The 251,161-nt window shown below is 41.7% G+C and overlaps 1 protein-coding gene across 1 annotated transcript; it reads right to left on the bottom strand.

Moving 5' to 3' along the window:
* Positions 1 to 7,671: 7,671 nt before the first annotated feature.
* Positions 7,672 to 206,406, bottom strand: LOC124804969 (sodium/calcium exchanger 1-like). The gene is made up of 7 exons (XM_047265363.1): positions 206,321 to 206,406; positions 125,816 to 125,958; positions 124,205 to 124,304; positions 104,828 to 104,950; positions 60,550 to 60,708; positions 53,976 to 54,147; positions 7,672 to 14,607 (listed from the first exon to the last, which is right to left on the bottom strand). Exons 1-7 carry the CDS (start codon positions 206,361 to 206,363, stop codon positions 14,403 to 14,405), a joined length of 945 nt encoding a protein of 314 aa, XP_047121319.1. The 5' UTR covers positions 206,364 to 206,406; the 3' UTR covers positions 7,672 to 14,402.
* Positions 206,407 to 251,161: the final 44,755 nt, after the last annotated feature.

The raw sequence follows: 251,161 nt of genomic DNA, 5'->3' as shown, positions 1-251,161 counted from the left end.
AGGTTTTTGCCATGGCTAGCAAGGTCCATAGATCTGTGCCCAATAGAAACTGTGTAGGAACAGTTTGGTTATCAACTATGTCCCATAGTTGGCAGCCCTGCAGCCAGATGACTAGTGCGAGTTTTGGTGTTCTTGTAAAGATAAGTCATTTTAGATTACAAAAACTGATTATGTGGTAAATAGGTGTATTAGTGTACTTTTTAAGTGTACCATTAAAGGTTTCATTTTTCTTTACGTAATATAGCAGAAAACGTGAAAAGATTGTACAGTTGAGTTACAGTTGTATTTTCTGTTTACGTTTTGGTGCAGCAAATCTACAGAATTTTGTTTAATTGTTTTTTGCTCTCTCCAGCAATTTAACTGTAGCGTACCTCTTCATTATCTAACTCACATTTCCAGAAAGTAGCTTAAAGATTAAGATGTTGTTACAGAAAGTTTGCACTGTCGTTTTTGTTAACATACAGATGCGAATAGGCCAAATTTGTGGAATCATATTTTCGTGTTTATCTGTAATTTAACTGACTTATTCTTAATAAATTATTACATTTAACATGAGTGAAAATTGCTTGACTTGCTGTAGAATTGTTAGGTCAGGGCTTTGGTGTGACGAGTGTTGTAGTTTTTTCCATGTGGGTGACTCTAGTGGCATGGGAACAGGGGAAGTAAATGAGACTCATCAGTGGTTTTGTAGGATATGTAGTAGAGATAGGAAGTTTCTAGAATTGGAGGGGAAAATTGCCGTCCTTCAGACTGAGTTAGACAAGGCGAAGGGAGATCTTGACAAGTTAAGGAGGGAGAAGGGTAAAGAGAGGTGGGAAGTGGCAACAGGCAACAGGAGGAACAGACTGAGAACTATGTCTGACAGCTTCGTGGTGAGTATGGGAAATAGATTTGACCTGTTGCTTCAGTTAGAAGCTGGTGAGCCTCAAGCAGTTGCAGGTGTAGACAGGGCACAACAGACTTTCAGCAGCAAATTGAAAAGTAAGAATGTAGGGAAATCAGTAAAGAGAAAGAAAGTGTTATTGTTAGGTAGTTCCCATGGAAGAGGTGTTGACCAACTTTTGCATGATGAACTACGATCACAACACCAGCTCACCAATTTTTTTAAACCTAGTGGTGGTCTGGAGCAGGTGACAGAGGATTTAGGATCACTTTGCAAAGATTTCACTAAGGAAGACACTGTGGTTACAGTGGGTGGACCAGGTAATAGTATTAACAGAGATCCTGGGTACAGTATAGAGTGTGACCTGGCAAAGATAGCATCAGCATTGAAGCATACTAGTGTTGAATTTGTATCTGTTCTTGGGTGCCATGACCAACCGCATTTGAACTCTTCTGTCAAGAGAGTTAATTTGGAGATGGGAAGGGCTGCTTTGTTGGGTGCAGGGTCACACATTGGTGTGGTTCCTGTTGATTCTCTCAATAGGTGGGATTATACTAGGCATGGACTTAACCTCAGCAGAAAAGGGAAGGGTAAACTGGCTGGGAAATAGCAGGAAAGTTAAAGGGGGGAGGCACTGTCATGAGTGATAAAATACCAGTGGTTATAGGTTTCAGAAAAGACCCTTTTTTTAGGATAGGGAGGACAGAAACAAACCAAGTTTTAAGAGATGTTAGGATTGAAACAAACCTTCAGTTTGAGAAAGAAACCAAAAAACATAATTCAAGCAGAATTCAACAATCAGCAGAAATTTCATCTCTACCCAGTTTTAACTCAGTCAATGTGAAATGTCAACTAACTTTATTACATCAAAATATTCGATGACTGAGAAATAAAATTAATGAATTAATTATCTGCATAGATGAATTAGAGTCCTCAAACTCAGCTGACATAATCTGCCTCTCTGAACATCATGTGACCACTGGTATAGAACTTTTAAGTGTTACAGGATTTACATTACCATCTCACTTTTGTGGAGCAGAAATGGAGAAAGGAAGAATTGCCACATTCATCAGGAACTGTCATAAATTTAAGAACATAGACATTCATAAATTTTGCCTAGAACAGCAATAGATGCATGTGTAACAGAAGTAGAATTTCACAAAAAAATCCTTCATAATACCCCGAAGCTGTACTGGCCCATTTAACAACCAGAAACAAAGAAATAGTGGTTGATGGTGACTTCAATGTAGATTTCCTTAAAGACTCTCCCAGTAAGAACTTATTTGAGTTAGTAACACTATTGTTCAACTTAATTCCCACTGTAACATTCCCCACTAGGGTAGCCAATTGCTCACTAACAGCCATTGATAATATCTTTATAGAAAAGTCCAATGAACAAAATTATATTACAAAACCAATAGTCAATGGCCTCTCAGACCATGACATGCAGTTCCTTCTGTTAAATGTTAATACTAAACAGGACATAAAATCTGTTAAATCTGAGCTCAAAAGGGTAATCAATAAGCCAAAAATTGATTATTTTAGGACACTCCTCAGTGACATTAACTGGAGTGATGTTTACAGTGCTCATGGCATGAATGAAAAATATAAAACTTTGGTAATAATGTGCTTACCTTATTTGAACACTGTTTTCCCCCAAAACTAGACAAGGTTAGAGCAAAGTCTACAAAGAAGCCATGGATTACTCAATGGATTACTTAAACAAAAAGAAAACTGTATCTGTCAATCCAAAACAGTTGTGATGTTGATGCTATAGCACACTACAAGAAATACTGCAAAATATTAAAGACTGTAATACAGACATCAAAGCAAATTCATTACAAGGAAAAGAAAGTCATATCAGATAACAAAATAAAGACAATATGGGATATAGTGAAGGAGGAGACCAGTAGAACTGCTATGGAATACCTCAGACAAGAAATTTCAAGTAACTTCCATAATATGAATTTGATCCTCACTACCCCAGCAGAAGTAATGTCTGTCATAAAATGTTTAAAATCAAAAACATCTAGTGGGTTTTATGAAATATCAACAAAGTTAATTAAAATGTGATTCTGAGTTAAGTAACATATTAAGCTACCTGTGTAACCAATTGTTTATCAGTGGAATATGTCCTGAGTGGTTGAAATACACTCCTGGAAATGGAAAAAAGAACACATTGACACCGGTGTGTCAGACCCATCATACTTGCTCCGGACACTGCGAGAGGGCTGTACAAGCAATGATCACACGCACGGCACAGCGGACACACCAGGAACCGCGGTGTTGGCCGTCGAATGGCGCTAGCTGCGCAGCATTTGTGCACCGCCGCCGTCGGTGTCAGCCAGTTTGCCGTGGCATACGGAGCTCCATCGCAGTCTTTAACACTGGTAGCATGCCGCGACAGCGTGGACATGAACCGTATGTGCAGTTGACGGACTTTGAGCGAGGGTGTATAGTGGGCATGCGGGAGGCCGGGTGGACGTACCGCCGAATTGCTCAACACGTGGGGCGTGAGGTCTCCACAGTACATCGATGTTGTCGCCAGTGGTCGGCGGAAGGTGCACGTGCCTGTCGACCTGGGACAGGACCGCAGCGACGCACGGATGCACGCCAAGACCGTAGGATCCTACGCAGTGCCGTAGGGGACCGCACCGCCACTTCCCAGCAAATTAGGGACACTGTTGCTTCTGGGGTATCGGCGAGTACCATTCGCAACCGTCTCCATGAAGCTGGGCTACGGTCCCGCACACCGTTAGGCCGTCTTCCGCTCATGCCCCAACATCGTGCAGCCCGCCTCCAGTGGTGTCGCGACAGGCGTGAATGGAGGGACGAATGGAGACGTGTCGTCTTCAGCGATGGGAGTCGCTTCTGCCTTGGTGCCAATGATGGTCGTATGCGTGTTTGGCGCCGTGCAGGTGAGCGCCACAATCAGGACTGCATACGACCGAGGCACACAGGGCCAATACCTGGCATCATGGTGTGGGGAGCGATCTCCTACACTGGCCGTACACCACTGGTGATCGTCGAGGGGACACTGAATAGTGCACGGTACATCCAAACCGTCATCGAACCCATCGTTCTACCATTCCTAGACCGGCAAGGGAACTTGCTGTTCCAACAGGACAATGCACGTCCGCATGTATCCCGTGCCACCCAACGTGCTCTAGAAGGTGTAAGTCAACTACCCTGGCCAGCAAGATCTCCGGATCTGTCCCCCATTGAGCATGTTTGGGACTGGATGAAGCGTCGTCTCACGCGGTCTGCACGTCCAGCACGAACGCTGGTCCAACTGAGGCGCCAGGTGGAAATGGCATGGCAAGTCGTTCCACAGGACTACATCCAGCATCTCTACGATCGTCTCCATGGGAGAATAGCAGCCTGCATTGCTGCGAAAGGTGGATATACACTGTACTAGTGCCAACATTGTGCATGCTCTGTTGCCTGTGTCTATGTGCCTGTGGTTCTGTCAGTGTGATCATGTGATGTATCTGACCCCAGGAATGTGTCAATAAAGTTTCCCCTTCCTGGGACAATGAATTCACGGTGTTCTTATTTCAATTTCCAGGAGTGTATGCTGAAGTTAAGCCACTGTTTAAGAAGGGAGGTAAAGAAATAGTATCACATTTCTGTCCAATTGCACATTTCCCAGCATTCTCAAAAATTTTAGAAAAGGTAATGTACAATCAGCTTTATAACCATCTTATCACAAATAACATACAGTCAAAGTTGCAGTTCAGATTTCTGAAGGGTTCTGATATTGAGAAGGCTATCTACACTTACAGTGAAAATGAACTTAATTCATTAGACAAAAAATTGCAGGCAACTGGTATATTTTGTGATCTGTCAAAGGCATTTGACTGTGTAAATCACAATATCCTTTTAAGTAAATTAGAATATTATGGTGTAACAGGAAATGCTGCAAAATGGGTCAAATCTTGTATCTCTGGCAGGAAACAAATGGTGTTATTAGGAAAGAGACATGTATTAAGTTACCAGGCATCATCCAACTGGGAACTAATTACACATGGGGTCCTACAAGGTTCCATCTTAGGGCCCTTACTTTTTCCTGTGAGTATCAATGACCTTTCATCAGTAACATTACAAGATGCCAAGTCTGTTTTGTTTGCTGATGATACAAACATTGCAATAAATAGCAAATTAATTGTAGTCTTGGTAAGACCAGCTAATAAAATATTTGTGGACATTAATCACTGGTTCCTAGCCAATTCTTTGTCACTAAACTTTGAAAACACACACTACATGCATCTCAGAACTTGTAAGGGGTGTTCCACAAGTATTTGCCTAACATACGACGACAAGTAGATAGAGGAAGTGGACAGTGTTAAATTCTTGGGATTACAGCTTGATAATAAATTCAACTGGGAGGAGCACACCACAGAACTGCTGAAGTGTCTTAACAAATCTCTATTTGCAATGCAAATTGTGTCAGACATAGGGGATATAGAAATGAAAAATCTGGCATACTATGCTTACTTTCATTCCATAATGTCATATGGGATTATTTTTTGGGGTAATTCATCAAGCCAAGCTAAAGTTTTCCAGGCGCAATAGGAGTTACATGTTGTGTGAACTCAAGAACATCCTGCAGAAGCTTGTTTAGGGAACTAGGGATACTAAATACTGCTTCCCAATATATTTATTCCTTAATGAAATTTGTCATTAAAAATATATCACTTTTCCAAACCAACAGCTCAATTCATGAACTCAGTACTAGAAATAAGAATAATCTTCACAAGGATTTAAAGTCACTTACTCTTGTACAAAAAGATGTGCATTATTAAGGAACACACTTTCAATAACTTGCCAGCACCCATAAGAAGCTTAACAACCAATGAAATTCAGTTTAAGAGAAGCCTAAAGGATTTATTGGTGGCCAACTCCTTCTAATCTGTTGATGAATTTCTCAGTAGACCAACTGATTTATGTGTGTGTGTGTGTGTGTGTGTGTGTGTGTGTGTGTGTGTGTGTGTGTACACTCTAACTTCTGCACCATTTCAGTGCAGTATTCTGCACCATTTCAGTGCAGTAATGTGTTCATTGTAAATAAATATTGTAATAGTTCTGTTATATGTTTATTGCATTATAAATAAAAAAAAACATTTTTCTAAATATTAAGTTCAGTGCATTAATGTGATCTTAGTAAATGAGTGTTTGCAAAATGATTTTTTCATATAGTTTTCATTAAAAAAATGATGATCATTCCACTTGGGACCTGTGGAAGGTACATTAGCTTATTTGTTTCAGTTCTAAACATTTGTCATGTATTATAATTTTTCTGACTGTTCTAGATCCTGGAGGACCTCCTCACTACAGATCAATTGGAATGAAAGTAAATCTAATCCATTGCCAATATCCAAGATATCTATGACCATTTGCAACCTTTGTTTGCAAGGTTACCTTAGGGGAGGATATAGCGGATTTATGTTACCATTCCTAAGTGAATCAGTGCATGCATCTAGCTTAGAAGGAGTGCAATGTCATACTGATAAGTGTGCTCATACTGCAAAGTTCTTTGTAAATTTGACTTGATTTTGTAATCACTGAATTAAGATCACATACCCTCACCTCCTGTGAAGGTTCATTTGATTTTTTCCTCCAATTCTGCAGTTTATTTCAAAATGGATCATTAGGAAGCTTATGTTACTTGTTTAATTTATTAAAAAAAGATGTAAAGAAATTACTTGAGTTCTGAAAATGCTTTACTTTAAATGCAAAGTGTTGCTCAGTTTGGATTAACTGATTTTTCTGGAGTGAATAGAGCAGTAAGTACCACACTGCAGGACACAAAGCATAAAATCCTGTCAAGGCAGCCACTGACCATGCAACAGAAAAGTGGTATTGATGTAGCGTCTGTCCTATCCTGAGTTCATGTAATCAGAAATTGGACAATCATCCTATAAAAAATTTACAAAAAGAATAATAAATATTTTTGGATCTGATTGCCATCAGACTGGCATATCATAAATTTAAAGAAAATCATTCACTGGATTCTCCAATATTTTTAAATGCATATTCAGCTAAAAGTAATTGAGTGTGATGTCACAAAGACATTAAGCATTGTATGATGTTTTTCTGGTTCTTTATAACTTATGGCAATTATTAGGTGGGGGAAAGGGCCATAGGAAATTGTAAGAGAAGGAGCTGAGCACTTTGTAGTCTTCGTCAATGGAAAGCCACCATATAAGAGAAGGAAAATGGCTGTATAATCATCATATACAGATCCATTGCAAAAGAAATGACACAAGGGTTGGTGGTGGGGTGGTGTTAGTGGTGCTGGTAGTAGTTGCAGCAACACCATTGTCACTATACAAAACTACATCAGACAGAATATAAAATACTCTTTCCTTCTATATTTCTAAATATTACAATTTTTTACCCCAAAATAAAATGCTGGCAGCTTTCTTGAAGAACATGGTCTTACTTAACATAATGATCTATTTTCATTTGCACCATCACATACTACTCCATAAAACACACAGCACTGCAATTGATTTCTGAGTGATTAAATACCAAGACAGTTCTCCATCTTCAGGCATTTGCAGAATTTCTTGGTTTGTGTGTGTGTGTGTGTGTGTATGTAAGGGAGTGTGTGTTTGTGGGTACATATGCACACATATGCATGTTTGCATTTTATTAAACTACTGTAAGTACCAGATTATTCGTCTTCTCATTTTGTTGTAGTTTATGAAGGGTTGGTAAAAGCAGCAACAATAAATTCTAAAAAGCAACAAAATTTTTTTATTACACAACTTATGGGACAATTGTTTTTGTCCACTATAAAATTGTAAACATCTTTCATAACAAAACAACAGACTCATTTAAGACATCCTGTCATAACAACATGTATTTATATCCTCTATATACAATTTGTTTTAAAAGTTTTCACTGGAAGAACTAAATATTTACAAAATAACTGCTTAATCAGAAATGATTTTTTTCTTGTATCTGAATTTTTTAGCTCTTACATGCAAACATCATTGAAAATGCAACACATACACTGTTTTTCTTATTATCTAAACATTTATAATGGCACAACTTGACTTTTACATTATATACAAATATACAGATATGTACAGTGGTAAATGTTGAGAGTAGACTGAGAGAAATCTCTGTGACTACCCACATCCCTCCAGAATTTTTTTATCTTGTAACTTAAACTGTGAAACTGTTTGTAGAAACTACAGCATGACAGCAGTCGCTTGTCACTTCTCTGCATATATCGTCTGTTGTTGTACATTATAAGAACTTTAATTGCAGAAGCAGTTATGAATTCCTATACCAGATTGCAGATGCTTCAGAATAAACAGGATTGTGGAGCATTTGTGGCCACATGCGTATATGAATCTCATTTGAATTTTTTTGCATATCTAAAGGGCTGATTTAAAAGGTTGTAGATAATTGATTGTTATTTCAGTTATAATTCACAGAGTATTTAAGTTCTTCAGCTTGCAGACAGGTTATTTGTGTGTTCAGAATACAAAAGTCAGGAATGAAGACTAACTACATATGAGACCAAAGAAGAGAATGAAGTCACCAGTCACTGAAGCTGAAACTGATACCAGGATAGTAGGTACTCAGAAGAAAAGATGGAGAATGTCAAACAAAAACTTAATGAACTGCTAATCCTTTGGAGCAAAAGTTATGCAGGACAAGAAAAACAGTTCAAAGAAGAGGCAAAAACAGTAACCAATCTCTAAACTCTTTTGTTTTGTGTGACTAGTATCTCTGTTCCCGTTATTGCAGCTTCAGCAAGTGATAGGTAGGTGCTCCTCTTTATATCTTATACATCATTGCGTGACATCCCAGATAGGAGACAACAACTTGTAAAAAATAAACTATGATATTATTATATCTGACAAACAGAGAAATAACAAAGTATTGTTGCTACTTTGTTTAAAATAATTGTGTTCTTAATTCACAAACAGCCTACAGAAATAAACACTAAAATACATACAATAAAGAACTGTACTGGAGTGGCAACATTGTCCACAAAGTATTAGGTGACATAGGTATAATTTATTTGGGTAACAAACATGATTATCATGAACCATAGCACTTTAACTGAATGCACAAGTATAAAATTTTACATATGGAATATAGTTCAATAAGTTAAAAAATGACAGGAATGGCAAATGCTACTGGTACAGCAACAACTATAAATGATATGTTAATATTTTTATGTTGTTACTCTGTTTGAGACAAAAAAACATTGTAAGTATTTTTTTCTCTGTCCAGTTGGCCTACATGTAACTTTCTGTCACAAAATTTGAAATGTCATCAAAGAGCTTCTTCTCTGTTATAAAAGCTCATTCTTACAACACCAGTATTAATTCTGCCATCATGAAGACAATTATTTATTTTGTCGCTTGATGATATTAGCCATAAAGCAATTGAAAATAAAAACATAGGTGTAATCTTGATAAGTTAGGAATTTGGATAATCAGAAAATGAAGTCTATCTACCAAAGATTTTTTATAGCTACTAAATTTAGCTTAGCAAAACTCTAGAATTCAGTAACTGTGACAGAAAATAAGCCTGCAAGCAGAGTGGTATAGGTAGATTTCGTTGTATTTCATGAAGTGGTGGACGGAGGGTGGTTGGACGGATGCACAAATAAGCTTCACCTATATGCAGCTAACTAAGAAATAACCTTTCTCATAACTCTACTGCATCAATAACACACAGATATGTGGTGATAAAATACTTCCATATTTTACTGATCAAAACATAGGCGCTATACTGAACTTACATAATTTATTATTGTATGTTGATTGATATATCATGACTGTTGGCAGTTTTTTATAATGTCATTTAAGTAAGTGGAGTAAATCAACACAATCTACCGAGAGCAACTGCTGTTCTATGATGATGAAATACATAAGTATACAATCACATTAGTTACTAAATTTTATCTCTGTTTTATTCATAGTGCAAAATATATGAAGATGAATAATTATTAGCAATTGAAGTATTTGTGGGGGAAATAATATTAGCAGTAAAAAGACACAATTCTAAGGGGAGAACGTGAAACAAAAACACTTTCTGGAAAGTTCACAGGATCAGATTACATTTTCGTCACACATAAGTTCAAAGAAACTTTATAATTACCTCACATCAATGTCTTTTATGTGGTACAGACCACAACAATATTTCAGCAGAATATAATCAAAGCATGTTTAATGAAAATAACTCTGCAACCAAAGCTATTTATTTCATTACTGATGTAATTACTCAGTGTGCTATTTGGTTTTATGATAACAATATCTTCAAATTCACACTTTTGGTTGTAAAGTTTTTTCCATTTTTGCAATAAAACAATACAAAAAAATTGTTTATTTCCCCTACTGCCACTTTACGTATATGGATTACTGTAGTATCACTAATAAATAGCCACACTAAACATTCTGCATTGCATGACAAAATGGTTGCTTTTTGAGCTTTTTTTGTTATACATTTTTCTCACATTTCTTTATTAGTTTCAGGAGGAATAGACCGTGACCTCTGTGGTATATAAGATGTATTAATTTATACAGCGGGCATGATACAAAAATATAACGTGAATACTTACACAACGAATACAAAGCAGCGTATTGTATGAATAGAAATATGTGATACAGTCTTAAAATTTTCTTTTTTCATTTCACAGGTACAGTATGTAGTTAATTTAAAACATATACAAAAGATGTTGTAGTAACTTAGCTGCTTCTTAATTTTTTAATTTCATAAATATAACCAACAAAGACTTCAACAACTGAAAATATTTTCTGATGTTTCTGACACAATATTCATGAGTGTTCTTTTACCACAATAAAGAGTTAAGAAGGCAGTCATTTCTCTGTGTAACCTGGAAATTATGGTTCTGAAGTAGGAACTTAGCAGCCATGATGACAAGCATTTCACATATCTTTAACATAGAACATATCTGACTTTAAGAATTTTCTGTATATGTTATAAACCTTAAGTAAATAAATAAAAGAGGAAAATATTTTGTTAATGATTCTTGTTCTTAGAATTCTAACAAAATAATGCCTTTACTGTACAAAACTACATGATATTTTAACCTATGGTACAACCACTATTTGTGTAACGGTTACAATTTTACAGTGCTTTAATGAATGGACAAACTGTGTGTACTTGGGATATTAGGCTGCTAGTACACTAGCTTCTGCTGTGTTCTAGTGACATGTAGTTCAGATGTGTATGTTTTTTAGAACAATGTAAAACAGAGACTATATGGACAGGTTTTTGTGGCAGTTTAAGGACACTTCTGAATTGTAATTGAAAGTCAAAATGATGGAAAGTAAGGCGAGAAAGCAAAATTACCAGACAAAATACAAAAGGGTGAAGTTTACTGAAGCTTATTGGTGTTTCTGTCTTAAATACTTCTGGATTTTGTGCAAATTCACCTTTTCCATTTACCTTTATGCATTCTGAAATATTATTCTGTTATAATAATTTTTTAAACTCTCTTGATTTGTAAAAGAAGTACTGTTTATTGCTACAGCAAAAGTTTAGTTTTTGACATAACAGGGTGTTAGAAATAACAGATCAGCTTAAAGATAGCACCTTTGTTACTACCTGTTAATTTAAATTCCTTTTTTTACCTTCTTGTTGTAGGTGTGAAAGATGTACTCTCAAAAATTAAACTTTATGCGATTATCAGTTTTGCTCTGTACTATATGTCTTTGCAATGAAATCTACCTTTGATCTTATTCTCATTTTCAATGTGCCTCAAAGTGGCTTTACCATACATAAAAAGAATTAATGTTATTAAAGATTTTAGAAGCCTATTTACAGAGAACAGGAAGATCCAGGAAGTCAAATCTAGATTATAAAACATTAGAGATATTAAAAATGCACAAAGACAAAAGTTTGCAAGTTAAATTTCAGATGTGAGAAAGAGATATTTCTTTAAAAGTATTTTAAACTTCTTTATTATATGTATAATTTTTTAATAGGCAGCAATGATTATTATCACTGCTTCACTACATTAATGTCAGATGAAGAATTGTGCAGGAAAAGTAGATTGTAACATGCTTCACTCTAATCATTACCATCCATGATGGGCTATGAGTTGTGGACAAAGTTACTTGAGGTCAGTTATCACTCTCATTTCTCAGTCCAGGACAATCCCCTAAAGGTAATTTTGCATCTCTGTTGGAAATTGTTCAGTAGATTTTAATTTGGTGAAATAAATAGATTAAACTTGTATTGCACAACACTTTCTTTTTATTCATCAGTGCCAGCTCCCTGTGTTCATATAATTATTTGCATTTTTTTGTGTTGGCTTAAAGAGATAGTAAATGTAGACACATACAAAAAGAATATATATTTAATAACGTCCATTTGTAACAGTTTTTTGAAATGGGAATACTGCGAAGGGAAATATTTACAACAAATGCTTGGGAACAGAGATAATACTTATCTCATGTTGATTTAATACACATGGAATAAATGTCAGATTATCAGTTTGTACCACCTTTTGGGGCTTACCGAGCAGAAATGATACGACTGTAAATGTTCCACAGTGCATTCTTTATACCTCAAAAGAAAAAACATAAAGTGCATTTCCACTGTGACACTTGTGACAGGGAAAATTGTCTAAAGATAGAAAATTTGAAACATCATTCATGACAATGGTTGCAGGAGATTTAGTGTTGTTGTCTCCTGCCCGAGTATGGAAGTGTTCCAATAACAAATGTGTTATTTGCCAATAAATCTCTTTCCGAGAATATATATAAAACAACTAGTAAGGTGAAATAAAAAGGAAGGAAGGAACATTAGAGTTTAAATGTCCCATCAGCAGGGAGGTCATGAGAGATGGCCAGATGAAATAGGCTGAACACCAAAGTTAAGAAATTGAATATGCACAAAATATCAGCGTCCACTGTTAATTCTCGCATAAAGTACAAAGTGCACCAGAAAACTTCATGTGATTAATTTTCTTGCTTCCATCAGATTAAGCACTTTCTACAGGAAAATTACATTATGTACTTCATGAAAAACGCAAATATCAATGGATGACGAAATATACAGATATCAATGGACGTGGGAAATCACTTCAGGAGTTTGTTTCCCTGTAATTTTGTCAAAACACTGAGCTCAAAAGAGGTGGTATTTTTAAATAAACCAGAACTAAAATAACAAAAGCAAAGGCTATCAGTGTGGAATGATAACTGTAGACAATAATTATGAGATAGTTGGTGATGATGCTCTCATGTCTTTTTATATATTTTTAAAAAATAGAAATGGGTGCATGCTTACAAATACACATGACACTGGGAATGAATAGTACCTGGATTATTTCTTACCCTACACAAATATACAACCAGTTGTCACATAACACCCTTTTCAGTTAGTACTGAATAGACAAAAACTGGATAGTGGGCCATAGTCACAGAAATAGCTACTGAATTTCCAGTTTCTGGAAATATATTGAGCAAATGGAAATGCAAATGAAAATTAAAGACTTCAATAGCACTGTCATTTTCCAAGAGTGTAATGTAACATTTGATAATTTATCATGCACATGTCAGAAAATGGAATGGTGACATGAAAGTAAAAAAACAAGGACCCCTAAGAGTAGATGTATAAACAATTCTTCTGATGGGAATGTGTTTTGTTGGTAGTTACTTATCTCTATATCATTTGCACACCTAATCTTATTAATAAAATCCTCTTCAAATGTATCTTTTCAATATTTACTCCACAGATCAGCACACATGAACACTTTCACTTTGATTGAGTTTATTTTCAGTGTTCTTGTGCTTTTTTATATTAAATTTTGCTTTCAAAGGAACAATAACAAATGAATGGGAAGATTGAGAAGTGGCAATGCTACATTACACTCATTTCATGTTGATTGTGAAAACCATATCAAAATATTTCATTTATTAACAGACTACATATTTGAAAACATTCTGAAACTCAACCCATAGGTTTCTGCTTTTACCATCATTTAGCTTATAGAGATTCATTAAAATCACCTGAAACCAATATATGGTACTATAGGCACATCATTTATTAAGGTCACTTCCAACTCTTTGGCAGTTAGAGGCTCAATAACACTACATTCTGGATTGAGTTCCTATAGAAATTACATCTCTCTGCTCAAACTGCAGACATGCTGTGATCCCCATCATGTATCCACCTGCTGCATAAGCAGTCATAACAAGTGTGCTTTATAGTACATCTCACACAATTCACATATATATTCATTTCAGAGTACATGACCTTATGGCAAGATGGCGCCCCAAGTAACAGTATTACCAATCATGTCCTTGCCATAATGAAATCAATTCTGTCACTCAATTTTCTAACAAAAAGTCAGTTCTTGTTGTGATGTGCGATTTAGAACATAAATGGTGCCATTTCCATCTCTACAGAACAACTGCAGTTATCTTACAAACTGGCAATGACTTGTAAAGTTGGCACCATATTACAGTTCAAATAAAACATTGTTACTTTACTGTTAAATACTCACACTTATCCACATTTAGAATCCTTTAATCACATCGTAAACTTCCAAGCTGGACAGTATTAGGTATATGAGCCAGAGGGACAGAAGTACACATGTTGTTGTCCATTTTATGCATTTTGGACCACCGAGTTCACCTCCAACCATTTTGGATCTCCTCAAAACTAAGATTATTATTGCAACAGCAGCTTCTGTGCAGAATATTGTCACAGAAAAAGCCATACTGAAAAATACAGGGGACTAATTAATTACATATATACAACAAATTTACAAGTCATTCATTACTAATAAAACACAGATATGAGCAATCAGCAAGAAAAAATTACACTACTGTCCACTAAAATTGCTACACCACGAAGATGACGTGCTACAGACGTGAAATTTAACTGACAGGAAGAAGATGCTGTGGTATGCAAATGATTAGCTTTTCAGAGCATTCACACAAAGTTGGTACCGGTGGTGACACCTACATCATGCTGACATGAGGAAAGTTTCCAACCGATTTCTCATACACAAACAGCAGTTGACTGGTATTTCCTGGTGAAACGTTGTTGTGATGCCTCGAGTAAGAAGGAGAAATGCGTACTGTCATGTTTCCGACTTTGATAAAGGTCAGATTGTAGCCCATCGCGATTGCGGTTTATCATATTGCGACATTGCTGCTCGCGTTGGTTGAGATCCAATGACTGTTAGCAGAATATGGAATCGGTGGGTTCAGGAGGGTAACATAGAGCGCTGTGCTGGATCCCAACGGCCTCGTATCACTAGCAGTTGAGATGACAGGCATCTTACCTGCATGGCTGTAACAGATTGTGCAGCCACGTCTCGATCCCTGAGTCAACAGATACGGACGTTTGCAAGACAACAACCATCTGCATGAACAGTTCAACGATGTTTGCAGCTGCATGGATTATCAGCTCGGAGACCATGGCTGTGGTTACCCTTGATGCTGCATCACAGACAGGAGTGCCTGCAATGGTGTACTCAACGATGAACCTGGGCGCACGAATGGCAAAACGTAATTTTTTCGTATGAATCCAGGTTCTGTTTACAGCATCATGATGGTCGCATCTGTGTTTGGCAACATCGCGGTGAATGCACATTGGAAGCGTGTATTTGTCATCCCCATACTGGCGTATCACCCGGCGTGATGGTGTGGGGTGCCATTGGTTACACATCTCGATCACCTTTTGTTTGCATTGACGGCACTTTGAACAGTGGAAGTTACATTTCAGATGTGTTATGACCCGTGGCTCTACCCTCCATTCAATCCCTGCAAAACCCTACATTTTAGCAGGATAATGCATGACCGCATGTTGCAGGTCCTGTACGGGCCTTTCTGGATACAGAAAATGTTCGACTGCTGCCCTGGCCACCACATTCTCCAGATCTCTCACTAATTGAAAACGTCTGGTCAATGGTGGCCAAGGAATTGGCTTGTCACAATACGCCAGTCACTACTCTTGATGAACTGTGGTATTGTGTTGAAGCTGCATGGGCAGCTGTACCTGTATGCGCCATCCAAGCTCTGTTTGGCTCAATGCCCAGGCGTATCAAGGCCGTTATTAGAGCCAGAGGTGGTTGTTCTGGGTACTGATTTCTCAGGATCTATGCACCCAAATTGCATGAAAATATAATCACATGTCAGCTCTAGTATAATATATTTGTCCAATGAATACCTGTTTATCATCTGCATTTCTTCTTGGTGTAGCAATTTTAATGGCCAGTAGTGTAAAATGTCACAAGATTTAGCAAGGAAGTTTTTATTTGAGTGAATGAAGATGTGTTAGTGTATACTGCTGATTATAGGCTCTCTTGTTTCCAGTTGGATGACTTTACAATTCAGTGAGTGTTGCATCCATCTCCTTCATAGAACTTTCCATCCTGAAAACTTTACAATTCAATGAGCATTTTATCCACCTCTGTCACTAGAATGTTCCATCCTGGAAAACCTGGAGGTGTTTGCTGATAATTAAAGCAGAGATAGTGATAGCAATAATCAGTATCACTACATAATAGATCACAGAGGAAGTCTAAACATTTTGATGATAAAGTAATAATAAGTTCAGGGTAATATTAGGAACTCTCACAGTTTTATTTGTAGAATTATCATAGCATTTGTTTGCAATATGTAGGAGAGAACCCAGGTCCTGAGTACCAGTACACTATTTTATTCATGATCCACCTACTATAATGAGCAGTTAAAAAAATTTCTTTGCAAATGGGCTTATATAAAACAAATGAAATAGTTTCCAGTAACATTATGAATATATGATTTGGTGTAGAATGAAAATGTGGAAGGATATTTGCTACCCCAAGAAGTGCCCAATAATGAAAGCATACACATTGTCTAATATAAGAATACAAGATAGCAAGTATCTTTCTATATTCCCTAGTGTGCTATGAAATGAAGAAGCGTGCTGTATCACAAATTTTAAAGCTTGCAAAATAAACAAATCACCATTCAGCTACCATTCAATATGTAGCTCCAAAACAAATATGCTTGAACCTTTATTTTAACAGGTTAACATTAGCATTAAAAACTACAGTGGTGTGCTGCTTGATACAGACACAGCATTTAGATATCTAGGTGTAAAACTGCAAAGTGAAATGATATGGAATGAGCGTGTAAAGATGGCAGTAGGAAAGATGAATGGCAGACTTAGGTTTATTGGGGGAATTTTAAGAAAGTGTAGCTCGCCTAAAAAGGAGACTACCTACAGATCACTAGTACAACCCATTCTTGAGTACTGTTCAAGTTGTGGGACCCCACCAGGTCAGATTAAGAGAAGACATTAAAGCAAATGAGAGTCCCTGGGAAAAAAAACACCCTTCTTTTCACCAAACACTATTGAGAAAATTTAGAGAACAGATATTTACATGTATGTTTGTAATTATAGGGAAATAGTAAAAATCTACAGGACCTTGTCATTTAAATAGTCAAGTAAACCTCCTTATTTACAACAATCATATGCACTTGCTTGTAACTGAGGCTCATAAATAAAAACTGTTGAAAACCATGAAATAAAGTAATTTATTATTCTGATAAACCATAAAAAAGATAGAAAAGCTGTTTTATAGCAAAAGGATATCCCCACTGTGATAACACAAGTTCCAAATTTAACCAAAGTAATTATAGCCCCCATAGCAGCCAGATAGACCTACAACTGGTTAAAGACAAATAATTAAATTTTCAGTTTCCTAAAGACTTACATTATGCAATTTAAGACAAATAAGAAAAATAGTTATTAATGATCATACAGTATATGAAATACTATGTGTAAAATTCCTGAGTGTCCACATGGGTAACAAGCTGAAATGGGGTTAACATGTAGATGAGCTAATGAAAATGCTCAGTCTGACATATTTTCGTTTAAAAGTATCTCACGTTTTGTTATCTTGAAGATAGGGATACTAGTCAATTTTGCAAATTGTCACTCTCTGTTGTACTGTGGAATTATCTCCTGAGGCACTACGGCTGAAATAAATGAAGTACTTACCAAACAAGCATGAGCAATAAGAATGTGTCAAAACAGATAAATGCACATCTTGCAGTCATCTTCAGATGTCTTTGAATTTCTACACTCACACGGCAACACATTTTTTGTCAGTAACAGAAGTCACTCTCTGAAGAACTGTCATTTATGAAACCACAATACAAGACATAGAAATTATTTCTATGACAACATCTTTTGCATCTTTTTTAGAGTTTGGAGTGGTATTCAGCACACAGGGAAAAGGATCTATAACATGCTGCTGGTAGATGTAAAACAAGAAGTTGGAAATATCTTCAGATATGAAAGAAAAATAAAGATGTATTTCATTAACTGGTACTTTTACAAATTAACTTCTATTCTGGATTATGAAACTGAGTTATTAATGCTACAATAAGTCTCAAACCTCCTTGAAACCTGCTTGTATTGTTTCCAAATGTAGATAACTGTTATTATTGATCAAAATCAGTGTAGTCATATAATTATCACGCAAATAGCAGCTATCTAGCATAACTGAGGAAGCAGTGAGTTTTTTTTTTAAATGGGAGTTTTCTACTAATTTTGATAGATTCATTTAAGTGTAACTAAACATAAACAGTATATATTTGCTTAAATGATGGTTATACAGCCTACAGAAGCAGTTTATAACAGTTGCTTCCCAGTGTTGTTGCATACTATACCTAAAAAAATTAATTGTTCCATTTACATCAAATTATTTGTGGTAAACAATGTATGAAGGAATGAATGAAAGAATAAATTAACTTATGAACTCATTTTAAAGTTGTTGCTGTCTTCATGTGTATTCAAAACACAAGACACAGAAATATTTATCCCAAAGAAATATTTATCACAAAAGATCTACATTTCTTTCTGTGTAACCCTTTTTTTGCAAGACAGACACCATTCGACACACACATACACACACACACACACACACACACACACACACACACACACACACACACACTCACTCACTCACACATGTAAATGCAGCTCACACACACGTACGACAACAGTCTGGCTGCCAGTCTCTGGTCTCAGCAGCCAGAGACTGTGGTCGTGTGTGTGTGAGTTGTGTTTGAGCAAATGTGTGTGTGTGTGTGTGTGTGTGTGTGTGTGTGTGTGTGTGTTTTGTCTAATTCTGATGAAGGCCTTTTTGGCTGAAAGCTTGCTTGTTTGACAGTATTTCTGTTGTGCCTATCTGTGATTCAGCACCTTGCTGCATGGCGAATAGCAATCTATCCTTTTCATAATATTATCATTATTCCATCCTGGATTTCCACTGATCTTGCCTAATTGCTTGACTCTGAAACCTCATTATAGGTCCTTTGTTTCCACAGAGCTTTTATTTATTTCCTAATGTCTTCTTTCATTACTTCTTTGACATACAAGTTAAGCAACAGGAGATATATAATGAAATCTTGTCTTGCACTATTTTTAACAAATGTCCTGATTTTAAAGTTTTGTTATCTCCCTTTGTTTTTGAAGAGATTGTTGATTGTTCATCTTTCTCTACACTTAATCCATATCATCCTCAGTTTGTGTAAGTGTACTGAAAACTATTGCAATATGCATAAATACCATAATGGTATGTAAATTTTTTCTGAATCCTTATTTTTGTTAGAAAGTACAAGGTCACAACTGCTTCTCTGGTCCTTTATCTTCCCCCTACCTAAGCTGATCTTGATCCAACAACTCTTCAGTTTTCCCTTTTATGATTCTGGATTTCCAGTGATCCATGGCTCATTTTACAATGATATTGGGTATTCAGTAATGTAAAATCAAAACATTATAGATAATTTGTAAGTATATAAATCAAACATATGGAAACTAGTGTAGCAATAAATACCATTACATATAACTGATGTTAGAATTATCTACATATTTATTATACATTAAAAGGCAGAGTAATGATCTGCATCCAAAACAGAGTCATGGATATAAAAACAGATTATTAGAAAGCATACAGGCATGTTATAATATCTCTACAGTTCTTTATCACAATCATGCACGCATCTGTGTCCCCCCCCCCCGCCCCCTATCTCTTGCACACAAACATATAGTTCTTGATTATGTGACATGAGCATGAGAGGTATGGCATATGTCTCAAAATCCTCTTCTTGTGCCCTCTATGGAAATGTGTTAATAATAACTGCTCAAAAAGTATGCCATCTGTTTTGGAGATTCCGTCATCAGTCAAAAAAATCTCAAAATACCTGGTTTTCTAACTGATTTTAGTAAATGAACATGGTATCCTATTGACTTGGAGACTTTTTTGCTCTGGATAATCTATTTAATCAATCACTACTTCAACCTTGTGTGTCTCGTGGTGTGATGGCTGTTCACCATCATACAGCCATTTGAAAAATTTCTATACATCTGCCCTTTCATTAGCACATAAGGGACATTTCCATTTTGACTCTAGAGATTCAGACCTTTACCATTTATTATTCACAAATCGCATTTAATCAGTCTGCACCCAGTATAAATTTTTCCTATGTTTCTTGTTTTTCTTTCTCTCTATCCTATTAATTATGATTTTGCTACTTTGCACTTTCTGTTGATGTTCTTTCTTAACATATTTTACCATTGGCTAAAAAGTATATACCATGTAATCTTATACCTTCTTGTTTAGCCAATTAACTGAAAGCATTATATCACTTGTCCATAGTTTTCTTGATTTTAAATTACACTAAACACCTGCAGTGTTCTCTAATCAAAATGGATAAAATAATTTCTTGACTCTTATCTCTGTCTTACTTACGGGAGCCTCTCTTCATTACACATATTTCCGTTTGTAGTGATTTGTCTTCAATGCTTTTATTAAGCGTTGTTGTCACTGCTTCACAGTATTTGTATATGCCCTATTCTCACCCAATTTGTCAGCATTCTTTGGCTACTCAGTTTGCTTAAAGTCCTTAAGTTTTATATCACTGTTCACAGCTAATGGGCTGTTATCTGACTCCTTAAGAATAAATGTTTATCTTTTCCAGTCTTATTCCTGGTTGCTATTTGTTTATGTCATGGAATCCATATTCTCCAACAAATCTATTTTTATCCTGCTGGCTTCATTCAGGTACTGTGCATCAAGTATCCAATAATGAAGGTGCACCTTCTTGGATGAGAAATTTGTCAAAGTGCATATTATCAAAGTAAAACAACTGTTAAAAACGATGATGGGAGGCTCTGGACAATTTGTAAGTCATGTGTACACAAACAGATCCTTAGTAGTGTGCCTGACAGTAAATTAAGTTATTACTTACTCCGTTTAACACCCAAACACTTTAACATAAGAACTCCCAGTAACGATAATGTTCCACCAAAATATAATGGTCCAAACTGGAGTTTCTGGCTCTCAAATAAATGAAAATCATTTCACAGGCCAAGCCTGTTTATTTATGTTCCACGGAGCACCATATAAGGGCTGACATGGTCATGCCTCAGTTAGAGGGCTATGTGTTAGCTGATACTTAATGTTGATTAAATAGAGAGAAAGGTGGAGCAGCAATATATGTCAAAGCTGGTGTAGCCTATAAATCATTTGACTTTAAGTATTTATTATGCAGATCTTAATTTTGAAACCAGTGTATCTGAAATGTTTGCTAATGATAGGTCTGTTACAGTGGCAATGATATACATTGACTTGCCAGAACATTATGACCACCTACCTAATAGTTGCTGTGTCCACTTTTGGCACAGATAACAGCGGAGATGCATCATGGTATCGAAGAAATGAGGCATTGGTAGGTTGCTGAAGGGCGTTGGAGACACGTTTGCACACAAAAGTCACCTGATGCCTGTAAATTGTGGGGAGGGGGGTGATGAGCTTTGACACCATGTACAATCACATCCCAGATGTATTTGATTGGATTCAGATCTGCTGAGTTGAGGAGCCAGCACATCAATTGGATGTCATCACTGTGCTCCTCAAACCAAGCCATTTACATTCCTGGGGCTGCGACATGGTGCATTATCTTGAGAAATGCTATTGCTGTCAGGAGATTTGATTGTCATGTAGGGGTGTACAGTACATCTTGGCCATTGTGGTGCCTTGTGTGAGCTCCATTGGCCACATGGATGCCCATGTAAGTGTTCCTCAGGGCATAATGGAGCTGCCACCAGCTTATCTCCATCCCACAGTACCGGTGTCAAGGAGCTGTTCCCCTGGAAGACAATTGATTTGCACCCTCCCATGGGCATGATGAAGACAGTACTGGGATTCATCAGACCATACTAAACTCTGCCACTGCACCAACATCCAGTTCCGATAGTCGTGTGTCCATTTCAGTCATGGTTGTCAATGTCATGGTATTGACATTGGCACATACATGGTCGTTGGCTGCGGAGGCCCATCATTAGGAGGTTTTGGTGCATTGTGTATTCAGACACACTTGTGCTCTGCCCAACATTAAAGCTGAAGGTTAATTCCACCACAGTTCACTGCCTGTCCTGTTTTACCAGTCTGCTCAGCCTACGATGTTGAGCACCTGTAATAAGGATAGCCACCCAACCCCACGACTTCTGGATGAGGTTTCACCTAGGTTTTGCCGCATGTTGAAGACACTCACCACAGCACTCCTCAAAAACCTGACAAGTCATACTGTTTCTGAAATGCTCATGCCAAGACTCCTGGCCACCACAATCTGCCCTCGGTTAAACTCAGATATGTTGCATGCCTTCCCTATTCTACACATGTCATGTGTGTGTCTGACTAGCAGTCATTCCTCACAATGTGATTCCATTATCGCCTGGGTGGTTTCATATCAATAGTTGGTCAGTGGTCATAATGTCCAGGCTGATCAGTGTACAGGGTTCCTGTAGGGAAAATCCGTGTTTCCTTAAAGCAGCTGGAATCAATTTTGGTAACAATATATTCAAAGGCTAAACAGTTAGTCATTATGGGTGACTTCAGTGTCAAATTCCTAACAGACAACACCAGTCAAAAGAACTTGTGACAAACCTTTAACTTATTTCCCGTAGTTGAACTCCTACCAAGTGACAGACAGCTGTGTAAGCCTTAAAGACAACATTTTTATTGGTAAGTGTAGGAGTATTAATAGTATTGTAAGTCAAATAATCAATGGACTGTTTGATCATGAAGGGTAGTTGCCTTCTCCTAATGACACTTGCTTTAAGTAAAAAAAATGACAGTTTTGAGGTATTTTAGAACAGTCAGGGTTAATAAATTAGAAACTTTCAGTCATCGACTGAATCAGCAGACTGACTGGAATCCAATGTATTAAGAAAGAAGAATGAAATGTTAACCAAAAGTATAACCTATTCACTGATGAATTCATGTCACTGTTTGAAGCAGCATTTCATAAAAAAAAAATTAAAACATTATGAGAATGGGGCACTATGCATAGTGAATATAATGACATGTGGACACTTGATTCACCACAACATATTTACATATTTATTACGATACCCTGATACAAAGTTGTAATTCACTAATGATCCAATGGCAAGAGGAAACAGCCCGAGTCAGAAGTGACATCAGTGGGTTTTGCCTCTAGATAGTCAATCTGCTATAGATAGTTGCCACAGAGGTCCCCCCTCCCCTTTCCCCTCCCACAGACGTATGGAGCACAGGGTAGGAAATGAAGGGTCGGCACTGTGGTTGATAGGGTGGAGTGGCGGCCAGTCAGCCTCAGGCAAGGATGTGTGAAAGACTTGCACAACCAGTGACATCATGGCAGGCCCACGAGGGAGATGTGACTGCACCATTTCTTGAGGCTAGAGACAGTGTGAATCTGTGGATCAAGGAGACCATGTAGTCCCATAGCCAGTGAGGAGGATGCAGAGGTCAGCATGCTTGAGAAAGAGGGATCATTGGGTTCCGCACTGTAGAGGGAGGATGTGCGATGAGTAGGCTGGTGATAGAGAGGTGACTGTTGTTGTTGATCAAAGCTGCAATGTTTCGCTCATTAGCATCATGAGAAAGCTGGAAGGAGTGGAGAAGAATGATGTGGGCTGTTGCTGAATCATTGAGCAAATGTGGAGGAATGTGGAGAATGCTGAGAGTACTGGCTCAGAGTTGGAGAGAGAGATACTCAATGCAAAATGCAAATATGTTGACCATGAAGATGGCAACTGTGGGAAAAGAGTGAGGCAGTGACAGTGTAGAAGTCACACAGGGAGAAGGCATGTTGTCCAATAGAAGTCATCACGTGGAGCAATGGCAGTGGCAGATACAGAGGGAGAGGTGAACTCTGAAGACAATTGGTCAATGCATGTGGAGGAAGCCATATCCCTGGATGACATCTCAGAATCAGATATCAATGGAGGTTCCTCATGAAGGGTCCAAGCAGGTTTAACTCCATTTAGCAACACAGTCTGTTGTTCTCCATTGAGGCAAATTTCTGAAGTGTTATTTATGCAATGCAACACCCCTTGTGGTCCAGAGTAGGGAGGTTGTAATGCTATACATATCATTTCAGCTTGGAACATAATGGACTCACACTGCCCTATGTCTTTCTGTACAAACACTTGCAGTACAATGTGAGCACATGGAGACAGAGTGCGGATGTCGGCAATGTACAAGCACACCTGCTCGACTAGAGTAGGGAGCTTGGCAGGGTACGGGTGCTCAGAGTTTTTGAAAAACTCATCAGGGAGTATCAAAGGCTTGCCATATAAGATTTTGGCTAAGAAAGAATTTAGGCATCATTAAATGCTGTGCAGATTCTGAGTAACACCAAAAAAACGGCATCTGACCAGGAACCTGAGTGACATATGAGGGCTGGTTTAAGCATGCATTGTCCATGCTCGATTACTCCACTGCTCTGTGGATGGTACATGCTCATGTGGAATTTGTTGACACCACATACAGTCTTAACCTGGCAACAAGGAGTGACTTGAACTGTCTCCCTTGGTCGTTCATGATAGAAGAGGGACAACCAAAGCAGGATATCAATGTATTGATAAAGACTCATGTGACTGAATCGGCAGATGTGTCTGAGAGGAGAACAGCCTCTACCCATCTGCTGGCATGATCAATGACTGACAGTATGTACCTAAAACATACCAAAGGTGGAAAAGGACGCACAAGGGCAAGGTTTAGATAATGGAATGGTCCTTTTAGTATTTCAGATTGTCCTAGAGGGGACTGAGCATGATGACCAACCTTGCTACATTGGCGAGGTAAACATGTGCATGTCCAAGAGCAAAAGTTGTTTTTTACACCAGGCCAGACAAAATGTTCTGTCACAAGGCATGTGATAGATTTAATTCCTGGGTGTGCCAAGTCATGAACGACCAACAGAACGCTGTATCAGAGGGAGACTGGGATGAGGGAGTAGCGTACTGATAGAGGTATCGCACAGCACTGGATGTGAAGAGCCAGGAAGACAATGGGACTCCACTGTCAACACAAAGGTAGTGTCTTCCTGCAGATTTTGAATGTCTGGGCCATCCATCTGCAGGCACACTAGTTCACCCAAGTCCAAGGAGAAAAAATGGCATGCACATTATAATGGGTCACCCTCCTCTAACATTACCTTTTTTTTAATAGAGATAACCGATACCATGTATACTCTCAAATCTGGTATAGGTGAACATTCTCAGCTGTTTAACTAAATGAACGTATATGATTTTGTATATGATGTGTTTGTTTGTAGTTTCCCCTTGGAAGGAACAGAATTTGTGGATTCAGGATATGAGGTGGTGGGTTTGGAGTTGGCAGGACAATGGGAGAGGTAGTGTTTGAGAGCGACAACTATAATATGAGTTGTTGCCTTTACTCCTTCCAGTATTTGTTTTCCACCCAGGGCTCTCAGTTATATTTGTATCAACACATGGCTCCCTCCTATTAGCTTGCCTCAGGCATGTATTTTATTGCTGTCTCATGCTTCAAACCTGTTTTTATAACTCTCATTGATCAGGTGTATCGTTTGATACATGTTTCCTCTCACCTGTCTCACACACAGGTGTTACCACCCTTCACTAGCATGGCTTTGCTGCATTTTTATGGTACCCTAAAGCACTGGACAGAACCATTTCAACTAGAGCATGCACTTCCCAGTTACCCAAGTCACCAACTGATTTCAGTTTAATATTATGTAATTATCAAATTACCTCAGTTCATCATATAATGTATCCCCCTCAGAATGTACCTGTCGTTATTTAATGTAAATTATGTGGACAAATATTGACTAAAAAACCATAAAAAACCATTTCTATCTGCAGTTCCGCATCCTATTGCCTAAAAGCCTATTACCCAAAGAATCTCCCCCAAACACTAATATTTCCTCCTCTGGATGCCACACCACCTTTGACGACCAACTCCAAATCTTCAAATTCCACCAATATAATACTGGCAAAGCAAATTCATGAAAAATCCTTTTGGACCAGCAACCTCTCAGACCAAAACTGAAACCAAAACTGAACCTTGCCTATCCCAGTTCATACCTCAGTCCAACCATGACCTTTCTACATTCCCATCAAAACCACTCTCATTAGCTTCCAGGAATTCTTTAACTCTAACCTCACTTCACTTCCTGTCTTAGAACCCTTACCAAAAACACAAATCTTTTGTCAGAAGAAAGAACAGCCATCCACAGCTCTTCCACTTACAAATTCTGTTGCACTTGTCCTGTCTCAAAAGTCCAACATAACCATCAATTCTTAATCAAATATCTAGGTCTATGCAAAAAGCCCAGCACCAGATTCACGTTGCTCATCTCCCAACAGTGCCCTCCACATCCACCTTCTATATGTTTTCCAAAATCAATAAACCTAATGACCCTAATACAATGGAATTGTATCTGCTTACCATGCTTCCACAGAAAGAATTGCACCTCTTGTTGACCAGCATTTCAAACCTGTTAACCACAGCAAAATGAGCACATGCCACTACTTTTCAAGCTATGCCTCACTGACAGAATGTTAGCACTCGCACAGCGCCATTCATTGAAGACATTAAATGTAATCACAATTGGGAGTAATGATAACCATCAGCGGTAGAATGGGATCATGACAATGAAAATCTGTGCCGGACTGGGACTCAAAACCCGATTTCCCACTTATCATGAGCGATTGCCTTACCATTTGGCTATCTGTGCACAACTGACAGCCAGACCCAAACTTGCACATGTCATCAACCATGGGTCTACGACCTGTACTCGTACATCCATTATGTATATTCCCATGTGGGTCAGACGTATTTGGAAGTCACTTGTCCAGTATTGGCAGAGGCTGATTAATTCTCATCGTGACCACACTACAACTGACAGCATCCCCACGTACATGGCCAACAACACATGGCCCCGGCCAAGACTAGCTGATGCCCCACCTGCACTCCTGGCCACTACTGCACATCTCCTACCACGCAGACATTGGCCACCTGAAGTTTACCGGGGCTTGCCGAACCTTGCTGAGCCGGCACCCACTATTGCTCCGTGTGGTCTCACTGACTACCACCAGTGCACCTCTGTATGAGTCGGCCAGGCACTATGGCTGCCCACACACACCATTTCTGCTGGTTCGACACATGCTCAAGCTCTGATGTGCTGTGTTGCAGACAACCTTGCTTGTACCCAAACTCATCCCACGGCCTGATACTGGTGCATCAGGTCTCATCATGATGGCATCCACAGGTCTCATTTATAACTGGATGACTCTCACCTCTTTTTTAACAGTGCACAACTGAGTTTTTACCTTCAACACCAGAGCCAATGTCAGAATGTTTCTACCATCTCTCCCTCCTGACACATTTTCATCTGCATCCATGGAACTGCATGTAGCTAATGACTCTGTGATACCGGTGACTGGCACTGCCTCTACCACTCTCAATCTAGGCAACCATGCATCTATACCCTGGGTGTTCTTCGTGGTTGAAATGGTGGAACCCGTCTTAGGATCTGACTTCTTCAGGTACTAACATTTACTGCCAACCTGAATCGCACTTTGCTCCTGAACCACAATGGTCAATGGCTGATCAGTGGCTAGATCAGTGACTTCCTTCCTACCAAAAATACACTGCTGTCTCCTATTTCACAATCAGAAACATCTCTGAATCTTAACTTGAAATGTCAAATGCTTCTGGATGAGCTCCGCATGACATCTGCCACACACTTCAAACTCTGGTGTTACAGCTCAGATATGCCGGCAACCAATGACCTTCTGCACTCATGCATCAATGAGATATCTAACGAGCTTCATACAGCTCAACAGCAAATCACTGTTCTACAACTTCTACACCCACTGGCCAATGATGAAGACAATATGTCAGCCCAAAAACAGGTAAATCAAGTGTAATTACCTAATTGTGCTGCCTGACCACACTGTATTAATGGCAGTGCCTCCATGACTGGGGTGTCCACTGATGATGGTGTTACAATAACATATATTGCTATGCCCTTGGTTGCCATTTCATGCTAGCCTATTTGGCCGCATGCTTTTTGTACCATCCATGATGGGACAATTCATTGCATCAACAACACCCCTGGCCAACCACTGCCCCTACCACCTACTTCCCCACAAACTGAAAGCAGCAAAAGCCATAGATGAACTCTTGCATGCTAGTATTGTATGGCCATCCAACAGTGCCCGGGCTTCTCCTATCAAGCTCATCCTCAAAAAGGATAATACTTGGTGATTGTGTGGTGATTATTGGTACCTCAATGCCTGGATTATAATAGAGAGCTACACTGTATTGAACTCACAAGACTTCACACACAAACTTGCTGGGGCCACTACATTCAGTGTTGTTGACTGTGATAGGGGCTATTTACAGATACCTATGGGTGACAAAGATATACCAAAAGCTGCAATAATCATGCCATTCAGTCTGTTTGAGTTTTTATTTATGCGATATGGATTAAAAAATGTGGCCCAGATCAGGAAGAGGTTTATTGATGGCTCCTATACAACATGTCCTTCTGCTATGCTTTCCTAGATGATGTGATAATTTTCTTGCACCCTCCTGGTGTCGTAATTAATAACAATAAATGCCAACTATAGTGATCATTTGTCACCTTTGTTAGACATGTAGTTAATGCTTTGGGGATATGCCCCACACTGGAGGAAAGGGAACAAATCCATCTCCTCCCTCTCCCATTGCACTATCAAGAACAATGATGTTTTGTTGGAGTCATCAGTTTTTACAAGCATCATCTCCCACACACTGCTGAAACACTCTTGCCTCTGACTGAGCTGCTGTGTGGGAAGAACACCTGTGGCAAATGACCCCCAACATCGATATCCAAAATGCAGATGGACTTTGACAAGATTAAATCTGACCTTGCACAGACTGTCAACCTCACCCAGCTGTCTCTTAGATGCACACCTCATGATCACCGCAGATGTCAGTGATCATGTGATTGGTGTGGTCCTGTAACAAGAGATCACCGGTGTAACATAGCCACTGCATTTGTTCTCTCAAAAGTTGATTGATACTCAGAAGAAGTGGTCAATAGAGAGCTCTTGGGCCTCTTTGAGGTGGTTTGCTGCTTCGAGGATGACACTGCAGCTGTTAACACCATGCCAAGGTGCCTTCATCACCTTGTCCCAGTCTTGCAATTTACCACTGACATCAGCTATGTCTGAGGTGTGGAAAATATAGTCACGGACTACCTGTCTTGCTTGGCAGCCACACCTACTCAGCTGGACTTTGATCTACTCACTGATACACGGGCCACAGATCCTGACGTACAACAACTACTCACTGGGCAAGACACTTGCCTGGAGCCACCAAACCTGTTAGGTATGATGTGTTGTGAGAGAGGATATGACCAGTTGTCCCAGAATCCTATTGTAAAACTGTGTTTGACTTGTTGCACAATTTTTCAGATCCTGGCATATATCCCATACTCAAATTAGTCATGGAATGCTTCATCTGGCCCAATGTCAAGCGTGATTGCACTACATGGACCATGGCCTGTGTCCCTTGTTGTAGGATGCCACACACAGCCCCCTGCCCCCATTTGGGAAATTCCCTACCTCAAAGGAGCGTTTTCAACACATTTATACTGATGTAGCTGGACCACTCCCAGAGTCGCAGGATTCAAAGTACATCTTACGCATGACTGACCATACAATGCATTGGATTGAGGTCACCCAATTACCAGAAATTTTAGCTGACACAGTTGCCAAGACCATGGTTTGCAACTGGATTCCCAAGTTTGACTCTCTTAAATCACTGATGACAGACCAAGGCTGGCAATTTAAGTCTGCCTTGTTCAGCAAATTGTGCTGACTTTGTGAGTGCCATCATATCTACACAACTGCTTACTCCTCCAGTCAAACAGCCTAGTGGAACAGTGACAGCACATGCTCAAGGGAGGATTAATCTGCCACTTGCAGTCATGGACCAATGCTCTTCCCTGGGTGCTTCTCAGAATTAAGGCTGCTCACAAAGGAGATTTGAATACCTTGCTTGCTGAGGTCCTATATCATGAGCCGATCTACCTCTCTGCAAGGTGTAGCTACACTGGACCCTGACCTACCAGAACTAGTGCAGCGAGTGCATGAGTTTATACGCAACATCAATGTGCCACTGCTTATCCATCACAAAAAGCCTACAATATTAGTTCACAAGGACTTAAACATATGTTCCTACATTGTGCTATGTACAGATGCTGTCAAGTCGGCTTTGCATCCCTCCCTACAGTGGCCGATACCACGTAGTCAAGCAAGACAACAATATGTTTGACATTACCATCTCAGAAAAGACCACATTTCCTTAAACAGACTCAAGCCTGCATGAACTTTAGCTGATTCCCTGTTGCTATGCCCTGCATCGGCACTTCCACAGCCAAGAGACACCCACTTTGAAGTACAACTAAATATGAGTGACTTTCTTCCGGAAATTATTGATGTCACCCTACGTGACTCACTGTTAGTCATCTCTGCCAGTTTTGCAGATAGGCAGTTGGGCCCCAATGAAGTCTATAGGTTGATTGAGCATGTCATGCCCCTGCCTTCCTTCATTGATACAGTGACTTTAACATCTCGCTTTACGACTGATGGAGCACTCATCGTCAGTGCCCCTGTGTAGCCACTCTTGCTGCTGATGCCAGGGATGACACCGCTTCTACTGCCATCTCACCAGCCCCTAATGATCACGCTGGGTATGCTGCACCTTCCTTCACTGCCGATGATATCATGCCTCCTGCTGCCTCACTGGCCATGGACCATCATACCACCTACACCACACCACCATCCCCCTCTCCTTAGCCTCTCGCTGCTCCTAACCACATTACAGTGATTCATATGTCCACAGCACCAACCTCCTGATGGTGCACACAGCGTTCTCCCATTTTCGCCACACACTGTGGGGATGTAACTCTGTGGACTCGCCCGGAACAAAACTGATTCCCTGAGGTAACACACCTAACCTCTCTGGAGCTGCAGTTGGTTTGCTCTGACTGATGTTTGTGGCAACATCCTTTGTAACTTTAGGATCACGAAATATATTTGTAAGGAATCATATGACCTGTTAGTTGTTGTTATATGTAACCACAATCCTGAGTACCGTATTTATTGCATAGTAATAGTGGTGGTAATAGTAGCAGAAGTAGAAGTAGTAGTAGTAGTTTTTGCAGAAGTAGTAGTAGTAGTTTTAACAATATTATGTAAAGGATAGTTGCTACTCATCATATAGCAGAGATGCTGACTTGCAGATAGGCACAACAAAAAGACGAGCTTTCAGCCAACAAGGCTTTTGTCAAAAATAGACAACAGACACACACCCTCATGCAAATGCAACTCACACACACATGACCTCAATCTCTGGCAGCTGAAGCCAGACTCTGAGTCTGGTTTCAGTTGCCAGATATTGCGGTCACTTGTGTGTGAGTTGCGTTTGCATGTGTGTGTGAGTGCGTTGTTTTGTGACAGGCTTTTTGTTGTGCCTATCTCTGAGTCAGCATCTCTGCTATATGATGAGTAGCTACTATTCTTTTCATGATATTATTACATTCCATCCTGAAGTTTCCACTATTTGATTTAGCAGTAGTTTTATTCATTTGTAGGTCACTTTTGCAATGATATTGGACATGTATTGGTACTAAAATTTAAGAACAAGAAATGTAATTTATGTACAAAAACATTTACATACATTCAGATCTAGTTTGAAAAGCATGGGGAAGGTAGTCATCTGTAACCCTGTAGTAGGGACAATCTTGACATTTGCCTAAAATAATTTAGGTAAATGATGGAAAACCTAAATCAGGATGTCCAGATGAAGGCTGAAGCCTCCACCCTTCCAAATATATGGCCAGTCAATTTAAAATGACACCACCTCATTTGGTTTGTCCCTAGACACAAGCAGCTGACATCAGGACCATAGCAACAATATTTGGTTTCCAGTTTGTCTGCCAGAACTTGCCATTTTATCATTATTATTATTTGTTTGTGTTACAGTTTTCATCAAACCCCTACTCTGTGTTATCTAAGTAAGGCAGCAGTTCTTGTTCCAGCAGCACCACAGGAGAGATCACATTCATTCATAAATTATTTTTACGAGTTTCAAACAGAAGAAACTTATTTCCATACCTGTGTGCTTGGTAATTTAGTTTGTAAATTTTTTGCATGTTTGCGTGCTTACTAGGCACAGTGTAGTGTTTTAATAACTGTGTAGTGTATAGCCAACTGCATATATTGCCAGGGGCATTTATTTGTTTTAGTTTGAACAGCCAGTGGCAGTTAGTGTTTTGTGGTTAGTCATAATATCATTGGACTTAGTGCTCATTTATTTAGTGGTGTTATATCTGTTTTTGGGAATTTTTGTTGTAATTTCTCTGCAGTACTTGATAAATACTCATTCACATTGTTTACTAGATGGTGTGAATCATTTATGACTTTATCTCCTCTCTCTTATCTGCATGCTACTATACCTTTGTTTGTCTCTCCCTGTTTCCTTTCTGATGACATTTCAGACTGATTTGGTTTTACTCTCCACTTTGATATACTCATTTGCCACTAAATGACTTTTGCAGCAGTCAGCACCTTTCTATAAATCTTTTTGTTCCTATGACAGAAATTTAAGAACACTGGCTCATATCACTCTTTCTCATGGAACTGAGGTATTTAAGGGTCTGGAAGGACTTTATGCCTGCTATTATCCATTTGTTTTTATGAGACATTGATACTGATGTGGATCCTTTTGGAAATGTATTTCTAAAGTTTAATTTAAATAACCTGGGAAATTTAGAGACTTTGCCCCAGTTTTGATTTGCCAGTTCTTTTGAGAAATATTGTATTTTGATTTCTGATAAATGTTTTTTCAGACCTGCAGTTTAGGGATATTTTTCATACCCAATTTTGTTGTTATTATTTTTACATCACAATTTTCCATGTCCATATCTGTGACCACATAGTTGATTACTGATGCAGTTATTATGTAACAGAGGAAGGTGGAACCATTCACTTGTTCTTGTCTCACTCAAGTTAGTAATATGATTTTCCCGTTTATTTGGTCATGTTTTGTAAAGTACACATATGGGACTATAACATAAAATAGTTAATTTTGTATTCAGGTTATATTTCATCAGAACTAATTGTGCAAGATATAGTTTCTCAGTCACTAACAATTGTGCAGTTAAATAACTGGGAAATAATTTACATAAGGAAATCTTCATAAAATGTTTGCCAAACACATTGAAGATGGTCTCTGCAGTGAACTAACGGGTGGATTTTACTGCAGTATTACTGGTATACCTTGGTTTAAAGGCCTTGTGGCAACCCAGCAGTGACTGCATCACTTAATATAACAAAACTCTTTGGTCAGTGGTGCACCATTATTTGCATTCATTTCATGTTGAGCTTCAATTACATTCACATACATCCAAGCAATAAAGCGTACATGTTCTGTATTTTTGATTACAACCATTGCTGGTATATCATCAGCATCATCACCTGGATTCTTTCCTCACCTTCCTCTTATTAGTAGACATATTATTTTTTCTAAAACTTATTATTAAAAAGTTATTTGTAATTAAAGTTGTCATATTATATTATGTTCTATTCTTAACCAGTGGTAATTTCTAAAATTCAGTTCCATGATTTTGTAGCCCCGTGTTTTAGGATTTCAAAAATGCTCACTTTCACTAGGAAAACTTTTTAGTTTTCTATTTATTTGACCCAGAATATTTCCATTTCAGCCATTTCTGGTGGGATTCATGAATCCCTGTGAAACTATACATAGTATTCACAACATAGTTCCTACAATTCAGTCAATCTTCCTGTTATTGAATCCACAGTTAAACAAATTTGCTCCTTGGTCCATTGCAATTTCATGCTATTTGATTTTACTAGCTTTCCTGGTATAAAGTGCAAAATAATAACAAGTTTTGAATTTTATCATTCACTCCTGTACGTAGATGAGCAGGACAAAGCTTCAGTTATTCAAGATTAAGTAATCAGCTGATTAAAGTCTGACAGTTGCTGCCAATCAAAAGTGTACTGTAGGTCATTAAATGATTCCAGCCAAATGGATTATTATGTCCTGATACATTCTGAAATTAATTATCAATTTGCAAACGTTGTAAAAATTGTTTTTATTAGCATCTACTACTTGCAGTGACTGTGTTATCAAATTTGATGATAAAAATGATCAATAAATATGTTGCAACTATTATGATATGTGAAATGCAGGTACCAGTGCAGGCCAGTGGCATGTGAACTACATAAATCCTTTAGAAAAATCTGATCATCATAATGTTTTGGGTATCGATAAAGTGAAAATATTTTAGTTAAAACCTACAGTGTTGTGTCCATCATTTAATGACCATGCCACCAAACCAAATAATTACAGGAGGTGTTATGCCAAGAATAGCAGCTGCCAAGTACAGTATAAACACATCAGTAACCTTACCCGTGGTACCCCCATGGTTTCAGAACTGTTTTACAGACAGGGCACAAGACAAAGAACTTGCAAAATAATGAGCAATGATTAAGAAACAGTGGCAGTAGACAGTTTATGAGTGAGATGAAGAGGTATGCATTTGAGAAAACAAGCAAGGTTAGCACCATTTTGAGAGACAACTAATGAAAAAGAAGGGTTCACGGCCATATTTGAATCAACTTCTGCCAATAGGAAACTGAGGAGATAGACACCACATTTGAGGGATGATCTGGATATAGACACAGAAGTTTGCTGGGATAGGATAGACTAATTTGCAACAGCAACCAATTCAGAAGAAATTATAAGATAAAAGTATTTATGTTATTATGTCTTGATTTAATGTCATTGGATAGATTAAAATCTACTCAACAAGCAGCAGCAGGAGAACACAAATGTAAAAGGTATTAAGTATGGTTCAAATGGCTCTGAGCACTATGGGACTTAACTTCTGCGGTCATCAGTCCCCTGGAACTTAGAACTACTTAAACCCAACTAACCTAAGAACATCACACACATCCATGCCCGAGGCAGGATTTGAACCTATGACTGCAGCGGTCACGTGGTTCCAGACTGTAGCGCCTAGAACCGCTCGGTCACCCAGGGCGGCGGTATTAAGTATGGAAGCTTTCAGAGCCGGTAGCTCCTTCTTCTCACAGAAATGTTGAAGGGGAAGGAAGAGGGGTGAAAGAAAAAGACTGGTGAGATTTACAAAAAGGGGTAGAGTTCAGAAAAGTCACCCAGAACCCCAAGCCACAGGAGACTTACCAGACAAGATTGATTTTTATTTTGGTTATTTTTGTTGATATGTTACCCTACGTGTTCATTTAGTGTTTTCAAGTCAATGATGCAAGGATTTTGCAGATAAAAGTGAGCTGTATGATGAATGTGGAATAAATTCAGAAAAATTAACATTTTATGATGAAGTAAATGTTAGCCAAATTATTGATGAAATGTCTAGGGCATCAACTACAGAATTTTTGAATGCTGAAGGTAATTAGAGTGGCATGTTCATGAAAAAAATAACAGAAATGAATAAGGACATTGCAGAAAAATGGACAAAAATAGTAGCACTATTGACATTTTAAGGGTAGAAATGAAAGAAAACAATGAAAAGATTAGCAGTGATCTTAAAGTGACATAAAAATCTACATTCTCAATTGAATTCAAAACTGGGCAAAAATAGTAATGAACTTAGAAGTGACATTAGTAATTTAAAACTGAGTAATGTTCTTCATGATTTGCAAACTGAAATGGATCAAAGAATGGATAGGCTCAGTGGAAGTTTGTTGCAAAGTAAATCAGAAAATGTAAAAGTGAATTTGGAATGAAAATTATAAGCTTTCAATAATGCCACAGTATACAGAGAAAAGGAAAATGGAAGCAATGGTAATAACCAGATGGAAGTAGTGATTGTTGATCCTTGTCATGCTAATTCAGAAGTAGTCATTGAGTCATATTATGATGATGTCAGTAAAAATACGAATTCCAAAGCAAAACAGATGGATACTATTGAGATAGAGAATGTGGAAGCAGATGAGCATGTTTCTTCTGCAAATACTGATACATCTGATAATATTATGACAAAATGCCACATTAAAGAGGAATGCAGATGTTGTACAGACTGTAATCAAGTTGTTACATTTCGGAATTAACAAGTCTTATCACTTTAATAAAAAGTAAAAGAGGTACTTCAAACACAAGACAGAACAGATTCCATTAACAATGCTAATAAGACAAAATGTATGTAAAGGAATAACAGATTTTGTGTCAGTCAGAAGTGGCAAAGATATAAAAACATCACATGCACCAATAAAGTCAGCAATGTGGTCATTAGAGATGGAGAAAAAGCTCAGATTACAAAAGGATGGGGCTTTCCCATACCCATACCCATACCCATTCCAAAGGAACCACCCCAACATTTGAAACTTTTCTTTGGTAGCTAAACACGTCTACCAACAACTCTTCTGACTTGGCACAGGGTACAAGAACAGAACCATTTATATTTTCACAAATGCAATCAAACTTTATGTCTATGGGTTTAGTCCTTTTTTGATGTTTATTACATTTTAACAATTGAAATGCACTCTGACCACAAAGAGATGAGCTAGTTGTTCCATGATGACATTGAGCTTCTGCAAGAAAGTGGGAAGCCACATTTTTTCAGCAGCTGCATCAGCTGCTGCAATGTGCTCTGCTTATGTTGAAGAACCGGCAATACATTTTTGCCTATGAGTTGTCTACTGGTTATCATGCTTACATAACCCACTGTTGAATGATGCGTATCAATATCTCCAGCATAATTATAATTGACACCATCCCATGCTAACCTATTCATGGGCCAACTAGAGAAATCCTTCCTAAAAACCCAGAATCCTAAACCCCTCACCTGGTTCAGATTCATTGATGACATCTTTGCTATCTGGATTGAAGGTGAGGACACCTTATTCACATTCCTCCAGAACCTCAGCAACTTCTCCCCCATTTGCTTCACCTGGTCCTGCTCAACCAAACAACACACCTTCCTAGATGTTGACCTTCACCTCAGAGATGGCTACATCAGTACCTCCATCCATATCAAACCTTCTAACCACGTCCGCAGCTCATGGTTGTGAGGTAGCGTTCTCGCTTCCCACGCCCAGGTTCCTAGGTTCGATTCCCAGCGGGGTCAGGGATTTTCTCTGCCTCGTGATGACTGGGTGTTGTGTGATGTCCTTAGGTTAGTTAGGTTTAAGTAGTTCTAAGTTCTAGGGGACTGATGACCGTAGACGTTAAGTCCCATAGCGCTCAGAGTCATTTGAACCTACTAACCACCAGCAATACCTCCACTTCAACAGATGTCACCCATTCCATACTAAGAACTCCCTTCCGTACAGCCTAGTCACCCATGGTCGTCGTATCTGCAGTGACGAGCAGTCCCTCTCAAAATATACTGAGGGTCTCACTGAAGCCTTCACTGACCGTAATTATTCTCCCATCCTTGTACAAAAACAAATCTCCCGTGCCGTACCTTTCCAGTCTCCCACCACCTCCCAAAGTCCCACAGTCCAGCCACAGGGGAGCATTCCCCTTGTAACTCAATACCATCCAGGACTGGAGCAACTGAATTACATTCTCCACCAGGGTTTTGATTACCTCTTGTCATGCCATGAAATGAGAAATGTCCTGCCCACTATCCTTCCCACCTCTCCTACCGTGGTATTCCGCCGTCCACCGAACCTACACAACATACTCGTCCATCCTTACACAACCCCTGCTCCCAATCCCTTACCTCATGGCTCATACCCCTGTAATAGACCTAGGTGCAAGACCTTCCCATACATCCTCCTACCACCACTTACTCCAGTTCGGTCACTAACATCATCTATCCCATCAAAGGCAGGGCTACCTGTGAAACCAGTCATGTGATTTACAAGCTAAGCTGCAACCACTGTGCTGCATTCTATGTAGGCATGACAACCAACAAGCTGTCTGTCTGCATGAATGGCCACTGACAAACTGTGGCCAAAAAACAAGTGGACCACCCTATTGCTGAACACACTGCTAAACGTGATATCCCTCATTTCAATGACTGCTTCACAGCCTGTGCCATATGGATCCTTCCCACCAACACCAGCTTTTCTGATTTGCGCAGGTGTGAACTTCCCTGCAATACACCCTACGTTCCCATAACACTCCTGGCCTCAACCTTCATTAGTCACTGTCCTCACCCATCCAGCCCCCTCCCTGTTCCCACTCCAGCACTTCACAGCCATCATTTCACTGCCACACCCATTCTTTTAATTTCTCTTTTAATTCTTTTTATTTCTCTCCATTCCACTACTTACCTCCTCCCCTCTCTGCACCTTCTCTCCTGCCCTCTGTCTAAACTGCAACACTTCACTGTCCGCCACTCCCACCATACTATTCCTCCCCCTCCCTGCCCCAGCCTCCTCCTTACCCCCACCCAGTCGCCACTCCCATCATGCACTGGAGCTACTGGTCGCAGTGTGGTTTCAGCTCTCTGAGACTGCAGACGTGTGTGCAAGTTGCATCTCTGCTATATGGTGAGTAGCAACTTTCCTTCTCTGGTATTGTTACATTCCATCCTGTATTTTCCATTGTTTGATAATTATAATTTGAGTATACATTGTGATGAAGCAAGCTGAGATCTCTTTACTTCCTCTCTTGTTTTGCCATGTGCCTCCTTAAACTCATTTTATTTTCATTTTTGCCTAATTATCTTTAACATACATGAGTATAATCTGCATTTAGAAAGGTTGTCCCTCAGTCTCAAGAAATATAGCACCAGATTTAATTTTGTGCTTAGTTTTGTGTATGTAATTAATTTCCTAATTCATTTTGGCCATTCTTAGTTAATACTTTTGTTATAGGGTGAAATCAATAATTGTTTCATGACTTAGATTCTGTTGTTGACTTATAAACTTATAAATTCTGTACTAATGGTAAATATTTGGAAGAAGAACTACTAGGATTCTTAAAGTATTTATTTGGCTCTATTCGAAAACATATTGGCAAAGCCAGCCATTATTTAACTCCAAATAATTACCAGATTTGTCAAAAGCGTTGTTTGCATAACTATATCTGTTAATTTCACTATTTAAACAAATAATTCGGCCTAACCTTTGCGTTAGAAGAAGCTGTTAAAAAGAAAGATTATTTTAAGGTACTCAGTTGATTGAATGAGTTATGTTTTTATTGTAATTTCTGTAAATTAAACATTGAACAATGTATAGTTTCATAGCCTACTATTGTGATGATATATAAAGGCCCAATTTTTGATCCCAAGACAGTCAGTCCATGGACAATTTTCAGATGGGAAGTCTGTTTCAGTTTAGAATAATAACAATGCGTCAACTGAACAATGGAATTAGTGTAACACAAGTAAGCCACGTGTTAAAACAATGACAGTGTCTGTTCAATTTATTTGAGAAATAGTGTCACACATACCCAGTTATTCTTCAATAACTGTGAAATGTGTGGTTTGGTATTTACTGCTCATAGATGTTCAGCAGCAAACTATTGTAGCAGTTTGCTGATGTTTGCCTGCAAGCTTTTAATGAGGCTTATCATTTACCAATAGTGAACTTCAACATTGAGGATTATCAATGAAGTAATAAAGCAGGTGAACATTTCAACATGAGGTTTATGATTGCTACCATTGTTTTCAGTATCCTTATCTCTTGCATCATGAAGACATTTTTGGATGTGTTTACCAGCAGTTCAATGCTCACGTACAGGGTTGCTGAGAAAGAATTTCTTAACTGACAGAAAACATTATAGCAGGTCCTGTCACTGTGGCACCACACAGCAACCCTTCGGAAATGAACATTTTGCATGAATTTCTTGCCATCATTATCTGGGCACTATCCCAAATACAACTATAAACTGTGGCCAGTAGGTGTTACATAAGGCTTACAGTTGTTCATATGTAATTTTTCTGAGGTGACTAAAATAGACCTCTTGACAAATGAACAATTCTTTAGTTTCATGGTCTTGCCTAACTTCCAGTCCTACAGAGTAACTGGGTTCATCAACTATTTTCAAATCGAATTCTTAATTCTTCAAGTATTTTATTTATAGAAGTGGTTCATTTACTCGAAATTAGTTCATAATCAACAGAAACGGTTAAAAACACTTTATGGCCTTATTCACAAAACGATAATCTGAATAAATATGTTTGAAATAAAAAATTATAAACTGAACAAATTTTTTATTCAAGATTGAGGGGACTAATTCAGTATTTAATTTGCAGACTAAGAATGCATTATCATTAATGAAACCTTCAGACTGTTCCATGCAAATCACCATTGAGAAAGGTACTTTTCACATCAAACTGCTTCATTTCCATATCATACACTCCAGACAAATTTTAAAGAATATGAAATGACATACCTAACACCACATGAAACAGTTTCACCATAAACAGGTCTGGATTTCTGTGAATATCCATTTGCACATAATCTAGCTTATACCACATTATGCTACCATCTGGTTTACATTAAACCCATTTACAGCCAGTAGCCTAATGATTTAGAGATAGATACTCTGTGTTGCGGCCACATGTAGTAAGTGTTGCTTCACACAGTGGAGAATGGCAAAACAGAGGCAGCTGGCGACTGAGGCATTGTGAAGTAAGTGTGGCTCAGATAGCCTTGCTGACAGTAGCAGTCTACCAACAAGCTGATGCAAGGACACACACAAACCGAGTGCCGAGCAAAGCCTGGAGAGTGCTGAGTAAGGAGAAGTGAGGCCAGCATGCTAAGTTACGCTGCAATATACTGCGGGAGTAATAACAAAAAGCTACCACTGAGGGTAAAAAACATCCTCCTGTCAGATATAAACAGTGGAGCGCAGGCAGCAATGGACAGAAGCCATTAGGAAGCAATTCGGATCTGAGGACGGATGTGGTCCGTGTCCGAATGTTCATTCTTTGTAGGTGACGAATCCGGAAGGTGTTCCAGCTCGCAGGAGTCATCCGTTCACCACCAGTTGTCAACTTCAGCTCTGGGGGCTGACCTGAGTTCGGTTGGCACCATTGCTGACTAACTACAGTGAGAACTTCCAGCAGGACAGGTCGCAGTGTGGTCTTGGTCACAGACGCTGCCGGGGACTGATGCCCGGACTTCACGGCAACCCGGTGCCATGGCACGTGGTCTGTCCATGACGGGACCTTGTGGACATCATGACTGATGGCTTTCCAGCCGCTGGTGCAGCAAGCATCGGCAGCTGACCCCATGGTGACGTGGCTCCGTGGACGTGCCTGTACATGGGGCATCGAGCGGCGACGAGTTCATCTCAACCACAGAACATCCTGGCTTCAGCAGAGCACTGGTGGCCTGAGGCTCTGAGTGCAATCAGCGGCACATGTGGCGTGCATTGTCAGAGAATCTACTTAGCAGCAGCCAGGTGGAGGGATCTGCAGGGCTGGGCAGCGATGACGAGGGAGAAATTGTAAAGAAAGTTCAACAAATAATTGTAAAAATCCACGCCATCTCAGTCTTTGGCGCAGCCACTGAGCCTGTGGCTAACAAGTAGTAAATGGCTGCAACAAGTACTGCAGAAGCTGTAACAAGTGCAATGCCAAGTACTTAATATAATCACTGAGAATGGGGGCGCAATCAATGACAATAAATTGTAGGTGTGAGCTGCTAGTGTAACATTCCTAGGCTATACCGTATCTGCGAAGGGGATCTGCTCCTCTTCAGAACATGTTACCCTTATCTGTGACCTCCCTGTGCCAGAGACTTACTGCAATCTATTCTTTTTGTAGGCATAATAAACTTTTTTTGATGGCACATCCCACACGCTGCATCCCTGCAAGCACCGTTGATTGATGAACATGTGGGAAAGAACACTTCCAGACTTCGCAAGATTCCGTGGTGTGATGACATGCAACTTGCGTTCAATGCTTTAAAAACTGCACTCGCGAACACTGTCAGTCCCATGCACTCAGTCTCCAATGCTCCAATAATGATCATGACGGACGTGAGTGATACAGCCATTGGCACTGTGCATCTTCAGCAGGTTGGGGGTTCTGTGCAACTACTTCATTTCTTCTCACAAAAGTTGTCTGCCTCCCAGCATAAATGGTCCAATTTTGACCAAGAACTTTTTTCCATTTATGAAGCAGTTTGACATTTCTGTGAGGACACTGAGGGTAGGTCAGTGACTATCTATATGGACCATAAGCCACTAGCTGATGCAATGCATAACCCCACAGCTGACCTCCCCTCATTATGCTTCCAACACATGCACCTAATACATCAATCACTGTCGATGTCCGTTAGATCAAGGACACACACAACATCGTCACTGACTATATGTCACACATTGGTACAACTGATTCTCTTGGGACTTCAGTGAATTAGTGGCCCAGCAACAGACAGATGATGACATACGGCAGTTACTACACAGTAAGTCTACCTTGCTCTCAAATGAGCTGCACTGAATTCCAGGTTCTTTTCTACTGGTCCTCTGTGACATTTCCACAGTTATGGCCTGCCTCGACTTTCAGCCATCTTGCACTGTAAGATATTTGCCATTATCTATGACCTCATGCATCCTAGTATTGGGCCACCACGTGCCTAATAACGGAGCATTTTGTATGGACATGGGTTAGGGCAGACTGCAAAAACTGGTCCTGCGCATGCATACCCTGCCAATACTATAAGGTTGGTCACCATGCATACCCACCTTTGGGCTCATTTGACATTCCTAAAGACAGGTTTCGTTATGTACGTCTCTACCTGGTCGGCTCACGGCCCCCTTCAGAGGTTTTTCGATACATCCTATCTATCATCAACCGCATTAGTCAGTGGGTTGAGGCCATTCCAATCACAGATATAATGGCCAACTCTATTGCATTGGCCTTTATCGCATCCTGGATCATGCGGTTCGGCTGTCTGTGTTTGGTCACAATGGACCATGGATGATAATTTGAGGCTGTGTGACCTGTGTGGTGCAAACAAAGTACGTACAACAGCCTACCACGCACAGAGCAACAGTTTGGTCGAGTGCTGGCACTGCACTTTAAAAGCTGCACAGGTGTGCCACAAAGTGTCTTGGTTAGAGGCTCTGCCCTGGGTCCAACTTGGCATCCGTATGGCCTACAAAGAGGATATAAAAGGCTCCCTTGCAGACATATTGTATGGAGAACCTCTCATCCTTCTGGTTCAGTTCACCAAGGACTCCAACCTTCCTGCACAGTCCAAACTTCCGATGTTAGTAGAATGTGTTTGACATTTCACCGCACAGGTATGGCCCCCACCACCAAGAGCACACTGGGGTCCTTGCGTCTTCATGCACAAAGACCTACACATTTGTGACTATGTTATGTTGTGCAAAAACATGGTGTGACCCACACTGCATCTCCGCCACTCACCCTAATTAGGCCGACACAAAGTACTATGCTACTCACTGCAGACCTTTGACATTCTGCTCCATGGCAAAAGACAAACAGTGTCTTTCTCACATCTCAAACCGGCTTGGCGGCTCAAGGATGAAGCAAACTTGAAAAACATACTCAGCCCCCACTCCCACTTCCGCAGTGCCCCTTACTACCAGTGCTCCTAATGAGTCAAGCTCTCCTTCTGGGTCTGATATTGCATGTGAAGATGTGTGGGACACTAGTGTTTTGTGTCCTCCACCCAGCTCAGGGGTTACATGTGATGTTGCATGTAAATGATTCCCCTCACCTTCCCCCCACCCCAGCAATCCCACTAACTGGCCAACACTGTCCAATGACACCTGTGTTGCCATCTTACATGTTGGCGTGTCATCGTTTTCCACTGAGGACACTGCACCTATGTGACAGTGTACTGTTCGATCTGCACGTCCCTCCATGCACACTGGACAATTCAATTGCCCATGTCACACTCCTCCATGCGTTTTCAATCCCTCCAGATGCAGAGGAGACAGCCGTCACTGCCCTAACTGACGATGACAGCCACCTTTCTATTCATGTGCCACTCACAGTGCGCCATGCCCTTGCATCACCAGGCCACCCGATCCCAGTTTCCCAGTTCGTCCGCCTGCTCCAATGACCGGCATGGTAATCATTAAAGGGATCTACACCCACGGGCTCTCTTTCCGCTGTGGGTACATCTCAGACGACCACAGATCGAGTGCCGCTCCAACCTGTCCTAGGGAGGAGGGGAGCAGGAGCCTCTGCGGCAGTAATTGACCATCAGAATCAACTGTTGATGCAAGGTGCTGTCCTTGAACTACTAGAATCTTCAACTATTTAAACTAGTGCTTTCATTGCACTTTTGTTCTTCCGTCTTTCTTTGGCACTTGAGTTGTGATAGTGTGTTGTGAACAGAGTTCTCGACAAATATAAATATTATGTACACTTCAAACAGAAGACACAGAACAGATTCCATTAACATTGATAGTATGGCAAAACAATACACGAAAGAAAAAATATCATGTGTTAGTTGGAGGCAGCTTAAATATAAAAAAAATCAGATGCACAAATAAGATATTGTCCACTAGCATACAGATGTCACAAGATAATCATTACAACAAGCCATACAACATAATAGCAGAATTTATGAAAAGCAATAAGGTAAATGAAATGCAGTTGACACAAATTGATGTAAACATTGATGAGATGGAATATAAGCAGGTATAAAATGAAAAGTTTGGGAAAGTAGACTTTTCTGCCACAAACATATCTAGAAATAATTGAAATTGATAACAAAGTAAATGGTGTACAGAAAGTAGCTTTCAATGTGTATGAAATGTTGAATGGAATTGTGTTTATGAAGAGTAAAATGTTCATAACATGTATAGTGTGGTGTGTAGTTCTAACAATGTAATTTCGCGCAATGATGTAAGATTAGGCTGGGACCTGGATGTCAGATGAATTTTGAACAAATGAATAGGTAAGGGATTCACTGATCTTCAGAAAGTATGCTTCTTAGTGAGTAGTGCCTCCCAAGTTGAGTGAATCCATTCTTATTTTTTTCATTCACTGCTTTTTCAACTACCCTGCCTGTAGATTATAAGAGTAATGTAATCATATTCTACTATGTTGACTTTCTATGTAATTAAAATTCATTCAGTAATTAAATGTCATGTTTGTTAATTGTCTAAGTAATGGAAGCTAATGAAATGCCAGCTAAAATTTGTGAAAATTACTTTAGTTTGTCATTGAGCCCAGGAATAATAAAAATATTGACAGCAATGAAGAATATTTTTCAGCTAAGAGTAATGTAGAATTTGAGAAAAATAAAAAATATGATGAAATACAAAAGTGTCAAAAAATATTCACAGAAATCTACAGAAAACTCTAAGTATGCAAAATCACTAGAAATCTGTACAGCAGTAGTAGAAAAATATTTCATTTAGTAAATTCAGTACCATTGGTGTAAGGGACCATAAGTATGTGAGTAAAATAGATATGTCAGAGTGCAGTGCTTCATGCCAAAGTAAAGAAAGTTAAAGTTAAAATAAATTATGTTGCCTAACGCAATATCTATAAGGAGGAGAGTTTGTAATTGTGTAATTCCTCAAGTTTGAATAAAGAAAAGTAAGTTATCTAAAGAGAAGTAACGGTTTATTTAACTGCTGTTTTGTCCATTATATAAAATAAAAACAGGATCATATCATTGTTGTTTGTTGCCATGGAGCATTATTCTTCAGAGTTTCACATCATACACATGGTAAGCTTAACAGTATCCTGAACACAGAACTTACAGCAGTATATATCAAATGAAATGTTAGATAATTTAGGATTTCATTCTGCAATTCTAAGTAACTTTCTTGGATATTTTAGAAGTTTCATTACTTTTCAGCAATTATTAAACCATTTTTAACTACATTGCCACAATTCATACTAATATTATAAATGCAAAAGTAACTATGGCCACACATTTTCAGGACTAAACTGCTGAACTAATTTTGATGAAATTTAGTTAGGAGAAAACTTGAATTCTGAGGAAAAACATAGATTACTTTAAAAAATACACACCTAATACAGTGAAGCAGGGAGTGGAACATAAAAAAACTATTAAATTTGTTGTATAATGTACACATTGTACAATGTAAAGCCACTTCAATAGCACCATGTATAGATGTGTGCTCACGCTCATGTCCGTGCCCATGCCTCTCCGCACTCATTGCTAGTCAGCAAAGCTACATGTACCGCATCGCGCACTTAGAATGTTGGGAAGGATGGTTGGGGAGAGGTGGGGGGCAGCCCACAAGCTAAGCTTGCCCGAACATTCAGACACGTTAGAACAGCTGTCTTTATTACACTCACAAATATTATAAAATTTGTGCTGTGCCAAACTACGAATTATTTATTTTCTTTCATCATCAGCTTAATGCTATTTAATAATTTTAGGAAGTCTGTGTCATACACAAACTCTGCTGAAACACTGCACAGCTTTTTATGTTGGTATGACTACCAACCAGCTGTCCACCAGAATGAAGGGCCACTGCCAAACTTCTGTCAAGAACAAAGTTGTCCACCTGATGGCACAACATGCTCAATTTTAATGGCTGCTTCACAACTGAAACCATCCTGACCCTTCACTCCACCACCATCTTCTCTGAACTATGCAAACGGGAATTATCCTTACAACATATACTCTGCCTCTGTAGTCATCCTGGTCTCACCTCAGGTAATCCACTATCCCTGTGCCCTCCATCCAACAGTATTTTCTTCCTCCATCCTGTCACCCTGTCACAATGTACATCCCTATTTCGCCTTCAGCATGTGACACTTCCCACTGCCTGCTACAATCAGGCCAGCCCATATACCTGTGAATGGTTCCACAGCACGGGGGAATGGCTGTTATGGAATTTTTTTATACCAGATGATGGAACTTTATAAGTGTTCTGAAATAGGTTGTGTTCACAACAAAAAAGATTGTGGATTATGCAACTGTTCTGAAGTTTCTTCATTTTTCAAAACAAATAGTTAAATATCTCAAACAAATTTAAAGTAATTTTGAACATTAAATACTCATAATAAACTTCAAGCCCCTGAGATGGTCTCTAATAGATAGAAAATTAATGAAACATCAGGTACACAAATTCAAAGGATGGAAGAAAAGTTGGAATTTAATGTCCCGTTGATGAAGAGATTATTAGACATGAAACACAAGCTCACATTGCGAAAGGATAGGAAAGGTAATCAGCCATGTCCTTTCAAAGGAACTGCATTTGCCTTAAGTGATTTAGGGAAACCACAGGAAATCTGTATATGGGTAGACAGACAGGAATTTGATCTGCTGTCCCCATGAACATGATTTCAGTGTCTTACCATTGCTCCACCACTGTTGGTTAAAATACATTAGCAGTGAAATGGAAACAAGATGGAATGAACATACTTGTCAGCTATTCAAGAACTTGGCACAGTGTGCTTTACACCAAGACCTACTTCTCAGTATGTTGTCTCTAATATTTCTGTCATACTTTGTTCATTTCCACTCTCTACTCTCCTCATGCATTTTGTTCATTGCTTCCATCCTGAAATTTCCATTATTGCAGTAAAAAGAGAAACAGGAATCATATGGTGCACTTGGCACTAATGCTGTCAGCTGTTTTTATAGCTAGTGTAATATCTGAATCCATATACTCTCTGGCATTTTTTGTCTTAAATAAATCTGTCTAATATGAGCCATATCATTTATATCATGATGAAATTGATAAACTTGTCACAGTGTATTACTAGAGCAAGGAGAGAATTTCCCAACCTGTCAATGAAAGATTTCATTTCTTGCTCAACTATGCAAGTATTTTCAATCTAGTTTCCTTTTAAATCTACACAGTTTGTGCAGAATTATTATAATGAGTAGTTAATTTTCTGCATAAAATATCTGTACTCTTTCTTCTGCTGCAAACATCTGTAAATGCCACTTTCAGAAAGTTATTTTAGGATATTTCTTGATGTTTTCATCTGTGGGTGTAATTTCTGGATACCCTTCACATGTATTGTCTTCAAGAGGTGTACAGTCACATTTGAATTCAACTGCCAATTTTATAACTGTTGAACAAGCAGAACCCTTACAAATTGTCACCAACTCTGAGAGAATTAGTAACAATAACAGAATCTATGAGTTTTGACTTGCAGACTCTTAGCTTTATGTTTGTTGGTTGTTGGGATGTAAAATCACAGGCTCCCCCCCCCCCCCCCTCCCCCCCCCCCTCCCCCCCCCCCCCTGCCACCAATGCTACCACTGTCCTACCACAGCAAGAACGACTATATCTTTGCCAGAACAGTTCTCTGTAGTATGTGCTCTATGCTACATGCATTGTGTATATGCTGTGAGAATGTAAGTATTCGTAGTAAGTGACAGAAGTGCGAGTGATTATTTCCTTTTCAACTGTGCAGTGACATACTGAGTTATCATGCCGGCATGATGCTGATCACCATGGGATACTAACTTCATGCCATGAAGAATACCCCCCATGATGGAGCTTCATCATCTGGAATCTCTACAGATGATTTATTTGTGCATCTATTTGGTGTTCTTGATGATTTCCAGATGATATAACCAGTGCAATTGTGGTTCTCAAATGATCAACATTGTTTCCATTGTCTCAAGAACCACTGAACCAGGGCATCGTTACCTCTTGCCAAATGGACGAAAACACTAAATCACAGATCAAGTACGATGTTATCAGTGAAGATTGTGAGATGAATCCTGCCATTCCCTTAATTAACAGTGCTACATCAACAATGACCATAAATGGTGAGCAATGGCTGCCTACCGCCGTCCCCACCTCCCACCTAACCAGTGCTACTAATATACCAATCAGTGACAGTGTTAATGAACTACACTGCACTCAATTTAATTCTAATGAGTCAGCGTATATCAACATTCCAGGCGCAAGATACTAAATTACGGACACCCTCCAGAGTACCGCAATTGTTGACAAACAATTGCCACCATAGACAACTGGCTTCCACTGCACAGAACTGATATTTATGGGTTATTGCAGCCAATCCATCCCACAAGTGACCTTCCCGTGCCAGACCAAGTCTTTCCATGGCATATGCCTGAACTTTATGTTCCATGCAATACCGTACATCATCTGGGTAACGTCACACTTGTTACGGCCACACTGCAACCCTTGTCACATCATCACAACGTCACACTGACAACAGCCATGCCATGCTCACTGTCATGCCTGCCATGTGATGTCACTCAGCAAGAAGGGACACTGCGTCTACCTGCAGTTGCACAGAGTTTTCACATCTTGCATCCACAGTACATCAATATTTCCTGCCTGACCAAACTATTACCCACACACTGTGGGAACCTAAGGAGTACCTAAAACAGCTGCCACATGGGTGACATACACTGATGCACCACCTGCCATGGTTGCCGCCAACCAAGACCCGTCCACCGTGCTGTGTTCCTCAGTACCCCACTATGATGCTGCCCTCCATGATGCTGACGCACCAGCTGTGTCCTATGATAATTGGTCACAACACCCACATTACCGACACACCTACTGCGACTACCATGCTGAGATGCCAGCTGCCACCTTTATCAGTGCCACCAGATGGTGTTCATGAACCGGCACCATGTACTTCACAGGATTACAACAATCTCATACTGGTCCCAGCCCCTTGCTGCCAGGCAGATTACCACTGGTCACACACCAAGTTAATCTGCCGCCACTACAAGTTGATTCTCTGCAAGTATGGTTCACACTCTGTGAGTGCATGGTGTAGTCGACCGGGATCACAGACGACCATGACAAGTTTTTGGTGCTTTTGAACCAACTCCCCACCAACACCGATCTTATCAGCGATCACCTATTGCACACACCAACTACTGACAAATACAAAACAGTGAAGATGCTTATACTACAAAGCCTGTCACATTCATTTGAACAACAACTCCATCTAGCCATTGCTGAGACATAACTGGGCCATGATACCCCATCAGCACTGTGGCGCAGGTTACGCCTCCAAATTGACACAAACCTGGTCGCTATGGCTTCTCTTCTTAAGCTCTATGAAAATGTACAGACAGCAATGTTAATGCATGAGGACAAACTGCTGGAAACCTGATTATGTCTTGCTGGCTGGATGCTTGCCCTCGCACAACATCACACATTGATAAACACACGCATTGGCTTCGACACTAATGTCAACACTGGTTGCATCTACAGCTAGTGCAGGCCAGCCTAACCAGCCCCACCCACGAAGAACAGCACACAGTGCTCCCTGTGCAGTGCCCGGCCAAGCTACAGTTGCCGAGCTGCTCTGACCTCAGCCGAGCCCTTCCATGCCGTGCCTGCAGCAGCCTCACAAGACTCTGCTGGAGTGAGACACCAACAATCATAGAACATGATGGACACAGAATGTAAACAACCACCTGCTGCATTCACACCCGACCGTTGACCCATGCCTAATCTGACCAGGATGCTGCACCTACTCGGCTGCACAGCCCCTGCTGGTTCCAAACAATCATCTTAGAGTGTACTTCCTAGTTGACACGGGTGCCGATATTAGCACGATATAATGGCCGACACCAGAAACCAGGCGATTGGGGCACTGCTACAACAGCAATTCCCTGGTGCAATCCAACTGCTTTGATTTTTCTTGCAGAAACTTACCGACTCCCAGAAAATTTGGTCAACCTTCAACTGTGAGATTTTGGCAATATATGAGGTGGTTTGGTACTTCCAAGGTGACATCAAGGCTGGCCACTTACTATCTCCACAGACCACCGCCATCTGGCTGACATTATTAATAACCTGCTAGTCAATACCTCCCCTCGACAATTCTACCACCTGGACTTGATTTTACAGTATACTACGGACGTCCACTATGTACAGGGAACAGGAAACATGGCTAACTCCTCTCACAACTTGCCACCACATCAGCACAACTTGAGTTTGACCAATTAGCGGAGGCACAAGCAACTGACATCAACCTTCAAAACATGCTATCTGGACACACAACAGGCCTGCAGATCAAGCAGTGCACCATCACAGGCACAACCAAACTAGATTGGTGTGACAAATCCCATGGTAGGCAATGACCAGTCATCTCACAGAACTAAAGAAGACAGTTTTCGACCTCCTTCACAACTTGTCTCACCCCAGGGCATGCATGGCACTGAAACTCATAATGGAACATACTGCACTGAATGGACAAGAGCCTGCATCCAATGCCAATGGGCCAAGACATGTCGTCATCCCCAGCCACCCTTTGGGAAATTCCCCATCCTGAAGGGCCATTTCCAATGTGACCACATAAACCTGGTGGGGCCACTCCCAGATTCAAACGGAGATGAGTACATCTTGTCAGCCAAAGGCAGGGCAACTCGATGGGTGGAGGCCACACTTCTGACTGGTATCTCAGCTGACACTGTCACCTGAGCTTTCATCACACTATGGATTGCATGCTTTGGCTGCCCAGAGTCACTGACAACTGACCACGGCTGGCAGTACGAGTCGGCCCTGTCTCCGAGCTCTGCTGCCTCTGTGGATACCACTGGTTCCACACAGTGGCCTACCATCCTCAATACAACCGACTTTTGGAATGGAGGCACTGCACCCTCAAGACAGCTCTCATATGCCACAACCAGGAGTGGACAGAGGCCCTCCCATAGGTGCTGCTGGGCATATGAGCTGCCGCCAAAGAAGATCTGGATACCTCGCTGGCAGAGGTGCACTACGGGGAACCAATCAGCCTCTCAGTAGAGTTCGTACCACAAACCACCAAAACCATGGATGTCACCCTGGACCACATTCACCATGTCTGCATCCCACCACCATCCCACCATGCCAAACCAACCATCTTCGTGCACAAGGATCTCCAATCGTGTACACATGTCATGCTCAGGACTGACACCACCAAACCCACCATCCGCTTTGCATGCAGTGGCCCATACAAGGTGTTGAAACGAGGGCCAAACACTTTTAATATCTTGCAAGCTGGAAAAACAACAAGTGTCACTGAACTGCCTAAAACCAGCATGGACTTTAGCAGACACACCCGAATTTTACACTCCACTGGTCCCAGCTCCAGGCCCGTCAAGCCAATTTACAGTTGGCCTATACCTGAGTGACTACCTCCCAGAAGACATTTCTATAACACTGCAGGACTCACTATTCATGGTCATGGCCAAATTCAAGAGTAAACCATCGAGCTACAGCATGGTCTTGAGCTCATTAGAGCACTCCGTGCCTCTTCCGCATCGATCAACGCAGCAGGTCTGAAATCCACTGTTCCTTCAGACAACTACCTACTCATGTCGGCACTGGAGCGCTTCCCAACAATGACTCACAACCTGGGCACTGCCACTGCTGGACTGACAGCCTCACCAACACCAGATGATGCACCATCAACCACCAACACCTCAACAGATGACACCACCACCCTGTCGGCACCACTGCTGATGTCACAGGCCGGCTGCCCGTTATGGTTGCCCAGGCACTTGGCAGACTATGATATGTCAGACCTTGCCATCGCCAGTGGGACGATGCGTCATGGCTTACATCAGTCACCATCCTCCACATTTGTGGGTGGGTGGGTGGGGGGGAGGGGGTGGAGGGATCTTTGTGGGGACGTAGAATCACCCAATAATATTGTTGCCCTATTGTAGCCAGAACAACTACATCTTTGCCAGATCAATTCTCTGTAGTACGCACTCTGTGATACATGCATTGTGTATACGCTGTGAGTATAAAAGTATTCATAGTAAGTGATGGGAGTGCGAATGATTATTTATCATCATGATTACCATGCCCACTTCCCACTACCTACACATTCTTTGTCAACTTCACTTGTGTGGGTTTTTCTTGCATTTGTTTATAGCATATTCTCATAGCTAATGAATAAACTGTTCTACAATATTTCTCGTATCGGTGATTTCTATTCTTTCAGCATACAACAAAGGGACAAAAGCTACAACAAACTGTAGTCCAGGTGACACTTGTCTTACTTTAATGAGCAGAGAATAACAATGCAACAAAAATGAAATTTCATTGACATCAACACTGTCTTTACACCAAGCTGATAATTTTTTTCTTTGTCCTTGCAATAACAATGCAGTCACAGATTGTTACATTTTTTCTGTCTGCATTCGTCTCTATTACAGACATTAATTCTAAAGAAGGTTTTCTTCTCATTGTTGAGTCTTCACTGGATTGAAATTGTTCAAGCTGCTCTTGTTGAAAGACAGCTATGTTTCCTTTTTAACGATTACTGGCTTGATATGTTTTAACTTTTCGTATTAGTTACATCTTTTGTATAACAATGCTCAATTTTCTCCTTATCCATTCATTAAACATCTTTTTAGAACAACTTTCCAATTAATCTTACTTCTATTTCTCCTTTTAACTAAAGGAAACCTTGTCAGACTTTATAAAAGTTATAAATACATGAAACTTATTTCAATTGAAATATTGCCATCTACCCTAATTCCTCTGCACTTCCTGGCAAGTTCAGCTATTTATTCCTAGTGGACTTATTTTTTTCTTTCTTCATGTTCTGAGTTTTTTTTTTTATTTTTTTTGTAACAATTTGTTTCTGATGTAGTTAATTTATTTCTACAATTCCCTAAATAGTGTGAAAAATAATGGTCAAATGTATAAAAACTGCCAATACTGTTTGCCCTGCCTTAGTAATTAAAATACCAAAAAATTAGCACTGATATATATAATATCAGAATTTAAATGTTTTCAATATGCATATAAAATTAATGTTAAAATTTTGCAAAAAAAAAAAAAAAAAAAAAAAAATAATAATAATAATAATAATTAATGATCACTTACTTTCCTGGGTTAACATTAAACTGTTCCCCCTTGGACCAATGGTAGATTGCAGCAATTGACCAAGCAATTCCAATGCCAAGGAAAACATTCACAGCATTACTTCCTGTGACATTCCCCACTGATGCATCAGCATATTTGTCTTGACAAGCTGCCACTTTGCTTGCAAATGTGTCTAGAACAATAAAAGAAAAACTGTTTCAATTGAGAAGAGTATTATTACTTTTCATTACCATGTCACTTACCTAAAACTTTCCATTAGAGTGCCAACTTAAAAAGAGTTAGTTTGGAAATATTTGAGGTTTTTCTACTTCTTCTTTAAGAGAGCTTCAGTACTGAATCTCTCTTATTATATTTCATAATGTACAAATGCTGTATAACTATTGAAAATTAATAGTGAATTTTATATTTTCATTACATATCTGATATGTTCTATGTTTTATGTGATGACTTAATTTTTCAATGTGACAGTTTTACTTTTTACACATACCATTTATTTTAACTTTCAATAGTTCATGTAATGCCCACAATTTTAATAGAATCTTGAATGAAAAATAAGCATAGTTTAAGCAAACATTTAACATTTCATACAATATGAAAAAAATTCACCAAAAGAGATACTGCCTTGTATTGTTAATTGAGGTCAGTTTGTTAGCAAAGAATAATTGTCAACGTGAAACCATAAGACAAGTCATGCAAGTGCAATCATGTAAGTATGTGTTCACAAAGAGATGCGTACATACAGACTGGTTTGAACACTCACATCAACTCTCTCTCTCCCTCACTCTCTCTCTCTCTCTCTCTCTCTCTCTCTCTCACACACACACACACACACACACACACACACACACACACACACACAGAATCATGCATGGAGGTAAATGTCTCTCTGAATGTATTAGATGTGCAAAGACCAAAGCAAGGAAATAAATCTTGGCAAACCAGAGACTTGGAGTACAGATCCAACCACAAACACTATTTATGTAAGAGTTTCTACTCACCAGTCATTGAAACAGAAACAACTTAAGCAGAGCTATGGGATAAATCAATTGAAAATTATAGTATATTCTTAAAATTTTATGCACTTCTAAAACTCTTTTCTGGATAAAAGTGGGATAATGAGAAGGGACAGTGTGTACACACACTCAAAGAAAGGAGAATATTCCTAAAAATAATCCATAGATGATTAATAAGTGAAATAAGAAAGCGAGACTTGATGGAAAGAAATAGATTTAAGTAAATACAAAAAAAGAAAGGGTAACCCTAACAAGGAAGAGTGCAGAGTAGGAACAGTAAATGATATAACAATAAAATTTTCTGAGACACATCAGTTTGTTATCTGTCAATTTCCATTTGGTCTTTTTGCAAATTTCAAGCAACTTTTCTTGTAGGTAAGTTTCAGCTACATGATTATAATATTCACAGGTCTCTGTGTGAGAAATCTATAACATGTACAAGACCACAGTGTTTTTACCAGAAATTATTACAGTGACGTATTTTAATAATTGCTCGAGTTGAAACTGCTGTGTTATGATGATCAGTCAGATAGCAAGTTTTGTTGTTGGGCTGTCATCTTCCAGCAGTCAGTGTAATGTATGCATCTATTTCCCAGTTGCTACCATTTATATTGAAGCTATGCTTTCAGGAAATCTTGAAAGTAAGAATCTCACAGACCTCTCTAAATGTGCAGTCTGTCTAAGTATGATCTAATATGTTATTCTCCCTAGGCCGTTTTGATGAATTTGTAGCAGCAGTGAAGTTATTTTATTTCAGAACTGCTGACATACTATACACTGGGTTCTCAAGAGAAACTGTTTAATTGCCTTCAACAAAACAAACTAGAATAAACTACAAGTGTCACAAATTGAGAACAATGAGTAATTTTTCTTGGATAGCTAGGGTAGTCCATGTTATGTTGATGCATATGACAAAGTTCTTTGTATGCAAGGCCTTGGGTACCTACTTTCAGTTTGGTATTTCTCCCACTTGCCAAAGAGGTTTTGAAATGTTATTCCATCTCTGCCTATGTACACTTTGTTGTTGGAGAGGATTATCAACTAGCTGGAAAGTAGCATGATCTGGAAGACAGAATGATGTCAGGTGTATAATCAGCACTTCACACCAGAAGAACAGTCTTTTTGATGTTGGTACTCATTTAGAATAGTTTATATGGATGATCACTCACGATACAGAGGAAGCATTGAGTCATCACAGGCACACACAAAAGGGAAAGAAAGCTTGCTAGCTATTGGAATAAATCCTTACGTAAGCTAAAGTACAAACACACACATGAACTTTCCTACACTATTTATATATTTGAGCACATTTTGTGTTTAGTTCTTCAAACTATTCCTTCATGGTTTGTAGTGAATAAAGCATTGTATGATAACAGTGATCTGTACGTTTTTTGTTGATTTACAAAAATTAATAATTCGATGTGCTTTGCATTCAATCATTTCTTCACCCATTATCTTCATATTTTTCAGCCTTTTAACAGCAATACTGCTTTGGATGGAGATAGAACCACAAAGATCTTTGGCTATGACTGTATATTTTGCACTCTTCCATTATGTCACTGTCTAATATTTTTCATCAAGCCAGAGAACAAATTTGATGCTACATCAAAATACCTAACACACAACTAAGGCCTACTCTCAGTGGTCTTACGACACCAGAAGCTTGAATAGTGTAGCCAATGACCAATAGCAGAGCATATTTTTATTTACATGAGAGACCAGTTTAGAAGAAAAGATTACAGTTGTTAACAGGCACAATGGCTAATAGCACCTGTAATATTGTTAGTCAGTCACAGATGAGAGTTGTGTAGGTGGCAGCTATAAGAGCCAAGTGCAATGCTGCCACATACACCATGTTAGTGGCAGACATCTGTTCAGTAGTAGTTGTTTCTTGATGAAACAGTTCGGACAACATGACACACTAGAAATGGCAGCATGTTGTTACAGTCTGAGCTTTTGCTCTGTCTGATGACCTCATTGTCGATGTGACCTTAAACTGCAATGTTCATTCCTTTTGCACCCTCTGCAGGGGTCTATCTTGTCAACCCCTTGATGCAGCCCTGAACACATCAGATACAAAGGGCATCATATATGATGGCTGAAGTGTTGATTCTAACTCTCTAGCAGTTGCCTGTTGCTGAGTGAATGTTCTTTGATAAGAGAGTCTTTCAATTCAGGATCCAGGCTGTACTGTTTCCCATAATAGTTTTCACTATTATAAGTGCAAACATTAAGTGCAGTGAACAAACTCTCCTGGAAATTATAAATCTGGATGATGGCAGTGACTGAAGTGTTTCCATGGCACTTCATCCGCCGATTTTCTCTGGTAGTATATATTAGTGACACAGAGAGAACATGAAGTACAAGGCTCCAGAAAGTGCAGAATATTTTCATTCATGTTTCCAGTACTTTGAAGCCCTATACAGCCTGGCCTACTGTTGGTATTGTTATCAGTCCTTGCACTGGAGTAAGCAGGTATTAGATGCCAGATCTTTAGCATCTCTAAACATTTTCCTAAGTCTTCATAGTACATAATGTCTTGGGCTTCAGAGAAGTTTTTAAGGTAGGTGCATAACTGATATAAGTTAATGGGACTTGAATCTGTCACTAATTTTAGTCATTACTTACAACAAAATATCAGTTGGTGGCTTGTTGCAGTCAGTAGATAAATATCAAATGATAATCCTGCCTCATATTTGCATCTTTATTGAGTATTTCTTTTCTTCCGAAAAAAAGGTAATGGTTTTCTTAAAACATGGTGCCTTCATTAGAGGGAAGTTTTTCTGCGTAGTGGTCATCATATATCACATACTTCTTTTGACAGTCCCCATAGCTTACAAGTTTAGATGTACTGTTCCTTACAGCCTTGGACTTCCGCCATGTCTCACCAATCATGAAACATATATTACAAATGTAAGAGGACCTATGAAACAAAAAATAATAAATGATCTTTGAGAATTCAGCATTGGAATAAAAGAAGGCTTCAAATGTTCTTGGACAACCTCCATCCATGTATTTTATATGTGAGCTTATGAAGTGTCAACTATGTTTCCTGGAGGATCACACTAAACAAGTTTCCAGACAACTCTATTTCAGTTATTTCCAGTGGGCAATATATCACTTGAGTGAGCAGTTTTGGGAAACATCAGTACCTGTCATTCTTTGAAGAAGACTTGCATGTTACCTTGCCATGTATGGCTGAGCATTGTTCAGTGGAAGGTTGGGATCCTGTGTAGTTCAAAGCACAGGTAATATCTCAGGCTCCAAAACCTCTCTGATGTAGCAGCTGCTGCTTGGATCATCCTCAATAGATAGGAATTGAGATTGGAATTGAGATTAAATATTGCTCGCAATGACATCCCAAACTTTCAAATCTAGTATTTGTCCACCATGCCTCTCAACAATGCAGGTTGCCAGACTGTGTCACCACAGTAGATCAAAACTGTGTGAGGTAGACAAATGGAGTTTTTTTTTAACATTTTTTTTAGCATTTTACCTCTTAGAATGCCTGTGATGGTGTACATCACATTATGATGAGTTCATAGTTTGTGGACAATTGATACTAGCACAATGGTGCACATGCCATAAGTCAACACCACCACAGTAAGCAGTGACAATTCTTTGACATAGACAGGATCATACCTGTGCAGAACTCAAATGCCAAGTTGACAGTGTGAGAGTAAACTGAGCAGTCTGTAATGGTTGAGTTAAATGTTGGTGTTCATCTTATGCTTTGGTTACACTGCAAGCTACAATCCCCTGTTATCACTGTTACAGCTCTCTTCTATCCACTATTGCCACATATGCCTAAATATTGTAGCAGCATGCTCTGTACCTGACAAAAGGTCAAGATATTCAAAAACCCATTTTCTGGAGGCTGATTATGCTGCCCTGTTTGAATCTACTCACATGCTGCTATTCTATTCTTTGCTGCTGGCTAGGTATTCTGTTATTTGCATTCATGTTTCCACTTTATGTTCTGGTTTACAAAGCTTCATAAACTGAAGATTAATTAATTGTAATTTCAAGCCTGTGTGTCTATCAGCTCTGATCCAGTTGTTTCTGTTCTGGCCTTTGTAAGTAGATTCTCCTTGTGTGTTTCAAATATTGTGGGTTTTCAATTTTTCCTTTCAGTTTTAAATGATGTAAGCACTTGAATAAGAAACTGAAACAATTGTCTTGTTGTGTTAAAGAGATTATATTAGCTAAGAACACATGATTTGTTGTTACAAGTGAGAGCATTCTAGTTGAGATATAAAATGTTAGAGCAAAGGAACTGTCATGATTCATGCAAAAAAAAAAACAGGGAGAAAATCAGCAGGTCAATGAGAGTACTCAATGAAAGTACTCAGTGAGAGTACAACTTCAAGAAAGGTAGAAACAAATATCAGATGAAATACAACAATTAAATACTGCACCAGGAATGATGCTGTGAGGAACACACAGGTTGATGACACATCAACAACATTGTACATATATAAGTTACCTGGCAGACTTGTACCCATGGCCACGAAAGCAATTGCTGTAATTGTGTCTGGAATCGTGACTGTACAACCAAAATGTGAAGCTACGTCACCGATTACAGCTGTCAGCACACCTATCCAAAGGATGGAGGTCCAGAAACACACCCACCCGTCATAGACATCTATAGACATCAGAAGAGTCATAATGTTGACCTACAGATGGGCTTACATTACGTCCTAGCATAAGAAACAGTACTTTATTCAATCAAATTGTTGCAATGAAATGAACATGGATTTAATGGTAAGTGACCATCATAGTTTCTGTTGATTGCAAGACATAACACAATCCAAATAATAATAACAAACAGAGAAACAAAACTGAAAACAACACAACAGACTTTGGTAATGCTGCATGATATGTAAATGATGAACGACATCTCTCTGTTTTGGAATGGGAAACTTGACTTGCCAGACATCAAATAAGAACTCCATAATTGATGACACATTTGTTGCTGCAACTGCAAGTTATTGAAAAAAATTGCTGCGTGCTGAGGTGAATGCTGTGAGAGACCCAGGTTATGAAACAAGCAGTCTGTAGAAGTTGCACTCATCATCAGAAACCTCTTGGAACTGAGTCATGCAGACTGGAAAAAACATTCAATTTCAACTATAAGCTAAAGAAACAAAGAACAAGCATTTGTTATTTACACTATACCAGCTGTCATTCTGATGAACAACTAGGAAACTTAAAATGTGAAAGTGTGTATTTGTTTCCTGCTTCTGGTTGTATCCTCTAAAACAATTATTTATTTTGTCAAGTAAGTCTCTAGTTTATAAACTAAAAATGCAGTTCAACTAAAGTATAACTATAATAATGTTGTGCGGTTACATTATAAATCACAGTCTATAAGTGCAGTCATAAAAAGATAATTTTTATACTCTTTAGGAATTTTACCTACAAAAATATTTAGGTCTTCCATGCCTTGAGTAAATGCTCATAAATTATATGTATGAAAGGGTATTTGACAAAGTGATTACTATCCGTGGAGGATTAACCAGAAACAGGGCCATCTTCCTGACAGCGTACATTATCCTTACCTGGCACACTTGTACCCAGTGCTACGAAGGCTATTGCTGTTACGGCATCATGCAGCCCAACTGTGCACCCAAAGTGCGATGCCACATCACCAATGATGGCCGTCAGGCATCCGACACCAAATATTGACACAACGAAACACAAATAACCATCTAACAGATCTGAGACAGAGGAAAGAGAGAAGAGATAGAGGCACATAGACACTTTGACACTGATGGTACAGGATGGAAAGAAATAAATGCACAAGCACAGAAGAGCCAAAGTTTGAGCTGACCACACTGATAGCATATAGTGAATTGCTCCAACTTAGTACTTTGTAAAAGCCAAATGATGTTAATTATTATTGAATTTCATACCTGGTATATTTTTGATAATAACTGTAATTAATTTTGAAAGTGCCTTTCCAGCTAATCAGTATGATCAAGGTAAGGCTGAGGAGTGAGGGAAGGTGAAATGTAAAAGAGGTATGCCATATGCCGTGGTTAACATTTGACAAACCTGACATATCAGAAAACTTTAATTACAATGTTTCATTCACTGCTCACTTGATTTGAAAGTGAACATTAGAGTACGCTGAACAATGCTGTGATTTAAACTATTATTTATTAACCAGTATCTCATGGATATAAGTTAAATTTTTAAGCTACTGCACTATTTGACACTGAATGAAACATTTAATTGGATACACAGATAATTATGAACACTTATTGTTACAGAATTCCTGTCCTGCCTGTTCTGCAAAAAATAAGAACCAGCACAAAAAAAAATAATGTAGTTTCTCATGTTTTAAACAGTCTGCATTCGGCTGAAGAAAATCACAAGTGGCACAAACATGGCTTAAAAAATTTGATCAGACACTGCTGGAAAACAACTCACTTCCATATGTTTATAATAGAAATGATGCCATATTATTCACTTTTTCATACAATTAACATAATATTGGCATAGCTATGCTTGAATTCTACTACTAAACAAAAGAGTGCTCTCAAATGTTAAAAGGTGGAAGAATATTTGGTAATGTATACAACTAAAAGTATTGGATCAAACTAATCACAAAACTTAGCTAAGAAGCATGAAAAGTACCATTGTTAATTTTCTTTTATGTGTCCTCTTTTATTATGAATGTGCAGTACCTGTAGGAAGAATATAGTAATTATAATTGAAAATGTAGATATTTCTTAGCTTAAACAGGGACACAAATACACACACAAACACATATATTCTCTCTCTCTCTCTCTCTCTCCCCTTCCCTCCCCCCCCCTTCCCCCCTCCCCTCCTCTATGTCTGTGCTCTAGTATTAGAAAGTAATAAGTACAAGTTAACAAGCGTGTGTCACACAATGACATGTGTGGGGATATACCTAGATATCTGAGCTTGATGTTCTCTCACCCCTGAGGTAATCATGTGTTCTATGGATCATGTGTGAGCTTCAGATGATGCCTACAAGAACAAAAATGTTAAAAGTGTTCCTACCTATATTGGCAGCTGGAAAGAATAATAAAACAATAATAATTATAATGATAATAATAATAACAATAACAATAATAATATTACTAACAAGAAAAACAATAATAATAAAATCTGCTGAAAACGTGTAAAAGGAAGAAAATATTGTTACACTGCTTGCAACTGTGGGATCAACCAACAAAAAATTAACATATATAACAAATATTAACTGCAATTTTAATCTGAAAGTAACTGAGAATTGAATAATATATGGAAAGTTCTTGTTGAGAATTACGAAACATTTAGGAATAAAGGAGATGACACACCACAAGGCAGAAGTGCTGTGTCGTCGATAGATACACAAATGAAAGGTACAGAAATCAGCCAACATTTGGAATGCACTTCCTTTTTCAAACTTGTAGGAAAACCATGCACACAAATACATGCACACTCACTCACATGTACATGCCTTTTTGCCTACATTGCTCTCAGTCGACTGCCAGTTCTTTCCTGGCCCACGCTGAGTGTGCTGGGGTGAGGTAGGGGTGTGGGGTCAGGTAGGGTGGGGTGAGGGATAGAGAAAGGCAGGAGGCAGGGAGGGGGTTGGGGGGAAGCATCTAAGGGATTTGGTGGAGGGGGGCAGTGAGGTACCTTAGGTTTAGACCAGGAATGTTACAGGAACAAAGGATGCGCTCCCATCTGCACAGCTCAGGAAGACTAGAGTTGGTGGTGAGGATCCAGATGACATGGCTTATGAAGCAGCCATTCAAATCGGGCAGCAGAACACATGTGAACTGCTAGAAACTTCCCCCAACCTCCTCCCTGGCTCCTGCCTCTCTCCATCCCACACCCAGCTCCACCCCACCGCACACTCTCACCTCACCCCAGTACACTTACTGTGTGCCAAGAAAGAGCTGGCAGTTGACTGAGCACAGTATAGGGAGACAGGCAAGTGCATGTGAGTGTGTGTGTTTCCTACAAGCTTGAAGAAGGAAGTGCATTCCAGAAGCTAGCCAATCCCTGTACCTTTTATTTGTTTACCTATCAGTGGTACAGCACTTTTGCCTTTCAGGAGTCATCTCCTTTATTCCTAAATAATTCATAATGAGAACAGAATAACATTGGGTACTTGTTACTGAACTAATTTCACCAGTTCTTTCTCCTCTTTCTTTCTTCAGCATAAAATAATATCTTCCCAGTGATCTATAATTAATTTAACCTTATAATCCTCAGTTTCTTTGAATATGCAGTCAAGTTAATGTTGTTCACAATTTCAACAGTTTTACTTGTTGCCTTCTGTGGATGTCTTGAGCGCAAATATTAGTTGCTTGCTACTTGCAGTTCAGTAAAATTTATTTATTAAACATACACTGCAATGTCTTTTATAACAACAGGATTGAAGGAGCAATCCATAATTGCTTTGGAGAAAATTTAATAGCCAAGATTACATGGTATATTTATCATTGATTACCGGTTTCACCAGTTAAGACTGCCATCTTCTGCTCTGTAAAGTGATGCATTTACATATAGTACACGTACAATCATTATTTATATTTACTGTTACAAATGAGGACATGAAAATTCTGCTTTCATAGCTTTAAAAAACTTGTTGTTATATGTCTTGTTCCACTATGACTCTATCTCACATACTACATTAACATTCTAGTGGATATTACGCAGCACATTCCATACCAATTTGTTAAAAATACAAACCAGTTTGCCACAAGTAAAAAAATATGTTTAAAGAGCAGCTTTGGTGGCTAGGGATGTCCACACGTAGCATTCCACTGATGTTTGTTAAATAATGAACAGTGCACATTTCTGCATAATTTTTTTTTTTTTTTTTTTTTTTTTTTTTTTTTTTTTTTTTTTTTTTTTTTTTTTTTTTTTTGACAAGTTAAATACATCATGGATCCACATTCTATGAAGTACACACTTCAAATGATTGGCTGTAAGGTGTAGATAAGGCATGCAAGTAATTTCAAAGACCAGGTGGCTCTTACATTGGTAGCTATCTCAAAACCGGGTCATACATTTGTTTTCTTTTCATTTAAAATTACAAATATCTTTGAGAGTTCTTCTTTAACATTTGAAAAGTATACTGATTTATATGCAATGAGTTTTATACACTTCATTAAAAAGTTATCATTTATATATGGCTTATAAATACGATATGATTTTTGTATTTGTTGTATTATATTGCCACACCATGAATAAGTACAGGTGTGGATTTTGGGAATTCTTGTAAATTTCGTGCAGCTATGGATGGGAGGCAGTAGTTAAAGGACCAATTGGTACATTGGATGGCAGTTGCGTGCAATATTGATATTTTGCAAATGAGTTTGTGAAGCAGGTGTACAACACTGCTCGCAGGCTAGAAAGAGGAGCCTGGCGGGCACTGTATACAAATGAGAGGTAATCAGGCCAGCAGAGGGCACCAACATGCTGTGAAGAATCCATACACTGCAGTTACAACAGCGCCTAGTGACCTGTGTGTAGAGGTTGAAGCAGACTGAGGAAAGCTGACGTTATAATTACTAAAGAGGACTCCTGTTGTCCCCTCCAGGGGAACTATGCCAGAGGTGTAGGAAAGAGATGTATGAATAATCAAGCCTGGAGCCTCAAAGCAGGCAGTCATTTCACCATTCTGTGTGTTTCTATAACTGAAGAGAATGACGACTCTTTAAGGTGCAGGCCAACCATGACGACCTTTTGGTTACGGATATCGGCAGCCAACCAGCCTGCTGAAGCTACCTTCAATTTCCATTGCACGGACACATCATAGCTGTGGCAGGCTGCACCACACCTCGGAACTGCTCTGGCATGAGGAGAGAGAGGGCTGCTAGCCCCCATTCTCTGCAGGGCATTGTTTGGCAGACTGCAAGCAGCCATCTGCAGGGTGGGACTGGGGTGTGAATTTGCAACCTCCCAGGTGCAGAGCTCTCTGTGGGCACCGAATGAGCTGCCCTGGGTGGGTGGCCAAAGCTGCCAAGGCTCACTACAATGACAGTGGTTGGCTGCTTCCATTTGGCACTTTACTTGGAGTCCACGAGTAATGCTTGAGGGAACAGTCAGCCATGTTCTGGGCTATCAGGAGCAGCTAACACACATGGTGACCACTTAGCTGTGGTGGGTAAGGATTGATACATCCACAAGGCTGGGCAACTGGACACCAATAAAGCAGATTCCAGCATTCGTGTTAGTGCTAACATGCATGGTATGCAGCACCATCACCGAGTTCAGCAGAAGGCCCACTGCAGAAGGCCTGCTGTGTATCTTTGATGTAATAAAATCAATGACACACTTGCCACAGCCCCTGGAGCTCTCGGGGAGGGGGAGAGCAAGTAGCAACATCAGGAAGTGGTTGTCTTGCTTTCCTAGTCTGTTATGTGAGCTGGGGTACAAGATGTTTAGAGCTACTTTTGTGAAGCCACTGTAACTCATCGACTTATATTTGTGTAGAGGTAATGATGGATGGGATAATTTAGTGCCAGTGAGATGTTCTTTTTGCAGTTTTCCTGGCCATGAGTTGCTGACTGGCCACGAGTTGCTTGTAACAGAGCTGTAGCAGCAGTTTGTTCCGTATGTAGGTGTACTGGTCATCTGTCTAATAGCTGTACTGAGTGTAGATGGGTGATGATTTACCAGACAAATTAACTTGTGTTTACATTTTTTTGTGTAGCGTTGAATGGAAGTTCGTGTTTTGTCTTGTTCACAAAAAAAGTTAATTGCATAAAGAGTATGCAAAATGGTGAAAACATGTGATACTACCTCAGATGAAGTTGCTGCTTTAACTCAGCAAGTGCAAGCATTAACAGAGCAGTTTGCGAGCATGAAGGAGAGAAATTTTGAACTTAATTGTGAGTTAGAGCCTCGTAAAGAGAGTCTTGGTCAGTTGCAATTGGAATCTTGGGAAAGTAAGTCTGGATTCAGGGTGCCTTTTGTTCCATATGACTCAGCACTGATTAATCCCTTCTCAGGCAAGGCAACAGAGGATGTGACAATTTTCATTATGGGTATTAGGGATGCTGCAGAATCACATGAGTGGTCAGAAAAGTAACTCAGCATGTTGCTAATATGTGTTTGGTGGAGGACTCCAGAGCATATGTTGTGTACCATGAGACATTGAATAAAGGATATACATTCCAGGAGTGGGCTGTGGGATTGTACCAGCAGTACAAAAAGTAGAATAGTGCATGATTTTTTCAGGAGAAATTAAGTATGTTGTCGATGCTTTGAAACAAGTTTGTGGAAGCATTCTTGGATAGAATCCATAACCTAAACAGAAAGACATATGTACAAACCCAGAATGCAGAAGCTAATAGGTTGCTGCTACAGGAGGCAGAAAACAGAATGGTGGATGTTTTTTTGCAATGGTATACGTGCTGAAATGTCATGGAGGGTACAGATGGAGAACACGTAGGACTTAGAGTCAATTCTTATGATTGAAACACTTATAGAGGAGATGGATATGGCCACAAAGCAGAGGGTGTACCATTGCATGTTGACTTCAGAAGTCCACTGTTATGGATGTGGTCATGAGGGGCATGTAAGGAAGCAGTGTAAGCAGCCAGAGTGCTATGCTTGTGGCATAATGGACCACCGGTCATCTGAATATGGAGGTAAGAAGGGTGAAAAGCAATGACAAGGGAAGCAGCCATTAAAAGCAAATATGATTGCTTCAGCCATTGGAAAGCAGTACCCACATACCATAACATGGAATAAGTAGGTGAACAAATGGAATGTAGCTTTGTGGGCTTAGTGGGTGGCAGGAAACAAAGATTTTTGGGTGACACTGATGTGAAAGTGTCCATTATCAGTCTGGACCTCCTGGGAAAGAGAACACTGGAGCCTCTATGGCATATGATAGGTGGAGTTGGTAATGATAGGGTGGAATAACTGGGTATGGTAGCACTGGTGTTTTCAGATGAGGATCGCAGGGAGGTTTTGTCATGTGTAGGTGAAGGTTATTCAATGATTCTTGGACTAGATATTCTTGACAAACATCATGCTAAGACTGATCTTTTGCAATGCACAGTGAAACTCAGTGGGACTTCGTTTCAACTGGGAGCAACAGTTGCAACTGAGACAATGGTGCAAGGTTCACCTGTCATGGAGGTGAAACTAACTAAAGTACTTATGTTTTCTGTAAAGATCGAGCAGCAGGAGAAAATACCAGCAGGCATAAAAAAGATAGTGTGGGTTTCAGTGGATACCAATTTGCTGAGGGAAACATTACATGTGGTTGAACTGCTCTTAAGCAATGAAAAGTTGGATAGTTTGCATTGTTTTATCTGCAGAAGTTTAGTGCATATGAGTGACATGAATGGGGAACATATGGTTAGTGTGGGAAATTTTGGCAGAGGAGAGGTGACTGTCAAAGGGTGCAATAATAGCCACTCTGACAGTCTTGGAAGGTGAGTACTTTGATAGATCGAGCCTAGAGGAAAGCCACAAGAAAACCTTCGATATGGAACTGCAATGTGGGAAAGTAGATCATTTGAAAGGGAGTGATTGAATGGCTACAGAGAACTTGTTTTTGAGGTTTAGTGATTTATTTTGTGTGAGCGGAAGATTAGCAGTGACCCTGCTGATGTAACATCACATACTGACAGGGGATAGTGCACCAGTTATAGGAAGCTGTACCATTAGCAAAGCAGCTGCAACTATTGGTAGAAGAATTTATTGAACAACAACTATGGGATAGGATCATAAAATTCATAGGAACAATAGTTCCTGGAATGGAAATATGGTCATTGTGCCAAAAAAGTTGGCCAAAGGGACATGAAAATATAGATTTTGCTGTGACTATAGATATCTAAACTTGCAAACCATTTCAGATGCTTATCCAGTTCCAAACATCAAGGAAAGTTTGGATAATCTGGGTGAGTGTTGGTTCTTTACAGCTATGAACCTCAGGAGCAGATACCATCAATTGGATGTGGTGCCTGAAGATAAATCAAAAACAATGTTTACCATCCTGGCAGGACATTTTAATTACAAACACATGCAATTTGGACTAAAGATCCCACTGGTAACTTTTCAGCGGTTGTTGGATCGGGTACTGAGAAGATTAAAGCCAAAAACTTGTCTAGTCTACCTTGATGGCGTAATTGTCTATTCAACAGATTTACCAGAGCATGTGAGACATTACATTATTACAGATGAAAGACTTTGCAAAAATAGCCGGACCCCTGAACAAGCTGCTGAAGAAGAGGATGAAACTCCATTGGTCACAGGAATGTCAGGAAGAACTTTAAAAACGGAAAGAAAAATTAGTTTCAGTTTCAGTATTGGTTTTTCTTGATTTTGAGAAAGAGTTTATCCTTTCACATCATGCTTCAAATGAGGTAGTCAGTTGTGTTTTGAGACAGATGGTAGATGGTCATAAACATTCAGTAACTTATGCTTCAAGGAAGCTAAACAAGGTGAGCTTAACTACTCAACAATGGGGAAAGAGATGTTGGGGGTCATATATGGTATCACATATTTTCGGTGATATCTATATGGTAGGAAGTTTAAGGTTGTGACAGATCATGCCTCATTGAAATGGTTGCATGGTTTGAAAGATCCATCTCATAGATTAACTCAGTGGGCACTTAAGCTTAGTGAATTTGAGTATGGGGTAATCCATAAGCCAGGAAGCTGCAGGGTAGGCACAGACAAGGGATAAGGAGTGCCAGGCATTTAAGTCACAGCCACATTTCACTAGGTACAAGGGTTTGTTGTGTACTATGACAAGTTGTGGACCACATGTGGTGGTTCCAGAGGGTTTTCGGATGGAAGTTTTGCAGCAAGCTCATGACCATAAGTTGTCAGGTCATGATGGGCGACAAACAACAGACAGACATGTAGTAGAGCACTTTTGGTGGAGGAACAGAAAGCATGACATGAAGCAGTATGTTAAGGCCTGTGTGCCATGTGCACTGAGGGCTGACATTACGCATCACAAAGTCCCATAGGAAAGGTTGCCAGAGGCATCCAGTACATTTTCTTTGCTGGCACTGGATGTCCTCTGACCATTTAATAAAACACCTGCAGGAAATAGGTATGTTCTAATGATCATCGATCATTTCTCTTGAGTTCTCGCAGTGGTACCAATGCCAGAACAATGGGCTAGTACTGTAGTACAGGCATTAGTAAACAACTGGATTTAATGAAGCAACTATGTCGCATGTTGCATATAAGGAAGTTATGGACATGTCCATTTCATCTGCAAACCAAAGGGAGAATGGAACACATGCACAAGACAACTGCAAAGATTTTGAGCTATTACATAGTTTCCAGACATGATGATTGGGATGCCTATTTACCTTATGTACTGTGCTCCTATAATTCAAAGGTTCATAATGCAACATCCTTGTTGCCATTTGAGGTGGCGTACAGCAGGAAAATGCCATGTCCTTTTGACAGTTTGGTCCTAAATTAGGACCAGATGGTGAGTTGGTGAGGAAGTTTGGCAGAAGAATTAGGGAAATTTGGAGGAATGTGCAAAAGGCAAACAAGAACACACTGGAATACCAGGGACAACCAGACACATGGGTAAATTGCTGCAATACTGCTTAGGGCAGTGGGTAATGATCACTAGTCCCTATATGTCAAAAATATGAAATTTTTAACAAAATACCCAGGACCATACCAGGACATGGAGATGACCTCACCTGTCAACATAAGAAATAGTTCCTCACAAAAACATATATTATACACATCAAACCATTTGAAAGAATGCTAGAGGGGATGCCACATTTATTGGCTGCCAATCAGGAGGTGAAAGTTACAAAGGGTACAAAGAAGGAACCAGAAATAGGCATGCAACGTAAGGTGCATGATGTGTCATATAGGTTTAGGTCGCAAAATTAAGTTGTATGATTGTAATTTGTTGGTTTTCTTATTTTGGATTAGTATATTAGGGAGTATGTATTTTCTCTTTTTTGCCTTAGGGATATTTGTTGCTTTTCTTTTTGTATGGAGTCATTAATTTTTCATTTTGTTATTATCGATATTGTTTTTTTGTGGATTATGCATTATCAAGAAGAGGGAGGGATGACAGAGTAATTTGTGATCCGTCTGGGTGGCCAACTATGGACTGATATGAAGTGAGTTTGTTTCTAGGGTTAGTAAATGAGACAAGTTGTGGGAAGGAGCTTCTGCCAGCCCGAACTTACTTCTAGAGGGTGGGTACACATTGGTTATACTCTGTATTGACACTGATAAATGTATGGTTGAAATGATACGCTGTAGACAAATCGGTAAGGTCGAAAAACCGCGAGCTCTGGGAAAGAGAAATCATCATTAATGGCATGACTTGCGAGGCCATTGGGACAACACAGGAAGGGATCTTAGGTGCCAGCAGGGATGGCTGGATGGATACAGGGATGGCCAGGGAGGAGGTGGCAGCTGATGTGGAAGTGGCAACTGCAGGGAACAGTATTGAGAGGGCCGGCCATGATAGGGCCAGCTACAACCACAAAGAAGGCTGCATTGTCAGCTTCAGAGGCAGCCAGGACAGCATTGTGAGGGCTGGATACAATAGGGCCAGTGACAGTCGTAAAGGATGCCACATGGATAGCCATGGAAGTGGCTGGGGCACTTAAAACTGGTAGGCAGGGATAGAACCAGGCAATGGCAAGGGGATTGGCTGATGATGAAATGAGTGGTATCCTCCAATGGTGTCACATGTTAGGGCTGGGCTGGTACTATACAATAAATGGAGAGCCGCACAGCACAACAACATTGCAACAATTTCATGGCAGGTGGCCCAGCTTGTCAGACACAAAAACTTTTGGATGCCCTGCCCAAATGCTGTAGACAAAACTGGGGAACCTTAGTGAGCCAAATGGTGCTCTGCAACAGAGCCTGAGTTGCCCAACCCATGGACTGGTGGGCTAGAGATGACGAAAACTCCATTGAGTGAGAACACACAGCAAGAGAACAAGAGTGTAAATGCACACAGAAACATGACAGATATGCAGACCAACAACAGTAAGTAAGGGGATTGTACATTAGAACAACACATGAACAGACCATTGAACTACACAGAAGTGTGAACATTCACTATAATATGTACCTGCTGAGAAATATGAAAATGAATTGTAAAGAGACACCTACCAGAACTGAGACAAGCAAACAACTGAACATATCCACAGAAAGCAAGAATTGAGCAGTCCACATCCAGTAAATGAGTAAACACACTCACACTGTGGCAAGGCATGAACACAGCTGGTCTGTTATATAATTGGACACAGTTGTAGAATTCAAATGTAGATTGGCACAACACAAGAAGCACAAGGAAGCTGCCCCATTGAAATGACTACCACACAAGCAAAATCAAAGTGGTTGAAAAACACATGAGTAACTGAGAAGTAAGAAATGGGCTCTAGCAAAATGAATGAAGAGACATCAAGAATCACTGAAACATACGTAAAGATGCAACCTCATTGTCCTTGTCCTGATCAGGCATTGCCATTCGTGGGAAGAGGTCCAGCCACGGCTGCATCATCTGGGCAGAATGCAACACAGGTTAGCAGCAGCAAGCTTGGCATGGCAGAGGGGAGGTGGCTGACTGGTGCGCAAGACCAGTGACTGACACTGCAGGTAGTGAACAGTGAGCTGGCAGTGGAGTGCATGAATCTTGAGCAAGCACTGCAAAGAGAAACTGCAAGATGTATGGATATGACATCATTATCCTTGTTGCGAACTATGGAATATGGCAGATGAAGGAAGAACACTGTGACACAAAACCATTATCCTCAATGCTACAAAGGAAGAGCATTCTAACACGAAACCAATATCCTCCTCGCCAGGTATAACAGCCCTTGGCCAAGTGGTGTGCCAATGATGTGACTGATATGGACGCAATGGAGTAACACTGTTTGTTTATTGATTATGAACTAACTCAGTACAGCTTTAGATGATGAAGATCCAAATGTGAGTACTACTGAAATGTCTTTTGTAACAATGTGCAGTGGAGGCCACTATTATGAAGCCCACAATTTTCGGCAGTGGCAATGAGCTGAAGGAGTGAGCCTTCCGGAGTAGCTGTCACATGGCAGCAGCTTTGATTATGGTGAAGGCACAGGTCCAGTGTAGTGGGGCCTTCCAGCGTGACTGATGTATATGTATAGCCAGTGGCTGTGATCCTAGAAAACGCATGGAATGCCACGTCCGATAGGTAGTGCAGCAGCAGGCTTTGTGGTCCAAAGTGTAGGCTCAAAGGCAGCTGCCAGCTGGTCTGGAACCCAGAGCTGAACTGACCACTGAGAGGCTGAGTAGTGACCTAAGTACCCATCAGTGGAGGAATAAAGGCACTCTGTCATCTGGACAGTGTGCCTGTCACATGCGCAGACCTGAATAGGTGCCTGTGACTGCTGTTTACTGCGATGTGCGTGCCATGTATTGGCGTGGCTTGCAATGCCAAAAGCTGTGGTAGCTGCAGGAGACTTGGCAGTAGACAGCTCAGTGACTCTTCTGTTGTGAAACAGCTTTCAGGGGCTGTATGCGGCCCATGAAGCATATCCAAGACCTTGGTAGCCAAATATACAGGGGCCCAGCCGTGCATATTACATATATGAGGTGTGATCAAAAAGTACAGTGAATGAATTTTTTTAGCAGCAACTGGTGATGCTCCAACCATTTGACGTAATTTGTCCAATAGCCTGATCTGTTGAGACAGGCAGTGTCCAGCTGGAACACATACTGACTTGTCAGTCAGCATCCAGAGATGCTAAAGTGATGTTGTGTTCACCATGTCTGTCATGCATTATGGATTTCAGATGTTAAGTTCTGTTTCAAGTTGCAAAAAAGTGCCAAAGAAACTCATGAAATGTTGAATTTTGTGTATGGCAATGGTCTGAGCAATTTAAAAGCAAAGCAAAGTGGGACATCCATTAACCTAAAAGACAGAGGAAAACATGCAAAACGTAGCACAAGTTCTTTGTTTAAAAAGATGAATAACTATACCAAAAAACTTGTACAGGTCCATGAAAGGAATTTTACCCAACAATTTGCAAATGAGATGAGTGGGTGAAAAATTTGTTTCCAGAATTTTGAATGGTGAATGGAAGCAAAATCATCTGTCAGTTTGCATGGAGCTGAAGGATCATCTTCACTCAGATCCAGTAGGGTTCAAAATTTTAACTGGAGATGAAAATTGGGTCTGTAGATATGATTTTGGGATGAAAATGTTGAGCTCCCAATTGAAAATCAATGAATCTGTTTGCCCTTCAAAAGCGTGTCAGTCAAAATCAAATATCAATCATGCTCATTGTTTTCTTATACTGAGGGCTTAGTATGATCAGAGTTCATTCCATGAGCATCTAACTGTAAACCCAAGTTTTACAAGGTAACAGTGTAATGTTTGCAAAAAATGTATGAAGAAAGATACCAGAAAAATGTGCAAATGGCTTCCTTCTTCATCATGACAATGCACTGTATCACACCTTGCTTTTGATCCAAAAGTTTTTGTCCAGAAAAAGTGTTCCTCTCTGTCCACATCTGCCTTACTCATTAGATTTAGCACTATGTGACTTCTGGCTCTTAATCATGATTAAAGGAAAACATTTTGATACCATTCCTGATATTGAGAGGGCCACAACAGAGTTTCCAGTCATGGATGCAATATTGAGATAGTGCATTGCCAGCCAAGAACAGTACTTTGATGGAGATTAAATCAAATTCCATATAAGCTTATTACTTGCTTCTAATAAAATTATTCACAGTATTTTTTTTATCATACCTCAATTACACAATGATCCATTCAAAACTGAGCTCATGATACATGCAAAAGTTTTATGTGTGATGTGACTGAATATTGTTGGTTGGAGTATGGGGTTGTGCAATGAGACATACACAATTTGAGTGCAGCAGATTAGGCGTAACAAGTGTCAAGTTGGGTATCAGTGTTGTGTGCATTTCACTTGTTATTAGAACAGGAAAAGTTGGTGCTGGGGGAGGGGGGCAATTGAGTGGGGGTGGGGGCAGGAAATCAGGTTATTATTACAGCTAAATAGGTAGCTATGGTGTGAGAATGGTAAGTTCTCATGATTGGCGTTAGGCACGAACATAGTAATGGCTTCTCCTACTAAACACTGAGCAGGGCAAAAAATTGACAGTAACTAGTTTGTGTATGAATGTAATTACCAGCACCAATTGAGCAATAATAAAACAAAGGAAATCTAAGCAGGTATTTGTGGGATAAAGCACTAATTGATTAGACAAAAGCTTTTGGAGTTCTTCCTGTTTTAAAATACATAATTAGGTAATTTACAAGAACATTAATATCTGCCAAACAAAAACTGATGCAGTAACCTGTGATTATGCATCTCAAGAGCTACTGATTAGTGTAGAGATATAAGTGACACACTAACTTAATTAGGCATCAGATATGTTGCAACTATATTGAATTTTAGTTACTTTAGTTCACAAGTAATTAAGAACAGAGACAAAAACACATGACAGTATGTAGCAGGATGGGTGTCTACAGAAGATTTTGCACAATGGCACAAAAATTCTAAAATTGCCATTTTTTATATAAGTGATTTGATGTGTTTGAGTGTGTGTCATGCCCCAACAACTAAATTCACAAGAACTGCAAAAAATATGTTATATATAAAATTTAATAATGATCCAACATCTTTTTAAGATAGATTAATTTGATATTCAGAAAGATAAGCTTATTTCGCTACTGTATGCAAGGTACATTGTTTTTATATTATTATGTGACTATGGGTGTCACCTTTTTGAATTAACAATCTAATATGGCAGCCTTACATGATTACAGCAAGCATACTCAATGAATTAGTAAAGAGAAAACATTGAAAAAAAATATTTTTATTGGTACATCAATGATGATGGGTTGATGTTGAAAATTAAAAACCTGAAATGGAAAAAAGTCTAATCAATTGCTGAAACACTGTTAGATATTAACAAAAATAACCCTCAGAAAATGTCACTCCGGGTGGTGAAACAGATAATCTTAAAAAACCTGAATTCCATCTTTTGCCTGACTTCAGCTACCAGAGACTGTGGTAATGTGTAATGTGTGTGTGTGTGTGTGTGTGTGTGTTTTGTCTATCTCTGTCAAAGGCCTTGATGGCCAAAAGCTCACTTTGTGGCAGTCTTTTTGTCATGCCTATCCGCAACTCAGCATCTCTGCTATATGGTGAGTAGCAATTATCCTTTTCATATTATTGTTACCTTCCATCCTGGGTTTTCCATTTTTTGAATTCCATCTTTGATACTTTTACCTTCTTTCAAAATTTAAAATTTGATTATAGTGATTGACTCCAACATTATTCTCATGTCTTCTATTTCTTCATGCTGACTGACTTAACAAAAGCTAACCAAATGTGTTTTGATAGCTATTTTCTTTTTCTTTTATTGTTTGGGGCAAGTTTGATCCAGGATCAGCATTCATCAAGACAGATGAGGAAAACCTTCCTAAATAATCCCTAATTGGTCAGTAGAACCAGCTTAATAGCCTAGGCCTCAACCATGGTGGTTCTCATCTCCCAATTTGGTATGTTATTTTGAAGCCTTGTGAAGTGCACTGCAGAATCCAAAAGTATATATATATGCATGTTGCATTGTTTTGCATCTCATAGAATTAAAGAACGTTCCAACTCTTTCACAGGTCATCTAGCCGACCTTAAAGTTTCACACTTGTTTTCTCCATTCTTGTGCAGAAAATGGCATTTTTTTTATTTTTAACCGATTTGTTTGGGTCCTTATGCGAAGCATACATGAATACACCACAGTGTAGCATGTCAGTGTCTTTCAGAGTCTACTAGAAACACTTTCCATGAATGTGGCCGCAGCATGCCTTGACACGTCATCTTTGTTGACAGACAAATAGTAGACTGTAGTTGTGATTAAGTTGTGCAGCAAGGAAAGGGTAACTAGGGCCATATTTACTTTTTGATGGTTGAAGAATTGTCTCTTTCGGTTATGTAGGCTCCCTAAATCCACAGTGTTTCCCAATGCATTCATTGATGCTAAAAGCTTTAGTCAAGTCACAAACAATAATTTCTATAAATGCATGAAAATTCTGTAGTTAATAAAAATCTGTACATCCAGGCTGCTGCTTCCCCTCCCCCTTACAGCTTTACATTTGTAAATTTATATGTATTTGATGTAATTACTCACTTTGGAATCTTTCTGGTGCTTGTTATTTTAATTAAGGGCAATTGCTACATGTTGATAAAGTCCGACCACACCAGAAAAAAGTTAATGAAAAATCCTTTCAGAACATCACAATTCCATGGCAGTCTATAAGTTTACAATTTACAAAGTCTGCAGTTTAATATAAGTTCCTGTATCATACAAAATATCACTTATAACTAAGAATTTACTAGACTGCCTAATATAATATATATGTTTTGATACCATTTTGAGTGATCCATCAGCATGCTCATTTTGGTGTATTTAGGTTAAATGTAGTTTATATAATTTAAATGTTGTAATGGAAATTGTTTATTTATTTAGTGAGTTATGATGGAATATGTAATGATTATGTGAACAGAGCCAAGATGGAGTGATTCTGCAGGTGTAAAGGAGAGAAAGATGTGCAAGTATGGACAGCAATAAAGCCACATACATTACTAGGACTTAATGGTGATTTCAGGTTGCGACACATAAAGACTGAAATTTCCATATGGTGTAACTTCTACACTCAGGAAACGTTTGAATGCTACTCCAGGACTTATAAAATTTCGTGGGAGTTGCAGTTTGTACACTCAGAATTTGCAGTAGTATAGGCCCCTTGAATAAAATTTGAACTAGTGCTGAGTCTTCCACATTCTTTTCTGTGATGTTCTGGACTCTGGATTAAGTGAATCTGCTTTAGACATAGACATAATTTAATGATTCATTTTTGGCATTACTAGCACCTAACAAAGTGAAATTTTGTTCAGTTGTTAACTTGGAAATTGAATTATTATTCTGTTTGGACATAATACTGAAGCACTTACATTCAACTGAACTTATAAATATTAGTCACTGTGGCAAGAATTAAGTACTTGCCAGTAGCAGTTTATGGTCTTGTATGACAAATAAGCTATTTTATGAAGATTAATTAAATGTGTTTGTCTCAAATTAGTTCAATAATGATTGTATGTTTCTATAATTTTCATTACAACTTACATAACTGCACATAATCAATTTCAGGAGCATACTACGACAGTGTAAGGTCACTTCTTGACAGCCAGTGAGCCACAACTAGTCACAGTGACTGTGCATTTTTCCATCATCTCTTGGCAAGTTGCCTGGCAGTTGATTTTATTAGTGGCTTTGGCGACCTAATAAATTATATTATGGATCAGTGCATTGAAGTAGGATAACTGGGCCACTGAAAGTCAATCCAGGTTCACATGTAGCACAATAAGTCACCCCTGGAAGGTAGCAAATATTTCAAATCATTGGAGATGTCTGATATGGATTAACATCAGTTTGAGCAATAGTTACAACTCTTCAGCAAGCTTTTTAGCTTTCACTAAAGAAAATATGTAATTCTGCCAATAGTCATGAATTTTCAGCAGGTTTATTATTTGTCACTGGAGCAAAGTGTTGTTGGTGGATGTCTGCTCAGCAAGTTGAATTAGTCATTGCAACATTAGAACCATGTAGTTTGGACTGTTGTGTAACACCAGAACAGTACCTGATCACTACCCTGTGCTACATAACAAGGGGCTTTTCATGCACTCTCATGGAAAGACAGTTTTTTTCTATAATTGACTTTTTTCATGCTTTTTATCATATATCCATTTCACCAGAAGATAGACTGCACATCATTATTTGCACTCCATTATGACCCTATGAAGTTCTTCAAATGTATAATGATGCCCAGACTTTCCTGTGCTTCAAGGATGAGGCAGACAGTAACTTGGGGTTCTGTTATGACTATCCTGATTACCTGCTTAGGGGCAGTCATAAAGTTTTAATTGCCACATTAAAAAATTGTTACGTAATTTAGTTGTGTGTGTTTATAGGTAACATATGCCACATACGCCAAAGTACTGTAGCACACCACTACAGAAACCAAAACAAAATTAAACAGCTCTTTGATAAAGTGGAATACCACGTGTTAATTAGTTTTCTGCATCTGAAGATTAACAATAGAGCAACAATACATGCTGAGTTGGTGGGAGTTAACCAAGCAGATCATGTATTAGTAAAAGCACAATATGCCCCATTAGTCAAATGTACAGAGCTGCAGGGGACCAGACTGCTATGTGGCATAATCAGAAGTGAGAGAGAGGTAATACATAAAACTGGAATGTAAAAAAATGCAAACTGAAATGCAGAAAAACTGAATAAACTCAAAACTGCAAAAAAAAGAAAAAAAATTAAAGGTGTTAACCAAGATAGTTGGAACAGGATGCAAATAGTGTTGAAAGAGGTAGCATAAGAAATAGTTGGGACAAGAAGGAAGCAAAGAAATGAATGGTTCGATAATAGCAGTAGTACATAAAAAGGTAGCAAGACTGAGAATGCTACACAAAAAAGCAAGAAGAAATATAAGGTGTATAAAAAATTAAGGTTCAGTGCTTACTGGATGTGTAAGTTTGAATGACTGAAAGCAAAACTCAAGAGACAGAATGAAACAAGAAAATGTTATCAGGCAATAGTACAGATAGTGTTGAGGATCAGTGGACAAAATTCGAAACCATTGTACAATATGCGTTAGATGAGTATGTGCCAAGCAAGATCATAAGAGATGGAAAAGAGCCACCATATTACAAAAACCAAGTTAGAAAACTGCTGCGGAAGCAAAGGGAACTTCACAGCAAACATAAACATAGCCAAAGCCTTGCAGACAAACAAAAATTACGCGAAGCGAAATTTAGTGTGAGGAGGGCTATGCGAGAGGCGTTCAATGAATTCGAAAGTAAAGTTCTATGTACTGACTTGGCAGAAAATCCTAAGAAATTTTGGTCTTATTTCAAAATGGTAGATGGATCAAAACAAAATGTCCAGACACTCTGTGACCAAAATGGTACTGAAATAGAGGATGACAGACTAAAGGCCAAAATACTAAATGTCTTTTTCCAAAGCTGTTTTACAGAGGAAGACTGCACTGTAGTTCCTTCTCTAGATTGTCGCACAGATGACAAAATGGTAGATATAAAAATAGACAACAGAGGGATAGAGAAACAATTAAAATCACTCAAAAGAGGAAAGGCCGCTGGACCTGATGGGATACCAGTTCGATTTTACACAGAGTACGCGAAGGAACTTGCCCCCCTTCTTGCAGCGGTGTACCGTAGGTCTCTAGAAGAGCATAGCAATCCAAAGGATTGGAAAAGGGCACAGGTCATCCCCATTTTCAAGAAGGGACGTCGAACAGATGTGCAGAACTATAGGCCTATATCTCTAACGTTGATCAGTTGTAGAATTTTGGAACACGTAATGTGTTTGAGTATAATGACTTTTCTGGAGACTAGAAATCTACTCTGTAGGAATCAGCACGGGTTTTGAAAAAGACGGTCGTGTGAAACCCAGCTCGCGCTATTCGTCCACGAGACTCATAGGGCCATACACACGGGTTCACAGGTAGATGCCGTGTTTCTTGAATTCCGCAAGGCGTTCGATACAGTTCCCCACAGTCATTTAATGAACAAAGTAAGAGCATATGGACTATCAGACCAATTGTGTGATTGGATTGAAGAGTTCCTTGATAACAGAACGCAGCATGTCATTCTCAATGGAGAGAAGTCTTCCGAAGTAAGATTGATTTCAGGTGTGCCGCAGGGGAGTGTCATAGGACCGTTGCTATTCACAATATACATAAATGACCTCGTGGATGACATCGGAAGTTCACTGAGGCTTTTTGCAGATGATGCTGTGGTGTATCGAGAGATTGTAACAATGGAAAATTGTACTGAAATGCAGGAGGATCTGCAGCGAATTGACGCATGGTGCTGGGAAAGGCAATTGAATCTCAATGTAGACAAGTGTAATGTGCTGTGAATACATAGAAAGATAGATCCTTTATCATTTAGCTACAATATAGCAGATCAGCAACTGGAAGCAGTTAATTCCATAAATTATCTGGGAGTACGCATTAGGAGTGATTTAAAATGGAATGATAATATAAAGTTGATCGCTGGTAAAGCAGATGCCAGACTGAGATGCATTGGAAGAATCCTAAGGAAATGCAATCCGAAAACAAAGGAAGTAGGTTACAGTATGCTTGTTCGCCCACTGCTTGAATACTGCTCAGCAGTGTGAGATCCGTACCAGATAGGGTTGATAGAAGAGATAGAGAAGATCCAACGGAGAGCAGCGCACTTCGTTACAGGATCATTTAGTAATCGCGAAAGTGTTACAGAGATGATAGATAAACTCCAGTGGAAGCCTCTGCAGGAGAGATGCTCAGTAGCTCGGTACGGGTTTTGAGAACATACCTTCGCCGAGGAGTCAAACAGTATATTGCTCCCTCCTATGTATATCTTTTGAAGAGACCATGAGGATAAAATCAGAGAGATTAGAGCCCACACAGAAGCATACTGACAATCCTTCTTTCCATGAACAATACGAGACTGGAATAGAAGGGAGAACCGATAGAGGTACTAAAGGTACCCTCCACCACATGCCGTCAGGTGGCTTGCAGAGTATGGATGTAGATGCAGCAAAATCAAACAATGGAAGCTCTAGGTTGGAATACCAACAAAGTATGGAAAAGATAGATTGCTCATTGCCCTATAGATGAAACATTAAGTTGCAAACAGACCAAACTAAAAGACACTTACACATTAACTTTCGGCCACAGTCTTCATCCAAAAAAGAAAGACACACACATAACATTTATTCACACAAGCAAGCACACCTCTCATACACATGAGCACCAGCTCTGGCATCTCAGACCAGAATACAACTGTCACATGAAATGGAAGCAATAACCTGGAGAATGTGGGGAAGAGAGGAGCACTGTCTGCCAGAATGAGCAGGGACTAGTCTGTCAACAGGCACAGCAGCGGGAGGCTATGGGGCAGGGAGGTGGGGAAAGCAGAGTGAAAATGGTGTGGAGTGCGAAAAAATGGGTGGATGTGTTGGCAGAGTGCAGCACACAAAAAAGATGGGAGATAAGACTATGACGACAGTATATTACTTTATGTTGAGGCTGGGGGAATTTTAGGACCAGAGAATGTGTTGTAAGGATAACTCCCATCTGTGCAGTTCAGATAAGCTGGTGGTGGAGGGGAGGATTCAGTGGCTTGGGTAGTGAAGCAACCAGTGAAGTCTAGCACACTATGTTCAGCTGCATGTTGTGCCACAGGGTGGCCTACTTTGCTTTTGGCCACAGTTTGGTGATGGCTGCTCATCACAGTGGACAAAAAAAGCTGTGCAATGATTGCAACAGTGCTGGTATATGATATGGCTGCTTTCACAGGTGGCCTGACCTCTGAAGGGATAGGATAAGCCAGTGACAGGGTTGGAATAAGAAGTAGTGTGTGGATGGATTGGGCAGTTCTTGCACCTCGGTCTTGCACAGGGATATTATCCTCGTGGCAAGGGACTGGGATTGGAAGTGGATTAGGGATGGACTAGGAAGTTGTGGAGGTTGGGTGGGCAATGGAACACCACTTTATGAGGGGCAGGTAGGATCTTAGGATCTCAGGCAGAATGTCTTTCATTTCAGGGCAGGATGATAGGTATGTGGTTTAGTTGTTTCGGTCTGGGAGGAGGGTTATTTGGGATGAAGGGGAGACTCCTATGTAGCTAGTTCTTGGGGAAGTTGGGAGAATTGGCGGTGTGAGGGGAAATGGCACAGGAAACCTGTTTGGTCTGGGGTACAGTGCCTCACTGTGAAGGCCTTGGTGAGACCCACAGCATACAGGGCAAGGAAGTTCTTGCCACTGTAGATATGCCATCCCCAGGCGGCCAGGCTTTATGGTAGGGATTTTTTAGTGTGAAAAGGATGACAGCTGTTGAATGCAGGTACTGTTAGTGGTTGGTCGGTTTAATGTGGACAGGGGTGTGAATGGGGCCATCAGAGATGAGGAGGTCCACGTCCAGGAGAAGAGGACCACGTGAAGTGGATGGGTGAGAAGGTGTTGAGGTTGTGACGAAATAAAGGTAGGGTGTCTTGGTCCTGAGTCAGATCATGAAGATATCTCCAATAAACCTCAACCATATGGAGGCCCATAAAAAGGTTGACGTAGGAGGCCACCACGCAAGAGCCCTTGGCTGTGCCACAGATTTGTTTGTATACCTTCCCTTCAAAGGAGAAGTGGTAGGAAATGATGAGATGATCAGGGATGAGAAAAAAATGTTGCTGAGAATGGCAGAAAGTTTGAAGATTCGTGCAAATCCAGTTCAGACTAGGTATCAATAGATCCACAAGAACAAGAGGAGAATATAGAGACAAGAGAAGATGAAAGGGAAGAAGCAGAAAGACCAACAATACAAGTGTGGGACATTTCCTGAGTGGTTGAAATGTGCTGAAGTCAAGCCTTTGCATAAGAAAGGAGATAAAGAAATACCATTAAATTTCCATCCAGTTTCAGTTTTGCCTAAATTCTCAAAAAATTTTAGAAAATCTTCTTAACCATCTGACCACAAATAAAATACTAGGCAAGTCATAATTCGGATTCCAAACAGGTTCCAATGCTGCGAAGGCTATCTACACATACAGTGAGAACATACTTAAGTCATTAGAGAATAAATTACAGGCTACTGGTATATTCTGTGATCTGTCAAAGACATTTCTCTGTGTAAAGCAAAATATCCTTTTAAGTAAGTTAGAATATTACAGTGTAATAGGAAATGCCGCAAAACGTTTCAAATCCTACATCTATGATAGAAAAAAAGGGTGCCAGTAGGAAAGAGACATATATTAAGCTATCAGCCATCATTCAACTGGGAACCAATATAATGTGGTGTCCCCCAGGGCTCCATCTTAGGGCCCCTTACATTTTCGTGTGTGTGTGTGTGTGTGTGTGTGTGTGTGTGTGTGTGTGTGTGTGTGTGTGTGTGTATCAATGACCTTTCATCAATAACATTACCAAAAGCTAAGTTGTTTTGTTTTGAGGATGATACAAACATTGCAGTTAACAGTAAATGAAGTATAGCTTTAGAAAGGTCGTCTAATGAAATTTTCATGGACATTAATAAATGGTTCCCAGCAAATTCTCTGTCACTAAATATTGAAGAAACATGCTATTTTTGTAAAAGGTTTACTGCCAGTAAATGCCTAAAATATGATAACAAGCACATAGAAGAAATTGACAGCGTTAAATTCTTGGGATAATAAACTTAACAGGGAGGAGCATACCACAAAACTGCTAAAGCACCGAAATAAATGTCTATTTGCTATATGAATGTTGTCAGACATAGATGATATAAAAATAATACTGTGCATATTTTCATATGTCATAATGTCATACAGGATTGTTTTCTGGAGTAAATCATCAAGCCAAGCTAAAGTTTTCTGAGCCCAAAAACGTGCAATATGAGTTATAAGTTATATGAATTCCAGAACGTCCTGCAGAAGGCTGTTTAAGGAATGGAGGATACCAACTACTGCTTCCCAACACATTTATTCTGTAATGAATTTTGTCATTAAAAATATACCTCTTTTTCAAATCAACAGATCAGTTTGTGGAATACATTTGCGGAATAAATACTAAAAATAATAGCACAAAGTTTTAAACCCATTTACTTTGTTTCAGGAAGATGTCCACTATTCAGTAATACACATTTTCAATAACATGCCAGCAGCAATAAAAAATTTAACAAATAATAGGGTTTAGTTTGAGAATAGTGTAAAGGATTTATTGGTGGCCAACATCTTCAACTCCACTAATGATTTTCTTAGCAGAACTGAGTGATGCGTGTATGTTACTAATAACATCACATAATGTGAATACTGCATACAATCTGACTTCTGTACACATCCTGTGCAGTAATGTGATCACTGTAAATAAGTTCTGTATAATATTTTTTATTTTATTTTTTTATTTGATGGTGCATAGCTACAATAGCATAAGAAGTATCATATGCACCTAAGTGTATTGAACATTCAATATTTTTACAAATTTCACATCCACAAGGGCATTTTCATTTGGGATCTGTGGAAAGCACATTAGCATATCTGTTCTTATTTTGTAAATATTTGTTATATATTCTTGTTTTCTGACAAGTTCCGCTGCCAGACAACCTCCTCACTATACATAAACCGAACTGAAAAGTACATCTAATCTTACAAAATGAAAAATAACTATGTGTTTGGTGAACTTGACATACCATCAGAACTTGTACACTTTAGTGGTCAGCCTCTAATACATGAAATATATGCACTAATAAATACATATGGGAAAGTGAAAGCATGGCAGATGACTAGAAAACTGGTAGAATATGCTCTATATATAAAATATTTTCAGGATGACAGGATAAAAAAGTGCACCTAAAATATCCTCAGAGAAAACCAATGTGGTCTCTGGCCAGAGAGAGGCACTGTTAACCAAATGTTATTAGACAAAAAAATAGAGAAACATTATGAAATATGACATAGATCTCAACTTCCTCTCTGTTGATTTTAAACAAGCTTTTGATAATAACAGGTCAGCATTTAATAAAGCATTAGAAGAAATAGGCACCTGTGACAAGAGAAGAACATTAACTGACTTAACAATGAAGGGTAGAGACGCAAAAGTAAAGATGAACAACAAAATGACCAAGACCTTACTTTGTAGTTGGAGTGAAACAAGGGAAAGGTTTCTCTGCAATTCTGCTTATCTTAGTATTGCATAATATAATACAAAAATAGACAAGAGAGGTACAAAGATGGTTAAAAATGGCTCTGAGCACTATGGGACTCAACTGCTGAGGTCATTAGTCCCCTAGAACTTAGAACTAGTTAAACCTAACTAACCTAAGGACATCACAAACATCCATGCCCGAGGCAGGATTTGAACCTGCGACGTAGTGGTCTTGCGGTTCCAGACTGCAGCGCCTTTAACCGCACGGCCAGATGGTTAAAAAACCAGTCAGATATCTGTATATGCAGATTAAATCAAATAGTGTGGTGCATTGGCGCCTAGTCGATGTCTGTATTATAACCACCCACCTAACGTGTGTCTCAAGGATACCACTGACAGATGATTGCACAAAGGTTGGCCTGCATGGCACACTCCCAAGCGCCTCATCGCTGAATTGTTGTTCATGTTTTTTTCCCTTGTGTGGCAAGAGATGTAAGGGATCTTAATGATATCTTGAAATAATGGAAGCAGAAGGGGCAAAAATTGGACTTAGTATAGGCAAAAATAAGATAAAACACATGACATATTCTTTTCTAAAACTAGAAGTACAGCACATGACCTGAAGGCCCCTAATAAATGTTTTAAATCTGTCCGCTACTTCCATTATCAAGGTGTATTTTTAACCAGTGACAATAATATGAGGTGATATTTTAGAGAAAAGATACAAACAGGAAATAGAGGAAACTTGGTGATACTTAAGAATTCTATAATTATTGTAATAACCAAGTCAAGAGTATACTATTTCCTATTATGATCAGTTGTTACAATAAGGGTCAGAAATGTAGATGATGACAGAGCAGATACGAAGAACCTAATAGCATTTTAAAGAAAAATCCTGCAAAAATTTATGTGGCTGTAGGAGAGGCAGAGGGTTTAAGTGTAAGATACAATCACGGAACTGCAACAACTTATACAAAGGAAAGATGTACTACAAATTATTAAATCTCCAAGATTATGCTGGTTAGGCAGATGACAGAAAGCCCAGATGAAAGGAAAAGCTGACCAGTAGCTAGATGTCAGGACAGTGTATTGCTTGACTTACCAAGATGTATTTCCTGTGTTTGAAGAAAAAGGCAAAGTACAGAGATGTATGGATGTATGTATGGACTGTTGAGCAAACTAAGGTCCATCAAGGGCTGTATGCCACAGAGAAAGAAAAAAAGGTACCGTGGTCATAACCTCAGTAGGTTTGTTACTTATTGCCAAAGAAAATACTTAATTTTGTCAGAAAATATGTAATTTTGCCCATTTTCATGAATTTTAAACATGTTGTTATTTGTCATTGAAGCAAAGTGTCATTGGTAGATGTCTGCTTGGCAATTTGAATTAGTCATTGCAGCAATATCAGAACCATGTATTTCAAATTGTTGTGAATATCATTGCTGTAACACCAAAACAGTACCTGATCACTACTCTGTGCTACACAGTAAGGACTGTGCTATGCACACACATAGACAGACAGTTTTTACTGCAATTGGTAACAACATTCCTGTCAGGCAAAAGAAAAGACTCCATTTTATTCTGTATGGCTGGCTGTATTCACAGATGATGACCTGCACCTGCAGATTCAGTGGATGTGGGAATGTGTGAACAGTATGGAGAGGTGAATGTTTGTGTACTCTACTTCCACATGCACTCTTTCACCTCCTTTCCCAATAAAAATGAGTTATCAGAGTGGCTCATTTAAGAACAGTTCTCTACCATATTAATTCTAATATTGTGGCAATAGGTGGTGCACTCACACACCTTACTTGTTACACTTCACTTGTTATAGGTAACAAGTCAGCCACAATCTCACTGTTAGGAACAACTTTGTGCTCAGGAGCATAGAGCACCTTGACTGCTTTAACTCAAAGCAACTAACGATGATGAAACGTAACAAAAGTATTAGGAAAATTGTTGTTGACCTAACTGGAAGCTTAAATGTAATAGCATTCTGCATAGCTTGTTGATACTGGTCAATGCTGTTAAAAGCATGAAGTAAATTCAAATCAATACCTCTAGTGTTTATCACTTGTACTATTTGATTGTACTGTTCATCTGTTCCACATAAACTGAACTTGAATGAATAGGCATTATTGTGGAATATAGTAGAAATAGTAGATAGGGATTATATGCTTTCTGCATATAAGGTGCCTTGGATATTTGGGGAATGTGGGAAAAGTCAGCTGACAGTTCACAGTTTTCCACATCTACCAGAAGAAAGCTACATTGTATCTGCTTACTAAAGGGAGAGTTAGATTTGTTGCACATGAAAGTTAGGTCAATTGTTGAGCGGAAAGAGTAAATGAGACTATCTGTTGTAGGAAAGTTGAGTTAGTGTTTCTAGTTTAATGAGATAGCAGTTCTGAAGTTGAACATTCACAATGAAATCTCTCTCACAGCTTTATACATGGCTGTCTTAAAAATGGGGCAAACAAGTTTTTTGTATGCTCACAATCATGTAAAGCTGTATGAGATAAACCTAAGAAATATCTTCAGTCCTGGATTATTAAAAGTATGGAATGGGCTAGGAATGCTAGAGATACTACATGCTCAAACAAAGTTGACACTCAGCACGGTGGCTGATGGGAGTAACCATAAAGGTATTTCCCATTTACAGACGCTCCCTTAGCCACTGCGCTGAGTGTCAACTTTGTTTGCGAGAGTAATATGTATACACAGTAAGCTTGCAAAGTGATGCTAAGAGACAGCTAAGTGGATGGTGACAATCAGAATTAACTCATTATTCATCATGATGGCATAACATTATCCAGTAAGTAGTAGGAATACAAATTTTGTATATTGAAAGGCAAGATCATAGTTGTAGGGATCGTTAGTTATACAAGATGGTGCCAAAAGGATAATGCAGTGACACTTTGATATCCAAAAAAAAAGCATATATATGGTACATCAGTGTCTAAAAGTGTGATAAACGTGTTGTAAAAGGTATACCGTCTATCAAATGCAAGTTCTGGACGCATGAAAGATGAGCTAAAGTGGACCTTATATCTGTAAATGATGATTCACCTTGACCATATCGTGACTGTGTAGGCTTAAGTGACGAATGGGCAGAACTATTAAACACAATAAACTCAAAAAATGATATCATAAATATAATACATTGTGAAATTGAGCACTTAAAGGAGAAAGAGTTATCTTAAAGAAGAAAACGTGAACCTCGCATCTGATAAAAGTGCATTTAAGGGTGAAAATAGTGCACCTATGAGTGAACAAAACCACGAAAATCGACATGTTTCGAATTCAGGAAATGACGCAACAGAAGATAAATCTGAAGCTTCTGAAATAGTGATGACTAATACTAATTGCACAGAAACTGCAAACCAATACACACAGCGAATGGTACAATACAAGAAGAGAGACGTGTGTTTGTACACGTTGGTACCAATTCACTTCAAAGCTGCAGAGAAGAGGACCTAATTAATGAAACATGGAATGTGATTCGATTGACTAAAAGCATTTATCCACATTCAGGAATCATAATAAGCGGCATACTAAACAGAAGATCGGTGAGCGACTGGTGAATTGACAAAACAAACTGGAGCATCCGCAATCAGTGTAATGGACTAGGAGCAATATTTGTAGAATCAAACAATTTTATCTGTGAGAATTGTATCGCACGGGATGGGTTGTATCTAAACAGGTCAGGTTCTGTTACTTTCAGCAAAATGTTTATTGACTTGTGCAAAATTATATGAAGCAAGGGAAACTAACAGCCAGCAGCCAGTGACAAGACTGGGGGGCGGGGGGCGGGGGGCGGGGGGCGGGGAGTGGGGGGTGTGGGGGTGGGGGGGGGACGGTAAAAAGACAACAGTATTCAAGTAAAGGAAAGATGGGTTTAAACTTAGAAGTAAATGTAAGCCTTCATTGTTAGTGCACTGGGACATTAATGGCCTCAGTGCAATGTATACACAGGAAAAAATCATGGAAATTGATGAGCTACAAATTATTCTTTCAGAAGGAAGAAATATCAAAGTCATCTGCCTAAAAGAACACTGGCTTACGAAATATTCAATCACAGTTTTAAACTTTATGGGAGCAAGCAGTTTTTGTAGGAAAAGCAGGGCCCATGTGGCTCCTGTATATTTGTTAACAACTCGTTAGAATATAAAGAAAGAGACGATTCTAACTTTCACAATGGAGAACTTATATTTGAAAGTTGTTGTGTAGAGCTAGAAAAGTTGATGTGTTGAGCTAGAACAACATAATATAATTATCTCAATATATAGAATTCCAGGTAGTGATGAGACTAAATTATTTTCAGAGATATTGCAGCGTCTTCTACATAATCCCTCAAAAGAAAAGAGGAAAAAAAATTGTAACTGCTGTTGACTTTAACATACATACAGAGAGTGAATCAAGCTTGTCAGCTAAGTTTATTGACTTACTTAAAGAAAATGGTTTTAAACTAAATTTCACTGATTTCAACAGAATAAGTGAGTGAACTGCAACATGTGTAGACAACATCATAACAAATTATACTTTTAATGACACTGCCAAATTTTCTTTATACCTAGTTATCTCACATCACTCTGCTTTGCTTATTCAATTACTAAAAATAAATAAAGAAAAATGGAAGGAGACTTTTCATGAAAAGACAGTTCAGTGAAGAAAACAAACACTTGTTCCGATGTAGATTGGGTGAGGTAAATTGGTCATTATAACATCAAAGCTCATGTTCAAAAAAATTTAATAAGTCTTTAGGCAGCTTTTTACACGTTTTCAATGAAACTTTTCCAGTAGTAGTCTGTCACAGAAAGACAAGTAATAAACTAAAGTGGATTACTAATGGTATATAATAATATCTCGTGATAGAAAGAGCTGAAATTCAGTAACAGTCCTGAGCTCATTAACTATGTTAAATCAAAAAAAAAATATTTAAGAAGTTTGTAAAAGCAGCAAAGAAAATGCCAAATACTGAATTATCAAAAAGCACAGGAATAAATCTAAGGCAGTAAGGACAATTGTCAAATCTGAACTTGGAATCAATCCTAGCACCAGGAAATTTCTAAAATAAAGATACATGACAAAATAACTGTAAATCATGATCAAATATCAGAAAATTTTAACAAAATTTTTTTTATAATGGTAGCAAAATCTGATGTTAATACAGATATAGACTCCTATCAAGAAAATGTACATTTATTTCAGTCAGGACAGAGCAAAAATGAGTCTAATTAAATTTGACAAAGTAACAGAAAAGATATAGAAAAAACTATATTAAACCTAAAAAAATTCTGTGGGATAGGATGGCATACCTGCCAAATTAATCAAAGCAGTTTCAAAAATAATAGCACACTCACTTGAAAAAGGGTAATTACCAGTCTTTCTAAAATTTGCAAAAGTGAAACCATTATTTTAAAAAGGTTCTAAAGAAGATATGGCAAATTACCATCCAATTTACATTCTTGCTGTGTTTTCTAAAATATTTGAAATGATCATTGCAATCCAAATTCAAAATTTATGTCACAAATTTAATAAAATCTCAAAAAAATCAATTTGCCTTCCAAAAAGGCAAAAGTACATTTTATGCAATTAATGAATTCATAAATAAAGTCAGTTCCACCTTAGATAAACCACAAAAAGGTGCAAGATTCTTCTGTGGCCGTTTGACTGTGTGAATCACTCACTATTATGACATAAAATGCAAAAATACAGGATTATGGACAGTGCCTTACAGTCGTGTGCATCATATATGACAAAGAGACAGCAAGGGGGAATCATAACATCAGACAAAGGAAAATACTCCTTGCAGGGGGTACCACAAGGATCAATAAATACTAGGCTCAATACTTTTTACATAAATGACTTACTCATAAATATAAAACATTATTCAGTTTTATTCACTGATGATACAACGGTACTGATAAAAAATAAAAATGCAGAAGAAATTGCTGAAAATGTCATAAGAACTTTAGAAAATCTAGATGTGTGGTTCCATGTAAACGGGCTAAAACAAAATATTTCAAAAACACTGTTTATGAAATTTAAGACAAAACAGTCTAAAATAAATGATATTGAAATTATTCATGAATTCTGGAACTAAAAGAAGCAGAATGTGTTAAATTCTTAGGAATGCAGTTGGGCAGAAATGTGTCATGGTCCTCACATATAGACTATTTAAAAAATAAACTGAACTGCCTGGCATCTGCTGTGTCAATCTTAGCCAATGTCACTGCCATGAACATGAAAAAGGTAGTGTACCATTGCTACTTTGAGGCAGTAGTGAGATACAGCACTGTTTTTTGGGGAAATGCTAGCAATTTGACAAGAATATTAACTTTACAGAAAAAAATTATAAGTAATGTGTGTAGTGCAAATCCAAGAGAATCTTGTCAGCTACTATTAAGAGACCTAAACATACTAAGTGTTCCCTCACTGTATTTACATGAAATAATTCTTTTCACAAATAATACTCCAGAATTGTTGGTTCCATATAATTTGCAGCATGGATATGAAACTAGAAACAAAGAAAGTTTCATGCTTCCTACACAGCTTCTTTTCGTGCAGACCCCACAATATGTGGGGATAAAAATTTACATTAAGTTAAGAACAACAAATTTTCAAAAGACTAAAACTGATTCACTAAAAAGAAAATCAAACAGCACTCTGGTACAAAAATGCTATTACACTACTGTTGAATTTTTTGATGATGATCTGACATTTTGATCAGGATAAAAATTAATAATATATGTATTCAGATATTTCATAGGTCTACTAGATGTTGTATTTCATGTACAATCTGTTATAAGTATAAGCTTGGTGAGTCTCCTGCACACTAAATCAATGATTTAAAATGTATGTTATGAGACAGTAAAATTCTGATTCTGATTCCCTTTCCATAGCTAGCAGCAATGACAAAAAATCTTAAGGTTGTAACAAAACACCACTCAAGTGATTAGCTGCACTAGTTTCAGTACCATACCTCAAATTAGAAGCATCCATTTGTGCAACAGACAGACCATTGGTAATTCTAAACAACACAGTATTTAGTTCTATATGTGCATTCAAGTTGTTGATTTCATTTTGAAATTCCTTCTGGATCATTGTAGTCCAGTTGTAGATATCACTAAAATAAGCAATGAACTGCTTAACAACCTTACCAATGAAGATGGTATTGTTGGTAAGTGTCTGTTGCATATTGTATAATTTTGCTAGATCTGCAGAAGATTTTATAATATTAGTGTCTACTTCTTTTCCTGGCTGCTCTATTTTCAGTGATGTCCTTGTTAGTTGAGGCTCAAAAGATAGATCTAAGTATATTACCAGCCAAATCATCCTTATGCTTTTGGTGCCTCTGGCATGAAGCACCATTTCTTTGGACTATGTTCTTTGATTTTGCTTTTGTCTATGTGTTCTCATGCTATGTTTGACAGCCATTTTTGTATTCACTCTGTTCAGTGCTGAAATAAATGTTCATTTTGTCTGCAAAAGTGTGTTATTACATATCTATGCCACATAATACTGACAGTGGCAATCCTGACATCATCATTGTGTATTTGGAAATTATTTTGTGCTTCTTTTCATCATTAATGAACTTGTGTGCCAGTTCACATTGTCCTCAGAACAATGGATCTACCAGTATCGTTTTGTACTAGTGCCACACACCCTTTTAACTGTGCTTGTGTATATACAAGTGTACCTAATGTGTGTTTAGTTAAAAGTGAACAATTATCGGGCCCCGGCCATGCTGGCCCAACATGGCCACCATCAAATGCTACTACGTAGCAGCGCCTGCTGCACGGACAGTGCACGCCACTTAGTGACATTGTGAACGATAATCATGTGAAGGATGTTGTGTTTCATGCCTCAGCTAAACAGTCGCCTTTGGGTTGGTTTGATGTACCACTGAAGTTCGAGAACTGCAATTCAAACGTTCTTGTACACGGGGTTGAACATTCTTATATGCCTGACATCATTGTGGCCGCCCCACCCCCCCCCCCCCCCCCCCCCCTCTTACACTGCGCCTCGGTGACATCAGTCATTTCAGCTGCACTGGTTTCCACCACCATCGCTCTGTGGTCACACCAAGATCGCCTTCTGCCCTCTCTCATAACGGCACCGGCCATTTCTTGCCCACCAGTTTCTGCATCAAGCTCCTCCCGTGGCTGCTTCGCAATTGCCTTTCTGCCCACTGTTGCAACAGCACCAGCCATTATACCCATGCCGTGTCTACCTCTGGGCCTGCAGTTGGGACACATCGTGCCGTTGATTGCACTGGCTCACTCCACATCATGTGCTGCTTGCGGCCGCCCTCCCACACAGACCTCAGGCGACGCACTGTCCACCGCTACTGCACCTGCAGTGTCAGGCGCTTCCTACACCACCAACACAGATCTTCACCTACCAGTGCTACATCAGCATGTGTTATTTGGCAGATTTCCTTAGCTGCTTGCATTGCAAAAGGCCAACCCTAAGCCTTTGTTCGCACTGGTGGACCATCTACTGGATATCCATGGGATCTCGGACAACAATGCACATTTCGTCTGCCTGGTGAGCCACCTTCACGCCCATCCTGACCTAATCAGTGATCTGCTACTCTCACCACCTGCCTCACCCAAGTATTTAACAGCAAAAACTTTACTTAACGAATGCCTTTCTCGCCCTCCAGCTGCGGCTATCCATCACGTCATCCATGACGAGCACCTAGACAACCGCACACCCTCGCAGCTCAGGCGGCGCCTTCATGCATTAATTGATCACGAAGCACTACCTGATGCCATGCTGTGGACCTTGTGGATGGTCAAACTTCCATTGGACCTACAACTTCACCTGCTATCGCACGTAGCTGACCTTCTCGAGGTTTCTTCTACGCATGGTCGATTGGGCCTCCGCAATCATTTGTCACTGACACCGCCTGTTGTAGGCAACATCGCCTTTGCCTTCGCCTTCATTTGGCACGCCTGCACCTTCGGTTTGACACGCTGCCATTAGAGGCCAGTGCTTGTGCCTCAGCAGGTCAACGTCCTGCCAGGGGCTGGCTCCTGGTGGCCTACAGGAGGTACTGCCTGCGATCTTCCGACAGCAGCCGACCTCACCTGAGCAGCAGCCTGAGTGGTTTTGGACAACAATACAGACAGCTGTGTCCCCTGCCTGCCCCACAACGCCTCGCCTCCAAGCTTACCCACTTCGCTGGTACCATACAACCTATGGGGACACCACTCGCAACTGCTGCGAGCCTTGTGCATACCCAAAAAATTCTGGCGGGCACATTTAGTCGCCACATCCCGCCATGGGGCATGTGCTTTCTCGTCGACAGCGGCGCCGATGTCACCATTTTCCTGGCCAAGCATGTGGGCAACATGCTTTCCCCTGCTAACCTCATACTGATTGCTGCAAATCACTCTCCTATCGCGGTCCTCAGTTCCATCAAGATATTGCTTCATCTGTCACTGAGCACGACCTTTCCTTGGAACTTCCATGTCGCTGATGTTGACAAACCTGTGATCGGGTTGTACTTTCTACACCAATACGAACTTTCGCCAGACTTGCAGCCTGCTACGTTCTGCCTCGTATCTGGTTCTGTGCTCGAATGAGTTTGGCACATCTCCATGTCCTTGGTTATGCTTTCCACGTGTGCATCTCTGCTCGAAGATATTATGGCACATCTCTCCGATTTATTGGACGTCCACAAAGAAATCATCAGACTCCGCACAAATAACGCCGAGTTATGCTCCTGCATTGCTACCGTCTCTGCTGAATTGGCTCATGCATGGAGAACCTTATGCAGTCTCTCTACTGAGCTACTTCTTTTGGTGCCACCATCCTGTTGTTCTGTGTCTTCTCTCTACTTCGCTCCTGTGTTGAGCTGCACTTTCCCTGCTGCCGGTTCCGCGCCATTACAGTGGGACCTGCAGGATGCTCCTGTTCTCGCTTTGTGGGATCCCTTGCATCGCGTGGCCAACATGCGACACCCTCCGTCATCGTCTGCTACCAACGCCCCACCCACTTCACTCCAGCCTGGCACGGACATCATGTTCTCGCTTCGCAGGATCCCTCGCATCTCATGGCTACCGCGTCATATCCTCAGTCATCGTCTGCTGCTGACACTCCACACGCGCATTCCTGGCGAGCCAAGGTCAGTGAACTGCTGCTGCTTGTGCCCCCCCTCTCACCCCACCATGCGTGCCTCCCTTCGCGGGTCTTAGCAGTCAACAATGGCACTTGTCACCGAATCCACATGCCCTCATACGTCATAAAGGTCGACGTCTTTAGGCTCCAAAATTGCTGCGAGTGAAAGAAATAGTTCAGGATTTACTGTCTTTGGGTATGCTCCAACCACTGGACAGCAACTGGTCATCTCCCATACACCTTGTGCCTAAGAAAGATGGTTTTCTATGCATGTGTGGGGACAATAATAGATAACTATCCAATTCCCCATATCCAAGATTTCACTCAGTTAGTGCATGGCTCGAAGTTCTTCTGTCTTGGACTGTTCGAAGGTGTGTTACCAAATTCCCATGCACCTGCTGGACATTCCGAAGATGGCCATCATCACACCATTCGTCCTTTTCAAATACTGTTTCATGCCTTACAGCTTGAAAACTGCTGTGCAGACATGGCAATGCTACATTGATTTGATTTTGCTATCTCTACCTGTCGCTTTTGCCTATTGGGATGATATACTGATCTTTTCCTCGACTGCTGAGGAACACTAATTTTACCTTGATGCAGTTTGTGCGGCTCTTGTGGCCAACGGTGTGTTTATCAGCCATGACAAATCGCAACCCCGTCCCACATCTGTTACATTCCTTGGCCGTACTGCCTCAGATGATGGCCTCTGCCCTACTGATTCTCATATCGCAACCATTCTTGCACTGCCTCTCCCAGAAGATTACGTGAAACTCCGGCATTTTCTGGTGATGGTGAAGATTTATTGGCGACCTACCATGGGGAAGCGTAAGTGGGACTGGACTAAGCGCATGCTCGGCACTTTCAACAATCTGAAATTGGCCATCGCGAAAGCTATCACTCTCGCACATTCCGATCCCAAGGCACGCATTTCTATCACTGCCAATGCAAGCAAGTTTGTGGTGGATGCTGTCCTCCAACAGCACACCGCAGGCTCCTCCACGCAGCCGCTCCATTTCTTTTCAAAAGAGCTAACCAAGAGTCAGTGTAAACGGTCGGCCTTCGACCGTGAGCTTCTCGTGGTTTATGAGGCAGTCAAACACTTCAGGAGTGATGTGGAAGGGCACGCTTTCACCATCTAATTGAACCATAAACCTCTTGTTGATGCAATACGCAACCCAGCGAAGGATCTCCTGCCGTGATGAGTCTGGCACATGGAACTTATTTGCCAACATTCTTCGGACGCTTGTTTCATCCATGGTGCGGAAAATTTAGTTGCTGACTACCTCTCCCGTGTCTCGGTGATCTCTGCCCCCTGGAACTGACGTGACTTCAGGCTGAAGACGTGGATATGTTGCAACTGCTTTCGGATGCTGAGTCTTCGCTCGCCATCAAACCTATTACACTGCATGGGTCGTCATCCCCTGTCCTATGCGATGTCTCTACTGGCTCCCCCTCGTACCTTGGTGCCATTCACCCTTCAGCGAGGGATCTTCGATGCGTTACACAATCTTGCCCACTCTGGGACACAGTCAATGACAAGACTCGTCACCAAACGTTTCGTCTGGCCAGGTGTGTGGCATGATTGCCGCTCCTAGACATGCGTGTGCGTTCCTTGGCAACATATTAAGGTGGGCAGACACGCGCAACTGCCTTTAGGGCAGTTTGGCGTCCCCAAGGGCCGCCTGCCCCATGTGCACATTGACGTGGTCGGACCTCTGCCCTCTTCCAAGGGGTACAAACACATTCTGTCCATGATCGATCACTTAACCCATTCAGGCGGTTCCTCTGGTAGACATTAAGGATGAGACCACTGCTCACACTTTCATATCGGCGTGGGTGGCGAGATTTGGCTGCCCCCTTTCACTTACTACAGACCAGGGCTGACAGTTCAAGTCGTTGCTTTACGCTTGACTGTGTGAGCTGTGCAGGGTGGCGAAATTTCACACGACGGCATATCATCCGCAGGCCAATGGCCTAGTTGAGCGATGGCACAGAACTCTAAAAGCTGCACTCATGTTCCATGGCGGGATTTGGTCTGAGGCTCTGCCGTGGTCATGCTCGGCATCTGCTCTGTGCACTAGGAGGAACTCAACGCACTGTTGGTGGAAGATTTGTATGGAGAACCACTCATCCTGCCAGCTGAATTCGTCGAGGACACACCTCCGACTGACGCTATTGACTTGCTGGCCCTCATTGAACGGGTGCATGCACACATGGCCCACCTTCGCCCACCCCTGCCTCATGCTCACTCCATGCCACCAGTTTTTGTTCACAAAGACTTCGCATTGTGTGATTTCATTATGCTACGAGATGACTGTTCGTGCTGCCCTGCAACCTCTTTACTCAGGTCTGCACCATGTCTTATGCCACAGAGTTAATACATTTGTGATTCTGCTCAACAGATGATCGCGTGCAGTTTCAGTGCACCGATTAAAACCTGTGTGGTCCCTCTCGGAGCCACATTCTATTGCCCCCAGCTGGCCTGCCTCCGCCAATGCCTTGCCCACTGATGCCACTGTCACTGCCTCCTATGACTCTCATCCACCTGTGCTGCAGTCCTACTTGTGGGACCGTGTTGACACGGCTTCTGAGGCACCCACTTTGCATGCTGGAGGCCACCTGCCACCTGGCACCAGGATTTTTTGTTGATGTGAGCTAGCTCCGCCTCGCCGTGCGCCGCAGTGCTGGGGGGAAGGGCTGCTCTGTGGCGCCTCTGGTGCGAAGCTCCATTTCTTTGGACTGTGTTCTTTGACTTTGCTTTTGTATATGTGTTCTCACACTATGTTAGACAGCCATTTTTGTATTTGCTCTGTTCAGTGCTGAAATAAATGTTCATTTTGTCTGCAGAAGTGTGTTATTATGGATCTACACCACGTAATACATACATGCCTAATGAGATTATTATGGGGTAAGAGATCTGAAACACGATCAATTTCCCTTTTATAGGCCATAAATGCCACTTTAACTTGGATTTTAACATCTGATCCAGTTGTCAGCTTGTTGCTTAGAACAGATGAACATTACAACAGATGAACATACTTTTCACTTTGGCATATGTATGCTTAGACACTCACACACTATCTGTAAGCGATGTATACCTACTTACCACAAGCTAAGTGCTGTTTTGGGCATAGTAAATACCATATCAAAGCACTACTCATACCTGCACCCTGGATTGTCTGACAGATTCCCTGCTCATCATTATCAAACAGTGGATCTTGGTATTCGAGGCTCATTGGCAAGTCACCCTATTGTGCACTCTGCGGGTGTCTCACCTGCTTTTAGGGTCTACCTCAGGAATGTCTTTGTGTTTCATTGGCTGGTTCAGTAGCTGGTGTACTCACATTTGGTGTTGCTGTTACATTCGGAGGCAGAAGTTACCACTACACTGACAATGCATGCTTGCTGTATAAAACAGTGATTTCTGTAGATTTTAGTGTGCAAACTTTTCTTTGGATTTTAAAATGCCCAGGGGAAGGAAGACTGATAAGGAAATAAGAAGGTTTTTCAGAATCTTCAATGACAGAAGCTGTCATGCTGGTGATCATAAATAAAATGAGCATGGGGTGTGCATCTTAGCTGAAAGGCTTAGCCCTTCAAACAGTTGGTCGATATGTTAAGAAATATCAAAAATGTGTCCCAACTATACAGTGAAGCACATTTTTCCAACAGAATTGGAGCTTAGTTTGTGTGAATATCTAGTTGTGTGCTCTAAAATGTTTTATGGACTTAATATGAAAGACTGCCATACCTTAGCTTACGGATTAGGTATTAAAAATAACATTTTTTTAACCAAAACCTGGACTGAAAGCGAGAAAGCATCTATCGACTGGATGAAAGTTTTTCGACAGAGTTTCCCTCTACTGTCTCTTCAAACCACGGAAGGATGGAGCTTATCCAGAGCTACAGGCTTTAATAAATTTAATGGGTCAAATTTCTTTGATAACTGGAATACGTAATCAAATGTCATCCAAATTTTGCTGATGGATCATGTATTTTTAATCTTGGTGAAACTGGAACAACAACGTTGCAGAAATCACAGAAGATTTTGGCCTTAAAGGGTGTGGAACAAGTTAACAAGGCAACCAGTGCAGAATGTGGAACACTGGTTGTGACATGTTGTATTATAAATGCTCTCGGTAACAGCATACCCCCTGTCATGATATTTCCACATGTGAATTTTAAAGATCATATGATATTAGGATTTTTTGTGAAGGTCATTCACCACTTCATCAAGTTCTCTGCCAGCTCAAAAGCAAATCCATCTTTATTACTGACAGAAAATCATGAGAGCCACTTCTCAATAGAGGCAATAGATCTGTGCAAAGAGAGTGGGATAATGATTCTGACAATACCACCTCATTGCACCAATAAACTGCAGCCTCTTGATGTCAGTGTCATGATACCTTTCCATACATTGTATGATGCTGCTGTAGATACATGGATGATGTCTCATCCAGGTGAAACATTTTCAATTTACAATGTTGCTCACTGTGTGGGGATAGCATATCCCCGAGGAATAACTCCTGTCAATATCACTCCCGGATTCAAGAAGACAGGAATATTTCCTTTAGATCACCAAGTGTTCAATGAGAATGATTTTCTTCCATTCTCTGTTACTGACAGACCTCTAAATGAAGGCCTGCAAACACACATATCACCTGAAAAACACCTTAAACCTGAAACTGTTGTGGGACACCCATCATATGATGAAAGTGAAGCACAGTCTATAGCATCCAGTTCTTCACAATCACATGGAAAATCTGCACCAATGTCTTATCTCTCTCCAGAAGACATACGAGGTTTCCCAAAGGCAAAGCCAAGAAAAAGTTGCAGTCGCCGACGGCCTAAAGGAAGAACAATGATTGTGACCAACACACCAGAACGGAATGAACTACAAATGAAAAGGAAACAAAAAGACATTAAGGGACATAAATCAAAGAGAGCTTTATTCCTAGTTGAAAAAACTGATGCTGACGAAAGTGAATTAATTTTGCAAGATTCTTCAGATGATGAGACCTTTGGTCAGACACGACTGATTCCAGAACTGCAAATGGTTAACTTTGAAAACTTACAGCACTCACCCAAAGTGGGTGGCTTTGTTTTAGTAGAGTTTGAGGCAAAAAAGAAAATATATTATGTGGGAAAAATTCTTTCCATTGTAAGAGAGTCATCCGAATGCGAAGTTACATTTCTTAGGAAAAGTTTGAAACTAGAAAACAAATTTGTGATGCCTGTAGTTCCAGATATTTCATTCATTGACACAAAATACATAAAAAATGTTATTGCTTAACCCTACTACAATACATAGCAAGACAAAAAGACAACAATCTGCTGTTTCATTTGAGATCAACTTTGTTTCTTATGATGTTTGTTACAATTTGACACACTGTCTCACTGTACCCACCATTAAAAATACATGGGTACAGTGAGACACTTTCATGATTAATTCTTTTTAAAAGGAAAGACAATAAATTAAAATATTATTGTACCACTTTGAATACACTTAAGCACAGTATACATGGTTACCATAAGATAGTAAACCAATAAAGATTTTTGTAAAAGTGTAATTTGGATTTCAATTTTTGTGTCTCACTGTTCTCACTCTTCCCTACTTACAGAAAGCAATCCAGCAGTAATTACCTTAATTATCTGGGTGATTATACTAAAAGCAGTCCTAATTTGTGTTAATAATATATTTTACAGAAGATGCCTGGAATGGCTGCTTTTTGTGTATGTCCTGGAATAAACTTGTTAACTTTCAGGCATACAGTTTACAAACATTACTTAAGTAACACAACATATATTTCAGATATATATTAAAAGTTAAGGAATAGCATTTAATTAAATACCTCTAGTGTACAATGATTTGTTTGAGAAAAATAAAATTTTAGATTAGAAGGTACTTAAGCTCTGGAGGTGAATTTCAGTACTGCCAAAGGCATAAAAGTGCACGCACTTTAATCTTTCCCAACCTATCCCTCTCTCCTCCCCAAGGAAAAAGCTATTAATGCCATAGCTAGGATAGCTAAACAATAGCATAGCATTTGTATGTTTATTTTTGTCTATCAGAGATACTGAAATTTTGCTTCCTGAAGGCAAGGATGCCTACTGGTCAGCAAACCTGTCTCATAATTTTATAATTATTTGATTATTTTTTGCCACAAAAACAATGTTTAATTTCTCTCAAGATATTTATAGTCATGCTTAATTAACAAAGCAAAATGGCCAGTTACAAATAATGTGCAGAAGAATGTAGTAAATTATGGACATACACAACTAAAACAAAAATTATGAAAACTTGGTAAGACAAAGAACTACAAAAAGTATGAGTAAGATGAAACAGGAGGGTTTAGGTAGCATAATAACTAACAACAGAGAAAATTTTCCATGCATTCACAAGATTTTTTTAAAAGCTTGTACAGTTCAAGAAATAAATAAGAAATGCAGCTAGTTGATAATGAAAATAATGACATTCTGAAAATTATATCAGATGAGGTGTATGACATTCTGGTGATAATGCCAGATGAGCTACGAAAAAGGGAAAGGTGCCTATAGATGAGAGGGTTTCAACAGAAATTATTAAAGCTAGAGGAGAAATAATACAAAAGATACTTGTAAAATGTCTGTGAAGACATACAATTCCCAAAACTGCAACTATGCTACAGTTGTTTTACTTTTCTGTGATATGGGAGAAATCATTAAAATTATCACTAACGATACAGACAATCATAATCATGGGTGTAGGAACATGTTGGCTTTATAAGTGGTAAACCACAATCAACCAAGAACAATGAATGTATATTACCAGTTTACATGAAATTAAAAGGTTCCGAGAAAGCTTTTGACTTGGTTTCTGAAATCTGAGAAGTAGGGCATTGATTAATTAATTCAATCTTCATGTCCTGCAAATCTCATCAGGTGGGAGAAGCCTCACTGTCTAATCACATCAGGTACGGTTCACATTAACTCAGTGCTACTCTCACCCTGTACAGCGGTTGTGCACAAAAACATAAGCATTTCATTCTCTGACTATGCTGCTTGTCATCACAAAACTGACTGCAATACCATAAGTCAAGTAAGTTGTTGCTACAGTGAGACTGGTGGTATGATGTGATTTTCTTTACATGTAGCATCATGGAGCTTTTGATATAATGCTATTGCTTACTTTTGGAAATAACAGCATGGAAGTTATCTTCCAAAATACATGTTAGCATTTACAGTAGCTACATTTCAAAAACTTGCTCCATTAATACTCCTAGAAGGTAAGCTAATGCAGGTATTTTCTAAAAATTTCATTAAAATTTTGAAGTAAAAAAAAAAAAAAAAAAAAAAAAAAAAAAAAAAAAAAAATTGTGAATACAAAGCGGTAATTAATGTTACTGTAAAGCCCCAGAATAATTTTCACAAGGCAAATTGGCATTCTAAAAATAAGATTTAAGAAAGTATTGTTTACTGTTAAATATATATACTTATTATGATAAGTTTACCAACATTGTGTCCTGGAAAAGAATGAGTATTTTAAAAACTGTGTAGCTCAGATGTCTATGCTTCAATTGAAATGACAATATGAGAACCACTCAAAATTTTTGGAGACTAATTGGCTTTTGATCCATTGCTATACTTCAAAGGAAATCACAGATTCACAGCATCCAACATAATATATGATAACAAGTTTCAACATTGGAACTATTGGAACTGGTAGAAGTTGTAGAAGGATTTCTATTTCCATATTTACTTGTTGTATTCAGAGGGTTGAAACTTTTAATTCTTTTTTTACTGGGTTTCACTGTGCATCAGTGTCATTTTGTAATACCCAAGAACAGAGAATAGGTAAGATAAGGCAAAGTTTCACATTATGGCCCTAGACATGCCAATTGGGCCCTACTAACTGCTGTGTCATCTCTGCCAATGGTGTCAACAGATGCAATGTGGAGGGGTATGTGGTCAGCGCATAGCCATCTCAGTCATCATCTGATCTTTTGTTCTTGGAACTACAATTAACAGATAAAGTAGCTCCTCAGTGTGCCTCATGAGGCTGAGTGATCCCTGTACCAATCCTTCCAACAAGCAAAAATCCCTGGCAGTGTAGAGTGTAGAACCTGGGTCCACCACATGGCAATCAGCATCACTGACCACTCAGTTATGGAAGCAGACAATAACAGATAACACCAAAGAATACTTTTTTTTTTGTTCAGAATAAAGGAATCAAAATTAAAGTTTGGTACCTCATCAACAACAAGGATCTTAGAAACAGAGCTCAAGTGTGGATAGAAAAAGCATGGGGAAGGAACAGTGCATGTCTTCAGCAATTACTACATGTCTCAATCAATGTAGGGAAATCCCTCCACCACACACTATCAGGTGACTTGCTGAGTATTGATGCAATAGTAGATGCTGATTTTCATTCTTTCTTATATTTGCTAACAAGTACAACAAGAATCAGGCTGCAGATTATCTGAGCAATCAACATCAAATATCACCTTTGCAATGAAAATGTGAAACATCATTGTTTAGTACTGACAATATGTTTGGAAATGTATGTGCCTAGCAAGATTATGATGAATAGAAAAGACAACTTGTGATTCGGTAGTTACAGATTTGTGAAAGACATAGAAAGGTTTCAAAGAGAAAGTGGATGTTTTGTCACAAGTTGTTTAGCAAGAGCCAAAACACAACATTTGTGCTTAATAAAATCCGATGGCAGTCACTACAAGAGAGGCATTGTGCATTACAGAAAAGCTTACTGTTAAAATTTAAAAGTTGTATGTTTCAAAGAAAATTAAGCAATATATTATTGTTTGCATTCAAATACAACAAAATGGCTATGATGGAAAAATCCTAGCAGTTAGAGCCTGTATGAAGACTTACTGAGACTATTTGCGCTTCCTACAAACCATTTGTGAATGAAACAGGAAACAGGGAAATCACAGAAGTATCTAAAGTACCCTTTGTTGCACTCTATAAGTGCCTTGTGGGATACAGACACATATGAAGAAGGAACCAACCAAAGGACAGTGAAAACATGAACACAGAGACTTCCACATCACCACACAACCCAAATATGGTTCCATATGACAGCTTTCTCCTACAAAAATACCAATGAAATTATTTATGGCTATTGTATTGAGTTCACAGCACCATTTGTGTAAGAGCTGTCATCAAACAATTTTCCAAATGATACACATTTGTACACATTTGAATTGTTGTGCCAGTACTTGCAGCTTAAAAGAAAGCTATGTTTTGAAAATGTTGTAAGTATTTGGAAAGGAGGAAAATGCTTTACTACTCTCCTGATTTCCAGGGTGACTCCCATATACATTCTAGAGAACCTAATGCCTGAAAATGATTAAATGTATCATTAATAGAAAACACTGTAAATCAGACAAAGTATATTGCATGTGCATTTACAAATACAGCCAATAACTTGTGCCATAGAGTGGACTCAGCTCAAAAAATTTGCTAAAAACAAGGAAAATCATGTTAACTGCTGAATTTGCCAGCACTGCACTTCTGTTTCCCCATTCCAGCATTAGGAAACTAGAAAACAACATTATAGCTAAAATGCAATGTAGAAACAAAAATACAAACCAAAATTCAAGTGCTACAAGGACATAAAATCAGGCTCCTACAAAATTACTTATTTGAATGACAGCAGTAATAAAAATATTTAGGTGAGCTGTGTTATTATTACTAGCATTAACAACACTGTTAAATAATTGTAATTAATAACAATGACAAGACAAATAATATCTAATAACACTCTTACTGCAAGTAATTAATAAACTTTCATCAAATCACGTTAAAAACCTGATTGGGTCAAAATATTGTCTAGTTATTTGGACGCATAGAATTTTGCTAGTTATTTTCTTCATTTTAAATTTCGTTCTTATTATAAGTTGAACTTCATAATTCAGATATTAACTGAAAAAACCCTGTTAAATGCTTTGTCTTAAAAATATCGATACCAAGACAAAATACTTGGAGAAATGGGAGGATTTACCTGTTGGTGGAACAAAGGCGAATAATAGCTTCCAGAAGAGAGTGAGGAAGTGCATAATGTAATCTCCACATGATGGCAGTTTTTCATCATCTTCATCTCCTTCACCTCCTCCACCATCATCCCCTACAAAAAAGGAAAATTATGTAGAGAACAGGGCAAAGACATGGTAACATATCATCAAGTTTCCTCATGATGTCAATTAAAACTGTATGTTTAACTACAACATACTATAATATTAATACATGTCATTGTCTTTCATCAATAAACTAACTAGCTGATAGTGCAGCAAGTACAAGATGTTGGTGGAGTAGATGCTGTGATGCAACATGGAGTAGTATGTAATGTCAAAGTAACAACACTCTGTGCGAGTGCGAGTACAGAAAAGTAAACAGAAATAGACAGCAGGCCACAACGGCCAGAGACAGTGGTCATGTGTGTGTGTGAATTGCGCTTGTGTGATTATGTGTGAGTTTTCTACTTCAGAAGAAGGCATTTTGGCCAAAACTTTAAATGTATATCGGTCTTTTCTCTGTGCCTGTCTGTGGCTCAACATTTTCTCGAAACGGTGAGCAGAAAAATATTATTAATATTAGTTTCACATAGTCCAAAAAATGAATTGTTTCATATAACAGGAAGAAATTTGCGATTAAATTATGAAACAAATTATTTGGAATGTTTTTTTCTTTCTCCTGAATAATTTATCAATCATGAGTGGTTCCCTTTTAGAAATAAGTGATTCAATTGGGATAATTACAGTTTTGTTTGTCGTGGATGTGACAAGACATATTGTGAAATATTACTGAATGCCTTAACACAAGGCTCGAAACCCCACACACGATGGAAATACATTACATCTAATGCCAATAAACAGACTTGACCTTTTTCAGGATGACCACATCAGATCTATTAGTGATCATGAGGCAGATGTAGCAACGATGATGAACAAAGAACAAAGGGCCACTAAAGCTAGTAGGAAGATTTACATGTTTTGTAAACCAGATAAGAAGCAGTAGTGTTATGTCACTATGGGGAAGTTGAAACTTTTAGTTCAGGGTGGGAGCTTCTAGACATAACTATGGCTCAAGTTTAAAAGAATTTCTGACCTGGTACTGTATAGATATATAACCAGTAGAACAGTTTGTGATGGGTAGAATTGTCTGTGCCAAAGAAACTTCTAAACATGTACCACTGTATAATAAGTGCAAAATAAAGCACAGAGCTATTCATAGAAAAATCCCAAATGAAACATTTGGCTGTCATGAGAGTAATGCCTAAAGCCTTTAATGACTACTGATACCCTAGCAGAATACTTTCGAAAGATCTTTCACGAAACTCAATGAAACTCTGACCGTATGCACAGTCTGTAAATAGCTCCAGCGTTAGTGCCGAGGCACCTATGGGCAAAACAGGAATCGAAACTGAGGGCAGCAAGGCAAAAGCAGAAATGCTTAATTTAGTTTTCAAATGTTCCTTTGCAAAGAAAAACTCAGGCGAATTTTCGCAGTTCAATTCATACCACTGAAAACATGAGTGAAATAGATTTCAGTTTCGGTGGCTTTGAGAAACAACCGAAATCACTAAAATTAGACAAAGCTCCCGGATCTGATGGAATTCCTATCAGATTCTATACTGAATTTTCGGATAAGTTAGCCTCTGCTGAACAAAACGCTTTGCCCAGTAGTTTGGAGAAAAGTGCAGTCACATCCATTTATGGCAGAAACGGTCCACAAAACTGCCGTCCAATGTCTTTGACATCTATTTTTTATAGACTCTTAGAACATATTCTGAGCTCAAATATGATGAGGTACCTCAAGCAGAAAGACTTCCTCCATGCTAACCACAAAGGATTCCGAAATCATCGATAATGAAACCCAACCCGCACTTTTCTTACATGACACGCTGAAAACTGTCGACAAAGGCAGACAGGTAAATGCAGTATTTCTAGTTTTCCGAAAAGCATTTAACTTAATGCCACATCTACGCTTATCATCGATAGTAGCATCATATGTGGTATCAAGCGAAATTTGTGACTATTTTTTTTTTGGGGGGGGGGGGGGGGGGCGAGGAACGCAGCAAATCATCAAGTCATCGACAGGATCTAGATGTAGCTTCTGATATGCCCCTGGGAAGTGTGTTGGGGCCCTTGCGGTTCGTATTGTATATTAATGACCTTGCAGACAATAGTAGTAACCTCAGCCTGTTCACAGCTGTCTGCCTGGAAGAAGTTGCTCAAATATTTAGTCCAATCTTGATAAGATTTCAACGATTTCAAAGTGGTGCCAAGATTATCACCTTCCTTTAAATGTTCAGAAATGTACAATGGTCACTTAACGAAACAAAAAAACTGGTATCCTATGACTATCACATCAGTGAGCCACAGCTGAAATCGGTCATTTCATACAAATACCTGGGTGTAACAATTTGCAGTGATATGAAAGGGAACGATCACATAAGCTGAGTAGCGGGTGAAGCAAATGGGAGACTGCAATTCTTTGGCAGAATACTAAAGTCCGATTCACGAACGATAGCAATTCACTCAAGTTAATGCACGGAAGGTGACTGCATTGTTGTCGGTTCCAAGCAACAGTTGCGGTACGCGCATACAACATGACTTCCGATTGAACAAAGCGTGTATCTTACAAATTATGTATCTCGCCTGCTTATGTACAATTTGTCGTTTACCACCAACATCACGATTTTTTTGTTTTTTTGTTTTTTGTGGTTTTAGGGCGCACAACTACAATGGTCATTAGCGTCCAGACTAAGTTAGGAATGCACTGGGAGGCACAAGGTTAAAACAGCAACTAAAAGGGACAACACTATAAAAGACATATTAACAGGCATAGGATTAAAAAAAAAAAACAGCATAATCAAGTGTCCTTAGACAGGTTTGTCAAGTGGATAAAACGAAGAACGCGAGCAGCTGCTCCTGGGTCATCCGCTAAAATGGCATCCAGAGTACAAGACAGGCCAAGATCAACGCGCAGTGTATTAAAATTCGGACAGGACGTTAAAATGTGGCGTACCGTCAGCAATTGCCCACACGGGCAGAACGGCGCCGGCGCAGCCGTCAGCAGATGGCGATGGCTGAACCGTCAGTGTCCAATTCGTAACCGGGCCAATACGACCTCCTCCCGCCGAGAAGGGCGTGAAGAGGTCGTCCAAACCGTGGGAAGAGGTTTCAAGGCCCGAAGCTTGTTGTCCGTAAGTGTAGCCCAATCGGCATGCCACAGCGATAAAATGCGCTGACAAATGATCCTGCTACAATCGGATGAAGGGACACAACAAGAAGCTGTCCGAGGCTGGAGGACAGCAGCCTTGGCCGCGGCATCTGCAGCTTCGTTCCCAGGGATACCGACATGGCCAGGAACCCACATAAAGGTAACCGGAGAACCGTCGTCCACCAGCTGCTGAAGAGAGCGTTGGATCCGATGCACGAAAGGGTGAACCGGATATGGATCACTGAGGCTCTGGATGGCGCTCAGGGAATCAGAGCAGATGACATAAGCAGAATGTCGGTGGCGGCAGATGTAAAGAACAGCCTGGTAGAGGGCAAATAGCTCAGCTGTGAAGACCGAACAATGGCCATGGAGCCGGTGTTTGAAACTGTGTGCCTCGACAATAAAAGAACACCCGACACCGTCATTGGTCTTAGAGCCATCTGTATAAATGAAGATCATATTAATGAACTTCGAACGAAGTTCGACAAACCAGGAGCGGTATACCGAAGCTGGGGTAACCTCCTTTGGGGGCGAGCTGAGGTCAAGGTGAACGCGAACCTGAGCCTGGAGGCAGGGAGTGAAAAATCAAGGTGCTGAAGGAGGAGACGAAAGCGAACTCCAGGGGGTAGCAGGGCAGATACATACAACCCGTATTGGCGGTCGATAGAGTCGTCAAAAAAGGAACGATAAGACGGGTGGTCGCGCATTGACAATAGCCGACAGGCATACGACAAAGCAGTATATCGCGCCGGTAGGTTAGTGGCAATTCACCGGCTTCAGCATGAAGACTCTCGACGGGACTAGTATAGAACGCTCCGATCGCAAGACGTAAACCCCGATGTTGTATAGAGTTGAGGCGGCGTAAGAAGGACGGCCGTGCAGAGGAGTATACGAAGCTCCCATAATCCAGCTTTGAGCGGACGATCGACCGATATAGGCGAAGTAGGACGGTTCGATCCGCTCCCCACGACATACCGCTGAGAACACGGAGGACATTTAGAGAACGGGTACAACGGGCAGCCAAATATGACACATGTGGAGACCAGCTAAGTATCCTGTCAAATGTAAGACCTAAAAATTTTGTTGTCTCCACGAATGAGGGAGCAACGGGACCGAGTCGTAAGGACGGTGGGAGAAACTCTTTGTAGCGCCAGAAGTTAATACAGACCGTCTTCCCGGCAGAAAAACGGAAGCCATTGGCGACACTCCAGGAGTAAAGACTGTCAAGACAACGCTGAAGACAGTGCTCCAGGAAACATGTACGCTGCGCGCTGCAATAGATGGTAAAATCGTCCACGAAAAGGGAGCCCGATACATCAGCTGGGAGGCAATCCATTATTGGACTGATCGCTATGGCGAAGAGAGCGACGCTCAAAACTGAGCCCTGTGTCACCCCATTCTCCTGGCGAAAGGCGTCGGACAGGACAGAACCCACACGTATCCTGAACTATCGACCCATTAAAAAGGCACGAATAAAAAGAGGGAGGCGACCGCGAAGGCCCCATGTATGCATTGTGCGGAGAATGTCCCCCCTCCAACAGGTGTCGTAAGCCTTCTCCAAATCAAAGAACACAGCCGCGGTCGGGCGCTTCCGCAAGAAGTTATTCATAATGAAGGTCGACAAGGTAACCAGATGGTCAACAGTAGAGCGGCGCCTACTAAATCCACATTGTACATTGGTAAGTAGGCGTCGAGAATCGAGCAGCCAAACCAAACGAGAGTTAACCATTCGTTCCATTACCTTACAGACACAGCTGGTAAGGGAGATCGGTCGATGACTGGAAGGCAAGTGTTTGTCCTTTCCCGGCTTAGGAATCGGCACAACAATAGATTCGCGCCAGCATGTGGGAACATGACCCTCAATCCAGATGCGATTATAAGTACGAAGAAGAAAACCTTTACCCGCAGGAGAAAGGTTCTTCAGCATCTGAATATGAATAGAATCAGGCCCTGGAGCGGAGGACCGTGACCGGGCAAGTGCGTTTTCGAGTTCCCGCATGGTGAATGGGGCATTATAACTTTCACGATTTAAGGAGCGGAAGTTAGATGGCCTTGCCTCCTCTGCCTGTTTTCGGGGGAGGAAGGCAGGGTGGAAATGAGCGGAGCTCGAAACCTCTGCGAAAAAGCGGCCGAATGCATTGGAGACATCCTCAGGGGCCACAAGGACGTCATTCGCGACCGTCAAGCCAGAAACTGGTGAGTGGACATTAGTGCCAGATAGCCGGCGCAGGCTACCCCAGACAACAGAAGGAGTAAAACTGTTGAAGGAGCTCGTGAAAGCAGCCCAGCTGGCTTTCTTGCTTTCTTTAATAACACGACGACAGCACGTAATCGTTTATAATTGATACAATTCGCCATCGTAGGGTGGCGTTTAAAGGTGCGTAAAGCACGTCGACGAGCACGTAAAGCGTCTCTACATGCTGCGGTCCACCAGGGGACCGGTACGCGACGTGGAGAAGAAGTAGTGTGAGGGATGGAATGTTCAGCAGCTATGAGAATGACTTCCGTGAGGTGTGCGACCTGACTATCGCAGCTTGCGAAGGTTTGATCCTGTAAGGTCGCCCTGGAAGAGAAGAGCCCCCAGTCTGCTTTGGAGATGTTCCAACTACTTGAGCACAGAGAGGGGGTATGATGCAGGAGATGGATAACACAAGGGAAGTGGTCGCTTGAATACGTATCAGAAAGTGCGTACCACTCAAACCGGCGTGCAAGTTGGGTTGTACATATAGAGAGGTCTAAATGGGAATAGGTGTGAGTTGTATCCGAAAGAAAAGTAGGGGCGCCAGTATTGAGGCAGACAAGATTGAAGTGGTTGAAAAGGTCTGCTAACAGGGAGCCTCTAGGGCAGGATGCTGGAGAGAGCCAAAGGAGATGGTGGGCATTGAAGTCTCCAGTCAACAAAAATGGTGCAGGTAGCTGAGCAATAAATTTCATCATGTCTGCCCTGGTAACGGCAGACGACGATGGAATGTAAACGGTACAAATAGAAAATGTAAAAGTGGGGAGAGTAATTCGGACGGCAACAGCCTGCAGGTCGATGGATGGGATCGTAGTAAATATCATCCCGGACCAGCAACATAACCCCTCCATGAGCCGGAATACCTGCCACAGGGGGTAGGTCAAAACGCACAGAGGCATAGTGTGCCAAGTCAATTTGATCGCATGGGCATAGCTTCGTTTCCTGGAGAGCTACGACTAGCGGACAGTGCAAGCGTAGCAGCAACTTTAAGTCCTCTCGGTTGGAGCGAATGCCGCGAATATTCCAATGAAGAAGTGGCATCGTGAGAAGAAAAAGAAAAAGGAGAAGCAAGAAGGGGTCACCTCGAAGGCCGCTGAGGGCCTGGCTTCGAGCGAGCACTGCCGCCGCTATCAATAGGCGGAGAGTCATCGTCCATTCGTTCAATAGGTTCGTCGGCCATCTTGTTAAGATGGCCGGGAGGGTGAGCTTCCTCCGCCGGTGAACGGCCAGATGTTCGGCTTCCAGCGGTGCGGCCAGGCGAAACTGATGACGGCCTGGGGCGGCAACCGCTGGGTGGCGCAGGAGAAGAAACGCGCCGTGGCGGAGAAGGAGCACTTTGCTTCCTATGAGCCTTCTTGGAAGCTCGGTTAGTGGAAGTACTGGTCGATGGCTGGGAGTTCGAGGTACGTAGGAAGTCTGCACGGGACGGTTCCTTCTTGAAGGCCCGTGCATCTGACTTCTGGGTCTTAGTCTTGGCAGAAGCTGATGAAGGTACTTGTTCTTAGGGGTGACGGGAGGAAGAGGAGACGTTGACCGGGCGATCTTAGCACTGGCCGAACGGACGACCGTAGTGCTAAAGGTCAGATCGCATGTCTGCTTCGACACCTCCCTGGTAGTCCGAGGAGAGGCGAGGACAGTACTGTATTTCCCCGCTGGGAGCAGCGTGGGCTTCCTACTAGCAAATAGCTTGCAAGCAGCCGAGGTGGACACTTTCTCTTTGACACGAATTTCCTGTATACAGCGTTCATCCTTGTAGATGGGACAGTCGCGGGAGGACGCTGCATGGTCACCCTGACAGTTCACGCAACGAGGAGACGGAGGTGGGCAGTCACCCTCATGGGCATCCCTGCCACAAGTGACACATTTAGTCGCATTGGAACAAGACTGGCGAGTGTGATTAAAACGCTGACACTGGTAGCAGCGCGTAGGTGTCGCGATATAGGGGCGAACAGAAATAACCTCATAGCCCGCTTTGATGCGCGACAGCAGCTGAACACTATCAAAGGTCAAGAAATGTGTCCGGGTCGGTACAAGGCATTGTTGACCTTTTTCATGACCCTATGGACAGCCGTCACGCCCTGCTCAGCGAGGAAAGACAGAACCTCCTCGTCAGTCAATCCGTCGAGTGATCTAGTATATACCACACCACGCGACGAATTCAAAGTGCGGTGAGCCTCCACCTGGACAGGGAACGTGTACAGGAGTGTGGCCCGAAGCAGTTTTTGTGCCTGAAAGGTGCTCTCAGTTTCTAACAACAAGGTACCGTTACGCATCCTGGTACAAGACTTGACAGATCCGGCTATGGCATCTACGCCCATCTGAATAACGAAAGGGTTGACAGATGAAAAATCCTTACTGTCCTCAGATCTAGAAACTACGAGGAACTTTGGGGCAGGCGGTAGTACTTTCGTCACTGGTGGCTGGTCAAGTTTCCGTTTTTGGGCAGAAGTCGAGGGAGAAGAAGAAGAGAAATCCGTTGCGGAGGAATCCCCCATGATTGCCAGCGTCTCCGATGGCGCGCTCCTTCCTTGTGGGGACCCTCTCAGAGGGCACTCTCGCCTTAGGTGAATGTTTACACCTCAGATCAAACCTCCCGAGAAACGGACGGAGGGACCAATCGGCATGGTCGGAAGGTGTCAGCTCAGGCAATCACCCCTCCCTGGGCCTGGTCCTTACCAGGGAGTACGTGCGTGCCTTACTTGTCTACCCAGGGCGGGGAATTACGCGTAACCCCGTCACCGGCTACGCGTGCGAACGCGTGGGTCGGCCTTCAGGCACGCACAGGGAGGAAAGAAGAATAGAAAAAAAGGGAGAGAGGGAGAGAAAGGACAGACTGTCTCAAACGCCGAGGCGGAGACCAGAGGGTGGACAAGAAGGCAAGGAGAAGAATGCAAGGAGTAGAAGGCAAGGAGTAGAAGGCAAGGAGTAGAAGGCAAGGAGAAGAAGGCAGTGAGAGGGAGAAGGACAAAGAAAGGAACCAAACAAATGAAGGAAGAAACCAGAATAAGCGAAAAACCAAAATGACCACAAATATAAGTCGTGAAACCGTCCGTCTCCGGACGCAGGCGCAAACTACCCCCTTGAGGGCGAGGGACTAATTTTAATCACCTCTTACGACAGGCAGAAATACCTCGGGCCTATTCTAACCCCCGGACCCGCAGTTGTCATCGCGATAACAAATCACAACAAACCGAATGAAAATGCTCGCTACAATCACGTTTAACGCTCGCATTGGCTACGACATTCACAGCAAAAAGCCCAGGATTCTACTGAACGCTCATTGTCTGTCGAAGAGTGCGTGAAGTAGGTACGCAGAGCAAGTCTAAACTCGACCGTCATCGTTCGTGACTCCAGTTGTAGGGCAGTGCTGTCATTCTAAAAATAAATTTAAGCGATGAATCTAGGAATATTGCAGGTAACACAGACTTCAGTGGCGCAACGAGACGTAACTTTTGTCATGCCACATGAAATTGAAATTGATTGTACTTTGTTACGCCACTTTCATTCCACTACCGCTGCCTGGTGGCTGTATTTTGAAACACGAGCATTCTGGGACAGTTATCGTGGAGTGATCGCTGCTGTACTCCATTCGATTTCAGTAGCGTATGTTTTCATTTTATTATTGAAAAGTCAAAACAGTGGTCAGTAGGTACACTTTCTCAGCTTCTGGAACAAGAACAATCTATGTTTGATTTTATGTGGGAAAGTGATGTGTGTATTGGCAAACCAATGATGTATGCCACAATCCTCAAAGGTTTTTGGATGAATAAATAAATAAACTTAATACGTGATGAAAAAAAACGAGTCGTATAAACTAGAAATTTGTGAGGTCGAGCACTGAATAAATTTTTGGTTATGTGCGGGAAGTAGTCCTGAGTTTGATAAGGCAGCCATTAAACTAAAAAACGAATACAGTAAGATTCAAAATCTTGAAAGAGTGGCGTGTCTGCAGATGATATTTACATGCCAGCTGTTGGTTCGTTTGCTATGGCAGACATCATTTTCGTCTTCGCGTGTTATTTCTGATACCTTTTTGGTTGCTGATAAGCCATGTGCGGAATTTATTTCCATGTCCAACATCTGGGTTTCATCTTCCTTGTATGTAACTCTTGTCACCGTTCTAATGCTACAACCTACACTATATCATTGACACCCACCCATATGATTTCAGTTGAGGCCATGTTGAAAGCTGTGCAGATACGTAGAATTTGTGGCGTCCCGATTGAACGTTAGGTCTCGGTGCCTCTACAGCTGTAGCATCACATTAGTTACATATATGAACCCAGCTTTATGTAAGGTTATGCACTGAGCTAACAAAAGTCATCCTCCTAATATCGTTTCGGACCTCCTTTTGCCCAATGTAATGCAGCATTTCGACGTGGCTTGGACGCAACAAGTCGTTGGAAGTCCCCTGCAGAAATATTGAGCATTGCTGCCTCTATAGCTGTCTATAATTGCGAAAGTATTGCCGGTGCAGGATTTTGTACATGAACTGACCTATCAATTATGTCCGATGGAACTCCTGTCGGGCAATCTGAGTAGCAAAATCATTCGCTCGAATGTCCAAAATATTCGTCAAACCAGTCGAAAACAATTGCAGCCAAGTGACTTCGTTGTTTTGGAACAACAAGTCCATGAATGCAAATGGTCTCCAGATAGCCGAACTTAATCACTTCCAGTCAATGATCGGTTTAGTTGGACCAAAGGGCCCAGTCCATTCCATGTAAACACATCCCACGCCATTATGGAGCCACCACCAGCTTGCACAGTACCTTGTTGACAACTTGGTATCGTGGCTTCTAGGGGTCTGCACCATACTCGAACCCTACAGCCAGCTCTTACCAACTGAAATCGGATTCATCTGATTAGGCTACAGTTTTTCCAGTCATCTAGGTCCAACCGATGTAGTCACGAGCCCGGGAGAGGTGGTGCAGGTGATATCATGTTGTTCACAAAGACATTCGCGTCGGTTGTCTGCTGCCATAGCTCATTAATGCAAAATTTCGTCGCACTGTCCCAACGGATACGTTCAAAAATGGCTCTGAGCACTATGGGACTTAACATCTGAGGTCATCAGTCCCCTAGAACTTAGAACTACTTAAACCTAAGTAACCTAAGGACATCACACACATCCATGCCCGAGGCAGGATTCGAACCTGCGACCGTAGCGTTCGCGCGGTTCCAGACTGAAGCGCCTAGAACCGCTCGGCTACACCGACCGGCCACACACATCCACGCCCGAGGCAGGATTCGAACCTGCGATCGTAGCGGTCGCGCGGTTCCAGACTGAAGCGCCTAAAACCACTCGTCCACAGCTGCCGGTTCGGATTCGTTGTACGTCCCACATTGGTTTCTGCTATTATTTCATGCAGTGTTGCTGGTCTGTTAGCACTGAGATCTCTACGCAGACTTATGTATGAGGCGGCACTATGGGCCTCATGGAAAAAGGGTGAACCGGCTGAGTCACGCAATTAGACTCTTAGTCTGATCACGAGGTGTGGCCATTAATTGCACACGTTGATCACGTAGGCTGACGTGAGGATCAATGAACTATACTTGACGGGATGTATCTGGAACATCTTAGGTGATTAGAAAGCTGGTAGACAGGAATACAATTAAATACTTAGCTTTAATTCAGCATCAGCGGTGAACGTCGATCTTGACTTTGTACAATAATATTTACAAGTGCAGTTATAGACTGAACTGCGAATACTTCTTTACAATTCTGATTGCTTCACACGTATAGATCAATTGTCAATGCACAAACTGTATGTGGCTCCCGGATAGGTCGTGGCTACTGACTGAGTTGAAGGCTATGCTAACTAGCGTCTCTGTAAATGAGATCTGTGAAGTCGGCTGTAGAACTGGCGAGTGCGCTAGCTGGTCTCGTAAAGACTAGCCGAGTGGCGGCGCTTGGTCTGCTGGCGTCGACAGTGGCGACTCACCGGTCCGATGTGTACTGACGGACCGCAGCCGATTTGAAGCCTACAACATAGCAAGTGTGGTGCCTTGCGGTGACACCACACAGACGCCGTTGCTCTCGGTCGTTAAGTGAGGGCCGTCGGGCGCTGCGTTGTCCCTGATGAGAGGTAATGACAGAAATATGGTACTCTCAGCACACTCTTGACACTGTGGATCACAGAATATTGAAAGGAAAGTTATGTCCCATGCTTCTAGATCCACCTACCATTCTGCGTTCAAAATCTGTTAATTCCTGTCGTGTGGCCATAATCACGTCGCAAACTTTTTCACATGAATCACTTAATTGCAAATGATAGTTCTGCCAACGCAATACCCTTTTACACCCTGTGTACGCGATACTACCATCAGCTGTATAAGTGTGTATCGCTATCCCATGACTTTGTGGCCTCAGTGTAAATTTTTATACAGAATTTTATTTTTTAGTCTTTTAGTCTTTGAATAGCATATTTCATGACAGGTGGATTGGTCGTCGAAGCACCATACTACGGCCCGCACGTTCACCGGATCTGACATCCCTGTATTTCTTTCTGTGGGGAAAGTTGAAGAATATTTGCTATCGTGATCCACCGACAACGCCTGACAACATGCTTCACCGCATTGTCAGTGCATGTGCGAACATTACGGAAGGCGAACTACTCGCTGTTTAGAGGAATGTCGTTACACGTATTGCCAGATGCATTGAGATTGATGGACATCATTTTGAGCATTTATTGCATTAATGTGTTATTTACAGGTAATCACGCTGTAACAGCATGCGTTCTCAGAAATGATAAGTTCACAAAGGTACATGTATCTCATTGGAAGAACCGAAATAAAATGTTCAAACGTACCTACGTTCTGTATTTTAATTTAAAAAACTTGCCTGTTACCAACTGTTGGTCTAAAATTGTGAGCCATATGTTTGTGACTATTACAGCGCCATCTATCACAAAGCGAAAAAAGTGGTCCAACTAAAACATTCGTATTTATTTACGTACTACACGAATATGTAATAATAATGGGGGTTCCTATTATAAAAAACGCAGTTGATATCCGTTTGACCTATGGCAGCGCCATCTAGCGGGCCAACCATAGCGCCATCTGGTTTCCCCCTTCAAGCTAGATAAGTTTCATTCTTTGTAGTTTTTTCGTTTGACGCTTATTTCGTGAGATATTTGGCCCGGTCACGATCAATGGACCACCCTGTATAGTGTTTCGTTGTCTAATTTAAGTAAGTCATTTAATGGGAAATCGTTGCAAGATAGATAAACTGTTTTCTGTAGAACTAGTGGGGAGCTATTCGGAACTGTCTACATAAGCTCAAGTACTGTGGTATGAATGGGATAGCGCTCAAGTGGTTTAAATCATACCTAACTGGAAGAGTGCAGAAAGTTGAAATAAGCAGTTCACATAATATGCAAAAAACTGGTGATTTCTCAAACCGGGGAACAATCAAGATTGGAGTGCCGCAAGGTTCGGTCTTGGATCCTCTGCTGTTAGTAATATATATTAATGACTTGCCATTCTATATTCACCTAGATGCAAAGCTGGTACTTTTGCTGATGATACAAGTATAGCTATCACACCCAACAGACAAGAATTAACTGATGAAATTGTAAACGATGTTTTTCAGAAAATCATTAAGTGGTTCTCTGCAAATGGGCTTTCATTAAACTTTGACAAAACGCAGTATATACAGTTCCACACAGCAAATGGAATGACACCATCAATAAATATAGACTTCGATCAGAAATCGGTAGCTAAGGTAGAATATTCAAAATTTCTAGGTGTATGCTGTGATGATGGGTTGAACTGGAAAAAACACACTGAAGATCTGCTGAAACGATTGAGTTCAGCTACTTATGCTATTAGGGTCATTGCAAATTTTGGCGATATACATCTCAGTAAATTAGCTTACCACGCCTATTTTCATTCTCTGCTTTCGTATGGCATCATATTCTGGGGTAACTCGTCATTGAGTAAAAGAGTGTTCATTGGACAAAAGTGTGTAATCATAATAATTGCTGGAACTCATCCAAGATCACCCTGCAGACACTTCACTGTAGCCTCACAATATATATATATATATTCACTTATGAAATCTGTTATTAACAATTCGAACGAATTCAAAAGCAATAGCAGTGTACATGGCTACAACACTAGGAGAAAGGATGATCTTCACTACTCAAGGTTAAATTCAACTTTGGCTCAGAAGGGGGTAAATTATGCTGCCTCAAAAGTCTTTGGTCACTTACCTAACAGCATCAAAAGTCTGACAGATAGCCATATAGCATTTAAAAGGAAATGAAAAGAATTTCTGAATGGTAACGCCCTCTACTCATTAGATGAATTTTTGGATATAGTAAGTGGGTCATTTCCCCACCCTCCGGCCAAAAAAAATATTAAGTGTCACGTAATATTTTGTGTAATGTAATAGCTTGTATAGACACCTTTTATTAACCCGACACGTTCCACATCTTCACGAAGTGTCGTATTCTTGATCTATGGAACATGTACTAATCTAATCTAATCTACTTTGATCATAATTTTTTCGCGAAATTTTTCAGAGTTATTCAAAGTTTGTACGGAGAGCTCTAGAACTGCATGTCTATCAATAACTTGGAGTAATTGTATATTTCTTGAAAGTGGGGTGCCAACTTCACATGTCTACGATATGATGTCTGCTAATCCATAACCATGCACAACACAGTTTATCGCAAGACATTTGCCTGGTACAGCTTAATTTGGCAACGCAGATTGCAGTCATACATACCTCGACATCATAAATGACCGTGTCGGAGTACATATCTCGCAATCTGCAATTTATTAATGAAGACTCCTGTCCTCACCGCTCATGATGTGCGCGTACATTTTAGTCGGTTTTGCCAACCACACGCCATTGCCACCCATGTACGTAATTAACCAGTTTATTCTTAGACTCGAGTATTTTGCTGGCAGAGTAATAAAAAAAAGTTTGGCTTAGTAATTTTTTTCTCTGTCCTCCTTGGATATCAAATAGGCATTTTTGCACTTTTTCAACATTCCTCTAAATTTGTTTCCGTACCATTAAAGCCCTCTGTACAATTCGCTTCAGTTACTTGTATCCTGGGTGGTGTTGTACTATTCATAAACGTTAGTGTGTTGTGGAAAATACACTCCTGGAAATTGAAATAAGAACACCGTGAATTCATTGTCCCAGGAAGGGGAAACTTTATTGACACATTCCTGGGCTCAGATACATCACATGATCACACTGACAGAACCACAGGCACATAGACACAGGCAACAGAGCATGCACAATGTCGGCACTAGTACAGTGTATATCCACCTTTCGCAGCAATGCAGGCTGCTATTCTCCCATGGAGACGATCGTAGAGATGCTGGATGTAGTCCTGTGGAACGGCTTGCCATGCCATTTCCACCTGGCGCCTCAGTTGGACCAGCGTTCGTGCTGGACGTGCAGACCGCGTGAGACGACGCTTCATCCAGTCCCAAACATGCTCAATGGGGGACAGATCCGGAGATCTTGCTGGCCAGGGTAGTCGACTTACACCTTCTAGAGCACGTTGGGTGGCACGGGATACATGCGGACGTGCATTGTCCTGTTGGAACAGCAAGTTCCCTTGCCGGTCTAGGAATGGTAGAACGATGGGTTCGACGACGGTTTGGATGTACCGTGCACTATTCAGTGTCCCCTCGACGATCACCAGTGGTGTACGGCCAGTGTAGGAGATCGCTCCCCACACCATGATGCCGGGGTGTTGGCCCTGTGTGCCTCGGTCGTATGCAGTCCTGATTGTGGCGCTCACCTGCACGACGCCAAACACGCATACGACCATCATTGGCACCAAGGCAGAAGCGACTCTCATCGCTGAAGACGACACGTCTCCATTCGTCCCTCCATTCACGCCTGTCGCGACACCACTGGAGGCGGGCTGCACGATGTTGGGGCGTGAGCGGAAGACGGCCTAACGGTGTGCGGGACCGTAGCCCAGCTTCATGGAGACGGTTGCGAATGGTCCTCGCCGATACCCCAGGAGCAACAGTGTCCCTAATTTGCTGGGAAGTGGCGGTGCGGTCCCCTACGGCACTGCGTAGGATCCTACGGTCTTGGCGTGCATCCGTGCGTCGCTGCGGTCCGGACCCAGGTCGACGGGCACGTGCACCTTCCGCCGACCACTGACGACAACATCGATGTACTGTGGAGACCTCACGCCCCACGTGTTGAGCAATTCGGCGGTACGTCCACCCAGGTTCCCGCATGCCCACTATACGCCCTCGCTCAAAGTCCGTCAACTGCACATACGGTTCACGTCCACGCTGTCGCGGCATGCTACCAGTGTTAAAGACTGCGATGGAGCTCCGTATGCCACGGCAAACTGGCTGACACTGACGGCGGCGGTGCACAAATGCTGCGCAGCTAGCGCCATTCGACGGCCAACACCGCGGTTCCTGGTGTGTCCGCTGTGCCGTGCGTGTGATCATTGCTTGTACAGCCCTCTCGCAGTGTCCGGAGCAAGTATGGTGGGTCTGACACACCGGTGTCAATGTGTTCTTTTTTCCATTTCCAGGAGTGTAGTTTGCATCAAATACATGGGGTCTTAAATCTTTTCGTCAAATTGAAACAGGTGATGGAGGGTCCAGAACTGATTATATTGAGACAGAGAATCAATGGTCGAAAATGCATACTTATTGTGTTATGGACATACACAGTATACACCGCACAACAACAACGTACGGTAGCTCATAATAATTGTTCATAAGTGATGATCGCCAGCCTCAATGCATGCGCGGAAACGGCGCACGCAGTCCTACCGCAAACACTGAAAGATGCCTGGTGTCTGTTACACCAAGAGACGGGCGTCAACGTAGCAAACAGATCATCCGTTTCTACGGGGATTTCATACCCTGACGTTGCCTGTTCCAGTGTACAACAGGCACCCGGGGTCTTTGGGATAGTGTAGCAGGACAGCATACGCCGTTGCAATACATGCACTGAGACCGGCGGTCGTCGCTTTCAACGATTACTGTGAGCTACGTTGTTGTTATGCGATGAACGCTGTGTATGTCCGTAACACAATAAATATGAGTTTTCGACCACTGCTGCCCTATCTCAATATAATCAGTTGTGGGCCCACTGTCAGCTGTTTCAGTCCGACCCAAAAAGTTTGAGACACCCCGTAGAATGTTTCCATGAAATAACTCATTTTAGTTTCAAGTGGCCCTTATGCTTGAATTGAAGGGGTATTTCGTTGTACATCGAAAACTATCGCTGTCGCTGTGCACTCCGGTTTTGAAAGCCGCAACATCCCAAACAAATGCCAAATGTGCATTTTCCATCGCGTAAGGAGAAGGCATCTTTGAGATTCAGATGGCTGGCGCACAGCTACGAGCTGCAAAACGTGAAGCCGTTTACTCGGCAAGGACACATCCTCCCGGTTAGTCAAGAACCCTCTCTCCAAGTGGGTTGAATTGACACTTTGAAGTGAAAGCTGGGGTGGTCACTAAACACGGAAATGAAGAGATTGCGGATGTGTCTGTATTTCTGTTGACGTCGCTAGTACTCGTATTCTGCGCTCACGTTATCCAACAGGAAGACCATGGGAGTTATTTATACTAGCTGTTTGCTTCGGTAGTGGAGATCACAGCATCTGAATCTACATTACAGTCTGCGAACCACTGTAAAGTAAATGACAGAGAGTACTTACCATTGAACCACGTATTATGGTTTCTTCTCGTTCCATGTACGCATGGAGTGAGGGAATAATAATTGCTTAAATGACTTTGGGTGTGCTGTATGAAGTGTTCGCTACTTCTATTGGAGCTATATACAGGGATTTGTAGTGCATTCTTCACTTAATTCAGTTACTTGAAACGTTGTAAGTAAGTCTTCCTGGGATAATAGTCGTCTGTACTCAAAGGAAGATTACAAAATGCAAGAACGAATACGGTTACGTTATAATGCAATGGAAACGCTGCTGATCAGAAATGGTTCCAGTATAGAATATTGGATGTTTAAATTGAGCATGAATGTTTTTTATGTGAAATAAGCAGAAAGTAACCCGAAGTCGAGAACGCAATCGATGTTTCCAAAATCTGTGAATTCTTACGTCGAGATATGAAACTACACTGCGCAACACAATTAAAATGATCTGAAGCAGTAAACGATGTTTATGTTTTTTCAGACCTCCTGTAGCGTGATGGCGGATTTTTTTTTTCGGGTGGGGGGTGTGAGGGTGGGTGGGGGGGGTGGGTGGGTTGGGGGACTTTGACTACACTGACACATGTATGAATAAAATGGCTTAGCGTCACTCGAAGAACCTCTCCCCCCCCACCCCCCCCCCCGCCCCCTTCTCCCAGTACCCTCAGTGCCACATGTTAAGTAGTTCAAAGATGATCCTGTACAGAGACAACCATTTACTGATTCCTATATGGCAGTGTGACAGGCAACCATTTCGACACACCTCAAATGAATTGCACTAAGTCGTTGGACTAGTGTCTGCTGTCCGTATGTGAAATCTAGGGGAGTATTGAAAGGGTTGCCTGATAAGCCGGCACCTTAAAGTCGATGGGCGGCTGTCCCCGTACAAGGACATTTTTCAAGTGGTCAACAAATGTGCGCGGGTGTCACAGGCATTGCGAACTGCAGAGCCTTACATGGATCTTCTGCCGTTTTATTCACGCGTGTATCAGTGTTGTCCTCCCCCCCCTCCCCGCGCAATCACACCACAGGAGGTCTGGAAAAGCATAAACTCCGTGGTGCTTCGAATTATGCTCAAATTTCGCGAATAGTTTTGAAAGGTCCCTTATGGTTCCACCCCGTATACCAGAACAAAAGTTGGGGTTGCGCTACACTCCAAAGCGGTGAGAGATCAATTTCATTGGGATTGCAGGCCCACATGTCCTAAGAGAAGGGTCGAATCGTCCTGTGAGTGTCAGCAGTATTTGAGGTTGACGAGAACGTCGTCCTGTTGCCCGTCACAATGTGAACTGGCGTTTTCGACTGCGAAATTTATATTAAGTACTCTCTCTCTTCATCGCTGTAAGCCTGTCGACGGTGGGAATAATGAAGGGCTTTTGTCGCAGTGATTCCGTACCACGCAGAAGTTATTACCTAAATAGTATGCAAGAGTGTCAATAAATAGCTGTTTTCCAAACGTTTCAGTGTCTTCCTCTTAAAGGAGAAATATGACAGCATGTAACAGGAAGGGTTCAGTTACCATCTGAAAATATTCGTGCTTAGTAAGAAATAAGGAATTACTTAACGTTCCAAGATATGTAAGAACGTTACGAGTTGTTAAACAATAACAACAGTGACGAAGAGAAAAAAATATTAAAATAATTTTAGCCAAAAATTTGTGTGTTAGAGAAGAAAATTAGCGTCACTGCGAGATTTTCAGCTGCACTGATGGGATTCTTGAACAGTTTGCGCTTTTTTTCTATAAACTGCAAAATATGCGCAAACTAATCTAAAATAAAGCCCGCCCGGTTAGCCTTTCGGTCTAACGCACGGCTTTCCGGAGTGGGAAGGAGAGCCTGGTCCCCGGCACGAATCCGTCCGTCGGACTTGTATCGAGGTGTGGCGAGCCGGCCAGTCTGTGGATGGTTTTTAGGCGGTTTTCCATCTGCCTCGGCGAATGCGGGCTGGTTCACCTTATTCCGCCTCAGCTACAGTATGTCGGCGATTGCTGCGCAAACAAGTTCTCCACGTAAGCGTACACCATCATTACTCTACCACGCAAACATAGGAGACAGTTACGGGGTTTCGAAAAAGTGACCCTTTCATTGTGCTACGCAGTGTATTTGTAGCGTTCTGCTTTAGTCTCTTGTTCCAAATGACCAAAATGACACTACAAGAAATACAGACACGTGTCGCTCAATTAGATAGATATGTAATTCTGAGAACCTTTAATAAATCCTTAGCATGTTTTTAAAATAGCTTGTAAGTGTACTTACCCGGACTGACCGTGATTGCCTCGATGAATTGTTCTTTCCAGGAGGACGTGCCGATTAACAAAGAAGCGTTTGCCCTCTGCACCAGTTTGTCGACCGTGTTCTGAAACAAAATCGAATCATTATGTACCCGCTAGTTGTACCGTTAAGCAGAATACTCTCGCAATCTCCAATCTGAGCAGAAGTAATAATCGCTGTGGCGTTGGCATCACGACAGACGAGTTCAGTAGTTCCTTGATTAATGTTTATGACATGAGTAACATTGCTGTAACTGATCAAAGCCGTAAACTGACATTTTCCATAACTCAAATCAAGCTAACAACTTTCTGCAATATTTTGAAGATATTAGGTCTACAACTTTGCTTCCGCCGTTTTGCAAAAGACGGTAGTAGCGGCAAGTGGGGTTCCGGTGGTTGGTCATAGGTGTAATACAATAAGCTTAGGCATCTGTAAACATAATACCACAAAAATATTAGTCGATTTGTGACTGCATCTCTACTAAGTACGTCAAGTTAAGTACCCATTTCTCGCCATATGCGGGAAATTTTCTGCTTTAACATGAAGAAATCTGCGGCTGTGGTTCCTAAAATGCTGGGTAACACCAAATATTAGTGGAGGAACGTGCAGAGAATGTTTTCAACACCTTAAGAACGGCGATTTTCATGTCGGAGACCGGCCTGGCGGTGGAAGACAAGGTTTACGTAGCTACTGAAACAGACGAAGACACTCACAGGACATCATTATCGAAAGAAATTGATGCCTTCAAGCCCAGCAATGAAACACAAACGGCCACAATACAGTGATAGACACGTAAAGGTAATTTTGCAGCAGGTCAGTGCACGACCCCATGTCCCAACCCGCGTCAAAATATACATGGAAACGTTGAAATGAGAAGACGTATCCCTCCCGCCGTATTCTCCATACATTGCTCTCTCTGACTACCACCTTTTTCGATCAGTGGCATACAGTCTGGCTGACCAGCACTTCCAATCATACGAACAAGTGCAAAATTGAATCGACTCATGGATCCCCACAAAATACGCCCAGTTCTTCCGCCACGGGATTCGTATGCTATCCGCAAGTGAGAGAATGTGGTGGCCAGCGATGGGCAATACTATGAATCGTATTTTTTTTTGTAAGTTTTTCACAATAAAGCCCCGAACTTCGAGAAAAAACGGCGGAAGCAAAGTTGTAGACCTAGTATATTTCCATTTTTTAAATGGAATGAGGCAAAAGTAAGTAACATTACAACAGCAACAACAAACTTAAGTCACTCAAAATCGGACATTTATGGTCTCTCCAGAACATGCATTGATTAATGGCATGTTTGCTACGGGATACTTCCCTTCATCCTTATAAAACGATATCTGTTAGGCCTGTTAACATAAACATGACATTAATGTCAACGGCTTCTGTACTCAGCTTTTCAAAAGCAGTAGGATACTGCACGCATGTCCAGATCTGTCAATATCTATTTGTCAGTAGCGTACTAAGGGATTCACAGGCTGGTTGCATATCCGTTTTGTCAGCAGTGCGAGCAGCTGGAAATATTGTTTTATTCGTATTATCCTCAATCGAATCGAGATTACCGGTCAGTCCGGCCGGCCGGCTCACCTTGAACTCCTTGCTCTCCTTGATGCGTATGAGGGTGCGGGTGACCTCGCCGAGCTTGGGGCGGCCGAGCAGCGCCACCTTCTCCTCGGGCGTGAGGTCCTCCGGCTTCTTGAGCTCCGCCTCGGCGGCCAGGCCTGCTTCGTCTGCACAGGGAAGCGGGCGCGGTGAGCGATAGGCGCTGCTAGCTGCCTCCACTTACCTGCCGCTCCAGTCCCCACGGTCCGCCGTCGCGCCGTACCTCCGTGGCCAGTTGTCTTGGATACGCTGTCTTCTTAAACTCTACCTAACTTAGTACGTAGCGGGGCCGGCCTGAAAGTTTTCGGAATAAAAGGTGTCGTGACGTGTATTGCGTATCACTACGGCTATCTATTTCATTCACCCCTTGCCCCTCCTCCTCAGCTCAACTTCTGTTTGCTTCCACCATTATCTTTTCCTCTTTTGCGACTGTTGCGGACTCTTCTGATCTTCAATCTTCGAGTAAGGTAGTTGTTGTGGTCTTCAGTCCCAAGACTGGTTTTATGTAGCTCTCCGTGCTACTCGTACGAGCGCCGGCCGCGGTGGTCTAGCGGTTCTAGGCGCTCAGTCCGGAACCGCGCGACTGCTACGGTCGCAGGTTCGAATCCTGCCTCGGTCATGGATGTGTGTGATGTCCTTAGGTTAGTTAGGTTTAACTAGTTCTAAGTTCTAGGGGACTGATGACCACAGATGTTAAGTCCCATAGTGCTCAGAGCCATTTGAACCATTTTTACTCGTACGAGCGTCTTTAACTACTGCAACCTACACACTCCTTAATCTGCTTACTGTCTTCATGTCTTCGTCTCCCTCTACCATTTTTACCTCCTACACTTCCCTCCAGTACTAAATTAGTGATTCCTTGATGTCTCAGAATGTGTCCTATCAACTGATCCCTTCTTTCCTTGAAGTTGTGTCACAAATGTCTTGCTCCCCAATTCTATTCAGCACCTTCGAGTACGCAGCACCCTCGAGTAAGGTATAGCTTCGTTATATGTAGGACATACACAGGGTGTCCTTCCAAAGAGGATCCAGGAGAATGTTCTTTGGTATTTAGGCTGATATTTGCAACTTTCTTTTAGGTGTGTGTAGATACAGTGAGCCCAAGGAAATACTGCTGTCAAATGATTCATGCAACGTCCAGTGTGGAAACCTTCGGTTTATTTCCAGTTAAAAAAAAAAAAATGTTCTAAAGCGAAATTTTGTGTATCCATTCGATAGAGCGGTCCCAGGCTACACTAGTGCGGTATTCGTTTTATCGATATGTATTTACAGGAACGAGAAGAAAAATCAGTACTCCAGTAGCGCCTGGGGTGCCGCCCTGCCCTGTACCGTCTACTACGGCCATGCAGCAGTGCTGCTTATTTGCTGCTGGAATACTGATTATTATTCTTCTTTCACTGCCTCTATTAATATATATCGATAATACGAATATCGCACTAGAATAACTCGTGACTGTTCTTTGGCATGGACATGTCAAAAATTATTTTGTTTGCAACGAGGAACAAACCGATGTTTTTCATCAACACCGGGCATCGCGTGATGCACTTGGTGAGCAGTATTTGTTTGGGCTGACTCCGGCTACACACTGAAGTGACCAAACTGAAAATATCTGGCGAAACACCAGAGAAAATTCACGTGAAGAATCTAAGGACAGCCGCCCGGTATAGTTCGTTTCTCTAAGGAATCCACCACTTAAAGCGTAATTTGACATTAATACTTGTACATCTAATGTCAGAGACAATCAATTTTGTTTTTAATAGTAAACAAATCTACAGGGTGTTCTAAAATGATCTTTTCAACGTTGATCACGTATATTTAAAAAATGAGGGTAGGTAAGAAGGCGTGTCTTGCATCAGAATGTTCACACATACCTGAAATCTTCTTTGCTGGTTAGTTACTGACAAAAATGGCCCCTCCGCCCTTGCCCCCCCCCCCCCCCCCCCCACCTGCAGATAGCACAGTGTGCGGAATGGCTAATAGAGACCATACGTGACAGCCAGGTCCCACTTCCGATCATCAGACAGTAATACACTTGGTTCAAAGAAACCGGAAGTGTCATGAAGAAGACGAGTTCTCGGTGTCATCTGATAAAAGGTGACGTTCACAGACGAAGCTTACTTTGATGTTTCTGGGAAGGTAAAATGATACACTATGATGATATGGGGTTCTGAGAACCCCCATTTTAGCAAGAAAAGAGTGGGAGACAATCCAAAAGTAAAACTGTGGTGTGGTCTGTTTTATGACCGTGTGGTGAGATCGTTTTTCTTTGTAGAGGCGTCAATACCCTCGACTGTTTATCCGCACATGTTGGAACAGTCTGCATTGCCACAGGTCGAAGAACTGCAACATCTACATCTACATCTACATCTACATACATACTCCGCAATCCACCATACGGTGCGTGGCGGGGGGTACCTTGTACCACAACTAGCATCTTCTCTCCCTGTTCCACTCCCAAACAGACCGAGGGAAAAATGACTGCCTATATGCCTCTGTATGAGCCCTAATCTGTCTTCTCTTATCTCTGTGGTCTTTCCGCGAAATGTAAGTTGGCGGCAGTAAAATTGTACTGCAGTCAGCCTCAAATGCTGGTTCTCTAAATTTCCTCAGTAGCGATTCACGAAAAGAACGCCTCCTTTCCTCTAGAGACTCCCACCCGAGTTCCTGAAGCATTTCCGTAACACTCGCGTGATGATCAAACCTACCAGTAACGAATCTAGCAGCCCGCCTCTGAAATATTTCTATGTCCTCCCTCAGTCCGACCTGATAGGGATCCCAAACGCTCGAGCAATGCTCAAGAATAGGTCGTATTAGCGTTTTATGAGCGATCTCCTTTACAGATGAACCACATCTTCCCAAAATTCTACCAATGGACCGAAGACGATTATTCGCCTTCCCCACAACTGGCATTACATGCTTGTCCCGCTTCATATCGCTCTGCAATGTTACGCCCAAATATTTAATCGACGTGGCTGTGTCAAACGCTGTTGTGGCGTAGCAAGACAGCCACGCCACGGAAGTAGCCGAAAGGCACGCGTTTAGTTCACGCAGGCAAGAGATAGGTCTGTAACAGGATACGTAATGAATGCTATAAAGAAAAGTACGTAGCTTCTGGAATACTTAACTTTAATCCATCCTTGGTACATCGCTATTGACGATATAAGTGAGACTCCATAGATACATGCAATGTTACTAATGGCGCCTTGCTAGGTCGTAGCCATGGACTTAGCTGAAGGCTATCCTAACTATCTGCTCGGCAAAGGAGCGAGGCTTCGTCAGTGTAGTCGCTAGCTACGTCGTCCGTACAACTGGGGGAGTGCTAGTCAGTCTCTCGAGACCTGCCTTGTGGTGGCGCTCGGTCTGCGATCCCTGACAGTGGCGACACGCGGGTCCGACATGTACTAATGGACCGCGGCCGATTTTAAACTACCACCTAGCAAGTGTGGTGTCTGGCGGTGACATCACAAACGCTACACTACTAATGGAATATTGAAACATTACGGGATTCTTTTTCCTATTCATCTGCATTAATTTACATTTGTCTATATTTAGAGTTAGCTGCCATTCTTTATACCAATCACAAATCCTGTCCAAGTCATCTTGTATCCTCCTACAGTCACTCAACGACGACACCTTCCCGTACACCACAGCATCATCAGCAAACAGCCGCACATTGCTATCCACCCTATCCAAAAGATAATTTATGTAGATAGAAAACAACAGCGGACCTACCACACTTCGCTGGGGCACTCCAGACGATACCCTCCCCTCCGATGAACAATCACCATTGAGGACAACGTACTGGGTTCTATTACTTAAGAAGTCTTCGAGCCACTTACATATTTGGGAACCAATCCCATACGCTCGTATCTTAGTTAGGAGTCTGCAGTAGGGCACCTAGTCAAACGCTTTCCGGAAGTCAAGGAATATGGCATCCGTCTGATACTCTTCATCCATGGTTCGCAAGATATCATGTGAAAAAAGGGCGAGTTGCGTTTCGCAGAAGCGATCCTTTCTAAAGCCGTGCTGATGCATGGACAGCAACTTCTCTGTCTCAAGGAAATTCATTATATTCGAACTGAGAATATGTTCGAGAATCCTGCAACAAACCGATGTTAAGGATATTGGTCTGTAATTTTGAGGATCCGTCATTCTACTCTTCGTATATACAGGCGTCACCTGCGCTTTTTTCCAGTCGCTGGGGACTTTACGTTGGGCAAGAGATTCGCACATCATATAGCACTAGGATGGTGCTCCTTCTCACTAGGCCTCAGTCATTAGGTCGGCTTTCGACGAGACATTTCCAGGACGCTGGATTGGCGGAGGAGGATGCATTTCTTGGCCCCCAAGTTCTCCGGAAATAACCTCATTATATTTGTAAGGACACCGTCTACCAGGCCCCTGTGCGCGACCTGAAGAAACTGCAAGCTCGTATCAGAGCAGCAGTTGCACGCGTTAATGAGGAGATACTAGGCAGGAATGAGAGGAACTCGAATATCGCTTAGACATCCTGCACGTTGCCGAGGTGAGAGAAAGCGCAAGTGGTTCCAGTATTTAAGAAAGGTAAATGAGTGGACCCGCAAAATTACAGACGAATATCTCTAACTTCTGTATGCTGCAAAATCCTTGAATATATTCTCAGTTCGAATGTAAAAATCTTGTTTGAGACTGAGAAGCTTAGCCGCGTGGGGTAGCCGCGCGGTCTTGGGCGTCTTGTTACGGTTTGCGCGGCTCCCCCCGTCGGAGGTTCGAGTCCTCCCTCGGGCATAGGCTGTGTGTGTTGTCCGTAGCGTAAGTTAGTTTAAGTTAGATTAAGTAGTGTGTAAGCTTAGGGACCGATGGCCTCAGCAGTTTGGTCCCATAAGACGTTACCACAAATTACCTGAGAAGCTTATGTGCACGAATCAGCACGGTTTTAGAAAGCATCGCTTGTGCGAAACTCTGCTTGCCCTTTTCTCACGTGATATATTGAGATCTTTGGATGAAGGGCAACAGGAAAATTCCATATTTCGAGATTTCCGGAAAGCATTCGATACGGTACCCCACTGAAGGCTGTCAACGAAGGTACGAGCATATGGAATAAGTTCACAGATGTGTAAGTGGCTCGAAGACTTCTTAAATAATAGAAGCCAGTGTGCTGTCCTCTACGGCGAACGTTCATGAGAGGCAAGGATTTCGTCAGGAGGGCCCCAAGGAAGTGTGACAGAACCACTGTTGTTGTCTAGGTACATAAATGATTGGCGGACAGCATGGGCGCAATCTGCGGTTGTTTGCTGATGATGCCATGTTGTACGGTAAGGTGTCGAAGTTGAGTCACTGTAGGAACATACAATACGAGCTAGGGAAAATTTCCAGTTGGTGTGATGATTGGCAACTAACAATACATGTGGAGAAATGTAAGTTAATGGCGATGAGCAGGAAAATCAAACCTGTAATGTTCGGATACAGTATTACTAGTGTCCTGCTTGACACAGTCAGGTCGTTTAAATATCTCGGTGTAACGTTGCAAATCGATATGAGATGGAAAGAGCGTGTGGAAACTGTGATATGGAAGGCAAACGATGGACTGCGGTTTATTGGGAGAATTTTTGAGAAGAGTGGTTCACCTGATAAGGAGACCGCATATAGGACGCTGGTGCGACCTATTTTTGAGTACTGCTCGAATGTTTGGGATCAATGCCATATCGGATTGAAGGAAGACATCGAAGCAATTCAGAGGCGGGCTGCTAATTTGTTACCGGTAGGTTCGGATAACGCGTAAGTGATACGAAGATGCTTCGGGAACTCAAATGGGAAAGACTATCGGGAAAATTTAGAGAACCGGCATCTCACGCTGACTGCCTAACGACTCTACTGTCGCCAGCGTACATTACACGTAAGGACCACGAAGACAAGATACGAGAAATTAGGGCCCATATAGAGGCATACTGACAGTCGTTTTCCCCTCGTGCTATATGCGAGTGGAAAGGGAGGGAAACAGCAAGTAGTGGTACTGGATACCCTTCGCCACGCACCGTACGGTGGCTTGCAGACTATCTGTCTAGATGCGGATATAGATTCCAGTCTGTTAAACGGTCGCCAACACTTTAGGTGTGTGTGAACGCTATGGCGCAAACAGCACCTTTCTATCTATCCCCGTTTCTGAAATGTACGCTATCTAAGTTGTATAGCTCATTTGGGACAATGTACATTACTCATTGTGTTCTGACAACTGTAATGTCATGTGTACAGGAATATATAACAAAAACTCACTGTCACAAGATAACGAACACTAGTGTGAATCAAGTCAAAGAATGCACAAATCATTAAATTATCTTGGGAGTTGGCCATGCAATCTGTTCATTCCCTTTAAAGGTGTTTTTTTTTTCCTTTGACATCCAGCATCTCCTTCACCAATTGATGTCTACAGCAAAGCCTTCTTCGCAGGCTTTTTGGCTTCCATTACAAAAAGGTGTTTCTTCTATCTTTTCATCTATGTTCAGTATCTTTAATTTCTCTCTGAAGTTTTCGTTCCGTATTTCATGTCTAAAGGTAAAATTTTGTAGGTAGGCTTCACAGCTGTTCTGTTCTATTGAATTTTATCTACGTTTTGTCTCTGTACATTTTCTGCATCTATGTTGCCCCTTCTGGGAAATTTTTCAAGGTAACACCGAAGTGTGAACTATCTGCCGACGCAATAGAAGATACGTGAATTTCGACTACAGGATGTAATTTATTTTTAAACGGTATTTTACGACGGCTTCGTTCACTGCAATGAATTTAAAGTTTTAAAAACGAAAAGCAGTCAGAAGCTTTCTGTTAACCGAAAACTACTCGGTGCATAGTTTTAAACAAATTCGGGACTCATTAAACAGCAAAGGAAGAAATAAAGTAAATCGAGAAGTACACGTAGCATGCGATATTCACTGTTGTAACGTCCCATATGCAGGTAAAAGCTAGTTTCGTGCAACTGTACAAAATATACGACCGCAGTTTTCTGCTGTTTACTGGAGAAATTTCTCAAATTGCTGGGCCCAGTGAGTGTATGGAAAAACATCGAACGTTTAAAATAACGCATTGCGTCAGACAGACGCGAAACAAAGCGCAGTGGCGCTACATTGTATCTAAATGATTGAATAATCCAAATTTTTTAAAGATCCGTTATATTTTTAATCTACCGGAACAGCTGAGCGTCATCCGTTCGATTGGTTTGATGTTGACCTTCATTTTCTCTCTCTTCCTCTATTCTATTCATATCTGTATGCATCTACCCAGAACATGCATAATAAACTATTCTAAATTTTTCAACCGTAGTCCTTTTTTGTAATTCTTCTGCGCTGCTTTTTCCTCCACAAACAAATTAAATACTGCAGAAGACATCTCCCATCAACCTTTCTTACCTCTGGTACATGTTTTTCAATGTTCACGTATTCTAACTAATGCCGTTATCTTCATACTTTACAGTATCCAGACACTTATAAAATTTTCTTGAAAAAAACTTTCTTTGCCTGTTTCAATTTTCTTGTTGTTTTTTATCTTGCTTCGCTTGTCTTATAGATATTATCTACCGAAACACAGTTCTTTATTTTCACCAACTTTGAATTTTAGCTTGTTACTCTTCACTTTGTTATAATTGATTAATTTGCCTTTAATTTTGTTTTTCTTTAATTTGAATTTTGTGAAAAACGAACTACCCATTGCAGTTGATATTCACTGAAAAATTCCTTCTCATTTTTAGCGTGTACTGAGTATGATTTCTCCGCGCAAGAATAAATTTTGTAAAATTGATCATGTGTTGCTTCCGATCTTTGCTAGAAGACAGAGGTAATGAATAGGTAGGTAGGGTATGGCGTGCTAGTCGTTTGAATCTCCCTCGTTAGGCAATAAGATTATTCAATGTATGTGATGTAAATTATTATCTATATTATATTTGCATGGGCTGAAGCTTTCCTCTTCGCTTAACGGAACGAGCAATGAGTAAAGTGTTCCTGAAACGTCGTATATTATATGGCTTCGTTTTGAAAATATTTTTAACCTAGTAAGTACGAAAATAACGTAGCATTTCTTTGGTGAACGGTACAGTGAAATTTCATGCAGAATTATCGTTCCTCTACTGACTACCGAATAGAAAATTATGTCTGTTCGTCTCATTTGCATAGAAAACAGAGTAACTCCTCTTTTCGATTCTATTATAGAGTTTACGGATGCATAATTTACAATATCACGTTGTGTAAAATATTGAGTCAGTCCTCCATAAATAATAAAGTACGTTACGATTATTACGTTGTTCAGCTACCCATAGAAAAAGTCATATTTTGCAGTATATCGTATATGATGGGCAGAGTCTGTAAGAATTTGAGCAAAGAAACATTTAAGTAAATAAGCGTGTGTTAATGATATCGAAACATTCTTTGTCAAGGGAATAATTTGAGTTGGAAAGAGACATGAGCTCTTCATCACCAGGAAAGGCAGTATTAACTCTTTATTACACCAGATCTCACTTTTCATACTATGTCTACTATATCCGGACTGGCCAAATGCAGATTTTTAAATGTTTCTCTTGTTTTCATAAGCCATGAAAGTTTCCCGTTTTTTTTCTACCTTTCGCTGGCACTTAGAGGAAAGTTTTATAGTATCGATAAAACAATACGAACAATCTCAGAAGTATCTGTGACAGTTACACGATATTTTATTTTCAGTATCTAACAAATATTTGAATCACTGTTTTTTGCGCGTTGCGGAGCACGTGTGTTCATGTGTTAATTGAAGCTTCTACTCGATGAAAGCCTTAGCCTTGAAGCTGACTATTGGTGTCTAGGAGAGTTAGTGCAGCGCTGGAAGCTTGTCAGTTTTCCTCTTCATACCTGAAAGACAAACGGGTTAGTGCGTACAAAGATGCGGCGCCTCTTACACCTGCCGTGCGTCGTTGACAACCTCTGACATCATCGAAGGGAAGGGAGTACTTAGAACATAATGAAGTGACGTTAAGGCTGCTGCACATTCCAAAGTAGCAGAAATGTGTACCTGTAGGTAAGAGCGTAGCTGTTCTTACAACAAGTTTCTTTTAGTTTCCGTTAAATTTTATCTCCTGTCTTGTACTATTCAAATCCAAAACTTGGTACGTGTGGCTTAAATTGTGAAATTAGGTAGTACGTGCTGTGAAACTCACGTATAGAGATGTTGGCTTGTAGTTTCGTGGTGGATTTCAGAGCTAAAGATAAATCCGACATGGAGCATTGTCAGTACTGCTATTTACAAACTGAAATGAAACTATACTCCGTAGCACTATCGTCGGCGCAGGACACTGTTGTGCTGACCCATCGCTCTGTCCTCTGTTTGAGGCGTCATAGGACGTCTAGGTTACAGGGCCTGTGGTCTGCGCATCTTTCTCCCGGCTTCCGAGACCAGATTTAGCACTTAGCCTTCGAGTGTCTCCGCAGTCCTGCGAATGGGGCCGAGTAGATCCTGTTCCAGTTCTTCCATAGAGGATAAACCCCTTACAGTATCGGGGATCTAATTCGGATCCTCAGTGTGGCTTGCTTACCGCCCAGTCACGGATGTGGTAGTAATACTGTTTGATAATTCCAAATACCTGTGCCCCACATGGGACTAAAATGTAGCTGCCGATAACCAGTGCCCGGACAGAGATAAAACAGGAGAAAAATTTGGAACAGTGATGTCTAGTGGAGGACTTGCACTTTGACTTCCACTCTTTGCACTCAAAGGAAACAATGTTTTTATCCACATAGTTCATCGCCAAATTAGTGTGTGGGGCAGCCTGTGCTTGAAAAGTGCATAAGAGTACTTGACTGCAGGTTGAGCACCTAACTCAGATACAAAGCATTTGAGTCCCCCCTTTTCTCTGCGTAACACTTTAGATTTTTCGTGGTAGAGAAAGGCCAGTGGCTCTGGGTAGAGGAGTCTCCAACAAACCATATGACGAAACCCGTATAGTGCGTTCAGACTGCAAGGCTGTATGGTCTGCCACGGTTGAAGCGTTTTTCTGCTTGCTCTCGCAAAGTCACAGTTAGGCTCAATCTATATACTTATGGACCAGGCGAGATGAGTTAGAAGTTCAAGACTGCTCCACATACTGAACACTGACAGTAGTGATGGACGCCAGACGGAGCAAATTTTTGGATAACATGAGAATGGCGGTGGAAATCAGCGTCCCGTCATTCGCTTTAATCGATTTAGAGATATTATGGTAGGCTGTGGCTGGATGGGCGTTCGAACCAAGGTCCTTCCTAATGAGAGCGCAATGTTTTACCCGTTGCGTCAACTTGTTCGTTAACGCGATAGTCCACCTATCTGGCCGGTTCTTCTCTTTTTGCCGCGTTTATTCCCTACCAAATTACGCAAGGTGAGATATTTTCGGCCAAATCAGAACGGAGGAGATCTTGCTCTCGCTCACTATCTCTTTCTCATTCCCCATCTCTCTCCCTATCTCTCGTCGTTTGAGTGTGTATGTGTGTGTGTGTGTGTGTGTGTGTGTGTGTGTGTGTGTGTGTATACGAAATTGATCACGCCAAAAATACAATCTTCACTATAGTATAAAATAAAACAAAAATTTGTTGTTCGTTAATACAAGGATAATTAATGGGCATTAGCAGAACTCAGTTATCTATGATTCCAACCGCATCGGGAGGTGTCAAGAGGCGCCACATAACTCACATAAGCGTTAACTTCCCGAGAGAGCTCCACTGTGAAGTGGGCCCTTCAGGAAAGCGAAAATCCTCTGATGCTTCGAACGCAGGCCTGCCTCACTCTTTCGTTCACAAGCACACAGGGTTTGCTCCGGGCCGCACACCGCGGGAATGAAATGTTCCTTAACCAAGCAGAAGGAACGGTTGTAAACAACGTACTGAAATGTGCATCCTATTCAAAACTACAGTAGTAAAACCAGCAAGGTGGTGAATGCTCGAAACAGGCGTTTCTGAGAAGCGGGTTGCGTTCGATGTGAGCTAACTTAGAATCTATACTATGTGCAGCAACTTACTGAGGAAGGGAGGAGCTGAATCCGCTTATCACAACACAGTGCATCACTATATTATATAGTTCATCTACGTGCGTGAAAGGACTGCGCAGTGTTCACTGTTATCGCAAAAAGTGAACTTTGAAACCATCTGTTTGGTGGGAAATACGATTTTCGCTAGTCTCAGTACAGGCACTGACGTGTGCGTCCTGCAACAAGCGAACTTCTCACAGAACAGATGCCACTCCACGTGAGAAACGATAGCGATTTCCCGCAGAGCAACTTTTTCTACTTTTTTTTCTTTATTTGCAGTCGAGTGTTAGTGATCATGATACCAAACGCAATGCCGAGTCACATTATTGTGACCACCTGCAAGTGGCGCACTGCTAATACGGCTCGACGGGAGTCTGGCGCTCACTATCTGCCTTGATTCCAATAGCTATACGCTGAAGGGCAGCGGGGAATTCAATCCACAAATATAGCGGTCGAGATGGCCGCAGAGATATTTATTAGCTTAATATCAGGGAATTTTATGGGCATGTAAGAACTGTGGAGTGTTGTGCTCTTAAGCCATTTACTCAGTCTTCCATCTTATGTGACTGTGCATTTTGAGGCTAAGGGGTCATCCTTCCAGAAAAAAATAGTGGACATAACGGATGAAGGTCATTACCGAGGATGAATTCGCAGTCACACTCAAGAGCAGGCTGTGTTCTTCCGGCAATGTACGCTGAATGTTTGTTCTCCACAGTCCCTTGGAGCAACTTCAAATCTTTTCCGTCACCGCATTGCCGTTTGCGAGAATTAAGACCTTAACGAGTTATCTCGGAGGTCGACACGCGACAGAATTCACTGAACTGTATGATAGACCTGTTAGTTGCCAGTTTATTTGCACAGTTATCTCTTGAACTGTGGCATACCTTTTGCCCATAACACACAGTCTTAGTAGACGGTCACGTCGGACGTCAATACCGATAGGAACTGTGTAGTTACAACGTCTTTTATACACACTGCTTAGTGACACTGACCCGCTTGTCACACTGTTTCGCCAAACGACGTGTGAACAGTTCTGAAATTTCGCCGATTTTGAAATTCAGGCCTCAGAATGTCGTGGTAATCATTTTTCCAGCATAGGCGGAAGGGCAGCATCGATCTTAAACTTTTAATCTTTTTATTGCAGGTCGATTTCAGCTATCGTGTAGCTATCTTCAGTTCAGTTATATCTAAGACAGGACGACTCATCGTAAATATATCATGTTACCACATGACACTACAAATAACAAACATCAGTTTGATTCCCCATTCGTCTCACTGTCAGCTGCATTTTTATACTTCCCTTAGTACGTCACCAGTCGGGAAAGCCATTCGTGGTAGGCAGTGGTCATAATGTTTTGGCCAACCAGTGCAATATCTGGTCCTAACAGCGATAAAGGTGTATGTCATTGTTGGATGAGGGACCTGCGAGTGGGTTCTCTGCTGCCTAATTGGAAACAATTTCCTTCCTCGCACACAATTGCATATTTTCTTTGAGAAGTCTGAATTTTTTTGCCTTGAGTATATTTGGCCTGTTAGGTGCCTATGATGGGTGTGCGTAGAGCTTTAGTGTTCTGTGTTGTTGCTGACGGTGAGAGAGAAGGCGTATATAGCCGATTACTCTGGAATAATTCCGAAGAAGCTGCCGAACTTGACACCCCCATCCGAGGCACGGACTACGAACAGTGTAAGAGGCTCTTACTATATGCAACACTCGGGAAAGGTTTCGAATATAACTGAAGCTACTGCCGCAAAGTATGTTTATCAAGGGTCTGTACTCCTCCCCTTGTTAGCCAAATAACTGAGACGAAAATTTCTTCGAATACCTGCATTAAAGCTAGTTACCTCCGAATAGAGAGTCAGTACACGAGTGGCTAAGGAAGCAGACTAGCTGGTCATAATAATGTGACTCAGTAATACGTGTCCGACGTAATAAAGGTACACTACGGAATTCTTTTATTTGGGATGTTTATAAAGGAAACGGCGGTTTTATACAACTCATCCACTCATCCGAATTTCTTGAAAGACGGTAGGCTCTACGTTATCTGTAAATATTCACTTTATGCTGTTTCCAAGAAGATAAGGCTAGACCTCCGGGGATGGTGTCCAAGCACTTCAGTTTTTACTTTTCTGTAGTATGTTGGTCATGATATTAATATCAGGACTGTAGAAACATTACTTCTTTTGCTTATGAGATTCTTATACGGAAGAAGTATTCAAGTTCTGAATAACGTGCTCCGATGTACATGCTACGGTAGCGTAATACTTGGGCTTGTTTTCGTGAGCGGCGGAAATGCGTTTATGAAGTCTGCTCAGACTACTTCTCTATATCACCCTACAAACTGTCTCACAATAGTCGTTTTTTCTGCTTGTTTCTGAGACGCATTCCGTTTAGTCTCACTTGCCAGCTGTCACTGGTGCTTGTAGATAGGTAAGAGTGAAGCAGATCAACGTCCTGATTTACGGAACTCGCAGAAGTATTTCGAAGGTGACTTTTTGCTCTGTTAATCATATACAGCTGATATTGCTGGAACATATCGAGTCACATCTTTACCTACGATAGTGATGTGGGCTGAATCAATGAACTGCCAGGATTTGAACCCGGGTCTCCTGTTCACTAGGCAGATGCGCTGGCCGTTACGCCACACTGGCACTCAGCTACCACAGCTGCACATGTTACCCCCGTACATCTCCCTCCCCGATACAAATTCCAACTCACGCCTAAGCTCACTGCTGCTCCTCTTCTAACCTCACATCAGTATTGCCAAGCTCTCCAATATTTTTATTTTATTTTATTTAGTCCTTCAAATCCTATATGTATAGAATATATACAAGGATATTGGACATGGTTAGGTATTTACAAGATAGAATACAGTTTGTATTGCAATCCTAAGGACTACAAATTGAAGTAATTTAGCTTCATACATACAACAAACATTACAGGCAACAGACAAAGTAGAATATTAATAATGCATCTTTATATTTGTTGTTTGGTTTTTATATATTCTGTCAGACTGTAAAAGCAATGATCAATTAAATATGCCTTTACTTCAGCCTTAAAACTACAGAGTTTACCTATTGATTTAATATGGTTAGGTAGATTATTGAAAATCTTTATCCCAGTATGTAGTGTGCCTTTTTGGCACACTGATGTTCTCATCTGTTTCGTATGAAGGTCAGATTTTTGCCTTGTATTGTGTGCATGTATATCTTCATTTTTAATAAGATATTCGGGTGTCCTACAATATATTGTTTGATGAAAACTGATGTTTCGTAGATAAAAATGCAAGGAAAAGGAAGAACTGACAGTTTTTTGAATATGGGTCTGCATGATTTCGTATTGTTTACCCCTTCAATAATTCTTAGTATTCGCTTTTGCATCCTGAAAAGTTTAATATTTGTTGTTGTATCACCCCAGAGGATTATGTCATATTTAAGTACAGAATGCACATAGGAGTAGTATACATTTTACAGGCTGGCTTTGCTGCAACAAGTTTTTCAGATCCGTAACATGTCACAGGTTTTGCTTAGTTTTCTTTGCAAATATTCAATGTGTACCTCCCAGTTTGTGTTGTTCTGGAGCCAGAGTCCCAGAAATTTAGTGCTGTCAACACTTTCAAGAACTCTGTCCCTAAGTTCTATTTCTGTGTTTGGGTGGTGTCTTCCTTTTACATTATAGAAGTTCAGTGCTACTGTCTTTTCTTTGTTTATAATTAGCTATTACACTGGACTCGCATTCGGGAGGACGACGGTTCAATCCCGCGTCCGGCCATCCTGAATCATGTTTTCCGTGATTTCCCTAAATCGCTCGAGGCAAATGCCGGGATGGTTCCTTTCAAAGGGCACGGCCGACTTCCTTCCCCGTCCTTCCCTAATCCGATGAGACCGATGACCTCGCTGTCTGGTCTCCTTCCCCAAAACAACCCTACCAACCAATTAGCTATTGTAATAGCACCTTAACAATGAGCGAAATTGGCTTTGAATCCCGGCCCTGGCAAACATTTTAATTCGTTGCTTCGGCCTACATCATTGTAGTAGAAAAAGATGAGACTCAATATGTCTCAGGAACATTAACTTTATATGATTAATATATCACATACTTTCTGAGTACAGGAAGGATTAAGCCCATTTCACTCATTGCTAAAGTGCTACAACACTGCAGAGCCTCGGCGATAAGGATGGGATTTTAGAAGGGGAATAAGCAATGAACTGAGGCGTAAGTTTGCATTTGTATCGGTATGAAGAAGTACTAGGGTAAACAGTGCAGTTGGGGGTCGCTGCAGTGCCGGAGTGGCATAATGGCTAGCACATCTACCTAGTAAGTGGCAGACCCGGGTTCGAGTCCCGACGTCAGTACAAATTTTAATTCACTGCTTCAGCCTACATCACTTTTGCTCTGTGTTTATCAAGAAAATAAGTAATGGATCCCCTTCAAAATACTCAAAGAGGACATTCGGATTCTTGCTTCCATGGCAGTTTCGACAAGAGCGTCCTGAGCATGTAACCGCATCATTCATGAAATAAAACTCTCTGGCATGTCGACCAAAATTTTAGGTGCCTTTCATGGGGATAGCGGTGTATGAGGCCCACCTACAATTGTGGTCGAGACATTAGAACAGTTTACACTACGATGCTGCCACACACCCAAAATACTCTCATTGAAATGTGAAGATGATTTCCACGGAACAGCTCTACATCGCTGCCGTGTTCCGAAATTATCTTTCGTTTTTACCTGCAACAAGCCATTGACGGCTCTTCGCTGGGAAACTTCGGCGAGTTCAGTTCGGAGACCTGAAGGCGCGTCCGTGTGAAGCAGTTCGTCTAACATTTCACGCTCTGAAGCTAGCAGGGTACCGCATGTCTGCTAGCTGAATATTAAATGCCGTTTGTCACAAGGTGAGGCAATGTAAACGACATGTATTGTAAAAACAGCCGTTGCTCTAAATGCGAAGTAGTTTGAGACTTCAGCTGTAACTTGCTACGAAAGTGGAATAAGCTAACAACTATTACTAGTTCGTCGAGATTAGTATATTAACATGTCCACTTGAAAAGGTAGCCTACTATCAAAAGTGCGCCATTACTAGAAAAGCTCATAACTGGCTTCAGTAATCATTTTATTAGTCTAAGCTGCAATACTGAAAAACGTGGTTGCACTACCATGCGAATAAACAAAGCGCAGCTCCATGTGACTTCAGACCTAAATGACGTAGCGCCTTCAGATTTCCTCTCTCAGTTTCCTCATGAGAATATTTTCCAACTTATTGTTAATACTAAGCAATCAGAGTACAATTCTTTGAAGTAATATCTTGCTATACCAATGATTCTTCCAAGTTTTAAAATTGACACTACTTACTCCAAGAACTACTTATTATATAAATTTTCTAATCTAAATATTGCCGTGTAATCAATAATCAAGGAACCATGCAAGAGTACTATTATTTGTTAGTTTAATTATTTATCTAAATGCCACATGTTTTATTGTTAAATGGATTTCTACCTGCCACCATGCTTCATGAAAATTGTTTGAGCTCGAAGCTGACGCTAATAAAAAACGCTAAATTAAGCGGAGATCACGTATTATCACATTATTCATCAGTTTGAGATCCGTGCAATGAAATTTGTTGCTGACGTGAGCCTGTCTCTATTGTGCGAAATGCAGCAAAGCTCGATTATTTCAGCATCTACAGTACAACACACCTGAAGAAATATTGTCTTGAGATATCTCTAAAATTGCTGTCCCGGCACGTTTGTGTAAGACAGGAGAACAGTAGCTACGAAACTGATGCGAAAGTTAGATGGGTCTCAGAATGGAAATGGAGAGTGTTATTCAATAATTAAGCAAAAAACATAAAACTTTTGCTGAGGTTTTTTAGTTCTCGGAGGCGGTCCAATTCGAAGTAAGCTTTGGAATTTTACGATTTAAGAGTTTACGCCCAGTCCATTCGTACTACTCTTAACCACAGCGTGTAAAATACAGGGTGGTTACAATTAAACTTTCGCTGCTTGAGAGGAATCCTTAGTAAAACGAATGATCGTAGTACAATGAAATTAGTGGAAACATCTGTGAGCACACGAAGAAGAGAAATAACGAATAAGCCATTGATAGAAACGCATTTTAATTTCCATATGGGAGAGTAACATTTGTCAACTGTGTACCATCGAAAGTTCCAGTTTAGAAACGTTACTTAATGTGACGACCATTTGCGTTCACGACAGCCTGGAACCACACTAGAGATAGCATTTCACAACTGTTCGTTGCACTTTTCGAAGGGGGACTATAAAACGTTCAGATGTCGTGACACAGCTTTTGCACTGGTTGAAGATCGCACATTGCGTCCAGCGCTTTCAGCCATGACAATAGCAACTCCTTCAACAATTTGTGGCGCAGTTGGCCTCTCGCAGAAGCAGTCCCAAATCGCCAGTTAATTCGTTCTTCTGAATGACTTTCTTCAACCCTGGTGCAGAAAGAAGATTTCTCCGTATTCCTTTAATGCGTCGATACTTGCGAAGAGCGGCAGCACTGTTGCTGTTGTTTTTATAAAACCAGTGCCGGCGCCTAACGGTAAGCAAAGACACTGACACAAGTAACAACGCAAATCCTGCAGCGAACAGTCTGCACATCACTTCTACGAACTTTGGTACCAATATGGTAGACAGTTTCCCATCTACACTGATTCAAGTAGCGGAACTTTAATTATAACCATCCTGTAGTGCGGAACTCTCTGAAGCTCGTCGACAGGAAAATATTGTAGCAAGAAACACTCGATATGACAGCTTCAGGTGCTGTAATACACTACTGGCCATTAAAATTGCTACACCACGAAGATGACGTGCTACAGACGCGACATTTAACAGACAGGAAGAAGATGCTGTGATATGCAAATGATTACCTTTTCAAAGCATTCACACAAGGGTGGCGCCGGTGGCGATATCTACAACGCGCTGACATGAGGAAAGTTTCAAACCGATTTCTCATACACAAACAGCAGTTGACCGGCGTTGCCTGGTGAAACGTTGTTTTGATGCCTCGTGTAAGGAGGAGAAATGCTTACCATCACGTTTCCGACTTTGATAAAGGTCGGATTGTAGCCTATCGCGATTGCGGTTTATCGTATCTCGACATTGCTGCTCTCTTTGGTCGAGATCCAATGACCGTTAGCCGAATATGGAATCGATGGGTTCAGGAGGGTAATACGGAACGCCGTGCAGGATCCCAACGGCCTCGTATCACTAGCAGTCGAGATGACATGCTTCTTATCCGCATGGCTGTAACGGATCGTGCAGCCACGTCTCGAACCCTGAGTCAACAGATGGGGACGTTCGCAAGACAACAACTATCTGCACGAACAGTTCGACGACGTTTGCAACAGCATGGACTATGAGCTTAGAGACCATGGCTGCGGTTACCCTTGACGCTGCATCACAGACAGGAGCGCCTGCGATGGTGTACTCAACGACGAACCTGGGTGTACGAATGGCAAAACGTCATTTTTCAGATGAATCCAGATTCTGTTTACAGCATCATGATGGTCGCATCCGTGTTTGGCGACATCGCGGTGAACGCACATTGGAAGCGTGTATTCGTCATCGCCATACTGGCGTATCACCCGGCGTGATGGTATGGGGTGCCATTGGTTACACGTCTCGGTCACCTCTCGTTCGCGTTGACGGCACTCTGAACAGTGGACGTTGCATTTCAGATGTGTTACGACCCGTGGGTCTACCCTTCATTCGATCCCTGCAAAACCCTACATTTCAGCAGGATAACGCACGACCGCATGTCGCAGGTCCTGTACGGACCTTTCTGTATACAGAAAATGTTCGACCGCTGCCCTGGCCAGCACATTCTCGAGATCTCTCACCAATTGAAAACGTCTGGTCAATGGTGGCCGAGCAACTGGCTCGTCACAATACGCCAGTCACTACTCTTGATGAACTGTGGTATCGTGTTGAAGCTGCATTGGCAGCTGTACCTGTACACGCCATCCAACCTCTGTTTGACTCGATGTCCAGATGTATCAACGCCGTTATTACGGCCAGAGGTGGTTGATTTGGGTACTGATTTCTCAGGATCTATGCACCCAAACTGCGTGAAAACGTAATCACGTGTCAGTCCTAGTATAATATATTTGTGCAGTGACTACCCGTTTGTCATCTGCATTTCTTCTTGGTGTAGCAATTTTAATGTCCAGTAGTGTATTTATTTCTCATTAAAGAAAATGTCCTCAAATGAAAAAAAATGATAAATAGCACGTTGTTTCTACTGTACAAATGGGTACAAATGGTATTCAAACATCTCTTCTCTCATTCATTTTTTAGTGGAAAAAGAGCAGGAGGGCTCAGAGGACTGTGTTAGAGAATTACTATGGGATAACAGGGAAGCAACGAGTTCGCCAACTTTGTGTGCTAGGATACACATGTTTTAAATTTTAAAAGGTAACTTCTTACGGAAGATTGGGGGGAAATAAATATAACATCAAAGCTGGAGGTATCTCATTCTATAACGTTAGTTACAATGGAACCACGTGAAAAATCAGAAGTCGAAATGTATATGTAGTTAAGTAAATTATTTTTATAATGTGCAATGTGTACTGCACGTTAAGGAAGCTGACTGGTATTGAATCATATGAAGTATATGAAATGGATCACACAATATATTTCCCCTTACTGTACTGCTGTCTGCTTTTCAGTTTATTTCTGAGTGTTTCGTGACCGTAAAAATTCCTAAGGACAATTTCTGGAAAAGCTCACCAACAGCTTATCGGTTTGTTTTAGTTGTGAATGCATATCAAGATTCCGTTCGGTAGCCTTACTGCTGGTTAGTAATGCCTACAGTACGAGAAATACAGGGTCATTACCTTGTTGTTCAGCAGAGAATTAATTAATTGTGAAAGTACTGTCATATTTTTACGGACGAAATTGGTCAGTTATTAACAGCTGTGCTTTACTGTACCTAATATACCACTGTTTGTTACAGATTTAAGTGTAAGACGTAGTATGTCGACATTAAGCTGAAGAATTTAGAAACGTCAAAAGCTGCTCCTGGCATAACAAAAAATTATACTCTGAGACAGGACTTCGATGAGTCCAGAAACAATTGCTCAAGGGAATATGTGAGCAACAGGGAACGAAAAACAAGGTGTCGTAAGGAGTTTTAACAAAGTAAATCATGACTTCCCGTTACGCCGAGTGTGACATACGCGGGGCGTTCAGTAACTAATGCAACATATTTTCCTTCTCGGCCAGTTTCAGTTGAATAAGTGCGCAATTTGTTGTGGGACATCTTGGAATATTCCCACTGCAGCCCCTGTAGTTTCATGTAGTTCCGATAGGTGGTGGAGCTATACGTAGCCTTCAAAATGGCTCCGTAACAGCGGTACTTTCCAAGCAGAGAGCTGACATTGAGATTCTTTTGGCTGAAAACCAGAGCACCGCAGAAATTCATGTCCCGTAGTGCTCAGAGCCATTTGAACCAAAAGCAAGGTTTCCCATTTTTTTATAAGTACATAGACCTGTTTATTTCTACAATGGTTTACATCAGTTTACAGCTTGAACATTTGGGCATTTTTCGACATAATCACCATTTCTGTCGATGCATTTTTGTAGACGCTGTGACAGTTTTTGTATGCCCATACCATACCAGCTTGCCGCCGTGCTGTTCAGAAAGTTACGAACCTCTTCTTTCACCTCGTCGTCGGAGCTGAGTCGCTTTCCGGCCAAATGTTCTTTTAACTTAGGGAACAGGTGATAGTCACTGGGCGCCAAGTCAGGACCATAGGGTGAGTGGGTGATTATGTTCCACTGAAACTGTTGCAGGAGACCAACGGTTTGCCAAGCGATGTGTGGGCGAGCGTTGTCATGGAGAATGTGTCCGCCCTTGCTCGACATTCCTCTTCTCCGGTTCTGAATTGCCCGTTTGAGTTTTTTCAGAGCCTCACAGTACCTGTCAGCGTTAATTGTGGGCCCAGTGCGCATGAAGTCGATTAACAATACCCGTTTCCGATCCCAAAAAACCGTTGTCATGACTTTACCGGCGGACTGTGTTTGTTTCAATTTCCGCGGCTTTGGTGTAGAACGATGCCGCCACTGGCGTGATTGTTGCTTGGTCTCAGGTGTAAAGTGGTATGCCCAGGTTTCGTCACTTATGACAATTGAGCCCAAAAAGCTGTCCTGTTCGGCTGCAAGGCGGTGAAGAAATGCGTGGGAAGCATCAACTCGTTGCCGCATGTGGTCCTCAGTCAGCATGCGTGGCACCCATCTTGCTCACACCTTCCGGTAGTTCCATGTTTCCCTTAAAATTCTGTGAGTGGTGCTTCGGGAAACCTCAGGAACCAACGTGCAGAGATCATCCAGGGTGATCCGCCGATCTTCACGCATGCTTTGCTCAACCTTCAACACTGTCTCCTCAGAAATTGACAGTCTCCCGCTCCTTTGCTCGTCGTGAATTTCGGTCCGACCAGCTGCAAACTCTCTACACCACTTACGAACATTTTTGATATTCATGCACGACTCATCATACACTTCCTTCAATTGGCGATGGATTTCAATCAGCGCAGTGCCCTTTGCGATCAAAAACCGAATAACTGCGCGCAATTCGCACTTGGCGGTAACATGCAACGGGAGCTCCATTCTCAACGGCTGCCAAGCCAAGACTGAACGCCTCAGCGCGGCGTGCGCATGCTTGCACACAGTGCGTGAAGCACTCTTCATAACAGTATGACCAACTGCCACAGAAACAGAGTTCTGTACTTATAAAAAAACAGGAGACCTTACTTTTGGGATTACCCTCATAGTTTGGCGAGGCGTCTGTCCTCGTCGCAATGAGGTCGCGCAAACCTATCCGATCTCCAGCGTGGCGGCTAGCCGCGCAGCTGTGACTCCTGCAGTATTGGAATGTACGAGAATGAGATTTTCGCTCTGTAGCGGAGTGTGCGCTTATATGGAACTTCCTGGCGATTAAAACTGTGTGCCGAGCCGAGACTCGAATTCGGCACCTTTGCCTTTCGCGGGCAAGTGAAAAGGTTCCGAGTTCGAGACTCGATTCGGCACACAGTTTTAATGTGCCAGGAAATTTCACTCTCATACAAGGTGATCGACGAATCACAATCAAACACCTCTCTACTCAACTGGACGCCTCTGTTGGCAGTGGTAACACACTTGTCCACCATTTGGGGTACCAAAAGTTGTGTGCCCCCTGGGTTCCTCGTCTCTTAACAGGAGAGCATAAAGAGCAAGGAAGGACTATCTGTACGGAATTACTTGCGCGTTACGAAGCTGATTTTCACAATTTTTTTCGAACATCGTCCAGGCGATGAAACTTGTGTTGATCACTTGGAACCGGAAACAAAAGGACAGTCCACGGAGTGACGCCACACTGTATGTTCTCCGAAGGAAACGTTCAAAGCCGCGCCCTCAGCCGGTAGTCTTGGCGACGGTCTTCTGAGCCTCTGAAGGGGTAATTCTGCTTGACGTCCTTCCTAATGGTGCAACGATCACCTCTGAAGTCTATTGTGCTACCCTCATGAAATTGAAGAAGCGACTTGAGCGTGTTCGTCGCCACAAAAACTGCAAATGAACTTCTCCTTCTCCATGACAATGGAAGGTCCCACACAAGTCTGCTCACCTGAGAGGAGCTCACAAAACTTCATTGGACTGTTCTTCCTCATCCACCCTGCAGCCAGAATCTCGCACATTCCGACTTCCTTCTGTTTGGAGCAATGGAGTATGCACTCTGTGGAAGCAGCAAGTGGATGATGCGCATGTTATTGATGCTGTAAGACATTGGCTTAGACCTCGACCAGTGGAGCGGTGCCGTACAGGCATCAGGCTCTCCTAGAAAGGCAGCGTAAGACCTTCTCATTGAGCGGAGATTGTTGTGTCGGAAACTAGTACTTTGTAGCCAAAAGAGTGGGACATAATATTGTGTATTGGGATCCTGAATAAAACCAATCCGCTTTCAGAAAAAAAAAAAAAAAAAACATGTTGCGTTACTTACTGAACACCCCTCGTATTCAAGCCAGTGTCGTACTGTACAACATCAAGTGTACCGTTATACGAATACTGAAAGAAAGGCATAGTATTGTCATATTCAATTCTTATAGAGCGTAGAACATAAATAACTTACAGTTTCAGCCGTACGAGTACACAAACTGCCGACAGGGTGACGAGTCTTTCACACACTCACCTCCCGCAAAGCCAGATGACTTACACAGTATCGTGCGTTTGCCGTATAATCGCGCAGATCCGTTTGCAGCAAACCAGCGGTATTTATCTTTGTGCAAGGAATGGATCTATACTTGAGAGACTGAAACCTAGGCGGAAGACAATAACTGTGTCGTATCATTGCGTAATACTCGTGATTTTGTGGTGGTTACTTAGCATGTCTTAAACATACACCTCTGATAAGTTACGTACACGATGTGTTTCGGATCTGTGGTTACAGTAATCGAGCTTATGGCATTGCAGAAACTTGGTTAAATAGACTTGCTTGCCAAATTTCCTAAAATAGTGTCTATACCACCGGCGTTAGATGCCCAAGTGGTAGCAAAAATGTTTGTTAATAAAACAAAAACATTTTTTCTGGGAACGGGCTGCAGAACTTGAATTAAATTAAACGACACCACGAAACCGCAAGAAACTGCTACAATGCACATTTATTTATTAACAACGAGTCTCACGTCAGGTCAAAGGAAGGTTTCTGGCTGCAAGTGCCTGGTTGTAATCAGTTATAGCATTTATCACTTACACATGTGTTCATCTTCTCATAAATTATTCTGTTAATGATTAAGCGCAGAAATCGACAGATCATTGCAGTGTGTCATACGCACTGTATTATGTGCAGAACAGTGTAATGTAGGGTCAATTTGTGCACTTAGTGACTAACAGAAAAATGTGTATGACACTGGGCGCATGTATAAGCGACAGATGCTACAACTGATAACAATTGTGCGTTTGACACCAACGAACCTTCTTTGAATCTGATGTCTTGGTATCGATCACGACAACTTTTCGTGTTTTTCTGTTGCCATTCACTAGGCAAATAAAAAGTGATATATCTAACATAAAAGAATATGATTTGTCGAACATTACGTGACAACAATACAACAATACCTGAACGTGACGCTTAATAACTGCCTTCATCTGCGCGGCGCTGATTGTGAGTCGCGTCGTGACCGTAAAGAGGTGGAAAATGCACTTCCAGTCAGATATTGTGCTGACTGCGCTGCAGTAGTGTGGCTATGACGATTCTGGCCCACTTTCTTTGCATCACGTGACCTAGGTAGCTGATCTTTCTACAAATCATCACAGTGAATTCACAGAATTTCTTATCTCGTTCTGAATACCTCCAAGTAGTTCCAGGAGTTGGTGGGACGTTTACAACACACAAAAGCATGTGGAATTCTCCAGAAGTTCTTGTATCATTCCGACTACTTCCATGTAATTCTGAGTTTTCCTGCTGACTCAGGAAGCGGTGGGAAGGCAGTTTCTTATTTCTTCTGAACACTTGCCAGTAGTTCAGAGCCTTCCTGCTGAATTCCTGTTTTTCATTATGTTGTCAGGAGATGAATGTGGGAAATTTGAAAAACTGATGGGAAATTTAAAAAAATTGAAGATGGCGTTCAGTGCTGAATTAACACTCACACACACACACACACACACACACACACACACACACACACACACACACACACACACACAATCCTCATAATGTACCACCTTCCTCCCATCTCCTACAATCAGAACCCAGTCTCTCTCTCTCTCTCTCTCTCACACACACACACACACACACACACACACACACACACACACACACAAATCATAATCACCATAATCTACCATATCACTTCTCTCTCCTACGATTAGAACCTAGTATTTTAGATGCAGTTAAGATTAAAAAGCCAATTACAATGTATTCCCATTTCAATAGTGCTCAAAAGTATCAGAACCAAATGAAATGTTTATGAAAAAATATGTCACAGATATCAAAAGTATATCAATTTTGTAAAATAATGAAAATGTTGTCAGTTACTGGCATGTTTTTGTTACTGAATTCAAGAAATTGTTTTTGGACTGGCTCATCAGTTGGATCAGTAATTTTCGATGAAAGCAATGTCTAATTTACTATGGAGTAGTAAATCGAATATATAACATAATCTCCATAAACAGTGAAAAATCAGGATTTGCTTATCCTGTATAATTAATGACTTAGTAACACATAGTTGCTGAATATGAGATTTATTTTAAATACTATTCTGAAAAACTTAAAAAAGTCAACTGCTGTCACTTGTCTTACTCAATAGATGGCTACAAGGGTAAAACAATCAAAATTCGATAAGTGTACATTAGTGTAAAACACGAGAGAGCCTCAAGTTATTTACCACATCTTTGATGCTTGTCAGATGTGACAATATTCTTTCCAAGCCTGTAAAAATGCATTGACAGTGCAAAAGAGTGCAATATTTGCTTTAAAATTGGTGTCAAAACATGATTGTGAACTCTAAAATAAGTATCACAATGTTATTCCCATGTCTAAATACATGTGATCTAGGACAGATAAACTTCTTATAGAACATGAGAATGAGCTTAAAATTTATCACCATAAGTAGCTATAAACCAATGATTGCTTATGCAATGTAACAGGAGAATGAGTGTAAAACATACTCTCCATAAATAGTTAGAAACCAGTGTTTTCTTATGCAATGTAATCAACAAATTGGTAATATCTATTTGTTGAAGATTAGTTTTACGTTAAATACTCTTCTAAAGCCCAAAATAATATCAATTACTCATTGAAGCTCGCATTGCTTGTCATCACTAACAGTTCGATCTGAGTACCACACTTGGTTTGAGACACAACACAGCATCAAATTAAATATTTTCCTCATCTGTGATGCTTGTCACATGCCACAGGGCTATTTCTGAGCCTACAATGTCTGCAATAATACATCAGCAATGCAGAAAGCGCAGTGTTCACATCCCTCATCACAATATCTGTGAAATTGGTGACTGAAACATGATCGTGAACTCTAAAGTAAGTATTCGAATGCTATTTCTATACTGAAATAATTACCAATTTCATGACAAACTAACAGATAACATTGCTGGTTAGGTCCGAAAGATCAATGTTACAAAGATAACCTGACCTGCAGAAAACACATGTTAGCTAAAATACTGTGCTAAGCAGCCAAGCACAAAAAGGAGGCAGTCTTGTTTACAATTAATTCGATCTACTCTTAGTGTAAATCACAATACGCTCTGAAATTAAATATTTCCACATCTAAATTGTTCTGAGACACCCTTTTAGGAAGGACAAAGATAATTAATCGTGTTATACACTAGAAAAATGTAAAGTGTGATACAGACTGACAATTATTGCTTTTGTTACAAATGACTCAGGCCTATTACTATTTAGATACAACAACAACTTTTGATGAAGGTTATAATATTTACTAGTCGCGAAAGGTGCCAAGGCTTTGTAAACATTTATAGACTGTATTTACTACAATCAACTATTCAATAGCACCAACATTTAACAGAAATATGGGAAGAGAAAACGCTCTCTCTCTCTCTCTCTCTCTCTCTCTCTCTCTCTCTCTCTCTCTGTCACACACACACACACACACACACACACACACACACACACACACACACACACAAACACGCAAAACATAGCACCGAATGAGGTGGCGCAGGGGTTAGCACACTGGACTCGCATTCGGGAGGACGACGGTTCAATCCAGCGTCCGGCTTTGCTGCTTTAGGTTTTCCGTGATTTCCCTATTTCCCGGGATAGTTCCTTTGAAAGTCACCGCGGACTTCCTTCCCCATTCTTCCCTCATCCAATGTGACCGATGACCCTGCTGTTTGGTCCCTTCCTCCAAATCAACCAACCAACCAACACAACATATCCAAAAGACAAAAGAACTGAGCAAACATCATATTAACGGAGAAGGAAGGAATTAAGATGTTTTCGCGATTTTACTGCGATGTAGCACTTGAACTGAATATTTTTTCGTAATATGGAGGAAGAACTTCTCTTTAGCTTAGACACATATTACGACCACGGACGATGAAAGAGCTGAAACACCCCCAAAGAAGATGCAACAAGACGGAGTAGATACCTGGAAAGTATAATTACAGGTGTCTACGAAAACTCTAGAAAAATAAAATTGCTATATTTCTCGAAGTATGTAAGATTTCGCATACTTTGGGAGGTCTATGGTCCTTCAAATTACATATTTCTGCATCTAAATTATCTATATTACATATTTAAATATACACAGTACAATACGATAGCCAGCCTGCATATTTTTGTGTGTGTGTTTGTACTCGATAAATAATAAATAATTTTATCAAATAGTTTACTTTCGAGATATCGACTCTGTTTTGTTGCACCATCTTTTTTGGAGGTGTTTCAGCTCTGCCATAGTCTTTGGTTGTAATATGTATCTAAGTTTAAGAGACGGTCTCGCTCTATATTACAAAAATATATTCAGTATAAGTGCTGCATCACAATAAAATAGTCCAAACATCTTAATTCTTTCCTTCCTTTCTAATATGGCGTTTGCTCATCTTTTGTCTTTTTGCTATGGTGTATGAGCGTCCACACTCTTGTGTGTGTGTGTGTGTTTTCTCTTTCCGTATTTCTGTTAAATGTTGGTGTTATTTAATAGTTGATTATAGTAAATGCAGTCTACAAACATTTACAGAGCCTTGGCTCTATTATCTCAATTGGTACGTATTGCAGTCTTGGTCAAGAGTTTTTATTGTACATAAACACCAGTAGGACTCAGTCATTTGTAATAAAAGCAATAATTGTTAATCAGTATAAATGATTACATTTTCCTAGTGTATAAGACGATGCATTATCTTCGTCCTTCCTAAAATGGTGCCTCAGAACGGTTTAAATGTGGATATATTTAATTTGAGGTTGTATTGTGATTTACACCAAGAGTAGGTCTAATTTCTTCTAGTAAATCAGACTGCCTATTTGTTTGTGTGCTTGCCTGCTTAGCATAGTAGTTTAGCCAAAATATTTTTTTCTGCAGGTAAGGCTATTTTTATGACATCGATCTTTTAGACCTAGCCTCCAATGTCATCTGATAGTTTATCACGGAATCTGTATTTATTTGAGCAAGGAAGTGGCGTTAGAATACTTACTTTAGAGTTTACAATCATGTTTTAGTCACTAAATTGCCAAATATCGTGATAAGTGAAGTAAACATTGCACCTTCTGCGTCGTTGATGTGTTTTTGCAGACATTGCAAGCTCAGAGAGAACATTGCAAAATGAACATTGTGCCATTTGACAAGCATCATAGATGTGGAAAATATTTTATTTGAAGCTGTGTTGTGTCTTAAACCAAGTTGATATTCAGATAGTACTGTGAACATCGCCACTTGTTATTGATGAGAAGCAATGGGAGGGTCAATCGGTAATTGATATCATTTTGGGTTTCAGGAATTTAATAGTATTTAATATAAAACTAATATTAGACATCTAGGTATTACTAATTTGTTGATTACACCGAATAAACAAATATAGGTTTTGAATTATTCATGGAGAGTATGTTTTAAACCCATTCTCATATTCCATGAGAAATTTACCAGCATGGTTACCAGGTCACACTTGTTTAGGCACAAAAATAGCACTGGGGTACTTACTTTAGAGTTCACAGTCATATTTTTGAAACCCATTTGAAGTAAATTTTGTATCCTTTTGGGTAGCTAGTGCATTTTTGTAGGTTTGGAAAGAACATTGCGACAATTGGCAAGTGTCAGGTATTTGGTAAATAATTAATTAGAGGTTCTGTTGTGTCTTTTGTAGCCATCTGTTGACCAAGACAAAAAATATGATCTTAAAAGTAGCAGTTGTCTTTATTTAATAGCTCTGGAGCATTGCAGGATTATATTTTAAAAAACTCATCTTTGACGACACGGTATTAGTAATTTGTTAATTTATTGGTTTTTCACTGTTTAAGGAGAGTCAGTTCAGTGGCGGCTCCAGTAAAGTTTTACTGTTGTGCTACATTGTGTGGCCTGTAGCTTTAGGATAGTAACTATAACTGAACTCTATATATTTATGTAACATAAATGAACTGAAGTGTTTAAATATATTTAGTTTTTATAGTTAATCGTTTAATCTCGCAAGGAATAAAATAAAATGAAAGAACAAAAGCTGTGGAAGCAGTGGGGATCGAATCCCAGTCGCCAAAGTGCAGTTATGCGTTCTTAAACAATTTGCTACCACCTTTTCCGACATCTATTGCTTGAATTTCCTCACACTCCACATGTAAATGTTCACAGAGTGTTTTATATTTTCCTATGGCCTTCTCAGGCGAAATACTTTGGGAACCTAAAAGAGGCATCTGCCTGCTTCTAGTCACATAGTTTGAGCCAAATCGATGAGCCTCATCCGATGCTCTCTTGTTGTTAGATTTATGTTTGTGGATCTACCTAACTCGTTAAATCTCACTTCTTGTCCCAAGATACTGGAAAAGGGCCTGTACAACTTTCATACAAACCGAATGTGGCATTTTCCACTTTTTCTGTATGAATTATACTTGTTCAAGACTATAATACATTTATAAATGTCAAGCAGCCAAACTAACCAGACAGTTTTTGTGAACCAAAAGAAACAGAAAACACAAATTTAAGGACATTAACATTTCAGTATCTGTGCTATAGTTTTCTATTACAGAAACATAAAATCACTTGAGAATAGCCTAGAAGACAGAAAGTAGTCATGAACAAATAAATGTAATACAGCAAAAGTGGAAAATGTCACCTTATGTTGAAAAATTCATTGATGTGGTACCTGCTATGAAAAAAACTAACCTTTCATACTAAATTTGATCGTACATTCGCCTTTTCTCTGACCACCAATAGAGTGTTGTCTTACAGAGATAGCAATTATAGCTATACTGAATGTATTAGTTTTTATATCTAAACTGATCTGTTGAAATATATTTAAGTTTTATAATTTATCGTTTAAACTGCAAGGATTAAAATAAAATGAAAAAAAAGTTGTTGGTAGCAGTGGGAATCGGAATCAGCCCAACAAATTACCTGTCAGTGCGGCTAACCATTCGGTCACAGAGCTGCCACTATGGCCACTCTCCAGAAACCCCTCATTTCTACACTTGCACAATACGTTAAACACACATTCAAAGAAAGTTATTGACCTGGTGCTGAGAGCAACGAAGCACTCGTAGTACTGGAAGGAATGACGTCACACAGAGCGTGCAGTGTGTTGAAAACGGACAGCTGCATTCCTTATAAGAGTTGACCGCATTGCGGTTGACCGCCACTTCAGGGCTCTACACTGGTTTCTAGTTCTCTAAGAGAGCATGTGTTCATTCATTTTACTTGCATACCCACAAGCATTCGGAGATAACTGGTGTAATTTTAGTGCTATTTCGGGCCACATTAGAAGAGAAATCGCAATTTAAGTGCGATTTCTGGCTCGCATTTGAAGAGAAGTGATTTTAGTGTTATATTTACAGTGTGCTGTAGCACATTAGCGCATTATAAACGGATACCACTGAGTATGTTATACATTAGTTCTAATATTCCAAATCAGATGATTGATATTTCTCAATGAAATTTACCGATGCAACTAGTGCGCCAATCGATAAATGATCTTTCTTTTAATGCAGTAACGAAAACATTGTTGATAGCATTTTTGTCATCTTACACAATTTTTAGATAAATAATTCATTTCATTCAGGTACTTCTGAGTACTGACCAGATGGGGCTACAGTGTAATTGGCTCTTTCATTTATTGGTTGCTGAAATACTAGGTTCCGATTGTAGGAGAGGAGAGGGAGGTATTACATTGTGGAGATAGATAGATAGAGAGAGAAAGAGAGAGAGAGAGAGAGAGAGAGAGAATGTGTATATGCTTAAATTTAGCGCTCATCACAAACTTAAGTTTTTTTTATTTTAAATCTCCCGCCAATTTTTCAAATTTACCACATTTATCTCTTGATGAAGTCATGAAAAAAAGAAATTCAGCAGGATAACTGTAAACTGCTCGGAAATCTTCAGAGTGAGCTAAGAAATTCTGGGAATTCCTTCCCCGTATCTTGCTGATTAAGCAAGAAGACTCGGAACTAACCAGAAGTATTCGGGACGAGGTAATAAGTGCTGTGAAGTGCCCGTGAAGACGGTATTGAGAGGTTAATGTCCTACGGTACTTGATGTGAACAAGGTGGACCAGAATATACAATGTATAGAAGGTGGCACAGGATCACCTTAGCCATACTGCTTATTGTGGTCATTATTTCATTCGAAGCGTCTCAGCGTTAGTCACCATCAAAATGAATTTTAAAAAAGGACAGATATGACACATATGGTCAACAGCTGGACCAGACACTATATTTATCACCAGAGTCATTATTTCTATCCCTTTTTTGTTTTGACTTGGTGATGGCTGTGGCTGAAATGTGTCATAAAGTATAATAAACACATTGTGGTCTAAACAAACTCTGTGTGAAAGTGCTAAGAACGGTCGACGGCCTCTGTAACGATTTGCTATCCTGTACAGCACAGGTCAAGCGTTGAAGCCGTATATGAAGCCGGCACAAATAGGAGAATGGTGCCGCAAGCGGTTTACTGATGCAAATAATGAAACGATTTTGTGCATAGCTAATGTCTAGTATAAGACATAAAAATAATTACGCTGATCAGAAAATCAGCACTACATTTTCTGTGAAAATACTTCTATTATCAAAGTAAACGTCGTGAAATTTATTGTCAGGCACATACGGGTCTGGTTAGTTGTCGCGTATGAGCATAGAACATCGGCAACAGTGTTTACAACGTCTGCTTTCTGCAGAGTTACTCGGTACCGTCGGTAGGTAAATCTGCTATTTTTTTAGCATTTAGTATCCAAACTATCTATTTTATGAAACTGGTAGGTTTCGCAAACATCACTGTTGTAATTTTCTAATTTTATCAAGAACTTCTTTCACATACAAAGTAAACACCAAATGGAAGCGGATATGACAAGCACCTACTTCTAACGCAGTAAATAGACCAGTTACGAACCACTTATGCAACAACTCTGGGTTTGGCCCATGAATTATATTTTCTAATTGCTAGTGCTACAAAAATCTTAGCATTTCTATTGTGACTAATCTTGGCTAAAGCTGATAATGTGGTATAGTACAACAGCTATCTTGCCTGGCGTTTAGATATTGCGATAACCAAATTACTCAGTGTACATATATGTGCATTACTACGATTCCAAAATTACTGAGTGTACCCGTAAGTCTAACTTTTTAGATAAAATAATTATTTCGGAATATTACTTTAAGAGCTGGTAATGAGTTTACGGCTGCTTAGTTCTATCACATATTTTACATAAAAGTAGATGTTGTAGAGCATTTCTGAATGAAAAACTGCAGCACTTTGAAGGAATCGCCAAGAGAAATATACAGACAAACGACGAAAATTTGATATTAATAAAACTGCCAGTCTGCTGATAATACAGCATTTTATGACATCGGCTACATCTGGAATATGGGGTTTATTTTATGCGAAGGCATTAAATCAGAGAGACATTTTAATATTTTCAGGTTTATTATGCAAGTCGTTTTTTCGATCCTAGTCCGCAGTTACAGTGGTACAGAATTTTCTGAGGAACCACCTCGGTTCATCTTAATAGGCGCAATTTTAGACGACGATATGTTTGTTAGTTCAACTAACGGTGTCTCCTGTGATCCAAGTTTCCAAATTTTAGTTAAGAAGTTTTAATGTTCCTTTCGTACGATATTATGTAACATTCTATATGTGTAAGAGACTAATTGGAGTTACAGAAACAATGACCATATCGGAAGCAGTGTTGTAATGCAAAAGACTCACTCTTAATGTTTCCATAATCCGCTTTGCGATCATTTTTTAGCGTCTTGAAACTTTCAAAGTACAGTAATCTAAGCAAACGGACCGGATGATAGACTGGCGGTTTCCTGACGTAACGATCAAAATGCGAAATTCGAATCATTTCACTTCAAAACTTATAATATCTTGGACACAGATGAAAGTATTGTTTTAGCCTGACAATGCAGTTTGTTGAGCATTTATATGACACTACTAAGCTAATTACACGATGCCATGGGGATGTGCCCAGCTTTTCAATGAATTTTTTCCCTTTCTCTCATAATTCAACTTGGGAAGGGTCACGGACTGTTCCAACGATATCCAATAATTGGCCTTTCTCTCATTAATTCAACTTGGGAAGGGTCACGGACTGTTCCAACGATATCCAATAATTGGCCGAAGGAGGATCTTCTGAGTGATCCTTTCGTACATGAAACACTCTATCTTACTATGCTTCCAATAAGTCAGAGTCTGGAATCTTCCTCCAAGACTGTCTTGGAACCAAGTTTCTGACAATCAAGCCCAAACTTCGTGAAACTCAGTCCATCCACGTCTTCTTCGCATCAGGGTCGTAGAAGTATAATGTAAAGCAGCTGCCAGCCACGGCGTAGTTGCGAGACTCGTTATATAAAACTCGCGCGTCGCTGGTTTTTAATTTTAACAAATTCATAATCGCGTGGATTACATGCTTTCCACTGAAATGTCATCGCACGTTGTTTTACGGATGTGTTGTTATAAGACAAACAGAAATGTGTCACAATACTCCTATTCATTGAAGTTGATTCTAAGACGACACACTTGTAAAAATCCCATACAGTTTGGCATTAATAATAATTCGAAAGCAATAACGTGGATTTTATAAGTAAAGTGATTTAAAACCACGCTGCAGCTGATTTAAATTATGGGAATTCTTGTCCATTAGTTATGCAGACAACTGTTATTATAAATGTCTAAACACGTTTCAATACTTTTGCGATTTCATCAGTGAATACTTTTATTCAATTCTGTAAAATGCAAATATGTTTCCAAATAGGGGAGAGAGTTATATCTTGATGATAGTGTACCTAGGAACACACGATGTTTCCTTGTCGGTGTTTCAATACAGCGACGGATTTTAGAATGACGTGAAGAAATGCGCGGGAGAGGCAGTTTCCGGCAGTTTCTAGTGTTTTTGGCTGTAGTGAAATACGAGATTGTGCTCAGTGCAGCGTCTATAAATATTCTGAGTGCTATATAATGTATTGAAGCTATGTGGAAGATATTACTAATTCTTGAGTTACAGAATTTTATGTTGATTAATATTCTACGTATTTTAAAAAATAGTTATATAACTTATGGACAGATAAGTCATGCTTCGTGTGTGCTCCATCTTGTACCTTGAAATTGGAGGAGATCTTCTACCAGGGAACATGTGTTACTTGTAAATGACACAGAGTTTCTGTAATCCTTTAACAACTTTCCCGGTCTCGAAAATGGAAATTTGTGTTAGTTCCTAACACTTTCCATTTCGAAAATATTTAGCTTTGATAAGATTTCTATCTAAAGTGATTTCACTTACTATTTATTATTATGTATTACAGTAAGACTGTAACAGGTACACTGTTAAATACTTCACTTTCTGTTTATTGGCCTGTAGTAGGGTAATAATGTAACATATAGGCTATTTAATATAACATTGACAAAATTTTCTTAGTTGGTCCATTTTTAAATTTCAGTAGGGTATTTGTTCCTAGGTATGATCATTTTGTACACTGGATTGGTATTTCACTTTTGGAAGAGCCTTAATTTTTGAAAACAACTTTTGTAATTTCAGAAAAGGACTGTAGCAAACTGGCGCCTTGCCGCACAGCCACCAACCATATAGTTGTGTACTGCGGGTTGCCGAATCTCCAGCCCACTAACGACACTACGTCTGGAGACAGAACGAGAACACAATGCAACCACTCAAACACGCAAAGTTGTCGTTGATTGAATCTCCAGTAGCCACCACGGTACCGTGTAGTGACAGCCTCGCAGCCAGACGGTAAACATCGCCGCAAGCAATGCTGGCGCCGCGGCACTACCTCGTTTCAGCAGACCGCGCGCCCTCAGAGTGCCAAGCTGGTATCCTTCCGCCTTTCAACTGCTCTGCAGTGAGTTCAGAGTTACGACGGCTGAATCTAGCACACAATCAATAGGAGTTCACAATGCCGAGCAGTACGAGTGCAGTTCCTATCCTCGAGCACCCTGCCGCTCACTTACCACCACGGCATCCCGCACCTCATCAGTGTAGGAACTTTCCAGTGCCATCGCCAATGACTGACTTTTCAGCATGAACGAAGCAGTGCGACACACTTCTCAAGAAACTGTGGTATTGTATTCTGTTCATTAGACTTAATGAGCATACAATTTCTCTTTGCTACCTGGCCATTTCAGTTTGTAGCGTGTCGCTTCCCTCGGCCACGAACACTAAACTATCATTTAAAAATCAGTGAAGAGTATATGTCAAACTTGTATTGCAGGGCTAACTAAACACAACAGTCTGAAAACTGTTGCGAGGTTCAACACACTCCTGAACTAGCTGTTCAACCTGCTGGCCCTTTAAACAGTTTATGCCTTATTTTCTATATTGTTCTGTTCTTTTTATATTACTGTGTACAGGTGCCTTGCCATTCGCAACTAAATCGTGTTACTGTGAGTTAACAAATCATTGTACTTATAAATATAATATCGTTTGGCGAAAGTATTTCAGGACTGTATTTTTCGAATACTGACAGCTACTTCCCAAGTTTCCGTCCTCATCTGCATGCTTTTCTGTTGTGGAAATGCCCACAAAAAGTACGATAGATGTTTTTGAGGTATTCCATTCGCAAGTTAAGCTTTTGCACTTCACGGAAGACAATGTCCATGTTGCTGCATTGTGTCTAGTCTCTGTTGACGATATCACTTGTTTCCATGTGTGTGTGTGTGTGTGTGTGTGTGCGTGTGTGTGTGTGTATTTGTGTGTGTGTGTGTGTGTGTGTGTGTGTGTGTGTGTGTGTGTGTGTGTGTGTGTGGGTGTGTGTGAAAGGTGGATGCAGATGAGGACAGATAGTATAAAAGTAAGTATAAGTAATACCAACGGCCTTGCCGCAGTGGTAACACCGGTTCCCGACAAATCACCGAAGTTAAGCGCTGTCGGGCTGGGCTAGCACGTGGATGGGCGACCGCCCGGTCTGCCGAGCGCTATTGGCAAGCGGGGTGCACTCAGCCCTTGTGAGGCAAACTGAGGAGCTACTTGATTGAGAAGTAGCGACTCCGGTCTTGGAAACTGACATACGGGCTGGAGAGCGATATGCTGACCACACGACCCTCCATATCCGCATCCAGTGACGCGTATGGGATGAGGATGACACGGCGGCCTATCGGTGCCGTTGGGCCTTCATGGCCTGTTCGGGAGGAGTTTAGTTTAAGTATAAGTAATTGCTAAATAACGCCATGAAATATTTTCGCACTACACAATTACATTTGTGGATATAGTGGTCGTAATAGGTGGACCTGAATTCCCATAATTTAGTGTGTGAACACGGCTGCTGCTAAAACTTCAAAACCAGACGACAGTTATTGTAGCTGATGGTTGCCGTCAACTGTAAACATTCCGAATTACGTAACAGTTACGGTTCTCAAGAAATTCTGTTACCTGACGAAGTAGCATCTACATAAACCTTTTCCCAGGGATCTCTTCGACTTGTCATGTAACAACTCGGATGTGGAACGAAACAACATAGCAAGAAACACTCAGAAATATTTAAGACGCCCCTCTGATGCGACCAAGTGAGGTTCAGAAGCTTGTGATTCCGCCTGTGGTAGGTTCGGGAAATCCAGGCCATCTACTTGTACTTTGGCCGTATTGTTGTGAAACTACAGCACAGTGGTTTAATGACTCTACCTGAAACATTGAAACGTTGTTCAGCTCCTGGATTGGAAAACAAAGTCTCGTCTATAGCGCGCTGTGTTGTTATCTGTGGACCTATCTGGGCTCACTGACTCCAAGCATCAGTTTGTCTGCTTCATTCTCATTACATGAGAGGCAATAGTCTTCGCTCGGTACCCGTTATGAGACACAGCTATAATCTGTCAAGAAATTTCATTACAATGTAAACTCCGCGGCAGAGCGGAAGATTCGAACTACAAGAGCCCACAAAGGTCCTTTGTGGTATCGTTTTCCTTTCTTATGTAGATTTCTCCACAGAGATTTTGCCTTGTTTAGTCTGTTTCTTTATTCTTTGTGCAGCAGTGGCTGGCGTTCCTAATGCATGAAGGCCGCATCAAAGTCTTTTGCAGAAATTAAGCGAACAATAAAAGCATAACTTCATACCGAAAATATGATTTTGTATTACTAGTGGCATTTTTGTGGTTTGAATGAAACAGGATTTACTAATTTTAGGTAGCTATTGAATAAATTAAATTTAATAATAACTAATAGGATTTCATTCGGTGTACTTTTGTTAAGCTGTAGAGTAGTTGCTATGAATTGTAGCTTACTCGATTCACTAGTTAGATCAATTAGTAGGACATTATCAAGCAACAGCAGCAGCAAAGGCAGTGTTAGCGGTTAACAGCAATCAATAAAAAACAGCTGGATCAATATCGGCAACAGTAGCAGCAACAACAACAACAACAACAATGGTTTAAACTGGGAGCTGTTATTAGCAACTGCTTGGGTTAGTCGAGGCGGAACGTAAAGACCAATAGCGAAACTGCACTTACGTCGGAAACAGCGCACAGGCGGCGCGCGAACAGAAAGACACAGTTTTAGAGTCACACAAAGACACGCTGGAACAGAAACAGACAGAGAGAGGCAGGCAGCAAGCCGCCAGCGAACGCACGCACGCAGGTACGCGCATACACACGCACACACACACACACACACACACACACATTCACACGAAGCTCAGCTGCAGCGCCGCTGATGGCATGTGCTTGGTGTTGAAGTCTTTGTTGATAAATAATCTGCTATATTTCAGAACACTTGTTAACAAGAAAAGGTACATCTAAAATTATATTAAAACGTCTCAGTTCTGGTAGTATTTGTTAAACGAATTTTGTGTCGCTAGAGTACAGTCATACGGCAACAATCAGTGACATGATCATTAATATTTCTATTATTCCAGTGTGAAGATGACAATGATAAAGCTACAGAAGTTTTGTTAAATTTAGTTTCATGGTTCAATAAGAATGGATTGTATTATTGGAATAATGATAATTATGTACAGTCAAAAAAATTAAACACTTTGTGTATTGTGGGTCCTCCAAATAGTGGTAAAAATTGGTTCTCTGATTGCTTTGTATCTTTAGCTCTTAATGTTGGTCATATAGGTAGATGTAATAACAAGACAAATCAATTCGCAATGCAAGATGCTGTTAATAGAAGATAAATTGTTGGCAATGAAATTAGTATTGAAGAAGGAGCCTTAGAAGATTTTAAAAAAGTGTGCGAGGGAATTTCATGTAACATTAGAGTGAAGTACAAAGGCGATGCAATTTTAAGGAGGACACCACTTTTATTAATTTCCAACAGTCAACCTGTAGTTTGCAGCCACCCGAATTTTAAAGATATTCGTGTGAAAACTGTAAGGTGGCGTGGATTTGAAGATTTGAAAAATGCAACAAAAAAGCCTTATCCCTTAACTTTTTTCAGCTTATTACAAATGTATAATGTGGAATATTAAATGAAAACCAATTGTAATTTTGAAATACATATATCGTTGGGTACGATCGTTTATTGAAGGAAGCTCGAGAACGTGTTTTTACGGAAGAAGAATTTAGACAACGAGTGCAGCAGTTGGGTGCTAAAGCCATTATAGACTTTGGTATTGATTGGAGTCATACACGCAACTGGCATTCTTTTGCAGGTAAGTACGGATTGAAATTGAAAACATTTGTGGAAAAGAAACTTGACAAAGTGTTATACCCGAAAAAACCTGATGCCAAACAACAAGGTATGTACATTTATTCGTGTTTTACATATATAATGTATATATAATATTGAGATAATAGTAATAATAACGTTTCTTGCCTTCACCAGAATTACGATTGGCCTCCTTGGGAACGTCCAAATTGGAATCAAATGCATGAAGGCCAGAAACGTTATGCTTATGAACAGTGGCTAATGTCGCGTGTACGTCGTGGTTTGCCTGTAGATCACGAGCGGCCATCAACGTCAGTAACATCAACGAGCGACGGTGGGACGGATCACGACGACGACGACATCGAATATTCCGAAGACGAACCAGAAGATCACAATCCAGGTGTTTCATTAGTTCCATATTCTGACTCTGATACAAATATGAGTGCTATGGATGTAGATTCAGGAAAACGTGCAGGACAATCGCAAAAGGGAAACAGTGCAAAGAAAAGTAAAAAGACGCTTCCGGGTACTGCAGCACCATCAGCTAATGGAATCGGTGATTCGGCTAACACACGTGATGTTAGATACGGGAAATATTACTACGTATAGAAAAGTGCACAGATTTTTTACATATGGCTTAGCATATAAATTTATTACTCATGCTGATGCTGTATTTATGATTACTCCTTTGGCTGAAATTTCTGTAGATAGACCATTTTTGTACATGACTCCGTCTGAATTCGATTTGTTGCCAAATGGTAGTAGAATTGTTCACTTTTCAGCAAAAGTAATTGCCCGAAATCCTAGGAGTGCTTTTCCTACCAATTCCAGTGAAACAGAACTTGCAACTTTAAATCAAAATAAAAATATGATTACTAGTGTGGGTATTAATTTAAAAATACCTGGTGTTAACGTAAAGCCTACTGCATTTGGTAACTCAGCTCCTATGGAAACAACTAGTATAGACCATAAACGTGATTTTTCGCCTATTTGGAAATCATGGTATGGGTATAAAAATGATGAGGGCGACTTTTTAACTACAGTTCCTGCACATCACTTTGGGCAACCCATTAACTTAAAATACTATTATACGTGTGTAACAAGTACAAAAGAAAAAGGTCTACACAATTGGGGTTTGTGTTACTTAAGGGCGTAACATGCGGTGGTGGGGGATTGGTAGAGGAGGGGAGCGGGTGGGGTTGGATGGGGGGGGCAAGGCAGGTAATGTGGAACCTGGTGTTGAAAGCTGCTACACTCCACCCCCCCCCCCCATACCCTGCCATTCGCTCCCCCCCCCCACTCCCTACCCCCTCGAAAAAGAATGATCTGCACTAACCAAGTCACATCACGCTCGCCACACAGATAGACAGATAAGCAGGCAGGCGTATCAGTTCAGCTTGCTTCGAAAACAGCCATAACACACAATGGAAATTGCTGCAGCAAGTAGTATCCACAGCAATTTGTCGTTCAATCTCATATTTATTTCGGTGTTAATCTTCTTGAGCCGGACGGTGTGGCCGAGCGGTTCTAGGAGCTTCAGTCTGGAACCGCGCTGCTGCTACGGTCGCAGGTTCGAATCCTGCCTGAGACATGGATGTGTGTGATGTCATTAGGCTGGTTAGGTTTAAGTTGTTCTAAGTCTAGGGGACTGATGACCTCAGCTGTTAGTCACATAGTGCTTAGAGCCATTGAACCAATCTTCTTGAAAATGAAAATATCGCGCGACTGTGGGTTCTAAAAGTTCCAGTAACTTTGTATCTTCAATTCGTGATGACTTTTCTCATGTTACCACTCAATGTCAACAGCTGCTGAAATGCGAGTAAAAAAGGTATTGCCAAGTAACTAAACGTTATCTGCCTGACAGCGAAATATTCTCCGTCCGTTCAAAAAGTTCCGAGACTGATTTCATTCCTGACGTACAAGCGACGTCAGCGCAGTAACTGCGGTGGCAGCTCGAACTAACAACTGTGGCCAGCCGAGGTGGCCGAGGGTTCTAGGGGCTACAGTCTGGAACCGCGCGGCCGCTACAGTCGCAGGTTTGAATCCTGCCTCGGGCATGGATGTGTGTGATGTCCTTAGGTTAGTTAGGTTTAAGTAGTTCTAAGTTCTAGGGGACTGATGACGTCAGAAGTTAAGTCCCATAGTGCTCAGAGCCATTTGAACCATTTAACAACTGTGAACAACAGGTGTGCATTCGACCAGATAGTTGTGAATGGGCTCTGTTGGTAGAGGACGCCATGGAACAATTCATCTAAATCAAGTGTTAAAGATATGCTCCACAATGTTTTGAAGAAGAGAAAAGTGTGCGCGAAGATTGCCCCATACACCTTGATTCCCGGAAAAAGAAAGGGTTTTGGAGCATGTACTGTATTCAAACATTATGAATCACCTCGAAGGGAACGATCTATTGATACGTAATCAGCATGGTTTCAGAAAACATCGTTCTTGTGCAACGCAGAAGTAATGGCCGTTATCGACAGGGGATTTCAAGTTGATTCCGTATTTCTAGATTTCCGGAAAGCTTTTGACACCGTTCCTCACGAGCGATTTCTAATCAAGTTGCGGGCCTATGGGGTATCGTCTCAGTTGTGCGACTGAATTCTTGATTTCTTGTCAGGAAGGTCGCAGTTCGTAGTAATAGGCGGCAAATCATCGAGTAAAACTGAAGTGATATCAGGTGTTCCCCAGGGAAGCGTCCTGGGACCTCTGCTGTTCCTGATCTATATAAATGACCTGGGTGACAATCTGAGCAGTTCTCTTAGGTTGTTCACAGATGATGCTGTAATTTACCGTCTAGTAAGGTCATCCGAAGACCAGTATCAGTTGCAAAGTGATGTAGAAAAGATTGCTGTATGGTGTGGCAGGTGGCAGTTGACGCTAAATAACGAAAAGTGTGAGGTGATCCACATGAGTTCCAAAAGAAATCCGTTGGAATTCGATTACTCGATAAATAGTGCAATTCTCAAGGCTGTCAATTCAACTAAGTACCTGGGTGTTAAAATTACGAACAACTTCAGTTGGAAAGACCACACAGATAATATTGTGGGGAAGGCGAGCCAAAGGTTGCGTTTCATTGGCAGGACACTTAGAAGATGCAACAAGTCCACTAAAGAGACAGCTTACACTACACTCGTTCGTCCTCTATTAGAATATTGCTGCGCGGTGTGGGATCCTTACCAGGTGGGATTGACGGAGGACATCGAAAGGGTGCAAAAAAGGGCAGCTCGTTTTATATTATCACGTAGTAGGGGAGAGAGTGTGGCAGATATGATGCGCGAATTGGGATGGAAGTCATTAAAGCAAAGACGTTTTTCGTAGCGGCGAGATCTACTTACGAAATTTCAGTCACCAACTTTCTCTTCCGAATGCGAAAATATTTTGTTAAGCCCAACCTACATAGGTAGGAATGATCATCAAAATAAAATAAGAGAAATCAGAGCTCGAACAGAAAGGTTTAGGTGTTCGTTTTTCCCGCGCGCTGTTCGGGAGTGGAATGGTAGAGAGATAGTATGATTGTGGTTCGACGAACCCTCTGCCAAGCACTTAAATGTGAATTGCAGAGTAGTCATGTAGATGTAGATGTAGAAAAAGAAACAGCGGCGCTTGGAATCTGCCACGATTTGACTGAAGTCTGGGAAGAATCACCACGGGTGACGAGACTTGGTGTTATCAATACGAACCTACTATAAAACAACAAAGAGCAGAATGGGTGTCAGATGGTTGAATAATATCCCAGAGAAGGACTTTCTTGGTAGTTTAACATGGTTGCATGTACCCCACCCTCTTGCACGAAATTAATGAGAGTTATAGCTTCTTCCCTTCTCTTCTCAGTCCCTTAATGTTATTACTTCTACAAGTCAAATGCTGTTTGGAAGTGACAAAGATATATAATGTGGCTGACGTGCATATCTTTGGCTGGAGACGACTATTTTACTGCATGTGAAGGTTTACTTTATCGTACAAGAAAAAATTTTGAGTGTCAGCCACTGACATAGTTATTACTATTGTTCGTGAGTTGCATAATCTAAAATTACAACATATTGTACATTTCAACAATAATAGTTTCCGAATTCTTCTTGAACTCAATGTATGGTCTTGTATACTGTACATACGGAGATGCAGTATATCTGAACGCCACAGTACACATTTCTAATGATTTGCTTAAAGCGTTGGACCTGCAACGATTGTGTTTGTACTGTGATAATAATGGAAACAGCATCAACCGGTTTATTTTATGGTCGAAATGATTTAATTATTTTAATCTTAACATTTAAACACACATATATTGTAGCAGACGTCAAGATGGAATGACATTCCCGGTCTACACATTACTTAGACGACTAATTGATTCCGTTGCTGGTCTCACCTACGTTCCCAGACTATAGGAGCGTTTGTTTCCCAACGTCTACGGAGATGTTTCTCAGCCCATTCACTTCCTAGGTATTATACTACTGAATGCCAGATTCCAACCTAGCTAAAGCATCCATCTTGGTTTGTTAGTTCCTCTGATACTCTGATCACTTTGGAGTCCTTAATTAGCTGTTTCAGAGGAGTACAAATCTGCGACAGGATACTGGCTTGGATGGGGATTACAACCCTACCACACTGTAGCCAGTGACATCAGAGCTATTTGCACGACTGTTTCATTCTCGTGAGTCCATGGCGCTTCACATGCCTCGTCTTTTCTATTAAACTTATCCACGTACGATATTATATATTGTACGGAACACGTTATATATTCCTAGATTTCGTGGGCCTGGACAGTTCCGGAAATTACACCTTACTGTATTGTAATTGTTATCATGGTCTAAAGGCAGTCGGCTTTTGGTCGTGGTCAGTTGCAGACCGGCACCGCGCACCGGGCAGCGCTCCGCTATCGGAGTTATTTACTTCCGCGACGTGGTACATGTATTGCGTAGCATCCATCTCTATTGTACCTCATTGCACACTCCTAACGCCAAACAACGCTTAAAGTTACTTTCCAATCCGAACACGCACAACCACGCGCTTATGAAACCGAACAATTCATTCACGAAGAGCTACATCTGGACCCACAAGAAGTGACAGGTTTTCACTTCCCTATCACGGGCTGTATCGTTTATATTAAAAAGACGACGGAGGAAAATGTGCTGACGTAGTTCGACAACACCCCCCTGACTCAAGTTTAAGCATATTGTCGGACATGTTGGGGGTGACAGTAGACCACGCTGGTTTCAGTCTTCGAACAACTTGGGTTTTTGAGCTCTCTTTGGAAGTTTCACAATACGTGGCGTCGAAGCCTTCTGACCCTATGGCAATGTTGTGGGCCACATCGCAGAAAAACGGCAGACTTTCACGACGTACCACGTGTTAAATGGTGTCTGACAGATCAAGATCGAACTGTTCAAATATGTACCATCCTGTCTGCTGATAGGTGGCATGCGAACAGCAGTTATGTTTGCTGGCCAGCGGCGGATGTGTGCTAGATGCGGACAAGAGGGCTATGTTAGGTCCGATTGCTTCCGTCGTCGTTTGCTACAGATTCCGATCAGTGACGCAGCTTCCAAAGCGATGGTCACTTCTTTACCAAACAGCTACGCCTTAGCCGTGCGCAACCTGGATGTGTTACTGCAAGAAGCACCTGTTCTCCCGCGTGCACTCCCCCTTGGGAACGACGGTGCGACCGAGACCTCTCCGTTATCATCTCCTCTGGCGGCGACGATACCATCAGCTCTCCAGCTTGTCCGCTGCGATGGACATCGAACCGAGTGCGGTGCCTACGTCTTCTCTCCTTCAGACGGGTGCGACTTTGGACGCCGAACATCCACATTCTGACACGGAACAGCACTTCCGAAAGCAGCGATCGCCCCGAGAACGGAAGAAGCGAAGTCGAATGTCCTCTAACTACACGCTTCTTCATGTGGCATCACAGACAGTGGACTGAAAACCAGACAGTGACCTCACTTCGAGCGGCCCGACGACAAGAGTGGAGGCTCCTGATGTCCCATCTGAGGAGCATCCTTTCCACCACCTGCGATCCCATCTGACCACTATGGATCCCATGGAGGGAGCTTCCCTGGATCCCGCTGCGGCAGCGTCACCACCCATAGCCCTCGATGGGGGTGACAGTCGCCTTCCACCATTTCCAATCTCCTGGGCTGACCATGTCGACAATGGAACAATAGGAATGCTGGGCCACCCATTGAGGAGTGCCCCACGGTGGCGCCCGACCCAGCTTCCATGCAGTGAATGCCGCCACAGTGGCTCTGCTGGATGTTTCGCACCAGCCAGACATCTCTGCGGGACCCTCTGTGCCAATAGGGAGAGCACGTCCACAACACCACCACATTGCGATGATGAATCTGTTCATCATTCAGGCTCCACATAAGCTGGCAGTGTTCTGAGAGACCATTTACGCTGCTGATGTAGACACTGTCCTCCTCCAAAAAGTTATCGTCGCTGATTTCTACGCTTCCACCAGCTACACAGCCCACATCTCCCATACCTCTGACAACAGTGGCGGAGTCGCAGTCCTCCACTGCACAGGGCTCCCTAATGAAAATGTGGTGTAGCTTCCTAAGGCTAGGAGTAGGGGCCTCATGTCGTTCAGCGCCCACATCTTAAATGCATATGCAGTGTTCGGCTCCAATCAACGTCACTTTTTGATGGTGACCTGGATGAAATGGTCCTTGGTGGCGACTTCAACTCCACACAAGGGCCTACTGATCAACTTCCACGACATTCCCCGTGAGCAGCCCTCTCTGTCATCATCGACCGACTTCAGATTATTGATACAAGGACCAAGGTTCATGAAACACTCGCAGATTTCACATACTATACCGCGCATTCGTCCACTTGCCTCAGCCCTATGTACCTCACATGTTCCCTTGCTGGCGACACTCGATATGGTGAAGTTCGATCTTTGGCTTTTTCCGACAGTGAGGCCTACATCTGCGACGTCGCCCTCGCTCGGCAACAGTTGTGGTATAGTCGTGGCCTGCGGGAATTAAACGTTTCCCATCTGACTGTCTCTGACTGCCAACGGATCGTTTAGGACACGTGGGCCCTCTGTCGTCGACGTCGCGCTGCCTACTCATCCAACCTACCCCGGAGGCCATCCTGCACAAAACCGGCTGCATGCAGAGCACTGATGGGCTGCGGCGAAGACGTCAAGGCTTGGTATGCGAGCACCATGGACCTTTATTCCGCGATCCTACATGACTGCGGTTGGATGGCATTCTTTCCAGTCCGTCAGACGATAGTGAATCGTGCTAAAGCGCGGATCATTCTACTCATACGACGTCGCTTGGAAGGGTCCCTTGTCAATTCCTGCACCCATGACCATATGCCTCACGAAATGCCATCGATGTGCCACTTCCTCACAGAACGCCGTCGTCGTCGTCGAGCTCTCATACACGACCTCACCGATGTGGGAGGGCGGCGATATACTACCCACTGCGCCATTAGTCACGCTTTCCATTCTTGTTTCAGCCGGAAGTACGCTGCCGTTACACTTCACCCGACCGTTATTGAGGAGGTACCGGCACTCATCATCAACGCTGTGCCGGAGGACGTGGCTCAAGAACTTCAGGAAGAAGTGACCGTTGATGAAGTCCTAGAAGCTATCAAGGTGGGCGCTGCCAATAAGTCCCCAGGAAGTGACCGCCTCCTAGCGAATTTTACAAGTGTTTTAGCTGCCTGTTGGTCCCTACTTGGACGTCCATCTGTCGTGAACTGGTGTCCCCAACAACGACGATCTCAACCACCTTCCTTGATGGACTCACAATCCTGGTCCCTAAGCCACACGGGCGATCATGGATCTGTGACCAGCGGCCCATCACTCTGCTCAAAAGCGATACGAAAATTTTCACTCGTTTGTTAGCATCACGACTAAAGAAGACAACAAGATACGCCACGCCCCTTGATCACACTTCGCTAGTTGGTGACAACAGTATTCGTACAGCCCTTCGCCTTCACAGGTACATGATCGCACTCGACATGCCACAAAATCTAACTGTTGAATTGGCATTGTTTGACTTCAGTCAGGCATTCGACCATGTCGACCACACCTTTTTGAAGAAGGTACTCCAGCACATATGTATTCCGGTTCGTAGAGTAACAGTGGTCATGCGCCTCTTGAACGGCGCGACTTCAAAAATACTTTTAATAGTCACCTCACCGCGCTCTGACGGACAGGGTTTCCCCCTTTCCATGATACTGTATGCTTTGGCGTTAGAACCCCTACTTCAAGGACTTCGCCAACGCCTGGCGGGCCTGATATGGCAAGGAGCCGCGCGGAGTGGCCTCTCGGTTTGAGGCGTCATGTCACGGACTGCGCGGCCTCACCCTCCGGAAGTTCGAGTCCTCCCTCGGGCATGGATGTCTGTGTTGTTCTTAGCATAAGTTAGTTTAATTAGTGTGTAAGTCTAGGGACCAATGACCTCAGCATTTTGGTCTCTTAGAAATTCACACACATTTGAACGTTTGAACATTGCACGGACCTGCTTCCGCTGTATCGACTATGGTGGCGATCTTGTCTTCTACCTGCGCAGTGAAGATGATGATAGCGCGGATCTGACCTGGTGATGGCTTACGGGGAGGCATCGGGCATTTCCCTTAACGTTTCCAAATCGAAGGTTATGCTCATTGGTGAGGGCCTATCTGAGAGATACGTTGTTTTTATATGTGTGGCCACCAGCGTCCTCTGTTTGGGCATCAATTTTATGGATGACCTCCGTCGTTCAGCGGCAACAAACAGCAGATGTCTCTTTCAAACGATCAGGACTGGATCACCGACACTGTACAGCATGCGCAATATGTGAATGTCTACCGCGCCACTCACACGCACATGGGGCATAAGTGTCCCAGTCCTGATTCTCTCGTCAGTCTTATATTGATGACGATGGGATCCTTTGTCTGTACCGGGGCGTTATTTAAAGTTCAATATACCTGCCTTGCCCTCTCATGGGAGCTTGGTGGGGTTATTCCACGTGCCAGACAGAGTTGTGGCACTTTTTGTTAGCTCCTAACTGAAAGTCTGGCGCCGTAGCCGGACGAGCCCCACCGACTGCTTTTACATGAGTACGCGCCACTCTCCGTATCAGCCGCAATCATGTTATCAGACACTCCCCCCCCCCTCCCCCCCTTTATCACTTTCGGCGCTTCTTTCTGGAATTAAGTTACGTACATCCGGACTAAGTCTGCACATGACGCGTTTCAAATGCGGCGACCTCCAGTCCCGGCGAACACAAGTTTCCCCAGATCATATGGCGTTGTGTTTGCTTGCAGGCTTTCTCAACACTAGTGCCCAATCCGCCTGGTATATCACCTCAATGGAAAACAAGTCAGTCAGTTTCGTTTGCACCGCATCCGCCTCGCTGACACCCCCCCCACGTGTTTACTGTGGTGTGGACGACATAGACGCCCACCGATTCTCAGGTGGTTCGTCTTCTGAAGTCTGGAGGCTCGCGCAGAGTATCTTAGCTTTCCTTACCCGAGAGATCACTTTCCGGACACTTTTATTCCGGTATGTGATCCATTGTCCCGTAACGAAAACTAACGCTGTGAACTGGTTGGTTGGTTGTCGGGATGTTTAAGGGGGACTAGCTGTGAACTGGATACACGCTCATACGGTACACTACCTTTTTGGCCCCGACGAGAAATCGGAACTGGCTTATTGGACGTACCTTAACGGTCGACGTTGTGCACTTGTTCTCAACTCCATATTGAAGCAGTTCTTTTCCAATTTTCCATGGAGCGCCTATCATGACCCGCCTTTCAGCTGGAACGTCAGATGTTGATGCTTATTTTGCCGACAAGATGCTCTGAACGAACCATAAATGGAATCTTCATTAAAATTTAGAGAAGATGCGTTTCGATCTTCCCCCATTCGAAGATGCGAGCAACTCTTGGAATTGTGGAGCATAGAATAAAAATAAATAAATAAAATAAAAAATTAAAAATACCAAAAAAGTAAAAAATAAAAACAAAAATTAAAATAAAAAAATAAAAATGGCCCCTACATAACTACTTTCATTTTCATCGCTTATGTTCTCTCTCTTGCCGGCTGAAGTGGCCGTGCGGTTCTAGGCGCTGCAGTCTGGAACTGCGAGACCGCTACGGTCGCACGTTCGAATCCTGCCTCGGGCATGGATGTGTGTGCTGTCCTTAGGTTGGTTAGGTTTAACTAGTTCTAAGTTCTAGGGGACTAACGACCTCAGAAGTTGAGTCCCATAGTGCTCAGAGCCATTTGAGCCATTTGTTCTCTCTCCCCCTACTTTCTTCCTTTCCTACCCCGTTTTCGTAATTGGTTAGCTGTCTTGGGATGAACATAGATAGGCGCCAATGCCTGGGGATAGCGTTTTTGACAAAAAAAGGGATGGAGTCTTTGAATGACAGTCAAAGCGTACACTGTTCCGGGATCGAATCCCGCCACCGCTCAAATTTGGAATAATAATCAGCATTGGCGGCCGAAGACTTCCGGCATAAGAAATCAACCTCATTCTGCCACCGGCTTTGTCAAAGAGGGCAGAGGAGCGGACGCGGGTGCAGGGCATTCTCTTGCCCTTGGGGTGGTAAGCTGCCCCTAAAGATGGAACAATCTGCAATGATGAACGGCAAGAAGATGCAGAAGGCAATGAAAATCACTGCACTAATGACACATAATTTGTCTCTACAGGACTTGTAGCACATAACTGAGAAACGTGTGTTGATGATCTCTCCATTGGCAATAGCCGTCCATTGGGATCTTCGGGAGGGGACTGCCTACGGGGAGGTGAGACTAAGAAAAACACTGCATAACAAACGAAAGGATAACGTTCTAATTAACAAAATCAGCCTTCAGTTGTAAGGTAAAATTTTAATATTTTACCTAGGTTTCGGTGCCAGTAATGGTATCTTCTTCAGAACCTATAAATTAATCCATACGGACATGTATTACACATTGAAATACATCATCAATCTAATGATTTCATAATAAAGAAAATCCTGGTACTAACAAAAATTAAATTATTTTGAGGGCCAAACGTTGGCCATGTCACTGAATAAAACTAGAACAGAATAAAGACGCAAAGTCATAAGATTACGTCTGTCAAAATTAAAAACATTAAGACCAACGCAGGCGGAGTTACGCCGGCCAGGAGTAAGAGTCACACGTAAGTAGCAAGTAAACTAGGTGTCGCGAGCATTTCCGCGGCGAGGCTCAGCCAGTGGCTGTTTTAATTTTATTCTGTGAGATGGCCAACATTTGGCCCTCAAAATAATTTAATTTTTGTGAGTACCACCATTTTATTTATTATGAAATCATTAGATTGATGATGTATTTCAATGTGTAACATTGTGGGTTAATTTATAGGTTCTGAAGAAGATACCATTATTGGAATCGAAACGCAGGTAAACTAATAAAATTTTACCTTGCAACTGAAGGCTGACTTTCTTAATTTCTGAACAATTCACAGTTGCTGAAGAGCTGCACTATGTTAAAGATTTGATAACGTTCTACTAGTCGGGGAGTAGAATGTCAGAAGCTTGAACGTGGTAGGGAAGCTAGAAAATCTTAAAAGGTAAACGCAAAGACTCAATCTAGATATAGTTGGGAAAGAAGACAAAAATTTCTGGTTGGGTGATTATAGGGTAATATCAGCAGCAGCAGAATATGTTATAACGGGAGTAGGATTCGTTATGAATGGGAAGGAGTGTGTTACTGTGAACAGTTCAGTAACAGAGTTGTTTAGATCACAACTTAGTAGGGATGACGGGTAGGCTGAAGCTAGCAGACTAGTCACGAAGAGTCAGTACGCAAAGAAGTGGAACTCGGAAGTACTAAGGAATGAAGAGACACTTGAAGTTCTCTAAGGCTATAGGGACTGCAATAAGGAATAGTTCAGCAGGAGTACAGTTGAAGAGGAATAGACATCTCTAGAAAGGGCAATCACAGAAGAAGGAAAGAAAAACATTGGGACAAAGAAAGTAACTGTTAACAAACCATAGGTAACAGAAGAAATACTTGAGCTGAATGGTGAAAGAAGGAAGTACAAACATGTTCAGGGAAATTCCAGAATACAGAAATACAAGTCGCTGAATAATGAAATAAACAGGAAGTGCAGGGAAGTTAAAACGAAATGGCTGCATCAAAAATGTGAAGAAATTGAAAAAGAAGCGGTTTTCAGATGGATTGACTTAGCATGCAGGAAACTCAAAACAACCTTCGGTGAAATTAAAAGCAAAGGTGATAACATTAAGAGTGCAACGGGAATCCCACTGTTAAATGCAGAGGAGAGAGCGGATAGGTGGAAAGACCTCTATGAGGGGGAAGATTTGTCTGATGTGATAGAAGAAACAGGAATCGATTTAGAAGAGATAAGGGCGCGGGTGTTAGACTCAGAATCAGAATTTAAAAGAGCTTTCGAAACTTAAGAACAAATAAGGCAGAAGGAATAGGCAACATCCATCAAAAAATCTAAAATAATTGGGGGAAGTGGCAACAAAACGACTATTCACGTTGGTGTGTAGGGTGTATGAGTCTGGCGATATATCATCTTACTTTCGCAAAAATCAATTCTGAAGATTGCAAGAGCTGACAAGTGCGAGAATTTTCGCACAATCAGCTTAACACTTCACGCATCCAAGCTGCTGACAAGAATAATATACAGAAGAATGGAAAAGAAAATTCAGGATGTGTTAGGTGACGATCCGTTTGGCTTTAGGAACGGTAAGGGCACCAGAGAGGCAGTTCTGACGTTGCTGTTGATAATCGAGGCAAGACTAAAGAAAAAAGAAGACACGTTAATAGGATTCGACATGGAAAAAGCCTTTGAAAATGTGAAATGGTGCAAGATGTTCAAAATTCTGAGGAAAATTGGGGTAAGCTATAGGAAGAGAGGGTTAATATACAACATGTATAAGAGCGAAGAGGGAATAATAAGAGTGGAAAACAAGAACTAAGTGCTCATATTAGAAAGGTTGTAAGACAGAGATGTAGTCTTTTGCCCATACTATTTAATCTGTACATCGAATAAGCAATGACGGAAATAGAAGAAAGGTTCAGGAATGGAATTAAAATTCAAGGTGAAAGGACATCAGTGATACTATTCGCTGATGACATTGCTATCCTCAATGAAAGTGAAGAAGAAATACATGATCTGCTGAGTGGAATGGACAGTCTAATGATTCCAGAATATGGATGGAGAAAAAATCGAAGAAAGACGAAAGTAATGAGAAGTGGCAGTAATGACAACAGCGAGAAACTTAGAATCAGGATTGATGATCACGAGGTAGATGAGATTAAGGTATTCTGCTACCTAGGGCGCACAATAACCAATGACGGACGGAGCAAGAAGGACATCAAAAGCAGACTAGCACAGGCAAAAAGGGCATTCCTGTTCAAGAGAATTCTACAGTATCAAATATAGGCCTTAATTTGAGGAAGAAGTTTCTGAGAATGTACGTTTGGAGCAGAGCATTGTACATGGACTGTGAAGAAACCAGGACAGAAGATAATCGAAGCATTTGAGATGTGGTGCTACAGACGAATGTTGAAAATTAGGTGGACTCATAACGTAAGGAGTGAGGAGGTTTTGCGCAGAATCGGAGAGGAAAGGAATATGTGGAAAACACCGATGACGAGAAGAGACATGGTGATAGGACATCTATTAAGCTTCAGAGAATATATTCCGTGGTACTAGGGGGAGCTGTAGAGGATAAAAACTGTAGAGGAAGACAGAGATTGGAATGCATCCAGCATATAATTGAGGACGTAGGTTGCAAGTGCTGCTCTGAGATGAAGAGGTTGACAGAGAAGAGGAAGTTGTGTCGGGCCGCATCAAATCAGTCAGAAGACAGAGGACTGAAAAAAAGTCGTGTGCTGACATTCTCTGCAGGCAAATATTTAAATAATTACCGAGGGCAGGTTAGCCTTTTGACTGTACGGTAACTGATGTAATTAAAGAAATATGGCCGGAGGCAACGCTCTAATTAGAGACTAACTTGAGCGTTTGATCTATAAAATAAGTTCAGCCTTGTGTTGTGAGTGTATTTTATGATATTCATGCTAATTACTCCACCAAATGAGTGTAACAGAAGTTATTAACCATCAAGTCTTCGACGGCCATCGAATGCCTCTACTATGTCGATAGTGTCGGCTTATTGTTTACGTTTGGCAGCATATACCGTAAATGAAGAAATGTTAAACTTATCGTAAATAGAGAAGGATATATATTATTTTTAGCAGTAAAGATATCTAAATAACGGTTAGCTGACTGTGTCATCTTGACTGATGTTCATAACGGCACTTCCAGTGTTACCTACACATCCCTTTTAGTACATATGTTCGATGTTTCCATCTAAAGAATATGGATGGATACATTAGTATTCTTCGACTGTCAACTTTTGTTTTGTGTTGAATGTCCTCGCAAATATTCTGTGGTGTCTATAGGAATTCAGACGGACGTCGTGCTACAGAAGAATGCTGAAGGACAGAAGAGTAAACTGTATAATCAGTGAAGAGGTGCTGAATCGAATCTGGAAGAACGAAATTTTTTGGGGGCTAAAACTGTAGTGGGAGACCAAGCCTTGACTATAGTAAGCAGATTCAAGTGGATGGAGGTTGCGGTAGTTGTGGAAAGACGAAGAGACTTGCACAGGATAGACTAGCATGGAGAGTTACATCAAACCAGTCATCGGATTGAGTACAATAGCACACCTTGGCTTTGCAATATGACTAGTAAGATCACGGCAAAAATCTACTAATAGTATCAAATGGTTCAAATGGCTCTGAGCACTATGGGACTCAACTTCTGAGGTCATTAGTCCCCTAGAACTTAGAACTAGTTAAACCTAACTAACCTAAGGACATCACAAACATCCATGCCCGAGGCAGGATTCGAACCTGCGACCGTAGCGGCCTCGTGGTTCCAGACTGCAGCGCCTAGAATCACACGGCCACTTCGGCCAGCTTAATAGCATCCATTCAGTATTTTATTAGTAAGTGCAGAGGTATGAGTATGGTGGAGTGGAGTGGTTTCGCAAACCATTTTGACACCGTATAGAAGTGCAGTTAACAGCGGTTTCTCAGAGGGGCGATCAAAAGGTTTCCGACTGATGGCGTTGCTTCAGCATGTATGCAGTGTAGCGCGACTTCTATGCGGGTATATAAGCACCGACATGTAGGCAGGGGGTTAGTGTGGCTTTCGGTCTTTGGACGTGCGTGCGGTGAGTACGGTAGCGTGAACTATGGCGAAGTTATTACCAAACGCTTCCATATAGGACAAACGTGCTGTTAATATCTTCTTGGCTGCCGAAGGACAAACACCGCTAGACATCCATCGCAGAATGAAGAATGTGTATGGGACAGCAAGTGTGTCGGAAACCACCGTTGTCGAATGGTGTGCCAAGTTACGTGCTAGTTCCGATTCGATTAAGGAATCAAAACGCTCCCATATTGCAAATGTCGTAAAACAGAATACTGAAGTGGGAGACACTCGAGCACCCGCCCTATAGCCATGATCTCTACTCAAGCGATTGTCACTCTTTCGAGCCCTTAAAAACGACTATGAAGTGTCGACGACTGCTGCGGACGAGGCTGTGCAGCAAGCAGTTCGGAATTTCTTCACGCAACACGACACAGTGTTTTACCATACTGGCATCTTCAGCCTGGAGCGTCGGTGAGATGATTGATTCAATGTGGATACAGATTCTGGACCGGGCAGCCTTCGAACGGAATCTTTTTAATCGCCTGTTATGTCTCAAAGGTATTTGGGAGTAGACACAGAACCAATTGCTCTGTGATGAACCACTGTAGACGAATGGTTTCTTACATCAAAACTATCACCAAACAGCTCTCATCGGACTCTGAAGTTCGACTGCCGAGTACGGACTTACTCCGTCGTTCTAAAAAGTTTCGTGATTGGATTGATAATAAAACTAGAAACGTTAAGGTTATGCCTGTAATACTTTAGATTTGAAGCAGTGTTTCCCATCACTTGACTACAGTGAATAGAATGTTCATACAACCACGTCAAACTGTCATAAAAGTCCTCCTTTGGGATGTTGTTAAGCTCGCCAGTCACATCTACATCAGTACTCCGCAAGCTATCTCATGGTGTGTGGTGGAGGGTAATTCTGGTACCACTAACTGGTCCCGTTTCACTGTTCTGCTCGCGAATGCGCTTAGGGAGAATGACTGTCAGTGAACCTCTACATTAGTTGTAATTTATGGAATTTTCTCATTGTGGTCATTTAGCGAGATGTACATGGAAGGAAGTAATATGTTGTCCGACTCTCTCCGTAAAGTAACTCCTGAAATATGAAAAGCAAGCCTCTCCGTCATGCACAACGCTTATCTTGTCACTATAGTTGGTTGAGCATCGCTGTATCGCTCTCACGCTGACTAAACGATCCCGAAACAAAACGCACCGTTCTTCTCTTCATTGGATCTTCTCTTCCTATCAGTCCTGCCTGGTAAGGGTTCCAGATTGATGAGTAACACTCAAGAATCGGTTGAAAAGTGCCTTGTAAGCCACTTCCGTACTTCGTGAATGAGGTACATTTCCTTAAGATTCTTTCTGTGAATATCAGTCTGGAATTTGATTTTCCTACTATTCGTTTAATGTGGTGATTTCACGTAAGGTCGCTCTCGATAGTTACTTCTACATTGTTTTACGGTAGATACTACTGTTTCGCAGTAATTTGTAGTCAATAGCGTACCTGCACAGTGGCAAGTGGCCTTTCCGCGATGGTGACACCACTTCCCATCAGATCACCGAATTTAAGCGCTGTTGGACTTGGCTAGAGCTCGGATGGGTGACCGTTCAGGTCTGCCGAGCGCTGTTGGCAAGCACTCAGTCCGTTCGAGGGCAATTGAACAGCTACTTGATTGAGAAGCAGCGACTCCGGTCACGTAAAGTAACAACGACCGGGACAGCCGTGTGCTGACCACGTGCCCCTGCATATCCGCGTCCAGTGACACCCATCAGCTGAGGATGACACTGCGGTCGGCCGGGACCGTTGGGCCTTCCGCGGCCTGTTTGGAGTAGCAGTAGTAGCAGTGAAGCTATACAGCAGTGTGTCTCTTTTCTTGTATGTGCATACTGCCTTGAATGTCAGTTATGTCCTCGAAGCAAAGCGTAGATCTTTCATTTGAATTTTTGCACTTTATCGTTCGTACTGATAGCACGCAGTTACGGCGCCAGTTATGATTTTGTTCAGAAAAGAACTGTCGGCGTTTTGCATTTCATTCGGTCGTGGCAGGCGGCCTCGTATCGAAGTTTTTGTTCGAGAGTCAAGATGTGCAGCACAAAGTTTGCATGTACTTTTTCTTTTCTCTGACTGCCATCTAGGGGGAGGAACATGTTTGATTCCCGGCCGGAATGGAGATTTCACGCGCTCAGGCCCAAGTTGTTATGTTGTCCTCATCATCGTTTCATCATCATCGATTCGCAAGTCGCTGAAGTGGCGTCATTAAAAAGACTTGCATGAGGTGGCCGGACAATACCCAGTGGTGTTTCCAGCTCAATAATGCCATACCATCATTTCATTTTTCTCTTCTTGAAAACGTTCTGGGGAATATCTCGAACACTTGATTTAGAGATGATGCACCAAAGCGATTTGTGACCTGAGAACGTTTACTCACTGTGATCGCGCGCGTACTACTTAACACTGCCTGCTAATAGCTGGCTGGTCGAATGCATTTCATTTATTTATAGTTCTCAATTCAAGGGTACTTACTCCACTGACGTCGCTTGTACGACAGGGATACACTCAGTCTCGAAACTTTTTGGACAAACAGTGTATGTTGTACTGTGATATGTGGAGCACTTGTGCAGGACATACATGTCCACTGCTTAATTTTTCGCCATTTTTGAAACTGCCAGTGCCTTTGCATCCTACGTGACAAATACCGTTTGCAACTTAGAAGATAGCAGCAGGAGATTACAAGAGACACCGTGAGGAAAATGTAGGAGACCTAGTTGGAGGCATGCACCCCAGTAGGTAAAGTAGTCAAGTCAGATTTTGACTGTGTGTTGTAGAACAGTGATAAAGTGCTGGGGATTAAGAGTGATTGAGCCGGCCGCGGGGGCCGTGCGGTTTTAGGCGCTACAGTCCGGAACCGCGGGACTGCTACGGTCGCAGGTTCGAATCCTGCCTCGGGCGTGGATGTGTGTGGTGTCCTTAGGTTAGTTAGGTTTAAGTAGTTCTAAGTTCTAGGGGACTGATGACCTAAGATGTTAAGTCCCATAGTGCTCAGAGCCATTTGAACCATTTTTGAAGAGTGATTGAGAATAATTCCTTCTCATTCACGTCTTGCCAAGATAAGCACTCTGATAAGCCAAAAAATTATGACCACTGCCCACCACAATGTTGGATGCCGTTTGATGGCGTTGCGGGCACGTGATGCGGTAACAAGAGCATGCAAGCAGAGCAGACACAGACGGGAGATCACCATAGTGAAGATATGGGCTGTATATGGGGAAACCCATTGAGATAAGCGACTTTAACATCTGGTAGATTATTATTACTTTGAGCCTGTGAACGAGTATCTCGAAAACGACGAAGCTGGCCGAACGTTCATGTGCTGCTGTCGTGAACATCTACTGAGAGAGGTAGAAGGACAATGAAACCACCACTAGGTGCTAAATGGTTGGATGTCCACGGGTCTTCACAGTACGTCCGGTTTGGAGGCTTGTCTGCTCTGTAAAGTGGAGTAAATGATGATCTGTAACATCTCTCCCGAAAGAGAAATGCTGGTGCACACACAAGTATTTCGGAGCACACCGTCCATCGTACAGTGTTGAACACTGAGGTCCACAGCAGAACACTCCTACATGTTAACATGGTGACCCAACGACATCGTCGATTACGATTGCAGTGGACACGGGACCATCGGGATTCGACCGTAGATCAATGGAAACGTGTCGGCCCTTCTGGTAATCACATTTCTGCTACACTATGTCGATGGTCGTTTCCACAAACGCCGTCGTCGAGGTGAGCGACGGCTCGAAACGCGCCATGGACGCAGGCTGGTGGAAGCGGTGTTATGCTATGGGAGACATTCTCCTGCGCTTGCGTGGGACCTGTAGTGGTAATCGAAGACACGCTGACAGCTGCAAAACCACTTGCATCCTTTCATGCTTGATGTCTTCCTTGACAGGGATGTCATATTTCAGCAGAATAACTGTCCGTGTCTCGGAGCCAGAACCGCACTGAAGTGGTTTGAGGAGCATTATAGTGAACTCACTTTGATGTCTCGGCGACCAAATTCGCCTGATGTAAATCCTGTGGAACCCATTTGGGTCGCTATCGAGAGCCATCACCTCTTACGCGCATCAGAGGCCTTTTATTGACAGCTATTACATGACCTGTGCATAGACATCTGATGCCACATACCACCAAAAACCTACCACCAAACTGTCGGATTCCTGATTCGCAGAATCACTGATGAATTCGTTCCAATGACTGACAAAGAAGCTATTAAACAGGTGGTCATAATGTTTTGGCTCATCAGTGTAAGTGTTCGTATCATTGTCGCCTCAGCAGTCTGCCGTTATTGCTACTACGTCACCACTTAACTTACGGTGTATTGCCTGTATGTGGTAAACAGGGAAACCTTATGGTATTCATGAGTGCACGTAATAAAATACCTAAATACAAACTTCACTAAATTTCTCTTCCGAATGTTTTCCGATATAATATGCACTCATTGTGTCTAAGTTCTGTAATTTCAAACACTTCTGCCTTTCGCTGGGTAGCTGGAAGCCACAACCTGACCAATCACTGTTCCTTACGTTACGAAGTTGCTATGTGTTTTAAAACTGGTTTCTTCAAAGTGACTTGTATTTTTTGTGTGGCTTTTTTAGAGCACCGCATGAGCTAAGTAAGAACAGGAACTATTCGAGCAGACAATCCCCAACATTCAGAGCTTGCTAGTTAAGTAGAGGGATGAATATCTTAAATGAAGCACCGGCGTTTTTATAATGTTCTCGCTTTTCTAGTGGCATCTGAAATATGATTTTCATTGATTTGCGTTTTGCTTGTTGAATCGATCATTCGTAGAAGTATTCTATGCATTTTTCGTCATTTCTGCATTTGTTGGCCGCGCGGGATTAGCCGAGCGGTCTTCGCGCTGCAGTCACGGACTGTGCGGTTGGTCCCCGCGGAAGTTCGAGTCCTCCCTCGGGCATGGGTGTGTGTGTTTGTCCTTAGGATAATTTAGGTTAAGTAGTGTGTAAGCTTAGGGACTGATGACCTTAGCAGTTAACTCCCATAAGATTTCACACACATTTGAACATTTTTGCATTTGTTGTTAAAAGTTTTCCCTCTTTATTTTTCAAACGAATTCCATTCCTGGCGACAGGGAGGCCAGCTGGCCACTGTCTGACGTTAATAATACCAAAACCGATAATAATCATGGCGACCCCATTTAGGTAAGGGACAAAAGCAGAAGAAGAAGAGAAAATTCCTTTTCATTTCTTCATATTTTTCATTATCATGTAGAATAACTATTGATCGAACTAAAGAAGGTGAGATTCGTACGGAAAGTCGAAAACAAGACGTGGAAGTATACGATTCGAAACATAGCCATTCGGAAAAAAAGGCGCGAAGCCTGTAGACTGTCCAAGAATGACTGAACAGGTATGGACACCTACAGCGAACGTCGGAGGATCACATGCCGAGTTAATGAAGAAGGTAAAAGCGGAAGGTAAGAACGGACAATTACGATCGAGAAAGACACGAGGAAACAAAATTTAAAGCTCATAGGAGGAGAGGAGACTGGCGGCAAGAGGCTGTAGGCAGGAAAACGTGAAGAGTCTTCGAATGCTTCACTCCAAGAAATAGTTTAAGACGGGATTAAATAGCTAAGAATGAGTAATGAGGAAATATAGAGTTCTAAACAAGAGAATTTTAAAATTCTGATATGTACTTACTCGCAGGTATAGGAGCAGGAATCGATGATTGTCAAGTGTTTAGATGACATGAACATCGTGAAATTTCCAATATAGTTAAGAAAAATCGTTCGCACGATCATGTCACACGTTAAGTGGGCCGTAGAGCACAGATAAAGAAGCTGTGTAAGTGAAAAGCTGTTTTATGGGCCGTGAGCTAGCGAGCACTTGATTCTTTTATGAGTTGAAAGCAGACCCTCGGGAGACGCCCTGTTGGCATCACTTGGCTCCGAGGCTTCAGAATGTGGCTGCATGCGCTCCTGAGTTCGAAAGCATCATCGCTACCGACGTCTAAACACCACCGTGCCATTCGTTCCCAGAGCGTGCGTAAACGAGGTACCTGAGGTAATTTAAGTCTGTTTCATTACTCCTTGTCGGCGTCATTCGAAATTAGTGGTGTTTACCTTTGCTGTTCAAAAAATGGCTCTGAACGCAATGGGACTTAACTTCTAAGGTCATCAGTCCCCTAGAACTTAGAACTAATTAAACCGAACTAACCTAAGGACATCACACACATCCATGCCCGAGGCAGGATTCGAACCTGCGCCCGTAACGGTGGCGCGGTTCCAGACTTTAGCGCCTAGAACCGCTCGGCTTACCTTTGCTGTGTCTACTTCTACTGTGTTTACTTTTACTGTGTTTATGCACAAGCGCGATCAGTCTTTCAGTTGGAACATATTTTGTAACGAGGAAGTTGTTACTAATCCACGAGGAAGCACTTTTAAATTCATAATTTTCTCAGTTACTTTTGAAGGAGAATTTTGCTGGCAGGTCCGTAGTTAATGAAGTACAGTATTAGTTTTGAAAATACACGTTCCACAGCCATACTTTGTTTCTATTTTATCTGTTTATTTTTTTCGTTCTTTGCGATAAGTTTCGAAATCACAATCTCAATCTCAAGCAGTTATTCGCGCCATTATCCAAGCCGTCTGGCTTGTATCTGGCGTTATCAGTGGACATAGCCAAACAACACTGATGAGTCAAAACATGATAACCACTTCCCACGGTGAGAGTGAAAGCTGCCTAGCGCCGTTGCGGTCACGTGAAGCGGTAAGAGAGCCTATACGCGAAGCAGAGACGAATAGGGCAATCATTCTAACGACGGTACATGGCACAAAAGGGGAAAAACGGGAAATCGACGATGGACTGATTGTTGAGGCCCGGCGACAGGGAACGAGCATGTCGGAATCAGCGAAATTGGTCGACTGTCTGCGTGCTACTGTGCGAGTACTGAAGGATGGAGAAGCTACAAGAAGGTGACAAGATGTTGGACGTCCACGCCTCACCAAAGCACCTGGACCGTGTGGATTCGCCCGCTCTGTAAAACAGAACAGGCGGCGATCTGTGGCAGGTCTCACGAGAGATTACAAGGCTGGTGCAGGTTTCAGAGGAACTGTTCCAGAGCACACCGTTTAGCGCACTTTTTTGGACATGGGGCTCCGAAGCAGACGGCTCCTGCATTTTCCCATGCTCACCCGACGACGTTATCAATCGCGACTACAGTGTAAACGGGACCTTCAAGCTTGGACTGCCGACCAATGAAAAGCTGTAACCTGGTTGGATGAATCACGCTTCTTGCTTCAAGAAGTGGACGGTCGTGTTTGGATACCCTCTGACCAGGCGAACGGATGCTCGGAACATTCACTACCCCTTGGACGCTGGGCTGTGCGGGGAATATTGTGCAAGCCGGCCGTTGTGGCCGAGCGGTTCTAGGCGCTTCAGTCCGGAACCGTGCTGCTGCGACGGTCGCAGGTTCGAATCCTGCCTCGGGCATGGATGTTTGTGATGTCCTTAGGTTAGTTAGGTTTAAGTACTTCTAAGTCTAGGGGACTGATGACTTCAGATGTTAAGTCCCATAGTGCTCAGAGCCATTTCAACCATTTTTAGTATTGTGCATGGTATTCCGTGGATCTGGGGTAACAATTCAAGGCGCCGTGACAGTTGTGCACTACGTGAACAGTGATGCGGACCACTTGTGTCTTCTCCGATGACGTTGGTGTCTTCCAGCACGGTAACTGTCTGTATCACAAGGCTTCAATAGCGCCTCAGTGTTTTGGGGAACATAAAATTGAACTCACGGTCTCAGAATGACCGTTGTATTGAGTTCCAAAGGTTGAGCAACACACTACTAAGCAGATGGTTATAATGTTTTTGGTTCTTCAGTCTAAAACTGCATATAAATGGTATGTTTTGCTGAAGATAGGAAAGAGTGCTAGAGAATGGGGCTACGACCTTGAAGCTAGCCCGCAAAGAACGAAGGTAAGCAAAGAAAATAAACACAAAGAATATTTCCAAAACAACTTTTGAAGAACTGTTGTTGAAAGGTGGCTACACTGAGCCACTGCGCCAGAGATTGCGCCAAAGAGTATTATTAAGCCGCCTCCACAGTGCTTGTTGAGAGCTCGTAGTAGTCAGTGCCTGTCGAGGTCTCGTGGTAGTCTGTGTTGAGATGTTGTAGCAGAGAGTGATTATTGAGAGGTAGCGGCGGGCAGTTCTTGCCGAGAAGTTGTGGTGGGCACTGCTTGTCGTGAAGTCGGAGTGGATATGTGGTAGTAGGGAGTGTTTGTTCCATGTTTTATCCAGTTATTTGATGGGAGAGATAGCAGATGTTATTCTAATGAAGATATTATAATGATCAGAGTGCATTTCGTCAATATATATGAAGGTAAAAACCACTATGTTCTTTTATTATTTGTGTGTCTCAAGTAATGCATCATTACAGGTTCAGTCAACAAAGCATCTGGCTTGTGTTCTTGTATTAGAGTGTAATTCTGGTTTTCTAGCGTAATTATAGTTTTTCTAATTTTCTTTTATCACGTCAGTATAATTGGTATTTAAAAATTCTTGTCATGTTGAAGAAGAACCGTGCCAGATGTGTACGTTGAGTCACACTCCCACACACAGAACAGTTACATTTGTGCTTGGGTTTTGTAGGTTTTATAGTTGCTGGGGACTTAATTAATTAACTGTGTTTATGAAAATTTTCATTTCATTCTTTGTTGTTGTTCTTTGCAGTCAGATAGCGTAATAATACTAGTCAGGGCCAGCCGTTTACGAGACACAGCGTAATCGGACACAACAGCTACTAAAAGCTAAAAATATTTTCAATCATATTTAATTAAGCCCCCATGCATTGTGTGTTACATGTTGGCATTACAGGCAGCCAGTGGAATAAACAATGCACTCGCCAGCACGTTTAGGTGAATTTATAATTTCCCTTGGATCATGCTATATGGTACGGATATCTAATATTAGAAACATTTGTGTAATAACGCCAGTCAGAAGCTAGTGATCTCCTGGTAACCGTTGTTGATTCTCGATCATGGGACCGCGGATTCGACACCAAGCCATGTCGGGAATTTTCTCTCCTCGAGACTGTGTGTGTGTGTGTGTGTGTGTGTGTGTGTGTGTGTGTGTGTGCGTGTTTCTTTTTATCATCATTGACGCACAAGTCACCGAAAACGCGTCAAAGATCACAATAATTGCATTTGGTTTCAGTAAGTGGAAAATACTGCTGTTACGGACTTCATTCCGAAAGAGGGTTTGATGCATCTCTTCGCACTTGTCCACCCTGCGTAAGTCTCGCCATCCCTGCATAACTAAGGTATCCTACCCACTTGAATCTGCTTATGATATAAACCTCTTCAGGGGAATTTTTTTAATGATTTCAATTGGACAGTTATTTTAACACTGTATTTGAAATGTTAGGTACTCGTTACAAATATACTTTTGGTGTAAATGTAACAATTACACTTCGACAATAAATAAGAAATGGCTACATTTGTATACGTGGTGAAATTCAGGTTACTGCGAGTAGACACAGTGCAGTACTTAAAGAAACCAAGAAATGTTATAAATAAAGACAAAATTCAGCCAACAAGAAATTGTTAGTATTAATTATCGCGGAATAACTCTATACATTCTGGGCAAACTGGAAAGTTAGATTTTTTGCTAATGTATTTGGCACTTCTTTTGCAGTTTTCATTCTTACACCGAGGGGGACTCTTACATTCGTTCTTTGTACGGTACCAATGACTGTTAGCAGAATATGGAATTGGTGGGTTCAGGAGGGTAATACGGAACACCGTGCTGGATACCAACGGCCTCGTATCACTAGCAGTCGACATGATAGGCGTCTTATCCGCATGACTGTAACGGATCGTGCAGCCACGTCTCGATCCCTGAGTCAACAGATGGGGACGTTTGCAAGACAAAAACCATGCTGCGGTTACCCTTGACGCTGCATCACAGACAGGAGCGCCTGCGATGGTGTACTCAACGACAAACCTGGGTGCACAAATCGCAAAACGTCATTTTTTCGGATGGATCCAGGTTATGTTTACACCATCATGATGGTCGCATCCGTGTTTGGCGTCATCGAGGTGAACGCACATTGGAAGCGTGTATTCGTCATCGCCACACTGGCGTATCACCCGGCGTGGTGGTATGGGGTGCCATTGGTTACACGTCTCAGTCACCTCTTGTTCGCATTGACAGCACTTTGAACAGTGGACGGACGTTGGTATCTTCCAGCACGGTAACTGTCTGTATCACAAGGCTTCAATAGCGCCTCAGTGTTTTGGGGAGCATAACATTGAACTCACGGTCTCAGAATGACCGTTGTATTGAGTTCCAAAGGTTGAGCAACACACTACTAAGCAGATGGTTATAATGTTTTTGGTTCTTCAGTCGAAAACTGCATATAAATGGTATGTTTTGCTGCCAATCTTTATAAGTGTTGTAGTAGCTGATGCCTTAAATTCCAAAAAAAATATTAGCAGTGTATCTTTTGAAAAGAATCCAATCGTTTACCAGTGCAACATGATAAAGATGAAAAAAATATTCTCAAATAAAACTTCTTGCTCTTCGTAATGTTACGATAGTGTGCCACCATTTTGTCAGCATCCCGAATTCATTTCATAAATTTGTTGTAGCGTGCTGCGGCATCACCAACAACAATGTCATCATCAGAATCCTCATTAGGAACACTACTGCAATGATGTTCAAATCTGAACAATTCACATCATCAAAAGAATCTAAAATGGGTACAGTTTCATCTGGACGTAAGGTTTTCTTCCGATTCATTTTTTATAATGTTGGTAAAGCAACTGTAAAACAAATAAAAGTAATAAAAGTAACAAAAACTGTATAACAGTATTTCGTAACTCGCCCTTTTGCACTATGCCCACAACTGTGTACGTTTGTGAACAAACGATTTATACTAAATAGTGCCCAGATACCACTGATTCAACAGTAACACAACAGTAACAAACTTTTATAGCACACAATAAACATTATTGAAACAAAATTCGCCTGCAAGAAAACACAAGCTGTAATTTGAAACGCACACCCTGAACCACCGGCAATCACTGACTGTCCTCAGAAATCAAAGCATCCGTCTCCATAACATTTGCAAATCGAGAACTAAACGTATGTCTCTATAACAGTTGCAAAATGGGAACTGTGAACAAGACAGCCAACTTATGGGAACATTAGGGCTGCAAATGTAAACACTGCCCATTGCAAGATTCATATTCTCCAATATATTCAGCATGAGATTAACGGCCACATTGTTCCAATATCCCTGAAGAGATTAAAGGCTTGAACTGGCACAACAACTCGTCTTCCCAGCTGCACATTTTGCTCAGTTACCAAATGCAATCTTATTTGGTGCCTCAGGTTGTGTACTATCAGCCTATCGCCTCGTTTAGTCAAGTTGTGTATTGAGGCGAAGATGAGAAGTAGTAAGAGAAGTTTTTCGTTATGAAATTCGTCAAGGAAGCGTTGAGAATCCTGGACACCTTCTGTGACTGGAACGAGCCGGTTGCCAGTAAGCTTCTATCCACAACGAGACATTTATCCCAGTTAGGAAGATGCTGGTTGTAAAACTACTCTCTCTACACTTTTCCGGTTTTGCTGCATCATACGCAGAATGCATGCCAGCAAGTTCCTGTAACTAGTAACGGTCATGTTAGATAACGAGTCATTAACTACCTACGGTGGTAAGTTCCACCGTGGACACATCACAGACGAATGTGTACTGCCTTTCAAGCTAATGTTACCTGCGTCGACGGTGCAGGTAATAATTGTTTGTAATGAAACACAAATGGGTTACAAACATCTGCCTCACTTGCATTGCTCAATCAAGACGCCCTACTGCCTGAGGTAATCATTTCCGACCATTGCTTCCTGATCTCGGAATACTGAGTTTAAGATTACCGTATGACTTTGTACGGTTTTGACTCTAAAATTTTGGTAAACACTGTATAAGCACGGTCAGAAATACTTAACGGGAACACTCTGACCGATTCTCGCTCAGTCTACTTCAGTTATCGTACGTCACCTCGGAAGTCGCTTTGACCAAGACTTATCTTTGAATCTAATTTCCAGACTGTGCTGATAGTCGGCTGCGATAGATCATGGCGCGGTTATTGGCGCCTCTCTTCTGATTCTTTATCTGCACTGTCATCGAAAGTTGCACTTGTATGTGGACTTATACATAATGATTACCACTGCGCTTGATTCAGAGTGCGGCGATGCAGGTCTTCGCCATGGCTAGAAAACAATGTTTTCTCTGTCTCTCTCTACTCACAACGTATCTCTCAGTCAGCTTCCTAGATCCACAATACCCTAGCGCTGGTTTAAGTGTACCAGGCTATCACTGTGAGTGCTTTCAATCCGTGAATCGTGTAGGCAGCTAAGACAAATCAACCCAGAACTCAACTAACTGGGGGTGGGATTCTATATACAAACGACATAAGTGCAAGCCTCAATATCAGGTCACTGACAGTTAATCCGTTGCTGTTACTCGATCAACTACAGATCTTGTTACTCTTTAACGGTCTTTCACTTTTAGATGGGTGCGTATTTCGATTATGTATTCAAAATATTCAACTAAATCGTTACGTTTATTTCAACGTGTGCATATAATGTAATTTTAATTGTTGTTGAATAAAGACTGGATGGTTTTAATAGTTTGTTGATGCAATTGTGTGTAATGAAAGCACACGTTGATCAAGAAGATCGTTGACAACGTATTGTTTTCTTACATAGCGACTTTGATTATTGCTTACTGACCCACGTCAACAGAAAGCAGACTGGGTTCTTCGTATATAGACAAACAACACCAAGCACACACAAAACACATACAAAGGCAGCAAAACAGTCGTAAGAAGAAGAGACGTTTCAAATCCTCCACTGCTCATTGATTTAATTCACTCAGCAAGTAAACTATAAGCAATATGTAAAATGTAAGCGATCTTATGCGAGTATTGGAGTTAAACATTCTGCTCTTTGTTATTTTGCATTGACTTATAAAACTCATTATTGATTATTCATATCTATGAAAATGCAATGTAGTTTCTAACCAAAGCAGAAAATTAACAGGAGCGAAAGATCTGAAACAAGGAAGTAATTATCCGCGCACACATAAACAGGAGCTAGATGGCTTGAGCTTACGCTATCAAAAGGCTGAATTTCACAGTTTTAAGGAAATGTAAACACAACACTACACGAAAGACACAGAAGCTCTGCATAGTTGCTGCAATGATTGCTGGGAATGAAATGGTCTGTCTGATTGTGTAACAGGAACTTTGTTTCACGAGGAAATTCGAATTTATTAACCAGTGTGTATACTTTTGTTGCTGGAATACATATGTTAAAACAGAATGAGATAGTATTGTTTCATTAAGTAGTGTTTGCACGGGAATGCTGTGAGACGACGAGGCCATATGAATGCACTTTTAACAACTTTTCTCATTTCTTGACCACACTTTTATTCTTCATCAGCGTCACGCTTTCGACTTTCAGTCATTTTCAAACGACGATATGAAAATATGATAAATTTCACCATTGTTAAGTTACCTATTACAACGACTAGAATATGGCTTCCTAACTTACCAGTGCTATGTGAGTCATATAAATACATTACATACATCGTATCACGCCAATATTTTTGAGCACTGCTACCAAGTGAAAATTTTGGAAGCCAAGTAAACTAAACCGCTAGGCGGCGCTGGGTACATGATACGCGCTACAATTTGTTTTTGTTTACAACCACAATTTTCATCGTTACAACGTATAAAATGATTTCATCAGTTACATGGAAATCACTTACAATGTTATACAAAAGTTATTATGTTACAAAACAATGTGCTACAGATTTTTTTAATCTAATACATTGGAAGAACGCGCTGATTGGCGCTGGACCAGTCAGTTAACAAACAAATCTTTTGTTTTACTTACTACTCACAGCATATAAATTACTAACGTCAATAAATGTTCATAAATATTTAATAAAAGTTAAAATTGCATAGATTACTAGAGGGTTGTAAAGGAATTGATTAAAGTTGGCACACTTACGATACCGTACATAAGATCTTCCGTGATTTTATGACCATACAATTGTTTTCTGTGAATAACAAAACTAAAGATCGCCATGACGCAATTAAGGAAGGGGGAGGGGGTACACAACATTAAGTTTAACATATTAAAAAATTCTGTAATATTGCTTGTAATACTGTGACTACAAATTCTTATAAAATCACAGCTTAAATAAAATAACTCGAAAGCATCGTGAAACAGCTATAGTAGCGGTGCAGCGTGAAGCGCTGAGCAGCCGATTATTTATACTCTATCGGCACACTTAGGATAACGTACATAAGATCTTTTATAGTTGTATGACCATAAAACTATTTTTCTGGGGATAACAAGCATTTTAGAACGCAATAACTCAAGTTATGGAATGGGTGCACAACATTAATCTCGACATATTAAAAATCCTGTAAAAACGTTTGCAGTACTGTGACTACGTTTATAAAATGCAGCTATGAGTGGTGAAACAACTATAGTAGCATTGTTATCAACCGTTTTGTACTTATACCATGCAGCGTGAAGTGCTGAGCAATCGCTTACGAATCCTCTGTCGGCCTATGAGCAATCCGCGCGTATGGCGCTAAATACGCAGTAAATAAACTTTTACTCATCTTGTGCGCAAAACAAAACACAGAAGGAAGCCACACAAAGGTGCCTGGTCTTGGGGATAAAATACAGAATGATGCGCTGTGCCGGCCTTTGTGGCTGAGCGGTTATAGCCGCTTCAGTCTGGAACCGCGCGACCGATACGGTAGCAGGTTCGAATTCTCTCTTGGGCATGGATGTGTGTGATGTGCTTAGGTTAGTTAGGTTTAAGTAGTTCTAAGTTATAGGTGACTGATGACCTCGTATGTTACGTCCCATAGTGCTCAGAGCCACTTGAACCATTTTTTGATACGCCGTTTATCATAAAAAGACTGTTGTGTAGCGGCCTAATTGTAGTGCGTCACCATCTACTGAAGATTCAGGATGACGGCAGATCTCTAAGTGCTCCGTAAACAGACTGAAAAACCAGGTATTGGTGAAATCTATTTATTCGTTTACTATTTCAGACGCAAATTTTGTCTTACTCTGAAAAATCTTCAATTCCTCAAATATATTTAACAGGAGCCTCTATGGGACGTTGTGCACAATTTTAAGATTAGTTTGACTTTCGCCTTCATTGCTGTCATAGGTACGCTCCCTAAACGTTTTCTGAAGGACCCACAAGTCTGTCCTATATAAAGTTAATCGCAATCTCTACACTTAATCCTGTAAACTTACGTGCCCTCATACTTATCATGCCTGGCCTCAGTCGAGCAACCGAGCGAGGTGGCGCAGTGGTTAGCACACTGGACTCGCATTCGGGAGGACGACGGTTCAATCCCGTCTCCGGCCATTCTGATTTAGGTTTTCTGTGATTTCCCTAAATCGTTTCAGGCACATGCCGGGATGGTTCCTTTGAAAGGGCACGGCCGATTTTCTTCCCAATCCTTCCCTAACCCGAGCTTGCGCTCCGTCTCTAATGACCTCGTTGTCGACGGGACGTTAAACACTAACCACCACCACCACCACCACCACTCAGTCGAGTATCGCACTTTGTCCCCTAAACAAACATTGTAAGTGATTTCCATGCTGCCTGATGAAATCATTTTATACGTTGTAGCATTGAAAATTGTGGTTGTAAACAGAAACAAATTGTAGCGTGTATCACGTACCCAGCGCCGCCTAGCGGTTTAGTCTACTTGGCTTCCAAAATTTTCACTTGAAAGCAGTTTGTACTTGTCTCGTGCTCAAAAATGTTGACGTGATACAATATATCTGATGTTTTTGTATGAATTGTATTATATTTTCATATCGTCTGATACCAGTTATGTGTTGTACGTTGTAGCCTTTGAAAGTGACCGAAAGTCGAAGCGCGTAAGGTTCATGAAAAATAAAAGTGTGGTGAAGACATAAGTAAAGCTAATATAGGTAGTTCTTTCTACTTAACTTCGCTCAGGGAATATCATATTTAATTGCTCTTAGCCTAACTGTAGTTTTCTCCCACTGGACGGTTCCTTACCAGAAGTTAAAATCCATTTTCAGTTGTCTGAAGTACTACATACTGTATGAAGTTATGGATGTATTGTGATACTCCACCTCAAGAGTGACAATAGAAACCAGTGCTCACTAGAAGGCAATGGAGTAGTGTAAGGGAGCTTTCGTGACAGTGCAGCGCTTTGTAGGAAGCCAGCTGTTCAGGCAATTCAATGATATTCTACGTCTTTATACTCGTAGTACGAGTCTCCTGGTTTACAATGTACTTGTTCTGCGTGATATTGACATGACAGGTGACTTATAGGGTTGGTAGTACTGTCATGAGAGATACTCTGTTTTATGGTCAGTTATCACGCTACAATTGCTTAAAGCTGAAATCATCCGCGGTGCTTATACAGTTTGGAGAAAGAGTCATAAGTGACAGAAACAGAAATTCTAAAATATTTATGTTATGCGAAAATATGTGTCCTGAGCTGTTTGCTTTACTATGTGATTGAATTAATTGTTGGTGTAGATCCTGTGGTAATTTTTGTCTGTTACGGACGTGGAGTTTTTTTTTCCCGATTGTATCGTTGCACATGTTTTTGGTTTCCTTGCCGCGTCAAATTCATTTAAAATCTCGAGTTATCGGCAAATGTTTCCGCTGTCTTCATCATCAACTGTCAATTTTCTGTCGGAAATACAGGTGGATCCTCTTTCTAAGACCAGTAACCAACTAAAGCCAGTGTAAATCTTTCACTTTGCAGCAGTATGCACGATGCTGTGAAACTACCCGACAGGTTAAATGCTTATTCTGGACCACGGCCCCAACACAGAGGCTGTGAGGTACGTTGCAAACATTAGAATGTAGGAGAGCATTACTGACAAAAGCTGTAAGCCGCGCCAGCATCGCCCAGTGTTTAATAGCATTGCCCGCGATAGGGTCTGAGTTCCAGACCTGGACACTGTTTTCATCTGCGACAAAGCAAACGACATATAACTAGTGAGAATACAATGTGTCGGCACAGAGATTGTGGAAGTTTACTTATACACTATCTTAAAAGTTTCTGGATACCTATTAATAGACATTAATATGGAGTATGTCGTCCACCCTTCGTCTTTATGCCTGGTTGATCTCTGCTGAGGACCATTCAATGAGTTGTCTGAATGTCTGTGGAGAAATGCTAGCCCATTCTTCCACAAGAGCCGTAACGAGAAAAGGTAGTGAAGTTGTACGCTTGGGTCAGGTACCAGGCCGGTGATATAATTCGTACTAAAGGGGTTCCACTAGGTTCAGGTGGAGTCTCGTGGCACGCCACTCCATTTCAGGAATGGTACTGTGGAAAAAATGCTGCTTTATGACACGGTGCATTCTTATGCTGATGCGATCGTAAGTAGGAAGTCAGTGAGAGAACGAGTGCAAAAATCTCTGATGCTAGCGTCAGCATCTCTGGAATCGTTGACGTCAATACCAGCATTCCCAAAATTTCCTCCCCGTCCCAAATTTCTCGCATTTTTATTTCCCCTCCTGATCCACTCCCTACACAGTTTCCCACAATCACCATCCCACGCCTCCCCCTCCCCATGGCAAATGATTTTTAGCAACGTCATCATCCTTTTAATAAATCGCTGTGTGATTCTTGGCTAATGGCGTGCAAGCTCAGCGCCCACCTCTTCTAGCAATTTTAATTTTTACAATACGATTGCACGAGCGTCATCATTTGTTCGCAATCTCTATGCACATCTACGTCTTGTGTTCAATTGACGAGATGCTTACAGTGAGCAAAGAAGATTTTAATAAGTCTATTTGTTTTAAAAAATGTGCCAGGAAAACATATTCACAGCTTTCTGCATCAAGAGTGGTAAAGCATGATAATGGTGGAGTGTTTAACTGCAGACAAGAGAAATATTGTTAAAAAATAATGGCAAAGCCAAAGAACGGCATGAAAGTGGATTACCCGATTGGGTGCGCCAACACAAGTTGCATTTATTGGAAAGTTATCCTCTTTTTAAAATATCTGTTCAATCTTCCACCATGCAAGAAGTAGTGTGTGTTGTGCTGGAAAATACTTGTCAGCAAGTATTCCTCCATCTCTAATTATATTTTTTACCACTGTATGTGTATGTCGTTATACTACAAAATGTCTCTCTGGTGGGTAGAAATATGGAACCTCAAATGAACTTCTGCCTCTCAATAACTGAGACACAGTCCTCTTCAGTGATGCTACAAAGAAAATTATATGTAATGAATTTAAATACAAAAGACTGTAAAATGTGGCCTCGTGTAGTGAAACTGAAGGTAACACATTGTATTTCTTACTGCAATACTACTCGTATTATTTCCCACATAAGGAAGAAAAATAATTAAAGATGATCACGGGATCTTGTGAAACTGAATACTTGATAGAATTAAATATCACAAGAGATTTCTTCATAAAAACATGAGTTAAATGGAATATGGATCGATGTAACACATTGATTATACTTTGTTTCGCATTCACTAAGTGATCTGATTGGCAGTTGACAAAGTTGAACCAAGGGTGATTACTCGACTTTAATTGTGCGATCTGACTGTGATTAATACTAATGACAGTGGTTGTGAACTGAACCCGGAAAGGAACTCCTACAATACACTTTAATTTCAGAACAATAGCTGCTGCCGTGGGCGCGCAGAAAAGTAAGAGAAGCCACTCTAAAGATTCCTAGTGCAGGTGCTGCGGAATACTCATCACAGACGTGTGGAAAAATCGAGATGGAGTGCCCAATGTGCATCGGCGTCGAGTGAGATGGAGGACGTCCATCGCCTTATTTGATTTGGATACACCTACGCACCCATACTCCAAACAAGTCCAAAAACCAAACCACCTTCGTGGGACGCGGGCGGAAAACGTTCGTATTCCTCCGTGGTTCACAACCGAATCTGTTGCTCCTCACACTATCTGCCAGCGTCCGCAGCTCGTGGCCTAGTGGCTAGCGTTGCTGCCTCTAGATCACGGGGTCCTGGGTTCGATTCCCGACTGGGTTGGGGATTTTCTCTGTCCAGGGACTGGGTGTTTGTGTTGTCCTCATTATTTCATCATCAGAATCACCATCATTCGTGACAGCGGCAGATTGGGCTGTGAAAAAAATTGGACTGTTTAAAAATTGGGACATTGTATGGGCGCTGATGACAGTGCAGTTGACAGCCCCACAAACCAAACACCATCAAACTACCTGCCAGACCGCGGGAATCCCAACAAAACAAAATCCACCAATTGAAAACTTGGAAAACTCTCCCGTTCCAGTTGCGCTCCACTTTGCATACCTCTTTAAAGTCAGTACCGCCATTAGACTGTTTTTTATTTGCAGTGTTACATTTACAAGATTATGATTTCGGCTTTAAAGTGCCATTACCAAGTGTTTTAATGTTATACAGTGCCTAACATGGCATACTGTCGTATTTAAAATACACTATTAGACACATGTCTAAGAGTCGATATTTCTGTTAAAAGCCTACTGTTTGTTTTATCACTGAGTGTACCACACTGAGTATACCATCTTGAGTCAAGATGGAATACTCAGTGATAAAACAAGCAGTAGGCTTTTACCAGAAATACTGATCCTTAGACAATGTCTCTAATAGTATATTTTAAATACGACAGTATGCCGTCTTAGGCACTTTATAACACTTAACACACTTGATAATGGCACCTTAAAGCCGAAATCATGATCGTGTAGATGTAACACTGCAAATAAAAAACAGTCTATTGGCGGTACTCACTTTAAAAAAATATATTATGACTGTGGCCCCACATTATGAAAAAATTATTACTTTGCATACCGTACAGCTTCTCTCCATAAGACGGGAAAAAACTGTTCCTCCAATGTACCGAGGATACATGTGGACAGATATTATTATGGAGATACCATGTGAACAGATATTATTATTGATTTATAATTATTCAATTGCACTTGAATTTGGGATACATGTCCTAAAACTTTCCTCCGCAGAAATTAATAGTTTTTACTAATCTAGCGGATTTTATCATTGAATGATGAATAACAGTTGTGGATGTCCCGCCCAGAGAAATGTGTGCCCTTTAAAGCTGCCAAGTGGACTGTTGGCGAAGTGATTGTGAAATGGAATGGAAGGAACAACCACAGCTGCATCAAGACCAGGCAAACCAGGTTTAGTGATGGGCAGGAACCATCGAGCATCGCGGACGGTGGTTGTAAAAAGCCGCCTGAAATCGACGGAAGAAATCACTCGTGAGTTCGAACGGGCTACCATCAATTCGGGTAGCACAATGACTGTGCGTAGGGAGTTAAAAAACAATGGGATACAATGGTGGAGCAGTTCCTCATAAGTCACACAGTTCTGTGGTCAGTGTTAAGCGACTCCTGAGGTGGTGTGAAGAGCGACGCCAGTGGACACTGGATGAGAGGAAAGAAATGTTTTGGAGTGATGCATCACGACAGACCCTGTGGCAATCCGATGGAAGGGTTTAGATTTGGCGAATGCCTGGAAAACGTAACCTGTCGTGATGTTTAGTGCTAACAGTGAAGTGCGGAGGAGGTGGAGTTACGATGTGGTGGTGTTTTTCATTGTTAGGGTGTCGTCCCTTTTTGTGCTTGAAAAAACGCTAAATGCGTGAGGATATGGACACATTTTACAGCACTGTATACTGGATGCAGTAGAGGAACGGCTCGGACACGATGATTTTATCAGCAAGGAAATGTACTCTGCCATAAAACAGCACCTGTGAGGCACTGGTTTGAGGACAGAAACAGTTCTGAAGTGGACTGGCCCGATCAGATTCATTGCCTGAACCCAGGGCAACAACGTTGGGATGAGTTACAACGCTGACTTCGCTCCACACTCCAGCGTCCAACACTGCTACCTTCTCTTGAGGAAGAAAGGGGCTGCTACTCGTCCACAAACATTCAGACACATTACTGAAAGTGTCCCCAGCAGACTTCAAGCTGTCATAAAGGCGAATATTGGACACATCACATATTAATGTCTACTAGTAAGTGTCCGGATACTTTTGATCAAATAGTGCAAATTAGACTGGCAACTGCGAATCTTGGACACTTGTTTCGTCACCACCCATCCTCTCAAAACTTGTGATTTGGCGCTGTGACTCGCTTATAAGCAGAGCGTTATAAGGCTATTGCCCGCTGTCCGCCTTATTTTCTGTGTTTTTTCCTAAAAAATTAGGCCAATTCAAGAACGGTTGCTTTAAAAAGCTCACGGCCCGTTGTCTTCTCCATCCTCGTCGTATCGGAGAGGTGCTCCGTCTCCAACGTTTCGTCGACGGGACCCCGACCCTCAATCTTTATTATTTCAAGCACAATCGACGCCTGACGGCGCAAGCGCTATCTCTGATGCCGATGTTGGAGAAATTATAATTTTTATTGCAATTTTGAACACTACCGTCAGCTGTAATTTCGTTATCAATTTATTGCCAACCGCTTTCGACGATGCACTTCGTCATCATCAGACACTAAGAGTAATATAAAACCAGCTACATTAGCAACAGCATAACATAAAAAGCAAAATTGTACCTACAATTAAAATATGTAGGCTAATACGTAGTTATTCTGTCGTTTAAAACCGTTCTGAACACAACCTTAAGAACTGTATTGCTTGTATTGTAAAATTACGATTCCGGTTTGTGTTTAATAATCCTGATATACGAACGTGCAGGCAGCGTGCAATTCTTTCAACTTTTCCTGTTGCGTGCTTGTGCAACATAGATTCGGCCTATTCTAATGCCACTTTCTATTGTCTTCGGCTAATAGCTATTTTACGGTGACTTCATCTCATGATTCTAGTCTACAGCTCTTATTCAGGTATCTTGAACTGTTACTAATTACCTCCGAAATATAGTCCACTTTATTGGGTAACGCTTGAAGTAATTAGTTCATTATTCTCGTATATGTCCGCAATCTTGTGATGGGATTCCACTATAAGGCCGTTTTGCACGGTTAATGTTTTAAGAGCTCAATATGTTAAATCAGTATTGATATGCCCTTCTTTCCTGTTATATTTTTGATGAGTCTTACGACGTGGTTGCCTTGTTAACGCCTTGTGCGTCACTGAACATGCAACCACCCTCTTTCTTATTGTTTCATCTGATAAGACCCCATGCCATTTTTGAGTCGTATGATTAGGATACTCATAAGTGTTTTCATTAATCCATATTCATATGGCTTTTCACATTGTTTTGATACGTTACTGTGTTCCATAGTGTCGACACTTTAGTAAGAAGGACGTGGCTAGATGATTCACTTATGTCTCATCACTCAACAGAGAGACAGTTTTGATGAATTGTTCTTATTTTCATTAGATTTTCCTGTTCTCCCAGTCTTGTCTTCATAAAAACGTCAATAGGCTTATGATTGTTTTTGTCCTCTATTATTTGCTTTGTTTCTTAGGTATTTTGTTTAGATTCTCTACTGTACAAGGACATGCGTTGTCATTTTTATTGCTGGTTGCGACATAAACCAGTTGTGTAGGTGTATGTGCCCCACACCACTAGATGATGTTTGTAGTCACGTTATACGCACGGTCATACCCAAGGTTAGTGGATATTTATTTGCTTGATGTATTAACCATGTATTTTTAATTATGTAGTTTACTATGATATGTATTGGTTTTCCATACTTCTAGTCCTGCAAGTACGTACATTAGTAAGCTAACATAATTTGCATACTTTCACTCTCTGATGTCATACGGAATAATATTTTGGGGTAACTCAACACTTAGACAAAAAGTATTCACTGCTCAAAAGAAAGCGGTTAGAATGATGCGTCGGGTTCATAGTCACACATCTTGTAGGTATCTTTTTAAAAGATTGGGAATTCTTACAACAGCTTCACAGTACATTTACTCACTAATGAAATTTGTTCTCAACAATATGAGACAGTTTAAAAACAACGGTGATATTCATGATTATAATACCAGAAAAAAGACTTACACTATCCTTTACTCAACCTATCTTCGGCACAGAAAGGGATAAAATATGCTGCTATGAAAATTTTTGACAAATTACCAGATGAAACATACGTTTTTCATTTTAGGTGCATTGTGCTGCCACCTATTGCCAGGAACTCCTTTTCAGCGACCTCAGTAGTCATTAAACATCGTGAGAGGGCAGAATGGGACGCTCTGCGGAACTCACGGATTTCGAACGTGGTCAGGTGATTGGGTGTCACTTGTCATACGTCTGTACCCGAGATTTCCACACTCCTAAACATCCCTAGGTCCGCTGTTTCCGGTATGATAGTGAAGTGTAAACGTGATGGGACACGTACAGCACGACAGCGTACAGGCCGACGTCGTCTGTTGACTGACAGAGACCGCCGACGGATGAAGAGGGTCGTAATATGTCATAGGCAGATACCTATCCACACCATCAAACAGGAATTCCAGACTGCATCAGGATCCACTGCAGGTACTATGATAATTAGGCGGGAGGTGAGAAAACTTGGATTTCATGGTCGAGCGTCTGCTTGTAAGCCACACATCACACCGGTAAATGCCAAACGATGCCTCGCTTGGTGTAAGCAGCGTAAACATTGGACGACTGAACAGTGAGAAAATGTGTAGAGTGACGAATCACGGTACACAATGTAGCGATCCGATGGGAGGCTGTGGGTATGGCGAGTGCCCAGTAAACTTTATCTGCCAGCGTGTGTTGCGCCAACAGTAAAATTCGGAGGCTGTGGTCTTCGGTGTGGTCGTGTTTTCCGTGGAGGGGGCTTGCACCCTTTGTTGTTTTCCGTGGCACTATCACAGCACAGGCCTGCATTGATGTTTTAAGCACCTTCTTGCTTCCCACTGCTGAAGAGCAATTCGGGGATGGCGATTGCATCTTTCAACACGATCGACCACCTGTTCATAATGCACGGCCTGTGGCGGAGTGGTTGCACGTCAATAAAATCCCTTCAATGGACTGGCCTGCACAGAGTCCTGACCTGAATCCTATGGACAGAGTCCAGACCTCAGTCCTGTAGAACACTTTCGGGATGTTTTGAATCGCAGATTTCTTGCCAGGCCCCACCGACCGACATCGATATCGATATCTCACCTTAGCGCTGCACTTCGCATATAATTGACTGCCTTTCCCCATGAAATCTTATAACACCTGACTGAACGTACGCCTGCGACCGTGGAAGCGGTCATCAAGGGTAAGAGTGGGCCAACACCATATTGAATTCCAGCATGACCGATGGAGGGCGCCACGAACTTGTAAGTCATTTTCAATTAGGTGTCCGGATACTTTTGATCACAATACACTTATTAAGGTTGTATGAAGATCGTTTTGAAACACCGAATAACTACGTATTACATATTCGAGGTACAATTTTGCTTTTGGTGTCATGCTGTTGCTAATGTACCTGCTTTTATGTTACTTTTAGGGCCTGATGATGACAAAGTGTATCGTCGAAATGGGTTGCCAAATAAACTGATCATGAAATTACAGCTGACGGCAGTGGTCAAAACTGTGATACTCCTGTGGGCTATGGTCCTCTCCTCCTACTTAACAAGGATGGACATGCCGAAATTATAATTTTGGCTGGCTGTAGGTTGGCCCCAATAGTTGTAGGAGGTTGGTAGGTAGATTTGGTTTCAACGTGCCGTCGACGTAGGAGTCATTGGAGATGGAGCACAAGCTTTAACTGAGGAAGGAAGAGGAAAGTAATCGAGCGTGTCCTTTCTAACGAACTATCTCGGCATTTGCTTAACGATTTAAGGAAACTATGGAACACCTAATTCTCGATGGGGGGACGAGGATTTTAATCGCAATGTAGGTTCAGTACCGTCAATCAGCGCTACATGGCTGGTTCCAACAGCTGGAGACGAGAGAGAGAAATTTTTCTTTTATCGAACATAATCTTACAATCTTTTGTGGCACACTTGTGCTCAGCTTTTTAGATTTCTGGATTTCACGCGAGTTTTGTAAGCAGTACAGTGTTCTTAAACAGTTCGCGTAAACGGTGCCACTCAATTGGTCTCACATTCTGAGAGAATTTCGTCAATTTTATCTGGACATAAAAGTTGCCTGATTTCCTTTGGCAGCTGAAGAATAGTACTAATAGAAAATCAATTAGTTATTTCAGTAGCATTTTTGCTATGACTGCGTATGTAGCCCAGTCATGGCTTCATCATTCAGTCTTGAGCTGTTACCTAAGGAACTTCATTGCGATGTCATCATACCATTGTGGTATCGTCTACAAAACAAATCAGCAAAATTCGCTGGTATAATATAAGTTGCAACAAAAACATTCTTCTGTTTATCTATGATCTATCTTCTATATCTGTAGACGCACATATTGTAAATTATATGCCGATGTTTCCGTCTGTATGTTCGGGTTTATCTTAGGAAATATTGTAGAGATTTTGATACGGTTTTCACTAACAGAGACGCTGATTGACGAGAATGATTTACGTGTGTCGTCTGGCCGTAAACACTTAGTGCTACCCGTGCCATGCTATGGAGGCGGTGGGTGGGTGGTCATTTCACAAATTACAATTAATATCTCACTATATTTCCCACAGAGACGTGTTTCGGCGTGTTGACATCACAATAAAGATCTTCTAAATGTGCATCGACGAAGTAAAAACGCTACTGAAAAGACTAGCCAAATTATGTAATTAAGTTTTTCTTTTATTTATCAGTCTTGATTTTGCCAAGAATAGCCACTGTGTCTATCAGGAAACGAGGAAAATGATCTTGTCTGGCGAGGAGGTCGATGTGAGAAGTATCCCAAGCTACCGAGCATGGTGGGTGCGAACGTGATCTTTAGTCGAGGTGAACATCACATTTCATGCAAACCAACACCATCTGTTCGATGTCATGATACGCTTATAGTGATTGCTGGACAGACGAAAGAGGACCCACCTTTTGCAGAAGACGCTGAAAAGAAACAAAAGATTGCGGTACGGGTGTGGGAAAAGACGTGTTATCAGTCACGCAACTGCTAACGGTTCGCTGATAGTACTGTATTTGAAAGACGTCGTCGCCTCACGCAAAGTCAAGAAGTGAATGGCACAGCATTACGTGGAAATACAGTCTGGACCGACTTATACAGCTAGCAATAAATATTATGGCGAACATCTGCCGCCAGTCAAAGGCAACAAGTGTTGTGTCGTGACCACGGAGCTACGATACGAGCCTGTCGATGCATTTCGTCAAAGTCCACGTCTGTTGAGTAGTCGAGGTAGTGTGGCCACTGAAAAGTGTACGAGTAGTGTCAAGAAAGGTATCAGTAGTCGCATTCATAGTGTACGTGTTGCATGTTGCAGAAGGACTGTGGTGAACATGTTTTCGAAATGAAATCGTGAGTGTGTGTAGCAGGTCAGGACTTTTGGTTACTTTACGGGACACTGGTGAGTCTGAATGAATGGGTGAGTTTGATGGCGTGTGTGAAACAGCAAAGGCAGCGGCTGCGCATGCGGCGCCCGTAGGAAATGTTACTCACCGCCTAGCATTCGCGGTTCGCCCAGCTGCACGTAGAAAAGCATGTCCTTCTCGTAGCTGTCCTCGTCTACGATGTGCAGCGTGATGAACTTCCTGCAACACACAGTCAACAGAGCCTGCCTTAGTAAGTGCTTACCAATCACTCCAATGCGCTGTGTAGTTTGACTCTCCTATCCAGACAGTGTACTATCTAAAAGGGGTGGTCATAATACGAGGATTGGAACTTTAATAGTGGCAACTATTTATTTACCGCTCGTACAAAATTGATACTGTTTCAAAGTTTTACTGACCTTCAAAGTAGTCACCAGCATTGTGTATAACCCGTTGCCAGCGATGTGGAAGTCGTAGGATACTCTTAGCAGTACCAGTTGTGTTGACAGTTCGAGCGGCGCGGTCTATTGCCCGACGAATTTGTAGCAGTTCCGAAGCGAATGCCGTGTAGTGTTTCGGTCAGTTTAGAAATCGAGTTGAACTCTTGAGGGCTTAAGTCAGTGGAGTGCAGTAGGTGGAATAGCACATAGCAGCCCCATCAGTCAAACAAATAAGTAACAGCTTGCACTGTACGTGCTTGAGCATTGTCCTGCAAAATGATGGCCAGGTCCTGCAGAAAGTGTCATCACTTCTGTCTCTATGCTGTTCATTTTTGGAACACAACCTACGACCAGCTTAGAGACAGAAGTCATGACTGTGTTTTCTTCGATTGTGCGCACGCCGGTGACGTGGGGCGGGCGTGTCCATTTGCTCGGAGGTAAGGTGGGTATGTCAACAAGGTGTGATATCAGCGACAATAGTAGATTCCATTGCATAGTGTTTCCACAGCAGTGTTTCCACTATTCAAGTTCCAACCTTCGTATATTCAATTTCTTATTTTTTCGCAGATCTGAATCTGCTGTCTTGGTGAACTCTAAAAACCCCTTGCCGCAGTACTGTAGCATATCGCTAGAAGAGCCAAAAAAGATGTTTTATGTGCCGTTATCTCCTGTGTCAGCGGTAAAGGTTGATTGTCGTCCATATTAGAGGAAAAGCGAAGCTAAAAATGTAATTTTATTCCCAAATACATGGTGAAATTTCAAATTAGTGGTGTAAAATTCAGTCGAAGATTATTTACTGACTGTGGTGACAAAACACGAAGTATAACCGAAGCAGCCGAGTTCAGCTGCTGCACCAAGCCGTCTTTTTCCATAGACCCGTAGCACTAATTTTACGTTATTTCTCTTGTGACCAAGAACGGCGTTTCCCATTGCCGATTGGCATCGAATAACGTGCAGCTTATACAGACTTTCTTTCGACTAATTCTTCGTATGCATCCTAAAACCATAATATATAAAAGGCTTTAACTTTACGGTGAATCAAAATATTCTATGTGGATTGCAAGAAAAATCGATAGACACAGTAATAACACACGGGCTAAAGATAAACATTTTGTCATATTGAAAAACATTATTAAAACATTATTATCCGTGTCGTAACAAAGCAGTATCACCTGAACGCGACGAGGTATTCAAAGTTTCCCGGAATGTATTAATTATCTATATCTCATTCTGCACAGTGGCATTCAAAGTATACCCAGTTCCAGAGTAATAGCCGTAAGTTGAGTTTTCGTTTCCTGTGACAGATTCTGTAAGGGAAACTTGGATCGCCTTTAAACAGTTGTTAGATTTCACTGCAGACTTTCAGTGATGTTGCTCCTGACCGGTGGGGCACAAACTTCACCACAATCCTTCTCATGTTCAGTTCTTCTGATGGAATACGCTGACACATACTGCAACTTATTCACAAGCCGTTGCAGAGGTGTTGGATAGCCTGTCTATGATTTTGCAGGATCTGATCTGCGCTATTCTGTACATTTTCTGGTGCGATGCCAATTGACAGCCGACTAGAACGGTTGTCATCATGAGTCGATGTTCGGCCGCTGTCTCGAACAGCTTTGCTTCAACATTTGGTGCATTTCTGCAGCCGTTTTCCAAGTTTAGTGCAAAAATTCATACTGACACGCTGAAGGTTGAAGTCAGCTATTGCGGTACCGCAAAGTCACGGAAACGACGTCTGAAATATGCTCACCAACGACTAACCAAACCACTCACGGCTCGAAGCCACTCTCCATGCTAATTCAAGAAGGGTATATGGAGAGACATCTAGTATTTCCGTGTACTCATAAATTTTGGGCACTTTGGGAATCCACCCTATGTTTGACTTCAGTTACGTTCAAAATCAGATTTACGGCGAGTCTTTAAAGCGACGGATATCGACAGTAGGTTTTATGGCGCATTCAACGCAACTGTGTTGCATATGCCGAGAAAAGGATCATACAGTGAAGAACATAATATGGGGATTGTTAGAGCATATCCATGCCACCGTTGGTTAGATTAAGTTCAGACAGCGAGATTGTGGCTATATCGTTATTCCTCCAGTCCATATGTGGCATAACAGCAAACCAGTGCTTAACAGTATTGGTTAAAAACAGTATTGGTTGCAATTTTACTTTTTTATTTTATTTTTCAACGACGCGTTTCAGCCTTATTTAGGCATCTTCAGGTTATCTTAATTTGGTATTTCTTAAGAATCCTTTAGTCAGTAAGGATTCTTAAGAAATACCAAATTAAGATAACCTGAAGATGCCTAAATAAGGCGAAACGCGTCGTTGAAAAATAAAAAAAACTAAAATTGCAACCAAGACTGTTTTTAACCATACTATATCGTTATTATAAAGGACGATCAAAAACTTTCCGTACGAAGTCTGTACAGTCCACGGTATGCCAACAACACAAAACTGTTGTGAGCATTGAGGCAATCATACCACTGCGGCACCAGGTTGAAGATACCCGTTTGGTAAACACAACTCCGTAAATTTCTGCGGCACATACTCGTCCGGCAGGAATTATCGACCTTTGAAGGCCTTTTTTAGGGGACCGAAGGTGTGATACTCGCCCGGGGGGAGATCACAACTATAAGGCCGGTGCTAGAACTGGCTTGACTTGGCGTAACTTCTGCGTCACACCATTTGCGATATGAGGGTGTCCGTTATCATGAAGCAGCAGCACCCCTTGTCCACAACGCTAGCTTTCGACAGACATGCTGTCTCACACACATCCCTCATTCATCGACTGATGTCTACTGAAATTTGTACTTCGGTAGCCATGAAACAACAGTACACTCGTCCTGTTTGGGCACATTTGGTAAGAACATCGTCATAGTTCACGTTTCTAAATTTACCGTAGGCACTTCGGAAAGACACGAATGCCACACTAATCCTTGCCTTCATGGAGACGCGCTACCTTGCATCCAATGGGCAACACTTCCTCATACGGAAAAGTTTTGATCGCCCTTTATGCTTCAATGTGGGTAAATAGTTATTACTTCAAGTCTCGAACGTTTGTAATATTAAAGAAATTGTAAGGTAAAATAGTCACGAAAACGTAAACTAGTCTGAAAACCACAGCGCTTCACTGGGCATGGTCCAGTTGCAGGTGATATGTCCTTGCCTTACGTCAACCATTGAAATGATTTTCATCTGACCGGTTGTAGAGGAACTTACGTGTGAACGTGGGCTCCGAACCACGATACAGCTCGAAAATATTAAAAAAAGGCATTGCCGGGGTGAAAGAAGTGATAAGCGATGGATAAAAGTCCTAAGACTGACATTGGATCGAGTCCCAGACCTACGGATCCATAGTTCGGCACCTCCCTTTTTCTTTCTTTCCTGTTATCTGTTTATTCGTAGTTTTTCTTCAGCGGTTCTCAAATACCATCGATGAAAACTTAACTTCTTTCTATTACAGAGGATGGCCAGTCTCCTGACCGAACACGCTGAGCTATCGTGCTGGCGGCACCCACTGAACCACCTAGGAGGTTACGCAGGTTATAGGTACAAACGAAAGGGGTGATTAGACGACAGTGAAACACAGGTCCGGAAACCAATGGTTTCCTCCATACGATGTATTACAACTCAGTATGGTTAAAAGAGTAAACCGCCAGCTAATTGTGTGTTACTATATTCATCTTTCGCACTGTCCAGATTTCGGCTTTTACGCCAGTATCATATACAAAGCTAAAAGGTGTTAGAACATCATTATGTCACATCTGTTAAGGCAGCCTTAACAATATGACGCAATAATGGTCTAACAGCTTTTAGCATTGTACTTGATGTTGTTGTTGTTGTGGTCTTCAGTCCTGAGACTAGTTTGATGCAGCACTCCATGCTACTCTATCCCGTGCAAGCTTCTTCATCTCCCAGTACCTACCGCAACCTACATCCTTCTGCATCTGCTTAGTGTATTCATCTCTTGGTCTCCCTCTACGATTTTTACCCTCCACGCTGCCCTCCATTACTAAATTGGTGATCCCTTGATGCCTCAGAACATGTCCTACCAATCGAACCCTTCTTCTAGTCAAGTTGTGCCACAAACTTCTCTTCTCCCCAATCTTATTCAATACTTCCTCATTAGTTATGTGATCTACCCATCTAATCTTCAGCATTCTTCTGTAGCACCACATTTCAAAAGCTTCTATTCTCTTCTTGTCCAAACTATTTATCGTCCACGTTTCACTTCCATACATGGCTACACTCCATACAAATACTTTCAAAAATGACTTCCTGACACTTAAATCTATACTCGATGTTAACAAATTTCTCTTCTTCAAAAACGCTTTCCTTGCCATTGCCAGTCTACAATTTATATCCTCTCTACTTTGACCATCATCAGTTATTTTGCTCCCCAAATAGCGAAACTCCTTTACTACTTTAAGTGTCTCATCTCCTAATCTAATTCCCTCAGCATCTCCCGACTTAATTCGACTACATTCCATTATCCTCGTTTTGCTTTTGTTGATGTTCATCTTATATCCTCCTTTCAAGACACTATCCATTCCGTTCAACTGCTCTTCCAAGTCCTTTGCTGTCTCTGACAGAATTACAATGTCATCGGCGAACCTCAAAGTATTTATTTCTTCTCCATGGATTTTAATACCTACTGCAAATTTTTCTTTTGTTTCCTTCACTGCTTGCTCAATATACAGATTGAATAACATCGGGGAGAGACTACAACCCAGTCTCTCTCCCTTCCCAACCACTCCTTCCCTTTCATGTCCCTCGACTCTTATAACTGCCATCTGGTTTCTGTACAAATTGTAAATAGTATTTCGCTCCCTGTATTTTCCCCCGCCGCCTCCAGAATTTGAAGGAGAGTATTCCGGTCAACATTGTCAAAAGCTTTCTCTAAGTCTACAAATGTTAGAAACGTAGGTTTGCCCTTCCTTAATCTAGCTTCTAAGATAAGTCGTAGGGTCAGTATTGCTTCACGTATTCCAACATTTCTACGGAATCCAAACTGATCTTCCCCGAGGTCGGCTTCTACTAGTTTTTCCATTCGTCTGTAAAGAATTCGCATTAGTATTTTGCAGCTGTGACTTATTAAACTGATAGTTCGGTAATTTTCACATCTGTCAACACCTGCTTTCTTTGGGATTGGAATTATTATATTCCTTTTGAAGTGTGAGGGAATTTCGCCTGTTTCCTACATGTTTCTCCCAAGATGGTAGTGTTTTGTCAGGACTGGCTCTCCCAAGGCCGTCAGTAGTTCTAATGGAATGTTGTCTACTCCGGGGGCCTTGTTTCGACTCGACTTGATAACGGTATAAAATCTGAAATCTAGGTAGTACAAAAGGTAAATCTAGCAATAGACAGTCAAATGGTGGTTTAGTCTTTTAAACAGTATTTCATGACTGTGGCTCAATGTCATCGAAAACTTTTTACAACTGAGTACAACAACACCTTATAGTAGAGTCCCCGAGGAAACAAACTGCAGATAAGCACTTGAGAATAAAACACATTACAACAAGCGTTCCACATGACCCCGCCGTCTATGGGAAGGCAAGCTTCACCATGTCTCAACATTGATGCCCGTACAATTTAAAAAATTTCAAGTGTGTTTCGAAAGCTTTGATAACCATCCACATTGCGTTCCCAGAATTCATCGACACTATCAACAGGGCTGAAGAACAACAAAGTTTTTGAGTATCCCCACGCAAAAATTCCAGCGGGTTCAAGTCGGGAGATCGGGAGATGTGGAAGATGTAGTGGCGAGACACGATCGATATACTAGTTGTCGAAACACTATTTACCGAATGGTGATAAAATCAAACGAAGACAGTTTATTATGCTGTTTCGAACTAAACCTAGCCTTAGCCATTACTAGTGTCGTAAAATTGGCGTTGCAGCATTTGTACATACGTTGTATCGGGGAAACCATTAATTTCCAGACGTATGTTTACTTGTTTTATGTGCTTGTTTCTTTGTCCTCTACTTGCCCTATCGTTTGTACCTATAATACTCACCCTACGTAAACATGTTAACGGCATCTTCACGAATTCATTATCACGTCGCGTGCTGAGTGATTACTGAACGTATGAAAATGGGAGTGAAGTAAAAAAAAGCACTTTAAATTGGCAAATTTCGTAATTACTGAAAACGAGCCTATACATTCTGCCTGGAACTTGTAAATTAACTAAATAAAATAAAAAGGAGTCGGGCTTTACAGGTATAACCAACGAAGGCAGGAAAGAACAACAGCTATAAGCGCCGCTGTTTTACAGAGCATAGTTTTGAAAAAGCCACCGCACTGACGCTAATACTTATTGTAATACGTACGTTACATCTGAAATTAGTTAGAGAAAGTCAAATACCATTAAGTTCCGCGTGAAAATACGTTAAAGTCTTCGTGGTAGTAAAACTCCATGACTTTAACACTATTCGCAAAAAGAAAATCTGAAGATAGTGCCAATGACAATTTGTAAGGCGTATATCGTGTGGCACTGTGGACAAAACGTGGTACACATTTTTATGCAAAGTAGTTGTTTGATTCTGTTATTGCCAGCCGCTGTGATCGAGCCGTTCTAGGCGCTTCCGTCCGGAACCGCGTGGTTACTAAGGTCGCAGGTTCGAATCCTGCCTCGGGCCTGGATGTGTGTGATGTCCTTAGGTTAGTTAGGTTTAAGTAGTTCTAAGTCTAAGGGACTGATGACCTCAGATGTTAAGTCCCATTGTGCTTAGAGCCATTTGAAACATTTCATTCTGTTATTTCTTACGCACTATTTCCGTCACTATTTTTTAAATATTTAGTAAAGGAATACCGAAGATGTGTTATAGCAAGATGTCTCTCAAATTCCATGGATGAAAACGTAACTTCTTTTCATTACAGAGGATGGCCAGTTTCCTGACCGCCACTAATATAAAATTAACAGCCCACTGTAGATAGACTGGAAGATATTGAAACATGTATGAGTGAAGTAAAAAAAAAATTGGTATTGTTTAATGTAAGACGAAATTTCTGTAGAGGAGAGTGCTGTATTTAGAAGTTAGTTTACCTGGGAACACACGATGTTTTTTGGTTGGTACTTCAGTCTAGGAACTGATTTTACAATAACTTGAGGAAATACACTCTGAAGATCGTCATAAGCAGTTTCCGCCATTTTGTACAGTTTTTGTTGTCGGTAGAATGAAGTTGTGTTTTCGCATTTGTAAATATTTCAAGTTCTACACATTTAAATACTGTATAATATATTAAAACTATTTTGAATATACTTTTAATTCTTCAGGTACGATATTTTATGGTCAATAATATGCTATACTTTTTTAGAGTTATTTATACAGGGTGAACATTAATAAAACCGGCAAACTGCAGGCACGGATACCTGACTGGAAACGGAGAAAAAAATGCCCTATGAACTTGTGTCCGGAAATGCATCGTTGCCACAGTAGATAGCGCTGACGAATGACAGTTTCTCTGAGCAGGTGCCGTGTGTTCCTTGTGTGTTACGGACTGTGTGACTGATGTGGTGTACAGTATGCAGCAGAAGGTGTGGTATTCACGTTGGGAACAGTCCGAGATGGTGTTTGTGTACAGCCCAGTAGATGGAAACGGTCGAGAGGCAGCACGGTTGTACCAAAACAAAAACAAGTACCCTCACGGACACCAACCACACCACACAACATTTTAAGCCGATTTGGGCGTTTCTGTGATCATGAGTCCTTTCAGATTGACGAACGCACAGGGAGGAGGCGAACTATACGTACACCAGATCTGGAGTATCGGGTTCTACAGGATATCGAGACGAACCCTAGTACAAGCTCCAGGCAAGTGACCTGCCAGCATGGTGTAAGCTAAAATACGATTATGTGTGTTCCACATGGCAACCGCTACTGTCTCTATCACCTGCAGCACACAAAGAACACGCCGCACGTGGTCAAAGGAACTGTCATTCCTCAGCGCCATCTACCGTTGCAACGATGCATTTCCGGACAGGTTCATAAGACCTTTTTTCCTCCAGTTCCAGTCAGGAATCCGTCTCTGTAATTTGTCCGTTTTGTTCGTGCTCACGCTGTATAACATGTGGACAGTTACGTCATCCTTTGCCGTGCACCATTTTGTACCTAGAACCAGAAGGTCTTTTACCAAGAAACCGCGATACTTGCGGACGAAATGAGTCCCTTTAATGTGTTAACAGTTTTAGCTGCTTTGAAAATGGAAGTCTGTATTACTTTCAAACTGCTTCTATTACAAAATATTTTAACTTGTAACTAGTTTTTGACGATACATCTGCTTAATTTGATTTCACTTACTAATTATTGATATGTAGTGGACTAATGGTGTGTTAAAGAAATAATTAAATACGGTATTGATAAGAGTCTCGATTGCAATGATTTTAAATTTCAGTAGAATATTTGTTCCTTGGTACATGACCGTGTTGTATCTTTGAACATTTTTTCACATTTAGAAAAACCTCAATTTTTGCCAGTAACTTTTGTAATTTTGGAAAAGAACACATAAAAATGAATGACATCATTTAAAAACGAGATAAGAAAATAAATTAAACTTCTATTACAGGGCTGCCTAGAGGTGAAAGCCTGAAAGTGTACCAAGCTGCATCACTCCACTCTACAATTTTTCTTGCGATCTTAGAAATCAAAAGAGCAAAAATACCCAAAAGATTCTTAAACAATGAGAAAACCTCAACTTTGAAAATGAAAGGAGTCATAGCGTTCTTTAGATTCGAGTGGCAACTAGAATCAGCGGGACAGTCCAAACGGAAGCACTTGAAATTTGATACCATAGGACCGTGTTGTAAATGTATGTGATCATATAAATTACAGAATGAAGATGTAAGAATGGTTAGACGAAGGGAGAAACTGACGGGGAACCCTTATCAGAACAAGTGAGACGTATGCTTGGACTGTCTGATCTGGCGGTGAAGCGACGGGAAAAAGTATACAGAACGGCGAAAAAGATTGGATGATGCTTTGAACATTGTTGAGTGTATTGAGTCCAGGAGGCATTCCGAAGAGAACAGCATGTATCGGAAAGAAGTTAAGGGTAGTAGGAAGAATTATGAATATAAAAAAGAAGAAAGTTAAGGTCACACGCACACTGGATTACGATACTGCTTGTGCTGTCAACCGCCAGGCAGCTTCGACGGTTCTCGAACTTCTGATGTAAAAAGATGCAGAAATGCTGATTTGTACCTGTTTTTATTAGTTCTTAGTAACGGTATCAACGATACTATCGGCGAAAGTTTGTCGGTATCTCCGCATAGATTCCTGTTACGCCATGAGCTTAAAAAAAAATCAGAAAAATGGGCTTCCCCTCGGAACGAACTCTTTGCCGTTAAATGAGGAAGATGTTCAGTGAACTGCTGGAATAATTACTTGGGCTTTCCTCGGTAGTTTGTAAGAGTAACTGCCACTTCAAAACCATTTAAATGCAAATTACGTTATCTACATATTCGCTTATATGCCCTTCGTCCGCACTGCTACCGTCTGTAAGTAATGAAATTCTAAGGTTATGTCGACAGCGAAGACGTCAACATTGTAAGTTATACGGAAGGCAAGTCCGTTTCCTTTACCGGAATTCACATAGAAGGAATAATGAAGGGAAATGCATTTGGTTAAAGAAAATTAGCATTAGACTCGCCGAAATATCTTTCGTTCTTAAAATTCTTGAGAACAGTGAAGCATATAGAGATCTACCTTCAACAGAAAGTAGTGAAGATTTGCTCTTATCATCCCACAATTTTTAACTACTTAGTAATAATACAGAACACTTATGAAAATAACGGTTAGCGTAGAACTGTGAAATATATTTCCTAGAAAAACTATTTAATTATTCTAGGAGTAAGTAATATTGACTCAGTAGTTATTTATTAACAGTTACTTATGGAACTGTCTTCTTCCTGACCTGAGCAGCCTTGTCATTGACATCTGCTCAGAGAAGTTGACTTACATTCGCACTACTGTCAAGTTCTTTTCCGTCTTCTGGGGATAACTGGCAAGCTGAATGAAGTAGAAGTAGGGGTTCTGGTTTCGGAAAGCCGACCTTAACTGCAGAGTGAACGGTGTGTTGGCCACGTGTCATTTCACACGTGGCGGCATCCAGTGATTTCTGTGGTAGAAGACAACACACGACCGGCACATCTGTTGAATGCTGACTGAACGCAAATGAACGAATAAATTTATCGACAACCTTTATGCCGTTTTAAAAAAAACCAAACTGAATTTGTACGCCTCTGTCTTGCTATGGGTGAGGCACAGATGTAAAAGCAGAATCCCTCTTCAGGGCTGAAATCTACTGACTGCAAAAGCCTCAGGCGAAATTCACTGAAATAAAAGGAGAATACATCGAAAAATAAACGTTTGTTTAACCTGATACACGTATGATTTTACCTACCAAGCAGCGAAATATTCATCTAGTCTTTGTAAACAGGTCAAGTAATGTCATTGATAGCGAAGGTTCAACAATTTTTCTTCCATATTTTAGTTTTATCCCTCTCGCCTCATCTCAGCGCCATGTGATTGATAACGATGCAGACATTCTGCTCTTCATCTTAATGATTTCAGAATATATCAATCAATATAAAGTAATTAAAAAACTGAAAAACTTACATGTGTTTTAAGAGCTTGATGGATGACTTTCACTGATTATTTAAAAAAATATAATTGTTGATGTTTTTCTCGTTTTTAAGTAAATGGTTCAAATGGCTCTGAGCACTGTGGGACTTAACTTCTGAGGTCATCAGTCCCCTAGAACTTACTTTGTTCATTAACTACTTAAACCTAACTAACCTAAGGACATCACACACATCCATGCCCGAGGCAGGATTCGAACCTGCGATCGTAGCGGTCGCACAGTTCCAGACTGAATCGCCTAGAACCGCTCGGCCACACCGGCCGGCCGTTTTTAAGTAAAAAATGGCGCAGAATATGAGAGGACCTTGATATGTAGCGCTACATTTGCACAGAAAAAGGAAAGCCCGGCACTTAGTAGATTAGAGGTTGCACAGAGTCGTAGGCTGTGGGTATACAGGGTGAGTCACCTAACGTTACCGCTGGATATATTTCGTAAACCAAATCAAATACTGACGAACCGATTCCACAGACCGAACGTGAGGAGAGGGGCTAGTGTAATTGTTTAATACAAACCATACAAAAATGTACGGAAGTCTGTTTTTTAACACAAACCTACGTTTTTTTAAATGGAATCACGTTAGTTTTGTTAGCACATCTGAACATATAAACAAATACGTAATCAGTGCCGTTTACGAAATATATCCAGCGGTAATGTTAGGTGACTCACCCTGTATACAAAGTGGTCAGGTAGGTTGTTACCTGAAGTGGGGAGTAGATGTTGGAGTGAGTCGTGGGAAGCCGAAATTGGTTAGAGGACAGAGATGAGGGAGTACCAAGAAAGGATATAGGGGAAAATTCAATAAAATTGGAGGGAGAAGGAGATTGTGTAGTGTGGACAGGTATAGGGTTCGTGGAATGTGTCACTATATTCGCAGCAGCGTTCGGTGTTCGAAATCAGGAAAGCAAAAATGGTGTTTTTGAACTCGAGTATGCGGATGGTGTAGGATGTACAGAGGAGTTCAATGTGGTCGAGAAGTGGGGTGAAGCTGATAATATGGTAAAGGAATCACGTCTGGGAAGGTAAATGAATGAGGCACGGAAAGTGAAAGTTCAAGGATTTGGAGGGAATGATAGAATTTTGATGGAGTGGATATTCAAGCAACAATAGTATAGGGCAAGATCTGTCGGATCAAGCTATTCTAGGTGTGCAGGACAGTGGAGGATTGCTATCTCTATCTTTAGTAGTTTAAGGATACTCATCTACACTCCGCAAGCCACTTTACAGTGGGCGGCGGAGGGTGTCTCAGGTACCACTCTCATTCGCGACTGGTGCGTGGGAATACGACCGATGCTAAACTTCCGTATGAGCTCTATTTTCTTTCGTTTTTTCGTCATGGTCATGTCGAGAGACGTATGTTGGAGGCAATATTATGTTACTCAATTCTTTTTCGGAATTTCAACAGTAACGTTCTCCGTGAAGCAAAATGCCTCTCTCGTACTGACTGCAACTGGAGTTTGTTGAGCATTTCTGCAAAGCTCGCACAGTTAATAAACCATCCTGTCACGAAACGTGCAACGGTTCGTGGGATCCTCTCCATCCTGTTAATCGTATTTAATAAGAGCTCCAGATTGATGAACATTACTCAGTAACAGGTCGAAAGAATGTTTCACAAGCATCTTCTTTCGTGGATGAATTACGTTTACTTGAGAGCCTTCCAATGAATCAGTCTGTCTTATGTTTTTCCCACACTTGGTTTTATGTGGTCATTCTCAATTAAGTCACTCTGTAGCGGAGTGTGCGATGATATGAAACTTCCTGGCAGAACAAAACTGTGTGCCGGGCCGAGACTCGAATTCACGACCTTTGCCTTTTACGGGCAAGTTCTCTACCGACTAAGCTATCCAAGTACGATTCAATATCCGTCCTCACAGTTTTACTTCTAGCACACAGTTGTGCTTGGGTAGCTCAGTCGGTAGAGAATTTGCCCCCCGCGAAAGGTGAAGATCCCGAGTTCGAGTCTCGGTTCGTCACACTGTTTGGATCTGCCAGGAAGTTTCTTATTTCATGGTTGTTCTTGTTTCCAGCGATTTTTAAAAACAGCATAAACAAACAGTAATGGTTCTCAGCGTCTCTTTACGCGCACTATGTTACTTATATTTACGTTTAGGGTCAACTGTTAGCCCCTCTACCAATCATCGGTTGTCTGAGGATTTTTCTGCATTTCACTGCAGTCTTATAGAGCAACAGCCTTCCTAGATACACCGGCATAGTCTTCGGAAAACCTCCTATAGGTCCCGAAGTTATTCACTAGATCATTTATATAAACCTACGATATATCTCTTCAGTCCAAAAACTTTCGAGACTGGATTAATAAAAAACAGATTAAAGTCAATATGGCGGTGTTCTACATAGTCTCTCCGCACTTGAGTACAGCTCACAGAACAGTCATAAAAACTTGCGAAACTATCTGAAAAGCCCTTCTTGAGGATTTGGTTCTATCGGCGTGTCACATTGGCCTCAATATCAGTTACGTCGTCAAAGCGTTGACCTTCCGTGGGAATTTCTGTAGTTTGTCATTTTTTTGATAGGCTCGTATTCGTAGCAAAGTCACATCAAATGTGATGACTTTTTCCAGAAAAGAATTGTCCGCGTTACGCATTTCATTCAAGTCGCGGCAGGCGTCCATGCGCCGTTGCTCTTACTCAGAATTAAAGGTGTGCAGGCCAAACTTTGCACGCACTTTTCTCTTCTTCAAAACATTCTGAAGAATGTCTTGAACACTAGATTTAGAGATGTTGCTCCCCAGCGATATGCGATAAAGTAGCGTTGACATAAGGCGGCCGGGCGTCCACAACTTAACACTGCCTGCTCGCAACTCACTGGGCCGAAGCACATCTGTTGTTTAAGATTGCTGGTTCAAGCCGCCACCATTATTACCGCTCTGACTTCACTTATACAACAGAAATAAAATCACCCTCGAAACTTTTCGGTGGGACAGTGTGCTACTACTGGAAGGGCAGCCAGAATCTTAGAATCTCAAGGTATCACATCCGGTCCAGATGCATTCCCACTGCTGGAGGGTTTTAGTTGATTACAATTATTAACGATAATCTGCAAATGACACAGGATTCTTCCCCCTCCATTTCCCTCACATCTGATCAGGAAGCGGCAGAGCAATAGAAGAACAGAGACGGCGAAACATAACTGGGGCGTACGGGTAGTCTTTCTCAGAAAATGAAGCTAGAGGTACGAGATACTGAAAAATGAATGAACCAGAACTCGCTCCCACAAGACTAACCTCATTCTTGCTGAGAGCAGCGGAAGAGGCGCAGATGCACAGGCTTATGGCGGCTGTTTGCTTCCGTAAAGCGCTGTTGTGTTCCGGCAGACGGCGACCGTATGAAACCCGCGTCGTAACGCTGTTAGGCGGGAGAAGTATTAAGCCCGCGGGAGCCCTAGCATCAGATTCCCGCTCCCTAACCGAGTTACACACGCCGCGCCGGCATCTCTCCGCTCACGTCCGTGTTCTCTGGACTGCCCGACCGCCTCCCAAGTTTTCTCAAGGCACCAGTCGGCTTGCTCCGTATTGGGCGCGCTACTTCGCACCACATATTGCACCAAGAAGTGTCTCTATCTTCGCTCTGTTTCTCGAGATACACCGAACCACTGAACGCCGAATCCTCGAGAACACCAGTGAACGGTACGAGAGGCTAAGACATCAACTCTTTTTTTGTCTCTCCAAGCCGTCTAACTATTGGTAGTTTTTCTCTTTCATGGGATGATCTTTAGCCCTATAAGAGCGACTTTTCACACCTGAGATGTTCTTATTGAACAAAAGAGTGCTTGACAATTTCTACTTTCACCTGAGCGCCAAGTCCTCTGAAGTCAGATAAATATTAACTGAATTAAGCCCCGAAGCAAACCAAACTACTGGACTTTCGATCGACCCATCAGGAATTGAACTTTACTAGATGCTTGGTAGTGTCTTTCTCTTACAAGGTGCTCGTGTTTATTGATGCAAGAGGGAGGATGGCACACTAGTATGCACATTGCACAGAAGTTTAAGGAAGCAAATTTGTACTTAAAGGATACTTATTCATTAGGTACAGCGTACTCCTGAACTTCATTAAACATGTCACACGTACAAAATCTTAACGCTATCGTTCCGTACAGGCTATGCTACTCAACAATATTCAGTGTGGGTAATGGTGGCTCGCAGACGCAAAATAGACGCCTATGTGCTCACATACAAAGACTCAAACATTCACAGAATAACTGAAGGAAATATTCACAATTTTGTAGCGAAGCGTTGAATCGTCAAAACTGGTTTGTGGGCCACAGAGGAAAAAAACACTAAACTGTATCGGAAAATTTGGAAATTTGTTCAAAATGGTTCAAATGGCTCTGAGTACTATGGGACTTAACTTCTGAGGTCATCAGTCCCCTAGAACTTAGAACTACTTAAACCTAACTAACCTAAGGACAGGCGCTGCAGACTGGAAGCGAGCGACCGCTACGGTTGCAGGTTCGAATCCTGCCTCGGGCATGGATGTGTGTGATGTCCTTAGGTTAGTTAGGTTTAATTTGTTCTAAGTTCTAGCCGACTGATGACCTCAGAAGTTAAGTCGCATAGTGCTCAGAGCCATTTAACCTAAGGACATTACATACATCCATGCCCGAGGCAGGAGTCGAAACTGCGACCGTAGCAGTCGCGCGGTTCCAGACTGTAGCGCCTAGAACCGCTCGGCCACCCCGGCCGGCTGGAGATTTGTTGTAAGTTCGTAAGGGACCAAACTGTTGAGGTCATCGGTCTCTAGGCTTACACACTACTTAATCTAACTTAAGGTAACTTACGCTACGGACAAGACACACACACTCATGCCCGAGGGAGGGCTGGAACCCCCCCCCCCCCCCCCCCCCCCAACGTGAACCGTCACAAGGCGCCCTTGACCGCGCGGTTACCCCCTGCGGCAAACTGTAATGGTATCACGATGCACGAAGTGAATCATAATCGGGTAAAGATAAAGTACACTAGCAAATTTCTCACTCGCTCCAAACAAATGACTATAGGGTCACAGGAAGGTCCTAGCTCGAAAAATCTGAACGAACTTCCGTCGAAATCACTTTGTAGGTGTGCACGGAAGCGGTACATCATTCTCACTACAACCCATCTCAACGACTCTTCTGCGACCAACTTCCTTTGTACGAATACAACACGCCTTGCCTCCGTGTATATCGACCGAAAAATCTTGGAGGCGAGAACTGTCCAATGAGTTAGGTGAATTTGGCCCGTCCGGTTAGCCGAGCGGTCTAACGCATGGCTTTCCGGAGCTGGAAGGAGCGCCTGGTCCCCAGCACGAATCCGTCCGGAGGACTTGTATCGAGGTGTGGCGAGCCGGCCAGTCTGTGGATGGTTTTTAGGCGGTTTTCCATCTGCCTTGGCGAATGCGGGCTGGTTCCCCTTATTCCGCCTCAGCTACACTATGTCGGCGATTGGTGCGCAAACAAGTTCTCCACGTACGCGTACACCACCATTACTCTACCACGCAAACATAGGGGTTACACTCGTCTGGTGTGAGACGTTTCCTGGGGTTTTGGGGGGGGGGGGGGGGCACCAGGGGCCGAACCGCACAATAACCCTGGGTTCGGTGTGGGGCTGCGGAGGGATGAAGTGGACTGCGGTAGTCGGCGTGGGGTTGTGGACCACTGCGGCTGCAGCGGGGACGGGGGGACGGAGCCTCTCCGTCGTTTCTAGGTCCCCCGTGAACATACAACATACATACAAGGTGAATTCTCAGCGGTGACAGTCACATCCTAGAATCAGACCACAAGAGAAACGTCCTCAAAATTTTCCACCGGTTCAACGTCTAAAATTTGAACAGACGCATCCCTCGTGTGTCCGTCTGAAGGATCCAATCGCGGGGGCGTCCGTTAACAAAACTCGCTCAGATAAAGTCCCGCCCGAGTGGCGCCTTAAGCAAGCTTTCAAAGTTAAACTCAACTTCCATTCTCAGGCTTTTGCTGCCGCACCGAGCCAAGAAAGTACACCTGAACTGTCCAAGTTGCATGCTTTTGTAGCTACACCCACGTTTATTTAGTCCAGTGACCGTCCTTGCTTGCGACATGTGGTTACAGGTACATGGTGCTCTGAACATAAAATGTCACGAAAATACATTCAGTAATATAAAACACGCTCATTTTCAGTTCCCAGCGTTCCTTCATTCCTGACATAGAGAAAAAATGAGAGAAAACAGAGGCAGATGGCTCTGAGCACTATGGGACTCAACTGCTGAGGTCATTAGTCCCCTAGAACTTAGAACTAGTTAAACCTAACTAACCTAAGGACATCACAAACATCCATGCCCGAGGCAGGATTCGAACCTGCGACCGTAGCGGTCTTGAGGTTCCAGACTGCAGCGCCTTTAACCGCACGGCCACTTCGGCCGGCCAGAGGCAGAGAAAGATACTCTAAAGAACTTAAGAAAAACACAAAATGTTACGAAAGGTGGCTGGAACGAAGCCTTCCAAGGTAGTTGTAAAGTTTTAATCATTGATGCACACTAAATCCCCGTACCATAGTACCGTAACACTCGACAAGAGGAACGAAAACAGAATGTTGCAGAAAATTCATAAAGTTGACTACCGTTCGGTATGCTGTATCTGTGGAAGTGTATGGTAACAATGCACTATCATATGACATAATAGTTATGTGATGTAGATTCGTCCAATGTGGGCAAACAACTCTGAATGACGATGAACAAAGTGGCAGACCATCATTTACTGAAGAAACAGGAAACACAACAACAGGCTATGGTGCTGGAAGACAGCCCTATCAGAGCTAAGCCGACCGAAAAAGTGAAAAATCATCACTTTTCAGCCTTCTGAAAGACATTTTGAACAGCATAAGGCTGCCGACTCCTAGGTTCGATGACTGCTCGTTCCCATATGAAAATCCCGCTGAACCGAGGCAACAGAGGAAATATTGCTGGCCTCTCAGGCCAATGCAGATGACTGGTTTAGCTACCTAATCACCAAGAACGTGTGCCGGGTGTACCACTATGAGCCCGAGGCAGAGGAACAAAGTAAGAAGTGGAAACATGTGGATTCACCGCAGGCGAAACTGGCGAAGTCTCAACCCACATCAATAAGATACTAGGCTAGTAAGGGGCGAAACGCAACAACAGTGCACCGCTGGAAGTTCCACAGCTCGTGGTCTAGTGGTTACCATCGCTGCTTCTATATAGCGGGGCCTGATGCTAGAATCCAGGTCAGATTGGAGATCTTCTTCTCTTGGGAAAGGAATGGATGGAAGATCAGGGCTTAAAGTGCCCTCGACATCGGAGTCATTAGGAACGGAGCACGAAGTAGGATTGTTTGAAGGGTTTGAATCGGGGATTGATTGCCTGAGTTGTCCATATCATTTAGTCTCATCGTCATCAAGAAAATGGTCCAAATGTCTTTGAGGTCATCGGGCTCCTAGAACTTAGAACTACTTAAACCTAACTAATATAAGGACATCATACACATCCATGCCCGAGGCAGGATTCGAACCTGCGACCGTAGCAATCGCGCGGCTCCGGACTGAAACGACTGGAACCGCTCGGACACCGCGGCAGACTTCATCAATTTGGAAGTCGCCGAAGTGGGACCAACCAGAAAGGCTTGCATCAGGCGCCTGAAAACTCCAGACGCTGATTTCATTTTCACTACTGAAATACTCTGACGAGGTTGTGGGACGCTCTCGAGGCGATGGGTGGCGGGAATCTGGCCAAGGGCTGTTTTTGCTCCATGACAACGTCCCAGCTCATTCTGCGTAGGGCGCAGTCTTACTTTCTGCTTCTTTGGGCTGTCAAATGGTGTCTCACCATGCTCAGTGACATCTTCCTCTTTCCCCGGATGAAGAAACCATAGCGTGGCATGCATTTCCAGCATGATGATGAGATAACCTTCGGTATGGAACATTTGCTAGACAGCTAAAATACCTACTTGTACTTTCAAGGTCTTCGCATAGTCACGCATCTTTCGGAAAGAAGTGTCGCCTTGAAGGGTGTGTATCTAAGGTCTAGCACAGTGGCCGTCGAACTTTTTTGCTGAAGAGCCTTACTGATATTGGAGGGCGACACCTCGGTGTCTGCTTATGAAGAGGTGGCGCGGGGCAGTAGGGGGGGGGGGGGGATGATGGGAATTGGTCATTCGAACAGAAATTCAACTTTTATCAAACCATGGTTGTTGACAGAAGCTTACCACTTACAAATTTTGATTTTAAATATATTGTAGGGTATCACACCAAATATTTTTAAGTGAAAAGGAAAACGATATAACGGAATCACGTGCATTTTTCTGAGGGCTTACACAGTGACAAGTTTTCTGTACCTAAGCGGGTAGGCCTACTGGGGACAATGGCATCTTAAAAGGATCCTATGTTTGTTTTCTGTTGTCCGGGCATATTTCCTATGCGTCTTCACGCCCTAGTATTTGGAAGAATATCAAACGGCTATAGCAAATCATATTCAATCGAACTTTTGTACAAGGTGGGGCAAATAAAAGTGGCCCGAAGAACAGACTTTCAGGGTACATAGAAACACAGTAGACGAAAGGAAATATACTACTAACCTGACTACAGCAGATGTTGAAAGTGACCACATTCCTATCTTGGCCCTTTTGGGCCTGGTCAGCAAGTTGCTGAAGGCGGATCGAAGCTGAATTGCTGGAACTGCTGCAGTCTCATCCGAAATGTTCTGCTGCAGTTCTTGAAAACTATGAGGGCTGTTGCGATACACCTTAGGCTTGAGCAATTCCCACACAAAGTAATCGCACACTGACAGATCAGGTGACCAGCGTGGCCAGCTATGGCCGCGACCAGATTGACCTCTGCTAGCTACTGTGTCATGAGTGAAGACAGTGCAAATGTTCTCCAAGGTTCGGCCGGCTGTGTGGGCAATTGCTTCATCCTCTTCGAAGTAAATGTAGGTCTTTTCCTTCTGCGTTAATGCTGCCACAAATGTTTCCAAAATGTTGGCAATGTAATGCGCTAAAGTCAGCGACTAATGAAAGAAGATGGGCCCAAAACGCGGCGTACAGACACTGCACACCAAACCCCAACCTTCTGATAACGCAAAAGCGTTTGGTCGAAGTTATGCGGATCCTCCGCTGCCCAGAACCTGTGATTATGTGCGTTGACACAGCCACTCAGGTGAAACCAGGCTTCATCGGACAGATTCACGTCTAAGACATTCATTGTTGTCTCAGTGAACAGCCAGTCACAAAATTCGAGGCGCTGAGGAGCATCTGCTGGTTTCAATGTACCAACAACAGACACTCGGTAGGGATGCAGCGCAGCTCCATGTGGAGCACTCGTTCGCATGATTGAAGTCATATGCCGGTCTCTTACGACAGGCGTCGGTTTGATTTAGTAAGACTCTGAAGTATTTTATGGTGAACTGCAGGCACATGTTCTGGTGGTCGGAATGTTTTTTGACTTGTTGAAAACAGATCCTGTCTGGCGCCTTTTTCACACTAAGCGTTGCGTGGCACTCGTTGTTGGCACTTAGGCATCATTAACCTTTCAGCAAACAACTGACCACACCGTTTGAACGACTTTGTTTTCACGTCACTTTCCGCCACGAAAACACGCTGCTCCACAGTGAGCACAATCGTCCCCCTTTCACTGCTCCACTCACACTGACACAGCCCGCACTACGCTCTGAACCGTGCCAGGCGTACACGTGATGTGTGCGTCACCGGTTGTGGTTATATGCACACATTCACTTCCAGTCGTGTCCACTCGAAGGGGGCCAGAATAGAGACTGTTCTAAATAATGCAATTACACTCATGCTCATAAATTAAGGATAATACTGATACATGGTGAAAGACGCTCTGGTGGGCTGTTTGAGGCTTTAAATCACCTCGGGGTATGAGCAAGCGGTGCATTTGACCTGTGGTCGTCGCACGGTGGCGCTGGCAGCAGTCCACATACGCAGAGGTGTGTTGGTACATGTCGAAGTACGGTGCAGCGCCTGGGTTCCCGGGTTCGATTCCCGGCGGGGTCAGGGATTTTCTCTGCCTCGTGATGGCTGGGTGTTGTGTGCTGTCCTTAGGTTAGTTAGGTTTAAGTAGTTCTAAGTTCTAGGGGACTTATGACCATAGCAGTTGAGTCCCATAGTGCTCAGAGCCATTTGAACCATTTGAACGGTGCAGCGAGTAAGTGTGCAGACGTTTTCAGACATGCTAATGGTGAGTGTGTGTTGAAAATGGCTCAAAGAGCACATATTGATGACGTTATGAGGGGTAGAATACGAGGGCGACTGGAGGCTAGTAAAACACAGCAGGTCGTAGCACGGGCGCTCCGTGTGCCAGAAAGTGTAATCTCAAGATTATGGCAACGATTTCAGCAGACAGGAAACGTGTCCAGGCGCTACAGTACGGGACGTTCACAGAGTACAACACCACAAGAAGACTGATATCCCACCATCAGTGCCCGCAGACGGCCACGGAGTACTGCAGGTAGCCTTGCTCGGGACCTTACCGCAGACACTGGAACAGTTGTCGCGAGACACACAGTCTACAGACGACTGAACAGACATGGTTTATTCACTAGGAGACCTGCAAGGTGCATTCCACTGACCCCTGGTCACAGGAGAGCCCGTAAAGCCTGGTGCCAAGCACACAGTGCATGGTCATTGGAACAGTGATACCAGGTATAGTCTGAATAGTAATTCTCACCGGGTATTCGTCTAGCGTGAACCAGGAACCAGATACCAACTCCTTAATAACCTTGAAAGGGACCTGTATGGAGGTCGTGGTTTGATGGTGTGGGGTGGGATTATGATTGGTGTACGTACACCCCTGCATGTCTTTGACAGAGGAACTGTAACAGGTCAGGTGTATCGGGACGTCATTTTGCACCAATATGTCCGCCTTTTCAGGGGTGCAGTGGGTCCCACCATCCTCCTGGTGGACGATAACGCACGGCCCCACAGAGGTGCCATCGTGAAGGAGTACCTTGAAACAGAAGATATCAGAAGAATGGAGTGGCCTGCCTATTCTCCAGATCCAGACCCGATCGAGCACGTCTGGGATGCTTTCGGTCGACGTATCGCTGCGCGTCTTCAAACCCCTACGACACTTCAGGAGGACAGGCACTGGTGCAAGAATGGGAGGCTATATCCCAGCAGTTGTTCGACCACCTGATCCAGAGTATGCCAATCCATTTTGCGGCCTGTGTTCGTGTCCATGGTGATCATATGCCATATTGATGTCGGGGTACATGCGCAGGAAACAGTGGCGTTTTGTACCACATGTGTTTTCTCAACTTATCGCCAATACCGTGGACTTACTGATCCGCGTCGTGTGTGTTCCCTATATGCCTATGCTATTAGCGCCAGTTTTGTGTAGTGCCACGTTGTGTGGCACCAAATTCTGCAATTATCCTTAATTTATGAGCATGAGTGTAGTTCAAAATTTTCGCAAAGAGGTAGATTGGAGGATGATAGCTTTGTATATAAAAAGATGTGCAATCTGTCTCACCTGTTGCGTTATGCGTGTTTTTCTTTGGAAGTAACAAACTCTTGTTGGGGTGAACACCTTGGCCACATTTCCCGATCGGAAGCCATGTTGGCATTAGTGATCCACAGAAGAAACTATCAGACTGAAAGAAATAACAAGGAACCCTTTTTGTAGCATGAAAGAAGTTGTTTATCATCGACCTTGTAAAAATGATTACTTTCCATACAAGTGAGGTAACATCACAGTATAAGTGCCTTATCTACATCAGACGACTCAAAACAAAAAAGTTTTTACTAAAAAATAATACAAGACGTTTGCTATGTTAATCTCACTGGCAACAGTGATGATGTGTATCAGGATTAGGGTGACCTCTTTTCTACAGGCAGCAGCGCTGTTCAAGGCAAAAAATATGCAGTGGCCACTTTTCCCGCCCTGGCCTCTTCACAACGCCATTCGCTACCGATCGCTCTATGAATTGATAACCCACATAAAATAGTATTTTATATTAATTAATAACAGTAATTAACTCCGCCTAAGCCGGTCCCAAGCCCGGTTGTAAAAGGAGGAGGGGGAGGAGTAACACCTCGTAAAAAAACCTTGGTTCACCTGGCCCGGGTGATAGTACCTTGTGAGGGTCCCTTGCCAGGGATACGGCGAAGACCTCAACGGTAGTGAAGACGGAGATGAAGATCATCGGTACGGCGGAACTGGCGGAAGAGGCAAGCATTATCAACAAGATAAAGCATATTGAAAAGCCCAGACACGTCTGTGTGGCAACCACCGGTACTCTGGCCAGCGTCTGTTCACCATGTGAGGTGCGGCTGAACACCAAGCTCCAGGAACTAACAATCCCTGGTTCTAACTACCCAGCATTAGCTGGAACTTAATTACAAGCAGTATGATTCGTACAAGTAAAATTAATATTACCCCAGGTGGCCAATCCACTCGCCCTGTGGCGACAACCAAGCTATCGGATTCTGGGGAGCTTGGGCTCGTACGACAGAGAAAGTCGGAGTTCTCTAGTAAACGTCCACGAAAGTCCCATACATTTATTGGCACTTTTAACATTCAGACACTAATTCAGACAGGCAAACTTCATAATCTTACAACAGAACTCAACAAACAGAAAATTCAAATCCTTGCTCTCCAAGAGACCAGATTCACTGATTCAGAAACAATAGACTACAACAATTACCGTATCTTTAAAAGTAAAACAGACAAGAAAATTGGCAAAGGAGCTGCAATATTTGGCATGGCTTTTATTGTAAATAAGGACACCCTTGACTCTGTTATAGACATGAATCAAATCAGTAACAGACTAATGACCATGCGAATCAAGCACACCAACAAAATATATACATTTATTAATGTTCATGCACCTACCAACATTGCCAACAAAAAAGAACCGGAGAAGACAGAAAAATTTTGGGAAAAACTCGAAACTGAAATGTCCAAAATTCCAGAGGAGGATGTAAAAATTCTTCTAGGGGATTTCAACGCGCAAATTGGCAAAGAGAGGAAATATAAAAAAACAGTCGGTAATTACCCTGCACACAAATTCACAAACAAGAACGGCATGAGACTCGTCGAGTTATGTCAGCAAAACAACCTAAAAATCGTGACAACATCACTTCGAAAAGACCCCAAGAAACAAAAAACATGGAGATCACCAAACCTTCAGCTTGGTGAATTTCAAATAGACCATGTTGCGATCTCCTATGACTTCCAGAAAGAAATACACGACGTTCAAGTCCGCAGAGGGGCAAATATAGATTCTGACCACTACCTTACCAGAGTTAAAATTAAATTCACTCCAAAAAGGAAACGCCAAAGGAAATCACCACTAATTCCCAAATTTGACTTGAAAAATATCAAGGAATCAGAAATTACAGAAGCATGGGATAAACAACCAACAAACAACTGGAAAGATTTCCGAACGAAAATTATACAGAAAGCAAGAGATTTGATTCCGTTAAAGAAAATATCCAAGCATCCATGGTGGAATTCGAATTGTGATAACGCATTAGAAGAGAGACAACAAGCCTTTTTAAATTACAATTGTGACAAATCAGAAACCACACAACAAACATTTTTCAAAGTGAGAAAACAAACAGCTAAAATACTTAGACAAACTAAAAGAAAATACCTTAATGAACAGCTAAACACAATTGAAGAAAACTTTAAGAACCACAACACTCAAGATTTTTATAAAATATTCGCAAATCAAATCAAAGGATACACTCCACAAAATCTCTGCTTCCGGAAACAGAATGGAAAATTGGCACTAACTAACAAAGAAAATTGCAAGAACTAGCTAAATATTTCTCACAACTCCTAAATTGCCCACAACCAAGTACAAGATTCCCCAGATTACAACCAGAACCCACGAATGAGACTTCACTACCACCATCTCAAGAAGAAATTTATAGTCACATTAGAAAACTCAAAAATAATAAATCATCGGGAGAAGATGGAATTGTAGCTGAACTACTGAAAAACCTTGGTCCAAATTCGTTAAAAGAGATCACTAGCATCATCCAAGAAATTTGGCAGACAGAAAATATCCCAGAGGAGTGGAAGTGTGCACTAATTCACCCATTGCACAAAAAGGGAGAGAGATCAGACGTAAACAACTACAGAGGCATTTCACTTTTACCAGTTACCTACAAAATTCTATCTGCATGTCTCCTAAAGAGGGCACAAGAACAACTAGAACATACAATTTCAGACTACCAAGCAGGCTTTCGTCCTAACAGATCATGCCCGGAACAGATATTCAACCTTAAAACTATTTTAAAGATTAAAGCAATCAGGTCAAAACCAATAATCTGCACATTCGTTGATTTCAAAAAGGCATACGATTCCATAGACAGACAGTCTCTATGTCACATTCTCGAAGAACGAGGCCTAGACACTAAAACCCGAAAACTAATTGAACAAACACTAACAGAAACCAAATCAAAAATTAAATTCAGAGGGGAAATTTCGGAACCATTCTCAATTAAAACAGGAGTAAGACAAGGAGATGGGATCTCACCACTATTATTCAATATAGTTTTGGACAAAGTTATGAAAGAGTGGGAAGTAACACTAAGGAAACAAAGCTTTTGGAAGCCAATTGAACTAGGAAGAGGTAAAGGAAAATTGAACATCCCTTATTTAGCGTTTGCAGATGACTTGGCAATTATAACTGACAGTGAAGAAACAGCAGTAAAACAAATTGAGACACTTAAAGAATGTGCTGAGAAGGTTGGCCTGCAAATCTCCTTTGAGAAGACAGAATTCATCTGCTCAAAATTAGATATTTCGAAACTAAAAACAAAGTATGGTGAAATAACTAGAGTCAAGCACTTTAAGTATCTCGGTGAAGTTATTGAACCAACAGGACTTGAGAAAATAGCACAAAAAAACCGATTACAGAAAATCAAGAAAGTATTCGGACTTATTCAAAATATATATAACAAGAAATGTCTATCAAAAGGCACTAAAATCAGACACTACAACACAGTCATCAAACCAACAGTCACATATGCAAGTGAAACACTCTCCCTGAATAGAAAATTAGATTTACACGAAATTAAGAAAGTAGAGAGAAAAATTATTAGAAAAATCCTAGGACCACGATACACACAAGATGGATACAGGCTGCAGACTACCGAGACAACCGAAAAAATATCAAACATCGAGGCAGATATCAGGAAGAGGCGGATGAAGTTTTATGGACATATAGACAGATTACCTGGAAACAGGTTAACTAAACGTCTATTGGACTATATGACATCACTTAAGGCAACAATACCCTGGGTAACTGAAGTTAAGAAGGATTTGAAAAAGGCAAAAATTGACATAACAAACACATCAGACCGGGATACATTCAGAAGAAAAATCGACAAGTGGAAGTTTACTCCAGAGACGGAATCTAAACCTTTCCGACCAAAGTGGACCGAAGAAAGGAAGAAGGCCTTTGGGGAGGCAATGAAGAAATACTGGGGAAATAAGAAGAACATTAAGAAATGTTAATCACCTGCTTATCGTTCTCCCATGGGGACATTCGCTAATAATAATAATAATAATAACAGTAATTACAATATGAGACATGATCACAAATGGTTAATATATTTTTTGAGTGCCATTTTTCATGTGATGTCCTTTCAGGGTAGCCTAGCAGCAGGGTTGTTTCGAACTGAGTAGCGCTCCTACTGCCTGGTTCGATATGGAGCTGCAATTAATTCAGAACAGCTCTTCTAGCCCTAGAGCTTGTGCAGAGAGAGTTGTTTTCGCAAATAGTCGTTACTGATTGAGCACAGTTAAAATTTGCTGTAGACACCATTATGATTGGTTACTTGAGATCAGTTACGTAAAACACCAATCGTAGTTTCTACAGTGACAGACACGGGCACTTTTTACACTGCTTGGCAGAGCTAAAGTTTGGCTCGGGCAGCGATGGAACCTGCCGCTGTGTAAAGGAGGCCCAGCAGATGTATTGAGGGCATAGAATACAGTCTTACAGAACAAGAATTGGTATTCACATTTTCTCTTCTGCCGATTAGGACAATGGTGCCCATACTCGAAGGCAGGGATTACAGTGTTAATTTGATGCTGCTAATGGACCAAGAACTACATACTACATGTAACATTCGTTGATTTAAAAGTAAATGCACGACATCTCAGAAAGAGAGAAAGAGAACAGTATCTATAACTGCGACACTGAACGAAATGTATAAAAATACAGTACAGTTACGTACACAGAGAAACCAAGAGAGGTCTACTGCCGGCCGCGGTGGCCGAGCGGTTCTAGGCGCTACAGTCCGGAACCGCGCGACTGCTACGGTCGCAGGTTCGAATCCTGCCTGGGGCATGGATGTGTGTGATGTCCTTAGGTTAGTTAGGTTTAAGTAGTTCTAAGTTCTAGGGGACTGATGACCTCAGATGTTAAGTCCCATAGTGCTCAGAGCCATTTGAACCATTTTAGAGGTCTACTGAACAAAAAGTGTTACAACAAAAATGCGTTGTAGTTCTCGTAAAATAAATGTGAAATTCACGCCAGAGAGACATTGATGTGTTTCACACAATTTAACTGACGAAAACTACAAAACCAAAAGTTAGACAGATAGATTCGCAAGTGTAATGGAAATGTGCCTTCTAACAGATGAGAGGCAAACGCAGTTTTTGGATGGACAGACTAGTAACGGTAACTATCACTTTATTCGTGTACAAAATCGTTGCGTAGACTACTTTTCATTCCGTAAATAAAAACAAAATTGCATTATTTCAGAAAAAGGCCACTCTAGATGCCTTTAATATAGAAGGCAAAACGAGTCTGAAATAAAAATAAATATCATATTGCAGTAAGAGCAAGACATTTAACGTCACGAAGCAAATTTTTATATACTAGCTGCGGAAAATGATCACACATACAAATGTGTGTGTGAATTTCTAAGGGACCAAACTGCTGAGGTCATCGGTCCCTAGACTTACACACTACTTAAACTAACCTACGCTAAGAACAGCACTCACACCCATGCCTGGGGGAGGACTCGAACCTCCGGCGGGAGGGGCCGCGCACTCCATGACATGACGCCTTAAACCGCGCGGCCACTCCGCGTGGCCACATACAAATCTGTTAAAAATGTTTACTGCCTGATTATTCCTGAGCGCCGGACCGGTGTTGGAACACGAACCACCTGTCCTTACCAAATGAGTTGTCCATGTGCGACTCAGTCTGCAAATACATTTTTCTTACTTTTAGTTAGTATCACGGAACGTTGCAGGATAGCATCATGGTACGCAGGGTATGAAGAAAACGATCGGGTACGAATAACAGGAACCCTCGTATGGAGCAGGAGAACCCTAAATCTGGAGACTGGACGAATGTCAGTTTGTTAATGACACTAGGAGCATTGTCGTGCACATGTTTAGCAATTTAACTTGTATAAAGGAGAACTTCAGCATGAAGTATAATATTAGTAAGTTTATGTGTAAGGAAGATAGGGTTACATTCAATCTGGGCTTGGAAAGTATCGAGCGCTTCCAAGACAGCCAATAAACATTTACTTGTGAGCAATTTAACCATCAATTTAAAATGAAAGCAATTTAGTTAGCATTTTTCCTAAACTATTTTGGTTTGTTTCATTGCTAGAACTTCCAGGTGACAGATCTAGAAATTACGTCAGTAAATTAAATTGGGTTTCCAAAATCGATTTGTTGTATCAAAATAGTTGCAGTACAAATACCAGGTGCACCTACGTTTCAGCAAATAAATACCTGAAGCACGGCTTCATTTATGACCAGTCTTCGTTAAAGTATACACGGGAGATAGAGAATGAGACCTTGAAGAAATGACTTCAGCAGAGTTTCCTCATGGTTTACTAAATGACAACTCTCCTTAAAGGCGAATAAATGTGAGGTATTTCAAAGACAAAGATCCTGGAGGTATCATTCGGAAAATTATTCTGTGCTGGTGTCAGTCCCAGTCGAGGGAAAGGGAAATTTTATCAAGATTCAACGAAGGCGCAGTTGGGCGATGAAATCTGGGACGGCTGGCAGAGTGTGGTAACAGTCGACAGCCAGCGGGCCAGGCAAGGTAAACATGGCACTCACGGGCGCGGAGCTGCGACGGCGGTATTGCACGCGCGACTTGTTTTGAGTGGAGCAACAATAAGGCAGGAAACTGCAGCGTTGCTTTAAGGTATTGCGATGTATGAGGCGGGGCACTAGGCCAGAGCCAAGAGTGGCGATTTGTAAGTGGCTGGTGTGTGGGAATTTATCCCTGCCATAGTTTCTGTCTCTCTCTGACACTTTGTCAGAAGCGAGGGAAAAACCAGTACAAATAGACGGGCAATTTTAGCTTGGGACAGAGTGTGCCAGGTCAGTCGAGCGTCAGGACAAACCTGTGCTGGTCTTCGCTCATAGGGGCCAGTCTGGCAGCTATATTGTAAGTATTCTGCATAAACTTGTATTCTGTTTTCTATGTACTTGTTCGGGCTATATTCCGCTTCCGGGGACACAACACTGGGGTGGGAGGAACGGCAGCCTGGAACTTGGAGATCGCACAGTCTGCCTGAAAGAGGGCAGTGACAGCGGTCTGCAGCGAGTCCAGGAGGGGCTCGGTTCCAAAAAATGGCTCTGAGCACTATGGGACTTAACTTCTGAGGTCATCAGTCCCCTAGAACTTAGAACTACTTAAACCTAACTAACCTAAGGACAGCACACACATCCATGCCCGAGGCAGGATTCGAACCTGCGACCGTAGCGGTCGCGCGGTTCCAGACTGTTGCGCCCATAACCGCTCGGCCACTGCGGCCGGCTAGGGCTCGATTCCACTCGAGTCTACGGGCCACCTGGCGTACCAAGGTTTGGGACGAGGTGTATGCTACGGGAGGCGCAGCAGCGCTGCAACAGCGCCAGGGGTGGCGGCGGGTGTTGCCATCCAGCAAGCATCACTAGCAGCAAATTGCGATACAGCGTCCAGGAGGGCGCGGGTTCGAGTCCGGTCCTGTCTTGGGGGCAGCGGCGGCCCAAGGACCATGGGTGACCAGTACATCTACCTTCGTCCCATGGCCGGACAGAGCAGGCCAAACAGGACAGAGGGCGGCGAGGACCAGGAACTGTAGCAGTCTCCTGAATCCTGAATCGCGGGTAGCAGCGCACCGCAAGTCGCAATGCACTGGCGAGGGGGGAGGGGGTGAGAGCGCAGCCGACTTCCAGCTGGGCGGCCTTGATGACGACAGCTGCGGCGTCGGCATAACAGGAGTCTGCTGAGCTGCCTGGACTCGCGGGACAGTGCGCGGGCGGCACGCCGACACTACGCTTCTCCCATCGAGTACTGTAAATTATCGGAATAAACAAATGTTACCGAATACCGCTGTACCACTCTACACAGCCTGTTGACGCTCTTGAACTTGCTCGTCTTCCTGACAAATACGGCTCGGTGGGTCCCGGCTTCGGCTCTGCCAACTGGAGTCTAGGGTTCGACGCACCGACCTCGCAACAATTAGGTACGAAATTTCTAGCGTCTGTCACATTGTATAAATAACTTATGGTCATTCTACGATCAATATAAAATGAAACTGGTTCATGAAATAATTAGTATGAAAAATGAATGAAAGACTTAGATCTATGGTAGAAACGGGAAATATGTGGTGTATTTGTGATGAGAATTGAGTGCAGGACGGTAGTGCGCCTTGTTCTAGAGTACTGGAAATGCATTTTCTGTTTTCACCAAATATATCCGAGAGTAGACATCGAAGTTATTCATAAAAGCTATGCTAGGTTCGCGAAAGGTCATTATACCTTATACAAAAGTAGAACACATATTTATAAGGCAGTCTGATGACTTTAGACTAAGAAATGCTATGCAGATCTCGCTATACTTTGTTGAATGAATTTAAGGAATCAGTATTTCAGGTGCACTGCACCACAGTTCTGCTGTCTTTATCGTATATCACGCGTTGTGGTCATCTGAATCAAGTAACAGGGATTAGGGCGGCTGTGGAGAACACGGAAAGCCATTTTTGCCTCCACTCTGTTGACTGATGAAATGTCACAGATAATGACTAACACTGATCATCTCAAATTTAACTCGAGTTGGAGCTATACGTATATAAGTGGTTCTTTTGTGTGATGTTATTCATGATAATCAGTATTCGACTTGGAATTTTGGTTGATGTTGCCAGTTAAGATGAAGCTACAGGAGATAGCTTTCCATGATTATGCAGGTGTATAGTTTGTGGATACGCAGTAGTTACACTATAAGGTATATGCCTGTTGATGAGGCCATCAAAGCTTCGAAATCGTTCGCAATAAATGAACGTAATCAAATACATCTATTTGGAATTTTACAAATGGTTCAAATGGCTCTGAGCACTATGGGACTCAACTTCTGAGGTCATTAGTCCCCTAGAATTTAGTACTAGTTAAACCTAACTAACCTAAGGACATCACACACATCCATGCCCGAGGCAGGATTCGGACCTGCGACCGTAGCGGTCTCCCAGTTCCAGACTGCAGCGCCTAGAACCGCACGGCCACTTCGGCCGGCGGAATTTTACATCTACATCTACATGGTTACTCTGCAATTCACACTTAAATGCCTGGCAGAGGGTTCATCGAACCACTTTCATACTACTTCTCTACCATTCCACTCTCGAAAGGTGCGTGGGAAAAACGAACACCTAAATGTTTCCGTTCGAGCTCTGATTTCTCTTTTTTTATTATGATGATCATTTCTCCCTACGTAGGTGGGTGTCAACAACATATTTTCGCATTCGGAAGAGAACGCTGGTGATTGAAACAAAGGAAATAGTTATTACACGCAACAATAGGATCTCAGCTGACGTCCTCATATCTTCAGTAAAATGGAAAATGAAAATAAGCTTTAGTACTTGTCTCTCATAACCATTTGCCATTTGTTAAGTTTAAATTCTTCTTTAACGAGTTGCTTTTTTCCGTAGTAGATCGGATGAACTACAGGAAATTATGAAATGCAGTTCTTATCCAGAAACATGTTTACATTTTTATTCCTTAATGAAACAGTTTTTAAGAATGTAATGGAATGTGTGGTTCGCGCCATTCAGAGTTCGTGTGAAATGAATAAATAATGGTCAGAAACATTTGGCATCGTGGTCGCGTCGGCTGGTTCCACGCAATCTGTGATAATGGACAGTCAATGAAAGCGCGTAATGGAATCTCTGGCGTAATGGAAAGAGGCAATTAAAGTTAAGTGCTGTAGTAATTATGCAGAATCAAGGGGAATTAAAATGCAACAAAGCGCTGTCGGCGAAGGCGCAATGATTAATAACTGTGGCGCTGCGCTCTTCTCTCTATGGCGTAGCGAACTCCAGACTCCTTTGTCTATGTCGCTGGGGCGTGCAGCTCTGAAAACTTAATAACATCACAGAGACGTGGGCCAGTTTGATCCATACTTCACTATATTAGTTTTATCGTTTTACTTTCGTGTGATTCCTCATAGATATGCAGTAATAAAAATAAAATCGAACGTAATACACTGCGCACAACTAAACGTACACTTTATGAAACGCAGTACTTATTTCCCATCGCGACGTATAAGCTTGAAATTTAGTTCAAAGACGCCTACAACCTTCCTCTGTAGTGATGCACAAGCGTGGCGCCCTGCGCCCTCACCCTCGGGCTGGGCGACGCTTCAAACAGCAACGTGTCGAGACAGGCGAAAAAAAGGTCGGAGCTCAGGAGTTCAAGTGAGGTGTAAGATGGGTTAATTATGTAACATTCGCACCAAATTTCACCACAGAATCTTCTCAACGCCACCGTCACTTGACGGGAACGTCGCCGCACCCACTCTTACCCGCGTTTTACCCTTTCTTTTGACGCCTCTGTGATGACGTTCAGAACCGCAACGACGAGCGTTTAAATCAGGTCGTCAATAGAGCCACCATAAGGGGCTGTTCGAAACCATTCAACTAAAACTGAACGCGATCCGAAGCGTCAAAGAGTGCTTATACTTTTTCAACCCTGCTGTTTTGCGGCCTTGTTTTGCGTGATCATGCTGGGATCTGACACTGACACATGCATCAATAAAACGGCAAAGACGTCCCCCCTCCCCCACACGTTCATGAACACTGTCAGTGCCACATGGCGACTACTGTTGAGTACTTTAAAAATGTACAGAGAAAACGCATGACAAGGGTCCTAGGTGCCTGCAGGTAGGGAACCACTTGACACCTCTCCATTCCGGCATGTCTACTAACAGGTGACCAGACTCTCTCAGGGCTTTTTCCTCTGTGCAAGTACGTTTCTAAAGTGTTCGACAAACGTAAACGGCTGGCACTGACAGCATTGCAGAGATGAGGAGTTTTATTCACGCAAGTATCGAGGTTCCAGCCCTTCTGTGATCACGCCACACGAGAGTGCAAAAGAGGAGGGATTCTTCGGATTGCGTTCGAATGTACTTGAACAGTTTTGAACGGTCCTTTGTGGTTACATATTGTACACCACAGCAAAAATTGTTATCGCTCTTCACTCCAAAGTGGTGCTATCACGTCCAATGGAGTTGCTGGTCCACGATGTCTTTAGAGACGGGTTAAAGCATCCACGGGGTGAAAGCAGTGTCAAATATTGTCAACAATGTCGTCCTGTTGTTCATCGCTTTGTAAACAGTAGTTTTCGTCGACGAAATGTGTCGGAATCAACTCCTTAAAGAAGGGGTGGTTTCACTGACGCCCATCATGCCAGTAGTAGGTCAAAGACAGCACCACTCTACTCTGCAATGTTGCTAAATTTAATCAAATGGCGGATCGATGTTGGCAGCCATAGATATGGCAATGTCACAAAGACGTCATTGTGGGAAATTCAAATTTTGGCGGAAAAGTAGGTCAATTGGATCACCTCCACTAAACTATCCCCAACCTCCCTCACCTCTGATCCCCTCTCCCATCTGGAAATTGGCGGGAAAAGACCCAGTCTGTGCTGGACTGCTGGATAGATTGGGCATAAGTCTTTATTTTGTATACATGGTTTATTTAAACAATTTGAGTTGTCAGAGACAATATCTGCATCCAATGTGTTCACCTTGAGGTCCGGAGTCTAACTGATGTAGTTCACAACACCACCACCAGAGGGCGCTGTCGAACCTCTCCCACTCCCCTGTCATGACGTAATCCAAGCTGCTGGTCCAGGAAAAAATGGCGGGAAATTCGCTCAGTCTGTGTCTAGCTGTTGGACTGGGAGGACAGGTGTAATTGTTTACTGTGTGTACTATGTGTTAAACTCCTCCTCCTCCAGCACAGACATCTCATCCATTGAAGAGGTATGTTAGCCGTTATCATGCATCTGAGGACGGTGTCCATAGCCATCCACTCGATGTATGGAAATAACTGATATTTGGTGCATGTATGAACAAGACAGACATGATCCATCATCAAATAATGAAGATGCAGCAGGATGGGGTAAGTTACACTTTGAAACTCAAGCTGATAAATGCATGTGCAGTAACTGTAGGTAATTTGGTGAAAGTCCAGTCAGTCTTCCGAAGCGAAAGAGGGAAGACGTTCATCCCAGAATCCCCACATCCACTGGAAGAGACTAGCTCACGGTAACGCCACGTGGTAGCCACAGAGGAGGCCACGTGCTAAGTACTCACTGCAGAGTTGGAAATACGTGCAGGGAGTTATTAAATCTACCGTTTAAGCTGACACATGGCGCCATTGTCGCCAGTCGCTTTTTTGTATTCATTTAAGATCTCTGCGATCGACTCTGTATCGCATAGCTGCGATTTTCCTCTTTGGTGGCTTTTTGTGGGGAGAGGGCTAGTTTTGATCTGTTGGTTGGCGCTCCATTGTGCAGTCTGGTTGTCGGTGGTCGCTATTTGCGCATGCTCTGCCTCTTTCTGCCTTGTGGGCAGTGGGGCTGAAGACGGAGGTGTGCTTGCAGTCAGGAGTGTGTACCGAGTCTAGTGAGAGGGCTATGGACTCGTCTGTGCTGCTAGACGATGTGAACATGTGAAAGTGGATTTGGAGTGTATCAGCCTGCAACCGGAGACGCTGCAGAATCGAACGGTGGGAATTATTCAGCTTCTTTAAGTCCTGCTGTATATGAGTATGTAGAATTTCGTTTTGTTTGTAGTTAACGGCTCTCCTAGTGTTTGGACGCCCATGTTCAAATGGCTCTGAGCACTATGGGACTTAACTTCTGAGGTCATCAGCCCCTATAACTTAGAACTACTTAAACCTAACTAACCTAAGGACATCACACACATCCATGCCCGAGGCAGGATTCGAACCTGCGACCGTAGCGGTCGCGCCGTTCCAGACTGTAGAGCCTAGAACCTCTCGGCCACTCCGGCCAGCTCGCCCATGTTATCTGTTTCGTATTGATTGCTGGTGCCCAGCTTATTGAACAGTGGTTTGCCTGTTATAGTCGCACTTAAGATATTGGCACGCAGTGTATATCTAAGGGAGTGCCTGGCACTCCGAAATAATGTATATCTAAGTGGGTGCCTGTGCACTACGAAATAACAACAGGTTTGATTTTCTGGCACTTCTTTCTGCCTTTTGCTATTAAGTGTAATCCACGTATAGTGGCATTCTTTTGTAAAATTAAGAGGCTTATGACACTGTTTTTCTTTATGATTATAAGACAGAGAATGTGTTCTCGTTTCTACTCATTCTGCAGTGTTCTGGTGGTGAACGTTTGCGTATCATGGTTCCTGTGCAAAGGCATTGTGAACTGTTGTCGTAGACAGTGATTGCAAGAGATTTAATTTAGCTGTTTTGAAATTTTTCTGTTGTTTTAAGGATTGTACTGGTCTGGATACTGCCCAGTTGCTGCGTGGTTTTATATTGTTGTTCAAGTGGTATAATCAGCGGTGCGCGCCCTCCGTAGCAGCTGGTCGTTTAACTGGGGAACGACGCCTTGGAGGCAGCCAGTGAATTGTAACCGATAGCGCGGTCGCTGTGTTAATCAGCAAACTCCAATTTTTCGCGAAGTTAAGTTCAGTATTTTATTATTTGTTCCTGGTGACGCCGAGGCGTCCGTCTTTCTTTCTTCACCGTTCTTTTCAGCTTTCATTCAGGCTCGATCTGAGTTGTAGTTTCCGCGTACCTCTGATGTGTCATTACTTATCACTGAAATTTTGTAATGCCTGAAAGACGCCTTTCGTTGTATTGAGTGTTTAGTATCTTATTCAGGAAGAGAAATTGTGAGTTGTTTCTGTTGTTATATTTTAAAAGTGTGGGAGTAAACCATTTATTGTTTGTATATTTCTTAAGATTTATGTAAAGAGGGTTATAAAATTATTTATTGTTTGGGGTGGGCTTTGACACCCTAGACATTTTGTCTGTTTAGTAATGATTCAAATTTTAGGGCAATTGTGTATATTATTCTGGAGTAACAGTTTGCGGTTGTTATGCAATTGTTTAGTAATGATTCAAATTTTAGGGCAATTATGTATATTATTCTGGAGTAACAGTTTGCGGTTGTTATGCAATTGATAAATAAAATCTATTGCAAATTACGAGCTAGAGTTTGTGTTTGATTGGTTATTATTGCCTTGTCTTTATTGAGTTGAAGTATCCTTGAGCGTGTGTTCCAAGTCTCATAAACAATGTGCGGAATATTGTCACATACATAACTTGAAGTTATGTATGTCTCACTGCACAAAGAGAGAGAGAGAGAGAGAGAGAGAGAGAGAGAGAGAGAGAGGGAGAGGGAGAGAGAGAGAGAGAGAGAGAGAGAGAGGGAGGGAGGGGAGGGAGAGAGCTTTGCAGATAACGCAAAAATATTTAAACAATATGCGATGTAAATACAAGTTTTATTCTGAGGAATATCACTACTGCCACACTTGAACATGGACTCTAAAAGATGATCGCGGCACACTTGTGAAATCACCCCTGACACACTTCATGCGCTTTATGAGATATATTGCAGCCTTCCTTGTCTTGGAGCACGAGTTGCTAAAACCGACTGAATATGTCTCTAAATACGCTTTCAAAAAACATCGCTGCACAGTACTTTGCTTCAATTTCGCGATGTATATCGCCACACTTCTGAAACCTCCCTGAGACACTTCACACTTGTTTGTGGGAAACAGATCCCGAAACCGATATCAGTTGCAATATTTGATTTTACATGCCAAAACGACGGTATTTGGGAGTCGAAATAAATATCTCTGTAACTTTAAACAGGTCGCTCACCGCTATTCGAGTTTTAGCTGCTTGTTCGAAGCCCCTACCAGTGAGACAGAGAGAAAAATTTCTGAGACCCTCAACTGCTGTACTGTTCATCACTTTTCTGAAACAGTAAGTGGCCTTAGTTTATATTCTTTGCTGGAGTTAGAGAAACAACGTCCCTGACTCCAGCAAAAAATATAAACTAAGACCACTTACCGTTTAAGCATAGTAATAAACAGCGCAGCAGCTGTAGGATTCAGAAATTTTTCTCTGTCTCTCTGGTAGTAGCTTCAAACAAGCTGTTAAAACTCGAAAAGTGGCGAGCGTCCTGTTTAAAGTTACAGAGATATTATATCGACTTCCAAATACCGTCGGTTTGGCATGTAAAATCAGATATCGGTTTCAGGATCTGTTTCCCACAAACAAGTGTGAAGTGTCTCAGGGAGGTTTCAGAAGTGTGGCGATATACATCGCGAAATTGAAGCAAAGTACTGTGCAGCAATGTTTTTTGAAGGTATATTTAGAGACGCATTCAGTCGGTTTTAGTAACTTGAAGCAACTCGTGCTCAAAGACAAGGAAGTCTGTGGTATATCTCATAAAGCACGTGAAGTGTGTCAGGGGTGGTTTCATAAGCGTGCCACTATCTTATTTTAGAGTCCATGTTCAAGTGTGGCAGTGGTGGTATTCCTCAGAATAAATCGTGTATTTACATCGCATATTGTTTAAATGTTTTTGCGTCATCTGCAAAGCTCTATCTCTTTCTCTCTCTCTCTCTCTCTCTTTCTCTCTCTCTCTCTCTCTCTCTCTCTCTCTATCTCTCTCTCTTTCTCTTTGTGAAGTGGTACATTTAGTTCCGGTGACACTTTCAAATTATGTATGGACGTATTCTGCACATTACTGCCGGCCGAAGTGGCCGTGCGGTTAAAGGCGCTGCAGTCTGGAACCGCAGGACCGCTACGGTCCCAGGTTCGAATCCTGCATCGGGCATGGATGTTTGTGATGTCCTTAGGTTAGTTAGGTTTAACTAGTTCTAAGTTCTAGGGGACTAATGACCTCAGCAGTTGAGTCCCACAGTGCTCAGAGCCATTTGAACCATCTTTTGCACATTACTTAAACACCAGATTTAATAACCCCCAAAGCACTTCGTCTTTGACAACAAAGGGTACCTGTGCACTGGGGATGGGAAGGAGGAAGACTGTAGGTATTTCCAATGTGATAGGCAGTACTTAATGCATGGCCACCTCTGTAGCTACCACGTGACAGTGTCATGTGCCTGTCATGTTGCCTCTCTTCCAGTGGACATGGAGACTCTGGGATGAACGTCTAGCCGCTTGAGCTTCGGAAGACTGACTGGACTTTCACCAAATTACCCTCAGTTACAGCACGTGCATTTTTCAGCCTGAGTTTCAAAGTGTAACTTATCTCCATCCTGCTGCATCTTCATTATTTGATGATGGGTCATGTTCATCTTCTTCATACTTGCACCAAATATCACTGGTTTCCAAACATCATGTGGGTTGCTGTGGGCACAGTCCTCAGCTACATGATAACAGTTAATATACCTGTTAAACTCCTCTTCCTTCAGCACAAACATCTCATCCATTGAACACATAGTACATACAGTAAACAATTACGCCTGCTCTCCCAGTCTCCAGACCGCCATCTTGGATTATGTCATGACAGGGGAGTGGTGGATGGCCATCAGGACCATCTGGTGGTGTTGTTGTGAACTACATCAGTTGCACTCCGGACCTCAAGGTGAACACATTGGATGGAGACACTGTCTCTGACAACTCAGATTGTTGAAATAAATAATGAATACAAAATAAAGACTTATATCCATCCTATCCAACAGTCCAGCACAGGCTGAGTACTTTTCCACAAATTTCCAGATGGTAATGGGAGGGCAGGGGGTGGGTTTAGGTTAGTGGAGGTAGTCCAATTGATCAGTTTTCCCTCCATAATTTGAATTTCCCACTATGACGACACTTTGGCGTTGTCACAGCCGCCATCTTGGATCCGCCATCTTGAATAAATTTACCAACAATGCAGAGTGGCGTGTTGCTCTCTTTGCCCTACTACTCATGCCACCCTGAAGCCTTCTCGTATTGATTTTGAGTGGTGGTGTGTCTGGAACGTTTTCCTCAGCCATGCATAAGAAAACGACGTGACTGCAACGCTAGGTGTCGTGGTTTAACCTCTGCTGTGGAGGCCTCAAAGGAAGGGATGAAATGTAGCAATGAGGTGGTGCGGCGACCTTCCCATGGTGTAACACGTACGCTGTGATACTGGGCAGAATTTTGGTGAAATTCGTTGCGAATATGACATCATTAATCCACCTGGCAACTCACATCAACTTCTGAGTTCTGGCCTTTTTTTCACATATGGCGACACCTTATTGTTTGAAGCGTCACCGAGAGCGAGGGCGACGTCACAAAGATCCATGTTCCTGCATCTTTACAGGGGAAGGCTGTAATCACCTTTGAGGGAAATTTCAAACATACCCGTCACAGTGGGAAATCATTATGCTGCTTCGAAAAAGTGACCCTTTAATTCTGTTGCGTAGTATATTTTATACAATATGCAACGTTATCGAAGTCTTCCTGACACACAGAGCCCAATACCTTATTGTATATGCTGAGGAACACTGAAATTTCAGTATACATACATCGTATATAAGAATGAACTTATTCAAATAACCTTGTTATATCACAGCTCACATGTGTGCCGCCTAACACAGTCCGTTTCAAGTTACTGTAGAGCTATGCTGCCGAGAATTTCACTTGTCAACAACGAAAGAAAAAATTAGAGATATTTTTCTTGCTCTCTTGTCTGGCTGAAATCGTACCCAGCGGACGATAATCGAGAACAGAGCTCGTGTCTGTAATAAATTTTGGTGAAATATTCGCGTTACCTACATTATATCGAGCATAACCTTTAACGATATCTTTGTCCCAAGCAATGTAGTCGCAGACAGCCCAGCAGCCTTACAGCAAAAAGGAGGAAGAAGGATAAAAATAAGTTTAATATTAGAGTCTGTAAACTGTCTCTTCTCACAAAAGCACTGAAGCACTGAAATAACGAAATTTTATTCAAGATAGCCTCACGAGAGTCAGTGCGCTCGTTCCAGACTACCTGCAATAGAAAAACTGTATGATATCATGGAAACTGGAATTTAGGACCTCTGAGACGGAAGAAGAGAGAATCAACCTTGCATCTGCCTCAACGGATGAGGAATCCGCCTAAAGCCCATACCTTGCATACCTGCCAGTAGGAGAACTTCAAACTAAATGGGATTCTGATAGAGGGCAACTGCTGCTCGCATTTGGCAAATATGCATACGAATTGACATTAAAACCTAATATACAAGCGACTTGATATTAAAACCTAATACACATGCGAGTACCCAGAAGATAATAATGTTACTTAGTACACCTATGCACCATTAGCTGGTATGTAAATGATTAGAGTTGCAATTCCCTGTGTCCTATCCTTACCATGCCAGTTAGAATATATAAAGGTGCACGAATGGCGTCAGATATAAAGCGATAACTGTAAAGACTACGGAGATGTAGTGTACTCATATGAGACAGCATTATCAGCACCTAACGGAGTTTGAAAGGAGCCTCGTTATGGGTCTCCATTTGGCTCGTTGGTTGAGTAGTAATATCCAGACTCATGGAGCATCCGTATATGACTGTGGGCCAATGCTGGACTGTAAGGGAGCATGAGGCAAGGGTCCGGACTATCACGTCTGACCAGTACAGGGAAGGACTGCGGTACTGATATCGAGGACGTCGTAACCCCTTCACAGCGGCCATCTGGGAACAAGTAATAGACTCCCTGCAACATCCTGTGTCATCTTCCGACACTGATCAGAGACTATTAGCAGCCAGATAAGCAAATTACCGCCCTGTGTATACACCACACCCAAAGGACTGCATCTGGAGTAGGAAACATGGACTGCTGATGAATGGCGTCGCATTTTTTTCAGCGATTAATTGTGGCTCTGCACTACTCCAGATGACCATCGTCGGAAAATATGGCATTGACCTGAGGACAGGTCCCATTCTTCCAGTATTTTGTAGAGGCACAACGGTGATTTTCCTGATGTAATTGTGTGGTGAGCCACCGAGCATGACTTCAGCTCACGGCTGGTAGTGACTGAGGGTACTCTGACGTTACAATGGTATGTCACAGATACCCTGCTCCCTCATGTGTTACCCCCACATGAGACAATATCATGGAGCCATTTTTCAAGAGTACAATGCTTGTCCACTCATGGCACCTGTCTCTACGAAGTGCCTGCGTGATATTGAAGTATTCCTATGACCAGATAAGATACCCAGATCTGCTCCGATAGAACATGTATGGGACGAACTCAGAGTCTCCTCCATCGCAGCACCAGAATCCAGGATATTAAGGCAGTTACAATACTTCTGTCCAGCTCGGCCTAAATGATATAGAGGCTTCTTGATTCTTTTCCAATCATATGAGAGCATCCGTCTAGGCCAGAGGGGGCTCAACGCTCACACTGCCAAGTCATTGGTATATTTGACTCGATTTTATAACCACTGAAATAACGTAATCTGTGAAGTTTCATTTTGTTTCCTCCTCCCCTTCTGTGTGTTTCACTTTTTTGTCAGGCAGTTTCTAACGTAACATGTAAAGACGTAACTATGCATTACTACTGAGCCTGAAAAATGTAATTATGCATTTGTAATGAATCGACATCATGATGCAGCAAGCTGTCATCTCATACTTCACCAATGTCCAGGACGCTTCGGTGGTTGTAACGGAACTGGAGAAATGAGTGGCACAAAATTGGTTTCTAGTATGAAAGGAATCTGCATAGGCGTCACTGATGGGCGTTTGTGAGTGCAGCATCGGCTAGGAAAGCTTTAAGTAGCAGAGTATATCAGGCAGCGATATACACAACCAAATATGTGCATCTAAATGTGGACAGCCACGACCACCTCCTCTGATGGTTGTAGCACGAACACTGAACACTGCGAGAGATGTTCCTGTGCAGCAGGAAAACATCCGTGCACAAATTCCTCGCGTTTCCCAGCACGATCTCCAATATGTCCTCTGACTTTCTTGAATCGTTACAGTCAGCGTACCTGACGCTCACTAAGCACTCATAGGGTACTACTGTGGTTGCATGTGTTTCAGCCGACGTTGCGGAGAATATACCACGTTGAACCGCGACAACAAGTCTAATGGTGTCTCCGAAGGTTACAGACATATCGTCTGTCATGGTCTGTACGTACGATCGCTGGAGTGCATAGTACCTGCAGAAGGTTATTTCGATGGTGCAATTGATGTCGAAGACAGACTGTTCACATGTGTAAGACTCTGTGTTAATGTGCAAGTAGAATGCACAACTTACACACTATCTGAATAAAATTTCATTTCTGTAACACCACTGCTTCGGTCCTTTTATTTTTATCTTACCACCAGTGTATAACTCATTGGATAAATACTGACGCAATAATTTCCGAGAAGAATGTTGTTACATTTCTAAATACATATAATACTATTTAAAGCGTAATTAGTCACAATGCATTTTGGGAAAATTGCAGTTTACTGCCGTATTCTTTGACTACGTACACATAAAAATCACTTAAAAAGGGAAACGGTAGATAAAGATTTTATTGTTTTTATTCACAGATTAATTTCATAGATACCCGCAAGATTTGGTTTACCACGCATCAGCAAGGCAATAAACCTGTAGATAATGCATAGCTCGTATATTGTCCACTATAATGTATTCAGCGAGTGATAATTTTACGGATTCTGTGCCGATTTCTCGCTGTCTATCAAAACACGCAGGTGACGAAAACAGATGAAGCCAATGTCACGGATCAGTACGGCTATGTCTGTTTTTGTTTGTCATGTACACTGAAGAGCCAAAGAAACTGGTACACCTGCCTAATATCGTGTAAGGCCCCCGCGAGGAAGCAGAAGTGCCGCAACACGACGTGGCATGGACTAGTGCTGTAGGGAGTAGACACCATGAACCCTTTAGGGCTGTCCATAGGTCCATAAGAGAATCAGGATGTGGAGATTTCTTCTGAACAGCACGTTGCAAGGCACCCCAGATATGTTCAATAATGTTCATGTCTGGGGAGTTTAGTGGCCAGCGGAAGTGTTTAAACTCAGGAGAGCAGGAGAGTGTCCCTGGAGCCACTCTTTAGCAATTCTGGACGTGTGGGGTGTCGCATTGTCCTGCTGGAATTGCTCAAGTCTGTCGGAATGCACGATGGACATGAATGAATGCAGGTGATCAGACAGGATGGTTACGTCAGTGTCACTTGTCAGAGTCGTATCTAGACGTATCAGGGGTCCTATATCACTCCAACCGCACACGCCTCACAGCATTACAGAGCCTCCACCAGGTTGATCAGTCCCCTGCTGACATGCAGGGTCCATGGATTGTTCAGGTTGTCTCCATACCCGTACATGTCCATCCACTCAATACAATCTGAAACGAGACTCTTCCGACCAGGCAACATGCTTCCAGTCATCAACAGTCCAATGTCGGTGTTGACGCGCGAAGACAAGGCGTAAAGCTTTGTCTCTTGGAGCCACCAAGGGTACACGAGTGGGCCTTCGGCTCCGAAAGCCCATATCGATGATGTTTCGTTGAATGGTTCGCACGCTGACACTTGTTAATGGCCCAGCATTGAAATTTGCAGCAATTTGCGGAGGGGTTGCATTTCTGTCACGTTGAACGATTCTCTTCAATCGTCATTGGTCCCGCTCTTGCAGGATCTTTTTCCAGCCGCAGCGTTGTCGGAGATTTGATGTTTTACGGGATTCCTGATATTGACGGTACACTAGTAAAATGGTCTTACGGGAAAAGCCCCACTTTATTGCTTCCTCGGAAATGCTGTGTCTCATCGCTCGTTCGCCGCTATAACATCACGTTAAAACTCACTTAAATCTTGATAATCTGCCATTGTAGCAGCAGTAACCGATCTACCAACTGCACCAAACACTTGTTGTCTTATATAGGCGTTGCCGACCGCAGCGCCATATTCTGCCTGTTTACATATCTCTGTATTTGAATACGCATCCCTATACCAGTTACTTTGGCACTTCAGTGTATTATGTACTGCACTCGGGACAAATAAATGATGGTGTATTTTTGCCAGCAGTACCTCAACAACTGAATTCCTACTGTCGTCTCGAAGACGAGGTAAGGTTTATCTCACAGTCTCCACTGTTTCGGAGTAGTGACATTACTTTATCGCCAGAGAAAAATTTTAGTAACAGATCCATTCCTGATAGTTTTTCCGTGTTTTATCTGTGGAGTCACTCTGCATCCTCAGCGTAACCAATGAATAATTTAACGAGTCTGTGTTGCTGGGCGAGTTCTTTCAGCAAAAGCCTAATATCTCATATTTTACTGCAGCGGAAAGTGGACGTAGTAGGTACGCTACATAAGATATTGCAGATTTGAACGCCACGCAACAAACAACACAACAGTTGCTGCTCGTGGAATACTCAAAATGTAACAACATGATCTGAAGTGTCGCAGAGGGCAGACAGGCAACACTAGATTTCTGACAATCACAGCGTCGTTGACTGTTTTCAGATCAAGCAAATGATTTTAATATAGGAGCCTCATGATGAAACAGACCAGACAGACAAAAAACATAGAGGGTATCAACCTGAAATACCATGGTATTTGGTTTGATGTGATACGAATCACAATCTTCACCATGTCACGAGGTTCAAGTTATCAGACTTTCTACAGCATCATCGATCTTTTCATATTTTGTGC

This window comes from Schistocerca piceifrons, chromosome 1 (genome assembly GCF_021461385.2).
Source record: "Schistocerca piceifrons isolate TAMUIC-IGC-003096 chromosome 1, iqSchPice1.1, whole genome shotgun sequence".
Lineage (NCBI taxonomy): Eukaryota > Metazoa > Arthropoda > Insecta > Orthoptera > Acrididae > Schistocerca > Schistocerca piceifrons.
Note: the sequence above shows the minus strand (reverse complement) of the source record. Positions and strands in the feature narration are given on the sequence as shown.

Excerpts from the sequence above, each read along its gene's own strand:
- LOC124804969 (XM_047265363.1), bottom strand. The coding sequence starts at position 206,363 with ATGCTTTTCTACGTGCAGCTGGGCGAACCGCGAATGCTAGGCG. Across the intron at positions 125,959-206,320 it reads CGAACCGCGAATGCTAGGCG|ACGAAGCAGGCCTGGCCGCC; the intron begins GTGAGTAACATT and ends TTCCCTGTGCAG. Across the intron at positions 104,951-124,204 it reads GGCAATCACGGTCAGTCCGG|GGGATGATGGTGGAGGAGGT; the intron begins GTAAGTACACTT and ends CCTTTTTTGTAG.